This window comes from Aulonocara sp. 'chitande type north' Nkhata Bay, linkage group LG14, assembly GCF_057382095.1.
Source record: "Aulonocara sp. 'chitande type north' Nkhata Bay isolate Kocher_YH1m ecotype deep benthic linkage group LG14, A_spYH_male_GT1.1, whole genome shotgun sequence".
NCBI classification, from domain to species: domain Eukaryota; kingdom Metazoa; phylum Chordata; class Actinopteri; order Cichliformes; family Cichlidae; genus Aulonocara; species Aulonocara sp. 'chitande type north' Nkhata Bay.
The window spans coordinates 16,582,223-16,870,580 of record NC_141357.1 but is presented as its reverse complement, the minus strand read 5'-3'; the positions used below and the strand labels follow the sequence as shown (position 1 = coordinate 16,870,580).

General features: G+C 40.8%; 1 protein-coding gene across 9 annotated transcripts; it reads left to right on the top strand.

Annotated features, from left to right (window-relative positions):
- Positions 1 to 65,276: 65,276 nt before the first annotated feature.
- Positions 65,277 to 234,376, top strand: kirrel3b (kirre like nephrin family adhesion molecule 3b). Of its 9 annotated transcripts, none has more exons than XM_086261248.1 (17): positions 65,277 to 65,546; positions 65,702 to 65,773; positions 165,642 to 165,791; positions 170,619 to 170,768; positions 184,312 to 184,469; positions 191,192 to 191,342; positions 201,383 to 201,488; positions 208,292 to 208,440; positions 208,598 to 208,725; positions 209,198 to 209,324; positions 218,349 to 218,449; positions 221,176 to 221,374; positions 222,659 to 222,766; positions 223,281 to 223,364; positions 223,677 to 223,792; positions 224,553 to 224,639; positions 229,495 to 234,376. In XM_086261248.1, the coding sequence occupies exons 1-17, from the start codon at positions 65,300 to 65,302 to the stop codon at positions 229,954 to 229,956; spliced, it is 2,595 nt and encodes an 864-aa protein (XP_086117374.1). In that variant the 5' UTR covers positions 65,277 to 65,299; the 3' UTR covers positions 229,957 to 234,376. The 9 variants fall into 9 exon arrangements, with proteins under 9 accessions (XP_086117374.1, XP_086117372.1, XP_086117373.1 ...); XM_086261246.1 differs by having other exon boundaries at positions 221,176 to 221,386; XM_086261247.1 differs by having other exon boundaries at positions 184,312 to 184,481.
- The last annotated feature ends 53,982 nt before the right edge of the window (positions 234,377 to 288,358 follow it).

The window sequence follows — 288,358 nt, the reverse complement described above, 5'->3', positions numbered from 1 at the left end:
TTCACACTGATCCTGGCAGACTACTTAAGATGGCAAGAGAGGCTGCTTCCTCGCTGGATCGTCACATTACCAAGTGTCAGTGTAGTGTAACCTATGAAAATGTTCCTTTGATCCCCTAGAGTTTCCTCCTGACTTTGTTTTTTCCTCTGTGTACAGGCCTTCTAGACTCTCTGCCCGTCTTCCCTGCCGTCTGGATTTCTGTGGATGTGTGTGAGTGAGCGTGAGCTTCTTAGTGTGGACATTTTTGAGTTACGGATCGAGTGGAAGAAGAGCGTGTGTGTACCCCCGTCTTGGACCTTCCCTTCGGACCCCGCCCTACTCCCTGGAGCCCCGTGTTATCTGTTCCACTGTATATATGTATATATTCTCACTTGGTGTCACATTTCAAATAAAACCTCACCCTCTCTCTAAACTTCAGAGTCCTGCGAGTGAGTCCTCTGCCTACTAATCTGTGACAGAACGATCCAGCCAGGATGGTCTCAGCGGATTCTGACCCTGTTCAACGGGCTCTCCTCACTCAGGAAGCCCTGCTGGAGCGGCACGAGAAGATGCTCCACCATATCAATAAAGAGCTCTCCGCTCTTACACAGGGTCTCGCCCAGCGCACACCCCTGGTAAGCTCGCCCTCTCCGAGCGTAAACCCATCTCCGCGTGTAAGTCCCTCTCCATCTCCGAATCCCCAGGCCGCTGCTGCATCCCCCGACCCTCCCGCTGCCTGGCTAGAGGCCCCGGGGAGGACGATGCCTAGCCCCGAGCCGTTTACAGGAGAGCTGGAAAAATGTTCGGGTTTTCTTGCCCAAGTCTCCCTGTTTTTCCGTCAGCAGAACAGGACGTATGCCAGCGACGGTGCCCGGATTGCTTTCTTTGTTCAGCTATTACGAGATCGCGCGCTCCAGTGGGCTCAGGCGCTATTGAAAACCCTGCCGAATATCTCCTACCTCGACTTCCTGACTGAATTCAAAAGCGTGTTTGAAAGGGATGGCGGGCCCTCTGCTGCTGCACAGCGTCTACTAAATCTGAAACAAGGTAAACGCACTATGGCTGACTTCTCGGTTGACTTCCGCATTCTCGCTGTAAAAACCGGGTGGAAAGAAGAGGCAGTAAAGGAGGTTCTGCTCAACAATATTGCGGAGGATTTGAAGGATGAGCTCATGACGAGGGAATTACCATCATCTCTCAGCTCATTAATGTCCCTGTGCATTCACGTTGACGAGCGCCTGCGAATGCGCCGTGGGACGCGCCACTCAGTTTCCCAGAGTGCTCCGCTCAGTGTTGGGATTTTTGCCGGTAGTGCTGCTTCACCACAACAGCCGGCCTCGGTGGATGTGAGCCCCGGCGAGGCAGAGCCGATGCAGATTGGACGTGCCCGGCTTACACCAACGGAGAGGCAGCGCCGTTTCATGGCTGGTGAGTGTTTATACTGCGGCCGTCACGGACATTTCATCGCCGTCTGCCCAGCACGAGCAAAAGGGCGTGCCCGCCAGTAGAAACGGGGGTACTGGTGGGCGAAATAAACATCTCTCATTCCCCTCCTCATCTTTTGTTACCAGCTAAGCTCACTGCTCACGCCACCACTCACTCACTCAAGGCTTTGATAGACTCAGGGGCCGAACAGAGTTTTATTGATGCATCACTCGCTAAGAAACTGGGCCTAACTATTGAACCTCTGCCCCATGCTCTTCGAGCCTCATCTCTGAACGGACAGTGTTTGCCTGATGTCACCCATGTTTCTGAACCAGTCACCCTGTATTTGTCTGGAAATCACACTGAATTAATCAGTCTGTTTGTTTTCAAAGCTCCGCTGACGCCTCTGGTTCTGGGCTATCCATGGCTGTTGCAGCATAACCCACTGATTGATTGGCAGGCGGGCTGTGTGTCTAGATGGGGGGAGGGTTGCCATATGACTTGCTTAAAATCAGCCATTCCATCCATTGGCTCCTCCGCATCACCCCCGCAGACTCCTCCGGACCTAACAGCAGTTCCTTCAGTGTACCATGAACTAGCGGAGGTGTTTAGTAAGGATCGCGCCCGTTCCCTTCCCCCACACCGGCCTTATGATTGTGCCATTGACTTGTTACCAGGAGCTCCGTTGCCTACTAGCCGATTCTATAGCCTGTCACGGCCAGAAAGAGAAGCCATGGAGGAGTACATTACTGATGCTCTGGCTGCGGGACTCATTCGGCCATCTACCTCTCCCTTGGCATCAGGATTTTTCTTCGTGGACAAGAAGGACAAGTCCCTCCGGCCATGCGTTGACTATCGGGGCTTGAATGCAATCACTGTCAAGAATAAATACCCGCTGCCCCTGCTGACCTCAGCGTTTGAGCTTCTCCACGGGATGAAAATGTTCAGTAAACTCGACCTCCGCAGTGCTTACCATTTGGTTCGCATTAGGGCAGGGGATGAGTGGAAGACTGCCTTCAACACCCATCTGGGACATTTTGAATATCTTGTAATGCCTTTTGGATTAACAAATGCCCCGGCAGTCTTCCAAGCCCTCGTAAATGACGTCCTCAGAGACTTCCTCAACCACTTTGTTTTCGTCTACCTGGACGATATACTCATCTTCTCCAGGTCAGTGTCAGAGCACGAAAGACATGTCAAACTGGTGTTACAAAGATTGTTGCAAAACCGCCTTTTTGTCAAAGCGGAGAAGTGTGAGTTTCATGTAACCACTGTTTCTTTCCTTGGATTCATAATTGAGCAGGGAAACTTGAGACCGGATCCTGGAAAGGTCAAAGCGGTTTTGGAGTGGCCCACACCCCCAAACCGCAAACAGCTTCAACGTTTTATGGGGTTTGCAAATTTCTATCGCCGTTTCATCCGTGACTTCAGCAAAATTGTCTCACCTCTTACTCACCTCACTTCCCCTAAGGTTCCGTTCCAGTGGGGACAGACAGCCGCGGAGGCGTTCATTCATCTTAAACAACGGTTTGCCTCCGCTCCCATCCTCTCCCAGCCGGATCTCAACCAACCCTTCATCGTGGAGGTGGATGCTTCGGATGTGGGCGTGGGGGCCGTCCTCTCTCAGAATACTGAAGGTAAACTCCATCCATGCGCTTACTTCTCTCGTCGGCTTTCACCCGCAGAGCAAAACTACGATGTTGGCGACAGGGAGCTACTCGCCATCAAACTGGCACTTGAGGAGTGGCGGCATTGGCTAGAGGGGACGGCACAGCCTTTCATTGTGTGGACCGACCACAAGAACCTCGCCTACCTTCAGGCAGCAAAACGCCTCAACGCACGTCAAGCCAGGTGGGCGCTTTTCTTCACCCGTTTCAATTTCTCCATTACTTACAGGCCCGGGTCCCGAAATGTCAAACCAGATGCTTTATCACGTCAGTTTTCATCCTCTGAGGGGGATCGGGGGGTGGCGTCGATCTTTCCTCCGGGCTGTGTCATAGGAGGCCTCACTTGGGAGATTGAGTCAATGGTGCGGCAGGCCCAGCGTACCGAACCTGATCCGGGGACAGGACCCCCGGGGCGGCTCTACATCCCTTCGTCCGTACGATCCCAGGTGCTCCAATGGGCCCACACAGCAAGATTCTCATGTCACCCTGGAATCCAACGCACCATTGCCTTTCTGGAATGCGCCTTCTGGTGGCCATCTTTAGCCCAAGATGCCCGAGAATATGTTAAAGCCTGTACTACCTGCGCCCAAAATAAGTCACAAAACACTCCTCCCGCAGGCTTACTTCATCCACTCCCTACCCCGGGTCGACCGTGGTCACACATTGCCCTCGACTTTGTTACTGGACTTCCACCTTCGGCAGGTAACACAGTAATTCTGTCTATTGTCGATCGCTTCTCTAAAGCAGCACATTTTGTAGCATTACCCAAGCTTCCCACAGCCCTAGAGACCGCCCAGCTGCTTACCAACCACGTGTTTCGCCTTCATGGAATTCCCTCTGACATCGTCTCTGATCGTGGGCCGCAGTTCACATCCAAGGTATGGAAAGAATTCTGCTCATCCATTGGTGCCCAGGTCAGTCTCTCTTCAGGGTACCATCCCCAAACCAATGGGCAGACGGAGAGGCTGAACCAGGAACTGGAAACAGCCCTGCGATGCGTGGCCTCGACAAACCAAAACACCTGGTGCTCGCATCTAGCCTGGATTGAGTACGCTCACAACAGCCACACCTCCTCCGCCACTGGAATGTCGCCTTTCGAGGCCTCGCTTGGATATCAGCCGGCCCTTCTCGCATCTGTGGAAGGTGAGCATCTCGTTCCCTCTGTGCAGCACCACCTCCGCAAATGTCGGCGACTCTGGCGAGCTACCCGTGCCGCCCTCCTTCGAACCAAGGAACAGAATCAACGGCTAGCTGACCGTCGGAGGTTGCCCGCACCCACCTACACACCGGGGCAAAAGGTATGGCTCTCCACGAGGTTCGTCCCTGTCCGCACTGAGTCTAAGAAACTCACACCCACCTTCATTGGACCCTTTACCGTCGAGGCTGTTGTTAACCCAGTCTCGGTCCGTTTGCAGCTCCCGCGTAGCATGCGTGTCCACAACGTGTTCCATGTGTCTCAGTTGAAACCACACCTGTCCAGTCCTCTGTGCCCTCCTTCCAGGCCCCCGCCACCCGCCCGGCTCATTGATGGCCTGCCCGCGTATGCCATTACGCGAATCATGGACTCGCGGCGCCGTGGACGGGGAGTTCAGTATCTGGTGGATTGGGAGGGCTATGGCCCGGAGGAACACTCTTGGGTCCCTAGGTCGGCCATCCTTCACCCGGGTATGGTCCGGGATTTCCATCGCGCCCATCCGGACAAGCCTGGTGGGTCGCCTGGAGGCTCCCGTTGAGGGGGGGGGGGGGGGGGGGGGGGTACTGTCATGGTTCTCAAGATCTGGAGAGGTCGTGGTGTGTGTATTGTTTGTCTTAACCTCTCCCACCAGGGCGGAACTGGACCTTGGTTCCCCGCCTCTGAACCCACCCTGAACACACACCTGTGGCTCATTCACACTGATCCTGGCAGACTACTTAAGATGGCAAGAGAGGCTGCTTCCTCGCTGGATCGTCACATTACCAAGTGTCAGTGTAGTGTAACCTATGAAAATGTTCCTTTGATCCCCTAGAGTTTCCTCCTGACTTTGTTTTTTCCTCTGTGTACAGGCCTTCTAGACTCTCTGCCCGTCTTCCCTGCCGTCTGGATTTCTGTGGATGTGTGTGAGTGAGCGTGAGCTTCTTAGTGTGGACATTTTTGAGTTACGGATCGAGTGGAAGAAGAGCGTGTGTGTACCCCCGTCTTGGACCTTCCCTTCGGACCCCGCCCTACTCCCTGGAGCCCCGTGTTATCTGTTCCACTGTATATATGTATATATTCTCACTTGGTGTCACATTTCAAATAAAACCTCACCCTCTCTCTAAACTTCAGAGTCCTGCGAGTGAGTCCTCTGCCTACTAATCTGTGACACAAACTGTGTGTTGCATTATCAGATTCACATTCGTTCAGCTGGTGATGCAGAAAATGCTTCAATATTTTATGCTCTCTTCTGATCTGCTGCTAACTCTTTTTTTACACTGAAGGAATTGCAGACACAAAACAGATTAATAAATTTATCAGTTGAATTTGTAGGTTATTTATCAAAAAGAATACCTGTGCAATCAATAAAATTAATCTGCAGACAAACTACAGTGATTTCCACGTCATTTTTATTAGCCGGCAAGAAAGTGTGAGATAGTAAAACACTGAGTAATTGTTAGATTTGTATTGTTGATTGTCATTTATGCTTAGAAACATTTACCCACATATGCTTAGAAGTGTATAACCATTTGTAGATTGAAAGAATGTCTCATCCTAGGAGGTCTGTAACAGCTCTGTGTAGCATGAAGGGGGAGTGCGTTCACTCCCTCTACAGAGTGTTCTCCTAGGAGAGGTCGTATCTTTTCTTATTGATTTATGGTATAGCAAGCACACGTATATCTGTTTAAGTATAAGAGCCTTTTGTTCAGATGGACCGCTAGACTCCTGGCACCAGCTTTGGGGAGTCTTCACAGGGTCACATCTGGACACCACACACACACACACACACACACACACACAGTATTCTTTGTTCACATGTATACCTATGTAAGATGTCATATGTTAATGACCCTATGCATATTCATGTAACCACAATAAAAGGAGTGCTATGGGGAGCCTGGCTGAGAGTCTGACGGAGGTCAAGTGGTGGAACGACACTCGGCTCCAGCCAGCTTTCCCTCATGCATGAGTAAAACCAGCCTGCTTGTGTCTTGCTTTGCAGTGTAACTATATTGTCTTCAACGTTCCAGCGGATAGGTACAAGCTACAAACCTATCATTAATCATTAATGTTTAAAAGTATCAAAAGTTTCAATTTGTGACACTGGAAATTAACAGTAGCACCGTGGGCATACTAAGCAGGAAAAGAAATAAAAGTTGTCCTAATCTTTTCCACTTGAGGTACTTTTGATTATCATGACTTCACATGATTAATGATCTTCTGCAGCATTTCTATCTTGTCTTATTCACAGCACCAGTGTATTTTATTGTTATTTGTTTACTATAATTCTGTTTTTATGTCTTTATGAGCAGAGCAGAAGAAGAATCAAATGACTTGTCAAACATTTTATGTGATTTTATGTGAAGAAAACGGTCTGAGTTAAGATTGAAAGTTGATACCTGTAATCTCTGACTGGGATTTTAGGTTTTGTCAAGCCCATACAGCTTCACACAAAGAAATCCTGACTATTTTAAATTTAAGTTTACAGTCAGGACAGGATTGCAACCTCTCAAACAGTTTATTTACCAAGAGTAACCTTAGGCAGCTTGTGGGTCAGGGCAGTTTGCATAAAGGTTGTAACAAAAAAAAGGTTGGTTGAAGGTGGAGTGGTTGAGGAGTATGGGTCCGACAGGCAGGACTAAAGAAGACAAAAGGAAAGTGGGACTAACCTCCTATTGAGGGAATACTGTGTGAACAGACAATATCTATTTACTGATAGTATTTAGAAAAAATGCTGTGAATACACTAAAGCACTGATGTCCACCATAAGGTCGGGGGGCCAGAACTGACCTGGCAAAGACCCCAATCTGGCCCAGCGGGCACCTTTGAAAAATGCTTACATTTTGAACTTTTAACTGTATTTTCATAAAATTAACCACTAAAATTACACTACTACACTAACCCCCTTCTCACACACACACACACACACACACACACACACACACACACACACACACACAGTTTCATATTACACTAAATTAATATATAAACAATGAAATGACAGAAATGTTTCTGTTTTTTTATTTACACTAAAGAATTCAGTTTTTCACAATGTGTTCCACAGTTAAATAAATAAAATATGACTTTTTTGTGGATGAATAAAAAAATGTTCTGCTTTATATTATTTATATTATTAAAGACAGTCTGGGCAATGAGCTACCAGAGCTTTCTGCTGTACATTTATCTGTAACAATTTAAGGCCAATGGGTCCTGCACACAGAGTCATTTCAATAAACAGAGCAGCATTCCCTCTGCATTAAAGCAACAGCTTTAGAATTTGAAGATATTTGTTCTTTTTTCACTTTGTTGATGTTAGGTAAGTAAGAGCATTGTATAGAATTGTGACACTGGTAACACTGTAACTCTGTTGTATTTTTCAGAGTGACGAAGACAAGAGTGGCTTCATGGGGTCTTGTTCTCACTGTAAGCAAAATAACTCGGCAGCCATCTTGGTAAAACCCTGCTAATTTCAACAGTTTTAGTTCTTCAGTCCCTTATGCAAGCATTTTGGTCAGTGCCAAAACATCAGTGTCCTGAAGTCTGCATCGAAGATGGTGGATATATGACAGACTTCTCAGATAGATTTCTATTCTAGGTTCTGATTGCTAATAATGCATATGGTGTGAGGTTGCCATGCGACCAATGGAGACCACAGAGTGAGTTTGTCCGCCCAGTAACTGAGTGCATAGCTTGGCATGATGTGTTGCTATCACACTTAAACTTCTACTTTCATATTCTGCCATGTGCTGCAGTACTGTAATTATTTTACAAGTAATTAGGATTGTCAGGTAATTATGATTTTCACAGTACACTATGCTGATAGTGATGGGGATTTGATGATATTTTGCCTGGATAACCCACATTATTTTCTCGTCTTTATTTTACCCACTCTTGATAAGGGAAACTGGTTATAAGCTTCTTTTAACTGATTGCTCCTTAGGCAGAGTGTTAGCAATGCCCCTTCAGAAACCATCCCAATCTAAAAGGGGCATCCCTCTATCTCAGCCTCGCCAAATTGAAATAATAATTCACAACGAATACGCGCAAAAAAGAAATGTGTTATTAATCAGTATCTCCCCACTGGACGAGTACCTGCAGAAATTTTATTAACTATATTTTGAGCACATTGCTCTTCTATCACCTCTTTGGAATACACTATATTCCGAGGTGCAGCTTAATTGCTTCCATATTTCTTTGTTACCACTGAAAGACATTGATGAGGGGATTTTAGTTGGTCTCTTAATAGAACCCTCCTCTGTGCACTCATCATTTCCAGAGATTAACAGATGTGTTTGATACATTTATTACCTTATTAGCTCAGGGAAACACTGGACCTACAATGTTTTGTATGCCAGCTACACCAGACAAAGTTCTGAATATCACTAGGAAAAAAAAAACTGAGGGAAACTGATGTTGTAAGCAAAGCCACTGCTGCCAGATGGCAATAGGGGAATGAAAATCAGTAAGTAAAAGGCTAGTAAAAGCTTCAGGTCATGATTAAGCGAATTGCTGGATAAAGCACACTACTGCAAATGCATGTTGCACGATGATCAACAAATGCTGGAGACCACAGGATATATTAGTTTCTTTCTAACAGGTTTGGGATTATCACATATGAATACAGAGGATTTGCAAGACTCAGTACATGTGTATTTGATGACTGCTGTAACCTACCAGAAGTACAGAAGTAGACTTTAAAGCCATCCTAGTAAATTCTATTAGTAAGCATGCCAGCGGTCCTTACCTTTGACCAGTGTGTTGGTAGCTGTTGGTAGCTGGTAGACGCACTGCAGCTTTATCTCACCTAGTAATACAACACAAACAGAGTTTGGCCTAGAGCAAACTAGAGTCATCCACTGCAAAGATACATGTCTATTATCTTCAGAGATGGAGTGCCTATTTTAGGCAGATGAATGACTGAACACGAATGAAAGGAGACAGATTTTGAGTTTTCTTCTGCAAATATATCATACAGGTCAGCTGCTTCTCATATTGCAATTGTTGCCAGGGAAGGGAAGAAAAGTGGGAAAAGGGAAAGAGGTATTTTAACACTACCAGCATCATTGCCCTCAGGCATTTGGGTAGGTATGTTGGTTAATGCACACATCACAAATGATCACAATTTGTTAGACTGAAGAAGAGGAGGTACGAGATATCCAGCGTGTGTGTCTCAGCATGCCTGTGTGGGTGTGTGCATGTGTGCGTGCACACAGATGCTTTGGATGACTCTGACTTTGGAATAGAAGGAGGAGGGGGAAAAAAACCTGCTGGTCTCCTCCCGTTCTTTGCCCTCCCTGCCCACACCAGCCCCCCGAGGAGGTGATCGGACGCGTCTGTTTCCCGGAGATAAAGAGCTGCTCACCACATCCCCAGAGCTGGGAGAAGTTGGCACAGAGCATGCTGGCAGTCTGCTCATGTAACAGACCCTGTCACTGACACTGAGAGAGAAAGACACAGAGAGAGAGAGGGAGGGTTAGACAGAGGGGTGAAAGGGGCTGAATTAGAGTAGAAAGCGTAGGTGAGATGTTAAAAGGGTGCATTCTGTCTCGCTACCAAAAAGATTTAAAAAAAAAGAAGAAGAAGAAAGAAAACAGTGGAAAAAAATCAAGTTCAAAACCTGTATTATAGTACTCCATGTAATATATATATATATGGATGTTTATTTGTTTTACTAGCATCAGAAATAAATAAATACACAAACAGCCTTTTTACCTGGACCTCTGCCAGGTCTGTACAAAATCAATACACCTTCAAGGATAAAGTGTTTCCAAAAGAGAAGGCTGAAGGTTGTCCTCCTGAATCGATTGCTACTTTTACAATGTCCATTAGGTGTCATTTTGGATAATTCACTAAATTTGACAGCACAGCATGAGCTCAGTAATGTAACAAGTCCTCTCAACTAAACAGCGAAACACATTTTTTGTCTGTGCCCACAAAACGATCCATATTGTGCTCATTAATCACTAATGACTCATCAGAGCGACTGCTGAATTACCACCGCTATGGTAAAGTTCATGTAAAAAGAGAAGTTCAAAAGTTAGCAAATGCAAATTTGCTGTCTTGCTGAGAGTTAAATGAGGAGATTAAACAAAAGCAGACACAGCATCACTGGCTCTCTTTTTAGGATGTTGTATATTATTTATTTAATAAGAACAACACAAAATAAAATAAAATAAAAACCCAACAAGTAGCAGTGAGCTGATAACTGCTGATAACAGAACAGAAAATAAACAAGTTGAAAACTAAGGGTGTCTCCTTGGGTAGAGGTGCAACGCTTCAAGCACATCTGCTATTTTTAGATGCTTCTGCGATACTCGCTGGAACTCTCTTCAGTGTGGCAAAAAGGTGAACCCTTCAGCTTGAATTTCATTCTGGAGAAGAAGGTGAAGTTGCAGTGAGGCAAATTTGGTGAATAGGGTAGATGGTGGGCAAGTTGGTGCTGCTCAGAAAAACAAACAAAACAGAAACTGAACAAGTGGATGGCATACTGGCACACACCAGAGTTCATGCAATTTCCGCTGAATTTCCTCCCACACCTCAGGATATTAAAGTAGAACTCTATGTTGGCAGTCTGACCCTAGAGGCCTGAAAAAAAAACCTCAAGCATTCTCCTGATAATGTGCCTAACCTGACTGCTGCGCTGCCTTAGAGCATAGACACTGCAAACCTGTTCCCTAAAAACTCCCGTTTGGTCTCTGGGTCGTACAGACTGAGCTCTCTCCAGTGATGATCCAAAATATAAAAGTTGTTTCAGTTTGACACAGAAGCCGGCTCTCAGTGCGAGCTCAAGGTCTGTGCCGTAATTGGAGGGTACGAAAGTGTAAGTGGTCAGAACAGCAGCAGTGCTGGAAGTGGTCCAGTCGAGCACAAGAGGAGACTGACCAAAAATTTAAAATCCTTTAATGTTTTTATTTGTGTTTTTATTTGCTGAGTCTCACTAATCATGTCTGACCAGTGTTTGATCACACATTTTACTGTCTATGCTATTTAGTTTCAACAATTAGTTAAATGTTTCCGGATAGTGTCGTCTCAAAAAGCTTTAGGCAATGCAGAAAGAACAAAAGGAAAAATCCATGTTGATTATTAAAATGGTGTGTAAATGGCATACGGTACACTCTCGTTAGCTTAATTTCAACATTAATCTTGTATAAAGTTTCCAATCTAAGGGTCCTTTAAACTTTTTTTAAGTGCATTCATAACAAAGATGTAGTTTTATTATCTGCTCTGTAAATAATTCCCATATTTCTCACTTCTCCCATCTCTTTATACATGATTACTTTCTGGGGGCACATGGATCAAGTATAGATGCATGCACACAAACAAACACTTGCACATGGAGATCCATCAAGTCCAAGCTCAATATCAGCTTTCCATCAGAGCCTCTCTGCTTTCATTTCTTCAAATGTAGGCTGTCCCATATGCTCCAGCTGAGGGAATATCAATATACCGACTATAGTGTTCATAAAGATCAATACCATAGAATATGGTCTCTCTCCCTCTCTCTCTCTTTCTGTTTCCTCTTTTTTCCCACAAAGTCACTGTGACACAAGTCATACTGTTTTTCCCAAAACACTAAATTAGAAGTTTTGTGAGCAACGGTCTGTGTAACACGAATGAGGGAAAAATGCCATTGTCATTTAGTTGAAACTGTTGGAGTTTTTTCAGCAATTTAAAAAATTAATCCCTTTTACAGCTGTAGACTAAGTGGCAGCGGGTTAGCAAAGCTTGCTAATTAATTCTTAACAGCTTGACTCTGAGTTTTTGCCTTCTGATTTTCAGCGATCGTCCACCTTAATCGGTTGTTTTCGAAAGAAAGAAAGAAAGAAAGAAAGAAAGAAAGAAAGAAAGAAAGAAAGAAAGGGCAGCTGGATGTGCTGGGTTTAAAGAAAATTATGCACTTGGGAAATGTTTTACTAAAGTTGGTTGTCATTCAAAGTGATCCACTGATTGAAATGGCATTCAATGCATGTTTGAACGTACAGCCATGTGTAAAAGTACTGTAAAGTAGAAATTGTTGTTTTTTATTTGGACGGGCAAATATTTAATTCTCTTTGAAACTGATGAAGATGAAGGTGATATTCTACACCACAAGCAAAAAAATGATCTTTTTTCATAATTCATTCAACAAAAATGTCATTCAATGCAATAATAAAAGCGAGTATACCCTTGGTTTCAGAAGCTAGTATTGTCCAGTCGAATTTCCACCATCAGCTGGAATTTAATGACTGTTTTTGTCATGCAAAGATTCTTCACATTCAAAACATCTCAGGTCTTCTTGCTTCTGCTCTTCTTTTTATCATCCCCCCAATAAAACCAAAAGTATGCACAATTTATTTTTTCTTTTGATGCATTTTTAAGCTCGTACCACAAGTTTCCAATTTTTATCCATTCCTTGTTAAATTTGTTTTTGATTTGAAATAAATATCAGTATGATCCCACCAGGAATAATTATTCTCTTATCCTTTCAGACAGATGGCCCTATATGATGTAGCATTCAGAATTTGAATAAATGAGTGCCATCTGCCCTCACACCATATCGTTTGGGCCTATAGCTGACCACTCTCATGGGACAAATGGGTGTCTGCTGCTAATTACATAACGTAATTTGATGAATCACATAATCTTGTTCGTGTTTACATAATCCATGTCCACCAGATGTAATTTCTGGATCAGATCTCGTTTATTAGCTTAAAGATTGCTGAATGAGAGTCTGCTGAGCAGGTTTCAGTCACCTGCACCCAAAACCAATGCTGATGACAACTGGTGCGATAACTAAACAAATAAGAATGAAATTGCATTGACAACAAGAAAAAAATTTGTTAATTAAAATAAAAATGAAACAAATGTAAATGGGCTGTGACTGGTGTTCTGTGTCTCTTTGACTCTGTTATCTGTGTACAATTAATTTCGAGCGTGATCATTTGACACACTGAAGATCAAAGGATCTCTGTGGGGCCTCTGATAGAAGGGATAAATATTTCCAAGCTAATTATTGATTGGTTGCAACGCTCCCTGTAACCAAGTGTTGCTCATGCTGAACAGTGATGATAAGCAAGGCGCTGTTATCAGTATCCATTAATGACGTTGTTATTTCATTTTATGAGTCGGTTTCTCGCTTTTTTGTGCCCCTTGTTAAACATTTCTTTTTAAGTTGTCTGTTGTCCTTAAATCTTTCATGTCACAACTTCCAAATTAACTTGCTGCACCCGTTTCAATCAATACCCAATTATTTGAAGTTCATTAGAAACCTATTATTGCTTGACAGTACACTCATTAAAACTGTGACATAGCTCAATAATTTAACTGCATGACGCATAAGATGCATAGAATAGTATTTATTTATTCATGTTCTGTAGCTGAAATTAAAAAAAAAAAACAAATCTCATCTTCAGTGTTTGTTTTTGTATATAATTTTACATTATAGACAGAGAAAGGTTGTTCTCTGACTATAACTTGAAAAATATTTTTTTTAGAATCAGTTAACACCAACCCCCTGCTAAGAAATCGGTTCCATGACAATGTGATGACGTCCCTTCACAATGTGTCAAAAAATAACAATTTAAAAAAAGAACCATAAATAAAATAAATTAATGAGTGTCAGTTAGTGTGAGAATATCAGTTTAGCTGTTTTTGTAAGGCACAGTTTTCTGCCACAGCTTAACACATTTATTAGTAGTTACTGGTATCAATCTTTTTTAATTTGAAGCTCTTGTAGGGTAGGGTCATAAAGACAACCACACAACCCAATCACACATTTATTGTGCCAGCAAGCTTGATCTTGAGGGAATTCTCTCAAAGTCTCTTCACAGTCAGCTGTGTCTGGAACACCAGTGACCGAAGGTGCTTAGTGGTTCATTCTTCTCTGTAAAAATGGTGAAACCATATACAATTTTTTTTCTAAAATTAAAAGGAGCATTATTGGCTTTGTTACCTGCCTTGAGTCAGAAGATTCCGATCTGTAGATAGATTCTACAGATATTCTATATTATTCTTCTTAATTTATTCTTCTTCATTCAGCCAGTTCCTGCTGGGTAGCTAATGTGGCTATTTGTGCATATGAATTAGCAGGCATACTTTCAGCTTTAAACCTGTCTGTTATCAGAACGGAAAACTGCATTTGCATGTTAAAGTGTTCCCAGACAAGATGCTAAACCATAAAACCTACTGGAACAAGAAGGCATCGGTGGGCAAGAGACGAAAACAGGGCGTTGTTGGAATGCTACTACGCAAGTAACCCTGGCGGAAGGGGCTACATGAATAGATGGCCCCAACTGACCGAGTGCTCAGTGAATACCTCAGGCAGCAGAAACCCAAGAAAGAGGAGGGAGACGAGGAACCATCATGGAAGGACAGGCCCCTGCACGGTATGTACCACCGGCAGATAGAGGAGGTGGCTGATATCCAGAAATCCTACCAGTGGCTGGACAAAGCTGGACTGAAAGACAGCACAGAGGCACTAATCATGGCAGCACAAGAACAAGCTCTGAGCACAAGATCCATAGAGGCTGGGGTCTATCACACCAGGCAAGACCCCAGGTGCAGGCTGTGTAAAGATGCCCCAGAGACAATCCAGCACATAACAGCAGGGCGCAAGATGCTAGCAGGCAAGGCATACATGGAACGCCATAACCAAGTGGCCGGCATAGTGTACAGGAACATCTGTGCCGAGTATAACCTGGAAGTCCCGAGGTCAAAATGGGAGATGCCCCCAAGGGTGGTGGAGAATGACCGAGCTAAGATCCTATGGGACTTCCAGATACAGACGGACAAAATGGTGGTGGCTAACCAACCGGACATAGTGGTGGTAGACAAACAGAAGAAGACGGCCGTAGTGATCGATGTAGCGGTTCCGAATGACAGCAATATCAGGAAGAAGGAACACAAGAAGCTGGAGAAATACCAAGGGCTCAGAGAAGAGCTCGAGAGGATGTGGAGGGTGAAGGTAACGGTGGTCCCCGTGGTAATCGGAGCACTAGGTGCGGTGACTCCCAAGCTAGGCGAGTGGCTCCAGCAGATCCCGGGAACAACATCGGAGATCTCTGTCCAGAAGAGCGCAGTCCTGGGAACAGCTAAGATACTGCGCAGGACCCTCAAGCTCCCAGGCCTCTGGTAGAGGACCCGAGCTTGAAGGATAAACCGCCCGCAGGGGCGTGCTGGGTGTTTTTTTTTATATATACACACATATATATATTACATATATACACACACACACACACACACACACATACATATATATATATATATACATACATATATATATGGAAAAGTTCATGGGGGCCGAATACTTTTGCAAGCCACTGTAAGTAAAGAATGTACTTTTGCCACCATTGAGATTAAGTTTGTCTCTCGATACTTACCTAAATATTTTAAAACCTGACATTATGACACATATTGATTTTGAGGGATTTGTGATGAGAGGTTCTGTACCAAATCAAATTTCCCAGTTGTTATAAATTGATTACAATCTGTCTTGGGTATTACAAAGAAAAATAATACCACAAATTGCTTATCCTCAATATCAGGGGAATATACTATCACCCTTAACTCAAAGGATTCCACCCCAGGTTTGAAACAGTTTGCAGTGTTCAGAAACTAGTCAAACAAAAAATGTCCAGTCTTGTTCTCTTCTCTAGATGGCATCCTCAAATAACAAGGTGGTTAAGATGTGTTAGAGATAACAATTTCTTGAGGTTGTAGGTTCAGGTAAGTTGGAACTGATTTTACTGTTATTGTCTCAAGTAGGTTCTTAAAGTCTCTTGCAAGTATGGCAACCAAGTGATTCAAGTTTCACAGGTTAGAATCCAAATAGTTTCCTCATGGGCGATGGGTCAGGCAGGCACACTGAGGTTGATTTCTGCAACAAAGGAGAACAAGAGAGATAAGTATGTAGTACATTTCACTGCTAGGTAAACAAGCTTCTGCTACTAAGAGACCTAGGTCTCACTATCACTCAATATAGCTCAACACTCCAGCAAGTAAAGGAGAGGAGGAGTGAGGTTATATACTACAGGTGAAATGTATATGGAACCAGGTGTACCTGTGGAAACTATAGCAGTTATCCCCACACATGTGAGGAATTAAGCACAGTTAACCCATACACACACATAGAATAAGAGCAAGTGATGAGGCTGTAAGTCTAGTGTCAGACTTGCAGCCTCCATTTCTACCAGCTCATGTTTCTACCTGTGATGTGTTTTATGTGCTACTTAGCGATGGTGGTGACTCTCAAAGCATAGCCAATGAGTACCCAATGAGAATCGAGAAGGAAGGAATCGATAAATCATGTCAATAATGAAATCGGACTCGCTAAATTCGTATTAATTCCCATCCCTAATGAAGATATTATAATGTCTTAATGTTTTTTAGATTGGATGTCCAGTGAAATACGTTTCCTACACATCTCCAAAAATTATTTGTTATTGCTTAATTTTTATGGCTTGCCTTTAAGGTGGGTCAACACATTGTTCCTTTAAAGACCACTATTCAAACCTTTAGAGGTAACAAACTTGTATTTTGTTGCCCTGTTACAACACAGTTTAAATTTTCATTAACTATCGTCCCATGTTTTTGTTCCATGCAGTATTTGCCTTTTATTCAAACAAAATAAAACAACAAACTGTGCCATGGGAACTAGAATAATCCAAAAAACCTCTCCGTCTCACTGCTGCTGAAAGGCTGAAAAAGAAAAAGGAAAGCTAAGGCAAAAAAATGTGAAAATAATAGTAATACTATTTCAGGTTTCAATACCTTTAAGTTAAACTTAAATGGTGTGATCTCAGAACACAAGGAGAGTTTGCATTTGTTTTTCCTTTTCCCTTGTTCCATTTAAATGAAAGTAGGTTGACCCTCAACATGCATCAAATGTAAAAGCTAAACAATTTCAGATACATCCTCCTGAAACTATCATTTAAATGTACAAGTCTGTTCTGAATTCACATTACAGTGAATCAACCTCGCTAGTTGGTTTGTTTGGATTCACCTATGGTTTTATTACCATCAGCGGGTTCTCTTTAAGGAGTGACCAGATACCCCCAATTGTACTCCCATTTCCAGTGTATGCGAAAAGACCTTTATAAGCAGTTAAGCCTCTTTTCTAAAAGTACCTCAGGTCGACTCGACTCATGTCTACTAGATTTTGGTCGCTTTCCTTTACACTTGAAAATGAAACAGCTACAATCTTTGACATCATTTGTATGTGAAACAAACACAACACAACAATGGAGGATGTAGAGGCAATGGTAATCCTGTTGTTTGTACTGTGGCTTTTTTGTCAGACCTGGGGTCCATGGAGTTGGTTTTCGTGGAGGTTTTTGTGAAGGAGTCATTCTAATGACACATTGAGGGACACCACTGACTGGCCAATTGATGGCATGAAGTCTACTGTCACCCAGACCAAATGGAGAATGAGTGGAGGACTGAGGTGTGGACACTGACGAGGAGAGCAGAGGGGAGCATACAAAAATTAAGCAAACAGGTTGAGACCAGACTAAGAAAACTATGAATGAACTATTACAAGACTAGAGAGACTGTGATAGCTATGAACAGGAAACATTACGAGACGCAGACATGACATGAATTTAACCAGCACCACAGAGACATAAAGCATGACAGGTAGACATGAAGCAGGGAGACTTAGAAAAGGGGAGAAGACGCAAAGGGATCTGCAAAGCAAAGGACTAACACAGCAATTTAGGTATAGTAGCACTTAATAAGGTAAACTAAACTCAAACCAGAACATGAATAGAAAACTAAATACAATAAAACTCAAACACTGAGTCACACGACCCAGTACCATGACAGTCTACCAGGTAACAGGTAATGGGAAACCCCAAAAAACTGGGTCGAGTTGGGTCGAGTCAAGGCAAGTAACAACTACTGTAGTGGAAAAGAGGCATTAGTAGATAGTCAATCATCTCCTACAGGTTGAATATGTTGTTGTCTGAATCTTTCAGCCTCCTGAATGTTACTGAATGAGTGCCTGGCACCATACATCATAAGGATCTGTTTCTGGGGGTGTGAAAAAATCTGTAGGGAATACCGAAGCTTTGTAGCTTGTTTTTCACTTTGTTGAATTGGGCATGTAGTTTACCAACTTCAGATTTCATGTCCCTAAGAATAATTACAGGCGAGCCTTTGTAAGTCAGATGGCCTTTGGTTCTTGCTTTATTCAGAATTTTCTTATTGTGCCTGTAGCAAAGTTGATGAACAGTTAAGACTTGCACATGCTCTCCTTGCTGTGGTTTTGGTCAGTCACTGGTGATCGGCATGGCAAAGTTTTCACTGTCGAGCACTACTAAAAAATTCTGCTGCAGATCCACTGCCCTCTGTAATGCCGATTATGTGCAGGTTTTGTTGACGGATTCTGCTTTCCAGATTGGTGCATTTGGCTTGTAAGTTCTTACGCTCATTAATCAGATTTCCATGTAGCTTTTACGAAGTTGCAGTTTTAATTATCACTTCATAGAGTGCCATCTCCATTACTTTCTGTGTTTTTGCCATCTTTTTCTGTGATGAGTACAGGACTTGTGTTTTCTGAGTGTTCATTTCACACTTTTTAGGGTCTTCCCTGAGTGAGGGTATGACCTTTTGTATCTCTTGATGCAGGCTCTCAATTTGCAACTTTACCCATTAGTCCCTCTAACTGAGCCAAAATACAGAAGCAGTGTGTGAAAAAGTAAGCACATCCTTATTCCTTCTATAGGAATTAAAAGGGTAAGTAGCAGCCAAGTGCTGCTAATCAAATCCACTTAATTAACAGATCATCAGTGGTCTGTGAGCACCTCCATAAAAGCAAAAGTTTGGCCAATTTGCCGGTCTGGAGCATTCAGGTGTGTGTTGACGTAATGCCAAAGAAGGGGTTGTAAGGCCATTTCCAAACAATCTAAACTCTGACATTCTACAGTGAGAAAGATTTTTGTGGAAAACATTCAAGACAGCTGCCAATCTGTCTTGATGTCCCAGCAAATACACACCAAGGTCAAGCTGTGAAATGCTCAGGGAGATTCCAAAAAGCCATAAGATCAACATCTCAGACTCGGAGTCTCTACAGGGCTTAGTTAGCATGTCAAATGTTAAAGTTCACAATAAGGAAAAGACTGGACAAGTTTGTTTATAATGGGTTGCCAAGGAAGAAGATGGCAGCATGACTTTGCAAATGTGCATGTGTTTATACACCTCTCTGCATTTATTATCTACTATTAATCTCTGGCTCTCTTCTACAGCATGTCTTTGTCCTGTCTTCCTCCCTTCACCCCCCACCCCTCATGGCGGATAGCTATGCCTGGTTCTGTTGGAGGTTTCTTCCTGTTAGAGGGGAGTTTTTCCTTCCCACTGTCCCCAAAATCCTTGCTCATAGGGGATCTAATGATTATTGGGTCGTATAATTGGTTTTTTTTGCCCATAAAGTCCAGACAACAACCTGACTGAAATCCTGTGGCAAGACAAACTGTATGTAACATGTGTTGTTAACATGTCTTGCTGTTCATCTAGATTTTATTTACAGAGACTTTGTTTTAGCTGCTGTTAATCCTAATCCTGCCCACATTTGGCTATTATTTAATGTTTCTAGTGTTCCAAAGATACAAAGCAAAGTCAAGATGTTGTACCATCTTAAAGTGCCACCTGAACAGTTTTGATAAGCCTTGGTATTGATTCTTGAGCTCAGCAGCAGAAGTGGAACACCAGTCTTGCAGAAGATATGCCCTTTTTTGATGTTTTGATGATGAAGGTGGAGATGTAGTGAAAGCAAAGCTAGCATATAATTCACCTAATGCTCATACTCAGCAAACAAATCAGTGACCCCGTGAGCCCCCACAGATGGAGGCATTATCCACTGTTTCATCATAAGATTGACCATATCATAAGATATGGTCAATTTGTACACCATAAGATGAAGGCAATCACTCAGAACAACTGTGGATTGCTTTTCAGTCCCTCTTCCCTCTAGGCAGGCAGCTGCAAAAAAACTAAAATCAAAATATCCCTCAAAGTTTAAGAGAGCGAGATGCACCCGATTACAAAGATCAGCAATTAAATGTTTGCTTCAGTTTGTCAACTTTAAGGAATTAGACAATGAAGCCGGCATAAATTTTACAATGGCAGATATTTTGATTTGTCAGCTTGTCCAGATTTCTGGACATTCTTTGTTTGTGAAGAAGGTTTAACTACTTAAATTAGTATGAAATCAAGACATAACTGCACTTTAAAGATCAGAAACACATGGCCATGTATACAGGGTTGTTAATAAGGTTGATTTAACCTGAAAATCAGAGCCTTAGAGGACTTATAAATGGACTCTCAAGAGTCATTTTCATTAAAAATGAGTCAGCTGAAGGCTTCAGCCAGATATTCTTACTGAGAAACTGTGAAATTTATTCAAGTTTACAGCTGCAAGCATGGACCAGCCGTTTGTCAACCGTGTCTGTAGTTCGAGCTTCAAGTGTCCTTTATTTTGAAACCGCTTGTTAAGTCATATGGTATTAGCCCTGCCCACATACTGCACAATCTGAATCCTGTCTCCAGCAAGGAACAACAACAAAATCCTTTTAATCACTTCAACCATTTTAAAGAATGATTCAGTGAAACTGTCGTCGCTTGTAGATGGAAAATCTAGAGACATGACAGATGTCCAACATGGAAAAGCACCTGTTTGATTTGGCGGGGTAAATGTGTGTTGCTCTTCTTAAAGCACACACAACTGGTGCTTCCTAGAACTAATCAGTTCAAATCACAGTGATTGCTCTCAGCAGAAAATTAATCTAATTTTCTGTCAAAGCAGCTGCCAGTTACTTAAGATCTGATCTCTTTCATTCTTTCACTCTCATTTCTCTCCTCTCTCACTTTCCCGCTCTCTCTTTAAGCCTTGGTTAATTAAAATGGAAAGGAAAGGTTCTGCAGTCAGTAATTCGGGACAACTTATAGTGGAAGTTAATTATAGAGGCCAATGAATCATATAAAGAACATTTTCAACTCGTGGCTAAAAGAAAAAAAAAAGTTTAAGCGGCCGATGTTGACCTAAAATGAAAAGGCAACACTTAAAATTGCTGTTTTAACAGAATACAAGATAAAACAAAAATGCAAATGGAACAACAAAAATGTAATTGTAATTAACAAAACCAAAACAACATTTGGACAGATCTGATTATGTTATGTATTGACATTGTTTTTTAACCTTTCATTAACCAGGAAGTGAAACTCTTGAGATTTTCTGCAAAAGGGTCCAGGGCTGACATAGGCAGCATTAACCTAGCATGTTTACAATGGCAAAAATCCACACAAGCACAGGGATAATGTGCAGATTACACATACAATACTGCAAGATTTTAATAAAGGACTGACACACCAACAGAAACAACAAGTATGCCAATGTTTCTTGGTATAGCTCATCCAGGTCCCTGAAAGTCCAGCAGATGAATGCACATCATTCACCAAAAGATATTTTGTCATTTGGTGTTTTGATATTGAGCAAACAATGTGGCCAAAATATCCTGTATTTATTGTGAAAAAAATTGTTCTGCTACTTAGAGATTCCCAATTTGTTTAGTATGTTGAAGGTTTAAAGCCATTTGTTTTCCACACTGTAGAACTGCCACAAAAAGCTATGATCTTCTTTATTTTATTTTATTTTATTTCATTTTATTTTCATGATATGTTTCCGCTATTCCTTGCTTTCACAGTAGATCCAGGCTTTAAACGCATTGTTCAGTGCATAAAACCCAGTTTGTATTCATTTTTGTACAGCGCTGCACTCACCTTACACCAATCTACCACCATCACTTGGATTATTTTTGCACCTACTGTATGTTCTCGACTTGACATGCAGTGCCGGTCTCTGCTACAATGCCTCTTTCCCACCTTTTTTGGACTGGATGTACTGTACAATAATTGTGATAATTATATCTCTGAGTAAAGGAGTATGAACCAAACACTGCATCGAGTGTTGAGAATTAATTTGTCAACACAACATTTACAATTGGGTCGCCTCACCAGATTGTCATAACAGGACGTCGAACAACTTTTTCTATTAAGAGGGAAACGCAGAAAAGGATGAAATCATGAGTTTGAAAGAGAGAAAAAATATTAGTACAAAAAACATAATTAAATGTCAGTCACACAAATGAAGAAAAAAAAACCCTTTACAATCAAAAGCGTTGAGAGTTTGAAATAGATTTATGAACACTGACAAAATATGATGTTTATCATCCAAATCATTCAAAGAGGCCTAATAAGTTTCAATGAGTTTACTGTAGCATGCCGCTGTTTCAACATCCGTGCACTTGCATTATTGATGCCGCTGAAACCATTGAAAAGATCATGTCTATGTGACATTTCATTATTTGATAACTGAAAGAGCATCTGTACTGTTTTGCCCTATCTTTCAGATAATCAGTGGATGCTCATTCCCTTCTTTGTGAAGTGCTGATTCTACCCCCCAAAATGAGCATGGAAGTCAAGCATGAAAGGAAAGCAGGCACGTGTTTCTCAACTAAAAGGGGAAAAAAAGAAACAGACACGGAGACATGTCTAACATTCATTCATTTGTGTAGTGAGATGAGTGCATGTTTCAGTGTGATGACACAGTCTTTCAGCTTTCATTGATTCACAGAAGAAAAAAAACTGCTTATAGTGGCAGTCGGGGTCCATTAACTGTGATACTCTTCCAGGATGCTTGTTGTGTGGACCATTATTAAACTCCAGTTAACAGCTGCAGTAGACCATATTAGCCGAACAGAGATTCTTTGTTCATGACAGCTTCCCATATCCCAGCACAGCAAGAGCACTAAGACACTTTCTACCATTGTAAGACATCTGCTTTCAAACGTTAAGATTTGCTTCATAGCCTCTAATGGAGTCTCCAGGGTAAACATGTACGCTTCTGAGACTTGTTACATGCTAACCTCTCAACATTTTTTTATTCTTTATTTAATCTGTTTTTAGAGAACTTTAATTCTTTGATTTTTTTTTTGATTTTTTTTTTTGTTAACATGAGAATGATTCATGCATTCTTTTAAACTTTCTCATCAAGTTAGCGCATTATGTAAGAACACATTTATTGGCTCGAAGCTGCACTCTCACTTCTGAGTACCCAAATGAGGACAAATGCTCACAGCAAACTGCTGATCATCTGTCTGGTTAAAGTTAGACTGCAATCCTTAACCAGGATATGAAGTGAGAAGCTTCTTTTGAATACAACTTTATTTTGCTATTTTATGTTTATGGCACCTCGGCAGATCGATAAATGGATTGGTGGTGTGGCTGCATGAACCGGATGCTGTACCGGTGCATTGTGGTGAAAAGAGAGCTGAGTGTAAAAGCCGATTTACCGGTCGATCTACGTCCCCACACTCACTATTGGTCACAAGCTCTGGGTAATAATGGAAGAACGAGATCGCGGAGCTTTCTTTGATGGGTGGCTGGCCTCTCCCTTGGAGATAGGGTGAGACTTCAGCTATTCAAAAGGGGATCAGAGTAGAGCCGCTACTCCTCCACATTGAAAGGAGCCAGAATGAGCACCTAAATGAGGTGTTCTGGGCATGTCCCACTGGGAAGAGGCCCTGGGGCAGAACCAGGACACGCTGAAGAGATATATCTCTCGTCTAGTCAGGGAACGCTTTGGTGTTCCCCTTGACATGCTAGAGGAGGTGACTGGGAAGAGGGAGGTCTGGGATTCTTTGCTTAGGCTGCTGCCCCCGCGACCAGGCCCCGGATAAGCAGAAGAAAATGGATGGATGGATGGATGTTTATGTCTTACCAAAGGAGCCAGTGCTTCAACAATCAGCCAATAAGTGCAGTCATCTTTATCAAAAAAGCAATGCCAATAGGGAGAAAAGTCAAGTGAGAAATATCAGTATATTATGTGGTATCATAGTGCATGTATGGAAACACTTTGATCTTATGGCTGCCTTTATTGCAGTACCAGCACCTGCTGAATCTGCCTGCAGTAACTAATATAAGATTTTCTCATTACAGGCTTTGTGATCACAAGGCAGAAGCAGGAGCAATAAAAATGAAGGGAAACGCATGCAGCCTAGCAGATAAGGTGGTCTTGATCAATAGCTTCAAATTCTAACAAGACTGACCCCTTGGATATTAGCACTAATCTGAAAGAAGGCTCAGTAAAATTGAAGTGGAAGCAGGGCAATGATTATCCTCACAGTGAATATCACTTTCTAAGCAATCATCAACAGTGGTGCTCACATAGAGTTACTGCTCTGGATTTGTTAGAAATATGCCATAAAGTGTAACATGAACCAGAGAACTTGTGTTCAGTGCAGCCTAATGTAAATATTTAGATAGTTTTTTTTAAACAATTTAATTTAATACACCACATATAAAAAGCCATACCAATATACTTCATTTTAGAAAAGTCAGTGATGCCTTAGTAAATAAAAATTCTCAATGCTACACACAGTTCGTCCAAACTCATCTTGTCAATTGCATGTACAGACAGGAGATAAAAAGAGCATATATGAAGTTATGGTGTTGAGCTAATAACAGACAGAACAAGGTTTTATTACTTCTTTAACTTTTTTATACAAGAGGAAAAACTGCAAGGACTTTCAGGGAGTTATGCATCAATCAAATTCATTGGATACATTTTGAGGCCAACCTTTAAAGTCACCCTGTTCTGCACAGTTAATTACCGAACTGGCAAACTCCAATAGGACCAATAATTCTCAAGATCAGGCCACAGGTCGCTGGCTTCAAATAGCTGAACTGGAATTACGATCATCACTTATGGGTGGTATCTTCAGTTCTTGAGGTATATGTTACTTAGATGACATGATCTATAATACATGATTAAAGTTTGTGTTCAGATAAACACAAACATATTTTGTGACATGACACAGTGCTGTTTCATTTGTTGATATATACTATAAATAGTGGCTAATGAGCAAGTGTGTCTTTCTTCTGTCAGTGTTACTCTTGAAAACATACTCAGCAAAAGTCTTGATCTGCCCCTCATTTCTTTATATTTGTTCTTTCCATGGAAACTTTCATGTAACTTTTAAATTGGCTCTGAGCAACAAACACCATTTTACAAACCACAGGCCTGTCACTTTACTGGAAAACTGTATAACAACTGACCGGAAAAATTTATAGATAAACATAAACTACTCACTGAGAGTCGGCACGGGTTCTGCTTAAGCTTATAAAGATCACTGGCACTTTTAGATTTAATAAAATTCATAGACAAAAAACAATATGTTGTTGGATGATTCACAGACTGAAAAAAAGTCATTTGATACAATACATTAGGATCTATTAATAGGAAAACTGTAAAGTTATGTTGTTGGGAAAGTTGTTATTTAAGAGTCAGGAAGCAGTTTGTGAAATGAATGGTTGTTGGTACTTATGTATGGACATTGCTTGTGGTGTACCCCAGGGGTCAGTTTTGGGCCCTAAATTGTTTAACTTGTACATCAATGACGTTTGTAAAGTGTCCAAAGTATTAAAAATTGTACTATTTTCTGATAATGCAAACATGTTCTGCTCTTGTGATGATCTGCAGCATTTATTGGATGAGATGAGTAATCAAGTACAAATGTAAATATTAACATAAATGGTGCGGATATTGAACGAGTCAATGAAAATAGATTTCCTGGGGTAGTAGTAGATGAGAGTCTAACTGGAGAGCGCATATAAGAAATATGCATTCCAAAGTATCAAAGCAGGTATTAGACTGTACATCACTCCATATTCTCTACTGTTCGCTGGTTTCACCTTACTTAAGCTATTGTGCAAGTCTGGGGTAATAACTATAAAAACACATTAGATTTACTTTTTATTCTTCAAAAAAATAATAATAATAGTTCGCACCATCCATGCAGGATATAGGGATCATACTCACTATTTTTGCAGTCTGAAACAGCAGCATTCTAGTGGAATTCCAAACAGCACAGTTCTGTTCAGAGCAAAAAAAAAAAAAAGAATAAACTACCAGGTAATATTCAAAGCATGTTTGTTTTTGAGGGAAGGAAGTTATAAATTAAGAGGTTTGGCTTGTTGTCTAGAGGCAAAGTTATTGAGTCACAAAAACATAATGATATGATTTGTACTTTATGTGGCAAATATATTGCATTAAAAACATGTTATCATTACTGCAGTTTATATCAGTAAGGAAGCTGAATAAGTATTAACTGATAACTTATGGCGAAGGGTGGGATTAAATAAGTGTGCACTTTTTCCCACTCCTTTTCAAAATGTAACTGAACCAGAACAGGTGAATCTATATAGAAATGCTTTATTTTGTATTGCATCTTCACCTTCTGTCACGATGAGTTGTGTGGCTGTCAGTGGCTGGACCCACGTGCAGGACTCGGAGACAAAACATTAACTTAAACGACGGCTTTATTTGCTGGAGAGTCACCTTTGGACGATGCATAAACAACAACTTAAACTAACTAGACAGGAGATGCTGAAGGAAGACGACCATGGATACACACACAACAAACGTGGAGGACGCAACAACTGGCAGGGAAAAACACAGGGCTTAAATACATACTGAGGTGATTAGGGAATGTGAAACAGGAGGAGAGCACAGCTGGGACTCAGACATGACAAGACAAGGGGAGGCAAAACTCAACACATTGACATAGTACACAGACTTTCAAAGTAAAACAGGAAACTGAACAGACGTGGACTAAACTAGGGGATACAGTGACAGAAATCAAACCCAAGAGAATCAAAACACATCATGAAAACAAAGATAACTAATACAAACAGAAAAACACTGAGTCCACAGACTCAGGACCGTGACAGTACCCCCCCTCAAAGGGCTGGCTCCCGACAGCCCCAAACAAAAAAGGCACAAAGCACCAGGCCAGGGTGGGCGGAGGGGGCCCAGGAAGGAGGGACAGAGACCAAACAAAAAACAAGGAGCACAAGAGACCGGGGCCCTGTTTCAGGAAGCCGGTTTAGTGGAAAAACTGAGTAAGTATACCCTGAGTTAACGAAAACTCTGGGTTTTCGGTTTCACAAAGCGAGTTCAGCTGCAGCCTGAGTGAGTCACTATGACGACACACTCCGTGAAGCTAACCTGCCCCCTAGCAGGTTTACTACAACTAACCCTGACTGTCTCCGCCCCTTTGTCGGAAACCTGACAGTAGGAAGTGTCGGACATGGCGTGCCCCTTCCTTGAAGAGCCAGTAGATCGTGAAGCCCAAATTCTCCGCAGAGCTCTCCGCCGGGAGAGAGTGATCAGAGCGCGTTTGGACATTTTATCATTTCCTGATGATTTTCTGTGCGAACGTTACCGTTTCTCAGCACAATCTATAAGTTATTTGGATAACATCCTCAGGCCATATATTACGCATGTGACACATCGCGGACATTCTCTCAGTTCATTGCATATTATTTGTATTGCACTTCGGTTTCTTGCAAACGGGAGCTTTCTGTATAATATTGGTGACGCTGAGCACGTTTCCAAGGCTACCGTCTGTCGGGCAGTCAGGAATGTTACAGTTGCACTGAAACGTCTCCTGTACTCGCCTGTGGTGTTCCCCGGTCACAGACCCACAAGATTTATCAAAGAGGGATGCCACAAAATTGCAGGTATCAGGATGAACAAAACTCAATTTATGATGTGGTGATACTTGGACTACTACTTAAATTGCACATTTATTTTCAGGGTTCCCAGGCGTGATTGGCTGTACAGATGGCACTCACATTCCAATCATTGCTCCTTCAGTAAATGAAGGAGACTATGTGAACAGGAAGTCTTTCCACAGCATTAATGTACAGGTACATAGTTCCCTGTAGCATTTCAAACTAACAAATTATTTCATCATAGTAATGGATGCTAATTTGTGTTCTCTGCACTGTGAAGATCATATGTGATGCTGCCAACATTATCACAAATGTGGAAGCCAAGTGGCCAGGCTCTGTCCATGACTCACAAATATTCCGTGAATGTACACTGAGCACAAAATTTGGACATGGTGAGTTGAGAATACTTTAAAATATATAAAGACCAATTGCTTCAGGGACATTTGAACTGAAGTGTACCCTTCTGTCTTAGGAGAGTTCACTGGCTACTTGCTTGGTGATAGGGGGTATCCATGTTTACCCTATTTGCTTACCCCTTACCCTGACCCTGAACCGGGCCCACAGCAGCGATATAATCTGGCTCATTGCAGGACAAGAGCCAGAATTGAAATGACTATCGGAATGCTTAAGGCCCGGTTCCAGTGCCTGCAAAGACTCAGGGTCACCCCAGAAAGGGCATGTGACATTATTGTGGCATGTGTGATTCTTCACAACATTGCCACAATTAGAGGAGAACACTGTCCTTCTGAACCAGACATCAGCAGTGATCCAAACCATGAACATCCTGACCCTCCCACGGACATACAAGATGGAAGCGCAGTCAGAGACACCATATGTCACAATCATTTCTTTTGACCCATCACCTCAACATGTTGAAAGAAGAATAAACAGATTTTTTGTTCAACTGGCTTTATTGGTCGCCTGTGTTTCCTGTACACAAAGTATTAAAAGATGTAAACCTCATAAAGTGTCTCTGTTGCTTCCTCCTCTGTAACAGCTGTCAATGTTTCTTCATTATTTTCCTGTAGTAAAGAAATAGACAACATTGCTGTTCTACTGTAAACTCATATAATCTGTGGAGTATTACTCACAACTGCATGTTGGTCTGGCTCAACAGGAGGCTGCACCAGATGCAGTACACCATCACCATCAACTGATAGAATATGAGGTTTATACAGGTCACTTATAACTTACAAGGGACCAAATGGCAATTAACAAACATACCAATCACCTTACACGTCATTGTCATTATGCTCTCAAAGACAACCAAGACTGAGGGAAGGCAAAATCAGTAGGAAAATAACTTCACTACAAAATAATTCATTATGGTAAAGAGTTTATCAAATGAATGTGTCGCACTGCAAAGGTGACTGTGAAGAAAGGATGTATGCACATCATGTATTATTTTGAATTTACCCCTTATGTAGGCACTTGTGTCTTGCGGGGTTATTGCCTCAGAGGATGTCCCCGCAGAGATGCCTTCGGCCACAGGGCGCCCACTGTTTTGGCTGAGGGCCAACTGCTCAGCCTCTGTGAGTGGTGGTGGTGGAGGACCCCCACCTGTTTTTCGGGCCTCCGCTTTTTTTCTGTTGGCTATAACGGGCCACATTTGAGCATACAGAGTAAGCAAATATGTACTTGTAATGTGCTCAGATAATTTCAATAAGTGCTTACAGAAAGAAAATTAATGTAGCCTCTAACTGCAATTGATTTACATGGGACAAACAGACCAAGCACTATGGCTCATAATACAATTACACCTTACCTGTTTGGACTATATTTTTATATTTCATTTTTACTTGCTGCCAGGCACGTTTGGGGCCTGTTGGGTTGCACCTGCGCTCACATCACATCACAAAATAAAATGTATAAAATAACAAATAAAATAACATATGATAAAATAACGTGTTAAATGGGTGGAAATCCCTCGATCAATGTTTAAATTAACACTCACGCATTGACTCTGTCGGCTATGTTTTGCCATGCATGCTTTTGCAGCTGTGGCTGTGTTACTTTTTTCCGCGGAATTTGCATGTTATCGGCATATGCTGCCATCAGAATTTCGGCCTCAAGCGCTGTGAAATACATTGACCGCGCCTTCTTTCCCTCCGTCTCCATGGTGACTCGCTTAATCTGTGCTCCGCTTATCAGGGCTTTATGTATCCTCGTCCGCGCGCTTCACTTGGGGTTAAAGCAACTCCGCGTTGACTGAACTAATTGTTATCAGCCTTTCTGAAACGGAATATTCCGAGTTGGACAGTTCGGGGTTACTCAACCGTGAGTGTCGTTTTTCACTCTGAGTTTTCCAAACCGGCTTCCTGAAACAGGGCCCAGAACAAACCAAAAACAGGTCAACACAAAACAAGACTATCCACGAGTCCATAGCAAAGTCCGGGAGTCGACAACACAAGAGCCGAAACAGTTCAGGGGGCCGACCATGCACACAGCAACGGCGGCGACGGGCAAACAGTTCCGGAGGCCGACCGTGCACACGGCAACGGCGGCGACGGGCAAACAGTTTCGGAGGCCGACCACTCGGAAGGCAGTGGTGGCCACTGAGCAGGTCCGGAGGGCGGCCGCGATGCCAGCGGTGGCGACGAACTCCTTCCGGAGGCCGTCCCCGAAGGCCATGATGCCAACTTAGCGGCCTGGAAAACGGCTGGCAGAGGCGAGGCGGAACAGGTCGAGCTGGCACCGACGGCGGCGTGGCAACCACAGGACCAGACGAGGCAGGACCAGACGAAGGCGGAGCTGAAGATGATGAGGATGCGGAGGCCGGACCAGGCGAAGATGAGGATGCGGAGGCCGGACCAGGCGAAGATGAGGATGCGGAGGCCGGACCAGGCGAAGATGACGGCAGCGGGACGGCTGCGGAACCTGACGGCAGCGGGACGGCTGCAGGAGGTGATGTGGAGATGTGCTGGCTGGGTCCTCCAGGACCACCAGCAGATGTGAGGATGTGCTGGCTGGGTCCTCCAGGACCCTCAGCTAACGAGGCGTGGGGCTGGGTGGGCTCCTTGGACCCTCCAGCAGACGTGGCATGAAGCCGGACGGGCTCCTCGGACCCTCCAGCAGACGTGGCATGAGGCCGGACGGGCTCCTCGGGCCCTCCAGCAGACGTGGCATGAGGCCGGACGGGCTCCTCGGGCCCTCCAGCAGACGTGGCATGAGGCCGGACGGGCTCCTCGGGCCCTCCAGCAGCCGACACTTGAGGCTGGCTGGGTTCTCCTAAACCCCCAGCAGACGAGGCAGGACGCTGGTTGGGTTCACCTGAACCCCCAGCTAACATGACGTGAGACTGGACGGTCGACTGAAACAGAAGTTGTAGTGGTGGTCGCAATGAAGGTCGTGCTGGGTGTAGTGATGGTTGTTGAACATGCAACAGAGCGGGAAACAGACTCTCAGCAACTCCTCTCCGGGGAACAGGGACGGGTACTGGGCCTGGTCGAACCTCAGCCACCGCCACCTGAAGAACAGATACAGGGCCAGGGAAGAGCTGTGTTCTGGCAGCCGTACCCCTGGGGGCCGGTGTGGGTGCAGCAGCTAGCTGGACCGCCGCTGCTCCCACCCGAGGAGCTGAAACGGGTGCAGGAGTCAGCGGGGTCTCAGTTGCCCCCACCCAGGGAACCAGAACAGGCACAGGCAATGACCGGGCGCCCACCATCCCCGCCCGTGGAGCAGACACAGGTGCAGGGATGAACGGAGCCATAGGCTGCCTGGGAACTGGAACCGGATGCGGAGAGCAGAGCAGAGGAGCTGTAACAGTCACTGGGAAAACCAGGTTTATGGCACCAGACATGGTTCTAGAAAACCGAGACTTACGGCAGGCTGACCTTGGTAAAACCGCTATTCTTAAGTTGTCCAGGTTGACGTTAGCAGTCTTAGAAAAAACGAGTTCAGGGGCAGTCACAGGTGCTGGAGGAATTATACAAGCGGTATCGGAAGAAACTGGGTGTGAAGCAACATAAAACACAGTCTTACAAAACGCAGCCTGGGAAGTTGCACACACAGTGTCCAGGGCTACTGGCTGAAAAGCACGGCGCACAGAGTCATACAAACATGATCGTGGATCCGAAACTTTAACTTGAGCAACCACTTCTGCAGTGTCCAAACCAAGTATTTTTGCCAGCTTGGTAACAGCAGATGACACCTGGTTGGTCTTAACCTGGACAGTCACAGGACGTATAGTCTGGAAGAGTTCACAATGAGCAACACAACCAGTCTTTGAATAAGCAGACTCTAGGCTTGTGAAATTTAACTCGGGGGAGGTTATGGAAACATGAGGTTTATCATAGGAAGCCTCAGAATGAACTGACTGGTGAGCCGCGTAAACCATGGGTGAAGCAACACCAACAACAGCCTCATGAGGTGTAGCCTGCACAGCATAGACGGAATGTGGTTGGGAAATTGAACTGTCCCTGTTTAGTTTAGCAGTAAGAGAAATAGTCTTTTGAGCTGCATCTTTAATGTCCTGAGTGAGATCATGATTGTCCAAGTCAGAAAATTTCATAACAGATTCACATATATAATCTACATCTGAAAACTCACTATTAACTGATCCAAAAACAGGTGGCTCGGAATCAACATAACCTGCCTGAGAAGCGAAAACAGAAACCCCAGTTTTTTCAGAATGAAACCCAGAAACACCACCCTCAGTTACAGGACACAAAACCTCTTTTGACTCTGAAATAAGGTCATCTGATTCCTGAATCTTCTCAAACTTTGAAGAAACAAAAGAGGGAAAATTAGAATGCTCAGAGTCCCGAAAGACAGCCTCAGAGTCAGCCATCTTGGGATCATCAGTTTCTGTCTTAGCAGACCCTGAGTTAACAGTCAAAAAATTAACCGACTCCGACTTCACTGGCTCAGAGCTAGAAATTCCCAGCGTGGAAGAAGCTGGGTGACAACTGTTCTGTTCACTCACCACGTCCAGCACTTCAGAGCAGGAATTGGACTCGGGTTGCGCTTTCTCTTAGAAACCGGAGCGACAGAAAAAACGGAGGGTGTCGGAGCAACAGTGACTGGTCCCTCATCCTCCGACCACATTCCTGCCAGGCATGAGGCAGGTGAGGGGTGGTCGGAACCAGACGTGAGGGAGGAAGGAGTCCGATGCTGCGACTTCAGCTGCTGCAGAGGGGCTATAGAATGCTCCGCCCGCTGCGGCGGCATGAGAGGGCTTGCTCACTGTGACTGAGGCGGTGTGGATGAGGAGATGAGGGTGAATTGGGCCAGCTCCCGGGCTTTGACTGCCTCCTTAGCCTGGGTCAGCGAACGGCTGAACTCCGAGGCAATAGACAGCTGGCGCAGTTGAGGATTTCTGTCAAATATGGTTTGTATTGCATTCAGCCCGACTGAGAACGTCTGCAAATCTGAGGCGTGGCTAATGCGAGTCATCAGTCCGAGGATGTGAGCAAGGTCCACCTCTCTCTCGAGGTGAGCTGAGTCCACTGGGTCCATGTTATGGTTGCGTCCTTCTGTCACGATGAGTTGTGTGGCTGTCAGTGGCTGGACCCACGTGCAGGACTCGGAGACAAAACATTAACTTAAACGACGGCTTTATTTGCTGGAGAGTCACCTTTGGACGATGCATAAACAACAACTTAAACTAACTAGACAGGAGATGCTGAAGGAAGACGACCATGGATACACACACAACAAACGTGGAGGACGCAACAACTGGCAGGGAAAAACACAGGGCTTAAATACATACTGAGGTGATTAGGGAATGTGAAACAGGAGGAGAGCACAGCTGGGACTCAGACATGACAAGACAAGGGGAGGCAAAACTCAACACATTGACATAGTACACAGACTTTCAAAGTAAAACAGGAAACTGAACAGACGTGGACTAAACTAGGGGATACAGTGACAGAAATCAAACCCAAGAGAATCAAAACACATCATGAAAACAAAGATAACTAATACAAACAGAAAAACACTGAGTCCACAGACTCAGGACCGTGACACCTTCTTTCATTTTCAGTCCAGTTCTTGTACCCGAGGAGGAAAAGAAATCTATCAAAGACCTGACACAGGACATGAGAGATGCATCACCCTTTCAGTTGATCCATCTACTGTTTGCAAAAACCTCCTAAGAAATGGTCTCAAATGATGGTTGACTGTTAAGAAGCCATTATTAAGGAAGGGAAACGGGGGGTAAAAAGCCTGAGGTACTTTAAAATACACTAGAATTGGACCTCAGCAAGTGCTAGGGATGTTATGTAAGCATTACATATTATGTTAATTGAAACTTACTACCTGAACATTGCTTACTGAAATGCATTGTCAAATAGTTAAAGTTCCAGACAACAACACAAATTCTTATGTATGAAAATAAAACCAACAATAAATTAAATAATTAACAAAATTACCACAGTTAACACTGAGCGATCGCCACTGCGATTCCACTGTAAAAAGGCTGAAAGCTCATCACTGCCTTTGTGACCTTTGTTTGCTGTTGAGGTTCAGGGTCTGGCAGCTGGGCTGGAGTTTGTATACACACAGTTTTAACATCACTTTGGGATCTTGGCTAGTTTTGAGTTAGCACATTGACTGTGCATATGCTTGCAAAAAGCAAAAGTTTTTTGTTAGCAATACAACCCAGTTGTTTCTGTCATGAACGCAGTTTGTAATTCAACATTGTGCCCTTGTCCTTTTGTGCAATAAAAATAAAAGTAATGTCCATATCCACCCTGCATGCAGGTAACTTAAAAACCTGTGTAATGCAAATATCTGTAAACTAGTAAATAACTGTAAGCTGGAATCACGGAATTTAGTAAAGTAATGCATTACATAATTGCTTTACTGAAAAATGTAATGTGATTACAGTAATGTACACTAATGTGCTACTTTGGAATGTGTTACACACAACACTGCTACCAATTCAGTAAAACCATACTTTATATAAACCTGGATAGAGGAAAACACAATGGAACACTATCATGTCATCAGTCATGGATTAAGTACACAACTCAACATTATTAAATATGTTTGGGATTTTCTTGAAAGACACAATAAAAGGCAGCCAACATCCAATAAAGTCTGGAGAACTGTTCCTGAAGACTAATTAAAGAAATGACAAGAACGCCTGACTAACAGTTCAGCCTGTGTTGAAGAATGATGGTGGCCATACCACACACTGACTTTCAGGTTGGTTGTGATATGTTTGCACATGTTTCAATAATTTGCTGCACCTCTTCACAATTTTCCTGGCAAAAAAAAATTACTTTTTTTCCCCAAATTACTTTTGCACAGCACCATATTTTATTAAGAATTCATTTTGAATGAATATTCTGTATGAATATTCTTTTCTTTTCTCCTGTGTGTTTCAGTGTTTCAGGAATCTCCACTGTAATATAGTTTCATGATAACACATCATGAACCTCAACAGATAACACATAAACAGAGCCTACAATACTGCTTAAACATTCATGCACCATACTTTTTCAGTCTCACATATTCCAGTCTTTGACATTTAATATTGGTATAGTGTATAATCTTTTCTAAACAGTTAAAATAAAAAATAAGTATTCAAAGGTGTAAAGTCTCTTGTCCTTGACAAGACAAGATACAACATTTAGGCAACTCATAAAACTGTAGAGCACCGGCTCACTTTATAGTCTTCTCCTGAAAGCACCTTTGAGTGCAGCAGTGCCATAAACAATGACCATTATTTGAGCGATAAGAAAGGATGGCAAGGAAAAAGCAATGTCTCTCAGTGGTTGTGTGCACTTGGGTAATTTATTAATTTATTTTTGTATAGAAGAAAGCCCCAGGGACCTGAATGTTTTTTTTAAAATCCATGATTAATGAAACATTAATCATAAATTTTGTAGAGGGACAGGAAGACTTGTCACTCTCTATTTGGACCCATTAGGAACTAGAGAGGAGGAGGAGGCAGGGAAAGGGAAAAGGGGTGACAGATTGTGTGGTGGAAGAAGATGATTTGGGGGTGGATGTCAAGGCAGGAGAGGAGAGTGGGAGAACAGCAAATGAAAATGATAGGAAAAAGCTTTTTGGAATTCATAACATCGTGACATAGCAAGAAGCTTTCGACAATACCATGAGGCCTTTATTTTAAAATCCCATTAAACCATCCAGAAGACTGTGCGTGAAGCACTATTAAGGACAAAAAATGCGATACTGAAGTTTCAGCTTTACATTTCAAATGATAATGATAACACCTACACATTAGCTGAATTTAATGTACATAATGGGCTTAAAATGCCACAGTGTCAATGCAGTTACGTGTTGTCTCAAAACAATGTCATTCAAGGTTATAGTCAAAAGTCTTCTTGCTTTTAACCAGTTTGAAATTTGTATTAAGCAAACACACTGTACTTTAAATCACCGTCTCCTTGAAATGAATTCATTTTGACACTTGTGCATTTGTGTTCAGTGCGTAATACAGTATATCCTCCCATGTGTATTCAAATCATAAGGCTTATAGAACTACAATAGCACTTGTCAATATTTGTGCCAGGTATAACAATCCCCTCTTTTCTAACTTTCCGCTGAATGCTAAGTGCCCAAATTGAAGTGAGAGGCAGCAGAAACGGGAGACTTTTCAACGGCGATGCCTTTGAGGCAAACATTTCAGCGTAGAATAGATGGGTAGGGATGGGTGGAGTGAAGAAATACAATGAAATAAACATGGCAGCTGCTTCTGTTGTGAACTTTCAGTGATTTCACAGTTCTCGGAATTTGTCAGCAGCAGCACCATTGAGTGACTGCTGATAACAGCAGTGGGGGCTTTGAGTGAACAACAAAACTCAGATATGTTAACTCTGCATACTAATTCAGTCTGCAGACAATATGCCAGATCTGACTTACTCAGGGCTGGATGTAGATGATGTTTATTCCAGAGTTAGATATTTAAATATATTCATGGAGATTAGCTAATTGTATACAGGGGGTCAGCAATATAATGTAAACACCATGTGGAACAGGATTTTTCTGTTAAGTTAAATCACAATAGGTCTGACAATTTCCACTTCGGGAGTCGAAAAGCATCACAAGATTGGCATGCAGTTTTATTCTGTAAAACTGAACACAGAAAACACACAACCTGTACTTATTTGACAGAATATAACACAATCCGGGCAGCAAAGCTTCGACAGGAGCACACTCACACATCCAAACAGGACACATTTCTAGTATTTTATATGAATGGAATCACAGTGGAACTGTGACGTTTAAGGGCTCAACCTCATTTTTGCCGTGAAATTTAAATCTAAGAAAGTAGTCTTCATCTTGCAAATGAAAATGGAATGAGGTTCTGATTCATTACTTTCCCTTGGCCAAGAACATTGGTGGGTGACTGAGAGGACGTGCTGTGCAATGGAACAGGATGGAACTAAGGTGATCTAATGGTCTTGGGTAGCAATCAAGAGGTGCAGAGGGCCACACGGTGAAATAGATGCTGAGGTGGTTGTTGGCATGTACTAGAGCAGAGTTTTCTTTTTTTGTATTCTTGCCATCACTTGCTCCTGGGCCAGGGTACAAAGATATACAGGGGCCAGGAGTGTCAAGTCATTTCCCCCCTCTGCATCAATCCAGCCCTTTGGCATAACTCACTTTTGACACTGATCCCATATTTGTCCGAATCTAAAACCTGCTTGAATTTTGATGGCAAACCCCATGCAGTCCTGACTGGAAACTCCAGCAATCCTGGTGGTTCATACATAACTGAGCCACATCAAAGACATGACAGAGTAGTTTGGTCTATCAAAGTCAATAGAAGGAAAATTATGGGAAAATTATGAATTCCCATTAATGCTGAATTCCCTTTTTTAAAATTGTTTTTCTTTTCGTCATTGTTTACTATGTGTTTTATTCTATTGTTAAGTGTCCTTGGTAGTCTTGAAAGGTGATTTTAAATAAAAATTATTATCATTAATAATAATAATAATAATAAATTATAAAAATAAATTGGACAGTGATTCCTGATGTATAGCAAGTGAAGTGTTACTCCAGCATATCAAAGGCCTTTCTTGTGTTTTATTAGAGGTGTTCACAGCTAGATATATTCCCACTGCTGCCACGTGCAGCCACACTCCATCATGTTGCCCCATTCTTCAAAAGCTGAAATAATGTGGCAGGGATTTATTATCTTACTCAGGAGCCAGGCTTCATTTGCACAACAGAGGCCACAATCCTCAATCTGGCATTGATTTCTTTTGATTTATGTGAAACAAGCAGTGTCAGGAGTGCATATTCATTGAGCCCACTGCCCCTCCAGTCTCCTTTGTTTACAATGACAGTAATGTGGACTGTTGTGACACATCGAATCAAATAAATACGACTGGAAACCATCTTCCATACCAACTCGCTTCTCTCTTTGTAAAAAGCTACGTTTCACTCAGTGCGAGCCCTAAATGAATGAAATATTTGTTGTTTCCAAGAATTCTATGTGTGCATTTGCGTCTGCTGTTGCAAATTGATAATCAAGAGTAAACTTCTGACAATTAAATGAAAAACCCCACAGGAGCTACAATTTGTGATTAAAATTAAGTCAGATATGGCTTGCAATCAAAACAATAAAGAAAGAAAGAAAAATGTGACAATGCCATTTTCCTGTTTGTCTCTTTAGTGTTTTGGCACAACTCAAGCTAATAAGAGATTAAATAAAAGATTTCCAAGGACATTTCCGCTTCAACCCTAACCCTGTTGCTACCCAGTGGACATCAGTGGGACAAGTTGGCAGCCATATGCGTTTTAAAAATAGTTCATCACTATTCAGAGTGATTCTGAATGTCACAGATGAGGCAATTATGTCACCTCTTAGGTTCACTTTAAGGGCGTCCATATTCAGTGAGCCATGTGGAAATCACTGCCCTTTTTATAAACAAAGGGTAAAAAATAAAAAAGCCTTTGACTCCTGAACTGTTTACATTCAGTGGATGTGAACACCTTCTGAAAGTCAGAACTTTAACTCATATACACCGTTTCATTTGAAGTCCAGTGCAGTGGAAGTGAGCCACAACTGTGAGAAAAACATTGTTTTTCCAGCATTGTTGTTGCTCCTGAAACCTTTCAATATTTAGCAGTCTCTCTAGAGTCAGACTTTAAAATCTCCATGTATATTATGTAAAATATATGATGATATCCAGTAAATAACCAGTTACAAACATGTTTTCTCTTCCCTTAGGTAAAACGTAATCAGAACTAGACTACTGTGTCTGTATGACAGTCTATCCCAAATAAAGCTTGTGTAGGCTTGGATAACAGGAGACATTGTTCTGTAACTTTCTATTTCATTGACTAACAGTTGTTTTACTTGTCAAATTCTGTTCCTAATTAGATCCAGTTGTCCTCTCAGTGCATAAGTGGGTGTAGGGAAGTTGTTATACCGTCTGTGAAATGATGGATAATCAAAGTTTGGACCAATGCTCGATTTTCTCCTGGCAGGTCAAGAAGGGTTCTCTTGTCTTACTCCTACTCTCCTCTAGAGAAACAGCTGTGTCTGTACTTGAGAGGTCACACTTAAACACTGGTGCAGTCTGCTATGGTTTTAATCACGACTTGTCACTGTGTTGCTGTTGTTTTGATGCTCGTTTGAAAATTTAAAGGGTATCGACAGCATCTGAAAACCAAATTGTTTCGTGTTATGAATGTTAGAAGCAAAGACACTGTGCTGTGATTTGTACAGGTTTGAAGGTAGTAGAGGTCATAAAAGGTTTTTGCTGTACTCCTATACAATTTTAATAGTCACTGCATCACATGACGCAAGAACGTTACCAACCCAGTACTGACTGAACAATATATTTTTAGATGGTAATAAATGTATTATATATAACACTTGTTTACCATTGATGTAATATATCTTGTGCTAGATGGTATGGCGAGCTCTCCATTTGCAGAAATTAAATAAATTATAAACCCCTAGAATTCAATGAAAACTACATGGTTAAGTATCTTGTTAGTGCTCTGAATATTAATTTGTTCTTAAGAATAGGCACTGCCAAGTCTTCTGAAAAGATTTTTTCCAAACAAGAAAGTCAAGGTAAAATCTTTTAAAAAAAAAAAATCATGATTCATACCTGGAAAGGAATTGAAAGTAGTATACTTGTGGAAAGAAGAAATTTCATGTTCACGACAAGGGATAACAGAGTCTCTAAGACAAAATTAGGTGTTAATTTTATAAGATCAAAATAAATAATTGTACTTGTACTTAAATGACTTGACTCTTTTCCTGCTGCTTTGGATTTTCAATGTCCATGGTTTAAAAAGTCACTGGAACTTAATCATATTTTTAAATGTATCTGCAATCTTTTATGTTTGTACATCCAGTGGAATACATAGCTATTCAACCCTCCACCATTCATTTCCCTCTTGAAGCTGTACCTGACCCTGACATTGTAACTTTTCTTCAAAACGCTCCTTACTTAAATGATATCTTTAATAAATACAAGAAGGGCATGATTGCTTTTTGTATTGCATTGAAACCACTGACATGTCCACTTTAGCAAGTGCATATAAAATTGTCTTATTTTCAGTAACAGTGCAAAGTTAGCTATCAACAGATACCAATAAAAACTGGTTTTCAACATGAGAACAAAGCTGGCTTTGTTGGCTTAGATTGAAAATTAATTTGAATGTCATTTTCACATCCAGTGTGATGCTATGGATTAATGTCTGAATTTACCTAGGTTTACACTTGTATAAAGCTACACAAAAGTACACCACAAATTTCAATAGTTTATAGAATCACTTTTAGAAGCAATAGGTAATCATTGTTTGTATGACTTTATCACTCTCCCTCATCATTGTAGAAGAATGTCAGACCCTTTTTTCCTTTTTACAGTGCTGCTTCAATTCATTGAGGTTTGCAGACATTCACTTATGCACAGCTCTCCTAAAGTCCTCACATTTGACCCTAGAATAAATGGTAAATGGTCTGTATTTGTATAGCGCTTTACTTGGTCCTAAGGACCCCAAAGCGCTTTACACTATAAACAATCATCCACCCATTCACACACACATTCACACACTGGTGATGGCAAATGACTATAAGGTGCTCTGTTCCTTTGGCTGTAAAACAAGCCCAAAATCTTGTCAGTTAGTATGTGTTTATGATGAGGTGCTGTGTTTGGTTTTTTCCAACTAAAGTCCTGTGCATGTCTCCACTTTGGTCTTGTCTGTCCAAAGAACATTGTTCCAGAAGTCTTATGATCTGTTCACATAAAACTTTTGCAAACCTAAGCCATGCTGCCATGTTCTTTTTCAAGAGAAGAGGCTTTCCTGGCAGCCTTTCCAAACAAATTTCACTTGTTCAGTCTTTTGCTAATTATACTGTTATGAACTTTAACATTTAACATGTTAACTGAAGCTTATAGAGTCTGAGATGTAGCTCAAAAGGGAGGTCTAGGCTTTTCTGCTTAGACTGATGCCTCCACAACCCACCCATGATAAGTTATTCTGATCATGCCTCACCCTTACATAGTGTTCCTCTTCTACACTTTTACAGTATGGTTTGGGACATTGTTGAGACAATATTCCCTTCATAAAGAGGGTTTCAACCTGCAGATGCATTTGGAAAGCATAAACATTGTAAATGGTATTAAAAATTGTGATAGTTATGGCTGTGTATGCTTTGATATTTTGTGTAAAGTTGAACAAAATGTGGCTTCATGGATGAAATACTGCTGTACTCAGAAGTGGGAAGTTTCAAAGTAGCCAATCTGAGAGTGTTATTCATTTCTTGCAGAAGCAGTCCAGGATTTCTGCATCATATCTAATGTGTGTAGCTGTGAGGGACCAAGCAGCCAAAGCAAAGAGGACACAGGCAAAAAATATCTTCAAAAAGGGTTTTCTTTATTTTAACCCTCAAAAAGTCCAAAATTAACAAAATTCAAAACCATACTTAGCAGGCCCATAAAACAGGTCAACTAAATATAACTCTACAAAAAAGTAATTTCCAAAAACTTAAACAACAAAGTGAGACACAACTTAACTCACAAACTGACCTAATTACAAAGACACATGAGGGTAGCTTTTATAATGATTTGGCCAAACCATTTGAACACAATGGGGGGGAAAAGCAAAACACACACTAATATTAACTAAGCACAGAATAACCTAACTAAACCTAAAACACCCCTGCTCCTGGTAAGCCCATGGTTGGACCTGCTGAGCAGGCATTTTGTCCCCAGAGTCCTCAGCCACGCCTTTTGCCCAGACAGGAAACAGCCACCGCCCAAACCCAGATAACTCAAAGAAAGAGAAACATAATTAATATAACAAAACATTTTAGAAAAACCACACAATGTTACTATGTGCGCCCCTCATAATACCAGTGTTAGGTTTAACCAAATGATTAATGAAGAAAACTGCAAAGCAAACTAATAAAGTGAAAAATGGACTAAATTACCCCTGTGTGGCTGATGCCATCACAGTAGCTATCTCGAGTGTTTCGATGAATGTGCTCATGTTTTGGTTATTGTTCTTCTTAAAGACCTAGGATGCTGCCCAAATACATATTTAGGGTTTAAACTATAAAACTAGGCATTTACAGGCATTTTTTGCGGCCTTTCATAATTTGAGGGTGCTCTACGGACGTAACCCTGGCAGATTTCGGGGTAGACTGTAGTAGATTTTCCTTGAATGATCCCTGTTTACTGCCCCATCAGTGGGACCAACAGGTGTCTGCCTCTGTGGGAACCTCAGAAAATGTAGTCAGAAAACATGACAATGTCTAGCTTTCCCTTTAATTACATTACCAATGTCCCTTTAAAAAAGGCACACGTATCACATCATGTTATCAAGCTTCCCTGTGTAGGGAGTAAAAGAATGTGATCGCTTTGATTTTGATTCACTGTAGGAAAAGTCATCTAGTTTATAAAATGGCATTTAGAATGTTTTTGCTGCTGTCAGTTGTAAAATCTGACAGGTCACTTGGCAACATTTGGGATTACTTAAATTTGTTTATCGGTACATATGAAAACATCTGCCTGATGTGAATTAAATCGCCCAAAGACAACTAAAGGCACCACAGTGAATACTAACAAAGTAGAAAGATTTGACATTTGCAGCTCCTCCCTTTCACTCCTACACACACAACAGATAAAAGAAGGTATTAAATTTGCTATGCCTTGCAGTGTTAAAATGTACCTAAAGGACACTGTGTAAACTCTCTGCCACACCTCCTAATTCTATTCCTCCTCCTCCTCTTCCTCCACCTCCTATATCTTCAAAGACAGAAAGAAACCACCAAGAACAGGGTTTAGGTCCCAGGAGATCCTCAAAGAATGGGATCTACTGACTGCATGTAATATTTCACAATTTAACCACCTGGGATGATATAGTAGCAGAAGGTGGGTTAGAGCACATTATTATAAGCAAGATAGTAATTTTCGATTTAAATGTAAATCAGTCTCTTTTTTTCAATTACTGTAATGCTGCCCTTCTTTTATTGTGCGACCAGGGATCAATAGGTCTCAAACTTAGAATGAACCCCTAAAATTATGCAAGTGTATGAAGCATCATGTTGGTGATTCACTGAAATCTGCACTGGTGATTTGTACTGATTAATAAAACAGGATTTACTGCCATGAAATCCTCAACTGTCTACTCGGTCTATTTTCCTCCATTATTTCATTTCACTTATACTGCTAATTACAACTTATGGAAATAGGAAAAACTGCCAAACTAATTAAACCATTTTTTTTTCTGTCTTATAGCATATACAATTTAAAGAGCTATAATTAGACCATTGTTTCCATTGTATGGCCGATAAATCAGTAAATAATTCTTGTTACAAAAGGAATGGGTGTACAATTCCCTACTAAATTGCTCGCCAAGTGAAATTTTCTGCATTTCACATCTAACATGTGGAAGTGGTTTTTATGGTATTTTCCTTATTAGAGCGGCTCTGCACAGCATCATAGCTGCCATAGCTCTAGGACTCGAATTCTGAACAGAGGCCTACATTCCAGTTGGTTCTTCAGTATTCCTTAAATTTCTGATCTTCTCATATAATCCTTCCTTTCGGCTGTCAGCTTCTGGTCAGTCCCAAACATGTAGTCCTGCAGGATCTTTGTTCCGTTGTTGAAAACCTCTTTCAGTTTTGTGTCTTTGGACTTTCTAACCGATATTCCTGTACAGTGTGAATGGATAGTGAGTTCATGTCCTGTTTACTCTTTATATACAGGTGATGGTGTTGGGAGGTGGTTTCTTCAGTTATGACTCCGTATCCATCCACCCAATGTAATGATCTAGCTCAGGGGTGTTTGACAATACCAATAATCTTAGTATCACCTTGTCACTTTTAGTGTAAAATGTAGAGGGGGTAAGTTTCTTAGATTCAGTCTCTTTAGAGCAGCCCAGGGCCTTCTATTGATCAGCCTAACATCTGTTCTGCTCAGCTGTTCTTAGAAGAACCACACATTCTACTCCTTCCTGCAATGTCAAAAGTGATGTTGAAGGGAAAAAAAACAGCAATCTTCTTTTGCTAAAAAAAAAGAAAAGTGGGAACTTATACCCCAGAGATGCCCTGAATGGGGTGAAGCCCTTAGAGACTGAGGTTATGGTGTCGGGTGAGTGCTTAATCCAAGGCAGCAGTGAATATCAGGCAGACAGATTTGATGCTGAAACACAATGCAGGGCAGGTTCAAATTGTTGATTAGCTTGCACTGTGTGCCTAACCTGAGGATAAGATAATATTCACAGTTTTTTCTTTTTTCTTTTTAAAGACCCTGAAAACACAAGAGACGAACTGTGGACCCCAGTCTGAAAAACTACCACTGGCAAGAAACATGGACCACTGGGAGTTTAGCAGTTTCTAGGACCAAAGGCAATTTTGAAAGGGCAGTGAAATGAGCACCTTTAGAAAATTAGTTGACAGTAGTGAGCATGTGTCAAAGGAGCTTGCAAAGAAAAGCGTCTGGACTTCTTTAAGTTACTTGAAGAAGTGGAGAGTCCCGGATATAAACCTAGTGGGAGTATCCCCCCACAGAGGGACAAAAGGACCCCCTGATGATCCTCTAATAGCCTGAGCCAAGGTGTGAAACTGGGTGTGGGTCCCAATCAGCCAGAGTTTCGGGTGAGTTCATTGTGAAACCTGGCTCCACCTTATCATGCGAATTCCTGAGATCAGATGGCCCAGGATGTGAGTGGGCGTTAAGGCGTCTGGGAAGGGATCTCAAAACTGGATTATAGATGGCAGAGAGTTGGTGTCGTAAACCACCGCCTCTGTTCAAAGATGTTCGCTCACAGTGGACATAGATGGCTTCTTTCACTCCTCTTTCAAACCATCTGTTCTCTCTGTCCAAAATGTGAACATTGGCATCCTCGAAAGAGTGTCCTTTATCCTTAAGATGCAGATGGACTGCTGAGTCTTGTCCTGTGGAAGTGGCTCTTCTTGTGAAGTCTGAGCGTGTTGCTGGGTCTGAAATACACAGTGTATTTCAGACCCAGCAACACGCTCAGACAAAAACTGGTTCACCCGAAAGACAAAACGCCAAAACACAGACTTAACAATGTGGTGTATGCTGTACAGTGCAGCGAGGAATGCCCAGACCTCTACATTGGAGAGACCAAACAGCCACTTCACAAGCGCATGGCACAACACAGAAGAGCCACCTCCACAGGCCAAGACTCAGCAGTCCATCTGCATCTTAAGGATAAAGGTCACTCTTTCGAGGATGCCAATGTTCACATTTTGGACAGAGAGGACAGATGGTTTGAAAGAGGAGTGAAAGAAGCCATCTATGTCCACTGTGAGCGAACATCTTTGAACAGAGGCGGTGGTTTACGACACCAACTCTCTGCCATCTATAATCCAGTTTTGAGATCCCTTCCCAGACGCCTTAACGCCCACTCACATCCTGGGCCATCTGACCTCAGGAATTCGCATGATAAGGTGGGGCCAGGTTTCACAATGAACACACCCGAAACTCTGGCTGATTGGGACCCACACCCAGTTTCACACCTTGGCTCAGGCTATTAGAGGATCATCAGGGGGTCCTTTTGTCCCTCTGTGGGGGGTTACTCCCACTAGGTTTATATCTGGGACTCTCCACCATTTGAACTTAGAACTGAAGAAGCTTCTCGGATGAGAGGTGAAACGTCTTCAAGTAACTTAAAGAAGTCCAGACGCTTTTCTTTGCAAGCTCCTTTGACTACGATGACCTGGATGACTGAGAACCTTCACAGACAGTAGTGAGCATGACTTTCAAATAGAGGAAGTCGAGTAGCAAACTCTAGTATTATGTGCGACTAGGGCCTACCTCCAGCTGGCAGGGCCTAAAGAAGGCCTGATGCAGAACAATAATTAGACTTATTCCTAGTGCAAAAACTATACAAACAATATATTACAGACTGTGAGACATCCCTCCTAAAAAAAAATTCAAGGGGATTTTTTGTAGTTCTGTGTTAAGCCACTTAAATCTGACTTAAAAATCATTCAAGCACAAAAAAAAGCAAATAACTCAAGCGCTTAACCAGTTGTCTCTACATATAACAGACAAATTAGCAAAGAGCGAATTTTAAATTTAGTTAACATTTTTAATTAAATATTCAAATTAATTATTGAATGGAATTAAAAATAAAATGTAGGCACATTGTTACTAGTAGCCTGTCACAAAAACAAATAACCTGTCCCATTACATTAACTGAAACTCTGAAAAATGCCAAAGATAACAAAGTTTGACAGGCATAAAATTGCATTTTTGTACCAATGAGATGATTTTTCAAAGTGCTATAGAAACTTGGCACAGCTCAACATGCGGTGTAGTGTGTCCTTAAAAATTACAGGATACTTGTCAAGTTAAAGACAAAAAAAGTGGCAGAACTAAATCACTATCTACTGCAGATGAACAATATCCAAAAGTCATGTCCTTAAGAAACAGGAAAAAAGCAAAGCAAAGACCTGAAACAGGACCTGAGAGATGCATCTACCCTTTCAGTTGATCCATCTACGGTTTACTGAAACCTTATCAGAAATGGTCTCAGTGGTCTCTCAGGGGATCTTTTCAAAACTGATTATTAACACAGAAAAGTACCATCGGCTTTTCATTAAACACTACAATGCCATCTGGAAAACTTCTGATTGGCATGACACTGATATCGAGCACACTGCCAATGCAGTAAAAGAATACCTGGATATGAAAACATACAATGGAATCCAGTTAGCCATGGATTGGCCTCCCAACAGCAAGGATCTGAACATGATCAAATCAGCATGGAATCACCTTGACAGACAATGTAACAAAAGACAAGGAAGATCTAAAGAAGAGTTTTGACTCAAGACTCTTCATAATACTGTACTCACAATGTCAGCAGAAGGGAAACAAAAAGATTGTTACAATGCAAGCAAGAAGGATTTCTTTTTTTCTTTTCAACAAAGAAAACATCTTCCAGAGGTGAGGAAGAGAGGAGGATTATACCTGCTTTCACAAAGTCTCTAAAGAGCCTCTCCATGGCCTGATGTTCTGGATATGCCAGACTGTAGAAGCGGCTCTTAGACATGGAGCTCCTGGAGGTACATCTATTACCCAATTAGAAGGTAAAGCATCTCTAAAGGTAGAGGTTTAGATTCATTATAGGGAGCAAGGACAAAGTGTCTTTCAGAGGACATTTGGACAAACAGAAATGACGGATGATTATTTGTGTTTTTTACCCACGTGTGCCCAACAACTATGGGAGTGTCTTGTGAGCTGAAAAAAAAATGGAATTTCAAGTAATCATCGTGGGTACAGTGTGGTGGATGAAAATCCATTTAAGATCCATTTAAACCTCTGTCAGAGATTTACAGTTAACAAACAGTCAGGTGAATAAACAACAATGAGACACTTGTGTAGGTTAACGTGCTGCACGGGTGAAAAGCTCAGAGCAAATCACACCGAACTGCAGTATTCGTTTATTTTTATAGGTTACATCGTCAATATGCAAATATAATCACATTTCCTGTTACGCAGGTCCTGATGCTGTCTGTGTGCAAGCTGTTTGTAAGCTGTGTGTGTATATATGTCACAAAGTATGTGTGTTGCAGGTCAATTTCTAAGAATAATATAATGCAAGTCAACTTCTGCGGATATGTATTTCTGTGCTGGTCTCTTGTCAGTGTCACAGGGTCAGCTTCCTGTTTTAACAGAAAACTGTGTCTGGTGAAATATGTATAACATAACTTTTGAAGCATAAGCAAATAAAACAATAAAAACTCCCTAACAACCTCCATCCATTTAAACCTGCTACACTCTTGAGAACATAAAAAAAACTCTGCTCTACCCCTGATTCAAACAGAGCGTTTGTCTGAGTAACTTAGAGACTGGATATAAATGTTGCTGGCAGCTGCAGGCAAGGCAGGGACTTCACCTGCTAGTAACTCCACACCCACCGGTGAGTGTCCTCTTTTGGCTTCCCGGGACAGGTGAAGAGAAAATGTTCCATGAAGTCACAATATATACACTCTCACCAACTAAGATCCAACATCAACTTTCCAGAGGTGAAAGACAGGCTCTGCATAGCAGCACAAGTTCATTATTCTACTCACCTGAAGAAGGCAAGTGAAAAGAACTGGGACAGGGCGATTTCCATGGAGCTACTGGCTGCTGATCGAGGCCTGGCTTATGAGTGAAGCTGTGCCCTCTCTTAGGAAATTGTCAGTCTGTGGTGAATCAAAGGTAGTGGTATCATCATGGGATATTCGTGCACATTTCATCAACCATTAGGGAAAATTCCCCAGGAAGTCCAATTTTCACGTTTTTAGCTACCATACTTCCCAGTAGTAATCCTAAAACTGATAGAAAGATATATTTCTTTTCTCAGTGGTGAATGATCGAGCAGCATTAAATACTAGTCAAGATTACAAAAGAAATCTGCAGCAGCCTAACTAACCATTATAGAGCTTGGGGGATGGTATGGTGGTTAGTTCTTGGATCAAAGTTGTTGTGTGAGCTAAATGCTGGTGGGTATTCTGTTTCTTCATCATGGTGTTCAGAGAGCATCTCCTGAATAGCTTTAAAGTCTGAAGAGAAAACACCCAGTTTGTTCTGTCACAATGACTGAAGGCCTTTACACACCCAACATGTAAAATTTGTGTGAATATTTTTTGGGGACTCAAAGAATTTGTGGCACTTATTTTTTCATATAAAACTTAATTTTTCCTTTTTTTTTAACAGATCTTACCAATCACTCTACTGCATGTGGCAACATTTGCTTTCACAGCTCAAAACATGCACTGGAACTAAAGATACAGCGATATGAAAATAATAAAATAATTTTATTTTACCTCAGGCACACAGCTAGTTGCTGCTTCAGGTCAATCAGCTCTCTGAAATTATTTCTCTGCCTTCTCAGATATGGTCCCAACTCTGCTAACAAGAGCTCAAAGTGCCCCACTGAGATCCTGAAATATGTACGAAAGTGGTCGTAATACAGCTTCCAACTCCTGGATCAAACCATGAAATTCTCCCTGCTGCTGCCTTCTCTTGAAAATTGGATAAACCCAGAATCTCGCTTTCTTTCTTTTCTTAATTAGAAAACATCAGGATGGCCTCATCATCACATTTTTTTTGTAGTGCATTTTTTTAGGGTTTTTTTTTTTTCGTGCCAAAACCTTATGCTTTCTCTGTGTATATACAGTGCATTAGATGACAAGTTTGTATCCTTGTTGTTTTTTCGCAAACCGCTTGGTGCATAAAGGCCATGAGACTACTAAAGGACATATACAGTGGAGTAAATAATTTTTTCATACCCTGCTGAAAGAAAAGAAAGGAAAAAAAGAACAGTCTTTAAATCTTTAAATATCTGTTTAATAATCAAAATAAAGTTTTTATGATAAGATAAAAATATTCTGTATTTAAACACGTGCTGCAGCATGTCAACCAGAAGATAACTGTCGAGTTTTCTTTTCCTGGCATTGACATAAATTGTTAGATAATTTCAACAAATCTCTGGTTATCTGATTACACTGTCATAACGCTGTGCCTACGTAATTTCGTTATCTGGGTCCACAGCAACATCACACTGAAGAGCACTGAACAGAATAGATGAGGGCCTGTGCAAGGGGACTGGCAATTGAAGAAAGAGCAGAACAAAATTAAGGGGGCACATACATTAAGCATTTCTGACACTGGCAAATCAGTTTTCCTTAGCAATTACACCAAGATAGCTTTGATTTCATCTGGGGATGGCAAAGGGGGATTCAGCATTACATCTGTCAGCAAATACAAGCAAAATTTACAGCCTGAAGTGAATCGTGTAAGCTTTTGAGGATATTTTAATGACCTGCCTTGTCCTTTACAGGGTTCACAATCTGATTATAAGTAGTGAGGACAAGAGGCTAATTGAAGTGTCACTCACCAATAAAGGATCTTTCTTTTCTCCTTTTTATTGTAAGTGAAGAAAATCATCTTTATTTGAATAAATCGTCATCACTTGAAATACACTAAAGCTGATATATAGAACTAAAGAAGCCATTCATTCCTGAAGGCACAGTCCCAAAACAAAAATTTTATATACTTTTAAGTGGAACAGAGGCAAAAGTTATTAATTCCATAAGTACACACTTTAAAATTAATATTTATGTGTACTTTACCTTGTGCTATTTTATGATGTAGCCAACTAAAATGTAACAGATGCTGCCTGCCTAGAAAAATAGACCAAAAGATAAAGAAAGAAAAAAAGAAATCTATGGTGTATCTATGGGGAATCTTTTATCAAAGGTCACAAGGAAATTATTTTGAAAATTGCCCTACCTGAAAAATATAAATTCCTTGTTTCCTCATTTATTCACATGCTAGCATTGCACCTTTAGAGCCTGATGATGGATGCATGGGTATGTTTTAGGCTCCAATCTTTTTGATTCTCATTCATGTAGCATGGGGTAATGTCACATGTCACTGAACTGAATTATGGATTTCTGCTTCACCTAGCTTACATTGGTATTTGTATTTGTGAGAAATTCACTTTCTGAAGTAAAGTCATTAGCCAATCAAATCACATCAAACACTCAAGTTCAGCCAAAGAAGTTGCATTATTCAAATGTCTTGAGAGAACAAAGTTCAGTTTGGCATCCAAATGTGGGAGAAGTGAAGGAGAAGATCACTGCAGCGAATAATCAGCTTGTTATATAAGAACAAAGTTACTAACAGGCAGCTAACTTGGCTAATGCTAGCTGCTAATCAAAGCACAGCAACGTTGCCTGCTGCTATGAGTTAGCGCCAGCAAAAACAGTGCAACCTGAGTGCATTAGTTTTTCTTGTGCTAGTCCATCTATTTATCAAACATTAAATGTTTCATTTTTTAAGTAATAGCTATTAATGTCAGTTTTTTTCGTTTGTTCATTTGAGAGGAGGTGGACAATGCAGTAGCATAAGTAGCCTACTGGACTGTATTGTTTTGAACACCTTCCATCTCAGGTCAGTGTGACATTTTCAGGGCCATTAATCAAGACAGCAGGAGAACAGGAGAGCTAAGAGGGCGTCAAAGGAAAATACATTCTGACCTAGATAAAACTCTCATTGAATGAAAAAAGTGCCATTATTGCACTTAGGATTCACACGTCCAAAAGAAGTAATAGATAACATCTTGACAGGTACTGGTTTAAACATATAAGGTGGTGCTAATTCTTATAGAATTAGGGCTAGCTGAAAAGGAAGAATATTTTATTCTTATTTTTGCTTTTTCCTTACTTACCTTTGCACAGATAGTTTACTAAGAACCAGCACCCAACCATTAGCAAAAATCATATTTTTACTAATAAGAAATGAATATACTATTTATAATTTAGCCCTCCTTTATTACTTCTATCTCTTCTGCGATAATTCCCTTCTCTCAGTACCTGACTGAAGACAGGCAATATTAGTGTTGCCTCTTCTTAATGTTTTCATATTTTATTACAACCTTCAAGCATTGTATGATGTGTGTGTGTGTTTTATTGCAAGTGGCTGAAAAAGTCAGCTGCAGGCTGCTCTCTGTAAGTTAGAGCTGTGAGTGCTGTTATGTACTCCTTATATACACTATATTGACAAAAAAGAATCCCTTTTAATTAATGAATGTGTTCTATGTTTAAGTAGCAATGAAAAATTAACATGTGTTGTTCAGCTACTGGATTCGGGACTCTTTAACAGAAATAGTAAATGGAAGTGAAGACCAACATCAAGGAAAAATGCACAGCAACATGGGCATATATTGAACAGCGAGGTTCAATAATTTATTTCTTGAAACAAAATGAAAGATATGTGGATCCCAAGATAGCACCAGATTGCCCTTTCCTCCAGCTTATGTATTTAAATCTCCTTGGCAGAAAAGCTTCATACTGGGAAGCTCTACAAACAAAAGATAGATTTACTGGAAAAAGAGGTTAAGGTGTAACACAAACACCATCTAACAGGATTGTCCACACCTGCCAAAGAAACCTTTGGCATCCTTCACACTGGAAAGAATGCTTTTACTTTGAAAATATGATTAACCCAGTCACAGCATCAAGACAGACTTAATCCAAAACGTTATGTGCAGTTAAGTTTTAAATACACTTGGCTGCATATAAAGGATATACTACTGCTGGAATAAACAAAAAAGTTTTAAAAAAGATTTGTCATTACACAATCAGAGAGCCTTTGTTTGTTTGCAAAGATAGAATCAACCCAGTTGATGTAAAAGATTGGATCTAAAGAGCTAATATATATACATATATATATATACATATACATATACATATACATATACATATATATGCCCGTGATCAGGTACCCTGCTGGGGTAATAGGCTGGCCAAAGGAGGAGATAGAAGCCACTGACATGAAGACAAGAAAGCTCCTTACCATGCATGGAGGGTTTCACCCCAAGTCCAGCATCCTGAGGCTATACGCTAAGTGGAAGGAAGGGGGCCGGGGACTGGTGAGTGTCAGCACCACAGTCCAGGATGAGACAACGAACATCCACGAATACATCACGAAGATGGCCCCAACTGACAGCGTGCTCAGTGAATATATCAGGCAGCAGAAACCCAAGAAAGTGGAGGAAGGCGAGGAACCATCATGGAAGGACAGCCCCTGCACGGTATGTACCACCGGCAGATAGAGGAGGTGGCTGATATCCAGAAATCCTACCAGTGGCTGGACAAAGTTGGACTGAAAGACAGCACAGAGGCACTAATCATGGCAGAGCAAGAACAAGCTCTGAGTACAAGATCCATAGAGGCTGGGGTCTATCACACCAGCCCCTTGGTAGGGTCTTGGTAGTGGTTATATATATATATATATATATATATATATATATATATATATATATATATATATATATATATATATATATATATATATATATATATATTATACCAGTTTTTAAATTGTGTTGATAGGCCATGTAAAACGAAAGTTATAGTTATAAAAAATATGCAATGTTTGGTTTTCTTTCTGAATACTATTGTTGTTTATATTTACTGCGGGAAGAAACGGTAAAAACTGCGTTTTATAAGGAAAACGCTCGAAAGCCCTCTCCGCCTGTGAGCAAAAACAAAACCAAAACACCCCCCACCCTTTCCAATTGGTTGAAAAATGTACCATGTCGACCATGTAGAGGCGGGGGTTTACGACACCAACTCTCTACCATCTATAATCCAGTTTTGAGATCCCTTCCCAGACGCCTTAATGCCCACTCACATCCTGGGCCATCTGACCTCAGGAATTCGCATGATAAGGTGGGGCCAGGTTTCCGAAACTCTGGCTGATTGGGACCCACACCCAGTTTCACACCTTGGCTCAGGCGATTAGAGGATCATCAAGGGGTCCTTTTGTCCCTCTGTGGGGCGTTACTCCCACTAGGTTATATCTGGGACTCTCCACCATTTGACCTTAGAACTGAAGAAGCTTCTCGGATGAGAGGTGAAACGTCTTCAAGCAACTTAAAGAAGTCCAGACGCTTTTCTTTGCAAGCTCCTTTGACTACGATGACCTGGATGACTGAGAACCTTCACAGACATGTCGACCAATCAAAACATGGCATTTGTTGTTTAGGGAGGGGGGAGGTTTTAGGAGTGACGGCGGTGTTTTGAGATGTGAGAGATTAGCGACGTTTAGCACAAATCTTGTGTAGGTAGTGTGTAGTGTAGTCAATAGTTTTGTTGTGTGTGTCAGAACAATGAGGCGACTGCTGAATGTTACAGGTGTTACAGGAGTGATACATCTCCTGTTGTCAGGCCTGCAGGTATCAGGCTTTTGATGTTCTCCTTTATCTCATAGTGGACAGAAATAATTTTTTGGAGGGGCACAAATAATTTGTGTGGCATCAAATTTGATGCAGAACAGCTGATTGTTCTGTAAATAGCTTGAAATGTTTGTTTAAAAAAACGCCTTGGCTGCATTTTTAGGTAAACAGCTGCAAAAGACTTTGTTGTTTGCAAAACTCAGTAACTTTTTTGAATAAGTAACTATAATTAATTGCCCAGCATTGGTCATTATATACTGTATTTTGCAGACAGAGAGTTACAGGACTCTCTCCCAGACCACAGACTCATACTCATAATACAAGTCAGAGCTTTATTTAAAAAAAGAAAAAAAAGAAAGAAAGTTGTGTTTTCAAAATTGGAGTTCAAGTTATTTTTACTTCCAATAGTGTTAACATACTACACAGGTCATGAAGAAGATTTTTTACAATTTTCATTGTAAGTGGGCTAAAGCAGTTAATTAAAAGTAGTCGAACATACATGTAAATGCTGTAATATGATTATTTTAATAAACCATGTAACTTGAATGGATTCGATGCTGGCGTGACTACAGTGCACACGTCTGATGTCGCTTACAGTGGTCCAAGGGATCGCTCAGGGAGTTTGTGTGTTCGCTCAGGCACATAAAAAATTAGAGGGAACATTGCACAGGAGGCGCCGCAGGGGTCGGGTGCATTGTGTGCCAGGTGGCGGCCAGGAGCGGAGGTCCTGGCGGACTGATCCCCGGCTACTAAGACTGGCAATTGGGACATGGAATGTCACCTCTCTGGTGGGGAAGGAGCCTGAGTTAGTGCGTGAGGTTGAGAGGTACTGGCTAGATATCTAGGCATGGCTTAGGTTCTGGAACCAGTCTCCTGGAGAGGGGCTGGACTCTGTCGCAGTCTGGAGTTGCCCCTGGTGAGAGGCGGCGGGCTGGGGTGGGTATTCTAATGTCCCCTCGACTTGCTGCCTGTACGTTGGGGTTCTTCCCAGTGGATGAGAGGGTTTGTTCCCTGCACCTTAAGGTCAGAGAACGGGTCCTGACTGTCATCTGCGCTTATGCGCCGAGTGGCAGTTCAGAGCACCCTGGGTGGGGTTCTGGAAGGTGCTCCACCTGGAGACTCTGTTGTCCTACTGGGAAACTTCAATGCTCACATGGGTAACGACAGCGAGACCTGAAGGGGCGTGATTAGGAGGAACGGCCTCCCTGATCTGAACCCGATCTGTGTTTTGTTATTGGACTTCTGTGCAAATCACAGTTTGGCCATAACGAACACCTTGTTCGAACATAAGAGTGTCCATAAGTGCACGTGGCACCAGGACGCTCTAGGCCGCAGGTCGATGATCGATTTTGTAATCGTATCACCAGACCTGCGACCATATGTTATGGACACTCGGGTAAAGAGAGGGGCTGAGCTGTCAACTGATCACCACCTGGTGGTGAGTTGGATCAGGTGGCGGGGGAGGACGCTGGACAGACCCGGTGCACCTAAACACGTTGTGAGGGTGTGCTGGGAATGCCTAGCAGAGGCCCCAGTCCGTGAGATCTTCAACGCACACCTCCGGCAGAGCTTCAACAGCATTCCGAGGGAGACTGGGGACATTGAGTCCGAATGGACCATGTTCAACATTGCCGAAGCTGCTGCATTGAGCTGCGGCTGCAAGGTGGTTGGTGCCTGTCGTGGTGGTAATCCCCAAACCAAATGGTGGACACCAGAGGTGAAGGGAGTCACCAGGCTGAAGAAGGAGTCCTATCGGGCTTGGTTAGCCTGTGGGACTTCGGAGGCAGCTGACAGGTACCGACATGCCAAGCAGAATGCGGCTCGGGCAGTGGCTGAAGCAAAAACTTGGGCGTGGGAGGAGTTTGGAGAGGCCATGGAAAAAGACTTTCAGACTGCCTCGAAGAGATTCTGGTAAACCGTCAGGTGTCTCAGGAGGGGAAAGCGGTGCTCTACCTGCACTGTGTATAGTGCTGGCGGAGCGCTGCTGACTTTGACTGAGAGAATTGTTGGGTGGTGGAAGGACCTCCTTAATCACACTGACATGTCTTCCGAGGAGGAAGCAGAGTCTGGGGATGAGGGGGATGACCCGCCAATTTCTGGGGGCGAGGTCACTGAGGCAGTTAAAGAACTCCTTGGTGGCAGAGCCCCTGGTGTTGATGAGGTCCGCCCCGAGTTCCTGAAGGCTCTGGTCATTGTAGGGCTTTCCTGGTTGACACGCCTCTACAATGTTGCGTGGAGATCAGGGGCAGTACCTGTGGACTGGCAGACCGGGGTGGTGGTCCCCATCTTTAAGAAAGGGGACCGGAGGGTGTGTTCCAACTACATGGGGATCACACTCCTCAGCCTCCCTGGGAAAGTCTATGCCAGGGTGCTGGAAAGAAGAGTTCGTCCGCTAGTCGAACCTCAGATACAGGAGGAACAATGCGGTTTTCGTCCTGGTCGCAGAACACTGGACCAGCTCTTTATCCTCTCAAGGATACTTGAGGGCGCATGGGAGTTTGCCCAGCCAGTCTACATGTGTTTTGTGGACTTGGAAAAGGCATTCAACCGTGTCCCTCGGGGTGTCCTGTGGGAGGTACTACGGGAGTATGGGGTGTCTGGCCCATTGCTACGGGCCATTTGATCCCTATACAACCGTTGCAAGAGCTTGGTTCACATTGCCGGTAATAAGTCGGAGTCGTTCCCGGTGGGTGATGGGCTCTGCCAGAGCTGCCCTTTGTCACCGATTCTGTTCATAATTTTTATGGACATGATTTCTAGGCTCAGCCAAATGGCGGAGGGCTTTCACTTTGGTGGCCTCAGAATCTCATCTCTGCTTTTTGCAGATGATTTGGTTCTGTTGGCTTCATCGGGTGAGGGCCTCCAGCTCGCACTGGAACGGGGTCTTGTTCGCGAGTGATGGGAAAAGGGAGCCGGAGATCGACAGACGGATTGGTGCTCCAAGACACGCTGGAGAGATTATATCTCTCGGCTGGCCTGGGAACGCCTTGGTGTTCCCCCAGATAGGCTAGAGGTGGTGGCTGGGGAGAGGGAGGTCTGGGCTTCTCTGCTTAGGCTGCTGCCCCCGCGACCCGGCCCCAGATAAAGCAGAAGAAGATGGATGGATGGATGGATGGATGGATGGATGGATGGATGGAAGTCATTTCAATTTAAAGAGTTTACGTACTTAAGTGTTATGTTTTTTTTTACAGCACTAATATTGTCTTGTGTGTTGGTAGTTGTTGAGCTTGATTTTATTAGAGCACAGGAGTGTGTCTTTTATACACCCATCTGACATTGAACAACTTTCATAAAGTCTTCAGTTATTTCTTGTTAATTGTGTACAGCTCATCCAATGAACAAAAAACACATCCGTAAGTGTTGTGCCTGTGTGTTATTGTTTTCAAAAATTAGTGATGGGTGTAACTGAGGTTTTCAAAGCTAAATGAAATTTTTAACATCGGGATTAGTGTGCATACCATCAGTATAAAATAAAAAGATATTTATTTAAAAAATGCATAGTTCATTTTGTAGACTCATTAACTATGGTGGCGATTTGAAATAGTGTCTAGCATATTTGAAGGCCTGCATCTTTGTAAGGCTGTCTGAATTACACATTTAAATATACTGTAACACAACCTTCCTTGCATATAATTTTTTTTGGTCGTCACAGAGTAATTTGTGTACGGAGGCAAATGCTTGGCTTCGAGCATCTTGGATGCAAAGACTTTGAGGCTCATTCCGCATTTTCAATTAAGACTGCTGGCAAAACACTTACCTTAGGTTAACTGAATATTATTAGTGCTAGGCTAGTAATCGGCTGATTCGGCATATGTGCTTTTTCTGCACATCAGCATTTTACTTTTTTTAAGAAACACTCCATCTTCATGTTTGTGCTACTCACTTCAGAGTAACATATCCTTTGCTGGGATTACTTCCTTTGGAAATCTACCCCAAGGCATTTTATATTTCTATCTGGAACTCTGAAAAACGAAGAAGAAATAAATGTAGCATTGGGATGAAAAACTCACAATCAAATCCAAATTTTCACAAGGTGAAATTTGGATTTCTTACAATTTCTTATCCTTTTTTCCCCATTTGTTCTCACATTCATTTTTCTGCATGTTAGTTTAAAAACCAGGGAAGACAGTTATCATACCATATTCTGAAAGATACACTGGTTAACCAAATATGATTATAGTAGCATACATACATTTTGTCTTTGGTTAATATTTATCCTTTAGCTGTTGTATTCTCTCCCACTGTCATACGGAGAGTCCAAGCCTGAGGGTAAATCCATAGTTCACCACATTTCTTTTATTTACCACGCAGTGTGTCAGCTATGGGCATGCAATGCATGTCAACAGTTTAGCCATTAGATGTTAAACAACTTGTACCAATTTCCCTCCAAAGAAAGAATCCAACTTGACTTATGCAAAACCCTGTGACCCCTAAGAACCTTTCCTAAGGTGCATAATGCTGACTGCTGCTCTTTACCTACCTTCCAGATGAGCATGGCAAACAAATCTATAGCAGCATTTTGCATGTAAAAACCTAATTTCCACAGTGCAAAGGAGATGAAATTCAAATTGGGAAGAGTCAAATGACCCAACCGCCCTGGAGCTGTAGGAATTTGACTGAGTCAGAGAAGAGCTCCAGGCTAAAGCAGACTGTATACTTTGGTTCAGAAACACCATTTGGTCAGATTACATGAACAAAAGGACATGTTTGCACAGTAAAGCTGCACTGGATGTGATGTGAATGGGCATGTCAACATAGTGGAATTCTGATCACACTGGTTTGCCTAACATGGAGCTAAATATATTCTTAAACAATACTCTTAAGAGCCTGCAAAACACATCCGAATTAATTTCACTAGATAATAGCCAGTTTGGTAGCATAGAAGACATGCTGCATTAAAGCATGTGGAAAACAGCATGAATTTCTTCAGATGCTCATCCTTTTCCTCTTGGGTATATGTGTTCATTTATCAAATTAAGTGTAAGAGTGGCATTAGTTCGGAGGCTTTGGGGTAAACACCTTTTAAGCTTAAGAAGGTTCATAAAATGTATCTACCGTAATAAACAATTTAGCTCCTGAAATGCCATTCGGCATTCAGCAAGGTTAAAAGCTAATGAGCAAAGACCTTAAAGGGAATAGTGTTAATTATAATTTTAAAAGATACTGCAAAACTAATTTCTTGCCCAGTTTTTTTGTTTGTTTGATTTTTCTACTTTGATACAAAATAAAATTTAAATGAACAAAATTCCAGTGGAATTGGTTTTCTCCCAGTAAATGTCCTGTTCAGATGTGCTCTGGAGAAAAATAAGATGTCACCACGCTTTAAGCGTTCTCCCCGCGCCCTGCCGTACTGTTTAATTCCATTTATTTAGACCTCTGTTCTGCTACTTTGGAGGCTTGATTAGAATGAGAATCTTAGCCATCAGGGCTAGAGATGTAGCATCTCTAGGGAATCATCTGACTGACAAAGATTGAGTGGATGTCCTTCCCTGAAAGACAACTGGCTGATTTGTTAATTTCAAAATACAAATTGACGGTAACACACTTACCGTACACATGAACACTAGGATGCACGTACGCTTCTACAGGCAGACGTGCTTCAGACCTTTCAGTGTCTCAACAACGGATATGCAGGCCCAAGAGAAATAAACAGATATGTCACTTTCTATTTAGCTCAAAAACACGGTGGCTGTCTATCATCTCGACGTGTCATTTTTTTGAGTGTGTGAACGAGACTTTGCATTTCATCTGATGTAGAAGTGTGGAAAAGGGCGGGGAGGCAAAAGATTTCATGGGTGGAACAAAAAAGGTAAACAGTATACAGTAGCTTCAACACTTCAAAAATCTCATTTTCTCCATGGCAGCTTTGCAGTTACAAAAATACAGATTAATGCCCTAATCCATAAAGCATTATAATTTTTTTCTCCTTAAACAGTTGATAACCATGAAAATTACTCATAACCTCTAAATTGCATTTTTCTTTCCTATACTCTCAGTTTTGGATTGATTCTCAATCTGCTCCTAGTAATTTTTAAGCCTTCAAGCTTCAAAGGTCACTTTGTAACCAAACCTAATTAATTAAATTAGTTTGGAGCTGCTGCTTTGCTGCGCGGTGTAAGATGAGCTTGAGCTTTGACGAGCAGACATGAAAAAGTTCTGGATAAATAAGATTTATTGCCTTTTCTCACTTGAAAGGAAACTGTTGGCTGCCTTGAATAATCCTGTCTCTTGAAAGTCAGAATAACATGAAAATCAGTCCTTTATACTTACAATACTGCAGCGTAAGTATTGCAATTTCAATAGAAACCTGTTTTTCTTTGTTGTGCAGCTAAGTTAAATGATAAGGCCTAACTCACAGGCTTCAGATATATTTTATTAGGACTGGCTTTGTGTTATTTTAAACCATACCACAGTTGTAAAATGGCATCTACATAGCTGCATTGATTCCTGTTTTACAGGTTATCAAAGAGACCATGACATGTAAAAGAAAAAAAAACCTCCAATTTGAATATCAGAATAGTGGGAGTTGGGTAGCCTAACTCAGTATGTAAACATTTTGAAGTCCTTGAAGCTTTTAAACTGCTTTGTGGCACTGTTGACATCTGTGTAAAATCTGCTAAACTGAGACAAAGACTAAATTTGAAAGAAGAAAAGAAAAATGCAGGAGCAGTATTACAAATAAGTGAGTTTGACAGAGTTTTGTATGGTCTGCTCATCGTCTCTGCCGTACACTAAAAGCTTGAGGCATTATCTACTGCTAGAATGAGTTATATGGATTTTCATATTTTCTCTGAACTGCCTTTTGCGACTCCAAGAGTGTACCGGTAATAGAGGTGCGGAACTCCTTTAATTACAAATATTTTTAGCGCAGAGATCCAAATGCCATTAAACAGTTACTAGAGGACAAACTATCCTCCTGAATCTAAGGTTATTTGAAGTTATCGCCAATGTGTTACCCTGCTGGAGCTCAGCAGAGCAAAGTAAAAGCGGTTCAGCGTGTTTCTCCATTTGTTGTTCAGCGGGAATGACTCTGTGTGCTGAAAACAAGTGAGCGCCGGCAATTTAAAATATCAATGTGGCAGCACACCACTTGACAATCGTTTACAACAGCACGACAATGGCCTTAGTCCCCGCCCATGGGCCTGATGGGCTAATGGTAAGTCCTCCTGTGGCACTCATTGGACAGATCGTTCTCCAACGGAGAAAAGCCTGTTTGATGTCAGTCAGCTCGATCAAGTGGACACAAATGTTTGGGCCCAGACTGGATTTTTAACACGTGCAGTGACTGTGCTCCAGCTGAAGGAAGCAATACCCTTTAATAGATTGCCCACATGACACCCATCAGTCACACAGATTATTTCCTCATGACTACATATGACCCACACATAAACTGCATTATTACCTGAGGACAGAATGACCTTGACTGCTATGATGAAGATGACCTGAAATTAAGAATGTGGGTGATTTACAGGCAGCAACATGCGATTAATGTTATACTTTGTTTCAGCTCACTTTCAGTTCCTTTCAAGCTTGTCCTTTTGACGGGGGATTATGGTCATAGCTGATATAAAGAGACTCTTAAATCCGGAGAAAAAAAGACTTCCCTCTCTCCAGAGTCTTTTAAGATTATGCCCCCTGTGGGTGCACTGTGGGTTTAAGAGCGTAAGAGCCCTTCACTAGACATCACATCTCCGCATGCATCAGCTCTGTGCAGGGACGTCACAAAACAAAGCATGTTGATTTTTGTTTTGTTTTGTCTGTAAGAGGATAGGGGGGCTTTTCTGGTCTGCTTTTAACTACTTGAGAATTTTGGATGTGAATGACACAAGCTGTAAGACTTGGCTAAATAAAAATTAAAGAATGGAAATGTTCCTGCCTCAAAATGAAGTCATAGTCATAATCTCATTTACAGTCTTTGTAATTTGTTTAGATATATTACGTCTGCCCTCCATCATCCTATACAAAAATAATCCAGGTTAAGGTTTGTCCTACAAAATGGAGGATTGTGAGCACTGGAAGTACAAATTTATTTGCCTGTTTACCTCCTTTACTCCCATTGCTCCATTGTTATTCTTTGCCCCTACTCATCATGTTCTTAGGCGGAATGCAAATCTGTTATCCTCTGATTCGGGCCGCAGAGGGGTTGTTTTTATGTGTAGCTGTTAGTTGCACTGATGAAAAGACCACCTGTCATCTGCTGGCCCTTTGATTAGATTAGGAGGTCAGAAGGATGGATTAAATTGATATAAAATAGACTAGGCCCTCATACAGTGCTTACTGTGTCATTACAAGAGCTCTGATCCAGATGTATTAAGCATTTCTCGTACTCATGTGGAGTCCATCCCCGTAGTACGGATTTTAATATCAGTCATTACTAATAAGAAAAAAAATATAGGATATACAATTTATAAAGTGCCAACTTGATTCATATAAATTGTGTTTTCAATAAATCATCCAGGGTCCTAATAGTTAAACACAGGATTCATAAAACCTACATCACCTCAATGATAGAATCACAGGCTGAGATGATAAAGACGTGGGCTGATGGTTTTCTATTCTATTCAATTCAATTCAGTTTTATTTATATAGCACTAAATCACATTAACAGTCACCTGTCAGGTCCTTAATATTGTAAGGTAAAGACCCTATAACAATACAAAGAAAACCCTAACAATCAGATCACCCCTACATGAGCAAACACTTGGCCACTGTGGGGAGGAAAAGCTCAGTTTTAACAGGAAGAAACCTTCGGCATAGCCAACTTTATGCTTCGTTTTAAGTCTAATCTTAATGGTAGAGAGGGTATCTGTGTCCCAAATCCAAACTGGGAGAGTTGGAAGTTCCATATACGAGGGACTTGAAAGCTGAAAGATCTGCCTTCTATTCTACTTTTAAATACCACTTCTTTCTACCTCAAACAGTTATCTCTAACAAACAAAGGCAGCCTGTCAGTCTCTCAATATGCAATAAAAAATTCTAAAAAGCAATATAGTTTATCCAGTATGTATGTGAATTATTTACAGATCTTGCTTACCTGCAGATGACACTGGAGAAATGGTATTTAAATCCATATCAGCTTTACAGGATTATAAGAAAGAAGGAAAGGAAGAAAAGTTTTTGTCTTTTAAAACTGATCATTTTCCTTTATTAGTTTCATGTATCTTTTCCGGCAATTATCCATTTTTTCCTCTCTCCTCCTTTCCCACCCTTATTCATTATCTGGACATATATAAAGGTTCTGTTTTAAATATCAGACACCGAGCAGTACTCAGACTTGTACAGCGTTAATTACAGTAGCTGTGGATTAACAACTTACTGTGCTGGGAATTTAAACTGAATTAAAAGCAGGAACAAGGCTGATAAATTGACTAGATGGTTCATAACTAACTAACTGCTTTGACAGGTTACTATTTTTGATAAAGACCTGACCCGGTCCCAGACAAAGGGTTTGTTTTCTTTAATTTTAGTTGGTAAGCTGACAGTCGTGCCAAGTTTATACAAATGCGGTGGTGCACACATGGGGTTGCAATGCTGTAAACAAAAAAAGCGATTCAATAATTTGAGTCATGACTCATTTCATATATTTGTTCCTAACATTTTCTCAAGATTACCAGTGTTATGCAAGAATTAGTCACATACAAAATTGCAAACACCAGAGTCATTTGGATTGCACATGAAACAGTTTTTCATTTTTATTCTATCTTTATTGCACTAAGTCAATTTAATATCCATATGTAAGTGTTGGCTATGGTTGAATGAAATCATTGCCAACAAGTTGGTGTCATGTATGCTGCTGTTAGTCTGTCAGCTCTCTCCCTTTAAAGAGGTCATGAGCCACGTGTGAGAAAGGCCAGCAGCCGGACAATGTCCTGAAATGACTCTCTGGCATTTTCGAGTTTCAAGAGTTCCCATGTGAAAACATCTCTGGAGTAATGGAGATGTTCATGACGCTGAAAACTATTTACCTTAAAATGTTTAAATGAAAAAATAATGTGTACACTTTCTGATGAAAATTGTAGAGCTGTACTATATACTCCATTGTCACACGAAGAGAGAACACAACCGACTAAGACATTTTATATCTATAGACACTCTTGTCCCCTGTTAACTCCATGTTAAATGTTAAATGGTAAAAGGCCTGTATTTGTATAGCACTTTACTTAGTCCCTAGGGACCCCAAAGCGCTTTACACTACATTCAGTCATCCACCCATTCACACACACTGGTGATGGCAAGCTACATGTTAAGTAAAAACATTTGCAGAAACTGGTATATCCCACCTTTCATTTCAGTTTAATTTATATAGTGCCAAATCACAACAACAGGTGCCTCAAGGTGCTTTATATTGTAAGGTAAAAACCCAACAATAATACAGAGAAAACCCAGACAATCAAACCAATGAGTAAGCACTTGGCGAGAGTGGGAAAGAAAAACTCCCTTTTAACAAGAAGAAAACTCCAACAGAACAAGGCTCAGAGCGGGCAGACATCTGATGTGACTGGCTGGGAGGGTCCCAGCTATTATAAGGTGAGAGACAGGGTACACCCTGGACTGGTTGCAGGGCTAACACAGAGACACACAACCGTTCACATCGCATTCACATCTATAGGCAATTTAGAAACACAATTTAGAAGCCAGAGTACTCGGAGGAGACCCGGTGGATATTAAAATGGTTTTTTGAACAGCAACAAAGTCAAGTACAAGATGTGGAATACTGTTACACATGAACCTTGCTTGCCCTGTATGAAAAAAATCCCCCTGTATTAAATATTTAACATGCATAACTAGGAGAACTTGTCAGTAAGCATGCAGTGCATTTGACTATTTTATGGTGCCTTGCATCATATCTCCTTGAATGAGTGACTATGAATCTAATTTCCCCTTAATAAAAACTGGATACTAATGAATCATACGGCTTTGGTGGTGAATGTTAATCTGGTCTTCATTCATTCACAGAGAAAAAGCTACAGATTCCAAAATCCACTTCTAAAGAATCCAAAAAAGGGATGTACAAAAGGACAAAGGTCTTAACGGGGAGGAGGGGCTGAAAGTGCAGTTTTTGTTTGTGAATGTCTGCATAATTTGTAGCTACAGAGGTCTCCTCCTATTCTCATTCTAATTGGAGCTGCACCCTCTCCCATGGCAGCTCTGGTTCCCAGAGTGAAGACCCAAGCCTCCCAGACTCTCACTCAGGCACACAGCCACCCAGACAGCCAGGCTGAGAGAGAGCGATGGAGGGAGGAGTCTAGTAGTGGAGCTCTATCCCCTGACAGGGTCTGCTGTGGTAAAGCAACAGAGAGAGAGCGAGAGAGAGAGAGAGAGAGAGCGGGCAAGTGAGGGCTGAAGGCACTCAGAATGGATGGGCAAAGAGAAACCGTGCGAGCGACAGAGGCAGAGTGAGCGAGTGTGTATTCTCAGAGTCAGCGGCGAAGACACAGAAAGTCTACAAGCTCACACCACAAAGAGAGCGCGCAAAGGCAGAGCTGACAACCGGCTACACTCAAGAGTGACACACAGAGGGAAAAGACACAGAGAGACAGGAGAGGGAGAGAGAAGAAGGACCAGAAGAAGAGGAGGACAGAAGACAGACAACCAGCTTTCCTCTGGTAAAACAAGACTCCACTGAGGGACTGTAGCATCCCCCCCCCCCCCCACACACACCACCACCACCCCCCAGCAGCACAGAGGAGCACTGTCTCATCTCGTGCATGTGTTTCTGCCTGCCAACTTCAATTTCACACTCGCCTACTGTTTTTCGTAGGTTTTGCCCCTCTCCACTCCGCAGTCATGATCCTCTGGGTCCTTCTGCTGCTCCCGTGGATCTCCGGACATGGTAAGTTTTTTTTTCACGTTAAAGTTGCTAATTCATCACATCTCTCGTTCTCATGATTGCTGTGTGTGTGTCTGTGTGTGACTGGCTGGCTGAGAACTGTGTCTTTATACCCATGTCTTGCTGCTGCGACGTCTTTCTTGCGCTTGTTGCTGTGCCATCTGCGTGCTTTTCTTTCTTCCTTTTTAAAAAACAAAAAACTGTTTCTGATATAGCGCTCCCGTGTGCGCTGTGATGTCTGATGCAGAATGAGAAAGGAGAGAATTAAGAGCGAGAGAGAGAAAAAAGAAGAAGGGGAAAAAAAACAAAGTCTGTATGACTGTAGTGGAGGTTAAATAGTGCAGTTTGCACTTTTCTCCGTCAGTTGCTCATAGCTGTTCAGGCAAGACAAGTTAAATACTTCCTATGTGGGCTTGTTATTCCTGTCACACACGCAGACACACACAAACAAAGCCCCCTAAACCCAGTCCAGTTCAGTCGAGCGTTCACTCCTGAGTCACATTGTTTTGAACTGACAGCCCTTTCCACATTGACTTCAGCTAAAGGGAGGAGGGGGTCTTGGTGAAAAGAATGTAGAGAGAGAGAGGAAAGTTAACGGTAAAGTGCTTCAGAAGGCAGACCCATGTGGATAGCTTGGCAACCCCAGCCCTTTGGACAGTATCTGCTGTTGTTATTTTTATTCCTAGACAGTCTGTTTGTGGACAGAATGAGGATGGATTAGTTGTTTCCCCTGCTTACCACCAGGTGGTTGTCTTTGGAAAACAATAGAAGTGAGTAAAGTAGTGCACAAGTCTGACTCTGTGTAACACCTCTGTGGCGCTGGGAGACGCAGAGACACACAGAGCTGAATCAGTCAGAGTTCCTGCTGGAAGGTTTGCAGCATCATGCCCCCCCCCCGTTAATGAGTGTGCTGGTTTATACTACAGGGAGCAAGAGCCAATAACTCACCACCTCTTTACAGCGGTTTGACCCCCGTCACACTGGGCTGTATTCTAAAGAGGCAGTGGCTGAACAAATGCCTGTCTGTGTGCCTTTAGTTGTTTCCCACGGGGAGTTGTAATTGTGACCTTTTTATTTTATTTTCTGTTTTAAACCACAGCTCAGAAACTGCAAAAAACCCCAATACAAAAAAAAAAACCAAAAAAAACCCTGAGATCTCAGTTTGTTGACACATTGTTCGGAAACTGACAGCTCAAAGTTGGTAACATGCTGATAAAACAGCAGCTGTAAATGAAACTTGGTAAACAACATCATTTTCTTCTGCACTGAATTCAGCTGTTTCACATTATGATTTATAGTCTATAGCATAGGGGGGCAAAAAAAATGCACTGCTCGTCAAACGCAGCAATTTGCTGTGATTATATTTCTTTTCAGCTGACTTATTTTTCATGTAGAGGCAAATAGAAAATAATGATATCATAACAGACCTATTTGAAACTGACTGATGGAGCAATTAAGCCCCCTCTCGGCTTCTCTCATGCTTTAACAGGGGGTAGAGCTTTTGCAGATGAAGCGTCTTTATGGTTTGTGCTCTTCACGACAGCATATGTCTCGGGATACGGTAGCGCTAGTTGTGTAAATTGAAACAACGGGCAGTTGGAGCAGTGGAAGCGCTCTCTCTCTCTGTCTTTCTCTCTCTTGGCTTTGGGAATGGAAAGTTGTGGTCCATCAAACACCGTAGACGATGCTATTCCTGATTGTGCTGCTTTGCTGTATTCTTTTCCCCTGATTCCATAAGTGTTTCTGTGCCATCTGTGCTTATTGTGATGCAGAAATACATGATCGTTCATTAGTATCTCCCACTTTGTTATGCATCTGCTAAGTATTTTATCTGCAGTTGACTTAAGCAGTATATTCTGACTGTACTTGATTTCCATGTCTGGTGTAGATAAAACTAAAGCTGTGGAAGACATTCAACACTGAACATTAGAAGATCTCATTTTGTTTTGTTCCTAAATCTCAACATTTTCATTCCCATCATCGCAGGTTTAGCCCCAGTTGTGGGGAACAACTAGCACCAAATCTCATATATACCAATTGGAATGAGACGATTGCTACAACTGGAATGAGATGGGATTGTGCATTTCAGCACAGTTGGTTATTACCATAATATAAAATACCACTTTCCCTGCCAGGTAAACGGGGGATAACAGCCTACCTTCTCTATTCATGCCTCTTGGGAGAAAAAAGTGCTTCCCTGAAGCTTACTGTTGTTGTACAAATTACGGCTCTGTTTATGTGTCGAGCCGGTGTCAGCAGAAAGCTGCGAAAAACAATCTTGTTTTTATGAACATGGGGGACAGTGGGGAGTTGTGGCCATTGCAGGCATACACTTCGACGCAGCTATCCTGTGAGACAGCGAGAAAGAGAGCAAGAGAGAGAGAGGAGTCAGTCCAAAACGAGTGGCGCTGAGCAGTTTTTCCTTTTCTCTCTCTCTCTCTCTCTCTCTCTCTCTCAACTTTGAGAAGTAAATGGTCCAAAGCGAACAAGACGGAGAGGGGGAGAATAAGGAGAGAGGGAAAGCTGTTGTGAGCTGCTCTCATTCCTGACTGCACTGTTATCGCATCTAGGGCACCTTTTCTTTCGCTGTCACCTCTTCAGCCAGTGACAGATGACACAGCTCCAGTCAGAAATCTGGGAGACAGTCTCCAGGAACACATTCACCTCAGGCCAAACTCTTCCAGGCCCTAGTCCATCCCTTCATACCACCTCCCCGCTCCTCATTTCTCCTGCCGTCTAATCCACCGTATAGCAACTCTCATATTCTTCAGCCTGTTTGCGATTTCACTCCTCACCTTGCAGTGGCACATTTCCCTGTCATGTACTCACTGAGTGTCCTTCTTTGACTCTTTGTGTTTATTTGAATTTTTTCCCTCTTACTTTGGGTGATTGATTGTCTGTGTAGGGCAAAAGCTGAATATGTTGGAAAGGGGCAGTTCCTCCTATTGAATGTGCTAGACTCCGAAGAAAATGACCAAAAGAAAAACTAAACATTGCTAAGTGTACAGCCTTTTTTATATCCCTCTCATTGCCTGTATTTCCCTGCCCTTTTTCATGTAATTTCCTTTCTCTTCACAATGTGACATCAACATACAAAGTGTCTAATCTTTTGTCTTCTGTTAGGGTATCTTTAATGTGGGTTTTAGCCACTAGGGGTGTTGCTGCTGCACAGGAATGAAAATCCCAATCTTAAAATCTCCTTAAATCTGCTGCCCACCCCCGTCACCTTCATTATCTCCCACCACTTAAATATATCTGGTGTCGGAACTCCTGATTTTGCCACCAAGCCAGACTAAGCTGTTTCTTAGTCCTGGAAAGCACGTCTTAGTACCCCCCCAACAGCCCCCTTTTTCATTTACTACTGTCTATTAACTGCTGTCTGACGACTCTAAATCCGCTTTTCATGGGCGGCAGGCTTTGATACATATTTCTCCACCAAAGTATAATTAAATGTCTTTTCTATGTCATGTTTGGATATGTGGATTTTTTATAGATGGGAAATCACTCTTGCTTCTTCAGAGAGGGGAGGGAAAGAGGGGAAGAAATACAGCTCATGACTCTGCACAACACTACTCAAACAGAAATACCAATTTTCAGCCTCATTATTATTTGTAAGCAACACACTCTGCTGTCTAATGCATGGATTATGACTATAATAACTCAGAGGTAATTAATTATTTTACCCCAGTTCTATTGGAATGCTAAAAACGGTGTAAATTTTCCAACATGCTGTTCTAGAAGTCATATGTTCAAGAGCCTCCTGTACTGGTCGTGAGCATTGTCTGTATTTTGAAACGGTACAGGATTACTAAAATGCATGGTACGAGTCGCAAGCACGTCCTTGCCTTGTCCAGGTCATATGACTTTTCCACTAACCGTGACAGTCATGTAGTGAGTGACGGATGATGTCACCAGTTCATGATGGAGCCCAGTGGCATGCAGTCTGTTGCCTTGTTTGTGTTGCATGTCCCATTAAGGCTAGCCAGCTTAAGTCACCTCATCCACTGTGACTCCTGCTCATTTCTATGCCACGATAGATTAAGCCCACTGTAATCCCTCTGAGCCGAATGCCCTGTTGGATATTTATGGTAATAAGTAAACATATGAATAAATAATCTAAGAGGCTGCTGCTGGACAGCTGGAACTTGTAATGCTTCAATGTTAGGAATTACTTTTGGCATTAAAGAGAGATGCTATTTCTAAGAAAGAAAGAAGGAAAAAAGATTAAAAACAGAGTTTTGTTGATTGTTGTTCGAATAGAGAAATGAAGAAAAATATATTAAGATAATATTATATTGACATACATGTTTACAAATATTAAAATGTGAAACCTAAGTGTCGTTTATCCAGTGACTATGGTCTGGATGAAAACCTCATTTCGAGTCTGCCAGGATTCAGGTCAGCCAGGGAAGGGAAAATGATTAGTTCAGAGCCTTCTTGGAAAACCAGGCAATGATCTGCTCCTCTCATACCGTCAGTCAGTCTGTCAACAAAATCAAGCTGTTTACTGTTGGGCCTCATTATCTATCTAGACGCTCTTCCCAGTTTTCTTTAGTACCAACCAATCAAAACCCCAAGGCCCTCATCTCCTCTCTTTCCGAGTCTCCGCTGCTGGATCCCATTCCTCTGGGATGAATTTATCCAGATTGGAGCACTCAGCAAAAGGGCATTATCCCGGATTACATGTCTGTTGGGCGGCAGTGTTAAGTAATTCAACCAGATGCTGTTGTGATCGCTGGGTCACCTGTGAAGTCAGGGTTAGCAGCTGCACTTCTTCACTCTGCTCTTTCTTGTCATGTCTCCGTCCCTCTGAGACTTTATCCTCGGAGAACAGAGAAGTTTTTTAAATAGACCAGCGCAATAATACCACAATATCGATACTTCACTAATGCTGAAGAAGCATGTGGAAGCCCTCTCTAACCCCAGTCAGGATTTTATTTGGTGACAGATTATGGGTAGGATTACCGGCTTCTAAATTGCAGTTTAATGCACAGGAAACAACAGGCTATGCTTTTTTTTTTTTTAAGGCAGCTCTACAGGACTGTGTGTTCAGATGTGGGGGTGCTGTATATAGAGCACTGCTGGATCATACTGTGTTATCTTTCCTTGGAGAGGGTAAACATTGGCATAACTGGGCCTCAAGAAATATATTGATGGGTTTAACGTGACTGTATCCTTCCTCCTTTAATCCGGGTCTTTCCCAGCTGTGGTTTTGATATATTTTTAACTTGCTGCTAGGATCTGTAATTGCTTGCGGAACATAGCTGTTGATAGCTAGACGGGTTCAGACAATGTAGGGATTAGCAGTTTGTTCCTAACTTGTCAGCATACTGCTTTGCAGACCTGAGGCATGAATAAGTCTTTTGTTTAAAACATTCCCACAGAGCGACTGCCTGTGATTAGTGTTTATTTTGGCCTACATTTAACCTTAATATATAATTCACAGTCAATTATGTTTTCTTCCCATCATGGTTCTGCAGATTTACTCTACAAATTTCATTTGAGAAAAAAAATCGATCATCTCACTCATAATGTGAGCACAAAGAATATATGTATGCATGGATTTTAAAATTCTCAACATTAGCATGCCTGGGATTAAACCACTGAGCATGACTTAATAGATAAGAAAAGACCACAAGGCTTTGAGATTATTGTTTAGTCATTTTCCAGATCATCCCTTTGTTCTCACAGACATTTGATCGAACAACACATTGAGTTAAACCTGCGTCCAGTACATTAGTAATAGGAAATTATTAGCTCAATCTTGTCATTTTGTTACTGGCAACTGAGCAGTTTAGTTAGTTCACAGTTAGTTTGCAACATCAACAAAGTGCATGCATGTTGTCTCTGTTGCAGTTTGAATCTGAAGAAAATGACAGATTGCTGCTTTGATATTATGATCAGGTGGGCACAGGATTGGATTTTGCTAAAAATCCAAGCATTCCTCATTTTGAGTGTTAGTCACACAAGATTATTTTTTATTTTTAAATAGTTGACTGTCTTTGCCTAACATTTCTGGCCCATTTTTCCTTAGGGTGGTGCTATCTCTGCAAATCTTCACCTCCAAGTTTAATTAAATTGCATGCAAGCATGATGCAGCACCGTACCTGTGTTGTTTTACTGCTCAGGGAATTTGTTAGCAAACCAGCCTAGCAATACATCGATTTTATGGTGAAAGGCTGTGCTTGGAAGGGGCCCCTAAGATGCATGTGACGCTTCAGCACAGCAGTCACTTGAGGAATTGGGTTGCTGATCCGATAACAACTTCCTAGTGTTTGGCTGGAAGTTTCTGGGACAGCCCAATATTACACTCTGGTGAACTCGCCCTCCTCCCCTCTCTCCCGTTTGTTCCCTATCTCTTTCTCCTTGTAGTCGTTCCGACATTCTCATGCCAAAGATTCATAACAATGGACGCAAGGAAAAGGTTTTCATACCGGACACTTCACATGCATTCTGTGTCCGCCTGTGTATACATGTGAGTACATCAGCGCACTTTTACTGTGCTCCTGCAATTACAGCTGCAAGCCCTGAATGGCAATATAAATGCAAATCAGCCTTTTAACGTGTACAGGCTCTATCTAAGGAAGAAAGAAGCTTCTCACCTGTGGGTGAATGTTGATGTTGATGTGTCTGCCTGGCATTACAACTGCTGCGCATGTTTTAAAAACTGGCAATGGATAGTAATGTATAGTACTTTAATTTGTAAGTAAACCTTGAGGCTGTTGTAGGTGTCTGGACCCCAATATAATAAAGAACACTCACGGGAACTGCTGTAAAGCATCATTGTGTGGGACAGCCTCCGTAGTGAGATGCCTCCTCTGCTTGTGTGCTTCCATTTTCGTAGATACATCTAAATTGTGCTTAACGTTGCTAAATGGATGAGCACACTGGCTTCTATTTATTAAACGGGGTTGGAAAACAGTTCTCTCTGTGGTACCAGGCACCAGTGGTGAGAGGCATGGCTTTTTGAAAAGCTATTTGATCTGCCACTGATACCAAAAGATGTTTTATTCAGCAAAGCACATCTCACACAATAGCAGCACAAACTTGCTCTTGAGCCAAGCCAAACTTTTGAAATCTACTAGTGGGTGTTGGGGCCTAGGAGTGGGGTGGGGTGGGTGCATGTTTAATGCTGGCACCCACCCCAATACTTTCATACATGATGTAGATGAGCTTTTTTTCCCTTTTCTTTTCTTTTTTTTTTTTACCAGATGCCAAATGGGGCTTTGAGCCACCTGCCTGTCCCACTAAAACAATTAAGCAATTGGGAAGAAAGGACTGTTCGGTAGTGGGGATCTCAGTGTTAGCATACCCTCCCTTTTCCCAAACTCTTTTAGAACCCCTCAGTGTTGGCACTGTGCCATCTTCTTTCATTTCTATTTATCTTTTGGTTTCTGTGAAAGCAAGAGCAGTTGACGACAGCCTGTGTGTGTGTGAGAGAGTTTTTGAGATGGTAAAACACCATCCCTCTATTGGTCTGTTGGTCTCATGAGACACTTTTATGAAGTGCAACTTTTGTGATTGCGCATTTATAAAGCAAATATGTCAAATTTAAATATAGCCCCCATCCATTTGGGGGCTATATTTGACCCTGTGACCCTATGCAGCAATACGTTGCTTCAGGTTCTCCTCCCATGCTAATACATGGGAAAGGTTTGCGTGTAAAGGCACCGTGCAACGCTGTGTTACGGTGGTGACCCTTAAACTTGAATTTGTATTTGAGATCATGGGGTTCAGTGTAGTGCTACTCCTCTGTAATGAAAATCACAAATGTGCTGAAGTGGTCAAAAAAAAAAATGCAACATTATGTGGAATCCCAATGAGACCTTTTGATTGCACCTTAAACAGTGGTTTACACAGCAAAGCTTCATCTGTCATAATACTCATATGCAAACACACTAAAGCATATATTTCATTACCTCATTTGCATTATCTGGCTGGCTGAGCACAATAATAGTTAAGAAAACCTTGAGTGTTAAGGAATGACCAGTATTTGTAGATTTCATTACATGCTACTTTATAAATAAAGGTTTGTATTGATCCTTAAATATTAATATATCCTAATATAAAGAAAACTAGCAAAAAACGCCTCTATTGATTTTAGCCTGTGCTTTTGTTGTTTTCTTTTTACATGGCACTGCTAGGATTCACTCTGCCCACTTTAATACTAGTCCTATTTTTATACGCGGCAATAATTTGGTGTTACAGACAGGATCAGCTAAAGGCAATCCTTATATATTTTCCACTGCTGTGGGTCTCTGCGACCGCACACCTCTTAAGGCCGTTGCTCCTCTTTTGTCTTAAGTCCTTTCTCTTTCTGCTGGGTTCTTTGAGTGGATGACAGAAACCTGATAGAGTAAACAAAGTGAATTAAAGTATAATTAATTTTTAGTGGCCACTCCAATATTCACTTTGCTGATTTGGAGGTTGAAGAGCTCTTGTCGCACTCTCTGATTTTTATTTTATTTTATCAAGTGCAATTTAATATTGTGGAGGCTGGCCTGGGCAATGAAAAAAAAATGCTAATGCACATTGGGGAGTTTAAATGATTTGCTATCCTTTCAAATCTGTTGGCAGGGGTTTCAATCTGGCTGGCGTCCTGGGGGAATTCACAGTGGTCATTGCTCAATCCCTGGGGGACATTAGCGCAAATCACAAAGGAGCACAGAAGTCATTTCAGTTTTCCACTTTCCTTTGGCCAATGCCCAATGCTAAATGGCAAAGGACTGGCTCACAGTACTGGGAACGGCAAATGCTTTCCCTCTCTCTATATCTAACCTTTTAAACCTGATTTAATCAAATCAAAATACCACAGTGCAGATCCATTTAAGACAACCTGAAGACAAACAGTTGAAAAGGTACCATAAGGCCTTGGCGTGAACCAAGGGCAAGGCCATCCATTATTTCTTGTGCAACCAAGAGCACAGGGACACGGGAAATGCCTTGCGGTGCATGATGATGGACAGACTCCACATCATAGATTGGATTAGAGTGGCAAGAGAGAGAGCCCTAAAAGCTGTGGCAGTTTATTGAAGCCTTATCTAAAGCGATAATGTTACTACAGAAAGGCCCATGTAATGACGGATGAGTGGACAGCACCCTGTAAAGAACTGACATCAGGCAAGATAGTTATGGCGAATAGGCAAGTCCACTATGGTCAACTCATCTTCCTTTAAGAGCAGGAAATAGGACTAGCGGATAGTCACTATAAAATGGACTGTCAGTTGCTGGCACCCTGGTTACCCTACAGTGTCATCATCACAGGTGTATCCAGTTTAGAGAGGTACAGTGCTCAGTGCAATTTAGATCCCATTACATCACTGATAACCACGAGGCATCTGGGGGGAAAAGTGTTATTGCAGAGATTTGTAGAATCCCTGAAGGCAGTGTTTGGTTTCATGATATATGAAATCTACATTTCAAAATTCCTTGTCTTTACCCGTAACAGTACTTTTCGAACATGCTGTGGAGTGTTGGTGAAGTGGTAAAGTTGTACTTAGGTGAAATTCCTGTTCTTCTTCGTAGCAGTATTGTTCTGGGATGACTAGAGGACATTCTCTCTGCTTTAAGGCAACATTATCCATCTAATAGCAGCCAGATGATAGTAATGACAACACAATGCCTTCCAAGGTAAACAGAGATATCTAGTTCTTAGGAAAGGAAACGAGAGGAGACGACAGAACAACAAAGCCATAAAAAATGGAAATAAATCCATCTCTAAAGGAATGGCCTTCTTGTCAGAAATTAAAACATATCTGTGTCTTGCAGCCCTAATCCCTAATGCCAGCGCATTTGTTGTCTAAGTAGAGTATTTGTGCATATGTGCGAACAAGCACAAATGTGATTATTTTTCACTTTGGCTGTATGCTAATTCTATTACTTTGCATTGTTTGCCTATCTTAGTCTCAACAGCTTTGGTTCAGACTACTTCCAAATGTTTGTTTTCAAAGGATACCGTACTGTTTGCGTTGTGCAAAGTAGCACAGTCATTTAAGTGATTATTCTTTTTCTGAATACCCTTATGTGACTTTTTAGCTCATGTCCCACTATGATCTGGTTGAGAGGAGTCATTGCCCCTGTCCTGAGCCTGTGTGACAGTGGCACAGCAGGACATTAAAAATGCAGCAGGGCAACTAAGGATGATCGTGGCAGCACACAGTTGGATGTTCAGAGTTCTCAACCAAACCCCCCTCCCCATCACCTCCAGTGCGTGGCCCTAAAACTTTCCCCAGGTTACTAGTATGCATTATTAATGCAGCTTTCATTTAAAAAGATGCAATTTGCTCAGACCAGCTGCACAACTGCAACACAGCCTCATTTGAAACATGGAGAAGCCTTCTCATAAATATATGTTGGATCTCCTGCAGCCCAAAGACTCTCTTCCAGATGGGTGTGCTCCACACTGAGGGAAGAGTTAATGGTTTGGATTTGCTGTCAGTCTTCATGAGCAGACTCCTAATGATTTTACATTCCTCCACTAAATGAGATGAGATGTTTAGTATCGGTGCGGCAGGCTGCTTAATAAACGCATTTATTTATTTCAAAACAATCAGTTCCTCTCACTCTTGTTCCTTATTAAATCTTTTTTTTTCCCATAACAGGTTTCTTTCAAATACAGAAATAGTAATACTTGTGTCTGGCATTAGCTAAAGGACAGTACTTAAACCAGAGCCCCATGTGGGTCTGGGGATTGATATGGCTGTTGTTTACTCCAAAGCAGACATCTTTTAGCTTCTCCCTCAGCTCAGATCCTTTTGATCATCACCTCCATATTGGATATAAAATGGAGAATGAACAGCGCTGCTGCACAAGTGACTTTTAGAGTTCTGTGACTCTTTGAAGACTGCCAAACAGTCTTTCATCTCAAAAAACAGCAGCTGCCTCGTACAAAAGAAGTACAGGACGAAATAAGAGAGAAAGGCAGTATCCCGGGCTTGAAAATGAAACAGTAAAGATTGTGGGGTCTCGTTGTGATCGCATTTCCTCTAAGGCCTCCTGTGAGGAAAATGACATGTACTTCACGCAGCATTGATAGCCGGGCATCTGTCAAACAACCGGGGCTTAAGGAAGTGTGTGTGTGGGTATATGTGTGTATGGGGTGGTGGTAGGGGTGGTTGTAAATAAATAAATAAATGAAACAATCTTGACTCAATTTAAAAGGCACAGCAAATGACTGCTTTTGTGAAAGGATCATTTCTTTCGGCTTAAACTGGGCTCAATAGGTAATGCAGAATTTTCAGGCCAAGAGGTCCTGAAGTTTTCCTTCGCGAGAATTTGCAAGTGACTTTCAGTATTATGTTATCGAGCCGATTTGAAGAATGCCAGCAACATAAAAAGAAAAGAAAACAGAGACTACAACTTAAATGAGTTATTCTTGAATTAATGAAGGAACAGGATCTGTAGAGTTCCCCCACTGAGACATGAACCAGATTTCAACCCAGAGCTCCCTCGAGGTGACGGCCAGCATTTCTCTGACAGGACATCTGGTCCCAGAGCATGGTCACCAGTGGGTCGATGTCACCATCTTAATTGTAATGTTTCTCTCTTCCTCTATGAAAGAAAAAAAAAACCAAGGAAAAAAGGGGAAAAACTAGGGCGGCTTTCCATAAAAGGAGAAAAGGAAAGGGGGAGCCACTATTTGCTGGGCCGTGTCGGCATGCCACATCATTTAAGCTGACAGCTCTAATAAATTACAGCAACAGATCGCTGTGAACAAACAAAGCTTAATGGAAATAAAGTGAGAATTATCAGCCAAGAAATAAAAGGAAAAAAGAATGAAATTAGTGCAAAGAGAGAGGATTAAGGGATGTCAGGCCTACATAGCACAGGCATTAAATGGGCAAATTGCCACTTTGAAAGATAGGAAATGTTTTGTTCTCATTATTGCTTCCTTTCAAAATGGAGAATAATGAGAGAATCCTGAGCAGACCTAAAATGTCCCTTATCAGACTCCTCAAAATCTGCCTCTCTGCATTGCATTTCTCGTCCCTTTTGTCTTGTTTTGCTGCTGATTTTTCTGCTCTGTAGGACCCTTGCTCCACCAATTCAGCCAAGCCGGAGAAAGCCTGGAAGCCTTTGTCATTAAAAAGCTTAGGCATGTGGAAGAGAACGACAAGAGATGGGAGGTATGTCAGGGGAAACGTTTGTCAGGTACCATCAGTATGAAAGCTGTTGCACATAGAGACCTTTGAAAGAAAGGCAGGTCAGAGAGGGTCCACTTTCAAGACCACTCCATTCTGTCTGAAAAAAATAAATAAAGAGGCAAATTGCACAAATAAGTAAAATGAACCAAACTAAAAATTGCTAAAGGGCTCCAAAATTTTCAGTAACCCCATGAGGATATGATCTGTCAGGTGCACAATTAGTGTTATTACACTTATTTTGACAGGATGAAAGCTCCTGCTTTGGCAAGATGGAGATGTTAACTGGAACAAAGGACAGGAATTAGAGTCAGATAAGCTTGATAGAATAAAGGTAATTGAAGCAGACCTTAATAATTTGCCCCATGAAGAGTTTAGGTCAATCACACAGGTTTGACTCAAGCCTTTGCAAATACCTGTTTTGTTCTTTCATTGTAATTGAGTGGTTTATATTCCCCTGCAGCACTAGATTAAATCCTCTTAAAGACACCCTTTATTTTTTGTATTATTTTCATTTGCTATGACAAAGGTGTGTATAGGGATGGGTATCGTTTAGGTTTTATCCGATACTGGTGCCAAATCGGTACTTTTGAAACGGTGCCGGTGCTCAAACGGTGCTCAAACCGGTGCTTAAAGAATGGAGAACACAACATTGGTCCAAAAACCTCTCATGTTCAGCTGGTTTTTTGTAAAAAGATAACAATGTTAGCCTTTTCTGCAGCTATGGGGCATATATGGTATCACTCTTGGCTGGAAGCAGTGCTTAAACAATGGAAAAAACACAAGCTTTGTCCAAAAACCTCTCATGTTTAGCTGTTTCCCTCTTTTTCTTTGGTCATTTTAGCCTTTTTGGCCAGGGTGAAGGGAGTGTCTGCCATCAAACAAGAAGACAGCCGCATGTAGCTATGATGATGTTTGCTAGTTTACCTTACATGCATTAATGTAATAACGTGGTTAGCCTACTCAACGTAAATTACACTCGAACAACATGAAGCTACTCACGCAGAGAAGAACGGCTGCTGCTGCCATCATCATCATCCGTCATCATTTCTGCTACACTGGCAGGGCTAGGGGCCAGGACTCTACTCTTCGGGTTTTTGGGGGATGTTGCTAAATCCGGGTCCAATAACAGGCACCACACCCGCAGTAGATGTGTGAGGTCTTGCAGCAAGCTATCAAATACGGCGCATTTCTCGGCTTTTAAAAAAAAAAAGCTATGCGTCGCCTGGTGTTTCATCGGATTCGAGGTGTTACCTCCTTTGACAGTATCACAGTATCAGCTTAAAGCACTTGTTGCAGGCTGCTGAGTTTGCATATTTTGCTGTGAAGTACAGCCAGACTTTTGACTGCTTCGCCTTGGGCATTTTTGATCTGTAGCTCTGCTCTAAAAGAACGTACATACCTGGCCCCGCCTACTATCCTCGGAAACGTAAAATGATTGGCTAGAAGTGTATCACAGCTCAGGAAAAAAAAGCACCGAAATGTGCGCTGCTTTTCGGTCTGGTTACTACCGTTTATGTGCACCGGACACCGGTACCCATCCCTAGGTGTGTATACATTTTTCTTTCTTTCAGGTGCTCACCTTCAGCAGTCACCTGCCACCATCTCATCCTATCCCTAATATCCTGTTCTGTCACTCCGACAGAATGCACGTCCTCCTTCGTTACATCCATGTATCTTCTCTGTCATCTTCCTCTTTTCCTCCTGCCTGGAAACTCCATCTTTAACATCTTATGTCCTATATCCACTATCCCTCCTCTGCCCATGTCCATACCATCTCAACCTTGCCTCCCTAACTTAATCTCCAAACAGCACAGCCTGAGCTGTCCATCTGATACACTTGTTTCAAATCCTGTCCATCCTGGTCGCTCCCAAAGAAAATCCTAGCATGTTCAGCTCTGGCACCACCAGCTCGGGCTCCTGTCTCTTTGTCAGCACCACTGTCTCCAAACCATATATCATAGCAGGTCTCACTATCATCATGTAAATCTTCCCTTTCACTCTTGCTACTATCGTTCTGTCACAAATCCCCCCTGACACTTGTCTCCAGCCGCTCCACCCTGCCTGCACCCTCTTCTTTACTTTCATAGCTTAGGTTATGATTTTTGAAAAGCCATCGCAAGCTTTGTCAACAGTGGTTTTTGTAGAAGTAGAGAAAATACGTGCTGTCAAAGTTTAAAGAGGTCCCAAAAGATAAGAGGTGGAGGAAGATCATTTAGCTTTTCCCGAAAATAATAATTTTTTTTCTTCTTTTCTCTTTTCTTCTTCTTCTTTGAGTAGAGCGTTGATGCTATGGGGTGTTGTTATGATGCTGAATTAAACAGTAAAGCATTCGAGCCCTGCAGGGACATCCTTAACCACGAGCTAAGGTTTTTGTATTTTGTTTTTTTTCCCCTACTCCACTTTGTTAGCCAGCCAGGCTGGACTTCAGCCAAGGTTTGCCTACATGGTGGACATAGAATCCCATTGCTTTTAAAAAAATACATGAGAGGTCAAACACCACGAGACTCTCATTAAAACTAATTAAGAATGTCATTCAATAACAGTAAAACAGTAATAGGAACTGCTACCTCTCTATGCAAGCTAGCGGCTTTCAGAAGCACTTACGTAGGAATGAGGAGGGCTTTTATGGGAGAGGGGTGTGAGACGTAATATGAGTGCCTTGGGAATAATGTACGTCCCACTTCTTAGCTACATTCTTTGTGTATTTATGTGTTTGTACGGCCTTGTGTTTGTGTGTTCCCCCTTGTACCTGTGTGCATCTATGAATGCTTTGTGTATGGCGTGTACTCTAGAGAGGTTTTGCACTTAGGCTTAGTGTGTGTGTGTGTGTGTGTGTGTGTGTGTGTGTGTGTGTGTGTGTGTGTGTGTGTGTGTGTGTGTGTGTGTGAAGAGACCATGGAGGGCCGTCCAACAGAGAGCACTGCATTTCGAAAGGTGCCAGAATGAGTTTGTCACAGAGCGCGTAAACTTGAGGAGAAAGGGGACTGCAGAGAGAGAGAGACTTTCCCCAGGCACCCAGAGTCTGTCAGACTGATTAAGTCACACGGTTGGAGTGAGAGTTGGGAAACTGAACCAGAGCATGCTAGGGAAGCACAGGATGACAACAGAGAAATAAAGAAATAAATAGAAACATGCAAGTATTAACATGACTGCATATCACGTGTGCACTTACTTATACCTGGCCCCAGAGACTCATGCTGGGACACTGCACACCAGCCCACATCCCATCATGCCATCCTGCAGCTTCCTCACCCCGCGGCGACATAAAGCAGGTCAGGTCCATCTTAAAGTTCACAAAATGCAACATGACAGGACAACTCTAACATATGCCTGTGTGACAGTGAAGCAAATAGATGACTGATGGCAGAGTACTATGTCTTAAGGGGGAAGTGAGAACAGTATAAGGAAAACTGACTTTACATTTGTCTCCCTCTCTGCATTCGGTTTGCTTTCAGACAAGCAGTAGAAAACTGGGGCATGAGCTGCAAGTTTCAGCTTCGAATGCATGGATCTATGGGAACTTTTTGTAACATGAACATAACATACATCAGCCCACGTGCAGGCTCGGCTTGTTTGTTACTGCTGCAGAAATGCCAAGGACTTTTGAACCATCTAAAAGAACGGGCAGAGTACCATACCACATCACCCTGTCATCCACCAGACTAAAAGATGAACTTGTTTTTTTGTTCAGAGGACCCTGGCTGCTCTGAGGTGGCCTATATTTTCTTTCTATCTCATTCAATCAGTCTCTTTCTCCCACACTAACCACAGACCTGTCGGTATTTCGCAGAAGGGCAGCATCCGCAACAATACCAAAGGCTTAAAGTGAAATATTTTCTATTGGACTTTTATTTCTATAAGGTGAAAATGAGTTATGGCATAGAGTATTCTTCTACTATAACTAGATATGTGATAGACACCTAGCTATAGAGGTATCCTACCTCTATAACTAGTTATGTGGTAGGTACTTCTCACTAAATGCTATGCATCTCAACTTCATCCTCCCACGATTCGCCACCCCTGTACTGAAATTAACATTAATCGTCCTTTCTTCCAGAAGCTCTACAGTCTACAGTGCTATACCAAAGCACAATCTATGGCACCTCTAGCATTTAATGCTAATTGCTCGGTATTCAAAGCGAGAAAAAGGCCTCTCTGAATTAAGAGTCATTTAGTGAGAAACTGAGTTCAGCCTAGCACTGCGATGCCTACAAGCTAATTTCTCTGCTATTTTGCATAGAACTCTGGAAGTGTAGTTCTGAGTGCGCTTTTGCTACATTGTAATGCAAATTTAAACCCGGGCTTAGCTTTGCGAGTAATTACAAAGGTAGAGCAAAACAATACAGTTAATAGGTTCAAAGTATTCCATCAAACAAGAAACAAGAAAACTACCTTTGTGAGAAAATATGGCTTTTGACTGTGGACCCCATAATCAATGAGCACAAAGCAACACTTTGGTCTGTGCACAGATTTTAATTTGTCAGACAAGAACTTGATTCAGCTGTTTCTTTCAAAGGGAATTGAAACAAATAGATTTCTCTGTATTCAGGAGCACTGCAGGAAGTATTTTTCTTCCTCCTGCATCTGCGGTTCAAACAATGGGAGCAGTGTGTGCCTTTGATCAAGGGGCATGTCGATGTTTATGACAATAAGAAATCTGCAGTCTGTCCCAAAAGTGTTGTAACCCTACCTTCAAAGTGCACTTGCTTTTTTTTCCCTTTTCTTTTTTTTTTTACAGCATCTTCTTCTCTGCAACTTTCTTTACTGTCTTGACATTTTTTAAAGGTTATCAACAACACATCGCTGTGGAATCGAAACTCTGGCATAAAAATAGAAGAAATATACACGTCTTTCATTCATTCATTTTCATCTTTATTTCTATCTATGGATATTTGACTTATTAATTAAGTATGGCTTCATTTGTAAAATGTAGCAACCTGATGAAAACGGTGTCACAGTGAATGTGTGGGTGTGTTTCTGATGGCTGTGTGAGAGGCCAGTTCATCTCTGTTGATTTGTCCCCAGTTTTCTTGGGGCCATGCACTGACACTTCATTGTACCGTCTGTCTGTGCGCTGTATCAGCAAGACAGGCATAAAGAGCAATCCTCTATGACTGGAGCTGACCCCAGTGCTGTGGCCGGGTCAAGGTCTGAGCTAGTAGTAGTAGTACCAGCTGAGGTCCTCTGCCACTTGCAATACATATTTGGATAGGATCATACAAACGCAGACAGGATTTCAGGGTCACTGTGACAAAAACTTGAACTTCGTTTCTAAGATGAGGATTATGCCTAATCTTGGATCAAAAACTTTTTTTCTGGTGGAGATATTTTAACTCTTCTTCCATTCAAAGACTAAGGGAGGGTTGCCAAACGCAAGGCCTGGGAGCCAGAATCAGCCTAGCAAAGACTTCAATCCGGCCCTATGAAGGAGGGCATACGTTTTTGGATTAACTGCATTTTTTATAAGTTTTACAGCTTTTCCTGCTAATAATGGCCTCCTCCATAGCCGTGCTTCTTTAATTTATGCTGTTAAACGTCTTTACACTGACAGAAAGCGAGTTTCACTTGTCCAGCACGCTTAAGATCAAAGTGGATATTTTGAGTGGGTTTGACATCCCTGGACAAGGGTTTAATTTAAGTCCAGGAAGCTGGATGGTAAGGACCCCTGTTTATTTGTTTTTGACTTTGTGTTTATCGTGACGTAACCTCGATCTAATCGACAAAGGTTGATTACTTCAGTCAAGCAGATAATGTGTATGTGTATTTGCCCATATGGAAAAGATATATATAAATCTTATAAAGTTTGTATCTGTCTTGTGTGAAACTTGTATGAAAAGCATATAAGAGTGAAAACGGATACAAGATCCCTTGAAAAATTATATAATGAAACATGTATGTTTTGGATACTTACTAAAACAATGTATGAAAGTAATGAGAAAATGGCCACTTTCATGAGTAATCACATATAAGTTTTTACTATTTCTTTTCCATATGGGTGTCTCACAACTGTGACTTGTTTTATACAAGCTTAATTAGGAGCCTTTCAATGTGCTGGCCTTAAAAAGGCTTTAATTAAGACTTCCATTACACTTCAAGAGCGTTCAAATTAGTAGCTCTTTAAATAGGTTTTTGTTTGTTTGTTTGTTTGCTTGTTTGTATTTTTCTTGATTTTTGCAGGCTTCACTTATTTGTTAGTTAGTCATTGTGTTAAATGTATATATAATGTGTATGGTTGCCTTATAAAGAAACTAATAAAATAAAATAAAAATGTAGTAATAAAACATATTTAACGGTATCTGCAGAAATGAAAAGAAGTGACCATTTAAACAGTGTGTTTTGCTTTTTAGAAATTGTAATTTTGGCCTGTAGAGACTTTAATATCTAGAGGTGGGAAGTTTGTTACTGTACTTAAGTGCCATTTTCAGGAATCTTTACCTTCCTTTTTTCGTGAATACTGAATACTTTTACCCCCTACATTTAAACAAATATCCTTACTTTGTACTTCTTAATTTTCAAAACAGGCTCGTTACTTTAGCTTTAAAGTACGATCACTGCGAGCCTCCAAACACCAAACATCAAAATTTGAGCCTAAACCGAAACACATGAAAGGCGGTGGTGTTCCGTTTAATATTCACCGGGGGATGTCGCATAAAAAGAAATGATGTGTGCAAAAGCCAGGGGTTAAAAGTGGAAACTGCGTTTGTTTGTTTTTGCCTTTTTGACACAACGACGGAACAACTGCAGGTGTCTAAAAGTATTTCAGCATCTAGCTAGCCCTACTGAAGAGGAGCTAGCATAGACGGATTAACATTTTTTTAAGTGTCTCACAGCATGTTGCTAGCTAAAAGTCCAGCTGCTGTACTTCACAGGGAGAAAAAAAAAAGAGCTAACTTCACTCACAGATGGAGAAAGATAAGAAAGGGGTCAGGAGAGGAATATGAGAGGTTGTATTTAAAGGTAATGACTGCTCATTTAAAACTTACATGTAAGCCGTCATGTTTGGAAGTTAGATCATGGGTCTGTACATGTGACATTATGTTTTTTCATATTTTGAAACATGCAAGTCAAACTGAGGTAGACTAATTGTGTTATTTAAAGGCTGCAGGAAAATGGTCTGCAGGTTAGTGCAGGATAAACGGGTTAGCTGGTGTGATGGATTTACAGTAAAGAACAGTGTGTGACTGGTGCACAGTGGCTGTGGTTTCATGGTCAGACTAAGGATACAAAAAGGGTTGCAGAGATTCACATGACTTTTAGTTGATGATTCTGAGATCCATCGACTGTCAGTGCAGAGGATGGAAATCAGCCAGGACGACTAATGAAACATCTGCTGACATCATGTTGAGTTCAGCTGTGTCCATCCCAAAGAGCAGCAGGTCAGCTGATCACAGCCTGTCTACTGGAGCTCTCACTATAAATTATTGTGAGTTGTGTTTCCCCATACTGAGCTATTACAACCAGTTTTAGGGCTCCTCCACCTCCAATGCAACTTTAACCCCTGACTGTACTGATTTTCCTGTTTAGATGTAAAGTTGTCCTCAACAATGGCAACACAAAATTTTTATTTTCTTTTTCTTCAGATTCAAGCTGAGTAGAATTATAATAAAACAGTAGAGTTAAAGTTTATATTCCAATCTACTGATATTATTTTGTCATTATTTTAATAAAACACAAGGTTCAGTTAGCTTTGCACAAAAACAGAAACATCCTCCAAAGAGCTGCGTTCTTACTTTGAGTACATTTCAGAACCTGCACTTTTTTACTTATTTGAGTAATGAAGTTGAATCAACTTTTCAACTTTTATTTTGTAATGGTAGTATTTGTACAGAATGTCTGTACTTTTGCCAACTCTGGTAATATCACACAGTATAGTATGGACCACAGAGTATGTAGACCCCCATATCAATGTTCTGATCATATCTGATTCTTTTTCACTGTTGGATTATGCCGTCTGTTGTCTTTCTGTGTTACACTTTTGGCCTGAGGTTGAAAAAGTATCCAGGGGACACCAAAAACACAAGTTTTGCCAGTGGCTGTTGATCTTCACAGTGTTCTTTCGATTGAAGACACAGGACTCTGCAGAAAAATCACACTGTTGTTTCATCTGAGGCAAAAAGGTGTTAATATCCATCTGTATAGCAGGGCTGCGGCATATCATATTGTCCGTGATAATACCGGTATCATTTTTTATGTGATATAAAAATTTCACGGCAGGATGATATTGCTATTTATTTTCTCTAGTACATGGAACAATAAGGCTACGATGAAGGAGATGCTAGCAGCTGGTGATGTGCAAACTAAACCAGTGGAGAACTTGCTAGCTGCACTCCAATTAATTGGAAATGACTAAAATGAAATAGTGGGGAAACAAGAGTTTTAAGCAGTAAGCTCCACCCAAGATAAAGCGTCCCAGGTATCAAATATTTTTTTTTAATTTTTGTTAGTTGACAGTATTATGCAGGCTGCTGAAGAGCCAGTTTGTTTTTTGTTGAGCTACAGTGTTAAGCTGTGATTTTGTGCTCGTACATTTCCAAGGAGAACACTACCTTTGCTACTTTTGTGCTTACATTTAAATTACACTGTGTTACTGGATATACTGCCATGTCACTACTATTGCACTATAATACTGGCACTGCTGCTGGCAGCTTTTGAGTCCCTGTTCAAATTAGGCAGTCTGTCATTAATGACAGCCTGCAAGCTGCAAGCATCAATAAAATGTTCAATATTTTTTATTCTGTATAGCCAGAAATATCATTATTGCAAATTTTCTTAAAATGCTGTGATAGAATTCAAACTGTTCACTATATAGACAGTAGAACATTTTTGCTGGTCCATTTACCACATTAGACTGATCGCTGCCTGCGTCCTCCATAATAACAAAAGAGGTCGAAACTAACTTACTTACTTAGATTTTTGCATATTTATAATAAATTCACAGTTATGCTAATGTGACAAGCCAAAATGCGTTTTTTAAAAGACCTTTGCCAAGCACTTTAATGTATATTCACATGTTCAGTCTCACTGTCAGCCGGTCAATAAAACAATAAAACATAACGGTGCAATGAAAAGAGTATACCCACTGAGCCAGACACAGAGCCACGGAGCCAGCTCAGACTCTTTAATCCAGGCACCACTTTTTCTTTTGCTTCTTCTTGCAGAGTGCTCTGAACCTGCTGCGAAATTGAATTTTCCACCCCGGTGTGTACATGAACCAGCCAAGCACTGCATTGTCAGAGTACTCAATTAGCTCCCAAGGCGGAAGCCAAAATGTTTTCCAACAGCAAATGTATTCTTCACAGGGCAAGCTCTCATTAGCATAATGCTTCTATTCCTATAGCACGGAGTTAGAAACCTTCCCAAGGTTGAAAACAAAAACAGTCTAAAGCTTTAATATCAGTGTCCCTCCATGCCATTCCCCATCATACTTAGGAGTAGAGTAGCCTTCAGTGAAAAGGAATGTTAACCTCTGCTTAAAATGTCTCATTAGCATTAGTAAACACTCTTCTAGTGTGTGGCGCACATAGCAAAGGCAGTCTGTTCTTCTTTCCTTTTTTTTCTTCTTATGCCCAGGTTTTTAAAAAAATCTGAATTTCAATAATACAAGAGAAGTCTCTGACTTTCTTATAACTCATTAAAACAGATGCTTCAGTACTCTTGTTCTATTTTCTCACCAGAAAATCTAAACATACACTATGTGGGTCCACTTAATCTAAAGAACAAAAAAGATTTGAGATTTAAGACCTTATAATGCTTTCTGAAAATTGTATATTTGCAGAAAATGATTCATGTTGTTTACTGAATGTGCTGACATTGAAACAGTTGGCTGAAGCATTAGAGATAATCTGCGGCGACAAGTAGCTAAACAGTTCTCTGACAAAGTGACATTGAAGTCAACACAACTATACAAACTTTTTTCTTTTTTCCCCCCAGCTGAATGGCTGAAAGGAGGCAATAGAAAAGAGAAAAAAAAAACACGAAGACAAAAGCAAGCTTCAACAACTGGAGACAGTTGGTAGCAATGGCACAACTCTTACTCTGAACCCACGCACTCAATTTTTGTGTGACTGAAGTGACAAAGTGGCAGTAATGCACTGAATGGAGAGAAGAAGAAGAGGTCAGGGGGTTGTTGTCTTGCCCCATAGTGTCTCCTCACTCTCCTTACTGATGGTGCCGCAGACTCCAGATTTAGTGCTCCTATGTTTGTTATACGCCCTGGGTCTTGTATGTCGGCCCCAACACCCACACATACACATATACACATACATGACAGCTTCCATCACACAGGAAAAGCACGGATATCAACGTGAGGATTCGTTAATAGGTTGTTGTAGTGGGATTCACACTCACACCCTGTTCTGGTGTAAATTATGCCACCAGTCTTATTCGCAGAGCGCCCTACCACAAAAAATTGGGAAAGAATCAAAAGTCAGATAAGGTGTCACAAACAAAGGTGGCATGGTTTATTATTGTGTCTGTATTTTATTTTGATATATATTTGTTGGTTGACAAAGTTACCTTTGATCCCTACCATTACAAAAACAAAAAAGATTAGCATGAATGGAAGCGGCTGTTTTCTTTTTGCCCTGTGGAAGTTTGACTTGCAATAACACTCAATGCCTTTGAGATGTTGACCGTAAAGAATGAAAGTCAAAAGTCAACAATGTTTGTTTCCCGGAAGGCTGAAACATTGACAGGTTATAAGCACAGGTGTAAGCGGGAGGGGCTTGAGTGTATGCTTGAGCGCATGTTTAGAAAAAAGCGTTATTCTCAATCATCGGGCTTCAAAGCCAACGTTCCTGGGGCTTTTTAATGGAGCGCACAGATTAGTGCACCCTCAATAAGGCAGAGACAGCACCAGGATTAACCTTGTTTTAAATATGCCATGTGAGAAAGATTGGTTGACCTTAGTGCGGCCTATGCTTTGGACATACCATCACACTTGATAGAAACTGGCTGTTAATGGACTTCGCAGTGCCAAGAAACACCCTGATGACATATGCTCATGTTTGAGATTAATATTGTTTGCCTTCCAGCACTCACTACTTGCTATAGCTTCAAATTAATTTCCTTCTTTGGCAAGCCGCTTTGGCCTCTGTTCCATTCTCTGAAGCAGAATGCCTTTTTCTCTGAATGCCTATGATCTAATTCTGTGATCTGCTCTGGTTTCACCTACCTCAGTGAGTCAAAATCTTTACAGCTTCAGCGGTTTCACTGCAACACATGTGTCAATGCCTCTATTTTGAAGGAGGTATTAAAAAATATATATCTTACTTTAATCCAATTCAGAAACTTGCAGATCAGATGTTACATAATGTTTGTACAAGCGGTGATCGTGAGCCAAGGTTAGACTTCATCAGGTCGGGAGAGGAAACAGAGGCATTGCAAATAGCGAGGTACCTTTAATCCTCCCCATTAACAGAGTCCATTGACTGGGATTGGGGCAGTTGGAATCTCTGTTTGAGATGAGCTGTATTTCACGAGAAAATGAAACGGGATGATGGAGATCAGTGACAATATCGGTTGGATAATCATGCCCAAATCACAGCCATCTGCTCTCAATCTCCATCCCGATCTACATGCACTACCATCAATCCCTCCCCAGCAAATCCCTAAATCCTGACAATCTGTAGCACTCAGCTTAGGACCTATTTTAATCCACCTAGCAAGCCCACATTACTGGACAGGAAGGTACAACATCTCTTGGACCCTGTGTTCATCTAGAAACCAAATTTCTTCCTTCATATCCTAATATGTACTCTTTTTTTAATATATTCACGTCACTGTTTTCTTGTAAGCTTTTGTCTCTTAGATGAAAGAGGTGTAAACTCATTTTTATGTGGTCAAATCTAAACTTAACTGCTGTAAGTCAAGGCAAGTGCGGTTTCATGTTGTCTTCATCATCTGCTTATTTAACAACAACAGGAATAATAATTTGAATATCAGCAATGCAGGGGAAAATGCAAAACGAGAAGTCTTACCGATTACAAGGAGATGCCTCGACAGCAAGCCTGATGTGGGTGGAATATGTTATGTCTTTTTGCATATGTGTGTGTGTGTGTGTGTGGTTAGGGGGTGGGTGTACGTGTGTGTGTGTGTGTGTGTGTGTGTGTGTGTGTGTGTGTGTGTGTGTGTGTGCGGTTAGGGGGTGGGTGTATGTGTTTGTGTGTGTGGGTGAGTGGGGGTGGGGGTTCAAATACATACGAAACTGATGGAAAGTGGATGTCAAGAAATATTACAACAGTTCTGATGGCAAAAGAGCCAAAGGGGACAGGCCAAAAAAAAAAAAAAAGAAATATTACAACACAATTTAGTTTTCCTTTATTAACAGTAAGAGAGGATAAAAAGTGCATCCACCAATACCGCACCAAAGAGAGTATGTGTTACTCTGTCTGCACCATTGGAAAGAAAGGGTCCTGGCCTTGTGGCTAAAGGCCAATTTCAGGGACCTGAAATACCAATTGGCTAGCTGTTGAGTTTGATAGGATGAAGAATCCTGATAAATGAAATGCACCTTGACTTTTACTGATGAATCCACTTGGCTGCAAACCTCTACCCCACTACCTATTATTATCTGGAATCTGTGTGTGATTGGTGTGACCGCCATAGAGGTCAGCAACTAATATTTCTCTTTAGCACACCTATAGAGAAAATGTAAGAATGCAAACAATGGACTTTATACTCAATGAAATAACGTAAGTATATATATATATATATATATATATATATATATATATATGTATGTATGTGTGTGTGTGTGTGTGTGTGTGTGTGTGTGTGTGTGTGTAGCGCTATTCTTTTTATAATTGAAATCTCCTGGAGGCTTATTGCAGCTGTATATTTCCTGTCAGTATATGTCTATTCAAAGGACATGGCACAGGACCTCTTCCCACATATTTTATCCTCCTACTTTCAGAATGAAAGAACTAATCAATACTAGCAAACTTTTTCTGCTTTGTTTACAGTTAGTTTAACTTTTTGGATTTTGAAAAAGCAATTGCTGATTTCAAAGCCTTACTTTAAAATGCTTATTTCTTTGAAAACTAAATAGTTCTGACATTGGGAGTTTTTTGATCAGCATCTACATCTTCTTCATCTTTATGTCTATTGTCATGGAGCATCCCAGTGTGCTAAAGTTGTAGTACATAGCTCGTGTCCTTGCTTAACAAAATAAGTGACTGTCTCATTTAGAGGAGCTTAGATTCTTCACATCTTGTTTTGAGACAATGTAGTCTCAAAGAAACTGGCAAGTACCTATGGCTACCTTTCCAACAATAATACTCCATGAGCAATTGAACTTAAGTAGGATTAGACTGCTGAGAGCAGTCACATTTGTTTATGTAATTCCCGTTAATGGAAGTGTGCTTTCTCAATATGAGTCAGGAGCTGTTGTCATACATGAACAGCAGCTGTGAACTTTTACAGACAATCCTTTCCAGAGAATGCAAATGTCCAAATCAGTGAGACATTAAAAAGCCTTTTTCCTGGTAGCCCTCAATTTAACAGTTTGTGATGGCCTGTTGAGCTCATATGATGAAAGACTATGTTATTGTATAGTGACATTAAATAATTTAGCTAGTAAGGACGTGTCCAGTACATTGTGCATGACTTGAGAAAGGTGTGACTGAAAAAATAGTGAGCTGTACATTATAGAACTGAACTGATTGAGGTACAGGCGCTGACTTATGCTATGTTTAAAACAGCCTTTATATAAGTAACAGATTACATATTGAAAAGCCAATCTGCTACTTATGGTTTGCATAATTGCCTAACAAGCGAAAGCCCCCAAGGTTGATCCCATGACTCAAAATCCCTTGGGGTGGCATCAGGAAGGGCATCTGATGTTAAAAAATATGTCAAATCAAATATGTGACACTGATATGTGTATCAATAAAAATACTTTTAAAATGTCATGTTTATCCTGAATCTTTACTTTTGAGACACCAGCTCTTCACTGTGAGTTGGGAGTAGTTAGAGTAATTTGCTATGGCAATAAGTGAAGTAGCAATGTTGTTGGGAGAATTCATTGTGCAGCTCAATATGGATGACTAACGTGCTTTGCTCAACTAGCTATATAGATGCAGTGATCATATCTTTATGCAAGATTGCGGCTTCCTTCATTTAGCATGAGCAGGATTAGATGGAAACGCATACAGAGCCCTCCCCATTTCATGGTACTTGTGGGATGTTGTGGTGAACACATGGAAACAGAGGCTGACGGCATAAATATCTCATTTCTGTCTCAGCATAAATGAGTTCTTTCACAAACTCTCGTAAGCACGATTGAAATTTTAAGTCGACGTCCCTAGGCTGATGCATGCAGCATTTCTTTATTGTCATGCCAAAAGTGTAATCCTCACACACAGTCACACTGAAGTAAGTAAACTGTTACATCATAGGGTCATGGTATGTGTCTTGAATTGTTTATAGGCGTACCGACTGTCATTATGGCTTTTTAGTGGATTTTTACAGGAAACATTCCTGGCATTTTAAAGACAGCAGAATGGTTAAAGCTTTGAACATTTAGTTTAGTAAGTAAAGTAAATTTGTATTGCAATGCTACCTACTGACTTACAGGGATTTTGAACATTATCATGTTGGCTGGTTATCAATGTAACAGTTTTATTGCCATCAAGAAATGATTAGTTCTGAATCATAATTTAAAAAGAACAACATCATAGAGCTGCAGCTTTGGCAAAAGATGGATTTTATCATGTTTTCATTAAGAACTTGTCTTCAGGAGACAAGTGTTGGTGTACAGAAATTGTTGCTTAACAAATTGACTGTTTTGCCCATCATACATTACAGCATGGCTACACAGTCATAGGTGAGCATTTGCAACAACAACTGTTCTTCAGAGAAGATTATCTACAGTTAGCCAAAGAGCCATCCATTTAAGTGACTTTATCGTAACGATGCACACAGTACGGATCTTCAGAGCGAAATGGGAAGAGCTGGGAAATTAATAGCACTCGACAGATACAGGTGTTAGATAGAATCCTAATCTTTGTATTATGTGAAGAGAAGGCATTTTCCCAGATCATAATGTGTGGTGGTATGTGCGGGTAGTTGTGGTAGGCGTTATGGTGGGGGAGGTAGGAATAGAGGGTGGTTGGGAGAAAGATATACCAAAGTGGAACAACCCACTTTGTCACTTTCAAACCAGTAATTTGTAATGGTCGGTTAAATGTTACTTGCTGTTCACTCTGAAGCTTCTCTTCTGAGAACAAAAATAGCAGAAAAATTACAATAAACCATTTATACTCTATGCCTGTTTTACTTGAAAGCAATCAATCCTCAGCTACAGTATGTGTGTGTTTATCTCTCTCTATCTCTCTCTCTTTCTATATATATCTATATCTATATATATCTATATATGTATATATCTATATCTATATATAAATAGTACAAACCACAGGAGAATGTGAGACTCCCTTACAACTATGGTTCCAACTCTAAATGTTAATTAGAGTTAGTTATAATTAAATTACACAAGGTAAACGACTAAATCAATCTAAAAGTCATACTCTGTCTCAAGCTACTGACTGAGGCATAGACCTGTAATTATATTATTTAATCTATCTGTCTATCTATCTATCTATCTATCTGGAGAGACAGAGAGAGAGAGAGCAAAGGAGTCTTTCAACATCGTTCAACATCACCTTGTGAGGTAGCTGCTTTGCCATGAATGATGGACCAGAGGAGGAGGAGGGGGGTGTGCCTTCTTTTTTTTCTCTTTCCGATCTGAGACTTGAGTGAGCAGCACCGGAGATTGCATTACCTCCCCATTGGCTGTTTACAAAGCCTAAGTGATAAGAGAAATGAGTTAGTAAATAACTAAGACGTCCCTTTAAGCTCTCTTCCACTGTGCTGGTGTGTGTGTTTGTATGCGTTTGATACACTCATCCACTAAACAGTTCTCAATTAACTGAGTGATTGTTTTCACCAGATTGGCCCCAGTGATTAGCAAGTGCATCCCGAGCCCAAATGTATTTGTGTGTATGCATGCTGTGCTCTTAACAGTTTGATGTCAGAGCACTGATCAAGGTCACATCAGAGGACAGCCTCATTAGAAGTGTATTGTACATCGTACGTTGCATACCGGTATATTTTACGTCTAATGCTTTCAGTGTTGCCTACCGAGCAGTATCTGTTCATTTTGATTCAATAAACCGTTCACTGGGGCTTACTGATCTGACTTGGATATTGCTGATTATACACTAAAAAAGATCATACATCTTGTATCAGCCTATGAGATTAGGTCACTTAACTGAATAGCTGAAGATACTGTGAAACATCCCCATGGAAAAGCATTTTCAGGCTTTCAATGTCTCCATGCATCATGCAGTTTTCCACTGCTACTGCAACCACATATTATTGGCTCTCTAATTTAAAGCTACCAAGACTGATGGTGGGTTCCAGAAAACATTTTTTTAATTTAGCCTGACGGAGTGCTTTTATATCATCTGCAGTAATTGGCATCCATTAGTGGTCTCCTTGCTATCATTGCAATGGTTTTCAGTATCATAACTCTTTCAGCCATATGGTTGGTCTTTTGCGTGCCCTTGAATGGCACAGAGAAATCCCACCCATCATTATCCACTTCCACGTGCTTTGTTTCTTTTTGCATTGAAAAAGCGGTGTAACACAGCTGAAAATCAAAGCGCACCCTTTTCTCCTTGCTGCACAGATAAATCTGAGGCACTCAGCATGAAATTAAGAATTGATTATTGTAAGATGATTCTGCTTGGTTAACTCGATTCAGTGGCATTCGCTCTTACAGACTGACACGTCATCCTGTCCCCCGGGCCGTGGCATTAATTCTTTTAAATCTGTGCAGGTGACCTCACTGTTTAAAGATTTACACTGGCGAGATTTTGCTCCTAATGTCCTTGCCAATAAGAGCCTGGAGCTCACTAGTGGCAGCCACAGCTCTTATTGCCTTAACAGATGAAGAAGAAAGGAATCGGCCAGGCAGGCTCTCATACATCTCTTCTACAATTATGGGTTGCTCCCCCATCGTAAACTCTGTTTTTTGTCCTTCTTCATTTTGTTAAAGCTTTGCTTGAGGCATGGGTAATATGAGGAGAATAAACAACTTGTTTTCTGAGATGCACTGCATTGTGGTGGCAGACAGTCTGTGACAGGTATGACAGCAATGTTCTCATGAGTAAAATTTTAAGGACAAAGCTATTGTATCTTTGATGAGTTGTTGTTCCACCCTCACTGTTATGGACTGAGCTTGGAATTTCTTAACAAAGAAGATGCCTCTGTTGTGATGAATGACTGCAATCAATGTAAAGCCCCCCCCCCAAAAAAAAAAAAAAAAAAAAATTAACAATCAAAGTTTGTGGTACGAGCATCCAATGCCATGAGCGTTTTAACATTTTCTGACACAGCGGACTAAAAAACGTCCTCACAAAATTATTTCTAAATACATGCACAGTAAACTCACTCAACTATTTCATATGTGTCAGGCTGTGCATGTTTGTTGTCTGCCTGACTCTTAATTTCATATGTCTTCTGGAAACAGATCAGCTCACACCTTGGTCATAATCCTCCACAATGTGTGGTCCAGACAGGAGCTAAAATCTTGAGATAAGGCTCTTGGGGTTACGGACACACACACACACAGAGGCAATCGTGGAGCCTAACTGGTATCCCACCTCTGCCTCTGTCCCCGTTTCCTTCTTCGACATATCCCCTCGTTAAAGAACCATCTTTAAACTAATCTGAAGAAAATCAGATAATCAGGTTCCACTCTTTAATAAGGCAAAGCAGATAAAAGCTGCCATGCTGACAAGCAATGGGGGATCGGGTAAAGGGGGGACAAAAAGAGCTGCATTGATTAAGATTGTTATTATTTTACCTAGCAGTGATGGCTAGAAACAATTTCTATTTAAGAGAACTGGGATGTGTATAACTCGATGACAATGACGATTTAACCTCATGCATTGTTTTCCCCAGGTGCACTCATTTTTCACATTTCCCAGGCCTACGTGCTTTCAACAAAGATCCAGCAGAAGTAAAAGAAAGGGAGACTGTCACTCGAGGACTAAAACGGATTCAGTCTTCGATTTTCTTTTGTTCCTTATATGTTTTTTTTCTTTCTTTTTAAGTTAAATACTGGGTGGAGTTTAGGGGGTCTCCCACAGAGGCCACAGACAATCAATAGGAGCTGGCTACAAGTGGGTACTTAATTTATTTTCTGCTTTTTTACTGTCTTCTCTTCCCCATAGTGGATATACTTTGAATCACCGTTCTGATTTGTACTGTATTCATTCTTGTGTTTGCGATGTCTGTTGTCCACTACGTCACCTCCCCTGCCTTCTTTCTGTATATTATCGTTTTCCTTTCCTGCAGCTCCACACCTCAGTGCTCCCCAAATTCAGGTTCTGGTTCGCCTGTGGCCAAATGACCACCCATTCGCTATGCTCCCTGATACAACAATTCCACCCCATGCATTGCCCTGATATTTGTCTGCTCAAGGGCTATGGAGGGGCTCTGTCTGTCATTTAGTTTGACAGCAGTGCATACTTATTTGCCATTCTATTTTGAGGCTTGATTGACGGGCCGACAGCCTTGACATTCTTGCAGGCGTTGCGGAGCCTGTTATTATGCATACATTAACATTCTGATAAACACATGGTCGGCCATTGAGGAAATAATTACATGCCATCACTCTACTGTCTGGGAAGAGTATGCTTTGTTGTGTGTGTATGCACTCACACACGTTCATCTGCGTGTTTCATCTCGTAAATATGATCTCTGTTCCTCTTGTTCCTCCCCATCCATTAATGAGTTCGACAGCAGGCCCTCTGATCTGGAAAGCTCATTGCGTGCTGCAACACACACATATATACAATAAGGAGATGAGTGAGTTTAACCACCAAATTTTAATGGTTTGGTTAAAGTCTAATCTATTGAAACAACAGTGACTACTGCTAGTAATCCCATGATAGTAATATGAAAAACTAGATATTTATAAATTCATTAACATTTAACATTCAGAAACACAGCAGTGCTAAAGCTGACAGTTGACTCACAATGTTACCTTACCTCACCACAAAGGAGCCACTGGATAATCATAGATTGGCAAGGGACATACTGTTCAACTTCCCAAAGGCTCCAAGTAGCCACCTAAATCAAATTCACAGCTCAGTGACACAAAGTATCAATCAAGCAGCTTGTATCTGCTGACACCTCTGATCTGACTGATGGGTTGTGGCAGTGAATGATCATCGGAGTCTTAGTGGGTTGTCCTAATCTGCAGAGCTCTGACATTAACTTTGGATATGTTGTTTATGTTTTGGAAAATATAAGCAACTCACCTTTTAGAAAGAAGAGAAACAAGGTAATATTTTGCTGTGCATTTAGTGTTAATGCTAACACCATGTGTCACAGTCATTAGAGCCCCCTAGGCCACCCTGGTAGTTGCTTGAATCTTGACACTTTTTGAAACAATCATGTCAGCAAATGCAGCATATCCAGCAATTGTAGCCCTCTCAACACACCTTTACAAAACTGTGAAGTAAACAATAAAAAAAGGCGAAGAGTGCAACTCTGGCAGTTGGTGTCAGATTTTGCTCAAGTCAGCTAAGCTAATTTAGCGATAACTCTTGAATTTTTTTAATGTACTTGCACCTGCTACCACGTATGTGTGTGTGCGAGTCTTTGCACATCGATTCATTTATGTGTGTGGTTTGCTGTGCTCGAGAGATTAGGATTTGGCTAGTTGGATTCAGATGAACCGTTCACATGAACCACCGCTTCTATAAGAGACCTGCGACTGCCATGAATTTTGATTTTATTGTCGTGCTGAATATTTCTAAGAAGAAAGTCTTCCATAGTCCCCATAGGGAGGCAAAACCTCCTTGGTAAAAGTGCAAATGGCAATACGTAGCATGTCAAGCTGACAAGTAGGACTCACAGGTCCTAAGGGAGCCTTGTTGGTTAACTGCTGTCTACTAAGCACAGTATTTGGAGCAGTTTGACTCCCAAGCTCCTTTTATCTTATGGGCTCCCCATCAGTAAATCAAAGACTGCAAACACTATCTCCCCTTTGTACCCTGAATAAAGCTCAAGCACTCGTGGGAGAAACAGAGCTTACGTGAAAGAATACCTAATGCCCGTGTGCCGACAGGAGCTGCCCAGCACTAGAGCAGAAAGAAAATGAAAAAGCGAAAGCAACGCGATGTGATCGTCAGGCTCTTTTAACACATAGTTCTAGTGAGAGTGGGGCTTTCAATTATTCAACCCTTTTCTTTGCCCTTGAAGTGTACATTCGTCTTGTTTCATTCTCCGTGTGTTAACAAGCAGTGTCTGGCTTGCTCCGGCAAGGATGTGGCTGTCACCACCATTGCACTTCAGTGCTTTTTTTTGGGGTGTGGTGGATAAAAGGCCAAAGTAGAGTGTTGTCGCCAGCTAAAAGCAGCTATGGTGACAAATAAATGGATCTGTTGTTTTTAAAAAATAGTCCTCCAAAACATAATAACAGACCTGAGTATCCAGGCTCTTGAGGTTTGAGACAATGGCTGTGTGTTGTGATAATGGATCTAGCGGGTGGAGTGGGTACACAGATGTAAATCTCAGCGAATGCACGCAAATCGGGCTGTTGAGGTTGGATAAACATGTGTATTTTATATTTGTTGTGACCATTATTGCTTCATTCTCAAAAAAAAAAATGTAGATTTCACATTTTGTAACAAAGGTGAACAACAGGTACTGTTGCTAGGTCAGTGAGTACTATTTCAGTGACTTACCAGGAACATAATCTGAGGAATTCTGCATATAGCCAAACCTCCGTCTGTGTTTTCAAGTATTAAATCTGACCGTTTTTAGCTAGTATCTCTATATAGTAAATTTTAACGTAAATGTCAATCACACTAAAGCAGTCAGTGTTAACTACTGTGTATAGCAGAGTACAGAACAGCTTATAGCTTAAAGCAAAGCTTTTTTTTTCTCTTCTGACCTGATTTTCAACATTGTCTCAAGGCTGGGTCTTGAACATGTGCCAGCCAGCACAGCTTGAGAGCTTATATTTAGACAAGACTGCCGTCTGCCCCAAAATTACTCATGCTGTGGCTCCCCTGGGATTCCTGTTAGCTCATCCAAGGCTCCTTTCTTCAAAAAGGCAAAGGGGCTGTGACCTTTCCTCACTGCCTGTGGTGTTTGTCCTTTGCATGGTGCCATACCTTGACCTTTTCAGTCTTTTTAGATTTCAGCAGGTAATCAATTAGCTGCTACTTAGATTAACAGTCAAAGGTGAATAAGACTGTGTTGTTATGCCTTTTATGAAATATTGTTTTTAATGATTTCTGTGTCTCTCCTCCCTTGGGTATATGAAATGAACTGAGGTATGAAGTCTCTGTCTAGAACTTTCTCCTTGTTTAGGAAGAGAATAAAGTATGTTGCGATTGGGTTTGTCCTTGAAACATTAGAAAGATGAGAAAATGCCTAGAGTAATCTTTAGATTCTTAGCAGACAGAGCGAATTGTGTTTTTCTGCACAGCTGAAAGAATTGGGTGAAAATAAGTAAAAGCAGTCTAAGAAAATGATGGGGATTTCTTCAACTCTGCTGCATTAATTAACCAACTACACTAAGAAAGTTGGAGAAGTCAATGTGGCAAGACTTCTCTAATGAGATTTTCTTTTCAACCTTTCGTACAAACACTCAGGATTTTGAGATTTTTGTAAACACTCAATTAGGTTGTCAGCTTTTCTGCAGGATTAAAACATGCCCTCTGGTTCAGGAAGTGGACCTCCCTGATGACCAAAAAGCCTGTTTGATGGAGCGTCGACCTTCAGCCTGTAAAGGAGTCTAGCACTGTGTTGGGATGATGAAGCATGATGCTTAAGGCTGCCTCCTCTTGGGTGGCTAGGGCGGCTTGAGCGTTTGCCAGTGATAGTCAAGAATGAAAGTTATTTAGCATGAATAATAGTATGTGGAGGAGGAGGAAGCTCTGGGTGAGTCATAAAGATTCAGGTTTGGCAGGAGGTAAAACAAAGGCACTGCTAGAGTTGATGGGAGATGACAGGTAGGGGGAGACATTAAGGAGGAACCAGCCTGTTGCTGTCAGAAATCACAGGGATAAAATGGAAGCTTCTTCAGTTGAAGCCTGTTAAGAGCTGTGACAAGAGCAAGTGGAGAATAATGGCTTGGACCATCATGTCTTGTTTTCCTAATCAATATATGATGTTGATTGAAATTGATGAAATGTACATCTTCACTAGAGTTAATAGTGAACATCTAAACTTGGCATATATATATATATATATATATATATATATATATATATATATATATATATATATATATATATATATATATATATATGTTATTGTTTTCATGTTTGTCCATTTTTTGTGCCACTGAGGACAAAATCTGGTGATAAGTCTGCTATATTAGTTTTTATTCATAATCATTTATTTCAACAGGAACTAGAAAAACAATCAAAATAATGGAATAGCCATCCACCTGAATTGTATTTTGTTTTTTATATTAATAAGCAAGTAGGAATGCACCGACTGAATGGCCAGTTATCGCAATCAGTCCATTTCCAGTCTTCCCAGATATCTCACATATGTCAATTACAAGCTGGTCTGTTTTATGCATATGCCACAGGCACGGGCAACTAACCGTGATCACACTTATAGCCACATGCTAACGTGTAGTTAGCATGGCAGCTCTTCACTATGAGTGAAAACACAAAAGTTTGTCATAGTAAATTGAGAGGGGAACACCATGCAAAAACTCGTAACAACAGCCCTAATCACACACTTAAATCACTTCCACCACTGGACATTTTAAGGAAGCTAACAAAGGCTGAAGCTAAAGCTAATCAGTAGTCAGAGCCAACCACAAGCCAGCAACCTTGAAATAATCATCAAAACAGGTACAGGGAAAAGTATGGAAATGATTGAAGAAAAGAAAAAAGGTCCAACTAAAAGTTAATAGCAGCCTCTTTCTCATGCTCCATTCATGCTGGTTGCTGCATTATCTGATAAGATTATCTTACATAAAACTGCTAATATATAACGTTGCAAATCATATCTATATCTATATATCTATATCTATATATAAATATATATGTAGTGAGATGAGCCCCCTTCCTCACTAACTGATAGTTAAGTTTTCTTTTACCACTCTCAGTGCTTCTGTATCTGTCCCTCCTCCCAGTTTCCCAAGGCTTCCTCTAAGGAGTGCACACATCACTTTATCACACTGATGAATCTGGTGGGCTTTTCAAGGAGAGATTGTCTGCCTATAATGCAAAGACAAATGCCCCCTGTCCTTCCTAAGCTGCTTCTTATGTTTAAGGTGATGCAGAGAGACAGGTTGATTAAAAGAAGGTTAAGAGATGCGCTGGGGCCGTCACTCAGCTGTCATGATGGATTGGTGACAAGCAGGTCAAGGGTGTTGCAGCCCAGAGATGGCGGTAGAAGAATGGAAATAGTCCCCCAAGAACACCCACTCACCTACAAACACACATATACACACACACACTGACACACACACACACACGCATATATTGCACACCAACCTTCCTCTCCCACTTTCCTCTCACTCTGACAGCGTCTCCACAGTTCAGCTGAATTTACGATCGTACAGGTGTTCACAGAGAGACATCTCAGCCATATTTTAATTAAGGCAGGCATTTACTCAGGAACAGTGGCAAAGTCACATAGAGGGGAGCGGGACCTGAAGGGATAAGGATGTTGACCTTTTCTCAGATTGTCTTGTCGGATGATTCCAATTCGCTGTGTTCAGTCAGGTTGAGGTTCACTGTACATGTGTGAGGAGAAAGAAAGCTATGCTTTTGTTTCATATGAGGTTGGGCTTTCAGTAAACTGAAAACAGAAAAAAAAAACATTTATTTAAAAAAATGATATGCTAGCAAACAGATGTCTCGTTATCATACAGAAGAGCACAGTGAAGAATTTTTTGCACATATTTTGTTTGACCTTGAACATAGCAGTCATAAAAATAGCCCCAGTAAGCAAGAAAGGGAGATCAAGCACTTTCCCCTGTAGCCATTTAACCATGTCTTGACCAGAGATACACACTGTGTGATCACAGTAAAAATTGCAGGTATGCTGAGAACTGCATATGCTGAAAATTTGTTGAAATGCTAGTAAGCATTCTGACAGATTGATTAAATATTAATTTTCATGTAAGTAAAAATACATGCCAAGTGGAATTATTTGATTAACCTAATTAAAAGCAAATAATGTAAAGAAATGATGATACTTTTTGAGTAGTGTCGAGATGAAATATTATTTTACATTCATAATCTATGTTACTATTCATAATCCTTATTATTACTGTTTCATCATTTATGATTTATCATTGTTGTCATTTCATTGACACATTTATTGAAACTGGTGAGGTTATATTAAAGTCTGTATTTCAGGTGTTAGCATAAGCACATAATCTTTCATTGCAGGTGCAACTGTAATCATGTTATACACATATTGCATAATTAAAGGGTTGAAGCTCGGTCAAGTTAATTAATGGTTTGAAGCTACGGGCAGCGCGATGTCTGGCCGATCAATGGAGCAAAGTTCAGCTATTGAAAGGTTGCCTACATGTTTACAGTATAATTTATTACATGTTGCCTGTGTGCATTTAGCAGCCTGCTGCACTGGAGTTTGCCTGGTAACAGATGACGTAGAGGGGGGTCATGTACTGAGGTTAACAACACAGACACATAGCCTGTCTGGGTAAACTGATTGCAACTGTTGTGTAAGTCTAGAAAAGTGTAATAACAGGAAGCATCTGGAGGAACAGAGGAAGTAGCGGTTCCTTTTTAGAATATGTCCTCGCTGGAGTTACTGGTCATCATAAGTATAAATATTACACCCATCTATTGTCAGGCGGGAGATGGAGCCTGATGTTTTGCAGAGCCCATTTTCACCACATATATGTGCTTTAATAAAATAATTTGTGCTGACCCACTATGGACTTTCAGTCATATGTCTCTTCCTCAAAAATTCGAACCGCGACAGTAGTCAAGCAAAGGGTAACTTTAGCAAGATGTTGTTGTTAGGAAGCTCATAACCATAGTCAGCATTGGAGAGCCAAACTGTTTGGACTAGAAAACCTGGATGGCACATTGGTGGCCTATGGTCGATCCATTCAGTTCAGTTGTATGTTGTCTTCATCAATTATGAAAGAGCTGAAGTAGCAGTGAGAAAGCTGACAGCAAAGCCATGGTTGCTTGGAGGTCTTTTACTTGATCTACATCAACAGATTTTATTTTCATGCAGTAGTTTTTAATTGAACTTCAACCTCACATTAATAATTTTAGAAATTATTTATTTTGATTCTGTTTTTATTTATGACTTTACGTATGAATAGCAGTTTAAGACGTTAGTTTTTTGTATGTATTAGTCACATTGTTTTTATATGAGAGAATGATCCCCAGTGTTTTCCCTACAGTGAGCACAACGCCATATAAAGTTAACACTGGTATCGGCTCTGTGCTCAATATCAACACATACCTTAAGCCAAGCATCCCTTTTCTTTTTCGTAGTACTCTATCACATAGACATGTACTCAGCTGGACTGGTGCTTGCTGGCTGTGAGTTTCAAAGAAGAAAAGTGGAAAATCTTTAGCATGCTAAGTTAAACACTAAGCCAAGGCTACTGTCACTGAGTTGTTTTTCTTTCCAGAGCTAATGTTATTATTGTTGCTGATGTTCTGCAGTTCTGCTGTTTCCTTCCTGTCTTCATAATGCATGAGACTGACTGTGTGCCTGTTATTATTTTGAAAGTGTTGGCCTTGCAACATCAAACACAGTGACTTAAGGGAGAAAGCAGGCAGCACATCCAGCTAGTATAATCTCAGCAGCCATCTGTCTGTCACAGGGCCTCGGGAGGAAAGAGTCAAACCAGACAAAGATGGATTCTTACTTTTTCTCGATTCTAATTCAGATATGTGAGAGTATGCACTGTCAAATCCTTGTTTAGCACCTGAGAATTACACAGCAAAGTCAGTCTATTGACTGGTGAGAGTTTATCTAAGATTTCCATCTTTTCTTTGTCTAATAGTATTTACTATACAGAATTTTTCTCGGCTAGGTTAAATTCAAAGGGAACCTGTGACTGTGTTTAAGAGCTAAGTTTTACATGCGTGAGGGCATAAGAACCGGTCCCCCTCTGTTCACAGCATCTCAAGCGGCCACAACAATGTCACATTGGCCTGGCTATAACACTAGCAACATGAGGCTGAACATCTGTGAATTTCCATGTTTTACTGTGGGCAAAGTTCTATTTCCATTTCATTCTGAAATAGGAAAGGTGAGAAAAAAGATTCATCTTTCCATTTCTTTTTTTCGCCTCTCCCAGTGGCATCTTAGGTATGCTTATCTGAAGCAGCAGATGCACAGAGCTCATGGGACCTCATCAGAAACATTCTGTGAAGGCATACCCACTGCCAGTGAACTGTTGCCTCCTTTCCTGCTCTATTCTTTCGAGCCCTCTAACCTCTAGCCTTCTGGGCCAAGAGACAGGAACACCAATATCCTAAACTCAGGATGAAGCTAATGTCACATGTAGTGAAGTGACAACTTTCCTCATGTGGGAAAGTTCCCATCTCCACTCAATATCCCCCCCCCCCTCAAGAGTAAATGCATAGCAATTGGTACCTCAAGAGATCTTGTCTTTTTCAATGTGTGAGCTTGTGCTCTCAAATAACATATTGGCAAGCTTAAAAAGTCACAGCAGTGTGTATCATGAGTTGGAGGGGTAGTAGAGTTTTAACTCTCATAACTTCCATCCAAAAGACTGGAGTTTACATCCCCTGTAGAAGCTCTATTTACTTTGTATACGGCTTGGTTAGGTTTACATAACCAAATTACAGGAAAATTTTCTTAAGCATGGGTTTGTAGGGAGTTTTATCGCATTTGCAACATGCTTGCGCTCCACTTTATTCGTTATGACAGTGATAACTCCTGATACTGTGACATCAGCAGAGAACATCTGGTTTATGTTTTATCTTTTTCAGATGCTATAGGACTTCTTTAAAACTCTTCCAGACTACCCTGCTTATTGAAAAATGACACTAAAAATGGCATGCTAAGATCATATGCACAAGGGTGTGTTTTAATACATTACACTACAGTTGCTTGACAAATGTGTCTTCAAAGAAAAAACTGTATATATATTCCATCGTACTGCATTAGGTTTAAACTAAACCCACAAAATGTGTTAAATAGGGTTTGGAGTAGGCTTGTTGCCGCATGCTGCTGATTTTTCGTGCCAGGAAGGTCGAAGCTAAATTAGAGCACCAATCTGCTCAGCTACAGCCTTTATTTATTTTTTTTACACTATGAGATATCTTATCTTATTTTATCCTATCGTGGCAGCCTCTGGAAACTATCTTTAGAGTGCTTTGCTCCTAAAACTCATATTAATAATATTATTTTGTTTATTTAATATGTTTGGGCACTGCTATAGCGATAGGACAGATCTTGTGTGTAAACTCTGTAGTCACCAGTGGCCATAAAGAATAAAAGGGAACAAGCAAGTTTAATTCTGGTCTGCCTGGATACAGGATAAGGTATATGCAAATCCACCAACATCTTCTAAAACTTCCCATACAACTAAACAAGTGAAGTCTGATAAAGGAGACAAGTTAGATAGACTTTCACTGACTCTTCTGTAGAATATTTTCACTTCTTTCTATTCTTATACCTGCTCTCATATCTTCACTAGGTTTTATATTTTGGGCATTGCACTGAAGTTTTGTTTACATTTGTTGTGTTCCCTGATTCTTTTGTGAGGTTCTGGCACAAAGGGTTAGGTGTTTTTTTCAACACCTGACACTACTTGATTTGGTTCAGGGCAAACACTTGTGTTTTTGGTATAAAAGGAAAAAAAAATAGACTCTTTACTAACAAAGAATCTGCTCTTCCATTGTCTGGTTAGCCTTGGCGCAAACGTTGCCTCGCCTAATATATAATTGACTGCCTGAAAGGGAGAGACATTAAGAAAGCACGAAGGTAAATGTAGAAGACAGAAAGTGATTTCGGTCACAAATGCTAAAAGTGTCATTAAAGACAGTTTAGTTATATGGAAACATACAATTTAGGATGTTTTACCCCCAAATTTAGCTCATTGGCTTGGGAGAAATGGTTTTTGTGTTTAACTGACTATGTATTCATGTATATGTTTGCTTTATGTTTAATAAATTTATTCTGTCTCATCTACAGCATTAAGGATGAACTTAAAAAAAGAACTCCAAATGAACTCGCCAAATGTTTCCAACAGATGAAAATGCATTGCCAGATTTCAGATGAGTTCAACTGCTGCTTATTATCTGCGCTTCCTCTTTGGATTTGCATTTTTAATTATCAAATCAAACAAGATCTCCAGATTATGAAACTGCACATATTATTCCAAAAGCTTTAGTTGTGATAGGGAAACATTTTTTATCTCACTGTGAGCCATTGTGTTCAGTAAATCTCTGAACTCTCTCTTCCCTTTATCAGAAAACTGCAGGTATACAGTTCATACTGTATGTCAGTGCAGGCCAGAGAGTATTTAAATGCTCAGGGGTGAGAACATTGTTTGCCGCAATTATACAGCGCTTCAGCGGGACTTGTCCGATCTCAGCCTACCGGCACAGCGTGGCGGTAATTGTTTAATCGAAAGGCCATTTACTTTTCCATTTCCTTTAACAATGTTGTCTTAAATAAAAAAGAAAGAACCGTGACAACAACCTGAAAACATTTTCACGATCAGGTGCAGAACATAACCACTGGAATAATTTTACCAACGAAGCAAATATTCAGTCAAAAATTCATCACGAACATTATCAAGGTCATCTGAGCATCCACTTTTTTTCTGCAAAATGTCACAGTCATACCTGATTTAAGTGTTTTGCTCTTCTTTTTCTGAATATGTTTGTGTTTCCAGTGACCTTAATGATCTAAACTCACCCTTTAGCCTTTAAGGAGAGAACTGAACCAAAAATTAAGATTTGTACCTGTGATGTGTGTGTTTGCGGTTTAATAAGAAAAACAAAGAAAACTACAAAACCTTGGAATTGGAACCAGGGGGAAAACAAAAGGATGCCAAGGCTGATTTCCAACCTTTAGACACTTGATTACAATTGATCCCAGTGAGGTCTACAGTTGAAACATCTGCAACAGTAATTGTTTACCCACTGTGCGTGTGTGTGCGTGTGTGTGTGCGTGTGTGTGTATCTGCAAAAGCGTTCCCTAAAGAGCCTTTCCCACTTAGAACAAGCAAGAGTCTTAATTGCTGAAAATGTTGTGCCGCGCTGCACAGGACTTGTTTAGACATTCTGCTTCTCTGGCAGGTGCTAATTGATCCACCTCTGAAAGGTTTCTGACTTAAGAAAAAGGAGGAAAGAAAGAAAGCAAAAACTTGTTACTGTTGGAGGCACAAACTTCTTTTAATTAAAATGTGACTTTTCTGGAGTTCTGCCATTACTAAAAACAAATGGTGTTAAATTCTAAGTACTAAATGATGACATTCAGCTCCTTTGATGTTTTTCACCCCTCTGAAACAGGCAGCTCTACTTGCATGCTTTTAAAGCTTTTCCAATACGCACAGGTGGATGTAAAGGCTATAGAAAACAGACCTATTTAATGCAGTTCCACACAATTATCACCTCAGGACTCTTCTGTGTTAAATACATCAAGTTGTCACTCAGGGACATTGTGCAAAACCGAATGTTTAATCTACATGGTATTTGTTGTTTTTTGCAGTTTAACAAGCTCCATTTATATCCCATTGCACTTTCCAATAAGCTTAGAAATTTGTCATTGTGGGTTTTCCATATAATATGTTCCTTTGTATTTCTTATAATTAGATTATTTCTAAATTGCAGATTACATGACTCAACAATCCATTCATCCCAAACTTAACCCTGTTAGACTGCCCGGCGACTTCCACATCCACTGCTTAATCCAGTATCAAGTTCATATTTTCAGAAACAACTGGAGGATCAACACATCCAGTCCACACAAAGCCCTTGGAAGGTGGGCAGCTGTAGAGCTTGTATTTGCAGAAGGTGAAGCTTAATGGAAGCTGGGGAAGGGGAAGTAGGAAAGCTGTACTTGAGATAGGGCCAAGGAGGAGTTGTCAGCTTTGATTTATTAAGTGCAGCTCCTGCTCTGACTGCTGGTAACTTGTCAGTCCCCACATAATGGATGGGGCTCACAGCTCACTGCTCCATGATTGGCTTTTTTTTCCCTTTTTTTTCCTCCTTTCCCTGGACCCTGTCCGTCGGGCCTCTCATCCATCGCTATCTTGCTCCCATTTCTAATTAATTTGTTATTCACAATCTCCGCTACTTTTCCCGTTTGCTCGGGTGCAGAGGACCCAGCAGGCCACTCTTTTTCTCACTGTCTCACTCCACTCTGCATCGCTCATTCAGTATTCTCATTCGTGTTTGACAATGCCTCCCTGCAGTGTCAGAGTTGGCAAATGACTACTTTCCTTCCAATACCATTCTTCTAACACGGTGTCGGTCCACAGCAATACAACTGTGCTCATCATTCACTCACCGGAGATGCCTGGAAGTTTTTGTCTCCATCCTTCAAAAGCCAGTCAGTAAAAGAGCTTTACAGAGCCTGCTCGCTAAACTTATCCCGCGTGGGTTCGGTAGTCTGCAAATACGTGACGGGCCTCTTTAGCTCTTTTGTGTGCTAAATGTACCTAGAGTGAATCATTTTTGGTCATTATGCTAAGAGCTCTCTATAATTTCATACATGGATCCGAGGAATAAAGAACATATTGATGCTGAAGTAGAAAAAAAACACAGTGACAGAAAAAGTGCTTTTGAAATAGATTTTTTTTTCAGTTCTACAACCCTACAATTCAAGAGAACACACTCTTGGGGAAGCTTAAGTTTAGCCTATCATGCAAAATGCAGCGCGCAGCGTTGGCATGCTCGGCCTCACAATTCTTGTCAACTCACGTACCGGATGCGCGTAAACAAATACGAGACATATAAAAATAGATGAGACAATGTAGTCCACTTTATTTGGAATAACATTAAACCAAAGCGATAGCAGCAACTGTCGAGGATGACTAATGTTGTTTGTCTTGTAAACAGTCAGCCACAAAAAATAGGAAGAAAGTATCTTTTTTATGCTCTGCGAAGCAATCACAGCTTGGGGTGGTCTTAGTTTTTAAGACAAAGCTTTCAAATGCATGTGCATAACGCATCCGCGACAAACAAAAGAAGGATGGGGGGGAAAAAGCCACATGCACAAGATGTAGAGTTTGAGGTAAACCTCTGTGATGTTTATGCTATGACCCTTGCACTGAGCTCATGATCAACGTGGCACACACACACGTTGCGCACACACAAACATCACACCCAGCATGAGCCGTGCTGCCCTGCGGTGGACCCGTCCACCGCAATCCCTCACATCGCCGTCTTGTGCGATTAGCTTTGTCTTTGGCCAGATGCAGTGCAGCGGGCCTGGAGGATCTAACACTGTGTGGAGCTCTTACTCAAAAACAATCAGTCACAACCCACTCTGATTTCATGTTTTCTCTCTCGTTTGTACTTCAACCGCTTCGCTAGATCTGAGCACAGCGGGATGGCTTCTTCTGAATTTACAAGTGTTTTTTTAAGGATTTTTTTTACGTAATATATATTATATTATACACACAAAGACAAATTCATTACTCTGAATGCTAAATGTCATGCTATGCTTTCGCCCATTTATCAATCTGCCTCCAAGAGTGTGACAGAATTTATTTAAGAAAGTAAGCCTCTTGCAGTGGTAAGCATCTTGGCCTCTCGTGCCTGTTTCCTCTGTGTTTTGGGTTCAGATCACCATTCTGCTCTACCAGTGTAGTGACTGCTTTGCCTGGCTCAGTTCTTTTATTGCGTTGCCATGAGCGACAAAGTAAGACAGACAAACATGTCTTACTTTGTGATTGATAGAAGTCATCTCATATTTCAAACTTTAATTTTAACATTTAATTTTAAGCCAGCCTCTTATCAGTCAACTTAAAATCAAGGGTCCTGGATTTATGTTAAAAATAAATAAATAAAAATAACTGGAGCCAAACAGCTGAGCCAATAAATAAATAAATAATAATGTGATGCTCCATTTAAGTCACTATACTCTGAGGGACTCTTGAGGGACAGTGGGTACAGAACAGCATGAAATGCTTTCATTAAAGTGGTGTGCTACCATTTGAAAAGTTGCGTTTTATGCTCTTTATGCTAAGATTAAATGTTGCACTGGTGTGTCAGCTGAGCTCTCTCCTGGAGTGGGGGGAACAAAATGCTTGGAAAGAACTTAGTTTTGTAGAAGGAAAAATTAAGTTGGGAAAATCCAAGAAATTCGCTTGTTTACGCTTAATGTCTAAGAGTGAAGGATAGAGGTGTAGGGGCATAAACAACAAACAGTGAAAAGCAGCCTCAAAAGACTGCTTGATGGGTCACAGCATAATATGTTGTGCAGGGTTTATTGCAGAAATGTAAAGTGTGTGTGCGGGCGTGCGCGTGTGAGGGGCGGGACAATGTGACGGCGTAAACAAATAGAGGTGTCATTATCTGACAGGTCTGGACCTCAAAGGAAGCGGGTGATTTTATTTATTTCTTTTTTTTTTTGTAACAAGACAGAGGTATTGATTTAAATAGCTCTACCCTGCACCTAATGGCTTGTGTCATTTGATGCCACCTCTGCTGCATCCTCAATCTGTCTATTACCTGTCAAGCATGGCGTGAGGGTGCATGCCGTTATTTGTGTGATTTATAAAGAATTTCATTAAAAGGACAGTTTGTCATTCACGAGCACCCGGGAACTACGCTGATGTGTTAAGTTAAAAAAGAAGAGAATGGCGAGGAGGAAATGGAGGAGGGGGAAACGAAACAAGTGATGGGATGGAAATGGTCTAGCATTTATATAGCACTTTTCTATTCTTACCGACCACTTAAAGTGCTTCAGACTACAAGCCACATTTAACCATACATTCATAGGGTACTTTATTCTGTACACTTTAAGTACTTTATCTACATCTGATCTGAATGTAAAATAACTGACTAACCTAAAATTCGTGCATTCGGGCTGTGGGAGGAATCCAGTGTACCTGGATTCACCTCCACTGACACAGGGAGAGCATGCAAACTCCACAGCGAAAGGTCCTAGCTGGGATTTAAAACAGGAGGTGATCTTCAAACCACTGTGCCACCATGATGCACACAGAGAAGTTCATTGATGAAACAAGGAACAAGGAATTAGGAATGTTTTTTTTTATGTTACTGAAGATGAAGGGTTTAAAAAAAAAGTCAGGTATCAGGTACTCATCCCATTCATGTTACTATTAGAACACTCATAGTTCACACAGTATCAACATCCTCTCTCTACAATAACAAAAACTATTATTTCCTCCTCTCACTCTGAATAGACTGCATTTGTTAGTGTATGTTTAATAGTCAATGGCAGCTCCAACCTTAAAACACACACACACAAGACCACACATTCTCACAACCACACACTGACACAAACACAAAGTATGAGCGGTGCAATGCCATTCCCTCTGATGTAGGCCTTTTCTGACTTGTGAAGGTCAGTGTACGAATTGCAAAACACATATTGCTTAGTAGCTTTTTGAGGGCTGCCAGTAACTTATTTGTTTGCTTTCTTTTATCCTCTACAAAAAAAATAATAATCTGTGTGAATACGCACATTCACACAAACTCACTTTCCGCACCAGATGTGGCAAAAACACTGCCGGTGTGGGTAGGTGTTAGAAATAAGCCGGTTGAACCAAATTGCACCACTTGAAACATTCACCTTAGCTGACACACACGGCCTCTGGGGCTTTTTGTTCAATTAGCACCAGTTGCCAATTTGGGAAGACTTTGTTGACTTCCATAATCTTCTTTATTCATTAAATGCAGATGCAGATCTTCCACTGGCTTCTGAAAGATGACTTTTTTAGCCATTATGCTGACTTTTCTAGAGACAGACAGAATTTACCCAGCTCTCTACCTCAAAGTATGTGATATCTGATTGAGCCAATCTGGGAATAACACAAGTAATTGCCCAGAGAAGCAGTAGTGAGCGGTACCCTCCACCCATGCCACACAACATGCACAAACAAACCAACCAGAATAATTTCAAATAGTGAGAATGAGCCTGATGCTTACTATCACCTGCTGTGTGCCACGTCTTAGAAATGGCAGCTTTAGGCAATAAATCTCACAAAACTGTCAAGATTTCATCTACGTATTTAGAGTTTCACTGAACTCCTTTGGACAGTATGCATTCCACATATGCATCATACTGCTAACAGCTGCACATCATGCCAGCCTACGCTAGACCATCATCACTGCTTGTAGCCCATTTCCCCAGTCAACCTGTTAGCCAGAACGGCAGCAGCAGTTACAGCCCATGTGGTTTGAACATCCAATATGTTAGAGCCTCAGCTGATAAAAGGGAAATGCAGCGGGGACATCTGCAGAAAAGAGGCAAAGCTGGATTACTTTCAAGATCTGAGCAAAACTCCAACTTGATTAAGTGGGAGAGGTAGGTGCATGCGGAATGGCAGGATGTCTCTTCAAAATCACTGAGATTGGTCAAGTAAAAAAAAAAAAGAACAGAAAAAAGTCAATATATACTTGACGTATAGCCTGCATGGCAAACACTTCCCAGAATATAATATAGTTTCTTTGCGCATTGTGCGCTTTCATTTGCTTGAGATACATATTAAACATATTACAGTGTGAGGTCACAGATCATTTATCATCAGCGGGATGGCCAGATGAAATTGGTGGGCTAAACCTTTGCTTTTCATAAGTCATTGTAAGTTTTACTGGCTTACTGCCAAAAACGGCTCATACAGCATGCTAACTGATGATGCGCCATGCCTTAATGCATTTTAGAGAGACAGTTCCAAAAAACGTAAGCAACAATTTCTTCAGTAAAACTCCAGTGTGCTGCCATCTATCTCATTAAGTTATCGTCCGACCAGTAACTGGTCTAATAAAAAAAAAAATGAGCCAGAGTTCCAGGTAATTTCTTTTGCTTTCAGTTGCCTCTTCATGCGTTCAGGGGCCTTATATTTTGATCAGCACTTTCTACTCAAATGATTTCACAGCATATGACATATTTACTTTCTGTTAGTAAGATCTACTGATTGACCTTTTTAAAATAAACTAAAACAGTTCCTTTTCTTAGGATACTGTTTTTTTATAGCTTTTGTTGTATTTCTCCTCCTGCTGCTAGCTTATAGCATATGCAATATCTGTAGCAGGATGTTGGATGACAGCAAACAAATGCCTTTTATGGCCAAGAGGTTAATCTTGGTACACTAACAGCTCTCTATGGGCTAGATTCCTGCAGCCCTGGTGAAACTTCCAATAACATAGAGGTTGCTGATGACACTGTATTCAGTTTACAATACAGAGGTACTGGAATTAATCAGAGGGGGATAAAAGATGTCCCATGTCCTATTGCTCGCCGCTTGTCCTTGACTAGACTTTCTGTTCTCCGTGATTGCCTAGTGTTTTCATCAGGCCACTTTCTATTTATCACAATAATTCGGTGGCATTTTCCTTGTACGGTCAGCAACTATCAGCACCTTGGTGTTGCAAAGCAAATTATCTCCAAGTCCTCTGGAGTTGGGATTTTGCTGCTTTGGTGTTATCTCCAGCATTCAATCTTACGTATTTATGAGGAAATTTATGGGAAAGGGCATTCTGTTGTGTGCTTATTAAACAGTAATGTAGGAGTGGGAAAGTAGAGTTACTTTCTTTTGTTTCTTCATTATTTTATATTAGTATTATATCAGATTTGTTTGTAGTTGTTAGTCAGAAGGCTACATGTGAATCGGATTGATTTCACCATGGTACATCTTAAAAGAAACATCGATTATACTTTCATTTCCTTTTTTATTTCTTTATTATAATTATTTCTTTTTGTCATGACCAAACTCAATGAGTCACACTGACTACCAGCATTTCTATGCTTTTCCCCTCTGTATGCTTTCTGTCTTGGATCCCTTCTCATCTTTCTTCTTCTCTTGCTCACTTGTTTGCCAGCCCTCGTTTATCTCGACAATCCAATAATTTATACTTAGAAGCGACTGGGCCAAGGGAAGCAGCAGAGGGTGAGCCAAAAGAGCTAGCGATAGTGGCTAATTAGCTACAGCTGCTGATGGGACTGCTCCTCGCCGCCTGCCAGAGGAGCCTTGATAAAATTGTTATCAAATGCAATCAGAAAAGTCGAAGCCATTTTTCACCACTGCATTAGGATCTCGGGCAAATTGGAGACAGTGGGTGGTGAGAAGGATGGGATATGAAAGGGAAGTTCTATATGAATGTTTTCTGTATAGGTATGTGGGAGGGTGGGTGTACCAGGAAAGCAGGTATGCTTCATCACAATGTGCAGCATGTAGGGAGAGGGAGACACATGGGACCCGTGTGTGTGTGTGGTGTGAGAGCGCTTATATATATGTTCCTAGTTTCACTGCACAGGTGAACCATTTCTAACTAAATGAGGCGACAGAGTAGGGCAGCGACAAGCACCCAGGAGAACACTTTTCATCTTACCATCTCTGCACTGAGCTTGCTTTTACATTCACCATTGTGTACCTCATCACTGTGTCTAAGTGTTACTACAGCAGATGGAGCATCACTCTATCTGCAGCATGTGTGGGTCGAGTGTATGCTGCACATTATGTCTGTAATGTGTTATTTTATTGTAATCTTTAAACCTATACAGTTAATGTCCATAAAGCTGCAATTCTCTAATAGTTAGGAAAAGTTAGTTGTATATATCGCAGCAGGGCTTCTTTCTCTTCAGACACAGCTATAAATAGAGTCACTGCACAGGGAGACACAGGCAGTGAGTGTTGTATCATAGATAGCAGCACGAACAGCATGTTGTTGGTGTATGTTGTGCTCTGAGGTATAACAAGGCAACGCTGCATGTGACAAACTGTATCAGGTAATTTATGCACCTACAGTCGGTAGGCGTGCGCCACTCGTTTGTGGCTTTTGTGCTTTCATTTTGTGTTAACTCTGGTCAAATGGATTCGCTTTGCCGCCGCCTCCGCATTAATGTCTGCATCCTCACTTGTTTTGAAATCAGACTCTGGCTTTTTGGTATAGTTGCAGATTGTTCCAATTCTTGAAGAATATGCGCATGTTTGTATCTATATGCCTGAAAGTGTGTGTATGTCTGTAGGATCTTTCCCAGGTGTTTACCCTGGCTTTAGGTCTTGGTCTAGGGAGGGTTGCAAAGGCCAGCTTGCTGGCAGCAGCTGGAGAGTGTCAGCAGATGTGAATTGTCAAGCGTTCTGTTTGGTTCATTAGCTGCTCTTCCACTTGCACCAAACACAGCTGTTGCCTGGCCCACAGAGCAAAGGGGAATGTTTCTGTGTGTGTGTGTGTGTGTGTTTGTGTGTGCATAGATATGTGGGGCTGTGAGTAAAAAAGGGTGGATTAAAAAAAAGGAGACGTAATCAGGTTGAATTTATTTGTATGTAGATGTACATGTGCATTTCGAATCAGTATTGATAGAAAAAGTTTGTTTTTCCATCTCTCAGTCACCTCGGTATATTACAGCATGTCATATTTCCCTCTCTATATTGCTTCAATGTTTTCTCTGCCAACTGTTCCGTCAGCTAACGAGCCAAACTATAGTTTTATAGTTTATCCCCCCACCCCATCTGTCAAGGAAAAAGTTTTGCAGCACAGCAGTATGTTGCTGTGTGTGATCTCTTTCAGTATGATTTGTAATGCAGGAAATTCAATGCACATTATTATTATCTGCAAATGAGAATCTATAGTTTTTTATACAGTAAATTCAGAAAAAATATGGAGTTGATGAGTACTAGAGGGTTATATCCAGAGGTGGGACCAAGTCATTGTTTTGCAAGTCTCAAGTAAGTCTCAAGTCTTTATCCTCAAGTCTCAAGTCAAGTCTCAAGTAATGTCAGGCAAGTCAGAGTCGAGTCTCAAGTCACTGGTGTAAAAGTCCAAGTAAAGTCACAAGTCTGAAATTTTGAATTTCAAGTCCTTTTGAGTCTTTAAAAAAAAAAAACAACGAAAAAATAATGTTGCAGTTATGCTAAATGTAAATATTAGACCATGTAATTTTAAAATCTGTGTTTTTCTCAACACATGACAAAATAGTGAACTTAGAAAATATACACAAATTGTGAAATTGCACCTCTTTAAAATGCAGCTCAATTAAACCTAGCTCCAAGAATAATTTTCACCGACAGTTCTGAGATAAGCTGCATGTTATTCTTGGATGCGGTTGTAGGACCGGCTTTAAAACCGCATGACAAAAATATCATACACATTAAAAAAAACTGCATCACCAACGTAGCCTGGACAACATTTGCTAGTTAGATGAAGTCAGCTATCTCATCTTAGCATATTTATATGCATATTTATAATCATACGCTTCTTGGAGTGAGTGCATACACTCATGAAGTTTAGTAACTTCAGGTCACTGCAACAAGCCCAGGTACAGTTTACCGACGGATGGGTACAGGACCTTGAAATGCACCGTGTAGAACGAAAGACCATCGTACGTATCATAAGTTTACCAGTCTCACAAATCGTCATCATAAATACACATTCATTAACCGTTTATTAATAGGACCTTTGAGCTCAACGGTAATTAATTAGTAGTGGAAATAATTTCTGGTAGCATCACAGAAATGTAGCAGTGACAATAATATTGTATGCTGTAATCGTACTGGGCAATTAGTGATACAAAAAACCTGTTTTATCCTGTGAATAAAAGTATATGTTTTTGTCAATGTACCATAATAACAGAAGCGAAACGCAATATTGTGTCAGGACAATTCACTATTTATGCACAATAAATAAAGGAGCATAGCGCGACAATTTCTGTTCAGCGCCAGACTTACTTGTAACCTATATCACTAATTATGTTGTGAAAATGACGTATTAACTACTAAAAAACACTGACCTTCGTGTAAATGCTTGGAGCAGACTAACCTGTGAGCTGGAGGGTTCTGGGATGTTATATTTGATCTTTGAATGGCTGAAATCCAGGCCATCCATCGCGTCTTTGTTACTTCGGAAACATGGCTTGAAAATTTCTCTTCAACGACGTAATCCGATAACAACCGATCTCTTTACCCGTCGGCTTCCCGTGGCTGTCATGTGACCGGCTATTGCAGTTAATAATACAACAGCTTCTTGACATTTTTATGTTTCTTTTTATCGCTGTGATTTCAATTGAAAGCCTGCGTGCGCTAGTACCTCTTGCCACGAGTTCCCAGAATCTTTTGCGGTTCTACCCGTGAATGACGTCACATTTTCAATCTCTATATAATATGCGTGTTAAATTTTATATTTGGGGTAAAATATCAAGTCTTTTCAAGTAAACCGGTTCAAGTCCAATTCAAGTCCCAAGTCATTGGTGTAAAAGTCCAAGTCAAGTCACAAGTCTTAGAACATTTTTTCAAGTCAAGTCTAAAGTCATAAAATTAATGACTCGAGTCTGACTCGAGTCCAAGTCATGTGACTCGAGTCCACACCTCTGGTTATATCCACATTGATTCTTCATATTCTTGTCTGCTCAAGGTATATGAGTGTAAACCCATTAAAGGTGGATTACAAAGAGATGTATATATGTCTGGATTTGGCCATAGGCACTGCAATTTTATGTGTTTTTCTTGATTGGTTTTGCAAAGCTTGCATCTGACAGATAAATTAGTACAAACTGTCCCGTAATTCTTCTGTACCTCTGAGATCAGAAAGAAGCCCTAGCATATTAGCAATTAAAAAAAAGCCTTGATCTGTTCGAGGTTTCTTCCTGTTAAAAGGGACTTTTTCCTTCCCACTTCCACCAGGTGCTTTCTCATAGGGGGTCGTCTTTTCTCTTTATTATTGGAGAGTCTTTATCTTACAATGTAAAACACCAACTGTTGTTGGTGACTTTTTTTTCAATAAAGTCTGTACCTATTACAGATTTAGTCTAACATTTTTCTCGAAAAGGTATTTACATGCTCATAATAACAGCAATAATAAATGTTGGTGCATCTATTTTAACCTTTTTTTTCTTGGTGGTAATTAAAAACAGCATAATGCTAGACCCACACGTCTCTACTTATACAACTATTATTACTCTCATCATTTATTTCTGATATTGTTTAGCTGCAGCACCATTGTCCTGCCTGGCCCAAGCCTGGTCGTGTACAATATGCATGCAGCTTGCTGTATGCTCTGAATAAATATTTATTCAGAGCCAAGGTCTGCTGTAATTAACAGGAAGGCAGCTGGAGAAATTCTATTATGCTTTTCCCTGGAGTCACCAGCAGCTCTGTAAGTCTCAGGTCAGCTGGTCTGGTTATGGAGATGTCTCATTCACACATTTCAACACTGCGTGTGTGATACACGGCCATGAATATGTATGCATCTGAATGCATGTGTGTGCAAATGTTGGCAGAAATCTGATACAGTGCAAGCGGGTTAACAAATGTTATAACTGCATTAGACGGGTATTGTCTCTGCTGCAGTCTAATTGGGAACAGTGCCGTGTTTAGTAGACAATGCTTGAGATATAAAATCAATTATAAACTTAAAGTCTGCCAAAAATATGTAAATAAGAGAGAAAAAAGGTGTGCATAGCACTGGTGAAATAAAACAGGAAGAAATTAGAGCTGAAAATAAAGCAATGATTGTTTTTAAAGAAACATATTTTTAGCACTGTCGACCTTTAAAAATGAAAGGAAAAAAAAGATGTGGCAGTGTTAAGTTGAAAAAGTACAGAGCAGGGGAGGATGGATGAAGTAAGAGCACTAGGTTAGTATCCGAAAAGAGGTACACAGAGGGTCTTCAGTACTGGCGATGCAAAGCTCCCACCTACCCGCCCCACCTTGCCCCTGTTTTAATGAAATCCCTCCAGCTTAATTAGGTGAAAAAGCACAAGATGTTTATGAAGCATTCTAGGCAGCCAGTGACAGCCACTAAAGAGCCATTGACTGCAAAAGCGGTGACAGGGTGGATCGACATGCTCACAGAAGAATACGCCATGAGGGTATTTATCCTGAACCTGCAGAGCTTGCATAGATGACATCTTAATAAGCTGAGCACTATGATACATTTTTAACAGTGCCAGTCAGGCTCTCTGGAGGACTGTGCACCAGTGCCCATATCTAATTGGGTTTTCACCTCCTCCAGCATCATTGTAGCGTTACGTTATTGTTGTATGAAGTTATATGCATATCCCCAACCACTTTACTGAGGATTGTCCAGCCATGAAACCTTACTTTGTTTTTGTTTTTTGCTCTTTACGTCATGCACTTCATTTGACTTGCTTTCACTCAAGTTTCAATGACATCACCTACCAAGAGAAAACTCGAAAAAGGAAAAAATGAAAACTTGCAAGAGCTTCTTTTTGGTGTTTTGTGAAAGTGCATTATAAGAATCTGAAATGAACACTAAATGAAATGAAATCTAATTAAATTGTTTATCTGTTAATTGCTTTGGTGTAGTATGAATGGCAGTTGCGGCAGTCTGTGAAAAAGCTAGAAAACTAATGAAAATACAGTTAAAGTCGATGTAAGCCTTCATATTTTCTGAAGCTGTTTAGTGGAGTCTTTGCCGGGCCGATCCCAGCCCTCAGTACTTATGTTTGACATCCCTGATTTCGATTGTGATTTTCTTTTAGAAGCAAGCGCTATCCAACTGCAGGTAAAGAAGCAATATATCATGAATCTGAATATATGGTTTGAACTTTAAACTTTATACATTTTCTCACCACCTTTACTCTTTCAAAACAAGAAGTGGTTCTGAAAACGACGTATTGGTGCGGCTCAGCGGCATTCTCAAATGTGCCGGACTTGTGCCAAAGCTGGCACTGCTGTCAGTGTCCCTCCCCCCAGCGAGCCACAATGACGAGGAGCACAGCTTTGATGTTTTCATTCACACAGCTTTTGTTTACATGTTTACTATTTCTGGCCGTGCACATCACGTCAAGAGACACTGCTGCGGCAGTGTGCATAAAAACAACAACAACAAAAACCCAGGACAGTGGAACAGAGTCAAGCAAAATAAATAAATAAATAAAAATCAAATAAATAGCTATCATTATTTTATATATTTATCTCCTTCGGGGCTAAACAGCACAATTGTGCTCTCCGTGCTTCCCCAAATTGTACCGTCCTTATGAGAGAGGAGTGTGGGAGTTGGATCTCTGGAGACCTGGTGGTTGAGGCACGAGGGGGAACTATGTTCAGCCTGCATGAGCTGCCAGTGAATCTGTTAATTAAGCATGCTAATGGTTGTAATTGTAGCTGGTGGTGAACCCAGCTGTTGAGGTAAATGCTAGGTTTAGCCCACTGGTTGTCAAGATTCAACTTTATGTGTGCGCGTGCGCGTGTGCGTGCATTAAGTACAGGCACACATATATTTTATGCATGAGCGAAGGAAGGGATAAGGTAGAGAGCGAGAGTAAAAGCAAGAAGGACTGAGCCAGAGGGAGAATGGCCTGGCCGCAGAGCGGGGAGGAGGTGAGAAGTGAGCGAGAGGCACAAAGTCTGTGACGTGATAGAAAGTCAAAGGAGAAAGAAGGGCTTTCTAACCTCTTGGCTTCTCGTGTTCCACTCGGCACTGGATGTCGTTTTTGCAGCTGCTCCCTGCAAAATATCCAATAGGTGCTTGCTCTCTGCCCGTGGTTTAGGGTGCCGAGGTTGTGGCTAATGTCAGGCTAATGCTGATCTAACCCCAGCTGGCAGCAGGTGTGCACTGGCAGCTCAGACAGGTGTAGAGCCAGTCTTTACCCCCGCTCATCTTGTCAAATGTTCATTCCAAGTGCCTGTCTGTGTCCATTTTTTTCTTCTACTTTTTTTGGGGGGGCACATATTGGTGCATCAATTAGGTCGAACATTAAGAAAGCACTTAATGTAATTCATTAGCGATGTGTGCTCAGCTTTCTCTTTGAAATTGCGTAGAATATCAGGAGATTTTTTGGTCTCTGTTGAAAAAACCTGTATACAAAAAAGAAAGATGATAATGGCGCCAAATGCAGAGACATCTCTTGACAGAAGAGTCCTCTCAAGGGTAAAAAAAAAAGGGCCATTTAGCAGGGTGACAGAGCTGAAGTATATAATACTCAAAGTACAAATTAGATTCCAAAAACAGTTCCAATTCGAGATATTCCTTATGTTATTAGTGGACTGGATCTAATCAAGGTGCTGTTGTGGAAAACCTAGTTAAGACTTTGTAATTATTGCATGTCAGCTGATCATGTTTTGTTCAATATTATGACCACAGTGGTATTGTCAACCCATAACTCGGGACGTCTTGAAGGTTTCGTCTGACCAAGTGTCGTCCTTGCAGATAGTCATTCAAATCCATCAACTATTCAGGCTCTTGTGTATTCTTTGTATTCTGTGTATATTTTATCATCAGGACCATTAAGAACGTCTGATGAGGCAGTTATGTAATCTGTATAGGCATTTAGCTACATCGGTAATCCGGGCAACAGTAGGTGAACTCTTTGGTGCTCAGAGGATTTACACATATGGCATTTGACATTTTTCAGCTCTCAGTCCTTAACAGAATAGCCAGAAATCTTTCATCCTGAAGCCAAAAGTGAAGAAAAATAGCCGTTTGTGTTGAACTTTAATTAATCATTAATTGGAAGGCACATTCTCGCCCTTTTTGAACATTGGTCTAAAAGTGAACCTGCCCCACGCTGCATAAAGAAGCATGTTTCATTTATACCCAGTGGTGAGAGGGGTAATCAGTGTGAGCCCAGCTGTCTGGGCTCCAATGTTCACGCTTTGATCGACGAGTTAGTAGATCTATGATAATTTGCCATGGTTATATCAAATGAATGCCGAGTGCGTGGGGTTCGTGGGGACATGCAACTTTTTTTGCAAGCCTGTGATCGCAGTAAGGAGCCGAGTTGAATAGTGTCTGTCAGAAATGTTTCTCGTCATTAATCAGAACTGCAAAGCATTTGCAAGCAGTTCACAAGCAAAGTTCAAGGACAATAATGTTCCTTTAACTTCCTTATAACATGTTGGCAAATGAAGCGTACAGAAGGTGTTTTGCTTTCGGGCAATAAATTTCGGATCAGACGCGAACGACATCAGATTTATCGCTGTTGTGTTTACCCTTGCACTGGTCTCATCTAGAAACTGCATTACTGAGGCATTTTCAGATCCTTAGCTTCTTGCACTTGGATTCTTAAAATTGAAATGGCTTGCACCTTGTTGCATTCAATTCCACAAAAGATGCTCGCTTCTATTGCTGCGCCACTGTGTGCACGCATGCTGTGCATATGCAAAACAGGACGTAATGAAACCTGGCATGTGGTAGCCGATGTTTTTGTTGAAAAACCCCATCCATTGGCTGAAGCGTAAAGCTGCCACTCTGCCGTTTCATGTGGAGACCCAAGGAGAGCTAGACAATGATATTAGAAATAACCTTTGTTCAAGTCAATAAGCAATTTTGCATTACTCGTTAATCACAACGCGCTGGCCATAGCAGAGATGTGGGTTTCACAGGGGTAGGTGGAACTGTGTGTTCAGGTTTGTGTACGCAAGGTAAGAGAGACAGACATAATCTAGCGTGCAGAGAACGAGAGAGGGCTTTGGTTGAGTTATACATGCACACACATAACACACGCACACAGCATGTCCTTCCGTCGTCCTGTTGTCTGCTGGCCTGTTAGACCCTAATCCTTTTTATCTGTCTGCGCTGTGTCTGTGGGTCTCTGTATTTGTTCGGGCACGTTCGTGTGTGTCTGTTGGTGTGCAGCTGAGCAGCAGTGTGTGCTGGTCGTGATGAAGATGTCAGAGGGAGCTGATTAGCTGCCTGTTACCTTCTCTCTCAGGAGATGGGGTCTTGCCATGGGCAGAAGGTGACAGATGTGGACCCATGTCATTACTGTAGGAAAGAACACTGAGTGAAATTCCTTTTTTCTGAAGTTTTGTTTTTTAGAGATATGAGATTTGTTTAAATTGCTGTTCTTGTTATTGTGTTTGGCTTTTTACTTAGGTACTTCTCTGATGTGGATGCACGCAAGGATTGTTATTTTAGAAGAAAAACATTGAAAACACTGGGCAAGTGTGTAGAAAGAGAAGCGGGCAATCACCAAATGAACTCCTGACCTTCGTGGTGCTATAAACCGAAGGTGGTTTATGAGTCTCAAAGGTACTTAGACGGCTACAGAGAGCCAGAGGACACAGCAACAGTATGAGATCAGAATCTGTTTTCTTGGCTTCAGGATAGCTTCTGATATTGAGCTTGGAATTACTTTCATGTAATCCATTCATTCTCATAGCTGATTCCTGGAGGAACCGCATTCTGATGATTACTCCGGTAATCTCTTCCAAAGGCTTTGGTTTATGGAACAGCAAGCAGCGTGCGGCGATGTGGACGTTCCTCTGCGCTGCAAGGAAACAGATGACGTCAGCGCTCGAAGAAAGTCAACGTTTGTCTCACCGTTATACCCACCTGCATGTTTTTACTATCTCTCTCCAGAAATTCTGCCTTTGTTCAAAATTGCTGGGAAAGAGCATCGTTTACTTCCAGTGTTTATCTGAAATCAGCAATTAAAACAATTTCACATCAAAGGTACTTTCTCTGACAGCAGAGAAATACGTATGCATTTTATCCCCCAGTTTAAAATCACACTAAATAAGATTCTGTCGACAGGCTGTGACTGCAAATCGTCAAAACCTAGCTGCCGCCCAAACTGCCCATTTTTTTATTTATTATAAATATGTTCTGGCTGCAGGCGTGTGAGACAGGCACATAAAGACAAAGAAAAAAAATGTTTGCGTGTTGCCCTTCTGACCCCACAGCACACAAACATATGCAAAATCCCCTCACAGCTCCCCAGCTGTGTGTTTTAAATCAGTGTGGAGGACAAAATGCAGGGGAAAGGATGCTTCCCCATCGCTAGAGCATCCTTTGACATCGATTTGTGCTATTACTCCTTTTGACACCTGGTTCCATGTGACTAGATGGCCTACAGGCTGGACAACAAAGACAAGGAACAGGGGCAGCAGATACAAATGACCCCCCTCAGGCCAGTCCTTTCATCCTGTAGGAATGTGTGTGCATGCATCAGTGTGGGGTGCTGCGGAGGGGAGTGGGTGGACGGGCAGAGCGGTCAGTTAGAGGGAGGTGCAGTAGAATTATACTTTTGCACCTACACACCATATAAAGCCAATCCGGCAGAGGTGGGCACTGAGTGTCAATAATGACACTAAGATGCTGCTCTCTACATGATAATGATAGATCTGGGGTGGTTAGGGAATGGTGGTTAAACTAAGGGCTCTACCCACACAGGAATCCAATGATTATAGGAATGCATCCAGCTGTTGGTCCTTTGTCGGGACTTCTTAGCAGCCTGTTCGCCTCTCTCGGTTTAGCAGCTCAATAATAGGACTATCACATACACAGTATGCAGCACAGTGATAATATAAAACAGTTGCTTATTGTCTTGCTGTCATCCTTTTGACTCGGGCTACCATTTGGAAGAAAACTGTGAGATACCAGGTTGAGTGAAGGACATTAATGGAAGAAACTTTGCCACAGGGAAGAATTTTTTCTCATTTCTTTCCTTCTTAAGGTTATTTGCAGTGACATTCTATAGTGGGTAAGAGGCATTATTGATTAGGTTAAGATACAAAGAGTCTTTCATGGAGATCTGGGTTTTCTCACTGCAAGTCTAGCAAACATCATTAGCAAGCTGCAGAGAAAGTAACCAGCCCTGAAAGCCTGAGTGCAGACAAGCCTGTGCAACAAACACAGGTGGCAGCAATAAGAGTAGCGGGCTTTCAAGTGCCAGCGATGGCTGGGCTATCACCATGTCACCTCTGTCCCTAAAAAAAGGAATGGATGGCCAATTTGCTTCTTCTCTCCACCCATGAAAGGTCATTTGTGGAGAGGCAATGCTTTTAAACAAAACGCGACAGGCTTTTTAGTGGCCTTGGTGGAAGTGCACACAGACTTCTGCATAGGTAAAATATTTATGCTGCAATTTAAATTCTCGAGTTATTTTCCATTTTCATTAGACAAAAAACAAAGCAAAAAAAAATCCCTTGCCAGCTTGTATAACTTTTTTTTTTTTTTAAATAACAACGTTTGAAATATGTGTTTGTATCGCAGGTGTTCTTGTGCTGAAAACACTCCATCTAGCTCTACAGTGCAGCGAGGGAGGATGAGGACACTGTGCGAGTGGGAGTGAGGAGAACTTGTGTTTTTGCTCTGTGCAATCATGAATGTGGCGACTGGGGCAGGGTACCCTTTAAATGAATAAACAAAACAAAAAAATTAAGGTTATGCAGTGCAAAAGGAGCCAAAATTTCCCTCTGTGCAGTTGCAGTCACACAAAATCATCTCTTTATTCATGCGCTAGAAAGCCCGTGCAGTCCATTATATAAAGATGTTCTGTTAACCCAAAGTTTACAGGCATTATGTTGACACAAAAGCTTTTCATTGAATGGAGTCGTTAGTTTGCTTTATGATGTATACGATGACAATTAGTTGATAAACCAATTAAGCATTTATTAAAGGGTTCTGATCCCTTTCGAGTCTGCTTATACGTGACAAACCTGATGGTAATGTTCTCCCACTGTCTGCTTATGGGTATTCTAATGCCGCATTCAAGTGCCACAGAGAGTCACAAACAGATGCACTGCGGTGGGATGACTAATTACTAATCAACTCATTATGTTGACCTTTGTGTGAGCAACGTACATTTTTTGCTAGTCGTTCCTTCATCTGGTGTTATTCTGCCGAGTGCTCGCTAGTCAAGCAGCTGTAGGAAAATGAAGGAACGTCAGCACGTGTTTTGGTAGCAAAGCAAAGCATAGGCCACTTTACACTTTACACGAGGCCCAAATGTCTTAAAAAATACAAGAGGATGATGAGAGAAGAGGATTTTCGTGGATAGCAAGGATGAGTGATTCAGAGAAAGACGGGGGTGTTTTTAATCCGGTATGTCGCCACTTAAATCCCAGTCACTTAATTTAACCTCCTTTTGTTTAATTAACCTCAGATTTCAGAGCTAATTAGGTTCAGGTATTAAAGACAGATTATTTTTTTCCCAGTCTAGCTGCTGGCAAAAGTACGGATGTGTTCTCGCGCCGCATCAGATGAGATCTCATCCGGGGTAACGCTGAACCTTCGGGGGTGACAGAATCCGGTAACGAGAAGCGAGCTCGCCTGAGAGCGATGCCGAAGGTTCAGCCGTCATGAAAATTCCGTATCGCCATTGTTTTTCCAGTGGACATCCAAAACATTTGTTACACCTTGAGATCTGCTACACAAAGAAGGCTATCAGACATGGAACAACGGTGAGGCAAACAAAACAAAGGCTTATTTTCTACGTACGGGGGAAAAAAAAAAACTAATTAAGAACACCAAAAAAGGATCAAGGATTTTTATTCCATTTTCTTTTCTTCCCCATGTTCTTTCTTTGTCAAAATGAATTGAAAACTGTCTTTTCAAGCATGTGCCTCCACTAAGTGTATTTTCTTTCATGTGACCACACACACAAACCCCCTCAGTCTCCTCAGATTCTCTACCGAAACAGTCCCGCTTTCTTGCGAGTGTACAAATAATATACCATGCCGGTGGCAATCTGTGATTTTAACTAGAACGTCAAAATGCGCCTTAAGAACTGCTGAACATATTGACCCCTCTGTTTTTAATAAGTCCCTATAGTAGAACGACAGCACTGTACTGAAGGGGACTGGCATCAGTATGTACTGCTCAGTGACAGAACACGCCGCGAGCAGCGTCCTCCGTTCACCCAATCACCAAAGCTGTCACGCCGTGCCTCATTAGCCTGATGGGAGATCCGTGGCAAGTGGCCCCACACTAACCTTCCGTGGCCCACAAATCAATGTGATCACAACAGGATGTGTGAGGGAGGGACAACAAGAGCATCTGTCCTGTCTGTCGGACAACAATACTTGGGGTTAATTATTGAGGCGGCGATCGCAAATGGCGGAGCCACTTGTGCGAATGAAGCGTAAACAAAGCAAATTGGAACAGGTATTACGCGGTGTCCATATTAGGCTTCCCTGAGGCCTTTGTCTGATTACAGCAATCACCACATGCCTCTGGGCTACATAAGTGAGGCACATGAAGTGGTTTTAAAGCACAGGCTCGCACATCTATCTTTCCATCCATCTACCCATCCATCGCTCCTGCTTGATCCTCTACCGCCTCTTAGCCATATTTGAAATTACAAAAGCCTCTCTTATGGGTGGCTTATCACCCATGTAATGACAAAGTTCAAATGTGAATCCATCTGCACATCTCAAAAAGCCATTGAAATCCTCTCCCAAAGGTGCTGATGGCCACAGCAACTACTGTCAATTTAGAAAGTATCTGGAGTCTATAAAAAGGATTAAAAATTATGTGGCTCTAGACTAAAAACAAGTTTAGCACTCTTGTGGGCACAGGATCTAAATCCGCTTCAGAACAAGCCTTGTTGAGAGGAGGGATTGATATTTATTTTTCGAGCTTCTGAGAATTTTTAAGCACATTCAGCGGGGTGTTGCCACGTTTCAGCAGCATTAATCTATAGTCCAGACATTTGAACATTTAAAAGAACAGACAAGCTTTCAAAAGATGCACGGTCTGAACGCTACACTTCTTTGGTTCCAGCTCAAAATGGTAAGCATGATACATTTATGAGTCCTCCGAGCTTAGGGAAAATGCCAAAGCATGTGAATCATTTAGCATGCAGCCGGATTCAGGTGACTTTTTATATAAAAGAGTCTTTTGATTTCTCTCGCTTTGCCTTCGCTCATCACAGCAGCACTGTCATTTCCCACGTGCACACAGGGGTCCCAAAAGCTCCTGCAAGCGTGCACGCAGAAAGGTGCTGGAGAATAATTGTGATCGAAGGCTTTTATTTTTTCATGTAGTTTACTTTCATACCAAAGGAAGAAAAGCTTCCGCGCACGCAAATGCACATCTTCCCTTAGAGCTCGGATAAATCACTGGAATTGTAAAAGTGTTGCACTTATCTTACCTAAACTGGAGAATATTTAGTATTATGTGAGTCTCGGTGTAGGATAGCGATGTGATATTGATGTTTCCTTTTAGCCAGACTTTATTTTTTCTCAGTAAAAACCACCAAGGCAAACAGGCACACATGCACAACCAACAAACTTAACACAGCACAACAACAACGGGAACACAATGAAGGGCCTCTCATCCAGGGCCTCGGTATAATTAACTGGAGCAGCTGAGTTTAGGGATTACTCCAGGAGGGGCGGTGAATTAAAGCTCTGCTAATGAGTTGAAGTTTCTTAATTTGTTCTCCCCCGTAATTCCAGAATGGATTAGCAGTAGCTTTAGTCACCTCTTTCCACCGATTAGCATGGCTCGCCCGGTTTCAGCATTTAACTGCAGCGTGGAGCGAGGCGATGGAAGCAGCAGGGATGGTTACACAGCTTATGAGTCAACTTGTTCAGCGGTAAATGCTTGGCCGTGTTTAGCAGATAAAGGTATTCACCTACTCGGGAGTAAGAGACAATGAAATAGGAGGCATTGTCTCAATTAAATGATAAGAGCCGAGAGAATTTTTTTATTATTTAACCAAAACGACTAAATAAAAAAGTAGAAAACATGGAATCATACATTGTGTGTTTGGTTTAATATGCTGATTTGTTGCAAAACACAAAAAAAGCTGTCGCACGTTAGTCCTGTGATGGTGAAGTATCTTAATTTGATTTGGTTTCACAGAAAATATTTCAGAGTTTCTTCTGCTGTTTTGTTTTTTGAATCTCTGTTTTTCCACTCGCTCATCCTACCTCTCTCCCTTCCCGTGTGTCTGACTCCTCAGCAGCACCAGGATAGTGGACTTAAGACTGTCAATTAGGGTTAAAAGGCTCTGAGGATGGTGGAGAGCAGTCAAGCATGATGACTGGACCTGGCAAAACACCTGATGCCTAATAATGAAAATTGGCAGGGCTTGTTTTTAATTCTCCTGCTACTTGGGGCCATGTTGCTCAGGAGCACAATAATGCCGGAGGGTGGAAAGCCACACCTTCAGGCAGGTTTTTCCATTAGCCCTATGCTCTCTGGCATGCATGCTGGAGTGCAAGTGTGTCGATAATACACACGTTCCGACTACCAGTCAAAGCCCGCGGATGGAAACCCCCCATGCTTTGGACTAAATATGAGCAACAGCAGTGTAGCGTTGTGCTGATTTGTCTTCTTTTTAAATTGAAAAAGAAAAAACAAATGGAAAAAAAAATACATACGAGAATTCAATAAGACAGTGCAGTCATCTTTTATGTGCTTCTCCCTTTCAAATTATGCAGTATCCCCTTTCTGAAACACCTAATCAAAGCTTTATGAGATCAACAATGGTTATGCGGGAAAGCCAAGGAGTATGGCTTTCATATTGCATTTGATGTGTGCAATTCACTTTGCATTGACAACGGCATCCGAGAGACCAACAACAAAAGCTGGAAGAGACAAAATGTGTATACTGAATGATACGGGGGGGTTTAATCGAAGGAATGTCATCAAAAATGATGCATTCAAATGTGCTTTTTTCCTCTCTTAAAGGGCAGTGACCACCACAATCAATGAGAGCTAATATTATCTAATTTTTCTATTAGATGGCTTTTATATTATTGATATTAGAGGACGGTCAAAAACTTCCTCCTATAGAATGACAAGGTCATCAAACAAACCATCTGACTGATTACACAGTTAAAATGCGTAAGCTATGTCTCGTACCGTTTGTGACCAAAAGGTGAAATAGTGATAAAAAGAAGAAAAAGAAAACACTTTGCAAGGCTGCTGGCAGTATTTGGGCTCTTACACTGTCAAAACATCCAATAAAGTAGGTGAGAAGGTCCTGTAACCAATTAGGGAGCAGTAAAAGACTGAGGCTCAGGAGAGGTTTTATTGTGAAACTGCATCACTACAACATCCTCAGATTATTTTTAGATTCAAGCCCCAGAGCAGAGGCTTGCGAAAGGTGTGTGAATATGCCCTTGCCTGGGAAATGTCACACCCGCACAGCAACATCAAGTGTTGAATTCAGTCCTAGCTTAAGGTATAAAGTCAGAACCACTCTCAGTCTAGAGCCAAACACGTGCGCTCTCATTAGGCTCTCTTGTAAGTATAGAAGGCGGGGAAGAAAGGAAATATGCAGTTTCTAAAGCCTACGGCTGACAAATTAGTGGGAAGATTTATTGCTGTAAGCAGGATCAGGCTGCCTGACCGATTAGAGTGACGTATGCATCTCATTGGTGGACAGCTTTCATCAGGCAACTGAATTGCCATGGCGACAGCCAAGTGACTCAGGATGGGAACAGTGGGTGGGCTTGTTACATACTGTGCCATATTTGCAGGCACTTAAATTACTTATGCAGCCACTTAAACTGATATTGCTTTTGTTTATGATAGCTTGATGTTGTTTCATCATGGATGTCTGAGTGAACAGTAGTGAAGTGGAGGGTGGTCATTCAGTAAAATTTGTGAGGCTTTTAGGCATCAGTGCTTCATTAATGGACAATTTCGGACTTTTATCATGTACGTGTTGCCAGACTTTAGAGTCCAGCAAATCTACTTCACTCTTGGTGTGTGTGTGAGAGTATTATGAGTTTGTCCATGCATCTATTAAAGATAGAGGTGGAAAAATTAGTGTAAACCATTGTACGCATCTAAGTCAGCACGGTCGGGATCGTTATTCAGAAGGGAGGATGGAAAGTGAGAGTGATACAGAGACCTTTAATTGAGGAGAACCCATTCCTTAGCCAGAGGGTTCAAGCACTGCTGACCTCTGCTGTGACCACAGTCATGTTGACAGCAGCTGCACTTCACACATACTCCCCCAGGCATGATGTGTCCACTATCCTTAAGTGATGAGACCAGGTTATAGGAAGATTTATAGGGCTCAAGCTGGGCTCTAAAATCATGCCATGGAGTGATGTATCACTCACTAACAAACAGCCGAAGTGGCACAGCCTGCTTTTGACATAAACTTACTCATCCCTGCTGGTTAACTCATGTGAGTGAAGGTTAAAAGCATTTCTGTTGATTCTAACAGGTTTATGTTTGTTGTTGGTTTGTGGGCTTTGGTAGTAAAACAGGTTAGGTAAATGTACATGGAGACTCGTGATGATTTAGTTATATATATAGTGTTATTTTCTACCGAAATGATAAATGTAAAGTAACAAAGAGTTGATTTCCCCATAGTCGGCTTGCCTTTTTCGCCGCATTTCATGAGCAGTTTTGTCATAATTGATCTTTTTTCTGCATGTGTTGCCTAGGTTTTTAGTATTTGACTAGTTTTAGTTCCCATGCATGTATTCCTTATGGTCCAGAGTGAAGTACTACACATTTTACCCACAACGTGTTATTAAGCATTCTGTAAGGCAGTAGATTTTATGGTAATCAAAGCCCCATTTTCCCAAGGTTGCTGTGAAAGTCATGCCTTTGTACTTTTTTTTGGGCTTTACACTGAGTTGAAGTTGTTATCAGGGATATTTCAGGTAATTGCCATAATTCAGTACAGTAAAACTGGCCACAGGTGGGCTGCTAATAGGAACAAAAGGCTGTGTTCATTATGTCCTCAAGTCAGCTCTTTTATGGAGTGAGTGAGGATATCGCGCGGCACATTTGACCACGGGCCTCTATTAGAAGAAAGGTCTTCCACAACTTCCATTATACTGTTCCATAATTCATCAAACATGCTGAATTTTTCAAGAGGGATTCGTCATCAGCTCAGATTTTTATCAACAATGGGCTTCCTTGTAGTTCACTGATTGGTTTCAGACAGGCTGAGCAGCAGATGGGAAATGAACATAAAAAGCTGCGTTAGGATACCTGTCAAATCTGTCAGTTCCCCAAACCTTGTGTTCATGGCCCCTTATAATGAATTAATGATTAATCAGGATTTTGTGAAAAGTCTCGGTGAATGATGGAAGAATAATGAGATTGTCTTTGATCACTTTATGTTAGCTCATGTCAGTAATTTGCGGTAAGTCATCTGAATTCAGCTATTGAACTTCTCTGTACGCCGCGAGCCCATTAAACCAAGTTGTTCCTAGAAATCTTCCACATCAACAAAACCAACAGTGAATCCTGATATCCAGGAAGATTTGAGTTACAGCACTCCCGATTCTGCAGCGGTCTCTCAGGCCGGCTCAGGCTTCCGATCCTCGCTGTGGACAAACCATTATTATGTTCATGATTGGACTCCCTGTGTGGAAATACCGAGTGCTCTCCTCTCTGACTGTATGAGCTTAATACTGTGTGGCAGGTCCGGCACTCCACTGCCTAAACACATCTGTCATGTTTTGTCATTGTGATACAGCAACCAGCTGACTCCCACCTCTGCGGCAGGGCGCGCTCTGTCACCGTGCAGATAGATATGTATATAAGAAAACAGACAAAAGAGAGAGGTTAAGTGTCTGTGGTAATGAGGCTTACCAGTACTTACATTACATAAATAGCAGAGGTTGCGCAAAGGAACAGAAAAGTGAGAAACTGAGCTGAAAAAAAAACTTTACACACAAACTCACGGTTTGCATACCTATACCCACACATTACATCATTACATTTCAGACCCAGCCGTCTGATTCATACCAACTTGCTGTACAAGTTTCTAGATTGGAGTCTGAGCAGGATGCTTTATTTGCTCTTAGTTTCTCAGGCCCTCTGCACTATGTTGTCTTATGATCATAAAAAAAAAATACCCAAAACAAGTCTGGCTTGACCTTAATCTCCAATTTGCACCCGCATGACTGCATTACCAAGACTCCAGAGACAGATACTGTACATTGAACCATCTCACCTAGAGCTGCTCTTATACAATACTCTGTGCAAAACTATTCTCTTTGATTCACTTTTCTCTCAAGTTTGCTCAACCAAGTATTGATTGTCAACATGAATTGATTAGATCTAACCTAGAAAAAGTGAAGTGAATCTCTAAGATGTCTGCTGGCTAGCACAGCGTGGTGTGTTCATCTGGGCTTCTGTTTACTCTTTAGCATCCAAGTCTGAAATTGACTTATGGCATTAAGCGATAAACAAGCGTCTAAGGAAAAGTTTAAAGTTTTATGTGTGGGTTCTTTTTCTGAGATCGGTTCCCTTTTTTGTTTTTTCTAGTGCCTTGGAACGATGTATATTACACAACACTCATAATAATATTTGAAATGCAATGGAAATGCGCAATCGATAACTTATGAGAAGCAAATAAACTGGAAAATAACACAAATACAGACAAACTCAGACTGTTAGTGAAATATGGCTCACTTTAATGAATGCAGCTTGACATACAGGGCTACTTTATCACGGTTAACTGGGGGGCTTGGGATTTTGGCTGATAGTATTCTCATGGATTATCTAAGGAGCGGTACTATTAGTGCTGTATCATCTGCAAAGTAAAAAACATTATTAGTGACATGACCAACTCACATACACACATACACAGTGTCAGAAAACACTGCATATGTGTCCACATGCTCTAATTAATCCATCATAATGTAGAGAACAGAGATTCTAATGAGCCAGGATGTAGGATTGGACAGCACAGATGCAGTGCACAGGGGTTCACACTGAAAAACCGAGGGCTAAAATCTGAATACGTTCTTAAATTAAGTTGTTTGTGTCCGCGTGGTGCGGTGTCATTTTCAGTTTTGGTTATGTAGTAATTGTCTTTGTTTTGTTTTGTTTAATGAAAATATTTGTTATTTGGTTTTCTCTTATGTCCTTGGACTTTTCATGTTTTGATTGATTGAAATGCCATTTTCTAATAAAACTATTCTAGAAAATATCTTTTGAAAAAAACGTATCAAGAACTAAAATATATAGTAAACAAGACTGACCCCTGAAACTGTTGCCACGAGTAGCATTTCGGAGAGATTGAGCTCTTGTTGGCACAGTGTGGCAGTAAGAAAACACATCAAAGTGCCACAGGTGCTGTGGCCTCTGTGTTTTGATCGAGGACTTAAAATAACACATTTCAGAGGAGAACAGTAGTCATTTCAGTGGCACTGTTTGGACCACGGGACTTTGCCCTGAAGCTGAAAGAAAACCTGCTGGAAAAAACAAGAACAATCTTTTGTGATCATTGTGTCGTGCGTGAGATTGTTTACTTACTGCTACAGCGGTTTGCAGACTTTTTCCCTTTAATCTCAACATCAGCCAACGGGTCTCTGAGAAATGCACATGAGAAGACATAATTTCTTACTGTCAGTGCCCTGCATTTACAGTACAGACACAACAAGCAAGGTTGAAACTTGTTCCCAGTGGCCAGAATGAGTGACGGGGATGAAGAAATGAAAGCCGCTGTCACTCAAGATTTTCTTGCCTGTCATTAGAAATGTGGTGCCTGTCATCACAGTGAGCTGGCGACGAAGCGCAGGTGGAACTAAAAGTGGGAACGGCTATGAAGAGAGTTAACTGTGACTGACAGGAAGAACAGAGCAATTACAGTGCCTGCCAAGGGCTTTGAGTTCACTAGAGGTGAGGATAATTGAGGAGGCAATATGTAACTTATGTTAGATATTGTTCGCCACTTTTTTGTCAGACATGATTTTTTAATGGCTCTTAGCCCTGATGTTAAGGGTTTTATTTACCTGGAAATTTCAGAATCTTTTTTTAGTCGGAGCACCGCCCATCTAAAGCGTATATTGCTTTCCAGGCAGAATAGGTGAGCAATGTTTAATAGTACAGCGTCTAATACCTCATGTTGGTCCCTATATGTATATAATATTGCCCATACTTCCTACTTTGCTACTCATTTGACAAAAAACAAACAAACAGTTGAGTTGAGAGCAACAGCATCTCCAAGTATAAAAGCTCTCTAACCAGCCAGAGACAAACATGGCCTCTCTCCAGAATCACAAGATGGCAGGGGCAGATGGCCAATTACATCCCATAATGTCTAATTGTAAATGATGAGGCAGGTGTCAAATTAGGCCTACCTACAAATGGAGGGGAATTCATAACACATCACCTGAGACACATACAGTCTGTAGTTTGAAAGAGAAACATTAGATATAAGGGGTTACTCTGGAAATGTATAGACAGTGTTTTACGTGACCTGTTATATAGAAAGATTTGACATTTCAAATACTAGATGTGAGAATCACCAGGCACCCCACGATATTATCCTAATACTTTATGCACGATAAAATGTTATTAAAATTTTGAACATTTTGCAATATGTTGAGTATTTTAATAACGTATATTGCCATTTATTGCCTTTTCAACTGCAGATTATGTCCTCTAAGTCAAACTTTGCCAGTATTGGTTTTAGCTAATAAGGTAAAGTTATCTCACTGCAGTCATTTTATTTTTTTTTTTTTTTGCTGCAAAATTAGGTTTTTAACCATAACAGCACTGTCACTAAAACCTGCTGTAAATGTTGCCATAAGATGAGTCAGTCTGCTGTCAGTCTGTGATGGAATAGGGTCAAGTTGTTGATTACATGCAATCTGTTTCTGATAATACAGCAATTAACTGTAAAAGATTGTCAAAAGTTGCATATCTGTTGTTATTTACATAGGCAGAAATAAACATTTAACAGAATTTTATGTTTAATATTACATCTGTGTTCAGCAGCCTTTGTGTTTTATAGGAAAATAATCACAGTACAACCAGCTGGCGACCAAGTTGGGTCGAGTCCCCTCCAGTTGAGTTCATTGATAAAGGCTCATTCAGACTGATGGCAACATGTTGGCAATCTGTCTGCATTTATAAATTAGACAGCAGTTATTTACAAACCTTTAATGAGCTCTCTGAGAGTGACTGCAGTCGATCCAAGTCAGACTGCAACCGTTTGCAGAAAGGATGCTTCCTATCTGGCAACCTGTGCAACCACCTTGTGATTAAAAGTCACTACAATATGCAATTGGTTGCAAAATGTAAAGAAAAAAAATAGTAGAATCACCAGGTAGCTACTGATTTTGTTAAAATAGGACATGCTATCTTATTTTTCTTCATATGACTGAGCCATTAACTTAATATTAACTCTGAATTAGGAGGCGGCTTTGATAAGCTAAGTGTGTCCAGTATTTCATTTTTTCACTTGAGCTGTATTGATCTAAGTTTTCTCAGCTAATGATATCTTAGGATGGTGGTGAATGAGATGGGCCCTCTTGTTCTTAGTATTCCTAGAATATTTGATCAACATTTTGTCTCTCAGCATCTCCATGCAAAATATAATACTACCCTGTATTGATTTCCCCTCACTCCAATAAAAAAAGATTAGCATTTCCCGATTAATCCAACTATGTGTGCAAATAGTGCAGACCTCTGAACGAAGACAGACGAGGTTATAGCAGAACTGTAACTAACCCGCAATGAGATCTTCTATGAAGTCATCAGAAAGTAAGTGATCTCTGTCACAAACAAACCACGGAATGCTTTCACTGGAAACTTAACCAGCTCAATTTGACAATACGTCTCGTATCGCATTACTAAAAAGTGAGTGGGCTTGGTTGAAAATCAATACATTTCTAACATACTTACAAAATGAATTTACTTCTATATATTTCAATGCTTTATATTATGTATTATGTTCGATGTTCAACAGAAGCGTTTGCCTTGTTTACAGTGCCTGACATTCACCCGTTTTCTCTTTTTATATTTCCACATTGTAAATGATTTGAGTGATTTATCACCGAGTCTCTTAAATTCTCGGACCACCAATGCAAAGTTAAATTTAGTCATCCAGAAAGCGCCTTATTTGGCTGGGTGAGCTTTCTAAAGTTTGAGTAAACAAATGAAAATGTCATCAGCGTCAGTATATGCTCAGGGACGTGACAGAAGACCTGAGCTACAAAGCAAAGAGCATGAAAAATTACATTGGTGAAATGCAATGCAATACCTTTTAAGTTTTCAATATTTAAAGTCTGACAACAAGTTAGGATATCTCACACACTGTTGGCTTGGGTTTGATCGTTTTTAAAAAATGCTTTTTATCATGCAGCCCCCACGCTTTTTGGATTTGTGCAAGTGAGATTGCTTACATACTATGTTAAATGCTTCTCTTTGTAGAAACAGTACATAACTGTGTTTCGAATGAGGTGCAGTGCTGTTACTGTGCAACTATCTCAGACATCCATTTCACTCTCTGAGTAAACAGACCTGTGTGGCTCTGCACTCAAGGTGTTTAGACACCAGAGAGTCACTACAAGGACGTACATTTCTGCAGCCAGTTAACCAAGCCTGCACTGCTCTCTCCTCGTCGCTCTGTTTGCTCATCTCTCCCCCCCCTTAAGAGGTCACTGCGTCCCCATTCTCCTTCTCGTCTTTCCAAACCTGATTATTGGCTCTCCATCCAGACACAGTCACTTCTGTTAATTAGAACAAACCTTTTAGTCATTGAACATACATCTTCTCTTCTAAGACCGGCCAAGACCGGAGCGGGCTTGCCACGGACCATCATTCATGTGAAGTGTCTGTCCTCTCTGTCTTTTCCCAGCCCCTGCCTCCTCTCTGTGGTGGCAGCACAGCTCCCGTCCAGAAGCCCTGAGCTGCTAAATAGCCACAACCAACCGTCCGGAACGACCCAGCAATGAATATTAAAAATCCATCAGGCTGCAAATCAACAAGCCAGTACATGGCAAACACCATTCTTTTCATTTGGTGTTACTGTCACCCTTGCCCCCCCCCCCATTAACGCCGAGCGGTTATAAAGAAAGTGAATCAGCGCTATTATGGCATGTAAGAACCAACAACCTATTAGAGACTTTTGACCTTCTGCTTCAACATTTTGTCACGGCCATGTGACAGGAAAATTCAACAAACTTCAGAGGGACACCGAGAGCGAAGCAAAAATAAAGTACAAATAAGAAAAAAAAAAAGGAATTCTTGAGAGCCTAGGACAAAGAAAAGATGCTGATTGTTGATTGCTTGCACTTGTAGCCAAAGGTTGTCCCTGTAAAAGCTTGCCCTTTCCTGAGCAGCCTGGCCTCTCTCTCTTATGACTATGCTCATATGCTTTTAACGATGCTCTATAGCATCTCTGCGCTCAGCCATCGCCTCAGGAAGATGCTATTCCATTACCCTCACCCTCAGAGGAAAGCACAAACACATTTGGCGAATCATGTACAGCACGTGGAGATCTGCCGGAGGTTCCTTGCTCAGGCAGGCCTTAGGTGCTGGGTGGGGTCAGTCAGGTGGAGTTCTGGAAATTTAAGTAGCGCAGCGCACAGAAAGAGGATGAAAAAAGTGAAACTGAAATAGAAGCAAAGCTGACCGTTTGAGGACCTCAGTGTCAGAATACACTATGAAGCTGCAGAGAGGGAAAGAATGATAGGGATGGATCAAAATGATATCTAAACACATGTTATTGTAGGTTTCTGCTGTGTAACACTACATGCTTGCTGACCGAGTGGGAGAGGTGAGAAGCAAAGTTAGGCTGATTTCAATCTCCAGTGTGACATTGTGTCCGCTCTAACTGATTCCTATGGAGGGGGATGATTCGATTTTTACTAGAGATCAGTGTAATTGCCTGAATCTTACATCACTTTTTGTCAACACCCTGTTATCATGGCAGTTTGTTGTTTTTTCTTTTTATCCCTGCATAATAGTGGCACAAGCAAAGCAGAAACAGTTTAGCATCTTTCTGTATTTGTAGCTTGGCAGCCATCCCTTGTGGATGCTGAAAAAAGTAATGGGATCCATCCTTATTCATTTCCTGTGAGCTAATTTGATCAATAAGTGTTTAACTAAAGTGATAAAACAGCTCCTATTTGAGCCACATAAAGAGATTCATATTCATTTGCTTGTACGTATCGCTGGTGTCACTGAACATTTGTTGCATGGCAAGGTCGTCTTCTGTGGGAACTTATTGAATCATAGCAGCAGCTCTAAAAATAAAATAAAAGGAAATGTAAAAGAAGAGGGACTAATATGATGTGTGAATTTCAAAATAGAAGCTTTATTTTATACCCGTGTGGGATATTTTCACATTAGGGTCTAGTCGGGCAACTCTAGCCGCCACATTAGTGATGATTTGTGTCTTTCTAGTATCTCTGTCCACTGTTTGACTAACGTGAGCTCCCATGTTATCAGCATCATCCCAGACCCACGCAGAACAAACACACAAAGACACAGCAAATCCCTAGACAGCCTTGGGCAAAGGACCCTGTCCCCCTGACCCACTCCGCATGGCCAGCTGAGTGTCCCACATTGCCTGCCCACTTCACAGCATATGGAAGCAAAGTGCTGCCAATGCTGCAAATGGTGGTTTAGATCCATCTGAGCCCAACTGTCACACGGTGGCACCTGGGGCGTGAGTCTTCTCGAACTAAACTCTGCTACAATCAGGCCACGGGCGCTTTGAAGAAAAACTGCTGCAATATAAGATGTCTTCTCCCTCCAGCCAGCTTGATAAGTATTTCATCTCTTCCAATCTCTAAAACCATTTGAGCAGACATCTATAAAATGAAAAAAAAAAACTTGAAATGATAACACTGAATTGCGTGTAAATTCTGGTGTATTGTTGATATATACTTCCAAGTCTCATAAAGGGGCTAAATTGGATTTTGAAATTATTACTGCATATGTGTTTTGACAAAGCGCTCTTTTTTTCTCTCCCTCATGCAAATAAATGAACAGCGGCCGCTGCCTCTAATGCCCCTTCTCTTCCTGCCACAGGGCAGACATTAGTGTCACACTCTCTTCAATAGAGGTCTGTCATAAAAGACACATCAATAACCAGAGACGTCTCAATGTTCTCCATTATTATTATTCTTTAATGCTACCACAGAAACGATTTAATGCCTTGCACATTTTTCTCCTTCCTGCCATTGCTGATCTGCAGAGTTTCATTAGCATACAAAGCCCTGTTTTAGTTGTGGGGGGTTTGTGGTAGATAGCAGCCAGCCAGTTAGCTCATCTTTACTAACCCCCTTTGTGTGTGTTTCTTGCTGCCAGAGCTAAAGATGATGGTTTTGTGGCACATTGGGGAGGCTCTGTCACATTAATCCTTCCCACACACCGCTGTAAACCCAGCAGTGCATAATTCTACTGCAGGGTTGCTGAGATGGCCCCAGATACCATAAGCATGAGGTTTGAAGACAAACAGCATCTGGCAAGAGGAATAAAAAAAAAAAAAGAAGTTGGGCAAAGGTAAAAAGTCGTTCAGGCATCTGTGCTTACTCAGCTGAGTTTGTGCGTATGTGAGCGGAGATGTAGCAAGAATATAAACTCTGCTTAGATGGACGGTTTTATTTTTTGGGGGAAAAAATCATTCCATGCCTTTCATAACAGGACTCACATGGCATGTTCTTGTATTCCATCTGGGAAATGGTTCTTGCTTTTTTTTATGTCACGTCTGTCATGCGTTTGGGGGGGGGGGGGTCTGCAGTGCAAACTTGCTGCCAGGCTTGGCCTGAAAAATGCATCTCTGTGCAGAGAGCTTTTGCCTTCAGCAGCATGATTGCTGTCTGCCCCGTCTTTCCAAGTATCTTCAGCATCTTTAAACCCCTCCAGCTTTCTGCTACTTATAAAGCATCTGGAATTTTAGCGGGAGACAGGTGCTGCAGACAGACAGTCAACAAGTTTTTCACTTTCCCCTCATAACTTCTTTTACGTTGTTGTAACAGAAGCTAGACTTCATGTACGCACACAGATTATGAGGTATCACACAGTACGCCCTGTAAAATGCTAACACACATTGAATTAATCACAAATTAGTGTGCATCATTATCTTACACTTTCTGTCTACTCAATAAGCCTCATGCTCATCCCTCTTGGGATGTTACTTTTTTACGTAACTAATGTTTTAACTTAACACTTTTTCTCCCCAGACAAACGCATGGTGACCTAGGGTTACAGGAGCAAATTGGTGTCACTTTAATTTGCCCGTATAGCGCCTCTGGTATCACACTACTCTGAACCTAAAATGTCAGTGTGGACCAGGTGCTAGTATGGCAAGAGGAGTGTGTGTGTGCGTTGTGTCGTGAAGGTGGACATTGTAGATAATGGTTGAATGGGAATAAAAAATGTTATTCATTATAATGTGTTACATAGCTCAGAGGAAGAAGCTACTGTATATGAGGTGTATAATGACATTTAGCGCTCGTGCAGAACACTGGGAATATATCTAATTACCAAGCAAATCACCAAGGAGGCTATTGGGGGGAGGGGTTAAAAAGCTTAGGTAAATGCAGCAAAACACAGAGGTCAGTGAAACTCAGAATGCTCGGTTGTGTGCAGTGCAAATGCTGAATGTTTATGTCACCGCTGTACTTCTCGGATACGAAGAATACGGAGAGCATCAACTCACACAAAAGGTTCCCTTTGGCTAATGTAGATGTTTGCTTTAATAACTTGGAGTAAGCAGATTCCCAGAGGGTACTGCATCTGCAAGATGAGCGCTCCCATCACCCTGCCGTTCACACTGGCAAACAAACACCCAGACATGGAATAATCTACTGTCCCGCATCTTTATGGCCGATCTTATCGCAACAGCGTAAATGTCTTTGACTTTGAAGGCGTGAGGTGAGGGTGCAGGGCCAGAATGCACGTGCGTCTGTGCTGTGTGCAGGCGTGCGTGCACGGAGTAGGGATGGGGTTAGTGGTGGAGGGAGATGGGGGATGGTGGAGTGGTATTTGGTATTTGCAGGATATCTGATAGGCCAGCGTGCCTTTGGATTAGAGATGGCTCCGTTATGGTAGCTGCATAATTAGAACAACCGTGTTGAAGGTGCTGCAAAATGGTCTGATTTTACAATATTGCACCCCCACCCCCCTTCAGAAATTATAAAAATGTGATGAAAGAAAGGATAATAACAATAATAAACACCTCCATGAACAGAGAGCCTTAGCTTCTGCAAATTAATGAGCCCTTATCGCTGTGTAATTTTCATGTACAGTATGTTTAGTTTTCGTTCACTATTCTAATAATGAAGGAAATCACCACTGCCTCTCTGGCTCGCTAAACATTTTACTTGACTGAGATTTGTAGTTCTGCAGAAATGAGAAAACATTTTGTCTCTTCCAGAGTGAACGGTTGTCATTCTTACCATAAAATAAAACAAGTTGTCTAATTGAGCCACATAGCTCAGTGTCATCCCGATGCCAGAACCAGTCAGGAATTGCTCAGCTAAACAGTGAGTGGCAGCCCACGTGGGTGCGTGTGCACGTGGGACACGCTTGGAGAATGTGTGTGTGTGTGTGTGTGTGTGTGCACATACCTCTGTGGGTGGTTGACTGGCTGTAAGACAAGGGATCCTGGCTGTGCTGGAATGCACCATGGCAAGGTCTGCTGGCCTGTTGTGCTCCAGGTAATTGCTGACATTTCTTCATTTGTGTACCTAATTGCTGATTTACACTGCTTCTAATAGCATGTGAAGTCAGATCCAGACGGCGTAATGGGCGAGGGGGAGTCTAGCCAGAGGTGTCCAAATGGTTCACTATCCCTCCCTGTCTTTTTCCCCCCATTCTCTTTCCCTTTCTGTCTATTCCACTCTTCTGTGCCTGCCTGACATCTTCGCGGCATCCTTTATTTATGCACTCTTTCATCAGTACGGCGTTCTCCTGGCAAAATGCCTAGTCAAATTGTCACTTAAGATCAGAGATGAGTTTATCTCTCCCTCACTCACTTGTTTTTCTTCCTTGCTGTCTTCCCATCTTCCCAATCCCTTCATGGGATGACTTGTGCAGTCCCTGCATGGAGAGGCTAACAAACGGTTTAGAGATCAGTTGACTGGAAAGAATGGAAAGCAGGCTGGCAGAAAGCGAGACAGTGGCTCAGCTTAAACTGACACTGAGCAAAATCACATTGTACTCCATCGCTGCGTTTTCCCAATGCATTTAGCAAAGATTATGATTTTTTTGCGCCAAGATGTTTTGTTTATCATTAGGGGAAACAAAACAAAAGGAAGTGATTATTTCCCAACATGATAAAGTTGCAGCAAGACCGCCTGCTACCGTCTTCCCATATTTTTCATATTTATGAGGTGGAGAAAAGGAGATGGAGGAAGTGTTCAACCATTTATTACAGCATAGGGGCCGAGTCATTTCCTAGAAATGAACACACACTGGGGTGTGATATATGGGATCCCCTCTTGCATGTAACGGCAATTTAAGTGTCCTTTATGATTTCATCAAAATCCCCTGTCCTTGTGTGGTGCAACTAAACACATTAAGGCAGAATGACGGATGGCCTCTGTGCGTTTAAGAAACACGGGTGGAGGATACAATATGTATCGGGGATGGAAGGTTTTCTAATTAATTATAATGAAAGAAATTTGCCCCGCTGCATATTGTTCAGGTCCACTGGATGAGAACTGCCATGACTGCATCCATGTGCATGTGTGTCTGTGTGTGTGATGGCTCAAGTGCCCCACTGTGGCATGCCAGTGTTGGACTACATGATGCTGACTTTAATGGCTGCCTTAATGAAAAGCCCAGACCCTAATTAAGCCCTCTCCACATTGGTGGGGACATGCTAGATTTAGTTTTCCTCTCTCTCTCTCTAAGTTCCCTTGAGACCTGTTCTATCACTTCCTGTAGGACATGTTGCCTTGACATCTAAAAGCTTCCTTCTAATGGGTAAATTGTGTCTGGCAACTATGTTTGTCTGTGCCAACATATGCTCGAGCAGTGGAACTTTGATAACATAAAAATCTACTGTCAGCTCCTTTATTTTTCTTGAGGCACATAAGCTCTGAACCAGTACACATCGCAGAATTTCTGATCATCGGGGACCTTTACTAATGGAGACTTTCATTGACAAGAAAAATCTTTGGGTTGGTATTTTCTAATTATCTGGTGTAACTGGCTCAGATATGCCTTCTTTGTAAAAAGAAAAAAATGTCCCCAGTAGGCTGGGGGATCTTGTTTTTTGCGACTCTTTAGAAGGTGTGCGTCGCTGATTCATGGGTGCCACTGTTTGATAAGGGTAATGACTTTCCTAAACACTCATCATCGCCAGTATGGAACGCGTGTCGAGTGAGCTGACCGGAATGTTCTTGAGCAAAGTGACACAGAGCGGTGACGGACAAAGTGACTTCTTGGAGACGTTAGAGGTGTGGGAGATGTGCGAACCCAGCAGTGATGGATAGAGCCGCAGACCCAGCTTAGTCATCCTTCCAGTCGTCCTCAGAGACCCACTGGAAAATATTTGTTGCCCGTGTGCTCGTATACACAGCACACCTATAGCGTCAAAGCAAGAACACCTTAATTAAAGTTTTCCAGTACCCAGCTTGTGTAAATCTTCAGCACATATAAAATAGTGTAATAAACAGCTTTTTCTTTGTGAGCAATTGGCAGCTGTGACCTTTAGCTGTGTTCCACCGCCAAGCAAATGCTTGATAAAAATCGGTTCACATATCTAAATGGTCCCGTTTCTTCCTTTCTACCCTCTTTTTCATTTGACTTGCTTTAATCATGTTTCCCTGCTAGTTGTCACAAGTAAATAACGAGTAGACTGAAGATGTCTTTGATTTGCAAGGCCTTAGCTGGGTCACAGCTCAATTGGCACAGACAAGGAAAAAATCAGCCCGTTTGCTGAGGGCTCATTAGGAGCCTTGCCGCGTGAAGCCAGGGTCACTGGATGATATAGAGTCTTTTTATTGAAAACCCCTTGATCCTCAAGATCACGGAAATATGCTCCGCCATGATGGCAAGAGAGAGGGGAACAATTTCTCCAGATGACAAATTATATGCTTTGGGCTCGGAGGAAAAAAGAGAGAGAAAGCGTGAATACAGACAGACAGAAGAAAGAGAAAGAGAAAGAGGGAGAGGACCTGATCTATACCTATGTGACTCCGAAGCCTGCAGATGAAAAGTTGCATCATGTCAGACCCGGTTTTGATGCATGCTGCCCGGAGATGAGACAGCTGGCAGATATACTGCGGGTAAGAAGGCTATTCGATCAACATTTCTGCAGGGTTATCAGCATCAATTTTTAATAGTCTTCCATTAGAAAAAAAAGGAAATAAATCATTTCTATTTCTTTGAGCCAACTGTGAGAATAAATGTAAACAGCCATTAGCATCTGTCCTTCGCTCTAGATAAAATTGGTAAAACAACCATCTGCTTGAGCTCAGTTTTAGACTGTAGATGCTATTCTGTGCTATATTTGATATTTCATAGTAAATACATTGATTAAGTTTGGGTGTTTGCTTCCATAATCAATAGCTTCCATCAGTAACTTTAACATTATTTTGGAACTTTTCAATCTGTTGTAGTCCACATGACAACTCAAATAGTTTCTGCTTGAAGAAAAGAAGGGTTTTTTGTGTGTGTGCGTGCATGCATGCGCAACTAAAGCGCAAACTAACAGGATTAATACTTATCAATTAGTACATCTGCAACAGGCTTAATGGTGGTAACATTTGGTATATCATTAGGCATATCATCCAACAGCTGGGTAATAAATCCTGCTGTGCTGACCCAAAACACGCACATATTCACAGAAAAAGTTGCCGTTTTTCCTTTTTTCTCAGTTGCTTTTAGTATTCCACATTACTACTGCGTGTGCTTCGATAGTCAAGAGTATGGGGTTTCTTTTTTCTAAAACATTTTCTGAGATTAGGAGGTATTTTTCAGTTGGAGTGGAACTTAGTTGGCGTTGACTTCTATAACTAATTCTTCCTTTAAGGAGGTTTTCAGTGGCCTCAGCCCCCATTATTCTTGCACATGTCATTCCTCTGATACTTCTCCCTGCTTGTTCTCCCACGTGACGATATCATTACTGCGGAGATGCCGTGATACCAGCAATAATTATTCATAAAAAATACGAACCTGCAAATTAATGGGGAGACATTATGCATACTGGTCTCGCGTGGTAATGCATTTGAGGGTATTTTTAACACAGGGTAACGCCGGCGCACAGGTTATCACCTGCAGCCCGTTATTCATATTCAGCACTATTTGAGCCAAGGTTAAACGTGGGTATTAAAGAACGGCAGCCGTAATGGTGTCACTACAGGGATGCATGTTAATGCACTCTGCTTATGTCCTTTATTTCCATCAGAACAGTCGATATTTGGTTTATTATTCCCTTCTGTTACTTATGAGAACATTGGCAGAAACCTTTTTGCTATTTAGTGTCAAACTGTCCCATGCTAAAGCTAAAACTAAACATTAATGGTTTGGGCAACTATGTATGTGAACAGCCATTAATCTTTAGTAATGGATATGAATTTTTTTCTATTGTATTATACTACATATTTATGGTTTTACAGTCCAAGGTTGTCCACGGGTCTGTTCTTTTAATTGGGAACAGTTATGGCACTTGTTATCAACCTCTGCAGAATTAGCCGTGGTTATTCAGTCCCCTCTGGGGCTGCATACAGTATGGCAGCAGCGGTAAGAAACTGTGAAAACTAAGGTCCAGATAGAGAGAAGGATAGAAATGGACACCCAGGGAGCTAGACAGAGCCAGAGGAAGCTCGGGACAGAAGGCTCAGGTTGTGACATGTTAATTGCTCCTCTGCAGCCAGGTGCAGCAGAGAGTTGGCATCTTGTAAGGTCTAAAACTGCCTGGGAGTAGTTGTTTCTCTATTTTTCATTCACACCTGACAGGTAGCACTGACACTCACTGTGCGCACACGCTTACTGCCTGCAAAAGCATAACAGAATCAGATGTTTATCATCCCAAAGGGCATCACGTCACACTGCCAGTCCAACTCACTCCAGCTGATTGCAAACAAACTCACTGACATGTGCTTCTACAGTACTTGGATCCAAACCTCTCCATGCAACTGTCCGTTTATAGCTCCTTTTGAATTGCAGGGAAGGTATTTTCGGTGGTGTGTGTAGGATTAATACAAGCAGATTTTTCCCTCTCAAAAAGGTTTTGCTCCCACACGATGATATTGTTTTTTCACTGTTTCATAAATTTAAGTGTGGGGGAATTCTTATATGTTTGCTGATTTTTTTTTTTAAAGCTTCATGTTTCAAATGATTATGGCACAGTACAAGCCTCTGTAAGTAAGGCATTGACACACAGTTCTGCAGGGCAACAGGAGTAAATGGCGTAAATGGCGGCGCAGCAGTAGCACGCAGCGGCCACTCCGGAGCCAAAACTGGTGCTGCATTGTTTATTGTTTACGTTTCTGTGTGTAGCGTGCTTATTTTGCACTATGTATGGATAACGTCGCAACTGGTGTCGGTGTTCGTGCATACAACAGCCAGACACTTTTCAACCTAAATAACCTAGTTGACGACATCCAGGAGGGGCTGCGGGAAACGCTGCGTGAACTTGGCTTGCTCCGCGAACCAGGCCTCGAAGCCTCGGCGTTGCCTGATGCCGGCGGACGGAGGTGGAGACATCAGAAGCGTTGCGCGAGGAAGCGGAAGCGCGGCAAGCGGGCGGGAGTCTGTGCTAGGCTAAAAACAAACCCTAGCCGGCCGGCTCTACCGTCCATCATCTTATCCAACGTCTGCTCCCTGGATAACAAACTGGATTACATCCGACTCCAGCAGGCCACACAGCGTGAGATTAGAGACTGCTGTGTCTTTGTTTTCACGGAAACATGGCTCAGCGAAAGAGTACCGGACGCCGCTATTCAGCTAAACGGGCTGGCCTCGTTTCGCGCCGACAGAAATGCAGCTCTGTGCGGTAAGACTCGCGGTGGCGGCTTGTGTGTTTACATCAACGAGAAATGGTGCAAGAACTCTGTGCTAGTCTCTAGTTATTGCTCATCGCTGGTGGAGTTTGTGACTGTTAGATGCAGACCTTTTTACTTACCACGGGAATTCACCACTGTTTTCATTATCGGAGTGTACATTCCACCTAGCGCTAATGCTAAGGAAGCGCTATGGGAATTGTATACAAAGATCAGTGAACTGCAAAATACACACCCGGATGGACTGTTTATTGTTGCTGGGGACTTCAACCATGCAAATCTCAAGTCAGTGCTTCCTAGATTCCATCAGTATGTGGACTTTGCAACGAGGGGAGAAAACACGCTAGATCTTGTTTACACAAACATCCCCGGCGCATATCGGGCAGAGCCCCGCCCCCACCTCGGCTACTCAGACCACATCTCTGTTATGCTAATTCCAGCATACAGACCACTCGTCAGGCGATCAAAACCGGTTCTGAAGCAGGTAAAAACCTGGCCAGCAGGAGCCATCTCTGCTCTTCAGGACTGTTTTGAGAGCACTGACTGGAACATGTTTAGAGAGGCTGCAACTTACGGCGACTTCACTGACTTGGAGGAGTACACATCATCAGTGTCCAGCTATATCAACAAGTGCACCGATGACGTCACTGTCTCCAAGATCATCATCTCACGACCCAACCAGAAACCGTGGATTACTGCGGAAGTGCGTGCACTTCTAAGGACCCGAGACTGCCTTCAAAGAGGGAGATAAGGTGGCGCTTAGAAGAGCGAGGGCTGAACTTTCTCGGGCCATCAGAGAGGCGAAGCGCGCACACGCCCAGAGAATCCACAACCACTTCAAGGACAGCGGCGACACACGACGCATGTGGCAGGGCTTACAAGCCATCGCTAACTACAGGACGACACCACCTGCCTGTGACAGTGACGGCTCCCTCCCAGATGTGCTTAACAACTTCTATGCTCGGTTCGACAGGCAGAACGACGTGGCGGCGAGGAAGACCACCCCTCCTCCGAACGACCAGGTCCTGTGTCTCACTACAGCTGAGGTGAGGAAAACTCTACGCAGAGTCAATCCACGTAAAGCTGCTGGACCAGACAACATCCCAGGCAGAGTGCTCAGAGAATGTGCTGATCAGCTGGCAAATGTTCTCACCGACATCTTCAACATCTCTCTGAGCAGTGCCGTTGTCCCCACGTGCTTCAAGGCCACCACCATCGTCCCCGTGCCCAAGAAGTCTTCTGTGTCCTGTCTCAATGACTACCGCCCTATCGCACTTACACCCACCATCATGAAGTGCTTCGAACGGCTCGTCATGAGACACATCAAGACCCTGCTGCCCCCCTCACTGGACCCAATGCAATTTGCATACCGCCATAACCGCTCAACGGACGACGCCATCTCCACTGCACTCCATCTTGCCCTGACACACTTGGACAAGAAGGACTCACACGTCCGAATGCTGTACATAGATTTCAGCTCAGCATTTAACACGATCATCCCCCAACAACTGATCGGAAAGCTGAGCCTGTTAGGCCTGAACACCTCCCTCTGCAACTGGATCCTGGACTTTCTGACCGGAAGGCCTCAGTCAGTACGGATCGGGAACTGCACCTCCAGCACCACCACACTGAGCACTGGGGCCCCACAAGGCTGTGTGCTCAGTCCTCTGCTGTTCACACTGCTGACTCATGACTGTGTAGCAACACACAGTTCAAATCACATCATTAAATTCGCTGATGACACGACCGTGGTGGGTCTCATTAGCAAGAACGACGAGTCAGCGTACAGAGAGGAAGTGCAGAGACTAACGGACTGGTGTAAGGACATCAACCTGTCTCTGAATGTTGACAAGACAAAAGAGATGGTTGTTGACTTTAGGAGGACACGAGGCGACCACTCACCGCTGAGCATCAACGGCTCCTCTGTGGAGATCGTTGACAGCACCAAATTCCTGGGCGTACACCTGGAGAAGGACCTCGGCTGGTCCCTCAACACCAGCTCCCTGCACAAGAAAGCCCAACAGCGTCTCTTCTTTCTGAGAAGACTGAGAAAGGCCCGACTTCCACCACCGATCCTGACCACCTTCTATAGAGGAACTATTGAGAGCATCCTGAGCGGCTGCATCACTGTCTGGTTTGGGAGCTGTGCCATATCAGACCGCAAGACCCTACAGCGGATAGTGGGAACAGCAGAGAAGATCATCGGGGTCTCTCTACCCTCTATTGAGGACATCTACACCACACGCTGCATTCGCAAAGCCACCAGCATTGTGGCTGATCGGACACACCCCTCTCACACACTCTTTACACTCCTGCCATCTGGAAAAAGGTACCGAAGCATTCGGGCACGCACATCCAGACTGTGCAACAGCTTTTTTCCACAAGCCATCCGTCTCCTCAGCAAAAAGGGACTGACTGATAAACACACACACAAACACATACACTAACATTATCACTCAGCTTAACTCAAATACCTCAAAACATTGAGACTGGACTGACTAACCAACACAAGCGCAAACACACTGACCTACACCACCAAACCATCGCACACACCAACCTGTAAATGCTCTTTTGCACAATATTTACTAGATATATTATATATATTTTTTTTTTTTTGCACTAACTTGTCTTGTAGCACCTTGGTTCCTGGAGGAACGTTGTTTCGCCTCACTATGTATTTTTAAATTGTATATGGTTGAAGTGACAATAAAGTTGAACTTGAACTTGAACTTGACTTGAGAGAAGTCACACAGAGAGGACTAGCTTACTAAAGGTCAGACTGTCACTATGTGGCAGCCATTCTAATCTCGCTTAACCCGAACTTTAATAGTGCAACATGATCTCCATTAGTGACTACAGAAAGCGACACTCCATTTGTATAGGCGGTCATCTCTGTGTTTTTCTGAGATCATATATGATTGGGTGCACATCTCATACTGCATCTATGCCTTGTAGAATTTTTCTAGCTTGCGACTGGCTTCTTGCCTAACAGTGGCACAAAAGCTCCGACTACCTAGGCAACGGGAGCCAAGGGGTAAGAGCCGAGGGTAGCTCCTCTTGTGCTGGAGTCATAGAGGCAGTTTGGTGACCGGGCAAAAAGCAAGAGCAGAAGAGCCTATAAGTGGCCCGGTAAAACCTGCAGAAGACCGTGACCACCGCTTGTTAAGAGGGTATCTAATTGGTTTACAACCCATGTCATCACCACTTACAGTAGTTTAAGATACGCCTCCATAACCCAGTAGTCGTGGGCACTAAATGGAGAGATGGAGAGGACCTTACTCTGAATCATGAACAGGTTTAAATGGGAGCTCGTTTGATATAATGACTTATAGCTGGTCTCTGGAGAGAACTCTATGGTAGATGGCCCAGTTTTTATGACTGCTTTTAATGCTTGGCATTCTGGCTGTAACAGTCTACATTCCCAATGAGCTCTCATTAAGTGGAGGCAGTTCAGCATGTTTCCCCACTCTAAAACCCATTCTGGTCATCCAGTTTTGTTTTGTTTTTTTCTCCCACTCTTTCTACCAGCTTATGAGTAACTCTTCCATTTGGAACAGCATAATTATAAACTATTTATCTGTAAATATTTGGTAAATTATAGTGCATTGTTGGCTATATCACACTTATAATAAGTAGATAATAAGTAGGTAACAGCTAGAATAATTTCCACAGTGACCCATCAGCTCAACTAAGTATCGTGTAGTTGCGACTGTTTTAGGTAATGAGATAATAACTCAGATTTAATTACATAGTTGCTAGGAAATTTGGCAGCCTCATAGGAACACCTCCTCTGTAACTCACTGATTCATGTTATGATAGTAGTTATCCAAAGTTTATATTGGTAATCAACACTGTACAATGGAAGCCAAAACTTTTTTAATTCTATATCATCCACAAATTAAGAAAGAGCAAATATACCATAGTGTAAGGGTGTTTCTCTGTGCTTACAGTGTGGTAGATCTTCTCCCTGAGCTATAATTTCACTACATACCACTGCAGTTTGGATTTATGGGTAATAGAGGAGGATTTTTTAAGAGACTGGCTACCTACCTCTTCTGTGCAGAATTTATTTAGGCCCATCTGAGTTCTTATAAACCTAAACCAGTCAGGTAATACTGAGGTTTTGCATGTTATTTTAGCTGTGCTTTACTACTGTTGTATAGCTTATTAAAACTTAAAATACATTGATCTGGTAAATCCTTTGTAAATACTTGACTGTTTGAGAGAAACAGTCTGAGTGCTGCATCTTTTCCTACTAGAGCTAAATGTGAGTAAGAGTCACTGGCAGTAACCTGCCTCTTTCCTCTGGTGTTAATGAGACATAAAGTGTGAAAGGAACTATTCAGTCACTCACTTCATCATTGATTGTGGAGCCAGTCTGACTAATTTGGTGAAGTGACACATACAAAAAAAGGGACTTAATCATTTCTGGCCTACACTAAACAGATTGACTACCTCTGTAAAGTCCTTGTCGCACACAGAATCATTAGTCAAATCAAATCAACACCCAGCTAAAAGTTAAAAGCGTGGAAGAGGCAGTGTTTATTCTTTTTTTTTAAAAGCTACACTTCTTAACGCCTTTAACTGCGCAGAAGGATGAAAACTGGCAAGTGTTAAAGCGGGCATCAAATTAGAAGAACGAGAAAGAGCAAAAGACAGACACAATGCTGGGTGGGGGGGTTGCAGGTAGTGATGGGAGGAACGTGGGGGTTCAAAGCTCTCCTACCACTGGGAGCAGAATTATGCCTCCAGGCAATGCTGTTGGCAAGAAAGTTCAAGAGGTGTGGAAAAAAAATGGGGGGTGGGGGGGTGTAGTTTTTAAAAAAAAAAAAAGCTTTCTTGAGACTTCACAGTCTAGTAACCAGGATGCTGAGTTGGATGTGGCAAAGTGCCCCAGGGGAGGCCAGGAGCGCTAAGAGACAGTAACCCGAGATGAGAGGTACCGAGCTTCAGTATCAAACCATTCCTGTGATACAGTGGAGACTACGCTTTCTGGTCACTTGATTTCTCTGTAACAGTGCGAAGGAGCAGTTCTCTTGGCCGGGCTTGCTGTTTGTGGTTAAAATGAGGAGAGAGAGTTTAAAGTTTTTCGGTGTTGTTTTGTACTTCTTCAGTAGAAATGCTTTTTCAGTTGCTGCCCTTGGTAACCATGGTTTGGTTTATGTATTAGAGAACATTTATAGCATGTGTTAAAGCCAGATGGTTTATATAATATTTAGAGGTGCTAAGTAGAGGTACATAATTTGTTCAGCTGAGTGGTTCTTGCTCTATTGTCTGCAATATTCAGTAACCAGAGTGTTTTGTGAAATCTGGGAACTGGGAATCTATAGTCTAATATAAAGTGGTGCTTGAACATTTGTGAGCCAGTTCGATTTTTATGACCTCAAATGTTTTCAGATTGTCACACAAGCAGTAAAAGTAGATAGAGTGAACCCAATTAAACCAATAGGGAAAAAATAATAAACTTGCTCACTTATTTAAAAGTAACAGCAATAACTACAACAGCCAGAGTTATTTTGGTCCATATGGAAACTTTCAAATATCTGAAAGAAAACCCCTTCAGAAAATCCAGTAAAGGTTAGAGTCTGTTGCTATGACGAAGGGTCTGTTGAAATAAATGGGAGTACAGAGTTTTAACTTCCGTTTAAGTGTTTTCATCATCAGCCCTTTAAAGACGTTGAATTGCTTATAATGTTACAATAAAAGTGAAAGTAAAAGAAACTGTTTCCGATGTTTTTTTTCCGCCACAGTTTCCGGTAAACCTCTTTTTCTCTCATCGCCATCACATTTATATTGCTGCCTTAAGTCTCCTAAATTGTTGGACTACTGCATTCTGCACAGCTGTGCAATTTTATGGCATTTGCTAATGTACTGTAAATGACATGAAATACGACTAACTTAGTTTTCTGCCAGCTCTGGCTTTTATATCATTTTTTATACCATTTTGAATTCCCATTTATTTATTTGAAGGCAGATGTGATTTTATGTCCTCACCATAGCTGTAAAGTGCTACTTTGAAATGCAAATTAAGCTTTGATTGAGGGATTTTCATGAAAATGGCGTTGTGTACAAAGTGGCAGTGTGAAAGCAAGTCCAAAGGGAGACGTTTTGTGGTCCCATTTGGGGCTTTGTGACGAAACGGTTGGTTAGGGGACGCTGTAGGACACGAAGTTGAGGCCCCAGCGTGATGAAAGACCTTGCGAACGGTCTTCGTCTTGTCTTCTCACTGCAAATCACCCCTCCTGTAAAAGTGAAATTCCAGTTCAAAACACCCAACAGCTTTCCAGCCACTTTAAAAATGATGCGTCCAGCATGCTGGAAATGAGATTTTTTGTCCATTTAAGGGCAGATTTCAAAGAAAGGCTTTGGGAATCCAAATGAAATTACAGGATAGAGTGTCTGCTTAATGCCTTATATGCACTTAAAGGTAGAGTGTATACTTGAAAGGTAATGGCTTTCTGCAGTTAAGTATTATGGTGGCTCCCACACTGAAATGGATCTCTTTACTCGTGTCTTGACAGAGTTCTCTTAGTGAAGGTGTGGCATAATGTAGTTCCTACTCAGGTCTCTTATCTCGTGTCAGTGTTATCCTGCACACCTTGATAAAGCTTCCTTTCCTCCCTTGTCTTGTAACAACATTCCACTCTGTCTGACAGGTACTGTAGCTAGCTGGATCCTGCCTCTCATCTCTCTGTCTCTCACTACACACAACACACACAAAAGGCAAGGCTTTTTTCACTTTTCCCCAATTTTTTATTTTTTATTTTTTGCTTTTCCTTCCCATTAACGTAGCACACAGTGCTGCAGTATCAGAAATACGTTTGGTTTAACTGATCCCACTCATCCCAATCGCCCTCTTTAATGGTTAGAGCTGCTGACACCGTACATTCTGCTAACAAGATTGGAATTAAGTTGTACACTGTGCAATGGAAAAACTGAGTACGCCAAACAAGCCGGCAGTAGTTGTCCATTCGAAAATCAAACCCACCGAGTTGTTTTCAAATTTGCACAAGGTAGGCACGATGGATAAGAGGGAATATGGATGTTACGAAACATCGGATCCCTCCTTTTCAAACACCTCCTCCTGAAAGTGACACAACAGATCAGCATTCCTCACTTGAACTCTTACCTCACTAAGCTTTGTTATGTGGCGTTGGGGCATTAATGACATGCAGCCTGCTTTGTTAAATAAGTGTCTAAATGTGGTATATCTGTTTTTTAAGCCATAGCCTTTCACTGCCTGCAGTATAAAGACAGACATCCTGCAACTCAGCATTTACCTAAATTAAGATAAAAAAAGATATTGAAAACGTACGACAACCTAATGATAATTAGCATTTATGGGGAAATCATAAACACACAAATTCTGCTATAATAGAATCTCATTTCCATGTACTATAATAATATGATTACAGCTCACTTTAGAATAGACAAGGCAGGGATCATTATTGTAACATTTCCAAGCATTTATGGTAAAGGTAGAATGCCTGTGCTGCCTGTAATGGCCATGGCTGAGCCACTGACGCTGTGATTTAACCTGGCACTTTGGCGGCGGCGAGCCGCTCCTCCAAATCAAGGCTAAGTGGTGGATTCATCAGTGCCCTGTCGAGATGAAACACTCGCCCGGCGGTGACACAGAGATGAGGCCCTGATTGGGACAAATACGTCTCCCTCTGGTGTCAGCTCTCATTCACCGGTCTGAGCGCAGGCTGAAAGAAAGACAAATGTTTTGATTAGGAGTCTCTTTCAATGTCACAGCAGCCAGGGAAGAAGAATGAGATGAGGCTGTCTCCAAGGGAAGCAAATAGTTGAAGACGATGAGAGGAAAATGGATGTCTCCACTGTCTAGAGGGTGTCGAATGGGGATTCTGAGTCAGAGAAAGCTCAGTAAAATTGCCTCTTTTAATGTGACTGCATATTTTTTTCAGAATACCCTTTCAATTCCAGATTGGTGATTGTTAAAATTCAAGTGAAAATAAATACAATCTTTCAGAAAAGTAACAGTGACATCGGCAGTTGTTTATGGCTCTGTCTGCATTCCCTTTAAAAGAGTTTTTCAAAGCCAAGACAACAAAGTTTGTGAAAATCAGTTACCACTAAGCACTGTGACTTACTGCTGCTTATTCCCTCATCCTCAGAGTATTTCTATTATCATCACAGAATTGGGTTGTGGGAGTAGCCACATCTGCCTGCCTGTCTTTACAGGCATCTTTTGTAGATGAAAGATGCGGTTAAAGCACACTTGCTGATCCCATGTTTCCCCATGTTCTTCACATATCACACTCAACCTTTTGCTAATCCTGCGAGCTACCTAACACAGCACCTCGTGTAGCCTGACGTTTCCTCACAAAAAGAACAAAATGTTGGTGCCTGTGTTCCAAAGTTGAGAGGGAACAGTGTGAGTGAAAATATACAACGCAGCATTGCGAGACTTACCTTGACAGATATGGCGTGCATTTCAGTGGGATGCTGAAATGAGTAAACAGCTCAAAGTGCCCTCGCTGTTGTTCTGTGAGAGCTTTATCATGGATGGGAAAAAAAAAAATCAGAGTATGGTTTATTTATGGTGCATCTTACCATTTGAAACCCCTCTTCTCAATGCACCTGTTCTGTAAAGATGTCTTTTTTGCTTTGTTTTGTTTTTTTCTAAACTAGAATAGATGTAAACTAAAAGAAAAAAAAATACATATATATATATATATAGAGAGAGAGCATCATCTACCAATCTGAGGGTCTGTGGATCCATTCCCTGTCTACTGCAGTCTGCATGTCAAAGTACCCTTGGGCAAGATAATCAAACCCCAACTTTCCCCTGATGCATCCTTCAGAGATGCTAGCTAAGGCGCTTAGGTATGCAAAAAGGTGCTTGTATGAATGTGTGTGAATGAGTGTTGTTGTAAAACGTGCTTTGAGTGCTCATTTAGAGTAGCAGTGCATATTTATTTGTTACTGAAGTTGTGCAATTAAAGGTTCTAGCCCTAAATCCTAACCCCTAATCCTTGTTAATAGGGGTTAGGGCCTTGAAGTGGAATGTGTTAACCAACTATAATTTTACAGTTGCTGTTATAAAGTTAAATCTATTTCCCAATTGGCAAGAAATCTGAACTGAATAAATACCATTTTAGGTTTTTGTTTTCATGGATAACATAAATTAAATTAATTGGAAACCTTTCCTATACACCTCCGAGACACACTGTTCCATGCACTTTGGTTATATTTTGAAAGCAATTTGATCCTATCTCTTTATTTAATCACACTCAAAGAAATAAAAATACTAAAATAAGTCTTGAAAGTCTAGGTACACTTTTATCTTGTCAGCCCGACAAAATATGAGTTATGGCTGGACAAAAGACAACTTAATGCAGCTTTCTGTTCCTTTGACATATCGTATAATAGAAAAATGTGGCTCTGCCTCAAAATATAGTGTATGCCCTATTGGACTAAGACCTTCTCTACACCGCATCCATCAAATCAGCCACCTGAGTCTGTTTCAAATACTCATCATTCCTTAATGAATGTGATCAATCCCAATGTACACCTGCTCTGAACACCCTCCACGGTCCCTTCTCTGGAGTATCCTTTATGAATCATCAAGTGTGTCGATATCCATATTCCGACATCTTTATGTCAGCAACAAGACAATAACAGGGCTGGCCCTGAGCTCTTAAAGCAAACATTTTAACAAAGACTCTAGTAACAGGAGGGTAGTGAAGAGGCTGGAAGCCATGAAGTGAGGAAAGTGGACACAGAAAGGATATAATGGAGCAGAGAAACAGAAGGGACCCTTCCTGTTCAATCAGGCCCCATCTGAACTCACAAACTCCCTCTCTTCTCCATCTTCCTCACTAATTTGCATCTCTTTTATGTCCCTGCTTTCTATTATGCAAAAGTGCACGCTAAAAAAAGTAGTCCAGTTCACAAAGTGAGTCGCTCCATTTCCCCACACTTTTTAATCAATACCAGTCAGGGTAGGGAGGGTTCAGTTGCATTTATGCTAACTGGAATATTTGAACTGTTCTCTTTGAACTGTAGTTACCTTGGAAACTAGCCCACATGACTTGTTTTATAACAGTAATTACAATTAGTGGTCAGACGAGGTCTTGAGTTTACAGAACATATAAATACAGAATCTCATATACATCTTACAGGTATAGCACCCTGCTTTGTGAGCTATGCGGCATTTCAGAATGCTCACTGGCTGCTTGGAAGCAGCCTTGACGACCTTTACGACCCCCGGCTTGCTTTACATGGATGACTTTTCTAGCTTATTGTATGCAGACTGCCAGGAAAGATGAAGCCTTGAGAAATTTAACAAGCGGTTTGTCGGCTCTGATACTCCACTTTCTGATGCCCATGAAATCTTACTTCTTCTGGCCATGTAGCTGATGATAAAGCGGGCTCCTGCAAGGCCTTCCCGCTGTTGCCATTTGTAATTTTTAGAAGTCATCACTGGGGGCGATACATCTTGATTGTGCCTTGGCAACTGTCATGCTCCACTAATGCACAGTGTGAGAGGGGGCATAAATGCAGAGTCTTCCGGCAGCACTGATGTTTATCTTCCCTGCTTCATGAATTTGCATTCCCATAGACACAATTTACTCATAATGGCAGGCATCACAGTGTAGATAGGCCCAGTGTATTATCAGTCTGTATACAGTGTTTGTTTTACAAGTGGACAGGCAGGAAAGGGGGATTTGAACATTTTGATGAGGAAGACAGATTGATAGTAATATATGCCTCCTCTAATGGGCTTGATAGAGCTTTATGAAATATTCATCATTGGCTACTATTGTTGTAACGTTGCCAGCTGCGTCTGAGGGATCGCATTTTTATATTAGTAAAGTAGCCCGTGTAGGACAAGCCTAATGACTCTGAGAAATACTGCGTTATTTCATATCATAGTTCGTATAAAACGGGGGGTTTTCAAAGTTTTCACTACGACACGCCAGTTTACGAGCAGGGGTATGATTGATGGCATTCCACGAACACGTTTAGCTCGTGTTTGTGAAACGTGTGGTTGGAGAATGGTGGTTTGCACTGGCTTTTTTTTTTCACTAGAGTTGTTCGTTAATGGTGGCATCCTATTACAGTACTACACTTTAATTCAGCCAGCTTTTTAAATTGACCCATTTTTCACTCGAGACGGATCGATCAAGCAAGGTTCTTGATTTTTGTCACTTGTGGCGGTGAATTCAAAGATTATGAAGTTTGGCGCAATGCTGTTGTCCATATAGTGGACATAAGGCATAGCATGAAGTGTGGATGCTTCATCTTTCCTTCTTGTGCTTGTGAGTCACACAGAATGTCGCGAAGGCTAACCACTGGCCTACAGGTTGCATTTTGTGTAAACCCTGGGTGTAAAACCTTGAAAGAAAGTTGAATTTCAGTTTTCATCTAACAGGGATGAAAAAAAAATCCCATTATTACAGTGAATATCATGTCCCACCCAGAGCAGGCTTATGATAGATACTCAGGCAAATATTTGAGGCCTTGTCATTCCTGCTGCTCCCCTCCTCTCTGAAAGTAGATCTTTGTTCACAGTGTCCTTTCTGCCTTTCAGAACGCAAGGAATGCAATTTCTTTTAGAATGCAGCGAGTTTTAAAAAATTATTGGTGTTGCACTTCTCTTGTTCATTGACTGTAGATGTGACCCTTTTCATTGTATCTGCATACTGTACCTTTCTCGCTACTTTCACAGATTTATTTGGAGGGAACTAAAACTATGCATTCTCAGTAACTTTCATCTGCAGAATTAGCACTAAAATTAACGCTAATGTTATACAGTGTGGTTTGAGGTAGTTTGCACAGGGTGCATTCTGACTGCCAAAATCTATAATGACTTCGTAATTGCCTAATTAAACTCCTACAAAGCCGCTGATCATTTGCAACAAATCAAAAATCACTGGGCAACTTCAGGAATTGTATTGTGAATAAATTTGATTAGAAGCGATTGAACAGTTGATTGACATGCAACTTTGGTTATGTTTGATAATTAGCTGGCACTTTTCCTGCCAAGTTTCTGTCACACATTTGCAGCGACATTGCTTTAACACCTCCAAAATTGGGGTGTGTTTTTCTTTTCACAAATGTCAGAATGCTTTCTCAGCCATCATACGGGACTCACTTTTCACCAATCGAACAGTGATTTTCACAAACGTGGAATGGACTCTTGTAGATGCGGGCAAGACGGATGTCATACTATATCAGCACTGTTGAAATAATATTCAAGCTGGAGATAATTATAGTGCAGATACCACTGCCATTAGATTTATGTGGAAAGTGAGAGGAATGGAGCCCAGTTGTGGGTTTATGACTAATCAGTGTCTGATGAAGGAGGACATGGAAGTACATTGTATTTGAATATTTAGGTTTGTTTTTTAAATTCAGTTGCTAGAGCTAAAGATTTCGATAATCAGCATTAATACTGCAGTGGATTTGTGACTCACGACTGCAGCTACAAAGTCTTTTGAAGTGTTCAGCAATAATTCACAGAGCTTTGCGAAAACAGCAAAATGGAAATCCAGTCATGTGCTTAGAAAATGTACTTTTTTGTGGTCACGGGAATACACTCGATAAGAATCGTTTAATTTAGTCCCGTTTTCGTCACCCTTCTAACAAACAACCTGACTGTAATGGCAGCTACAGCACATGAGAAGAAGATAAAACATATCCTTCAGACGCTCACTCAAACCTTTTCCTCCTTCCAGTGCTCTTCCACTTCCATGCCACCAGAAACTACCAGCAGAATCTGTGGTCAGTGGCGACCAAATAACAACACATATGAGTAACTCACACACTCCCCCATATTCTGAATCTCTCCTGTGCTTCTAAATTGCTAGTATAAAATGCCCAGGCCAGAGGGGTAATAGTTTTTGATAATGATCCTGGGCTAAGCTTTGGTGCTGTGTGGCCACATGCCGCACAGACAGCATGCTGATTATTTCTCTGAAGTGTGTGTGTGTGTTTGTGTGCGTGCGTGTGTACACGGATGTGTGTCCGTAATGGTAATTTCCAGGCCTGATTGGCAAAGAGCGATAAAATTGGGGGCAGTTAGCACTGAGGGGAAAATAGTGCTGGAGTGTGTGGAAATGCAGCAGCCGTCCAATGGTAAACAAATTATCTGAAGTGAAATGACAACATTAGGCGATGCAAAGTGCCGGTCCACATTATGAATATGGCTCCATGCTATGTTTTTGACTACCTGTGTTTTTTTACACCATTTGAAGCAACTGAGCAGTCCTTATAAAAGATCTCTGGCCGCCTCACATTCTTAGGCAAGGTATTCAATCACAAGCATGAATCATAATCATTTCATGCGAGTAAACATACACTGTAATTTACTTTGCATCGAATGTATAAAAGATGAATAACAATATGAGGATATGAAAATGCTGAAAACGTCTTTATGTTTCGCCACATGCGTTAAATGCGGATAAATATTGATGAGCTGAGAGGGAATGCTTTGCTTTCTCTGAAACAATCTCAGTTTTTGTTGACAGAGCTGGCTTAGCGAAAGGCGGATGTGAGATAATAGGCGGATAGCTCATGTGAATGATTTGAGCAAACTGCTCAATTTGCCAAAACTAAAGAGCTGTAAAACACTTCTTTATGTGACTTATTGTTTCAGACATTATATGAAAACCAAATAAGTACTTGACTTTTTTTATTCATTTTCTTAAGCTCTATTCATAGTACAGGCTCACCGTTGCTGAGTGAGAAAAACCCATAGGGCTGTCTGTTGTCTCTAGCGACAGACAAAAGGTGTCTGTGTCTGCTCTATGTGCCCACACATTTACAGAACCTAACCCCCGAAGTCAAGACCCATTTGACTCACAGCAAATTGGCATGTCTAGACTCTTTTCCATTTGATTGTATTTAGTTATTTATTTATTCGAGCAAGCTCTCGACTAAACTGTTTTTTTTCTTCTTCTATTAATGTGGATCTCTGGCTCTGTGGGCACCCGAGCCCGGTCCCCCTCCTCCTTTTTTTTCCTGTCAGGAATGAAGAGTTAAGTGAGGGGATTAATTACTAATTGCACTTTTTAGCTATGAAAGCATTCTTCATGAACAAGTGAGGAGAGAAGTTGTTGCTCTGACACGCACATGCCAGGCAAATAAAGACAAAGTAGATTTTGGTGGCTCGGTTTTTTGCCACCACTGTGATTCCCCGGTGATGGATACCTCTGGGAAATGTGACAAAGAGTGTTTTTGGTGCAAAATGGATGGATGAATGATAAGATGCAGCCACATCAGCCTACCCACACACATCATCCCATGTCACTATTGCTGCTGCTCCCTTATGAAGACACATTAGCTGCAAAACCCAGCCAGGCTTTAAATTGAATGAAGGAGGTCACTTTTTTTTAACTGCTTAAGTGATAGGTACAGGCTGGTGCCGGTTAAGTCCTACGTTCTCTTGATCGCTGGCTTGATGGTCCTCTGAGGACACTAGTTTTGCAGTGGCAGCATTTAAAAGAAAATGTTTTGAAAGAATACCTTCTGAATAAAGACGGATGAAGTCTCGAGTGTCAAGTCCTAATTTAAAATGAGCAAAGCTGAAATTGCATTCAAGTTCCCACGGGTTTGTGGGTTGTTGTTTTTTTTTTTAGAATAAAACCATCTGTTCTTCAGTCTTTGCTGGAGAACAGTTTTGTTGTTTAAGGTGTGCTCAAGCTAAAGCCAAGAATAATCACATTCAGGTTAAGGGTTATTTTAGCAATTTAGTATTCCAATGTCAAAGTGTTGTAGATTCATTTTAAGTTAAGACCAAGATCCAAAAGTGGTGCATGTGCTACGTCATGTGTTAGGCCCAGACTGCTAGATAGTATGCATGTTTGCAGCATTGTCCTTTTGAACGGTCTTTACATTGTCATGCAACACATGACACTTCCAGCTTAACTCGACACAGATGAGCCCTGGTTGACACTTTTTAATGTACTGGGTATGCACAGTGATGTTATCCTAGTGCTCCAATTTGTTTTATGTCAGACATTTGCTTTTGAAATTAACTTAAGTTTTTAACTTAAGTTACATTAAATGAAATTCAAATGAACTTTCTGTCACTCTTGGGTCAGGTTATGTCATGGCTATGGTTCAGAAGGCTACTAAACAGAAGGTTGGTGTTTCGTTCCCTGGCTGCTCCAGTCTGCATGTCAAAGTATCCTCGGACAAGATACTGAACCTTCATCAGGGTGTGAATGTGTCCGAATGTTAGATAGAACTAATGTGTGTGCAGTAGAGACATGTTGTACTTTGAGTGCTCAAGGTGAGTACACAAGAACTCATCCAATCACAGTGACCGAAGGTGCTCAGTGCTCGATAGTTTAAGAAACAGTTTTAATCAACTGATAAAGTCTCACAGCGTGCATGCTTTTTATAAAGGGCCTCGTGATCCAGAGAGAAAATGTTGAGTTGAAAGATGATGAAGAACCTATTCTGTTTTTTAAGAAAGAACTCATTAATGATTATTTTTAATCAATCTTCAAATACACAGAGGCAAACAGACAAATATTAAATGCAGAAACACACTGTGAATGTGTCCCCTGGGAAAGTTTCTGGATATTCTAAGTTTCTAAATGTCCCTTTGTAATGTTTTAGGGAATGTCTGGACTTAGAACTCATTTTTCAACACCACTGATGAGTGGTTAGCAACTTCAAAAGTCACCGGCTGGGCCATAACTTATTTGTGTCACCTGGAAACATTTCTGTTAGAAGACAAATTTGTTGCCTAACTGAGAAGTTAGAATTCAACTATGGAAATTTCTCCAATATGCAAGATGATTTTCAGTTTTCTGGGTTATGACTTCTACAACACCGGCAGAGACATTTGATTACAGACTCATGGTGGGAGTCCTCCTGAAGTCTATCTGCATAGATCTTTGACATACCCACATATTCTAAATGAATGGATTACACAGTGTGTTAAAATGTGATGCCGGGAGGCAGACTCTATCAAACAGCCACAGGAGCACATTTAACAACGCATTCTGTTTGTGGAAATTTTCCCAATTAAGCAACACACTAGTACAGTGAGCATATTTTCCGCTACAGCTGATGTTAACACTCAAAATGTGTGGTGTGCTTCAGTGAAGACACAACTTCAAGTAAGTCTACCGGTAATGGGTGGCATATCATACATACCTCATGTGTGGGAGAGAGGTGCGCAGTCACACCTTTGATGACACCTTTAAAGAGACTGTTTTCAGATACAGATGTTTGCATGTAGCAGTTCTAGGAAAACTAGTCCTTAGATTTAAATTCTTTGTACAAAACAAACTGACATGGCTAATCTTTAATCCACATTCTTACATCCACAGATGTGAGACACGAGTGATTATACGGGACGTGTAGAAAGAGTGACTTTATGTGTGCTTCCAGCCTTCCAAAGGTAAATTGATTGACTTGAGTTTGTCGGTTTAACAGTAATGCCATAGCTCATCAGATTCAGTGATGTCCTTTGTTAACAATGGTTTTTCTGAACAAGACAGTAGATCTGTTCAGTTGTGGTCTATATGTTAGAGTCCTTCATCTGTGTGTTCAATGGGTAGCAAAATAACACTAAGATAAGTTCCACACATGGAAACACAGCAAAGGCTGAATGAAGATGTCTTGATCTGAAGGGCAATGCATATGGCTCACATGGCTCACATGGCTTACATGCTTTTTTCAAAGGGCCTCGTGATCCAGAGAGAAAATGTTGAGTCGAAAGATGATGAAAAACCCATTCCGTGTTTTGAGAAAGAATACATTAATTATTATTTTCATTTCTTTTCCGGTTATGGCGCTAGTGATAGATGGATATCGAAAGGCAACCCTGTACTGCATTGTGTATTCCTTGACAGGGTACATAGGCGAGAGCAAGAATGAATATGAAAAAGTACAATTTCAACGAGTTATCCATCATAGAAATTCAGCTCTAAAGTGAAAAGAAAGATTGCAGGATTCCTCAGTTGAATTCAAAATCTGTTTCTTGTATGACAGCAGTCCTCCCTTTGTTTGTGGTTTGAAATCTTGAAGGATAAATAATTCTTTTTGAATATAAAAGCGAGCATAAGAAAGCAGCGCGATGCAGAGATGCGAGATGAAAACGCTCTTTAACGTCCCACACAGTCTTTGCTCTGTTTATCATCGTAATTGACTACATGCTACTTTTCTGTCAGCTTTTTTTATTTGTATGTGACTAACATGTCCATGTGTGAGTGTGCGTGAGCCCCTTTCGGCGTTAAAACCCCCCAAAAAGCAGCAGTCTGTAAAATATGCCGGCTTTTTGCCAGCACATTCGAAAACCAGGACACTAATGGAGAAAAGGGCTAGAAAAATCAAATCCAAACAATTGAACTCAGAAGTCTGAAAATAAGACAGCGCTGTGAACAAAACTGAGTAAAGCGAGAGAGCAAGTAACACTTTTCAAACCTTTGCTGCGGTTTGTGCTCCCAAAACAGTCTGAGGGCGTCTGTATGAATGTGTGTCAGTGTGTGTAGGCTTAAGTTGATCGGCAGCCTGCCAATGTTTTGAACTACACATCAGTACCACTTTGTACCCTCCATTCTGACCCCCCCTTTCTACCCCCGTGCGACATACACACACACACACAACAGCCTCCCCATTAACACACTCTGCCTCTAATGGAGTTCACTACTCACTACTTTCCGCTTGAACGTGCAGTAGAGGAGTGCATCTAATAGTAGTCGCACACAGTTGGACTACATGGGTGTGAGCTTCAGTTAATATATGCCACTAGAGCCTGTGTTGGCAGACAAGATTGTGTTATCTGCTGTGGTGTGTACGGGCCCAGCCCATCTGTACGGTGACATCCTTCATAAATGAACCAAGCCGAACTGTGACGGCTGTCTCTTAGCCTGTGCTTCAGTCCTGTTGCTGCACTGACACCTCTGATGCATGCGCGGTATCTTGCCTCAGTATCATGAATACTGAAAGGATGTGCCACATTTGTATATCACCCTTTAGGCTTCTTTCAACGTGATTCCGCACGCCTTCCTCTCTCTTCACTCGGTATTTTGCGCGCTGAAAGCAGGTGCTTATAAAAACATCTCTCTTTCCTTCTTTTTTTTTGATGTAAACATTTTCTTGCCCTCTTCACTTTACTAGCTTACATTAAAAATAGCGCAGTGATTTAATCTGCTTACGGTTAAACCATCCCCTTTCTTTTTTGCCTTTCTTTCTTTTGCTTTTTAAGGGACAGTGGCCATGTTTTCCCAGCAGCCACAGGACCTGGTGGTGGTGGCAGGCCAACCTGTGACATTACCGTGCAGTATCCCCGGCTATCACGGCGTCGTCCTGTGGATCAAAAACGGCTTGGCGCTGGGTGTGGGCAGAGACCTCTCTGGTAAGCATCTACCTCCCTTGAGCATGTTACCCTGGATTTCTGTGTTGCCCTCTGTTTCATCTATTAATTATACCCTCTAATATAACTGTCATATTCAAATGGCTGCTTTTTGTCATCTCAAGTCCACACGTGTCAACAAGTTACCCTTTGCCAAATACATGAATCCACAGAGAGATAAAGCAGGGCCCCTAATAGTGTGTTTCATCAATCAAGAATTGGAAGTGCACTAATTGTATCACTCAACATGAACGAGCAAAAAGAACTCATTTATGTCACTCTGTTACATGCAAAGTTGAATCTTTCATAGTTTCAAACCAACTGCAGCACGAAATGAGTTGTTGCCCTGGTCTTTGTTGGTGCTTCAGGCTTCTAAATGGCTTTTTGAAGAGTACCTGGTGTCCTCTAATTACACTGCACCTCGTGCATAATTGTCTTAATTGTTTAATTTAGTGCAAAAGTGACTACTGCACTGTCACTTAGTAGCCTGTTGTCAAACCAATCAAAGCTTTGTGTGCTGGCGACCTTGATGAATTTCAAGGAAACGCATCGCTCCTTTCAATAAACCTGAACAACCTTTTGAAGCGCAAAAGCTGCTGGATAAGAAAACCCTGCAACACCATGTCGCTGTTGCATTATTTATTGAAAGGTTCATAAAATTCTCACGAAACATTCATTTGAATGTTTACGCAGGGCTCCGTACGCAGCGGGATGCATTACTCTTTAAGGGCACAGTCTTTATTTTAGAGCTGTCTAATTTACCTCGTGCACGTCTGCTCTGTGACCACTGAGAAATCGGAGTTAATTGCGATTCGCGGCACAGTGTCACAATATCCAACTGTGGCCATTTTCAAAACACAAATGTCTCTCGTGATCACCGGCGATTAAATATGTATTGCTCTACAGATTTGAGGTCCTCTACCCTCTGACCTTTAGCAAATGCTCTTTAAAGGCCTTTTCCTGTCACCAGCGCGGTTTGTAATTAAACCTCAGTGGCTGACAGAGCCCCAGTAAAGCCATCTTATTCTCTCTTCAGGTCCTTATCAGGCACAGGGGAGGCTGAGAGGTAGCTGTAAACAATAGTCCCACAGTCTTCTTTGGAGGAAAAGGAGGCAGACAGGGAAAGTACTTATGATTGCTGGAGATAGAATGGAAGAGAGAGGGAGTAAGAGGGAGCACAATTTTATTTAGGGTCAGAGTGGAGCAGAGATGTTTATCCTCTTCTATTTTATTGATTTAACAAGACAAGACGATCAAGATGAAATCTCATTTCAAGAATGGGCAAAGTCGGAGTAAGGTGGAGAAAAGAGGAAAGAGAGAACGTCGGGTCGTCACACCGAGGAGAACTGCAGCAGATCACTCTTTAACAACGCATCTGTAAATAATTTCCCAGCCACGGGCAGGATGTAGAAACTCTGACCTTCTCCATCAGCTCTCTTCTTCCTGTTGTTTGGGTGAATGATCAGGCCCGATGTGTAGAGTTTGAGAGTTTAAAAATGTGCACAGTTTCATATAAAGGAGGAATAGATTCCTGTCGGGGGAGGAAAGGTTGCTGAAATCAACCCAGCGATACGGACAGGAGCTGAGTGCCTCCTATTGAAGCAGATGACACTTTTTCAAAATAAAGTACTCCACAGCTGTCCCTTTTTTATTCTTTTTCTTTTTTTTTTGCTGCTCCTGCCTACCTAAACAAGTAACGCATGCAGAAGTAAACGAGTGATGGTACATCATTGCAAGATGTACACAAAGAAAGGAAATTGGCAGCTGTATACATAAAAAGTGCGACGAATCAAATGTTGCATGGAGCATTTCAATAATATAGGTCTGCTTGGGTATTCATAGAAAGAAGCTGCGTTGGCAGCGTGCTCCGCCTGGGACCTGTTTCCATTCACAGGAGCAGTGATTAAACTGAGAGAACTCTTTCACCATTCAGTGCGAGAAATCATAGCACAAAAGCCAATGATTCCTATCTGTCCCTGAATTTCCTCTTCATTCCCTTTTGTGCCATGCTTTTCCACTCTAATTAAAGAAAAGTGAAGTAGCCCCACAGCAGCTCCACACGCCAGTCAATGCCATGAATATGTAACTGCTGCACAATTTGACGGCGACAATGGGCAGAGCGGCTATAAGTGAATTCTCCCGGTGTGCACGCAGAGCGAGATGGACGGGGAAGTGTTTATATTTTGCCATGCACTTGTGGATATACTCCAGGAGGACGCTTTCTTGAGAAGAGACTGATGGCAGACCTTTAGATGCGAGCAGGTGCTACTCCTGCCTCTCATGAGATCAAATTGAACACTCCGGTCATCTGTTCACAGATGCAGCAAAACCTTTCTCTATCCCCCAGTGCTTACACTGTGTGAAATGTGCTCTAGGTAAACGCCATAAATCACTAGGCCACGCCTCAAGTCTCTGTATAGTTACACGCACACACGCACGCGCATGGTCACCATTGATTCGGCCCGAAGATAAATCCATTCTCCTCTGATGGATTCATTACTCCTTAATGGGCCTATTTTACATTGTTTGCTTTGGGTAACGCGCGGTGTCTTTGAAATTCCCCGAGATCTAAGATCAATGACCCGCGTCACATGTGCCGAGGTGATCAGTCTTCATGTGTGTCAGTATAACTTCAGTCACATTGGCAAAATACATGATCAAGGTGCTTATGAGATGACAAAAACACATTTCAGCATGTTTATACTGTTTGGAAATTAGACACATTCTTGTCATTTACTATCCACGGCAAATGCAAATTGTATTCCTTTCGGATTCGGCTGATGCACGGAGATGAAACTGGAACGGAGCCATGTCCTCACATAGCGAAATTATTCTTAGTTTGCCAGAGGCACAGATGAGGTAATTGGCAAGATCATCTGTTTGCGTAACAGAAATTTGCATGCCTCGTACCTTGCCACAATTAAGACCAGCAAAGCGAAGTTGTGAAGTGCATCTTGTTTCCCGGGTGCAGTTAAGGCTCGGCTGTGTAGTCTGCAGTCAACTCAAGGTCACATAATTCAGATTTGCGCAATGATCATTACCCTTGTGATCCAAAATGGCACTATTGCTTTGAATCTCATCAGTGAACATAAAACTGAAGCAAAATGGGTCTCTGGGTGACCTTGTGAACATAATGGTGCATCCTTTCATTTAAGCTTCTGTTTTTTTTACAATTTTTTTCCTGAGTGTGGAAAAGTAGAAAGCGCCTTTTCAGGCATGGTTATTAATACTATTCACGGGAGCTTTTACTTGTGATTGGGCCTGTGTTAACTGTATGTACAGCATTTTTTTTTACTGCCATTCCTCCATATGAAACTGAAAGAAAAAAGACATTTATCAACTGCATTCTAAGTATTCCCTCAGAACAGTAGCTGGTGGCATTTTGGTCATCTTGGTTAGCGTGCCACGTCTTTAAACTTCTCCTGTGTCCTCTGCCTGGTTGTACTGCTTATACTTAGGCATTTTTTTGTCCTTTGTTCTTCCCAGTGTATAGGCCCACAAGATTAAAAGCTACATGTTGGAAGATGAAATGCAGAGAGTAGTTTAATCGGCTGTAACTCACCCCACCAGCATATAATGAGGCCCACTTCATGCTCTATTAAAGGCTACTGGATTCAATGAAGCAACCATCAGTAATTGGACTTTGAGCATACGATGGGCTTTTGCACTAGACAAATTCAAGGACTTAAAAGCTGTTATAAGGCTGCCCAGTCTGTTATGTTCCCTGTTGTTAGTAAAACATATAATCAGAGAGCAAACCCTTTATAGTGATTCTGAGGGATCGCTGAAGTGAACTTAACTTATAAGGTGGTTGTTATCGGAAAATCCATATTTTGTTCCCAAAAATCTTTTGGTAAGAAACCAAAACTTATTTTTTTTGGAACAAAAATTCTGAGTATGTGAGCAGAAAGTGTGAAGTTTCCTGTTGCAATACACAATGTTTGGAGTGCCGTTGTTCCCCTGTAAAACTCTCCAATTCACTCCTCAAGGTTCATCAATGATATTTCTATAAGCGCTACTGGAGGAAAAAGCAGTTCTCAGCTGGAAGTTACTCGCATTTGTGGGAGTTTAATTTGTATAAACACACATTCCCCGTGTTTTCCAAGCACTGTATCCACAGTAATTAAAAATATGGAGCATGAAAAATAAAGAGAATCTATCTTAGGAAACGAGCAAATCCAAAAGCATGCGGAATACCCCACAGAGCCGCCCAGTTAAACTCATTCTTCTTCTTGCTCATCTAACCCCATCGAGGGACGCGTGCCGCTAAAAACTCGCAGTGCACATTTCGATAATAGTTGAGGGCGATTTCTTTGAAACCATCTCTCTTGACTTGTGCAAAATGTCCATGTCTCTTGGATGTTGTTCTCCATTCTTCCCTTATTAAGCTGTAAATCATTTCAGAAAGCTTTGCTGGAACAAGTCAAACTAATTCCTGTTTATAGCTGAAGTAAAAAAAAAGAAAAATCATTATCCTGAATGCTACAGCTACTCCTTAAAATTGGCAGGAGTGCTGTAAAAACATGGACATGTATGAAAATGCATTGTGAGTAAAGTAACAAATTAACATTCAAGCTAAGTTCACCTATAAAGTCATTGTAAAATCAGTTTCTCTGTTATCTAAATTACATGCTTTTGCAGCTCAGTTAAAGTTAATATGTAAATGGCTGAACTGTGAAAGGTAACGAAGCAGCATTTTCTTTTTTCTTCCTTTTTTTTACAAAATGATTTTGTTATTAAAAGCTTTAAAAAATAATCATTTTATCATCTTGCTTTTGGCGAGTGCACAGTATTTTCATTTTCAAATGGACAAATGTGTTTGCACTGCAGGCTACCCTCGTTACACAGTGATTGGCGACCATGGTTCAGGGGAGCATCATTTGCGAATCCAGCGTGTTGAACTGACGGATGATGCAGTGTTTGAGTGCCAGGCAGTTCAGGCTGCCATGAGGTCCCGTCCTGCCCGCCTCACTGTTCTGGGTAAGTCAACACTGAGCACACGGCAACTCCAAACAAACCCACTGTACCAGTGCCAGCAGGCTCCAATCACTGGATTGCAAATGGCTTGTGGAAAAAAAGCAAAAAAAAGCACTGGCTTCTCTCTTTTTAATCTGTCAACTATCAGTTCTTAACTTAGGGAAATGTGTAGAACAAAGTAAACACCTTTGTTCCAATTATTTGATACAATAGTGTAATAACAGTATACATGTATTAAATCCCAGTATTCTTGAGCACTGGATAGAAGCACCACCAGAGCTCAAAGCAACACTAACAAATTCAATGCTTAAAAAGGTTTTAGGGTTGTTTTTTTTCTTCCCACTTTCCAGCAACAACTCAAAACTGATATTTCATGTGATGTTTTCCAAAACATGATAAAAAATGATGCTGCAAATCTTGAACAGAAAAGATCCTTTATTTAAGCTTTTGAAAGGGAATCAGGAATCCGTGATAACTTTTTCCCATTTGGCAGACGGTGTCAATATGACGAAACTTTTACAGAACCTTATTTCCACTTTAATTTCCTTCCTCAGCATGCAGCCTTCATTTCCATTATTACCATAAGCTTGAGAGGTGACAGGCTCTTAATTAAACTTTATTGGGTTATCATTCAGTGTTTTCATTTCTGCCTTATTGGGTAGCTCTAGTCCAACCTCTGGCTCACGTCTCTTACCTGGGTCTTTCAAGCGTTCTTCCCTTAACCTTCCTCAGTAGGTGAGTGCTGAATAGATAACTCAAGTCGGTGGCAGAGCAAGAGAGCGAAGGAAGGAATGAGTGAAAAGAGTGGGGAATTTGTGGGATGTCTGACGCCCGCTCCTCACCACTAGCAACTCATCCGCCATATTGATCCAGCCTAATGAAAAGTGAAACTAACGATTTTGTAGGGGAGAAAACAGAAAGAGAAAATGAGAGAGGGGGAGACAAATTGCAGCATAATGTTTCTCTGGCAGCACAAGCCCCCTCCCTGCAAATGGATATAAGTGAATAATTATGGATACTTCTTCAGAGTTTAAAATGTCTGGTGTGACTGCACTTTTCCCATCATCTACTGCTTTCCTTTTTAGGGTGCATGCTTACATCTTTGAAAGTTCAGATGCTCTAACATCGAGACTTTCTTAGAAACTTTGCAATCAGACCTCACACTCAGGGAAAAAGAAAAAAAGCCCGACAGGCAATTCAAGATGTTATTGCTGGACGCAAAACCCATTTTAATGCATGATTCTCCTACATTAAACTTCCACTTTGGCTTTTCAAGCAACTTTATTGAATCATAACACTGGCCTCCCACTGAAAGGTTCTACAGTCTAGAGCAGGAATCTCAAACTCGTGGCCCAGGGGCCACTTGCGGCCCACATCACAACTAGTGCGGGCCGTATATTGACGTGAAGAAATATAATGCGATTTGGCCCTTGAAGTTACTTTTTTGTTAGGGTAGACGTGTTTGTTGTCGAGTGCAGTGTTAAAATAAGTTCTTTAAAAAGCAACAAATGATTTAATATGAGCAGAGAGTGCAAACATGTTGAGGGATTGGTTGTGTTAGTTAGCTAATGTGTACACTTATGTCTGCATTTTTATTTTGTTAAATACGAACAAAATGATAGCAGAGGTGCTGCCACGTGTCCGGCCAGAAAGAGAGTAACAACTTGTTTATTTGGTAGTTCAATGAAAGGCTTCAGTTAAGAGTGAGAAAAAAAATTGCGTTCACGTTTGTAGTTTTGTGTTGTTAAACAATAATTGAAATGTAAAAACACAAACAAAACACTACATTTTCAGATATATTTGTGGTTGTTTTCTTGTTTGTTTGTTTGTTTGTTTGTTTGTTTGTTTGTTTGTTTGTTTGTTTGTTTGTTTGTTTGGTACTACTTGAACACTAAAGAGGGCCTCCAATGAGATGACAGTGCCAGCAGTGGCCCACAGCTCATTTAAGTTTGAGACCCCTGGTCTAGAGTATGGAGAAAAAGGTCTATATTAACTCAGTCACAGTTTTAATCACTCACTCATTAATATATAATAACAATTAGTAATGTTTTGATGCATGCTCAATCATCTAGGTAAGAAAATCCCCAAAAGGTTGATTCAACTTTTTGGAACAATTAGTAATCCACGGCTCTTTTCAACACATTACTGGAACACAGTATTCGGTTGAGGCATAAATTAGTCCAAAAACTAATAAATCCCTATTTGTAAAAATGGCACCACTGAAGACCATGCTGGGTAATGCTAGCTAGCTGGCTTGTTAACATCTGGCATGGGCTCTGCTGCACTCAACAACTGGAAAGAAGTAAAAATGCTCCAAAATAACTTGTGACCAATAGAGGAGCTCCATCTGCTGTTTGGCAATTTTTCAGTTGTTTAAATAAAACAAAACAAAAAGAAAAAAAAAACAGATTTTGCTGTGTTTTATGGTTGTGCTGTTTTGGGCAGTATTTTCACTGTGTGCATGGTTCAGGCAGACGTTCAGCGACGGAGAACCAAGTGAGCCAGGGATAGCATGCTACTCAAGGCTAAAAGTTTTTTTCCCCTCATCATTTTTTCCACAAGCAGGCTTTTAAGGACCGACTCTCTAGCTCTGTGGATTTGTGTTTACAGAGACAAAGTAAAGATGTTTTGGGTGTTTTGGTTTTTCTTGGATTTTTTTTTTTTTTTTTTTGGGAAGTTGTGTTTTATATTTTATTTCTTTTTTTAGTGGCACCATATGTTAAAATGATCACTGACTTATTCAAAAATAATAATGATAATATCTTAATTACTAATAATTATTAATTATATAAATACAATGCTATAAGTTGAATGTATTAAAAATAATCTCTGACAAATTTCAGCCAAATCACTTTATGTTCACACAAGGCTGTGACCCATGTCTAAACTTCCCTTTCTTCCCTGTGTTTGAAAAAGGTTGTTGCTCTACAATCAAATTGTAACCAAATGAAATCTAGAGGCAGTTATACATGCTAATATTACAATTAAACTATAATACATTTTTATACATGTCTGAATCAACATTGTCAAGCTTGTCCATGTGCAGCAGTCAGACACAAAACTAAAATAAATAAATAAATAGTTTTATTGGTTACCTATTAATATTAACTGATCTTAAGATTTTAATAATGTTTTTCAAGGCCAGCTCTGGGCTCACACCAAAGTATGTCTCAGATCTTCTGACGCTGTGTGCGCCCGGTCGTAACCTGAGGTTCTCAGCCAAGGCTGCGCTGGCCATCCCACAATCTCGGCTGAGGACCAAGGGTGACTGAGCCTTTTCTATCAGGGCATCCACTCTTTGGAACAACCTCAGTGAGGAGATCAGATTGGCGAGCTCTTTATCGCCTTTTAAATCCCTCTAAAGACATATTTTTATACGCTGGCTTTCTCTTTGCTTCCACTTTGAGTTATTTGTTTGGTGTCTTTTATAGTGTTTTATCATTTCTTCCTTCTCTTCCTTTATAATCTTTATTAATTTGTATTTGTTTTTAATTTACCATTTTTTTCTCTTTTTTCTTTTAAAAAAAATGCATTACTTTTAATATTCTTGTGCTGCCAGCTTTTCTTTATGATTATGTCTTATTTCTTTAATATGATTCTAAACACCACTTTGTTTAGCCTTAGTGGCCTTGGAAATTTTCTAGGTAAAAGCTGCCTTCAGTGAAAGGATGCTCATATGGGAGCACACAATTGCCATAAGCAGTGGATGCAAATATTTTTCTACTTTCAGTTTTATTTCACCCCCCACTGTACTCCATGTGGTCAAATCTTGGCATATTCCAAGTAAATTAAAGCAATAAAGCACTATTTACTAACCCTGAAATTTCAACCGTAAGCATCACACGGCAACAAGGAAGTGCAGCATTTGGGTGAACTGTATTATCTTAGCTAATAAGCTACGAGAAAGGGAACACCTTTATTCGTATTTGATTTATTGAGAGCGAGAGAGTTTATCATACCTCCCCATGAGCCTGAATGGTAGGTGTTTGTTTAATCCCCTGCCAAGCTCAATGACTCCACAATGCGCTGCCAGGGAGAACTCCAGGCTGATCTACACACAAGGTAATGGAGGAAATATATGCAAGGCCTGTGTCACTGCAAACTCCTAGCTGTCAATTACTTGCCAGCGGTGACAGAGTGTGTCTATCAACTTGGAAAGCAGCTACGGCCACACACATGCCTATATGCGCGCACACAGACACAAATACGGCACATAGGCATATATGCATTATGCTTAAATGCATCCTCACACCCACCAGTGCACACACACACACACGCACACACAAAGTCTTCCATTTCCAAATTGACAGCAGAATAAATCTAAAGCTCTCCTCTCCATCTTTTATAATTCAGTTTCAGCCCATATACATCCATGTGCCATGTCAGAGTAACTTCTCAACACTTAACTTTGATATCTTTGGAAACACAGAACACGAATATTCATGCTGCTAAAGAATAAAGTTGCATGTTTCAAGTTTTCTGTCTTTTTTTCTCTTTTCTTTTCACTGAGTTTGGCCTTGTAAAAAATACACGTGTAAACAACCCACCCATTCACTAGAAAACGGAGCGAAAGCCTTTACTTCACTCTTATTCATTTCAGCCAATAATTAAATGGGGAAGAGTAAGGAAGAGTTAGGAAGTTAAAAAAGACTGACTACATCAACATTTATAAACGGTAATGAAGTCCCTTCATCGAAAAGCTTTGGCAACTAAATGGATAAGAGTTTGCATGGCTTGCAGGCTTACTCTCAGATGCCAAAGGAGAATCAAGGTCTTGTGAATTAGTCATGAAGGAAGAGAATGGAGGGTTTCAGGTCCAAAAAAGACCCCTGAGGCTAATTATATCCCTTGCAGCTAGTTGGCACCTCTCCAGACCTTTGCTCTAATCTTTCTACCTTTGGTTGGGGACCGGTGGAATGAAAGGAAGTGGGATCACTGTTGTTTGATTAAGGTCTTTGGCTGAAAAACTTATCTAAGGTGTTTGGTTGATTTTAAATTAACTGGATTGTGGTAATTCTTTACACAAAAGAAATATGCTTTTAATGAATTGTAGTGCCATTTATTGACAGACATTTTAGTCTTTATTTTAAGTGGGTTTTTTTTGTCACCATCTGCATTTACTCACTCCTTTTTTCCCCAGTCACTTAATGAATCCTTCCTACTTAATGGACAGCCTTGAATTCCTTTAATTAGTTAGTTCTCTTAATTTTGAATCCTGTCTTAAAAGGACACAGTTAATTTGTAAACTCAAACAGAGAGCTTTTGGTACACTGTTCACTGTTGGCTGTTAATTAAAATTTACTAAAGATAAACTCAAAAGATTAAAAAAAAAAAAATGCCTGGCCATTAGGCCCAATATTTTTCATTTATCATCACCGGCTATTCTCAAGTATTTTTTTTGATCATCCATTAACCTTGATGAGATTATTTTTTGGCTTGAAGCATGGATATAAAAACAGGAGATTTTTTTAAGATGTCGACGTTATCTGGAGGAAATAAAAAAGAGTTACAAAGCTTTTTGTGTAGTAGACAATAATCCCCCCCATTCAGAAATGTTGCATCACTTGTTGTGTAACACCGGTGTCTCTGGATATCACAGTTCTTAACTTTTGTTTATTATGTATCATATGTACCGAATAATGTCAAAAAATTGGTACTAAGATGCTAAACGGATACTGAAAAGAACTATGGGATCACATACTCATTTGTAACAGTATTGATACCAGTGCTGCTGCCGTCGCCTCCTCCAGCTGACACACAGCTTCACACAGCAGTGGTGCAGACAGGCAGGCACAGAGCCCCTCCTCTCACTATCAGCAGCTTCAAGACTGGCACCCCGACCTTTATGAAGAAAGACTGGGGTGCTGTGTTTCTTTTAATGTAACAGATTGAAGCAGAGAATAGTCTACCAGCAGCTAGACAGAAAATGCAACAGCCTACCTTAACAGCTCTATTTGATCGGCAACAAAAACATGGTGGCAAGCCACCAAAAGCACAGGAAATTAACATGGCTATAGAGCCGTGCAAGGATTGGTATTCTTCACATCTGTTTTGCCTTTTCTGTTTTTTGCATGTGTTGATAATAGTACTGAATATCTTTCCAAGTGCTGGTATCAAGTTTGAAATGTGAGTATTGTGGCAACCCTTTATTGTACGGTTTATCTAGTTACGCTTAAATAGTTGTCTGATTGTGCAATAAGATACATTTTTGACCTTTTTTCTCCTAATATAAGCTCTGTTATTAATCTTGCATATTTGCGCATCAGCATTTCAACATTTACATTTACAATTAAACCATATGTGGTTGATTGACTTCTGGAAGAACCAATGTGCAGTTGGTGCAGCGGTTGAAATTCAAAGCCCCCGCAGAAGATCTTTGGAAATGAAAAGCATTCATAAATACAATATTACGCTGGTCGTCTGACAAACATAATTGATAGCACGCCATTTGAATGAACCATTGTGTGCAAGATATTTGTTTTCCCTTTCCTGCATTGTTAATGTTTTGGGCGCATGCTTCAGCAACAATATTCATGTACACAAAAGCCCAAGGGTATCTTTTGTTATTGTTGTTTTCAACTGCCAAAGCTGAATCAGCCATTTCTGTGGATAAGTCTGAATTCATTATTTCTCAAGGATCACACTGCCATCTTTTTAGTAATGGAAATGAACTTTGAGGGCAGGGCTAAAAAAAAAGAAAAGAAAAGACAAGAAAGCTACTATAGAATTAGAAGTTTTCGTCCTAAAAAAACACAAATTATCACAAATAGTTTATTAATGTGCATTTTAGCTTCAAGTGCTGCCTTTGAAGTATGTTTCAGTAAGTCCAAGGGCAAGTGAAAGCTTATATAGAAGACCTGTATTTTCTGTATTAGTTGCACGTGATCTTTCTTTTATTAAGATTTTGATTCTTCGTTTTTTCATTAAAGGTTAAAGTTACAGTCACCGAAGTCAGCCATATCAGTATCCTTTTTACCGGATACTGCTGTTTGAGCCACATTTTGAGGAACCCTTATTAAATTCTTTGCAGATTTCCTTGTAAGTAACCAATTTGTCTTTTACAAAAGGTAATTTAAGCCTAGCCAAGCATCTCAGTAGTATAATGAGAGATAAGGTGTCCTAAACGGCAGTCATTCTGGGAGAAAACTTGACTGTAACATTCACATTACACTGCCTTTTCTGCAACATGAGATGGGACAATAACTACATCTATGGTATCAGAGGCAGTGAGCAGGTGTGCGATTATGGCAGACAGGCTGCATGTAGGATGTTTGGTTTTTTTGTTGGTTTTTTTTTTTTCCTTCTCAGCATTTGAACAGAAGGAGAAGAAATGACATGAATTCGTGTGCCGCGAAACAACAGCACCGACTGTGTACAGGTGCTGGGCTAATTTGAATGCACCGCACTACTCAGTGAGTCAGTTTTCTTCAGTTGACTGTAATTCTTGTCAGCAAACTAATGATTGGCTTAAGAAAATATAACAACAAGGGCTGATAACTGCCAGAAATTTTGAATGAAAAGTTTTTACTTCTAACTGTGAGTTGGAACTTGGATTTTGAACTTGCCTAACCCCCCCCCCCCCACACACACACACACACACACACACACACACACCACACTCCTTAAATTCAAACATACATGCATAATACACACGTAATTATAGAGCACAACTCAGCTGGGTGGTGAGAAGCAATGTCAGCACCCTCCCAATCTGTGGAGAGCAGCTTAGGGCTGCACATGGCTGCGCTGTGACGGAGCAAGCAGTGCACATCTCTGACAGCTCTGGCATCTACCCACTCCTCATCTCATCTTCATCCTTCCTTCCCTCCATTTTATTTGGCAGTGTTCGCAGAGATCATGATGCCGACTCGTGCTGTGTTTCTACACTGTACATATTAAAATTTAGCAAAAATTTTGCACCTTTTGATCATCTCCCCTTACTGTCCCATTGGCGTCCAGCTGCTTTCTTCCTCTACCTCTCTCTTTACTCTCTTTACTCTTCTTTTTCTTTTCTAGCAACTTAATATTTCATATTTCCACCATGGCGCCACGGATTTTCTACAAATCAGTGCTGTGCTGTTGTTTTTGCAACTGCAATCTGCCATTTTGTTTGTTTCTCTTATTTTCCTTTCCATTTCATTTTTATTCACTCTTACTTGTTCTCCTGTCTCATGCATGTGCACAGTCATGGCTGAAGATCTTCTGCTTCCAAACAGATGTACTATGACAGCACTTGAAGAGGGCCGGTGATTTGGGCCAGTGAGCCACACATGTCTCTTGTATCCACCCTGCGCTGGGTATTCCTCCCTTCTACTCTTCTGTTTTTCCTGATCTTTCTTTCACAAACTCTGCAAGCTGTCGCGGCAGGGTGACAGGCAGCCTGTGCAAGTATTCTTCTGGAATAGACAGGAAAGTCAGGAATCACATTGATGTTCAGGACACGTCCGCCGAAGCACAGCTGACACGTTGCCAGCCTTCCCCTCCCCTACATCGTCCAGCCACCTTATGTGGAGCTCTCTCATTCATTTGCCTCCAAATTGCTTTTCCTCCTTGCTCGCACTCCTGGAAAGCTGGGGTGCTCACAAGATTTCATTGGCTGCTTTGGAGGACTTCTCCCAGTGCTGGTTTCCTAAAAACTCAGCAGGATCATCACGAGCTAACTCTAGTGCATGCTATCACATAAATTCAAGCTTTATGTCCAGTGTTTGGATAATTCATATGTTTCATGAGACAAAAGGCAGCTTTATGATCCCCTGGGTTTATTCAAGCCCCTGTTGGAGCTGACAGACTTACTGCTTTTCACTGTTAATTACACATCAATATGCTGTGGTCTAATTGATTATACACTACCAGTAAATGATCTCACTGAATTCTATGTTTTTCTGACATCGTTGTCTGTTTTCACTCACTCTGATAGAAGGTAGGGCATGTAGTCAGACATTTATAGCGACGCGAAGCACATAAATGAATCCTGAGACTTATGAAGCATCAGATGAGGTAAATGAATGTGAGTTTTGACAGAGCAATTTGGATTTATCCCAGAAATAAATAAAAGGCTCCTTAGAACCCACTATGACATTTATGATCTGAAGCCACCGGATCAAAACACACACTCAAATCAGGCCCAAAGAAAGCTTTCAAATGATGAAAGTAATGAACTGGCTATATCTTACAGTTAGTCTTTACCTAAATCTTGAGCAGCAGCCACTGCCAATGCTGCATGTTTGATTAATACATGAGTAAGACAAACCGCTTCGTGGCAATTCAGCAATCAGTCGTCTGCTTATTTGTATTAAACGTGTAATCACCGAAATACCTGCAAAAGTTGATGTCCATGTGAATTCACGCCAGCAAATTTGCACAGACGAATGCAAATTTGAGAAAGCCTTGAAAGGGATTAAATTATTATCCGAGAGAAGAAAAAAGCGGACAGAGTGGAGCAGAGTTTGCAATGAGTCAGCCCTGTAATTAAAGAGGAGTGATCAATCTGTACCACTGACCACACTTATGCCAAGTCCATCGAATGGCTGCAGTAAAGAGCTAATTTAGAACCATTAGGGACTGCCGAGTTTGCAAACAGCCCAGTAATGATGATGGCTGATTCAAGTTCAAGGTTTGGCCTCTGTATAACTGTCAGACCTGGCAGTCATAAGGCGATATCAGTGAAAGATCTTAGATGAAGAGAAAGATCTATTTTAATCCTATTTTTTGGTCATTTATATATTCAATGAATGCTAGGTTATTGGTCAGATGTTCCCAATTCCTCTGCGCCAAGTTTAACTGCATTTCTGTTTTGAATAGAACATTCTTCGTGCTCCTTTAGTGGCGATGATCACAAGTTGTGGCTTTTTTTCATTAACACAACCAACAATTTCAGCCCAGGCTGTCACAAACTGTCTTCATATTGACACACTCTGCATAAGACCTCAAACACTGTGAAGGATAGAAAGATACAAAGGTATGCTGGATGGAGGCAGCCAGGCATGTCCTTCATCTCCTTGTTATATTCCCCATTTACCCTTTGTGTTTTCCTGGCAAGCATCCCTCCAGAGAGACATGACCTGAAACCGTACCCAGAGTGCCGTTTTCGCTGCGACTCCCTCTTCCATGTAACGGCACTATGCATGAAATCATAAACTCCTCTTGCACGGTCCACTTTGCACCTCTCAGAGGAATACGTAAAGCTGAATAATAAACAACTGGGACTATAAAAAGGTCAAAAGGGTCCATACAGTTACTTACTAAAACAACCTGGGAGGGTATAACAACACTCATTACTAGAATCACCCTACGACCCTAGCTGAGCACCTATTTACAGAAAACGGATTTGTTAGAACGTATGCAAGAGAGGAAAGTTTCCTTGAGCATTCCTTGAACAAGACTTTTTATGTGAGATTTCAGTCAGTTTAAGCTTTTATATCACCTTACATGAATGTGTGGTATTCAAGCCCGAGTCCATGACTTGCAAGAAAGTCCAGATAATGACTTGATCACAGCTTTATGCGAAAACGTAGAGATGTACATCCCCGGGAAAAAAGAACTACATAAATATTTCTAAAGGACCCAAGAGTAATGGAACAGCACATGTTCACAACAAGGAAAACTCTGAATAGGTGTACTAAGAGAAACACACCACAACTTCAACTAGGCCTTGGTAGCATGTTTTAAACAAACAGCAAAGTCTCTCTGATCGAACTGAAGGAAAGAGGGGCTTTCCTTCATGGGCTCGCTGAAAAAAATGTTTTGACCTGAAGTTTAGGAAAGGTTTGAATGGTGCAACGGTACAATGGCCGAAAACACAAAAATAAGCCAGCAACAGAATGATTGAATGAGAAGAGAGCCCATTACCAAGTGAGCAGTTTGAACTCAATATAGCCGATTGTTGTGCCATGATTCAAAACATTAAAAAAAAAAAAATAAAGTCAAGGTATCCCTGATATAATCTTGAACTGGGACTATTTTGTATGGGAGAGCGGACCAAAATTTTCCCTCTCATTTTTAAATCAGCTAACATCCTGTCCTGATCGAGGTTGTTACTGCTGCTGTTGTGATGATTAGCGAAAGAATCTTGGCAATTCCTAATAGCTCTTATATCCCCCCTCCATATAAAACCTTCTTGCTTGTCATTTAATTAATGTTTCAGTCATATGTGCAAAGGAACGCTGCCAGCAAACCAGTAGGTTTGTATTTTTGCAATCAACAGTCAAAGTGTCATTACTGAGCCTCACTTTTTTTTTTTTTATTGACAGATGGCAGAGCTTTCTGGACTAGTCCAGGCTCATAATGCTGCCTTTTTTTCAGTCTCTTACTCTCTCTCGCATTTGCATGCCATGCTGAATTTCTATTCTTAGCAAAAGAATAACATGAAGTGATCTTTTTGACCTTGCTCCAATTGCTGATAAAGAACCAGGTGGTGACCACATTCTCACAAAGATTCTTTCTTACTTGCCTAGATCAGCACACTGTCTTGTCTTATCTGCTTGTGCTGACCTGAGATTCCTCTACCTCTCCCGATCCTCCGCATATTAACGAAGTACAGATGAAAGGGAGCCAGCCAGAATTAACACTGCCTTTCACACTCAAGTACATAATAGGAATCAGTGAGTCTGAACTGTCTGTGAAATAGCAGTTTTCCTGGTCTGATTGGTCAGAGTTAGGTCTAGCCAGAGTACAGACTTCATTGTTCCCACGCTGGTCTGAATAAGCCTTTATTTACTCAAAAAAAGTGGTAGTGATGGTGATGCTTGCAGATTATTTGACTAATAAAGATTTTTCCCATTTCCACATTTTAATCAATAATGTTATGTAATACAATGATATTAGTCACAGTAGCATAAATCTACCCTTACACTAATCAACCACAGCATGAAGACCAAGATCTGCACGTCTTTGTCACAGGAGTGCTGTGTTACCCTTATGACCAGGCTCTATATGTGTATTCAAACTACAAAGATAGGTGACCATTTTACCAATACAACATCTTAAAATGCAGCAAACACAGCTTGAAGAACTTTTTGTCAACATAGGAATTGGTCTTTGTTTAGTGCAATTTAAAACTCTAAAACTGCATCTGCTCAGTGAATACATGTTTCCAAGCCACAGTACAAGACGAGCGCCGCCTCTTCTTGTTCGATTATTTCCTGCTGTATCTAAAAGGGATCTGCAGACAAAAATCCCAAAATAGTCACCTTATTATTGTGCGCAGTACATTTCTGATAAACAGTATTTACCACTAACCTCAATGAGAACCTGTTTCCTGTAACTGCTTCAAAATGAACAACTGAATACTGAATGTAGTAAGCTCAGTTGGAAGGGTTTGTTTTGCATTATGTCTAATTTAATAGAGTGTTGAGTGGGAAACAAAAGTGAGTCTAAAATGTGGCGCTGGAAATAAACAGAAATATATGCAGGGAATACAATGTTCTTCTCACTGTAAATGCAGCTCTCTGGGTCTGAGATTTAACTAGCGGTGTTGTTAAAAACACATTTAGCAACGTTGAACTAAAACTAAGTTAAGTTATAACATTTTTTTCAGTTATTTAAAGAGTGAGCAACAGAGCAGCATAGCTGAGTGCATGCCATCCAGCCCTAATGTTGCCATTAAAGAGTGCTTTTATACATATTGTCATTCAATGTCCAGAAAGAACCCAAATTGCATTTTCTCTGGTTTCATTCTTCTCACATCTGTTTGACAGCATAAATCTAACCCATAACAACCTTTCTTCCAATCATGATGCTATTGCACGGGAATATGGCAGCTGCCTGCAGCCTTTGATTTCATCTTGCCCCAGATCTGCATTGTAATGAGCACTCAGGTCAATCAATAATTCACTGCAGTTTCACTTATAAAAAAAAAAGAGTGAGAAAACAGATCAGCTCATGGGTAAAATGGGAATATGACTTTGATCAGTGCCATTAGAGACACATACAACACTGTAGCGCTGCTTTTGTCCTTCTGCTGTATTTGTCAACACAATAAGAAATAAAGAGAGGAAATGTACATCTGTGTGTCTGAATTATGTTTAATGCTGACACATATGCGCTGAGTCTGCAATGAGTGATGATAGAGTTTATTGTTGTTTAGAGAGTCATGCTGGGACTTCAGTCTGCAAAGCTTTCCTTGCTTTGAAACCACACCGTTCACTGAGTTTTCCATTAGGTGTGTGGTAAATACATTTTTCTCTGCAGTCATTACCTTTAATGAACACCTAACACTAGTTGCAGGTTTTGTTTTCTGAAGAAACCTAATTTGATACAATGAACTAGCATTTTGTCCCCTGTTGGCATCATAAGTGCACCCATTAAAATGAAACTAACTCTGATATACAGTTAGGGTTTTGCTGTGAATTCGTAGCAGGCATTACTTTTCGGCAGTTTTGTGTTATTTGGGTCATCTGAACTTTTTGGATCATAATGCTATACGGGTGTCAATATGCCCGACTTTGCTATCAACATAAATATATCACACATTAAACAATAGCTTGATCTCACGTCTACACATTTTACTAACGGCCTGTCTTTCTTTGCCTCTGTCTCTGATCAATAGTTCCTCCAGAAGACCCAGTCATCAGCGGAGGGCCAGTTGTAAGCCTAAGGGCCGGTGACCCACTCAATCTGACCTGCCATGCTGACAATGCCAAACCTGCGGCCTCAATTATCTGGATCCGCAATGGAGAGGTCCTTAATGGGGCCATGTACTCCAAGGTAAGCATAGAGGTGTGTGTCATTCCAGGTATGCAGACCAGCTGGAAAAGGGCTGTTGATGACGTGATGACGCAAGAGTGGAATTTTTTTTTATATTACTTGATTTGCTATTATTTTTTACAATTATTAACATTTTCTTTCCCTAAATTATACTCTACTCCAATTTTACCCTTCCGCCGAGTGACCGATGGATGGATTGCTTTTAAAAATGCAGTCCCTTGAAAATTCCGATTGCATTTGAATTACTAAAATACGGCTTTTTTTCCTTTCTTTTTTTCCCCTCCAGTATCCGAAGCAACTCAAATAGTGGTGAGATCACAGAGCTATCCATGGCTTTGAGTTTGTCTTCGGTGTTTAGATATTTTCCTTCAGTGGCATTTATCCCACCACCCTAAAAAACTTGACGATGTCCCTTTCGCTGCTGGAATCTGTCTGAACCTTTTCATGCCACAGTATGAGTCTCAATGACAGATCACGCTTTTGATGCTGCGGTACACAACAGTGCCCATTCACACCAGCCCAATGTTTGGATCACCTGATCCCCATAGACTCTTGACTGACATTAGCCCTTAAGGCTAATCGTCCATTCAGCACTGTCATGTTCTATTTCTATTTAAACAAAGGACATAAAGAGACTCGGCACTTTAGAGCACTAACACCTCCCCCGCCTTCCCTCGCTCCCTGTACTGCCTCATCCCATTATCGGCTTTTTTCAAAGAGCATATAAATGCCATTGATTGGACTGTGGTACAGCACCAGGCCGTTTTGAATAAAGTGATTGCTGGAGGTGCCGTTTGCTAATACTGGGCGGGGAGTGCGCTTCCTGCCTTCACTTCCTCTCAGAGCGAAGGCAGATATGGGGACATTCTGTGCTGGTAGCTGATGGATGCTCACATGTCTGTGTTGAGGCGAATGATGTGTGTCTCTCCTCTTTTATCTCTATTGCCTAACATTGTGAAGTGAGCTTGGGGGGGGTCAATTAAAAGAACATGACTCCTTTGTGGATCCAAAGAGCAGTGTGGGAGACTACATCATCGTCATCCGATCTGATGGTCTTCTCATTTCCCACAGATGTAGAGGACTAATGTGAGCAGATGTGGTGGAGGATTCACAGAAATAGCTTTCCTGAAGATGTCAAAAGTATTGATGGTTCTGACCCGAAGATAATTTTCCACTAAAGGCCTCAAAACCTCATTTCCACGAGCTCTTAGCAAACTATTTACTGGACCAGTGGTTAAAGAGAAAATGTATGATTAACGCCATTGCTTGGCAAAAAATGCGCGTCAGTTCTCACATGGAAGAGAGCAACTTAAATGATGCATTGCTTATCATTAGTGAGGGTAGCTTTCAGTAAATATAAACTGTGGTGTATTACGGAGGAGGCACCCCAAATAATTAGAGAGAAAAGTAAGGTGAGTGGTTCAAATGTCAAGACTTGCTTGGGCTTGAGTAAATTATTGAACAATGCTCAATTCTCAGCTCCCATCTGCTCCAGTGGAGCTGCTCAGCAGAAAACTGCAAAGGGCTGTTTGTAACACGCAGCCTCAAGGTCTGAGCTGTGCTTAGGAGGTGTGCAAATTTGCTCCATGATACATTTGTGTTGGAATGGTGCAACAAATCTTTTGAAGAACATGATGCACTTCCTTACCATAAAGTCATTCTTCACTATGTGCTTTGGTAGCAACCTGAGAGTGGGAGATAGAGGATTATCTCAGTGGTAGAAGGAGGAAAAAGAACAAAAAAGGAAGGAATTATATTTTTATGAGCCATTCTTGTTCAGCATTTTGTATACAGTCTCTGCTTTGTCACCTTTTAATGCCAGGTAAAGGTGCTAAAGGTCATATGAAGTTGATAATATCAGTGTTAGCAGGAAACATTTTTTTTTTAGTTTTTGTCTGTTTTTTTTTTCAACCCTCAGAAATATTTAACACAGCTGCTTTTTTTACTGTCCCTTTATTCCATTATGAGTTTTTTTCTCATAAAGCCATGGGAGGTTTGTGTAATTAGAGCACTTTATTGTATTTTAATCATCACACTCACTGCATAATGGGAAGGGAAATACTTACAAATAAAGTAACTAATTAAAATTCGGTCGAGCATTATTGTGTCGCATTTGTTTTTGTTTTGAGACAGGTGAAATGATGTAAGTCAAAGGGCTCCTTAGTTTCAACTGTACACGTGATCACTGGTTCCATTTTAAAAAGATCTCAAAAGATTTTGACAATCCAATTAACCTCATTTATTAAATATTAAAAGTAAAGGTGAAATATAGATCACTTCGATTAATTGCATTCAACAACTTTTGAAAACCATGAGTTGAGTTAAGTAAAAGAAACCTGTTTAACCTCAGTTACCATGTGAAAAAACAAAAGAAATAAAAGTATATATTTCATGTATATATATCGTGCCAAGTTGTGTGCAATTAACTCCAGAGAAGAGGAACATTTTGTGGTGTAGATTAAAAATGGAAAACTGTTTGAATGTAAATAATTTGATCAGGTCAAAGTAATTTTGGAAGAATTATTAGAAAAATAACAATTATATATATTTTTTTTACACGGTACATTTACCAACATCACTGTGTATGCCTTCAAAGTTTAATTAGGTCATCTTAATGTCAAAAAATGTAATTTAATTTTTCTTATGATTTTACAGATTTTCCAGTTTTAATTAAGTTTATGTTGGTGTTGACAAGTAGCAAATTGCATGTAAATTTTCTTATTAGGCTAAAATTATATATAAATTTATATCTATATACAGTACTATGCAAAGGTTTCGAGACTTCCTTCATTCTCTTATACTTTGCTAGGAAAATGGGTAAAAGATTAAATAATTGATTGAAAAACAAACAAACATACATTGAAATATAGTTTATGAGGCAAAAACAGAGTTTGTACAAAGCTCGAGTTTAAAAGTCAGTATTTGGTATGATCACCTTTACTCTTCAACACAGCCTGAACTCTCTTAAGCAATTTATGTAAGTAGTCTTCGGGATACTTTGTAACGTTGGATGTTGGCTGCCTTTTGTCCTGTGCTATGTCTGTTCTGTTCACTGATGATCTCACTGTTTTAGTAATTTTGAGATCTGGGCTCTGGGAAGGTCAATCCATAATTGATAGTTTTCTGTTGTGTGTTTTTCTATTAACTTGTACTGTTGCTCAGTTTTTTTTCCCTTTTCTTATGTACGTAGCTTTTAGATAGAGATTAGTTTTATCTTAGGCCGGTTGCATCTGCTTATGTCTTCAACTTTCTTCCAATTTCCTCAAATTTTTTGAGGACACACTGCACACCATACTGAGCTATACCATGGTTTTAACTATTAGCTCCTTGCTGATACAAAAATACTATTTTGTGCCTTTCATACTGTATTATATTTGAGATTTTTTTTATAGATCGGACTAAAGAAATGGGAACTAATTATGTGTTTTTATGACATGTACATACTATTTAAAATTGGTTCTTTGCTAAGTTTCATATCTAGACACAACACTGGTTCATTCCTTGAGTACAGAGGAAGAAAAACCAATTTATGCTTGAATGATTCATTCATTATTAACAACCAAACAAAGGTCTGAAAAAGGTCAGGCACAAGAACTGGACTGAAAATGAGTGGAAAAAGTATCCAATGTCCAAAGAGAAACTGTGAAAGACCGTCAGAATGTCTGGAGAACTATTGCTCATAACTTCATTAAAAAAATTAGAGGTGGCTATAAACCTTTGCACTTAAATTAACTGTATATTAAATGACATTAAATGACAAAAACATTTTGCTTTTGGCTACATGTATTACAATTTGAGAAAAATACAAATAGAAGAGAGCTTCAGAGTAATCACAGTATTTCGGACTAACAGTAGATGAACTTTTCTGGTATGTATGTCAAGTTTTATTTAATAAATTATTAATTAGGTTCATGTATTTTAATGACTAGTTAACTAAATGGATATTCTTTTTGAAACCACTCACTAAAGAAAAGCTCATAGTTCATTCTTTCTCTTTCTCTCCATTACGCATTTCTTTTTTACATGCAGCCACTTAGGGGAAGATTAGCTTCCAGAATTTTTTATGCTTTATGCTGAGGTGATCTGTCTTCAGTATGGACTGTTACTTTCTTTCCTAGATACATTTGGCTGCTCAGAGTTATGTTTCACTTGGGATATGCATTACTTATAACACTCGTGATTTTGACATGTGTCTGAATTCATTCTAAGTCAGGGTTCTCCCTTGTTATTAATACTGTTTCTGAATAATTTGGTCGACGCACTTTATCCAGACCTTAAAACCTGGTCTCAGTACTGGGGTTGTGCTATTCTATGTTAATGAAGCACCGTAAACCACTGGCATATGATTTTCTTTTATTTGTTTGTTAGTTTGGGTTTTTTACTTCTCCATCAAACAAACATGCTCAGAGCTGTAATCATCAACTTAACACCTCTAGATGAGCCATTATTGGACATCGTTCAGTTCTCAGGCAACCTACTTTAGTAGATTTCTTTTGTTTGCTTGCATGCTTGTTTTCCAAGTCACCTTCATGTTAAGTTAAAGCTTTGATTGGCAGTCACAGCTTTACATTTAGCTTTATGTAGGTATTGCTATATTAGCTGGCCAGGGGCCTATCTAGCTGTGATGCTGTTTTTCTGTGAAAGAAGGCTGTCTGTCTCTTAAATGAAAGCCACAGAAAGCACGGCATACCCCTACTTAAGCCAGACCAAATTAGTCTACAAAGCAAGGAAATATTAGACCCCAGTAAAATGAGAGAAAAAAAGACATACTGAGATGCCCATCTTGAAACTCCAGCTAACATTTATTAATAACCAATTTTTACCTTTTTTGTAACCCTTTGGAGGTCAGAAATTACCTAGTACCTAGTAACTATGGCTTTAAAAAAGCCGACTCATTCCCTCTCAGTCCAGTTATTTTGTCATTCATCTCCTGCCATGGTAAAAATATTCTTCACATGGCTTTAGGAGATGAATATAAAAATTTATCAAATTATAATGTGGCATGGTGTTGAATTCAATGCTGCAGCCAGCTAACCCCTTTTCTAAGATTAATGACTTCAGACAGGTCCAAAGCGACGAGGGAAACAATCCTGATTGTGTCAGAAAGGATATTACATTGACATATCCCGCGTCTGACAGCCAATGTGTTCTGCTTTAGAAGTGACTCATGCACAGTTATGAATTTCATCACATGGTTCTTCACATACAAATGGGCTTCCCACAAGTATGCAAGGGATCTAATATCCCATTACAAGAGAATACTTTTTTTTCTCCGCATCAGTAATACAGAGTTTCTAATCTCAAACACGTTTAGTAGATACTCTTCCCTGACGTATTTTAATTTGATCAGAGTCTTTTCCTGGAAATGCCTAGCCATGAGGTTTTACAACTTCCATGACATTTTAATCATGCTATTTACAATATAGTATGCTTAAGTGAGAAAGACAGCATAAATGTGGATAATTAAAATGTTCACATTAAGTGCAGAAATGAATGGATAATTACCACTGGTTTGTACTTTGGCAATGAATCTCAGTTTGACTCAGGAAAATGATTAATGGGTACTGGTAATGGTAGATGGAATCTATATGTTGCATTTTAGTACAGAGTACTAAAAACTTGCAAAGTTTTAGTTATGTCATTTAAACAGCATACGTTATAAATCTAAATATACTCAACAGCCTGCAGTAGTTAACTAACGGCTGAGTAGATGTAGGATCTGATCATCAGTATTTTTCTTATTGAATGGTTGGCTACAAAATTATACAAAGTTAAGGGCAAGTACTGGATGTATTTTTGGGAGGTAAAACCAAAGTTGCCAGTGCAGTAAAGCAAGTCAACTGAGCTTCTTCTGGTCAACGTAGGAGTAAAATCTTTTGGTGTTCTTCAATAGGAAGGTCTTTTTTGTGTCTTCAAGAAATGCAGAGCAACAGTGAGCCTGCTTTAAAAAGATGGCAGGGAAATGCATCCTGACTTTGTGGTTGACCACACTGTGCCCTGTTGCCCAAGCAATTTGTTCTAGTCAGTGACTTTGTTCTGTCCCGCACTGGTTAACATAGACTCCCAGAGCCCTCCCCTGAGCGTTTGAGGGAGCGTGAGAGCTACTGAGCGCTACCAACTGATTCCAGATGGCTTCCACAATGTAGGGCTCAGAGGATGAACGCTGAAAAGAAGATTGATTTCCTTTGTGGAGTATGACAAGCCATGCACTAGAGCGCAGCTCTCCAGACACACAAAAGCAAACTCAAGAAATATATTTCTACTTTTTTTTTATATCAATCTGCTTTGCAGTAAAACTACAGGCTAGAGTGTTCTGAGGGTTTGTCTCTGGATCCCCAAGGGAGTAGATTTGTGTATACATAAATTTTCTGCCTTTTTGCAACAATTTTATACCTTTTCCATCAAAGCTTATCCAGCAAAGCGTTTCTTCCACCTCTTTTCTCTGTTTGTGCGTCACTTAAACAATTTATAATCCCAGGTTGAATTGGGACTATTGAAGATACAATCCAATATCCCTCGGATTCTGCAGCATTTGGAGTTCAGTACTCTGCTCAGCATAAAAATAGCTCAGGTTCTATTTATTGATTATGATAAAGCCAATCCAAGGTCCCACTATGGTAATCCATTAGAACAACAAAACAAACTTGGCATAGATTTAGAGGCTTAAGCATTCATCCACAGAACTGTCTTAACTTTGCTCTGTATTTCTTCCCTCTTTTCAGACCTTGCTCCGGGATGGCAAGAGGGAAAGCACCGTAAGCACACTCTACCTATCGCCTTCCAACATTGAGACAGGTCAGCAGATCATCTGTAAGGCCTCCAACAAGGCAGTCCCCAACGGCAAGGAGACCAGTGTCACAATTGACATTCAGCGTAAGCATACCACTTCTTCTTCTCTCTGTTATTCTCATCTGTGAAGAATATCAGTGGGCAAAGGGTCAGCTTAAAACATGCATTTCTAAATACTGTATATGAGGTATTTCTCACATGTAGAGTCAAGACACTGTCAAATACCTACGTGGCTAACAGTGTGAAAATCAAGCATTCATTTTCGGCTCTGGTGAATATTTATAATTGGTTTCCATTTTTACTTACATATAGTAATCCAGCGTATGGATTGGTGCTGTATTACTGTTTTTCTTTTTTTTCCATTTGTTTGTTCTGATGCAATATCAAAGGCGCCGTCTATCTAAAATGAATGGAGCCTCCTTTTTTTGGTCCATCTACCTACCTGCTGTGGCACTGCCTGTTATGGTACTGTGCAAACTGTATCCACCTCTTTTATTTCCATGCTCATGCCATCAATCTTTTTGATGAGAACATCTACAGTTCCCCTCTAAAATAGGCAAAGTAAGCCCAGCGTGTAAAACACATTCAGTCTCAATTGTCAGGGAATCTTTTTTCGATCAAGAAGCATTCACAGTAAGAGAAGGGCTCTGAACAAAGGGATTTTGCATCACTCACAACCCCTTCAACACCATTAAGTATGAGTAATAAAGCAGAAAATGCTATTTAGAGAGCCATTATGACTGACGGCTCCATTCTTTTCATTATGCACACCACAAGAGGCAAGCATGGCAAGAGCGGGCACGACACGATCAGGCCAACTCAGGCGTGGGGGTAAAAAATGATTAACAATTGTTAGTGTTTGCAACTCTTTCAGTTTGCCTTCTTCATTTTTGTCATGCAGTCAGAGAGGGAAGTCATCCCACATGTAAACTGATTTGTCACCATGTATAATGATGCGTCTGTGATAAATGCTTGCCATCATAGCATCATCCTCGCTTCTGAATGTATGATTTAACCCTGAAAAATGAGTGGAGCAGGTTTCTAATTAGCATTCCAAAATGTGCTCTTTACACAATTAAAGCTCCTGAAAACATTTTTCACAGTGTGAGATCAAACCAAGCGACAGCAGAGACTAATTGTCAAGATTCAAATTGTCTCCCACAAGGCTCTTGTCTCCCTCGTTCTCACCTCCCCCGCCCTCTCCCAGATTTGACAGGTAATGTTCAGCACAGTTCAGCAGAACCTACAGTTTGTGCTGAGATCCGCTTCTAAATTAAGTTGCCACTGAAATAAAACTTGCTTCAGTTGAACTTTGATTCATTTGTGCTCGATATCAGTCTGTTTAATTTCAGTGCAGCCTTATTTGGTTGCAAGGGTTCTGGCTTAGCAACAACATCTGTAACACAAGTGCAAAAAGATTATGCTTTAAAGACCTGACTATTCACCAAACATGCTGTAAATATAACGTCTTCAGAAAAGTGTTAAAGACAGGAATGGAACATTATAAGGTGGTGCCGTCACACTAAAGTTCTTTCCTTATACAAGAGGAAATAAACACAAGCTGTGCTCTAATTCAAGAGCTTGATCTTCCTCAAAGCCTAGTCCATAAAGGACAAGTTAATTACCAAGACACTGTCCTCACATGACAAAGTTTCAACAGCAGGAACTGCCAGAATGATAAACATTAATTAGCATCATACAAGTACAGTTGTTGTTTTTATCAGTAACTCATAACCACCTTAGCTGGGTCGATGACTTCACTGTATGATAATTCCTCTATTCCTTTTAATTGTCTCTCGACCTCATGAGTTTCTACTCAGAAACTGCACACATTTGCTCTCTCTCTCTTGCACAGACACACAAATACACCTTCAGCAGTGTATGTGCAGACACGGTAGCGCTATCTTTTGTTACTTTGTTTCTTGAGGGCAAAAAGTCTGCTGGAATGTCATAATGCAGAAAATTGCAGAAGACTTCACTAGTTATGTTCTCCATATGGGTTTCTTGGACACATTTTGCGGGGATTTTAAAATGGATCTGGGATTTGTGTGTTTGTTATTGCTTTGCTGTTTTGTGTAGAAGTACATACTTTGCATGGAGTCCACACCACAAATGAGCAAATAGCAGTTTGTAGTGGGAAGAAAGGTACAGTCGGGCGATGGGTTACAAAGGAAAGACTGAAACGTCTGCCTTCAGTAAGTGTACAGGACTGCTGTACATCGCATCGCATGAAACAAAGTGCAGTGTAGTGGCAGCAAATAAGGAAAAAGTGACAAACAAGAGAGCTAACAGCCAATCCTGAACAAATCTTATGTTTCAGATGTAACCAAATATCCCATGCCCGTGATACCTGAACACAGCAGCCATACAGATATACGATGATCCTTTTGTATTTGCGTGCATGCTTTTTATTTTGATTTTGTTATACTAACAATAGTAACTTGGTTTAATGAATCATAATGATGATATGTTCAAACAAGAGAGCATGTTACATCTTATTCAGAGCAAGAGTGATATTAGAAGGCGAACCTATTTCTTTATTCCACGGTAATATTTTTTTAGTGAGACTTTTCTCAGAGAAGCTGAAAGCCATCACCCTACCTATCAAGGCAAGGGAGCTTCCTGTCACCTTATGAGTTATATGTAACTCTCTGCAGTTTCTGCTTTACAGTTGTTCTTGGGTGTTCTATTTTAGAGGAAAAACCAGGCAAGCGTAAGAATGTAACAATACATGTTCATAATTGTTTCAGAGTTAAGTGTTTGTAGAAAAAATGCAAGGCAGACACTGATGATTCAGAACTGCACCTCTTTAAGCTGAGTATGATCAAGTGTTGCTGCATTTCCTTTGACTTCCATAACTTTGAACTGTATCTGGATTCTACTTTTAAACCAGGGTCATGTGAATGTCACTCAAAATGTAAACAATTAAGCCTATGTGATGTTCTTAAATAATATAAAATTACAATTATTTTTTTGAACTCTGATTACATTGTTACCATTATGCTTTTTTGTACTGATATGCTGTCACTGTTGCTGTATTTTTTTAGGTCCTTTGTGAAATTTGTGTCCAGCATTCGCCCTCTTGAAATTGCTGTGGTTGGGCCGTGTGGAGAGTTAAAGAAGCAGAATAGCAAATTAAGCTACCAATGTGAAGCTCATAACATTTTATTTTCACATAGCATAGTAAGCATTAAGCCTTTGAGTATTAGCACATAAGCTGCTGTTTGTTAAGATGGCCATGACTGCAATGCTAATGTTCTTAGAAAGACAATACAAGTTTTCATTAGCTGGTAACAACCATCTAATGGACTAATATTTGCTGCATATTATGAGAACTTACATTGAGGGGGGGTTGCATGTAAACTCCAGAGCCCCCCTAGTTCATGCCCAGGACCCTGTTGGTGTAAGGCAACAGCACTATCACTGAGCTTCTGTGTTCAAAATAAATAAACAGCCTCAACCTGGAAGCCTGGCTCTCATAGAGAGACCTGTTTACCCAGCTGCCAAGCCAAATAATAGTTCTGCAAGTCCACAAAGAAAACTGTCCCACTGCCTATTGCCTTTAATAAGGTATTTAAAAGTCATTTAAAAATGTAGCAACACTTAATGACATTTTAATGACTTGTCCAAATTGGACCAATTTACTCTCAGGTCAGGGAAACTGTGATTAATAATAGTTTCATAACAGCTTCATGACAGCCAACGTTAGAAGCAACCACATAAGACAAAGTTATGCCAGGTTATGTTGTCTTGGTTGATATCATGTTTCTATAACTGATATGTGAAACAATGCCAGCTTTGCAATGCAAATGAGGTAACTGAATGATATTAATGACAAACCTAATGACAAATATTCATATTTGCTTTACTGTAACTTTATTTTTCTGATCGAAAATAAAAAAAAATAGGAGTGGAATTAAAATAGTCTGGTCTGAAAAAATCTATGATGGGTAAAAAACCCAAAACAAACAGAGGATGGAGTCCAGTTCCCTCTAACTGGAACTGCTGAAAGGTTATTATGGATCTTTTTGTCAAGCGATGCCAAAAAGCCAGAGATATAATGTTTTTCAATTATTTATCTGACACTTCATGCGATCGCTGTTTATTGAAAGCAGTGAGATAAAACTGATATTGATGCTCTCGACTCGTTGTCAGTAAGACAGCGAATTAACAAATATCCTCAATTAGCAGTGTATTCACCAAAAATGTAGATGTCTCTGTATATACGGTGGTAACCCCTGTTGGATGTCTAGTTGTGAGTAAATACCACAATTAATTAATGAACAGTCTCACTTCTTTTCCCTAATCTAATTGGCCACATTAGTGAGATGATACGAATGACAACAAAAGTAATTAAAGCGTTCTCATTCCCTCTGCCACTCTCAACATTTGCCATTCTGCCAGCTTCTACGCTCAGGTACCCTTTTTCACTAATAGCGTAATCGAAACACGACCCAGCGCACTGCTCTACAGCCTAAACCCGTCTAAAACCCAATGCATTTACCAACCTTTCTTTTCTTTTATCATTACTGAAATGATTTACACCCACTTCAGCATTTTTTTTTTTATTCCCTTCAACGTCCATGTGTTATCTGACCCAGGTTTGGACAAATTTGCATCTAAATACAGTGCGCGCTGGTGATGTTGCCAAAATGAGAGGGATTTAGAGCCAACAGAGGCGATTCACAATCCTGGATAGACTGCTGACTACAGTTGTCCATATGAGTCCATTAGCTGACTTTAATTATTTGATAGCAGAAGGGTGGCTACCCCCTGATGCTGTTTTCTACAGCAGCATGACTGAACTTGCAATACAGTCTTTGGACTTAGATCAGTAAACTCCCCTACCCTTCAATCATATCACTGCAGTGAAATACGATTCTGGTGCCACAGTTTCATGTCCTGCTGGTTCCCACTCATCAAACTATTTAAAATATTCCTCAAACATTTTCTAGTCCAGTTGCATACTTTGCAAAGCAGTGCCCCACATAGAAATATGCTTTGAAACACATAGGCTAGTGGGAAATTAATGCACAAGGGACGGGTAAAACCAAGGTTTTCCATGTGTTTGCATTGCAAACAAGCTGAGCCATGTGGGGGAAAAATGAATGCCATTTGTTGAGACTAATTAATAAAGAACATGCAGATGTGCAATTGGGGAGGATTTGTTTTGGTAGCTTGCTCTGCTACATGCTCTCCGTGCTTAATTAAGCAGGTAATGGCAAATTTATCTGAGTTAGAATTTGTAAGTGAGAAGGACTGAGTAAAAAGGTAAAGGGGCACAAAAATGCTCTGAATTATGATGCATCCGCACAGAATTATCTTCCTTATATGTTAAGCTGTGTGAAGATATCGTTTCTAAATGTTACATTTTCATTACCCCAAACACATCACAGATGCTATAAAGGATCTCTGGCTCGTACCCTTGCATCAGCAACAAAACTGAGATGGTCAGGAATGTAATTGGCTACAGATGTGCTAGAGGAAGCACACATTTAAGCACCTGTATGAATTGAATAATAACATCTGCCTTCATTAAACTCACTAAATTCTCAATGAATTTACTCATATGAACAGCAGATGATCAATGTTAGACCTCAGGTTGTCAGTCAGTCTGTTCCTCTCTGCAGTATGCCACTCAGCCAGCCACATGACAGTGTGCCCATATCGTTAAGGCTAGAAGCCACGAGCGGGCGGCCCACAAACAGCTTTCCCAGCCTTCATAGGCATCTGACGCTACTGGAGTTTGAGGCCGGTCCTACTGGAGAACAGCTGTCTGCAATGACCCAGAGAGACTGGAAATTGAGCTTTAAGAAAGGGGAAAAAAAGCATTTTTTTGCTGGCACGATCTCCAGGAAACAGAGAAGTTGGAAGATTGTTCCAAAAACACCATCTGGTCTCCACTTTGAACTAACCGATCAAAAGCTGTCGGCCAACTATAACACCACCCTCCCCAATTCATCCTGTTGTTTTCACAGAAGCTCCGATCAGTCCTACGATTCCCCTTTTCCTCTTTTCATCCGTTCCTCCCCCTTTCTCTCTCTCTCTGTCTCTCTCTCTCCCTTGCTACTACTCTCTTGACAAATGTTGGGAATTAACAGTCTTGCATATTGATGTGCTGTCGCATCATGCCTCAAATGCCCTCGCTCAGCAACTCATGCATTTATACATCATAGCAGCAAATGGACTTTATTAAGTAGATGTCTGTCATATCTAAAAGGTCAGTGGTTAGACAAGCTACAGTCCCTTATCCACACCCAGGGCACTGCTGATAGACTTTTGACGGCTGTTGCTCCCATGACTGTCTTTGCTTCCGGCTTGGGGGATATGGAGCTATCCAGGAAGTTACTGGTGTAACTTATAGATGTAAAATCCTCATGACATTACCACTTGCTGAGAGAAAGTGGGGGGATTTTTTAAGGGAGGGTCAGTTCAATCATTTGAAAAGAACATTAATTTGTAGCCGGGGAGACAGTAATGAGCATTTGTGTCTCTTGGCGGCCAGAAAGCGGTTGGCATAGTTAAAAAGGACAGTTCAGGAATATTTTTAGTGAAAACGGTTTCTGAATTAGCTTCTACATTACTGTGTCTATCAGCATAGACACATCCGTCAGATCTCTCTTGCTTTCTTTTTATGTATGCCTCTCTCTGTACTCTTGCACATTCTTGCTGAATTTTATTACCATCTCCACCACTGCCACGTCTGTCATTTTACCCCTGAGGTCCCCTCTGCCCACAGTTAAGTCCACGCAATTAACAGCTTGCAACGTTAAGAAAAAAAATGTACTGGGCAGCTAACACTATTGCTCGAGGCATGGATGGCTTTCCTGTTTTATTAGGACATACACCCATGTGCACTTTCATATGCACACAAAACCCCTTGAATGTCTGCCTTCGCTCACAAACACGTGGATGCACACAGTTCGCCGCTCGGTGCCTGGTTGACTGTGGCCTTCGGTTGTTCCATCCGCAGTATTGTTGTTTTCTCTATTGGCCCAGGGAGAGCTGGCACAGGTGGAGCTCGTGGATTTGAAGAGCTCATGGTAGAGTAGTTGGTGGGAGGTGGTTGGAGGTGGGGTAGGGGTGGGAGGTGGGGAGGACTGTTCTGGAGGGAAATGAGTCTGCTGATGGGGAATATGGTGTGCGAGTAGGAAGGAATATGACACCTGGACCACCCCCCTCTCTGGGTTTTTGTGGCAGCTGAGCCAGCCTAGAGCATCTGCACAGCCACAGGGTAAAAAGCAGTTTTCCTGCACTTCATACACACACACACACACACACACACACACACACACACACACACACACACACACACACACAGTCGTACAGAATCACACTTCATAACTATACACAAAGTTGTTTGGCTTCATTTCAGTGGCGTTTGGGTGTTTCTTTAATTCTATGTGGAATCTCTTTGCCGACCACACTGCTCTTCATCCACATCCAAACACAGTTCCTGCTTCTTTTTTTTTTACTGAACATAGAGCAGCTATACCTTTGAAACAGATGGCTACACCAGCAACAAACTCAGATCCAGCGCTTTCCCCTGGTGGCTGCTGCCTTACCAGTATTCCACTAGTATCCCAGAAAAAAGTGCTTCCACATAACACCATGTCTTAGATTACATTTGGTTTTACTAACTTACAGTCAAGGGATAAAAATAGTTGTAATTCAAAACACTTTGTTCACCTGATTTTCCAATAATAATACTAATACACTTGAACAACTACTGGTTATTTATATATTAAATGATAATTTTCTCAACACTGAACAAAATGTGCCCAGCATAATTACAGAAACCCTGCTGAATGAATCTCCGTCTGTGAAACGGTGAGGTAAATAGCTGCTTGTTTCACACGGGACGGGTTTGATATGGAAATGAATGCACATCTTCAAAAAGAATCCCACCTTTGTCAATTAGGACAAATTAAGTTGTTTATTAATTTTGCATAATGTGAATATTTTTAATTGTAACACCCGTTTTAATTGTACCTTATAACATTATTTTAATTGCAGCGTATTGCACTGTGGACTATTCACTGTGTGCAAATTGCCGTTAGCCGAAACTCATTATCAAGTCAAGTTTTCCTTTGATTTGCTCCTTAGAAATAATATTTGAGAATAAAAATAGCATGTTATCCTCCACACCTGTGAAGCACACTACAGCGTTACTTAACAACAGCTCCCAGTCTTCTCATGAGCGGTATGAATATTTCTGAATATTATGTCTTTGGGGACAACACCAACCCCAGCATTAACCCTGCTAATTCTGCACAATGAGAATATGTCATTTGTGTTTTTAACACACTCTTCTGCAAGTCTTGGCAGCGAGTTAGTTAGTGTTAGTGTTAGCACTTGTGATGAACTACACCTCACAGGGTTACAATATGGCTTGAAAAACTTAGGAGAACAAACTATGCTAACTTGTCACAACTGCTCTAACTACCACTGTAATCTGTTTTAAGACCACCAGATTTAAATGACTTTTACCTGTAGTTTTTATTTTGGAGCATTTTACTTATGGTTAGCATTGTCAACACCCTAACTATAAGTACAGTCTGATTTAAGTTATGGTTAGCGGTGGGGTAGTGAGAGAAGGGTAGGGTTAGGGTAGCAGTTTGCTCATTGACCAAGAGTTTTACAGCAAACATAACCCCGACAAACAGGCTCTGGTGTCCTAAGTTATGTCGTAACATATTTGCTACGAGGTCGTTTTTTTCAGTCAGTGGTATTCTGCACTCGTATTTGTAGTCACTGCACTCGCTCGCCTGGAATTAGGGGAAACTTCCAGTGATTATTTCACCCAGAGATTGTCGTTCATTTTCCATTGGTTTGGGGTTCCCACATTGATGAGAATCACTTCCTCTTTGTATGCAGCTTAAGTAGCTAGCAGCTGTGGCTAATAATAAAATATTAATGTTGACATGGGAGCTAAGCAGCAAGCAGCGCTGGCCCTGACTGTCTGAATGTTAATAATCTAAAATTCAAAATCTAAAATCTAAAAAAGGTTCAGTTTCTGGTAAAGTCCCAGAGTGACGCAAAGAAAAGTCTACCAGCAACTAGACAGAAACAGTGGCAGCCAACCTTACAAGCCACATCTGTTTAACAACAAAAATATGTCGCCAAGCATAGAACTACCTCAAACTGCTGTATTTCTTTTTATACAACAGTATATGTAATACTCACACATACATGTATATGTTTTACCATGTTTATTTCATTTTATAAATGTTTTACAGTATATCATACCGCTTGAAAACACTGTTGTCACTGATGTTATTGTACTTTATTTTTAAGTATTTAAGTATTTTTGAATTTTTTTTTAATTGTAGTATCAAACACCGTGTCAGGTGTTTTTTTTTTTGTTTTTTTGGGGGGGGGGGGGGGGTTGTTGGGGTTTTTTTTGTTGTTGGGGGCATCAGTTTGAGTTTGAAATTCTAGCATTTTGTCAACCCTGCACAGCTAAATCAGTTTTTGGGCAAATCTGGGTCCTTCTAAATAAAATTAATTAGTCCTTGTTGTCATGAACCCGACTGCACAGCCAGGACAAAAAGGCAGATGCCCACAGAAGCCAATTAAAAGCTTGTTTGTTTTAAATTAATGAAACAAAGAACAGTCTTAAACTAACTATGGTGTGTGTGGCCAGTGTGATGAGTGGTGTAAGTGAGCGCCTGAGTGATGAAATGGTGTATGCAGTGTTGCATGCTAGTGCAAGAAAGCAAACCATAATCCAAAACGGTGCCTTGGGGAGCCACATAGCAGCTACGCTCTAAGGATATCTGCAGAGCACCGGTCCAGTGAGACCAGGTATTGCCAGCCTTGATGATTGGAAAACAAGCCACACCCCCTCTCCAGCACCTGCCACACCAACAAGCTTAAAGGAAAGCAGGGTGGAGCGGGTCGTCTTGTATTTTGAGGCTGCATGTTTCCCCCCACTATTTATAAGGGTATTTTGTCTCCTTTGCAAAATTAGACATAATTTTCACTTTTCTTGCTGAGTCTTTTTCAGCCACAAACAGTGTTGACAACAAAGTGTTTGTCTCAGGTTTACAGTTCACTGCAGCATGTTTGAGGAGGCTGCCAGTTCGGTAATTGGTTGTCTTTGTGTCTCTATGTTTTTATAGATCTCCCACTTGTAAATCTCTCGGTGGAGCCTCAGCCTGTTCTGGAGGGCAACCTCGTAAAATTCCACTGCTCCGCAAAGGCCAACCCTCCTGTCACACACTACAGGTGAGATCATTAAAGAGTATGAAAACAAGTCATGAATGCTCAAACCATGATAATATAGTGTACAAGAACAACGCACCACGGTAAACTTTAAATGACGTCTTTTCTAATTGACGTTGCCAGCGGATGATACATTTTCACACAGAGTCAGAATTAACGCTTCATTATTGATCACATTCATCATTGTCAGCCAGCTCCTTATGATGTCATGACACCATTATATATGCCCACACTTTAAAATGAAGAGACGAAAAGGAACGTTTCGCCAAAAAATACACCTTAGAAACCTTCATGTTTTACTGAGCTGCAATAAACCAGTGCAGGGCTTTGTTGTAGAGCTGTTCACCTCCCTTGAACTTGAAATGTCCCGTAGTGTTTTCGTGCAGGGCTCGTACATAATTTTTATTTTCGTTGTATTTTTAAATGAGTCACATGTTTGAAAGATTGGATATTATTATCGCGCTTGGATTCAGTGTTTTATTGTGAGGGTCACAGCAAGATGTGTCACAAGATGTAGCAATTTTACTGACTCACTCGGTTAAATCATCACATTAGAACAGAATAAAGAGCGAAGTTAACAGATCAGAATGAGCAAACTCTTCATCACGAGGCAGACATTAGTCTAATTAAAAAAGAAACGCAAGTTCTTGTAGACAGATCCCAGCTTATCTTATGTTGTCACCACTGTGAAGCATTGTGACGGGTGCTTCTGAGTGGTGCGGGGCAGAGACATATTTGTGTATTTGGATGCCTTTAAAAGGGACAAAGACTGCAGATTGGGGAAATCTGTGTGTCTGTGCAAGAATGCAAAGGTTCTTCAGCAGCCCGGTGCAGCAAAAGGGACAGATTAGGGTGCCACTGAAAACCACTTGAATGGCTTGAAGACTGATAACATCGCCGGGGCCCGTATATGCTTTCTTTCATCTTCGGGAAGTTTCCTGACAGTTTTCAGAACATGTTTTCAGTTTCAGCTGTTATGTCAAGGTTGTTGACAAAAATCCCTTTCAGTTCATTTTATCTAAAGTACCAAGAGCCAAAAAATGCCCAAAATGTCATGGGATTTCACCGTTTTTGAAGCCGCTGTTCAAATAAGAAGCGTTTGGAGGTTTTTATTTTCCCCTCCCGTTTTTTTTTATTGTACTGCAACTATACAAGCTTAGAAGGCTGTATACTGTGTGTTTACTTCAAATCTGTTCTGTGTATTTGTCAGACATACACATCTCGTGCTTCAGCTAAACAAACAAATCTTTTCTTTTTTCTGTTTTTTAAGTAGACTGCCAGACAGAGTATTGATAAAATATCATCAAGCCGCTAGATTACATTAGAGTGCATTAAAATAATGGTAAAGTTCATTCAAGTATCTATTTTAACCGATATGTTGGTGGACACACAACCACTCAACTAACCTGGCAGGTTTAATATCAAAGTAAAAACAGAAACAATTAATTTCTAATGCACTGCTTTTCCTCAGCAGTTGCCCTCTTTGTCTGTTAAATCTTGGCTCGTTCTCAGTTGTACATGTTAGCCTGTGTTTATTTTTTTTTTCTTACATCAGTAATTGTAATGGCACAAGGAAGTGGACATTAATTATTCTCATAAAGCCTTCGCACAGCCTTCCAGAAGTGTAATACTGAAGTGATTTGTCAAGAGATGGTTTTCTGTGTGGGAGGTTTTTAAAACCCGGCAAAAAATAAATGGAGTGAAATCGATAGCAAAGGGAATTGGCTGGCTCAGAATCTTGTAATGGTACTGGGAAATGAAATGGATGTACAACATACTCACAGGTGGCAAAACAGAGATGTTGCCTTTTGATGGATCCTGCCCTTTTGAAAAAGAAAAGGGGAGGAAGGGCAGTGATATTGTGGAAAACAAGGTTTGTATTTGATTGTGTAGGTGCACAGCAGAGACAGAACGTCTATCTTACCTGCAAAAGGGATTTCACCTCTATTGTTATAAGACTGGATCAATGCGAGAGCCAGACTTCTCCCCGGGGTATCGAGAGCTAAAATTCAATGGCAGTTGAGATAACTTTTTCTTCTAGTTTGACAAACTAAAAAAGGAAAAATGGTTCGGAAGCTATGCTTAAAGCTTGAGAGAAAAGAGACTAAAAGTGCCATATCCCCTCTTTTAAATCTTATTATTTCTTTTCCTTTCTCTCTCCTCGCCCCACTGTTATTGGCACAATCCACAGTGGGATTTAGAAACCATAATCAGACTAATAATTGCCATTATTTAAAATTTTACTCTTTTTGACAGTTACACAGTTTCATAGTCCCTCATTCAGATTTATCTGCAATTTGTACAAGCACTTTAGGACTTCCATGGACCGTTGCCGTTCAGGTCACGGTAGACTGAGAAAATTTGGGAATCATATCGCTTTCCTGATAGGCTTTGACTAGGGAGAGACCCTCACAAATTTCCCCTCTAGAGAACAATATCACAGAGGAGAGCAGGAAGCTGGTCAAGCAGTGTGGGGCCATTATTCAGTACTAATACACTCTGTCTACCCCAGATCAGATATAGTACAAGGACACAAGAGTTCTTAGACGGATGGTTTCTTTTCCATTCCCGGGAGTGCCATCCATTCCCAGTGTGCACTGCACCACTTTGCCATCCTCCAGTTCAATAGACTCCTGAGACACAGACCCAAGATAGTGGGGGCACTAGTCAAAGGAATGGTGCCTTCTGCTGTTCATAACCTCTCGTGCTTAAACATAGCAACGGTAATAAGACATATTTCCATACCTGAAATGCATGAACTTGTGCCAGATCACAGTTCAAGAGCAAAGAGGAAAGAAGGAGACTGTTGGAAGTGAAGATAAATGCAATGCTCAAAAGAGTGAAATAAGAGTAACTGGCATGTGTTTCCGCTGGCAGTCAGGGAATCAACATACTCCAGGAGGGGAAGACGAGTGGGTTGGAACATCTTCATTACTGTTTATAATGGTTGGGAGAGATAACTGGCAAACATCAGAATCACGCAGCTAGCACACAAGGTTTTCTCGGATCCAAACAAGAAGCCACCAGAGAGAAGAGAAAGAATAACAAACAAAGCAAATCAGGTCCCTCATCTGCCGATACAGCATAGCTGTGCACAGAGCAACTGCAAAACCCATTCCTTTGCATGACACTGTAACAAATAACATCCCAGTCCTCCCAACACTTAAGCGCTGTTGTTGTTGCTACTGCTGGATGGATCGCTTGCATGGCTTACGCTGCTGTGACCATACCCAAAATCAATACAAGCTTGGGACATGGCTAATTTTTACATTCATCATAATCCTCATTGAAATAAGAGAAAAGAAAAAATGTTATGTACAAAAATGCCAAAAAGAATTGTCTCTGTAATTCAGAGCATATTTGCAAACGCACTATCGTGCACCATTTCTGCAAATATACAAGTCAAGGTGAGGGAAGTAAAAAAGCTCAGACTAAACTAAACTGTTTTAATAGCCCCCACCTAAAGCTTGGCATAAATCTAAATGAGTAAACTGCTAGACAAATAAAGATTGTGTGGGGAAAAAAGTCCCTGACTGCACCTTGGAAAGGTTGGTTGGTCTAAAATATTCCTAACTTTTTTGAGGTTATCCTAAACTTTTAAGGACCCACAAAACACTTTTATTATTTGTCAAATCGATATCTGTAGAACCTGCTTCGGTTTCTCCGTAGATCAAAAAATAGCTCTATAATTTATGTCCATGTCAAAATGGCTCTACGCTATTACTAAACCTGCATATTTATTTTACGTTCTTCTGAGAGTAGTCATCACTTTCAATATGCATGGAAGGCAGAATAGAACGGCGCTGTGCCGTGCTTAACCATGCTGATAATAACTGTAGGGCCTGATTTACTGTGAGTCTCAATGCTGATGGCACAGATACCTGCCTAATTTAATTGTTATTGTTTTATTGCCTTAATCACATTCAGCAAATACACCCCCCTCCCCCAACTCCACGTCACTTTCACCCTCAGCTTCCATTAACGGCAGACCTTTTATCTGTATAACACTATTAACTTACACACCCATGAACATTACAAACACATGCACACATTGTACAAACCTGCGCGTTCACACGTAGACACATGCCCATGCACAGAGACACTCAGGCACACAGGATTCACACCCTTTGTCTGAATCAAATCCCTGACTAGAACACAGCAGTGTAAAGTGAGTCAGCTACTGAGTAAGCTCGCACTGGCCCTTCTAACCTCCCAAAGGGAATGCAGGTGTTTGTGTTAGCCTGCTCCAGCTATGTTTAGACATGAGCCTTGGACAAGGCCCAGCACGCCAACAGAGCTTCCATGCTCCCCGCGGACGACGGCGTTCTGTCTCTGCTCCCTCTAACACTGTCAAAGGCTCCCAAACCTGGCAGCCGCAGCCTCCACTCGGGAGCAGCCGGCTGCCTGAACATCTGTGCTTACCCCATTACGACTCCTACAGTATGCCCTGGTAAAGTGAAACGGTGGCATAGTGTTATGTAAATGCAGATGTCATAGCATCACTGTTTGTGTTGTTTTTGCTCTTTATCTTCAGTCATGAACCATCTACTGAGTCACTTTACTTGTTTCAAAGCTTTCGGATCAAATAATCTTCGTGGTTTATAACTTGTGAAATTTACTTAAACTGTTGCACTTTATCCTCTTATGCTCTTTTTTGCTCTTGAATTTCATGCTTTCTTCTGAATTTCAAGAACACATTAAAGAAAATTAGTTTTATTAATTTATTTAATGACCTCAACCCTTGAAAATTTGGCGACTATGTTGAAAAGCAGGGTGTGTGCCAAATAACCAACTAAGTTAAATGAACTCGACCAATTCTGCCAAGAGGGGCGATGAAATATCCAGCCAGAATTATGCCAGAAGCTTGCTGATGGCTACTAAAAGCTTCTGGTCGAGGTGCAACTTGCTAACGGACATTAACCAAGGGTCAAACCATACTTTTTACCCTGTGTGGATTAGAGAAAATAAATCATTTAATAAATTAAATAAATAATGCACCCAATCCTAGCTTTGAAAATCTTTAAAGGTATATGCTGTTAATATTATTATTACAACCTGATAAGAGAAAAGTTTAAAGCAATCATTAAAAGGCCAAAGTTACCATGAAATTCATCCACATGATGAGTGTACGCAAACTGTTTTTAGAAAGCCTGGCTTACCGCCTAAGTTACTTATTTCTTTCTGCTGTTTAAAATGAAGTTCTATGGGGATTTACTCAATCGTGGAGCAAACATCAAGTGGCCAGCCACTTGACCCACTTTAGTTTCATTTTTCTTCAGTGCTGGAAGTTGCTGCTTGGTTTTGTCAGTAGCTGCTTCCAAGAGCAAGAGTAAACTGGGAACCGTTTGCCAGTCTAATTCCTGTACTTCATCCTCCTTCATCGTGCTCTTTGTTCAGTAATCAGTGTCATCATCGACATCATCATTGTCATCATCCTAATCATCATTATTATTGTCTTCATCCTGATTACCAGAACATCGCAAGTGTAATTAATAACGTCTTCGCCATCAACATCTGTATCATCCAAGTCATCTAAACAGCAGCTGAAAAAATAATAATCATATTCAGAATGATGGGAACATCAGCAGTCATCATCATTAACATAATGGTTTTCACATTATTTTTATCTGGAAATGTATAGAATCTACATCCTAAGTATCATTGTGGGTAATGCTCTGCTACTCGAATGATTGGACTTTGCAGATTTACAGCCATACTGTGTTATATTCCGTTTGTGTGTTGTAATCCTCCCACGAGCTGACCAGTTCGCAAACATCAATACTACTTGATTAGACAGGCCTAAAACACCTGTCTGCCCTAATTTCATTATTTTTGGAAGCGCAGGTGTTGCAGTGCTCTCAGCTGTATTGTTGTCACACAAAAACACGGCTCGGAAAAGATCTACTGCCTAAAATAAGCGAGCATGGGAAAGAAAAAAAAATCCCATGAAGCCCAATTAGAATTCTGCTTCAATTCACTTACTGATTGAATGAGGTAATCTGTTCTCATTTAAATGATTTTTAGTCAAGCATGGGGCCAGCTTAGCCATGGAAAACAAATGAGTTCCCTATCCCATGAAAACTCTTCTCGGTACTGGCAGGAATATAAAATGGAGACAAGCACTGGCGCCGCTGTCATTGTTTTCATTTGCCACATCAGCATGCAGCCACATATTTACTGTGGAAGATATCAGCGTGCATGATGCATTGCATGCCCCACAGCACTGTCTAAATTTTTCCAGAGCGATCCGGCACATCCACATGCGCCTTTGCTTCATTTTTATAAATGGGCCTTGTCTGTCGCGGCAGCAGTGAGCCATCCGCGCCACGCCGAGTGAGACGCCACTGCCCGTGACATCATAAAAGTCTCACCTGAACATGTCGGGGGAGGGGGGTCTGTGTCATCGTCACACCGGCTATCATTCACAAACACAAACAGATGCTTTTTAATGCGATCCCATGCCAATTTATTAACGTCAGCTGTTGTGTTTAATACAGTACGTGTCAAGCAATGTCTTCAAAGGTGGAGGAGCTAACCATTTGTCATTCTGTAGTGCTCTGGCACTCTCTGTCTGGCGTAATGAGGAACGTGCTGTCTGCTCCGAGTTGCCAGGGAGCTTGTCACTGCATGGAGGGCTGCCACAAAAATATGCTGAAGCCAGCACAGAAAACCAGCCCCAGAATGATGATTTATTTACACAAAAGGAACACCACCGACACAAGAAGGTGTGAGAAACCTGTCTTAATGTGTTTTCTCCTTTTCCTTAATTTTCCTCACACCCGTCCCGACATCTATCCTAACACCAGGTGGGCCAAAGGGGGAAGTATAATTAAGGAGGTCTCCGGGGACACATACGAGGTCATCGTGGATCACTCCTTCTTTACGGAGCCTGTGTCATGCGAGGTTACCAACCCTCTCGGCAGCACCAACATCAGTCGCAATGTTGATGTCTACTGTGAGTTTCTCCTTCAGTAATCCTACATGCATTCCTTTAATGCCAGCAGCGGAATAATGCATTGCTGCATTACATGTTGTGACACTGAGCTCAAAGAACTCGGGTCTTTATTTATGGATCTATGGATGTTTTTCTTGTTTTGTTTTTTTCCCAATAGTTGGCCCTCGCATGGCTGCAGAGCCTCAGTCCTTGCAGGTTGACCTTGGATCTGATGCTGTGTTCAACTGTGCCTGGACAGGAAATCCCTCTCTTACCATCGTGTGGATGAAAAGAGGCTCTGGGGTGGTGAGTATTTCAGTTTGCATTGATAAAGGCTAACTTAAACCTTATATAATCACATAATACAGCCGAGAGCAAACTTTTTTGTAATTATTCCTGAACTTGTTTCTGCAAAGTACTTTGGGTTATTTTTTCTATCATAGCTCAGTGGTTTGTAAAGTTCCATTAGACCTAATTTTTTTTGTCCCAGCCTCCTGGTGACCTGCTCTCAAGTGAGATCCATTGATTTGATCCTCAAATTCAGTCTCATTCCACCTTTTCTTTTGTCAACATTAAAGGCCAAAGCTTTACTCGCCTGAGCTCAGACCCTAAATTGGATTTTAATAATTGAGAAGAGGTGACCTTTAAGGTATTAAATGGTTCGTGTGCTGCCTTGTTTTTTTTTTTTTCTTCTGTTAGCGCTGCTTTGCTGCCATCACAAATGCAAAGGTGACTTTGGAGTCGCTACATTTGATGATCTTTGACTTCTTTGCCGCAGGTTCTTAGCAACGAGAACCTCCTGACACTGAAATCCGTGAGACAGGAGGACGCTGGGAAATACGTTTGCCGTGCCGTCGTGCCACGTGTTGGAGCAGGGGAGAAGGAGGTTTCTCTTACCGTCAATGGTAAGCTGCAATATTTGCATGTCTTACACAAAAACGGGTATTGATACACCTCCACGAAGCTGTGAAGTGCATGCAAATAGAAGTGTGAGTGTTCAGGTCTGAGGTCAATGGCAGCAGGAAGACAGCAACTTGTCACAAGATTCTGTATCCAGCTTCCTTTGTAGTTTATATAAATCTTCCTCTGTGCAGCTTCCAACAGAATATATAACTGCATTTCTCTTCTCGAGTCTTTTTCATTGAATGTATCTGTTTCTTAGAGACAGCTAATTTTATCAGGCAAGCATAGTAACAAAACACAAACCAGCATACACGGCAAAGGAGCGTTCCATAAAATGATGCTCATGCAAATGAATTTTGCTAACAAAGGTAACGTGATAAAAACCCAGTTCGTTTCGTTAGCTATCATTACTGTGGCAGCTGATGAAACAGGAAAAAAAAAAAAAAACAGACTTTGTGTTTTCACGATCTGGCGCACGTTTCATAAACAGGTGAAATGTACTTAAATGCTAATTATATTCTGCGTGAGTCACAGGGAAGCTGTGTTTTCTGAGGCACTGACTGACTAATGAATACCAGCCTTGGTGGGAGACCTGGCAACTCTCAAACAAATGACTTCATTACCAGTGCTTGATATTCATGGCGCATGCTTCGGTGTGGCAGAGGTTCTTAGTTGTGGGATTTACATGTTTCTTATTTTCCCTCTTGTCCATCTGAAAGAAACCTGTGCAAAACCAAAGGGGGAAAAAAGAAACAAGAAAAAACCCCAAACAAAACAATCCAGCTTTACAATGCCGGCAACGAGATGATGTTGAGTTAATTCTCACAGTGTGTCAATGCACATTTTGAAAGCTAACAAAAGAGTTTGCCTGTAAGCAACACTGGTGCTCATTTGGGGATGAAGATACATCAAGTAGCAAACAGTGTATTTTAAGATTTTCTTTTCAAAATCCAGACGCTAGTTTTGCATATCAGAAAGAATGGGATACCAGTATTCCCTCCAGCACAAGATCAGAACCATGACTTTCTATGAACTGCAATGAACCCCCCTCATTTTCAGCCAGGAATTCAGCTGGAATCAAGGCAGAGAAGAGGAAAATTCATGTGTAATTCTTTTCTCTCCCATCCTTTTGAACATATACTGCCATCTTTTCTGCAGCCTTAATATGTAAACAGAATCCACCATATCCAGTGTGCTGGCGTATCTTGATGCATCTCGTTTCTGCTCATGCATCTGTGGAGATTGTGTTCTTTGTGAAAATGCTGCCACGAGAGAAAGAAGACGGATTGTTTTAATAAAGATTACAACACAACTCAGAGCACACTGGGAAACATGGAACAAAGCTGAAATAGCATGTTTATTCAGTGCCTGCAGACTTAATTCAAGTAAGTTTCCAATGTCTTCTAGTCTTTTATTTGTTCATATTCTTCATCTCTCTTCCTCTCTCTCACACTCTCTCTCTTGTTTTTTTTGTTGTTGTTTTTTTTCTTACCCACCACCTCTTTGCCCGAATTGTTATTTGACATTCAAAGCCTCCTTCCTTTTTACCTCCTTCCTTTTTACCCTTCTGAATAATTGAAATTCATCTCTTCTTCAAAACCACACGAGAAATCCCGAGTCATTTCTTACCCAGACCTTGAGGCGAATCAGATTGTCAAACTCGCGAAAGCGCAAACACTGTGGTTGAAGAGGTGGCGTGTGCCAAGTTCTCTCCCGAGGTTCCTTGATTGTCCCACGACAACGACTCGACTGCTGATACATAAGGTCTCCTTCCCTCTTATCATCCTGCCATCGAACAGCAATGAAAGCGTACGCGCCGCACGGCCGGTTCTCACGATGAATAAACGAACGAATTAGCACTATTTTTGTACAACTTTTTTTTCTGTTTGTTTAGTTTGTTTGTCTTGCACAGACGGCCACAATATATATATACAAATAAACCCCCCAAAAAAGGAGCAATGCTGTGAATGTTTACAGTATTCATGATGCGACAGTGTCTGCTGCACATTCGAATGTTTCTCTGCAGTTTGTTTTCCCTGCAGTTATCTCCTGATTCCTTAACGGCATCGTTTAAATTACATGTGTTTATAATTTGTCATTCCCTCTGTCTCTCCCTCTGTCGCTTTGTGTCACCGGCTCCCACTGTGGCATACCACATAGACATGAGGATTTTGCTTTCCCTGGGGAAGAATGTAATTTAATTATAATCAAACAGCTAGCAGGGGAGGCAGTTTCTGTTTAAGTCACTAATGGATACATATTGCTTACTCTAGACAAACGTTTTTAGAATACATAAGTCCTCAGCTTTTCATACATGGTCGTCAGGTAGATGGGAATACGAGGAAGAGTAGAAGACACGTCCATGTGTGTAGTTACAGTATTTGCATGATATTTTTGACCATTCTGCAGAAACTGGAAGGAGGTGACTTATCTGACATGCTTGAAAGGATTTAGCTTAACTTTTAAGCGCTATATACTCAGGCAGTACATATTAATTAATATATATCCACGTATATGTGTGGTCTGTGTTTGTGTTTGTGGGCATGTGTGCGCCTTTGGGCTATTAATATGTATAACAACACACATACAGTACTTGGGCAGCCCAGGGAGAGAAAACCCATTACCACAGTGAGGGAGAGAGAGAGGGACGGAGAATCCCTCAATATCCCACAGAGCAATGGGTTGTTATAGATCTTTTTTTTCTGCCGTTTCTCTTCCTAGACAGTCTTTATGTGCCAAGTTAATTAGCATTCCTACCTTCTTTAAACTAGCTGTGACACCACATAAGAAAGAAAAGTGCAAGTTAACGAAGAGGAAAACATTTAAGATGCGGCATATTTTATCTGACCGGCTACATTTAAGCTTGGCGAGATATGATCTGCAAGTCTTCCTGCAAGACTTTGAACTCATTTTTTTCCCATTATGTGTACCCCTGATGTGCACTCATTCTGCTCAGCTCAGACATTATTTTTCATATGTAGGGGGAAAAAAACTTTTATACCCTCACTGTGAGGTTTACTGTACAAGCAGGAATGTTCATTCAAAAGTTCAAGCTAGTTCTTGCGGGCTTTTATGATTTTTAGAGCATAACAGTTTTGAAGTCACTAGCTCAAATGTGTCAATTATGTGCAGGGAGGGGACAATTGTTAAGACATCTTGCTCTGAAGATTCAGTAAAGTGAGAAGCAAGGATAGGAGTAGAGTAACAAATGGAAGGAAGTGTGGTTATATTGTGTGGTTATTGACTGCTTGTGGCCATCTTGCAATGCTTTTAGTAACTATGTGACCTGTTTTAGAATATAATGTGCAGCAATATCTATTTTCTATAGTAGTTAACTTTTTATATGGAGAGCACTAATTTGGTCAGGTCTTCTGCTGGTCACTAGGATCAGTTTGTTGTTTCTGGTACTGAGTAAAAAACTGGGACACTTATCTGCGTTATCCTACTTGTATTGCAAAAACATAGCTTAGCTTGCATGTTTGCATGGGTTTCCTCCATTTCTATGGTCTCTTTTCAGAGTCCAAACACATGCGTGTGTGTAATTAGTGTTGATTCATGTGAGTGGGAATGGTTGTATGTGTCTCTGTGTCAGTATTGTGACAAACTTGTGACCTTTTCAAGGTACAGTACTGTCTAAAAGTCTTGACCGACCCCTCAAGATTCCTCAAGACCCCGCGTGCAAATGACTGCCAATAGAACCTACAGTCCAAAAACTGAGTTTGTACAATGCCAGTAATCTTGAAAGTCAATTTTTGGTATCTTTATTCTTCAGCGCAGCCTGAACTCTCTTAGGAAAGCTTTCTTGTCATTTCTTAAGTAATCTTTAGGAATAGTTCTCCAGGCTCCTTAATGGACATTCAAGGCTCTTCTGCTGCCTTTTCTTATGTTCTCTGTCAAAATAATCCCTCTCTGCTTTAATAACGTTGAGGTCCGGACTTTGGGGAGGCCAATCCACAACTGAGAGTGTTTTAATGAATTGGCAGTTTGTTTGTCATTCTAAAAATGAAGAATAAAATCAATTTTAACAAGATCCCCAATTTCACTGTTTGACATGCAGCCCCATACCCTGACAGAGGCTCAGCTGTGTTTAACAGATTCGTGTAGAGACCTTTCTTTCGATGTCTTCTGTACATATTGTTGATGATTCGAACCAAAAGTTCATCAAACCATAAAACATGCTGTCACTTGTGTAATTTGGCTTACTTCAGCCTTTTCTCCCCGTTTCATTTCCTTAAGAATGGCTTCTTGACAGCCACTGAGACCATTTTTGATGAGGCTTCAGTGAACAGTTGATGGATTAAATGAAGGAGCAGGTGCATTTCCCAGGTTCTGTGGCAGGTCTTTGCTTTATTTTCTTTCCTATTTCTTAAGGATACGTCTTTCAGATACTGTTCATCTGCTTTTTAGACTTGCCACTTCTTCTGTTGTTCTCTACTTTTCTGGTTTTCACAGCTCTTTTTAAGGACACCTTGCATTCAGTACAGAAACATACAAAATGTGGAGCTATACCAGGCTTTCAGCTGGAGCACAATAATCTTGTTGGTCCAAAAATACTATTTTATCTTTGGCATTTTTAATGGATTTAATTAAAGAAATGAGAACATATGATGTGTATTTGCAACCGGCTCTTAATAACAGTTTACCTAAAGATACCATTTAAAATCGGTTCTTGGCTAAGTTATCTGTTATGTGAACCACATAACTGGTTCATCCCTTGAGTTAGGTACATTTAGGTACATTTCTTATGCTTGAATGATTCAATTTGATGATGACGATAGGTGGCTTCATCATCAAACAAAATAACATTGCTCTTAAAATGGTCAGGTACAAGGACTGGACTGAAAATGAGTGAAAAAGCAGCCAGTGTAGAAGGAAGAGAAAAACTTGTTCACCACCTCTGTGAATCTTCCCTGTAGTCTTTCTCTTGTCCTTCTTCTTCTCAGCTCCATAGGATGGGTGGATGGAAAGTGGAACTTGCATAGGCAAGTTGAAAGTTGAATTTTAATTCACATTAAAGCTGTTTCAGGTTAAGTGATCATTTGTTCAAATAATGTTATAAACCTATTAAAAACAGCTGCGGTTAGATAAATTAAGCGTCAGAACTCTTTGAAACACTTTTCAATTAAACGATCAGCGCAGTACTCACGTCCTGCTGCAACTCACAGTTTGCTGAAATTGTTAGCAGTGTATGTACTGAAAGTGTGTGTGTGCCCATGTGATAGCTGGAGCTGATGTGGTTGTGCCAGATTATAAACTTATTAGGACGATGACTTTTAAAATTACTTCAACAAAGCCATCGACGGTAACTTTAGGTTAAAACCGTAAAGAAAAACTAGGTCTTTGTCAGCGTCGTGGAGTGCTCGTTTCCTTCACTGTGTGTCCATTCAGTACAAATAAGATGCATCGTCAAACAATCCCATCCTCATTCTTGACGTGTTTTTTCACTCTTCAAAAGTGTTTTCCATAAGAACAGTAAGTGTTACTGTTGACTGATCGTTTCAAGATTGTTGTTTTCATTCAAAATAAATGCTTATGTGCACAAGGCAAGCAAGATGCTCTCGAGTGTAGAATTGTAATCTGTTTTGGGGGTGTTTTTTTAGGCTGAACCAGATTTTTTATGTTGATGTTTAAAGATTCTCTTAGCGCATACTGATTGTAGTTGCAGTTGTCGTTAATGCACTGTTTGTAGCCAGAAAATAAAACAAGCGCCCGTGGCCTGTGGTGATGATGCTGAGTTATTACTGTAAATGTGTGTTCACAGCAGAGTGTGGAGACAGTATAGATCATGCTGCATGCAGGAATAGAAAGGAGAATATACAGTCTGGTCCCTGTCGTAAAGATGTATTCAAGCAGGGCAGGCTAATGTGGTGAAGCTGTCAGATGATTCAGGCCAGGAAAATTTGTATTTCAGCAGAAGTTACATATGATGGTTACCTCAGCCAATCAGGGATGAAGATGAAATCATTTGTGACCTATCTTTCCTACACTGCACTACACTATGATATAGTGCAGTTGGAGGTGGAACAGCAGAAGGATTATTCTAAGCACAGTCACTCCCAGTAATAACCAGCTTAATAACAATATTTAGTCAATATATAACAATATAGTCACTTTCTCTTCACAACCGTGTCTGATTACTGTCTTCTGTGTTGTCACACTGCAGTGTGTGACGCAGCTCTTACAAGTATGACTTCTTCGCATAATGTCTATAAGAGCTGACTTCGCGACAGCTGGAAAATATAGACAGGCTCCCTCCAGTGGGGAATCATCAGCCATCAGTGACCATATCAGATAGTTTTCCTCTGTTTCACTTGCCCTGCAGCTGTTTGTGCTCTCTTTCATCACAAAAGAAAACAGAGAAATCAGAAGAGCTGCGCTGAGGTAGAGAGGAAATGTCAAGCTGTTGTTCAAAGCGGATGCCTCAGTTTTGGAAGGAAATGGAAGCCCTGGCATTTTGACACCCACACCGACATTGTGTAATCAGATTGCAATGTCCACTCTAGAGTTAACACCTCCTCAAATGAATGAGTGAAACATTGTGCCCAACATTTTGATTACCTCCCCTGCTGCTACCATTGATGTTGTAGTGCCACCCACCTCTCAGCTACTAGCGTGTTTTTGCTCTGATCACATAGTGCAAGCAGCAAACACGTTTTTTTACGCACACGCTCTGGCATACACACACATACACACACACACACACCCACATACTTTCAGCCCCGGCTGAGCCAGTGAGATAAAGCTATCTAATTATAATTCTCATTTGCAGCTCTGATCCATAGAATAGATCCTCCCCAGTCACTACCACCACCCTTTTGCAGCCTGCAAGCAATTGATCTTGCTGTGCGTTGACAGTTGGAGTCCATGCTAACCACATACTTATTTCCATCTTGTAATAACAGGTTAGTACATATAGATCATGCATATAAACCCCCTTATTATGACTGTGAAACACACATCCCGCATTCATACTATCATTCCATGTTGGCAAAGCAGTGAAAGAAGAGGAGCAGCTCTCAATCCATTTTTCTTAAAGTGTCTGCATCATTCAGCATGCAGCAGTAGCAGCCTTCCAGCATCCTCCAGTAGCATACCAAGACACCATCTGGCAAAGTCTCATTAAAATGCTAATTCATTTTAATAAGAGACAGGTAATAAACTGCAATTATGTATCGTCAGAGAGATGGCTGAGAGCGGGAGTTTGAGGGAAGTCGGCGGGGATGTGAGTTGTCTCACTAATCAAGAAGCTACCTCACTTGCCACACCCTCAAACTCAAACCCATGTTTTTAACCTTAGCCATCACAAGAGAGTCACAAAACGCTTGATTTTAACAGCTTTTTAAAAGCTTTTTTTTTTTTTAAATCAAATATAAAGGACCCGATGGAAGCCTTTACCAGTGCTATTTATGCAGGAGCATCTCTGTAATAACCCAGCTTTTAAAAGCAAGGAAGCAGAGGTGGATGTAAGCAATTATGCAGTTTGTAATGATGTGATCATGTTTATTTTTTGCTGTTTTGTTTTGGGGGTTTTTAAGTGAATTATGTCCACTCTATGAAAAGAAAATTCACTATAAAAATAAATAAAGTACTATAGAGGACTATAAAGTGAAATTAATTCAAAGAATTTCAGGGATGTTGGGAATTTTTTCCCCCAGTAACATGATTAAAGTCAAGGATGATGATTTTAGTGAATGTGATTTTTTTTTCTCAGACATGCCCCGTTATTTCAGTCAGGTTGGATTTCTGTCTTTTGAAGATATTCAAATTTGAAATATCAGACTGAAGGTGGGAGCAGCTAATTAAGAGGAGAGAAAAGTGTTATCAGCACCTCACATTCAAACAGCATTATGAAGGTTTGAATTTGTGAAAGAAGCTATTACCAGCTGCCATCATACTACTCTTAGTTTACTGTAAAAGAATTTATGTGGAAATTAATGTGTATGGCGTGCTTGAAACAAACATATATTCCCTCCACAGGTTGATTTAGTCTTTAAATATCACACTGTAAGTGTAAAACATAGGCTCGGTACCTTGCCTTTCTACCAATTTTACTCACTGTGAGTTCAGGGGGAAATATCACATGAGTGATGGAATTGGGTTATGTGTGACAGCTTGTCATCATATTAGTGCTGTCACCTGGTGTGAGCAGCCTCAAGACCAGATGGCAAGCAGACCAGTCGTTTAGGCTGAGCTGCCCTTGTCAGGCAAGATTTTGTAGCCTGACCAAGGTTTAGCATATGCTGGCTTGAAGTCCAGTAGCCCCAGCACTTGTTGAATGAACTTGCCTTGCCTGGGTAGTTTGTAATGCTAATAAAGCCATTCCATTTGATCAGGCTCAATTTGAGAAAATCAGATTATACAGAATGTCAGCTGATGGTTATAAAATTGACTGCAATAATAAGGCCGTAATACAGTTCGATATAATAAAATGTTGGATATTGTTTTACAATATCTTGATCGATACTGTGATTAGTTCAGTTATAGAGGTCATTCTGGGCAACTATAGCGAGCTTTGGCTTTAAATGTTTATTTGATGACTTATTGGTTCAGGGGTCAACTCTGCTGCAAGCACATTGATTGAGGTGAAACACTGTGACAAGGGGTGTTATCTCCCCACAATGGCATTTTCTCTTTCCATCTGTGCAGTCCTGATTACACTCGAAGAACAACGTTTATCTCAGCGGGAGAAATCAAGCCAGCCATAAATCAACAGTTTCTCTATCCAGAATGAAGTCTAAGCTGCCACTTATGCCCTTTGTTCAGTCCTGGTGTGCCCTTGGCTAGATTGTACTAAGGGATGAGGCAAGTTCATATCTCACAGCAATATAATCTTCCTCAGGAGTCCCAAATTACAGAACACTTCAGGTGTTACCGCTTATAATAGGAGACATTTAGAATATAATCTTCCACCAAGAATTCAGTTGAGAGGATTTGTCACATGACCTGAAACTAAATTTAATTATTCATGTTTCAATTTCTGTGGCTCATCTTCTAACTTTTTTTTTTTAATGGTTGTTCTTTTTCAGGGCCGCCTACTATCTCAAGCACACAGACTCAGCAAGCTTTACATGGAGAGAAAGGACAAATCAAATGTTTCATCCGAAGTACACCTCCGCCGGACCGCATTGTAAGTGCATCCGGACTGTCTAGCTCACATACTTGAGATTCTGAGTATTTTGCCATAAAAGAGGATCCTAAAAATATACTCTTGATCCTACGGTTCTCATTTAATGCACGCATGTGAGCAGTGTTGCGCTGATCATGTTAAGATTTATGGCGCTCGTACAATGTAAACACACTTAATAAGCGCGCTTTGCATGAGTATCCATATTGTGCATGCATGTATGAGCGTGGTTAATTGCCGTACTTTGTCATCTGATGTGTATTTTGTTATACTAATGCTCAACATTAACCAGCAGTGTTATTAATACCGCGTTTATTTCAGGTGGGCCTATTAAAAACTGTGAGATAACTCAATAACGTCACTGTTGATTTAGTTATATTAGTGATTTTGTTTTCATTTAAACAAAAATTCAGTACAGTTTTATTTCATAACCATCAATCAGTTCACGGCTTGCAAGGTAAAGAAGGTAAAATCAGACAACCTCTTATGAGCAAGCAATTGGCGACAGTGGGAAGAAAAAAAACCTTTTTGTTAGGAAGAAACCTCAAATAGAACCAGGCAAGGAGATGTCCATATTGTATACCGTGCAAAACTGCTGGTTTTACACTGTGCAGTCATTCAAACACATTGATTTGAGTCTTTTTAGAATAAAGTCTTGAAGCTTAAACCTCAAAGTTTGAATACTGTGATGGTGGACTTTGACTTTCACACCTGTTTCCCCCATTGTATGTTTCTCAAGGCTCCGAGTTAAAGGTGTTGCTTTTGTTAAAATAGAAATCTCTCTTCCCTACTCTGCATCCAGCATAAATAAATATGCTTTATACTTCAAAATAAACATCTAAATATTACCTCAAAAACCAATACACTCTGTATTAAGACCCCCTGAAAAAATATTGATTATTTTGTATATGTATGTTAAATTTTCATAGAAATAAATGCATTAAATCAACATGAGAACCTCTATAATGATTTTAAATATCATGTCGGAGCTGTTTAAAACTGTTTCTTAATGCCATCGTTTTTTATTGAGAGCATATTGATATATAGGGAATGATATAGAGTGATTCTAAATATCATGTTACTTTGGACCTACGACCTCTTCTTCAAGATCAAATAGGGTCAAACGTACTTAAAATGTCTTTTAATTTTAAAATTATACTTAAAATTCTGCTGCCTTTGTGTGCAATCGCAACATTCAGGAAATGATATATATTGTATATGGGGATTCGAGTATCCCATTATAATTTTCATCCAAATATCATGTCACATTTGACCTCTGACCTCATGTATACATTTAACGCCTGCCTTTCTTTCAAGTTGACCCCAACATATGTTATATCTTCAAAGAAAGTATTGGCGCTACAAACTTCTTGAAAAACAAAGAAAGCAAAATGAATATATAGAAATATACAAAAATATTCCTTGAAAAGAATGAAAAAACCGAGTGAACACTCTCGGAGGAGGTTTGAGTTCTCCGAGTGCTTCTCGCTTAAAAATGTATTTTTCATCAGTTCACATATTATCGGCTCAAAATATGTTTCAATGTGTATTTTATTTTATGTTTTCACGAGGCTACAGTTACAATTAAAATAATCAAGGTCTAAAGAGTAAACTCGACTTAACCACATCTTACATGATGCAGGTTTTGCATTTCTATCCACAGAACAGACTCAGAATTGGACTTTTTTTCTCCATTGAATAAAAAAGAAAGTTATTTCAATACTGGCTTTTCACAGAACCAAGACAAGGAATTCACTTATATTTCAAATATTTTTGTTTTGCATGCAAAATGTGCTAAAGGACGCAAGAATTCCAGCATTTTTGCACTCCATCTTCTATAAAGAAAAAAATGTTATTTTTCAGACCTGATCCAAGTTTTTTTTAATGGAGAATTCTTCAGACTGTTTTGTTGTTCTTTGTACTCGGATTTATTTACTGTACTGAAAATATCCACAGTACCTCTTTGCAGATTCTTCTGTTTCACAGCACGCACCTCTGTGTAAGTGGCTGCATGCTGTCTCCCAATAGTCAAATGCAAAAAGGACTGTGATTCAAACACTGCGATGAAAAGAAAACTGCTTAGACATTAGCTCGGTCTACAGATCCAGGAGAAATTTCACTGAGCACTCAACAGCAACAAATGGGCAGTTAACAGGCACAATTTTGATCCCACCATTTTTAACCTTAACACAGCATTCAGAAGAGTTTTAACCAGCCACAGAAGCATTGAATATCCTGAATGGATTCCTATTTATTCATGCCTCTTCTAGACTTCTGTGGATCACTGAGCTATTCACCAGACAAAATGAGCTAACATTCTACGCTGATATCAGTAATTCATACCACCTTGTAACAGAACAAAACATCCCAAACGCTCCCCGTATCATCGTAGAGCACTAGGTTGATCTTTTCATGGTCATTATGTTTCTCTATTGAGAAGCGTGCTGACATAGCATAAAGAGCTTGCCGTGAACATACGGGTGGAATGACAAAACGACTAGGCCCACATTGCAATACCTTCCTGTGAATCCAGGCATCGACCAGCAGGATTCAAATCAACTGTGTGAAGTGTTCTGTGGTTGATTGGTCACCTTTAATAATTGGACTGTGTACCAGACCAAAGATCCACACACCTGGAGTAAAATTACCTGCTCCACAGTAAATAATAATAATAATAATAATCATGAGTAACATTGTACATACACCTTTTTTATTTTTCTGTTTTACAGGCCTGGTCTTGGAAGGAAACGGTGTTAGAGTCTGGAACGTCCGGCCGCTACACCGTAGAAACTGTGAACACAGAGGAGGGCGTCATCTCCACGCTGACCATGAGCAACATTGTCCCAGCAGACTTTCAGACAATCTACAACTGCACCGCGTGGAACAGCTTTGGCTCTGACACCGAGATCATACGCCTTAAGGAACAAGGTGGGAGCCAAGGTTCGACAGGTTCCACCTTCCTCTTATTCAAATCACGTGGCTGTGGTTTTTTAGAGAGTGACCAAGTGGCGTTTTATGTACATTGTTGCAGGTGACCAAATCCAGTGTCGTCGACTGTGTTGCGTGTGAGGTTGCGCATGCGTGTTTTAGTGCAAATGCATTTTTGCATACATGTTAAATTGAGCACGAATCCCGATTTTTATCATTCTTAGGTCATAGTGAGCATCCTAAACAATAGCACTGTAAATTCCTGCAATTAAATCCCTGTAAAAGTCATGATTACATAAATTCCAGAAAAACTGGTATTAAGTGAATGTCTTCTAATTCTTGTCTCTTAGCATAGACCCCAATATAAAATTTAATATGGAACTTGGTTTCCTTCAGTTAAAAAACAGCGAACAAACAAAAAAAAAGACACTCTTTCCTTTCTTTAAATATGAATACTTTGTATCTGTGACCTTTCCACCTCTACCGTCGGGGAAGCTGTGTTTTCTATCCACTTATCGCAAATGATAAATTATAAGCTGCTTATGTGAAAGTGACATTGATCAATGAAGACATTAAATGGGCTTTAATGGTGTAGGAAGAGCACTTGGTTGTTTGCGTTTGTTTAAAATACGGCAAGGTCAGAAATGTGGGCTGGAAACTTGGGTTCTCATTAAAGTGTATTTTAATGAGGAGCTTTTCTACTGGAAGAGCATATAGATATATGCCCGCTGGTTTAGTCTCTTCCTACTTGCAAACAAGGAACACACGGGGACGATTACGCTTCACAAATGCACACACACTCCTGTGTTCGACAATGGAAATAAAAGCCCTCAGTTAAATGCGTCTATTAGTCTAAATGAGTGTAAATTAAAAGTTATCAAACAGTGTGATAATGAGACAATATTACTGTGTGTATAATGTTTACCTCCACATATAGCAAAAGGGTTTGGTAATTAGTTTTTGTTTGAATTATTGTTTCGACATAGAGGGTTTTTTTCTTTTCCTGCTGTACTTATTTAAATTATCTGGTTTTGTGCCCAGTGAATAATGTCTAGGTAGTAAAAAATCCGACTTAAAGAGGACGACGGGAGGAGAAGAGAGTGTGAATGTGTGTGTGTTTGAAAAAGAAAGGTGGCTTTTACATTATAACTGTATGTTGTTGTGTCCTCACCTGTAACATGTCATACATTGAATTCACTGAATACACTGAAGTGCATATAAAATGTTGTTGTTAAGTCATTGTAGAAGAACATGTTTGTTTTTTGTTGTTGTTGCTCTATACAGAATCTCTCCCAGTGGCGGTGATCATCGGCATTGCCGTGGGAGCTTTCGTGGCCGTCATTGTCCTCATGGGCACCATCGGAGCGTTCTGCTGCACCCGCTCCCAGAGAAGTACGTCTCCGTTCCAGTGTTGCCTCTGAAGCATGCATGCTAAAGCACTGCATTTTTTTCCCACAAGCACATAAAAAAATGTCCATCTATGTAGTTTTAATTTTAATGTTTTACAAATTGGATCATTCGCAAATTGTGACTTGAGGTGTCTTAAAAATGGGCCATCTACATAAAAATAAAACACACGGAGGCATCGCCAGCCAGAAATTACCGATGCAAGTTATCTTCAGGAACGTAGTGTCACATTTAATAGGAGATGAAATCAGTGGTTGTGATGGACATCTTTTTTTTTTTTTGGTGCTGAGATAGACAGATTGTGATAAGGGCTCATTTCATGCACTCTCAGTCTGGCTGCATTCATTTAAAGCTATTTACATCATGCGCCGTGTTCATTGCCACCCACCCATATACAGTACCAAGTGACTCAGGTTAGAGGCACTCAGCCACTATCTCTATCCAAGAACCACACTGTGCTACTGGTCCCTTCAGCATGTCTATTGTCTGTACACTACAGAGGAAGCGCACCTGGTTATGCCCTCACTGCCCGTCTCCATCTGTGCTCACCAGAGAGAACTTGCAAGCAAAATTAAGACAGAAAGTAAGACTTTGTTATATGACAGTATAACACCAGCTTTGTCCCAAACAGAATGAGCCACCGAGGAAAGCTATGTGAGATTGCATATATATGCAGAAAAAAAACAAACATAATCCTGTGTTGGCAGGAAACAAGTGATTAATAACGCTTTGTGTTGTCTTCGGGAAGTGGGAGAGCTCTAACAAAACAAACCCAGGGATCTCTGTTAAATTCTGTAACACTGCAAACTGCACTGGGGGGAAATTATAATGTCAACAAATACAGAATAGTGTTTATCCGTCTTATTAAGATATATGTGGCGTCTGCTTATGCTAGATCTGAAAGGAGTCGTGTCGGCAAAAAATGACATCCGGGTGGAGATTGTGCACAAGGACCACAATGCAGCCCGAGAAAATGAAGAGCACACCTCCATGAAACAACTGATGGTGAGTGTGAGTGTCACAAAATACTACTTTCCACTTTACTTCTTCTCATGTTCTTTTGCAAATATTGAATCTCGGCCCTGTTGTTGCATGTTCTCTTTGGCGGACAGGTAATGAATGCGGTCTGCAATTAGTATGGGGATTTTCTGTGGAATACTTCACTTCATGAGTAATGGAAGAACAGAAAGGCATGCGGGTTGTATATGTGCTGTCAAGGCGTAGGGTGTATATATATCATCATGATAACAACGACGCTGTGAGGAGAACAGACCCCGATACATTTTAACTATGGGGATGCTGATGTATACTGGGTAATCCTACAGTGGGTGTACTCTCTGCATCCACATGCCTGCTAGACACAAAAAAGAACAGCTTCCTCTTTTGAGCTCTACCAGTGTTTTGGATTTAATGCAGTTTGCTCCAGGGCTGGTCTATTTGTAGTTAAAGCTCTTAGATTAAATTTTTCCTTCAAAATAATGATTTCTTTTCAAATTACAAAATACGGTCGACACTTGATGTTAGAGCGAGAAAATGAGCGTATCTACTTCACAAATCTGCATTTTGTAAAGATAAATAAAAGATATTCATGGATAAATTATTAATGGTGCCTGCAAGCCCAGAGTTAAGGTGAAGCATGTCTGAGTGATTTTTTTTTTTTTAAAGAACAAGTGATAAAAGTTGAACCCATCCATCTCAAAATGTCTCTTTTTGTGGGAGAGCTTGGGAAGCTACACAGATTCTTAGATGCTTTTGCTTGATTTCTACGTAGGTTGAACGAGAAGAGTTCCAGCAGGAATCTGTTCTGAAGCAGCTGGAGGTGTTGCAAGAGGAAGAGAAGGAGTATCAGCACATAAAGGTACGGCTTGTGAATGACGACAGCGTGAAGGCGCGAACGTAGGAGAACAAAAGTGGAAAGACAAAAAAAAAAAAAAAAGAAGTGGTGAGAGGAAGAGAGAGAATGCCTTTGGGGCAGATGGTGGTCTTCAACTCTGGAACTAAAATAGCTGAAAAGCATTAATCCCTCTTCTGCTACACATGAGTTTTCCAAAGTAAGTCCAGAGGCAAATTATTCCTGTTATGGGTTTGATTTTAATAATTAGCTTCTCAGCCAAAGTGGCTCATGAAATCAGAGAGCGGTTGAACTTAGAGACACTAGTGGATGGGGGTCGTGTTGTTTCAAAGAAATCTATCAGAAAATCACAAAAACACTTAACAGGTGGTGACACCATGAGCAGGTGAGTCTTACTCCATGTTCACAGTGGCAAAGAACAGGAGACAAATGCTCTATTTAGAAAATATGAGCCTCTTAACCTCGGGGAGATGTTTCTTCTTCATTTAATTTTCATAATTATTTGGAGCTCTACAGCAGACTCGTTGGCAAATATGTCATTGCAATTGCGTCTAATGAAATGTTTGTTATTCAATATGTCAGTGGACGTAATAAAGTTTTGGAATGATGCACCTTTGGAGCAGGTGTCCTTTGAAGAAGAGATTTTAATCTTAAGGGATTTTCTGGTTAAAATGCACTTAAAACAATTCCACCTTCCCATTTACATGGCAGTAAAACAGATGTGAGGCACTTTACCTAGGGTCACTTTAGTTCTCCTATCGCACGTAAAGAGACTTAACCGCTTGTAATAAATGATTCATGCTGAGTTTTGCAGATCTCGAAACCCTTTTAAGCACCATTAAGTGAAGGATGGCCACCATCTGTTCTACATGTTTCAGTTTTTCTAGTCTTGGTCAATATTAATACTGCAGTTTAAAACCATTGGATTTTCACTTGGTCACCAATTCAATATAAACTATCACAGGTTATGTACGGTAAACACACATTGTATGAATATTTAAATTTTATTTATACTGCGCCAAATCACAACAGCAGTCGCCTCAAGGCGCTTTATATTGTAAGGGAGACCCTACAATAAAACATATGGAGAAAAACCCGACAATCATATGACCTCTTATGAGAAGCACTTTGGGAAGGAAAAACTCCCTGCCATCTGCTGTGATCATTTGGGGAGAGAGAAGGAATACAGGATAGAATATAGGTGTAGTCCTCTAGTTGTTGGTATTAGGTGTATCCCTCCACTTAAGCAAAATTTTCAAGAAGAAATTTTCTGCTTCACAAAAGGATTTCTTAGGTCTCTTCTGTTCAAAACAACTGCATGACCCGAGATCTGCTACCAGTAAGTCAACTTTTTCTTTATCACAAAGAAGCAACACAGGCCAAGTCAGTGGGACCTGCATCTTATAGCGCTATGCCAATATTGACAGAGCATCTCCCAGAGTCTCTCGTTAAATAATAAGATAAGAACATAGCTGGTTGTAGCCAATGCCCCACTGCTGACAGCAGTGTCTACACACAGCAAAAGGACATGAGATTGCAGCTGTGTGTGAAGTGCGTTAAAGCGTTCTGGTGTTCTTCATTTACCATGGATCTCTGTGTGGAAAACACTCCCTTAAAAAACAATGATGGGATTAGTGGAACACCTCATGGCACGTGCATGAAAAGGCTAGATCTGACAACGCGTCATCAACTGTCTAGCATGCTTAAAAGGGATTGAGTCTGTCAGGACTCAGATACAGTGTGCAGATAGAAACGCATGAAGGGGCATGGAAAGATGCACATGGTCTTGTGCAGATGTGCGACACTTCCATCCCTCGGAGAAAGACTGTGGATGAGGATAAAGTTCTTGCAGCGTGCACACGGAAGCCATATGTGTGCCAGAAGGTCTGCTCCTGCTGCTGCATGTATGTAGACTTGCGTGGCAGCATCATACAGACTGTGAGAAAACCAGCGCTAAACAGTAAGTGTCCTCTGTGGTGGACAAGCAGCTGTTGTGTCTGTCTACTAGCCATGGGCAAAACATAATGAGACCGAGTGTGCACCAGGCAGAGCCATTGAAACACCTCTTCTACATTACTGTGGAGAAAAAAGGCCTGTAGTAAGATAGCCTCTGACCTAAAAAAGTAGTTCTTGCTCTTAGGTGTAAAAGAGGGATTTGGCTGTAAAGTAGCCCTGCCCTAGACATCCCTATTAGAGAACAAAGATAGTGAGACTGATAACCTGCGTGAGGTCACTAATTCTCTCAGTGAAAGTAAGGATAAAGCAGAGGAAGACCGCATTTCCTGACAGATTTCACCTGGCTTGAACTGGGGTTTTCCAGCAGGTGAGGCACTGGGGTAAATGCCAGCTAGTTGACAAGGGAACACAATCTCTGATCCTTTCAGATAGCACTTAAACAAGGGATCTCTTGCTGAATCCTGTGTGACAAGATGTGATGGCAGTAGCATAAAATAGATCGGGCTAGCACCTTATCTAAAAAACATCTGCAGATAGGTCAGTAAAACAGACAGCGACAATGTGCTGTCTGATCCTCTCTTTATGCACCAGCACTGAAATAGTACCATTTACCTTCTTTCCCTTTCCACTGTCTCAGCAGCCTTGTGCATATGAGCAGCAGCGCTCCGGTTGAATGATCCTAATAGTCCATTGGGGATACGGGACCACCTTACAGCTCTGGACTGATTCAAGAGTGAGGCTTCATTATGTTGCCCTGTAAAACAGGATGGAAGCTAGGCTATGCCATAACAGCGGTGGCTGTTGGTCATCAATGTACCTGTCATCAGCATCTAAGATCTGACACATTTTTAATGATGGCCAGCAGGTCCTGAAAGAGTGTTTTAGCTGTGGACATATTGCTAGCAGGGAGTGAGATGGCCACCGCTGTGGGGCACAGTGGGCACAGACCTGCCAGATGGCCTGTGGAGTGAGCACCACTCCAGCCTGTTTAGGCAAGCCTCACAGCAGGGATGAAGGTCTGATGGGAGAATGTAGGCGGTCTGGCAGCCAGTGTGCAAGTAGATGCCTCTATACTACTTTTTTTTCTCTTTAGTAGAGCTGACTACTTGATTAGCAAAAAAAACCATGGAAGCACATCGCAGGTCAAGCAGGTGCAGAGGTCATGTGCAGAGCATAAGCGCTAAAATATTCTTCAGGACTGAGCATTCATGAAGGGATAATGCCAGTAGTGACAGATTTTAGAGGGCATCGCCTGTTTGAAATGCAGTAATTATTTTTTTGTGTTATTCCATACAGATTGATACAGATTAATTATAAAAAGCTAAATGATGTTTCTTCACCCACCCGATAATGTATAATGTTATACCCTATCAATACTTTGATAGGTTAAAGCATTCAGGGGCCCAAAGTATGCCAAGAAAATATCAGCCCACACCATTAAATCAAGAAAAACCAGCCTAAACACTTGACACAGATTGGGTTGGATCCATTCTTTATGCCAAATTCTAACCCTGCCATCTGAATGGTGCAGCCAATTGGCTATAGAAAATTGTTCTTTCCAATTGTCTATAGCCCGTAGGAATTGTAGCCTCAGTCTCTTGTTCTTAGCTGACAGGAGTGACAATCGGTGTGCTCTTCTGCTGCTGTAGCCTGTCTGCTCTAGAGATGCTCCTCTGCAGATCTTATTTCTAATGAGTGTTACTGTGGCCTTCCTAACAACTCGAAGCAACGTGGCCATTCTCCTCCGACCTCTGACATCAACAAAGCATTTTTTCCAAGAGTACTGCTACTCACTGGCTATTTTCTTTTTTGGGGGTGATTCTTTGTAAAACTCATGCAAGTGCCATATTCAGACCAGCCTGTCTATCACATTCATAGTCATTTAAATCATCTTTCTTCGCCGTTCTGATACTTGGTTTGAACTTAAGCAGGTCATCTTGTGAAGATCTTGCCTCTTCACACTCAACTTGCTGGAGACAACAAGCCTCACACAAACGTTTTTGTTTAGTCCAAATTACGGCTGACATTATCGTTCGCGAGTGCACTTCTTTTTTTTTCGCCTTCTTACCTGCTCTCTCTGTCATGCTTGATTTTTTTTTTTTTGATCCCGGCTAATGACACCTTGCATGAGGCAAGAGCAAAAGGGGACTGAACAAGTGATAAAGGGCAGGCGCAAACAATCTCCCTGTCTGCTTTCTGGTAATGACAAGCATAACGAGCATCCTCTCAGGTCGTCTCTCTCATTTCCCCATTATGAGCATTCTTCTTTTGGGATTTGCCACCATGCTCACTATGCTTGACATTTACATCCGTTCACACAAGGACATGAAAAAAAGAGAAGAAGAAAAAAAACCTGACACATACCCTAACTGGACCCTTAGCAACAGCACAGTGCCTGCAGCCAAGCAGACAAACAAGTGGCACAGCTCTGGTCTCAGAAGCCATTTAGGTGCATACATGAAATTATAAACACTACAATCCATTTAGGTCCAATTAAAGCCAGTATGAGAGTGAACTTTGCTATGACACATTGGATGCCAAACTATGAATCATCAAGGCCTGCCTAATTAGCAAAAGACATGATTTTAAGGTCTGTGTGGGGGCTAACTAAATCCTACCCCTAAGCCTCACCAGTGTTGTTTTTTCTTGTCTTTCTTTCTTAAAGTTATTTAATTTTTTTCCTACACAGACCGCAGACTCTTTCCTTATTTATTTCAGCAGTTTGAATGTTAATTATTGTCAGTTTGACCTTGACTTCTGTTGCGCTTTGAGGATAGAGGTACATTCACATATAAACAAATAAGATTTGTTTGTTTTTCTTCCCTTTCTTCTTTTTCCTTTGTGTGCATATGTGATATATAGATGTATAGCTCTAAAGAATCTTTCCTTCGTGTGTTTTCAATAGGACCCTACAAATGGCTACTACAGTGTAAATACCTTCAAAGAGCATCACACACCTACCATGACAGGGAACCCTACCACTGAGGTGAGGAACCCCACCAACACAGGTACCCTGGGAAAGCAGCGGGTACCGACGGGCATGTCCTTCACCAACATCTATTCCACTCTTGGAGCTGGTCCCAACCGACTGTATGACTACAGCCAACGCTTCGTGCTGGGCATGGGCAGCAGCTCCATTGAGCTTTGCGAGCGGGAGTTCCAGCGCGGCTCGCTCAGCGACTCCAGCTCTTTTATCGACACGCAGTGTGACAGCAGCGTCAGCAGCTACAGTAAGCCAGACGGCTATGTGCAGTTCGACAAAGACAGCAAGGCCTCCGCCTCCTCCTCATCCCACTATTCCCAATCCTCCTCACAGAACTCAGACCTCACCCGACCCCTCCAGAAGCGCATGCAGACCCATGTCTGACCTCTTGGGAGGGAAGGGCTTGTGGAAAGGGGTGAAACAAACCAGCTAGGATTGTAAAACTGAAAGAACCAGCTCCGAGGAGCGCCTAAAAAGAACAATGTCAGTAGGTGTTTTCTGTGGATGCCTGAAGACACTGGGGCTTTAATGCACCATGTGACTTGTTTAGACTTCCCAGTGTCCCCAAAAAAAGAAAGAAAAAAAAAAAAAAAGGATCAAGAAGCCTTATATTTCGCTCATGCTCAACTCATCAATTCCCTGCTTTGTGCCACAGAGAGGTTATTTGCCAACACAAACACTGCACGAGTACAGCGTTTAAACTTTTGGGTTTTGCAGTGACACTGTTGACCGATCAGAGGGCAGGAAAACAAGGCTTCTGTGACAATCAGCACCCTTGGGATGGACCACTTTCGCTTTTTTGAAGACGAAAAACTGGAAGTGTTGTCATGAGTGTTTTGGCACTCAGCACAAACTGTCTGCTAATGAGCGCAAGCCAGTGTCCTGCTGCTCTCTTGTAGTTTGAAGCACAAAATTCAATGTGCATGTGGTTTTAAGTTGTTAAAACAACACCTTTTTTTCTCTCCTCCACTCCCACTTTCCCTTTAAACACTGTACGTTAAGCTCGGCTTGTTCAAACTCGTCTCCTGTGTAGGTGTAAGAAAACTTCCTCCATATGCCCACAGACATTTCAAGCGCTGAAAACAGCGGTTGTTTTTCCTCTCCGCAGCTGTATCTGGGCCACAGAGCTGAGCAGATAAAGAAGGGCCGAGATCTCATTTTAAATCCCTGAGTCATTATTTTACTTTGAGACTCTGCGATAAAAGAATATCAGTGTACATACGCGACTGTAATTTCTTTTCTAGCGTCTAATTTCTGACTCTGATTTCCCTCATGGATGACTATAAATGAGACATGGGCGCCTCTTCTTGTCCACATCTACTTGCCTTGAGGGTCTGTTTGAACTGCTTGAACTGGGTCAATACAAACTTTGACGAAGCCAGATTGATGTACCCCATCAGTTCTTCAGGTGGGGGAGCTGCATCCACCATGGTGTCACTGCGCCAAAATCCAGCTCTGAAACTGCAGCAGGAAAGCCAAAATGAGTTGTACTTGTGAATTTCTCCTTGTAACACCACAGACCATCAACCATGTACTTGAGGTTCCCTGCTAAAGGAAATGTAAACATGATATTTTAGCTTCTTATTGTGTGGTTATCCTATTGCTTTTGTCGATATCACTGTTGACGCTGGAGCTTAGTGCATCCTGACTGTATACCCATGTGTGATTGTGCTGCTCATCAAGGGACATAACAAGCAAATTTAGAGAAAAAAATGGTTTTATTTTGATGTCTGCTATTCAATCAGAGCTGCTGTGGGGGCTGATGGTGGCTTGTTGGGTGCATTCTTAGTTTTTGTTATCCACGCTCGTGTGACATGTATGGATCGGCTTTATTTTTCAATCACTGGCACTGTAATTGTTTTAGTTGAGAGTATAATCAGAGTAGTGATTTAACTTGCACCAGAAACACTCGTACTTTGTGTAAAATGCTTAAGGTGAACCTGTCATAGTTCACCTGGTGTCATAGTCCAACACTGCACATGCTTTGATCAAAAAGGGTTTGCAAGGAACACTGCAGATGCCGTGTAGCTAAAGAGCCAACGTATTTTAGTCTTAATGCTACAACACGTGGATGCTACCGTAGATTGCTGTTGACCTTAAGCTGTGTTAACAGGCTTTGATAAGAGCATCGCTTCACAGTAAACACAGATCCTTTTTTTTGCAATAGCTGCAGTTACGTATTGCACCCACATCACATTTAATTATAGCATTCAGTAGCCTCATATGTCTGTGCACTTTCAAGGTCTTACTTTCAAGCCATACTGTTTGTTATTTTATCAGATCTGTAAAATATAGCGGACTTCCTGAAAAATTACTGTAAAAAAAGAAAAAAAAAACGACTTAAAAAGGGTGGCTCACAATGTCATTGTCATCTTTGTTTTGTCAAATCAAACACAAACATCACACAAAACATTTATAGTTTTGTGTGATGAAAACCTAATAAGGTAGTTGTTCCATATGTAGTGCAGCAGTCAATTGGAACGAACCTGTGTGAACCTGAAACTACAAAATCTGCCTCTCAACCCATGAAAAAACAAGCACCGTGTTTCCAACAAAAGCAAGTTGTTGTTGTAACCACTTTACATATGATTATATTCAAGGCATTTGAACGGGGTTTTCCACTTGAGTGGCGGTGGTTTGGACTCTAATTTTACAAATGGATTGGTGCCCATTGTACAGCTTAAGACAAAAAGCTCTGTTTCAACGCTGATAATCCAGCTTGGCACTTAGCAGACTGTATATAAATCTCTAATGCTGTCTTTCTCTGTATATAATTTTTTTCCGGGCTTTCTTTCTCATTCAGATTCCACTATTCCAGAGCTCAACAAACACCACATGGCATCAGAACTGTAAAGACAGACGATGTTTCCTTTCTTTGTTTCCTGTCCTGAACAAAACAAAAAATCATCAACCTCGCCGTTTCACACAAACTACATGAAAGGCTCGTGCGAGCAGTTTTCTCCTCCCCCAGATCTCACAGGGAAAACTTACTCACACCGAGCACACACGAGGCTATAGGATGAGAAGCTAAGCATAGCCAGGACAGCTTTGAAGTGAAATACAGTAAGAGGCGATTATTCTTGCAGCCCCTCTGAGAGATGCCCAGATGTCCAGCAATATATTGCATTTGGCACCACCATGACTGTCAAGTACGGGTGTCGCAGGTTTTCATTCATTTCCGCATTTATGAGGGTAGAATTAAATTATTTCACTGATATCATCAACATTCAATTACAGTGCAATCTACTTTGGGGGATTAAAAAAAATACAGAATAAAGTGTCCATATGTTATGCATTACTTTACATTCACATGATCAGAATTCTAAAAATGTGCCAGTTTGAAACTTGCCATACAGACTTTTAGCAACTCTCTTCATGAAAACAAAACAAATTTGCTGTCCTTCTAAAAATGGATCGTTTCCTCTATCTGATGCAGCTTTTGCACTGATCCAAACATAATGCATTTTCCCAGTCCAGAGAATCTGCACACTGCACAGCAAACAGATAAATATTTGATAGGCCAGCCTTCTGTCCCACCTCCCCCCACCCTCCAGAATGGCAACAGCTACAGTGGGCATGAGAGTACTAGAGGATGTGAGTGCCATGTCAGTCTTTGGGAATCAAAGCCCATGTGGGGACGGAGTCTGCCCTGCTCACCTGTGGACGCCTCGCCGGCTGGTGCTGGCGGTGCCTGTTTGCCTGGCTACAAGCACTGCACAGATGCCAGGGCATAACAGATGAATAAACACAAAGACCCGGAACAATTACAAGGGGTTGCTGCCCTTTCCTGATAAAACAGAGCAACCGCTTTCAGAGCAGAGCATGGAGCGTAGACTGTTTTTCAGAGATGCTAAAGACTAGCCTGTAAAACACTGGATAAGAATGTTTCTAAGGTGAGAGACAGAGCTTAGGAGCAGTGTGAAGGAAAGACACTGGCTGGAATTTATAATGGCTTTTTCTGTTCATTGCCAATGTTATGTTTGTTTATTGCAAAAAGTATGTTGCTTGGTTTGAAATAACTTGGAAAAAATAGATAAAGAAATACTCAGCATTAGTACTTTCAAGGTTTTGTCATGCTTGCAAAGGGACTTTGCAAGTGTGGGTTATTTGAAATCTACATCAGTGTATGATAGGTGTCACTGTGCATGACGGAGCACATTAGCGAAGGTGCCATTTGAACCTCTGAACTGATCATAATAAGCCTTTTTTTTCAACCGTGTAAATGCTTTCTGTCACTGAGTTTCTCTCTTTTTCTCTCACTTTCTTTTTTCTTTCCTACCAAATCAATACCTTGTTAGTAATTTAATAAAGTCCAAGTGTAAGACCTGTACAAAATAGCATCTGGAAACGACTCTCAGAGTTTCCTTTGTCTCGCAGGGTGCATTGGTAATCAGTGCGGGTTGGTTTGCAGCAGACAGTTTGCAGCAAGTCACATAAGCAAATGGGAAGTATAATAGGAATGCCTTTGGAAGTCAAATGAGTACCCTTCAACGTCATTGGTTGATTCGCTCTGTACTCCAAATAACGCAAACTACTTGCAAATGCTACACGAGGCTCAGAAGGTACTTTAAATGGTCATTGCAAGAATTTGTATAAATAGTGAACCATAACCATACAGTAATTGTAATAAAAAGGCAACGTGTAAATGCTCTTTTGGGTGAACCACTATTTTCAGGAGGTGGCCCTCTGTATCTAAGAAAAAAATGAAAAAGATGTATTTTAACTGTACCGGTCTGTGAATCTATGATGCTTTTGCTCTGTATATTTGGAGAATAAAACTGATGTTTGAGTTGGTGTTTATGTTTACACTGGTCTGTCAGTGAGAATGAGATTCGTGAGTTACTGCTTTGTCTGCACAGAAATCTTCACCATTAGTTTTGTTCTCGCAGATTTCAAAAGTTCTTTCATTCCTATTAATGCTAGACAGTGAGCAGCTTTTATGAAAACTCTTATGCTACGGTGCCCACTGGGAAATATTAATCATTAATGGCCCAAGTCAGGCCTTCCGATGTAGACGAGAAGAGTGCAGGAAATGTGCAGTCACTTCACAAACATGCACACAGTATATACATTTTGACTAATGTAAGATCCAGTTGCTGTATGCAGGCAAACTCGAGTATAATGAACACCCTTGTGATGTTTCAATAGTTTGTCAATGAGGTCCAGATTCAAGCAGACGCTACGTGCAGCTTCAGGCTGGGCAGCAATTTGTGTTTTGCTTATATCACAAAATGAGAAACGAGAAAAGGGTTGTAGAAATAAAACCAACGCAATCCTGTTTAAAGCAACGTTTTGCAGGTGTGGCAGCACAAGAACAGAGACAATCACATTCGTGTCCCTAATCGACCTGCACAGTGGCTCTTGTTGGACAGTCAGCCAGCAATAAGCTATCGAGAGTGTTTTGTGGCTGGCTTAAGTGTACTTTGACGGCATTTGTTAAAAGCAGGCACGCTACTGTTTATTCGCTTTGTCCTCTGTTTTCCTAGGCAGTCAGCAGATTCACACCATTACATTTACATGCAGCCCTTTAATCCATTAATAGGACCATTGCAGTCTTACTCCAAATTAAATGAACTCACATAAACACCTTAACTTGCCTGAAGTACTGGCTCCAATCCTACAGAACTGAAACTTAAAAGTGATTTGAATTCCTTCATGCACAGAGTCAATACAATGCAAGGGCAATTACTCTTTAGCTGGATTAATCCGCTTGCAGCCAAGGCGGGAATGTAGTATTCTTGAAGTCGGAATCAGAAACAATTCTCTTATTTGAGAAGCCTAGAAGAGAAAAAGTAAGCATTTCTTTGCTGCACACCAAGCCCAGACAGAGAAAGGACTCGCTGCTGTGTGTATAAGCTTACCTCTGAGCGAGTGCTATAACCAGTCTGGTCTTAATATTGAGAATTCATCTGCCAACAACATTATTTCCCTTGAAAAGTTTCCCGTGGTGAATAAAAATGGCCATGTTTTTCCAAACATTATACAAATTGTGCCATTTGTGATGGATTTGTCTAATCATAGAGCTCCAACTCATTACTGAACAGATCTAGGCCAGACATTTGCTTGCATTATGGCTTTAAACACTCTCCTTGGAACTAGGGATTGGAAGGAGCTAATCATTCATTCTTTCCTTCCCGCAAAATGTAGAAAGCTTGTCGAGTTCCCCATGGGCCTCACCTATTCGGAGAGATACAGTATTGTTACAAAATGACTCATAAATGACTCTGCATCCCTTCAAATGAGCCGTTGTGACGGGCTACTGTGTCATGAATTACCTTGGCAGATAATTGCATTTGGAATCCAATTTAACAAAGGCACAAATTTAGAGCAAATGGCAGAGTAAGCGTTTGCAATGTCAACGCACTCCATTAGAAAATTATCTACAGACAGGTACAGTATTTACATGGTGTGGAAGGGGAGAAAAAGTCGGGGTGGTGAAGAAGCTGAACTATACATGGCTAAATCTCCCCCGCCGCCGTCACCGCCACGATAAAACTAGCATGTTCTTGATATCATTATCGTGCTGTGTGTTAGCCGCCGTTTAAATTGTGAAAATTGTCAGGTTTTTTTTCTAAGCAGACAGCCTGATTAGATTGTCAGTCAAACTCATTTGTAGTCTCCTAACTGTAAACCATATGGTCTTACAAGCGAGCTAAAAAGAAGAGATGAGTGACACATTGAAGCAAATCTCCATACTGCTGCTTCCTTGATGCAATTGCCTATGAAATGCTTTCTTTATAGTCATTTGTTTGCCAAGGACAGCTGGTTGAGCGCACACACACACACACACACACACCAAAAAACTCAACCAACATCTGTCTCTTGGAGAAACATTAAATGACGAGAGCATCCTAAAAGTCACTGTTTAATATTTTAACCACTTACTGCGCATTAGGTAGGAGGTGTTGAATATGCAAACAAACAAGTCTGTTTAAAGTAAATTTCCTATTAACATAATTGTATTTTTCTTTGCAAGAACACCCAATATTGTGGAAAATTATCCACTTGTGGTCACGACAACACCGTCGCGCTTTTTGTGGTCATGTTAAAGCACTGGAAGCTTTTAGTTAAGGTCAGAGAAAGACCATGGTCACAATACATTTATCTGCAGTCTGATCCAACCTTAACCTTTAAGATGCCACCTCTGATTCCCTCATGCATTTTATATGCTTAAACTGCTGATTAATATATAGTAGTCTATAAAAGTGGCCCTTCATTTATTCAGGAAACAAAACTGCACCTGATATAATACAGCCTCATCTGGAAAGCAACATTGTTACCTGTTGTTGAGAAATTCGAGGTACTGCATTTTGCAAAATCCTGTTTCTTCACCCCACCTGGACATGGGCTTTGAGAGTCGACTCAGTAAATCTTTTGTAACCAGGCAGGTTTGTAGCGTTTGAGCCAACATAGCCTCTCGTATCCCCCCGCGAGTCAGCAGAGCTGCATTATTTAAATCAGAGGAGGTGTCTTTCTCTGTGAATCCCAAATCTAGTCCCGCGAAGCTGCATGTGTAAAATAGCCTGCTTATTAGATAATATTTGAAAACACTGCAAAATACATTCTTTTCCAGGCACATTTAGTTATAATAAACCATGACTCGGGTGTTATTTAATATTATCACTCCTTTATCCTATCCAGTAGACGCATAATACTGCGTAGCTCAAAATAGATTAAGCACAATTTCCCATTCATTATTGTTGCATGCTGTTACTGTACAACTCTACAACTACAAGGTGATTCCCTGCATTCGAATCCTTGGATTTGTCCTTATCCTTGACTTTTCTCTGTTGCCCTTTCTTCCCCTAAACTTTCTTTAACAGATGCTTAGTCCACAGCTGAAGTACTATTAAAGAGCTCAACCTTGCCAGGTGGTGGGTGGTAAATAAAACAGAAAAACCGGTGGCCTTGCGAGGGCAGTGAAAATCGACCGACTTGGCACAATGTTTTTCCACCTTAGGAATGCGCATTTAATGCTGGTTAAGATAAATAAATCTCCTCTCCTGATTACAAGCTGACTGAGAGTCAATCCCAAGGAGCTTCTTAAATGAATTATTGATCCTATGACCTTTCCCTGTTTTAAAGGCTCGCTTTTGTTTGTTCCAGCTTTGTTGACTGGAGCCACACTATGGGCAATTTGGATTGATCAAACATCATCTTTCCATATTAGACTGTTAATTATTCCGGATGTATTTGCACTGTATTATAACAGGTGAAGCGTGAGGCTGTGGGCACACATTATTAAGCATGCCTCAGCACACACAGATATGTGTGCGCAGCTTCTGACCTGCGGTCAACCTGACAGAAAGGACATTTTCGACAATATGATCCCACCGCTTCCTTGACGTACGAGCGCAAACAAAACACGTAAAAACTTAAAGAGTTCTTTGGGGAAGAAAAAAAGAACAGATATTTGACTTAATTATATTCTCCATCATGCACTTTGTGTGTTTGACAGGGCTCGTTGATAGAGAATCTTCTGGATAAGGTCCCATAGTGCCGGTTTAGTGGAGACAAATGTCAACCAGTTAATCTTGTGTCAGGATTGATATGATAGATGTGTCTTCTTTACAGAGACCTGCTTTAATTTAATCTTTGGCATGTTGACATTTTGCAAATGTAGACAGGCTGAAGTATATAAATTGTCAGAGGGTGGTATAAGGAAAGGGGCTGGCTACTTGTAAAGCAAAATGAGCGCACGCACTGAACAATCATCATTTTCCTAATTAAGGTTTAGTTTGCACTTCAATGGTGAGGGCTCTTTTTAATGGTTGGAGCTCTTAAATTGCTTTTCATTTGGAGTGCATTCAAAACAAATGGAACAGCATGCAGACGTGACATTTGGAGTGCAAGCCTTCAATTGCAAGTCCATTTGTTAGACTCAGCCCTTTGAGTTGGAAGCATTCAAGAAACTGTTAGCGTGAATGAATATTAATGATGCATGGACAGTGGACACAGGGAGAGAATAACACGAGCAGTTGTTTTGGCAGCTTGAGACTTGGCTGTTTGAAACCCAAGCTTATCTACTTAATTCCTGTAAATGACGATGAAACATTATTTACCGCAGTCTGATGAAAGGCAGCGATGACCTTTATTTCAGTTAATCCACTGGAAAAAATCTTTCCCAAAAATAAAATGCTGGAAAAAACCACACACAAAAAAAACAAGACCTTGGTCTCTGATGTTATCAAGAGAGGGGGACTGGAGTTGCTTCAGTGATAAAGAATAAAGGGATGTGGTTTTGTTCAGCAGTTGATCAGCTTGCGGGGGAACAAATTGCACAAATATTGACTCAGGTCCCATGGTTTATCGCATAGATAAACCAGCTTAGAGTACATAAAATTTTTGAGCTAACAAGTCGTGCTCTCACAACTTTTAGATTTGATACAGAGTACAACAAATGCCACGGCCAGAGAAGGGCCAGACATCAGAAGTAGGAAATTTCTAACAAACAGCATCCCCACCTGTATGACACAGCAGCACGTTGAGGCGGTGAAGACTGGAGGTGCAAAGCCATAAAACAGCTGAAATTGAAAATAAGAGATACGGGGGAAAGTGGAGAAGTCAAAGATGGTCAGCATGGTTTCATCTTGTGTGTAAGGAAAGAAGTGGGTGGGTGACAGACAAGCTCAAAGTGCAAAGTGTCACAGACTCTCTCGCAGCCATAGATGACTGGCAGCAGGCAGATGGCTTCCTTCATGCAGAGGCATGAAATGGGAAGAGTAAAAAAGAAAGAGACAGAGGGAAGGTGGCACCCTTCAACTCCTAACGATGCTCACACCGCCCCCCATCTCACTGCTTGGCCGGACGAGTGCCCCACATGGCGCCCGTTGCACAGCTGCTGGCTTTGGTGTGACTCGTGATGCCATGCTTCTGCCTGCTGGGTGGAGACAACTGAGAGGGGGGGGGGGGGTAAATATGTGTGTGCGTAGGAGAGCCGTGAAGGACTGTTTGTGTGCCGTGTAAAAGCGGGGCACATGGGGAGTGTAAAATGGGTCAGTGATAAGAGTAGCCAAGGCTTCACAGTGGGGCTAGGACTGACGGAATAGGGGTCAGGAATGGCCCCCACAATTCACCCCGGAGCATGAGGTCCAGTGAAGGGTGTAATAATGCCTTAATTGTGCCATGGATGGGAGTTATTGAGTTATTCACACAAGCGTGGAAGAAGGGGGTTAGGCCCAGGGGTTGTGACCAAACTTGTAGTCAAGGAAGGACAGAAAACAGTGAGTCATTTCTCTAATGAGCTGAACATTCCCTCTAAGTGTCTCTTGGTAAGTCAGATGTAAACCATTCAAATGACACAACAACCCCTTTGATGAGATTATGTGAACCGAAAGTTACTAATTAGGCACACAAAGCAAAAAAAACCCCACAAGGATTCATAATGTGTCATGCCACTGGGCATCAATACAAGCTGGATTTTTTAAATTATTATTTAATTTTATTCTTTATTTATTTTCCTCCTTCCTTTCTTCCTTTCCTTCTTTCTTCATCTTTTTCATTTTTTCATTCTGTCGAGAAGTTAGAAAAGTCTAAACATCTGAAGAGAACACCAGGTAGGAGTGAAAATGGCAAATTGGAGAATATAGCAGAGATCAAACATTTTGGATCAGATATCAAACATACACGACTTGCAGATACGCTGCTTAGAAAGCCTGCTCGTTTGTGAGAGCTTTTCACTTGGGGATTCTGATTCCATACTGCCCCCTTGTGTTCACAAGTTAAACAGCATGTTTTTTTCACTTTATGCCATCTACAGCCTGTCAATACCATCCATATTGTGTGCATCGGTTAAAGCAGAGAAGAATTGTTGCTCACTCACTGTAACTCACAAGAAACACGGTTACTCTGACTCTTCATCCACACACATTTGTATTATTAATCTTTGTACCCTTCTAATCATTAATTATTATACATGTTGTTGAATCAAATGAGTCATAGGCTCTGAATGTTTATCCCAGAGTTTCCGAAATGTTACCAACCTCATCTGCATAATGAAGAATTTCTGAACTCATTTACACATATGGAGAACAGTTTTGACACTTGGCATTAAAATGTCAAACGTAATCAGGGAGCAGAATTAGGTGAGTGAAGAGCACCTCCCACTGTGACAATAATTAGAAGTCTATGGATAGAAGAAAACTGATGAGGAAGTCAACCTAAAACCTTTCAGGTGCCCTGAAAGTGCTCCATCCACAAGGAGAAATTTTCATCTAAGGAGCCACTTATTTAATTATCTCTCGTTTAATTAACCTTTTATGCCCTAAGTCAAGTGTATTATTTATCCTGCATAATCTTTTTTTTTAAGTCTTTTTCACATTCAAGGGCATCTTTTTAAATAATAAAAAACAAAAAGAGTCATGCGAAATATGTTTTTGGTGGTGTACAATCAACCTGATGTTATTGTTAACCTTAGGATGAGCCCTTCAGATCTACACAGGAGGTTTTGTTGCGAGTCGGTCATCCTACAGTAGCCCAGAACAGATACGTATAATACTTTATTATTGTTACTTTAAAACATAGAAAATGCAAATTTCTTTGCTTCAAAGGGGAGATCTGAGTTGGGTTCACTATGGAACGTTACCAGTACATTGTGCTAAATGCTACAAAGGCTTGCACACAGTGATCCTTTAGCATTTATGCAAAAACTTTTATTTATGTACAAAAGCCATGCGGAGGAGCATTGGAATGCCATTTTTAATAGCCAAGAATAAAGAATAAGAGGAATGTGAACGCATGTCAAATGGAACCAAAACCACTTTACCTTCATACACTAAAACCTGTCAGAGTTACATGGTGGGTTGAAATTTGGTGTTTTTTTTAGTTTTTTTCCAGCATTTTTTATTCTGTGCAACCAAATCAATTTTACAGAAACTCCAAATGTCACAATATAAAACATCTTTGTCTGAAAAACCTTTTTTTTCTATTACCAACTTTGCACATCAGTATCCTTGGATACATCACTGCTACAGTCTCTTTATTTAATGTGTATGACATTAAGGAACAACATCAAATGTTGTTACTAGTTATCTGTTAAATCTCTTTTCATTGGACAAAACTTGAAACATATAAGATACAAAAAAAAGTTTCCTTTTACCTATATTTTGATAGCACTTTCATCTGCTATCAATGATTCTTTTTGGTCAAAAATATTTTTATTATATTCATTTCTTCAGACTCACTGACTATTAGAACAGATTCTGTTTACTGGTAGGATTAAAAACATGGCAATGCATTAGTGACCGCTATACAGCATGCAAAATGTGTGGTTTAGTAAGTTTAACTTCAGCCCTTTGCTGATATGTTAAAAATCATGATGTTGAGTGTGTGAAGCTCAGCTTCCATATGAGAATTACTTTATAGCACAATAAACAATGTGGCAAAACATCATAGATCTAGATACTTGCACATTTTATTCACAAACAATATGTGCCACAAGACAGTGTATTGCAAAAATCAGCCATGGGAATAGCTTATATGATGGAACAGCTGGAATAAATAAACCCCTCGCAGCCAGAACCAACCGTCACCAAACTAAAAAAAGGAAATCAAAGGAAATCTTTAAATGGTGTAAATCACATTTGTCTGGAATAAATTGGTTCTGGGTTTCAGGCAGCAAAGTAGATTTGACAGTTTTTTTATTCTGACCCTTAACTATTTAACTTAACTGCATTTTTCAAGTTTGCTTGTTTTTGTTTTTGCTGATTTATAGATCTCGTGATACTGATGCCCAATATTGACATGATAGTATCAGAACACTGCTGCAGATTTGTCAGCTGCACATTCTTTATGCAAATTTCCCATTTCACTACGTCCCAGAGGTGCTTTATTGGAGCATCAATAACTGGAGCACTGCTGGGTACAGCGAAGTCACTGTCATGTTCAAGAAAACTAGTTTGAGACTATTTGACTGCTTTATCCTGCTGGAAGCAGCCATCAGAAGATGGGTACACCATGGTCATTAAAGGGATGGAAACAGTCAGGAGCAATGCTCAGGTAGGCTGTGGCATTTAAACAATACTCAATTGGTAATACGGACCCTACAAAAACATCCCCCAAGCCATTACAATACCACCACAAAGTAACACTCAGTACAATCTTGTGCTGCTCTAGTCTTAGTTCTGCTGCAAACCCTGGAAATGGTTGTGTGGGAAAATCCTAGTGTATCAGCAGTTTCTGAAAGCAGCCCAGCCCATCTGTTACTGACAACCATGACACGTTGGAAGTTCCTTAAATCACCTTTCGTCCCTGTGAACTTCGGCAGGTCATCTTGACCATGTCTACATGCCTACAGGTATTGATTTTCTGCCATGTGACTGGCTGAATAGATGTTTGATTTAAAAGCCAGTTGAGCAGCTGTACCTAAGGAAGTGGTGAGTATATGGCATTCTTGTGGATTTCTCCACACTGTGGCCAGTAGGTAATTTTCAGACTTCAAGCTTTCCGATGCATTGATGCCGTCTTCAATCACGGATTGCTTTTGCCAAGCTACTTTCTGAAAATGTCTTACTTCTCTGACCTTTCAGAAATGAATTTGTTTTGTGGCCTTGTTGACAAGCATTTCAATAGGCCTGCAAAAAAGAATGGAAGAGTTATGTCACTAGAAGCAACGCTGCATTCCTTATTTAACCCACACAAACAACAAGTGAAGCAAGAGCCAGTAAACTCAAAAGCTGTCGAATTTACTGTTAGGTAAGTGCAGCAGGCAAATTGGACCATGATCAAATACAGCATTATTGATTGGATTTGTGCGTGGGCCAAGATCCTGACTTTATTTGCACACTGACATGGTGAGCAATATCATGGTGAGCATTCCATTACGCAAACAAACACATGTTCATACACGCACATGCACACATGGTGCCCCGAGGCAATTCTCTGTTATATTTCAGATGTAAGATGTGAAATTTGAGAGAGAAAATCCAATACCTACAGTAAAGGGGGACAGTATCAAACCTGAAGAGCATCCACTAATTTAAACCAGAGTGCAGTAGGTGCGAGGTAAAGGCAGGCCGTCTGAGAGCGATACCTGTTGAGCCCAAAGGTCTAAAACTCAATACTGCCAGAGGAGTTCTTGCCATCCTATAAAAAAGAAATAAGGGCTGCTGGAGAGCAAGAAAAAGAGGCAGAAAATGGAATCTGGCTGAATCTGAACAAAAAAAAAAATCTGCAGCACAATACTTCACAGTAAACAGAAAGAAGTCAGTAGAGACTGACCGAGACCGAAGGATATTCAATAGATTTGTATCTCAGCAAGAAACTTACATGATTTAAGTTTCCCAGAGCATGTGGAAAAAATGCTGTTCTTACAGAGAAAGGGCAATTTTTTGGGAAAATTATGCCTTCTGACTTAAATGCATACATATTTAGTTTTTTGGGGCATCACATCTCTGGAGCTTCTGTCAACTTGGCTAAGAGTATCTCCTTGATATTAAAGATTATTATTAGCACCTACAGAGGTAGTGATACTTTTCTCTATTTCTCGTTCTCACCCTTATTCTTGCATATCAAATGCTGAAAACACTGCTGCTTCCACACTTTAAAACAATCTTAAGTGCCTTATTAAGTTTTCATTTATCAATTCATTGCCTGTCTCGCTGGCTATGTTTTTTTATGTTCCTCCGTCATTTTGACAAAATGCATGTTTACTTTCATTATGAGCCTCCATGGAAAAGTTGCATATTGGTGCGATAACTAAAATCGCATCGATATTTGTTATTTTTATTAAATAATAGTCATGAGAATTAGTATCTACAGGTAGATGATGAAACCTCATCAGTTGAATCTCTTGGGACTGTTAATGGTGCAGATGTGGGATGGGTAGTTGTATTGTCCCAACTACTGAAGGATACAATATTTCTTAAGGCACCATCTGTGATCAAACTCTAAACAGCTGGGCAGTCTGGCTAAAGAAAAAAAACCTTAAAACATGAAAGTACTGAAATGTCTTTATTTAAAACAAAATCTTCTAGATTGATAGCCAATATCTTTAATAAAAACTTTTAATTTGACTTCTGTATTCTGTTGTAATAGTTAAAATATGTAATGTGAGTAACCTACGCAAATGGTCATCAAATCTGGAATAATTTAACATTGGAAAAACCTGATCTAATGAGTCTCAACTTTGGCTGTGACATTCTGATTGTATGGTCAAAATCTGGCATAAATGTCACCCTGTCTTGTTTCTGCAGTTGAATCTGCTGCTGGTGGTTAAATTTTGTGGGGTATATTTTCTTGACACCTTTCACATCGTTTAAACACCACAACCTACCTGAATATTGTTGCTATCCCTTTATAATCACAGCGCACCCATCTTCTGATGGCTACACGGAGACATCGAAGTGGAAGGGATGTGCAGCAGGTCAAGGTGATGAAGAACAGAGACGAAAATGTGCTAAAAGATTTAAGAGAGAGTGTTGAAAAGAGGGAGACAGTACTATTCAATGACACAAAGCTCAAATCATCTCAAACTGGTTTCCTGAACATGACAATGGGATTTTAATATCCTCAAATTGCTTCCACATTCATTAAATCTCAATCCAACGGTGAAATAGGAGTTTTGCAGATAGAGATTTCATGGATGGGCAGAAACTGTAGTTCTGAAGGTAAAGATGGGGTCCAACCCAGTACCAGCAAGGTGTACCCGACAAAGTGTCCAGTGAGTTTAAGTACAAACACGTGAAACAAAACTCTTTCTTATTTTTTTCTCCCTCAAATATTCCAAGTTAGCGTGCAGTCCCTGTTCAGCACCAAAATGAAAAAGACATTATCAGTCACTATGATTATAAAACGTGACATGGCGGTGATTCTATTATCCCTAGTTTTCTTCATTTCAAAGTGGCTTAAATATAAACATTTAAGGAACATGAATTTACTTTAATTAAATCCAGGTGTTTTTCTGTAATTTAAAAGGTTAAGCAAATGAGCTAAGTCACAAAGTTTTAACATTAAACTCCATCAGCAACTGAGGAAAACCTTTCTCCAGCTTTCTGACAATCCTTTAGGAGCAACTTACACTTACAGCTCTTTCAAGTCGATCTTTGTTTGCTAGAAATATGCAACTAAACCTTTCAGGTGGGAACTTCAGTGGAGGTCATTGTGATTCAAAGGATTAGGTTCATGTGATCAAGTTCTCTTCTGTACAAGCAAACACTTCTTGATATCATCCATATTCATTTCTTCTATACGCTGCACATTTTCCATTCTTTTCCATTCCAGCTCTATCTATAGCTATATTATCACCTTCTAAAAGGTGGGGAACATTCTTCACTCAAAGCCTCCAGGTAAACCATTCCAATACTCCCAGATGGTATATTACACATCATGAACATGATGGCATGAGTTCTAATGAGCTGAATACATTACTAATACATTGGTTTTATATATTCATTCAACACAGTTTCCACTGTATAACCTATAAAGAATGTAAATTACAGTTTTTCTTTTACTGCATTAAAACACCTTTTCAGTATGTAAATGACATGAAGCAATGCTATATCACAGCAAAGCATAAGCTTTGATTCCTGCAGCCTCTGGTCAGGAGATGCCAGAAGCATGTGAGACGCAGCATCTGTAATTTGACAGATAAATATCAGTATAATTGGATAAAATTGTCAGTCAAATCTGTGGTGTGGAAAGCCACCCGTGATGTTAAAATACTCAAAATGTGGAAAATCTACAGAGAGATTTATATATTGGTAGTGAACATACTTGTATATGCATCACTAGAGTGGTTTCTGGCATCATTCCAACATGAAGAGAATGACAAACTGATCTATTCGCTTCCTTCTTCGAAGAGGAGGGCTAGTGAAATTGAAAGTTCCAGCGCCAACTCATTCTGGGCTTCCACACATCTATGCAAAGATAACAGAAAATACTTTCTGGGAGCGAAGTGACCTCATTTTGGGTGAAAATGTCAAAAGAGGAGAATTCTGCCAGTCTGAGACTTGGCCTGACGGCCATGGTGTTAGCTGAGTGGACTGAAACATATGAAACCGAAGCTGTCTCGCGCAGACAGACTGGAGAGTGGAGTGGAAAAATAAAATGCATGCTAGGGCGAGAGAAAGTGAGCCCACTCCCTCTGTGCTTGTAATTAAATGCTAGAATGTCATGTAGACTGGCAGATATTGTCCGTATATTTGCAGGTGCTCAGTGTGGCACTGCCACTGTGTTTCTACAGCAGAGCTCCAAGGTTAATTAAAAGAGCCACTATCTGCTGGTCGACTCTGCCAGGTTCCAACAAGAGGACACATAATTAAAGTGACACCTGTTCATCCCCATTTGTGGGCCCTTCACAGCACATTGCTGGGCTGCAACACAGAGGTAAGGCCTGGCAGAGAACATGCAGCTGTAGAGCATGAGAGGGATCATTTTTATTGTTCAGTGGGATCTTCAGGATTTAGTCATTTAGCAGTGGTGATGTGGGCAGTTGCTGGGTAGACAGCACAAGTCACCTGTATTCACCCTAAAGAAACAGTCTGAGCTTAATATTTTTTGAATAAATCAAAGGAGCTGAATGTATTAACAAATTCATTTAGATAGTAAAAACAAAATTAATGCGTGGCTGTATTTTGAGAAGGAGAAAATTATGAATATATATTAAGTTAGAAACTATATTGGTGACAGACAATTCTCCACTCATGACAACGGGAAGGAAAAAGCTCTTATGAAAATAAGCATCAAACACTTGGAGAGTCTTTTAGCCTCTTCTTTGGGTTATCATAGTGTTGCCGTTGATCACAAACTGTCAGCTATAATCTCTATCGTGTCATTTAGTGTAGCAGTCTTTTTGTTGAATATAAATAGCGTGGGTATTTTCCATTCAGCATTCTGAGAACCTTTAAAATCTGTCTTTTTCCGCTGCTTTTCCTGACCCTTCCTGCAATTCTTTAACCTCTCACAGCAGATTGCTCGCTGGAAGACAACTTAATATTATGCACAAATTGTCAAGTTGCTGCTGAAAACATCCCCGATGTTAAGGCACATTATTCCTGTGTCATTTCCTACATGATAGTTCTTGCGTGCTACAAGGGATTGTCTGGTGCTGGCAAAGGAAAGCTGGGACTCACGCTGTGCTGTCATTTCTCTCCAGTCCCCAGTGTGCAATATACCACTGTACTGTGTGCCGATTCAGTGACCCAGGCTGACAAATAGAAGCCCAGTGGGAGTCTGTGCCCTACTCGCTGCACAACAGGTAATTATCACCACTATCACCCAATAAGTGGTGTATTCAAATGAGGAAAATTGATATGTATATTAGTTGCTGTGCTTCTCGCTACGTCTGCCACACGCATAACGATCAGTGGGCACGTATGAAAGTTTGTGCTCGTACACAAACCACAACACATACACGTTCCTTTGAGCTGCCACAGTTGTCAAGAAGACCCCAAAGCACAGAAGTGTGGAGTATCTCTCTCGCACACACACACACACACACACACACTAGAATTTCATCTTCACACCAGCAGATTAGGATGCAGAAGACACCATGCAGTTCTTTTTATTAACATATGCCATCACACCAGGAGGTCAACGTTGATTCGTAAAGCATCACCAGCCCTGCAAAAATTATTTATCAAATCAACACTGCCTTTTTCAGCTCTCATTACTCTCTGCTCTGCCATTCTGCCTGCTGCAAGTTTCTACACAACACAACAGGGATACCAATTTAACAGGTTGTGTTGCTCAAGAGTAGCAACTAAAGGTTGTGTCAGGCTCAGTATAGGTCTGACAGAACAGTGAGTTGCTTCAGCTTCACATTCACAACAGCATAGCTCATTTATATGGCTCTTTTCAGATAATAATTTCTTTCTGGTCAAGCTGTAAAGCCTGATATAATATTTTGTAATCATGGCTGATTGGCCTTAAAAAGCAGTTGCTGTGGATTTAAATATATAGCATGCACTATTATAATAAGAGTATTGTCAACATCTCAGCTCATCTATATTCGTTATTATGTTCATGTTAAATAAAAAGCCGACTACAGTTGAGAGGTGAGATTGTTTTCTTTGAGCAGAAAGGTATGCTGTTAGTATAACGCAGTGGGTGAATAAAGCATGTAACACTACCGACAGTCGCCATCAGCTTTTGCTACCCAGGACTTTATAAACCACAGTAAATATAACAAAGTCATTTAGTTGCCTAAACATAACCATATAATGGTGGCAGATCACACAGGGCTCATGTGAGTCACTTTTTGAATCTCTACACATGGTTAAGGGATTTGGGGTAATCCTGTGGCCAGAGGCAAACAGTGCAAATACAACGCTCTGGGACTTAGCTGTGGCAGAAACATAGACAATGCAGACAGCATCTGCTCTTTGGGCTGTTTATAATTGTCGATACCTTTAATCATTTTATCCCAGTGATTTTTAACACCTGTTTTAATCATAACTGTAATTTTTGCTTGGCTTTCACTTTTACCTCGTTGGCTTAAATGACTTTTGTGTTTTTTAATTATGTTTTTGGAGACCTGGAATGTAAATGCGTCGGCCTTGGAAGAAACCTGAGCCCAATCAACCAAATGGTGGCACTTTGTCAGATGGAGATAAAAACCTTTTAAAGAAATGAACAACATCAGTGCAAAAGAAATGGCTGGCATTAATCACAAATCTTCACAAAGAGACGGGCAGGTCTATAACTCATGCAGTCTTAGAGTAAATAAACTCACTTAAGACGTATTATGGAGTATCTAATGTATATACTGCACATGGGGATTTTTCCTGACTTTAAGGCAATTTCGCACAGGCTTTATGTTTCCTATGGACATGGGTCGAAACGATGGACTTGTATCAAAGTGACATTAAATTCCTACACAATTAATGTAATACTTTTGTTGAACCCCACGAATTAAAGCCAAATGTCTGAACTTCACTCACATCTCGACAGTTTCATTTAAAATACACTCTGTTGTTAAATAAGCCATTGCCGACCTTTAAGTAACACAGTTAATCTACCTCAGTTTGTTTGCAGCGCATTTCAAAATATGAAAAAGCATAATGTCACAAGTACAGTGCCAGTATTAGATTTATAAACGTGAGGGCTTACATGCAAGTTTTAAATTTCCTCTTTATCCAATCCCACTGAGCAGTCCTTATCTTTAAATCTAACCTCTCTTCTTCCTTTCCTGCTGTGTCTTTCTTATCTTTCTCCATGTCTGAGTGAAGTTAGCTCTCTTTCTTTTCTCTCCCTGTGAAATACTGCAGTTGTACTTTTAGCTAGCAACGCACTGTGCGACAAACTCCACACAAACAGTTTGTGTGTTTGCTGATGTTTGTTGAGCTGACAGAATTTTGCATTTGAAATTACCCGTGTATAGGAATTTCTTTTATTTATGTATTGTAACGATGGTTAAGTGTTATTGTACAGTGACATGTTGGTTATCTCTGCACACTGTTGTTGTTCCTTTAGGATTCATGTTTGGTTGTGCTGCAGGAAGTAGGGAGGGTGGTGTTCAGGAAGGGGAGGGGGGACCTGGTTGTTCTGTGTGTAAGTGTGTGCCAGGCTGAAGAGAGGTGTAGTACGAGGGCGCTCTCCCCTGAGTTAGCAATCCTCTTGCTTATGTGCCGAATAAACGGACAAACTGAGACCCAACCGTCTGGTTCTTGTGAATGTTACAGTATTAATCACATTATTTTATTGTATAATGCCTTGGTGCCACTGGATTTAAACATGTTCCACACCCAAACTGTAAGACAAATGATGGGGTTCTAGTAAGGAAGTGTTCGAGAGAGAGAGATAGGGGAATCTGTCCGACAGATAGCAAGGATGTATCAATATCGCCCCCCCAACGGCACGTATCAAACAACAAGTAAGGAAGTTGGGGGAAGCAGACAACTCCACAGGAAGAATCTTTTGTCTCTTTGAGGACCCTGGGAGGTAGCAAGGGAGTGTGAACCTTAAGGTGTGAAACAGCTGTGTACTGCCTTTTGTTCCTGAAGAAGGTATTTAACTGAGAGTCATGCTAGACTCAGGGAGACTCTGCTGACCATCTGCCCCGCGGTCATGTAGGCTCTCCACAAGCTTGGTTTTCTGTTATTTGTGTGTTTGGATTAAAGAATGTTAGCTACCGCTCACCGCTCGTCTGCAGGCTTTATTTAAATGGAAAACTTCCACAACACCCGCCACCAAAGCAATATTACTCCCTTTATGCTCGCGCCTCTTCTATAGGACTAGCTAGATGATGAAGTACCACGACCACAACTTATGGACACCTGCAGTTGTTTGGTGTTCTGCCAACCCCCCCCCCCAAAAAAACAGACACAGACCCACTTTAAACCCCTGACTATAGCGATGGCTATTAATACGTGAACAGGATTGTCTTTCATGCGTCTCAAATTGGTTTGAAGTTTGAAGGCCTGCAGTGATGTGAAATAATAACTCCCCTCATATGCGTCAGACCGAAAGTAACGAGCCTGTTTTGAAAATGTAAAGAGTAGAAAGTACATATATCTGTTTAAAAAAGTAGGGAACAAAAGTGAAATGCTGCCAGAAAAATAACTACTCAAGTAAAGTACAGATACCTGAAAACTTTACTTAAGAACATTATGGAAGCATTTGTACTCTGTTACGTCTCACCTCTGTGTTTAGGTCATGTCTCAGAGCTATAAAATCTCCTGGTAGTATTCAGACTTCTTTCTTGTTTACAAGGTTAGAGCTCATGGCCAACATTGAGCTCAGGCAACTCAGAGCTTTTTGTTATTGAAAGTTGGATCAATATTATTGGGTGTTTCACATATAGAATAATTAGCTAATGGAGAACAAAATGAATCCATGGAACCTGCGAAATTAAGCAGAGAGAAAATTGTTGGCCGATCACTAACGACTACTGCTCCTTCTCCTGCACAACACAAATGTAGAATCTGTGGCTTTTCATGTTACTTATGTATCACCCTAAGCAAAATTGGGTATATCACTAAATAGTTACCAAACCAATCTACTCAACAGGGGCTGGTTCCTAAATGGGAACGATGTACACTTACCAGGCACTTGGTTAGAAATAGCTTGTTAATGCTTCTAAGCACTAACTCAATGCGTTTAGGCATATAGACATGGTTAAGACAATCCGTTGAAGATCAAACTGAGCACCAGAATGAGGAAGAAGGGTGACAATGATTACAGCAAGTATGGTGCCAGATGGGCTGATCTACTGGTAGTTTCCCACGCAATCATCTCTTGGGTATTAAGAAAGTGGTCAAAATAAAAGAAATATACAGTGAGCTGCAGTTCTCTGGGAGAAAGTACTTTTTTGATGTCAGAGGTGAGACGAGAATAGGAAGACTGCTTAGAGCTGAAAGGAAGCTGACAGGAACTCAAATGGCCACTCTTTAACACAACGCATTAAATCTTCAATTAGATGGCCAACAGCAGCCACACCAGATGCCGCATCTGTCAGTTAAGAACAACAAACTGAGGCAACGGTTTGCACAGGCTCAATCATGGAGTTTCTGAACCCAAAGAGTAGACAACAGCAACTATGAGATAGTTTAAAAGTTTTATTGTTGACTGAAGAATTTAGCAGGAGCAAAGCAAAGAAGCACTGGGCAGGAGCTATCACTCGGCAGTGGTCAGGGAAGGTCTGTGGAATTGGAGAGAGATTGTTAAAGAGAGTGGATGTTGGGGATGAATGGAAACAGATGTAGGTGTAAATCTCTTACTTGGGATCTGAAGGTGAGCTCTTTGTGAGAGAGAGAGAGGACAGTCAGTGGGGACGTTGGAATCCAGTTTTAGTTAGGAGGCTGCAGTGGAAAGTGGGCAGACAGACCAGAATCAAAAGAGGGGCATTTATCAGAGTGATGCAAGAGGTTGGGAGGATGGCAGGGATTGAATTTAATGGTGAAATGAGATTTCCAAAGGCAAAACAGGTAGGTTTGATAGTTGAGTACTGTGAAGTTTGGAGTGAGGAACTGAGAAGGACATGAGAAAAAGATATCATTGGGAAGCAAGAACAAAATGCTGATAAATAACATGGAAGCTGGTTTTACCACTAGCAGCTGAGACAAACTGGCTGAGAATCACAGTTTGGTCCTACATATGCAGCCTTCAATAAGCTGATGACAACCAGATGTGCAAAGGGCAACTTGGAAATGAGCAGTTCCACCTAAGGCTAGCCACCAATCCACCTGAAGAGGGAAGCAAAAGTGAAAACACCACAATCTGCCCAGACCCTGACAGGCTCACCAAAACTGGACAACAGAAGATTGGGAAACAATTTCCTGGAAAAAGACCAGGAAAAATAAGAATTTCTGCATCATTCGGATGGCAGGCTCAGAATTTGGGATCAACAACATGAAAGCATTGATCTGTCAACAACTGAATCTGTGGTGTAATGGTGTGGGGGATATTTTACTTTGGTACCTTTAGTACACTTCCAGCTGACCATTGTTTAAACACCACAGTCTTCATGAGTTTTGTTGCAGACCACGTCCATTTCTTTATGACCACAGGGTGCAGACCTTCTGATGGCTGCTTCCAGCTGGATAATGTGCCATGTCACAAATATCAAATCATTTCAAACTGGTTTACTGATGATGACAATGCACTGTACTGAAATGCCCTCCACCGTCATCGCCTCAATTGAATAGAGCACCTGTGGGGATGTGGTGGAATGGGCTATCCACATCACTGATGTTTAGTCTCTAAATCTGCCACTTTTTGATGCTATCAAAATGGACTAAAATCTATCTGAGAGATGTTTCCAGTATCTTTTTGAATCTATGACATGAAAAATTAAGGTTTTTCTGAAAGCAAAGTGGGCTCCAACCCCGTACCAGCACAGGGGACCTAATAAAGTGAGTGTACATATTAAACAGTATGTTAGGTTTGATATTTGTGTAATTACAGATTTGATCCCTATTTTGTTTCATCATTCTCATCTGAGGTGAAATTTATTCCGAAAGGTTGCAGTGACTATGATTAGTGAACCAAAGTGTAAATGTTTTTCACAGCATGATGAACTGAAGATTAACATTCCTGTTTTGTCATTTTATTTTAGAACATTTAGTTTTACGCGTAGGCCTCGTTTCATTCACTAATTCATGTTCTGTCAGAGTCGCTCTATTTAGTTTTAGTGCACTATCCCACTGCTCTGTACAAAATACATCAGATTAATCAGCCACCAACTGTCTTTTTAACCATTTTAGAAAGTTCCCAGCTGCCCCTCAAGTTGTTACAGAGCCACGATCGATACGAGCACAGTGAAGAGTCGTCTCTTTGAGGTGTTCTTGGGAATCAGTCTATTTAATTTGTTATATGATGGAGAAAAAGTATTGTAAAAGATTGTCATCCTACACAACAGCCACTGAATTTAGAGGCGCACAATACGTCTAGTTTGTACAAGCCTAATAAGGACTACAGAGACTTATTAGTCAGGCATGAGGCTTTAGTGATGGTTCAGCTAAAGGTCTAATGCTTTCGGTCCAGTCCAGAAATATCAGTTACAGACAGAGTAGTCAGACACATTTAAGTAGAATAATGTTCTGCCAGAGCAATGCTCTTCCTAGGTTTCTGACTATGGCAATACTATTAATACGTAATAATTAGTTTTTTTCTTCTGCTCACAGAGAAAACAGATATTTAACAAAGAGCAAAATAAACATTCCTCTTTCCTCGCTCTGAAAATTTGTAATAAATCCAGGTATTGAGGAAGTAAACTCAGGATAGCCTCATTCAACTGGTTTGAAGATGTCTCCATGGAGACCAAGTTGACCATATTCCCTGTCGTCTTCTTGTCACTGGCAGGCACAAAATTAATTAAAGCAGGGCTTCTCTCTGGAGCATATTCTCTAATAAGTAGCTCATTGCCCTTTATGACATCTGCGCATGTGTGTGTGTTCTTGGTGTGGGTGTGCATCCAGGATCTTTTTATAAATAGCTAAAGAGTGGGTTTTCTTCTTTTTTTCACTGTCGCCAAGATTTAAGAAAGGCAAATAAAGTTTGGTACAAAATGTATGTGCTTGACATCCATTTATCATTACAGCAGGAAGAAGGCATAGTGATTTTATGGTCCTGGGCAAACACCAGCGTGAGGCCTCTCTTCATTTTTGCCTTCAATTACTACTGTAATCATAAAAATATATCTTATGAATATGGACTTGAAAACAAGAAATATGTTGGCCTTTCTTAAAATACAGCTTTTGTTTTATAGCAGAATTTATTTTATTGAAAATTACTGAGGCATTTTATTGAACACCACTCTCATCTGTGGCTTAGTTACATAAAGGTAATGTTGATGTCCACACACTGTCAAAATATCCAGTATAGCCAGCTGTGTTCATGCCCCTTTGGTGCTGTCCCCACAGGAGCTCCCATAGACTTTACAGTTCAGTGGTCAGGGCTTGTTCATTGACTCGTGTCCTCTGCCATGCTGACACAAACTAGAGGCACAGAAGATGTCATATGATGTCACATGGAAGTGTTTCGGAGACGGCGAGTCGAGAAGACAGAGATGAGATCTACTGCGGCGAAGTAGAACACCAGAGGAGGTGAAGGGGCATGATGTGAACATTTGGGTGAGCATGATTTTGCTGCAGCTGGGAGTAAATGTAGTTTAGAGTAAACTTTTGAATACAGTCTGAGTCGTTATGCATTTTCACAGCATTTCGTGTTGAAACATTTATACGAGTTGAAATATCTGTGATAGACCTTCCATGGTGTACCCTGCTTTTTGACCAATGATGACCTAGAGATGGTTGAAAGATAGTGATTAAAAATTTCAGTCAGTTTGTACCTTGACATTTCTTGACACTTTTAACTAACCATATTCATTTTTTGTATGATTTTACAGTTATGCTTCCATAAATACACAATATCTTATCTCTTAAATACATTTTCATCTTCAGGTGTAATTACAGCTCAATAAGCATATTTAAATTTTAAATGTAATATTCTGCAGGGGTGCAGCTTCATCATCCATTAATCAAATGGTGCTTTTGTTTGTTTTTGATTCCTTTCTTCACTCTTGTTATTTAACATAAATGTCAAGGTCCATATTGGCAGGCATTCATATTTCTAGCTTCACTGGATTTAAATAAGGCTCTGCTCTCTATTTACCCGTTGCCATGGGGAATCATCAACGTTCTGTTGCCGATGACTTTTTTTCATTACCCACGCGTTTGCTTAACTCAGGGTGAAAATACTTGGAGTCAACTGAACTAACTCTGATCAGCTGTTCTGGAACTGGAAACTCTTTCATCTCAGGGTTAATCAACCCAGAGTTCAGGATTAAAGTCAGATTTTCTTAAAGCCGGTTTCTGAAAGTGGCCCGTAGAGATTCATCTTGTTGCCAGGAGTAGCCATACAAGTCAAGCAATCAAATTGCAGCCACAACTGACTGGATGACTGGTGCAGGAGAATCCAGCTTTGTATCTCTCTCCCAGGGAATATATAAAACTCGTGGTGGCTTCTATTTGTGACATTTGCCAAATCCTTTGTGAGCTGATGTTCCCACAACTGAAGGGGCTGAGTTAAATTAAGACTGTGTCATGGGAGTACTGCAGTGGACCTAAAGTAGGAATTGTTCAACTGCCACCATAAGTAAAATTAAGTCATACAGTTTAGTAATGAAAGATTTAAATACCCACAGCAGCAATAAGTCATTGCTGATGTGGGCGAAAACTGCAAAACAAATGAGAATGTGTTAGGGAAATTCTGCACTCACAGTCACTCGCTTTAATTTTCCAAGTGTATGGTGAATTCATTAATCAAATTGTACACCCTGAGAAAATGTCTCTCCTGCTTTGTACTTTATGACAGGTATTGTTAACATCTGTATAATTTTGACTACATATCTCCATGAGCACACTATGCATGTATACTTTTAACTGTGGATACTGTTCCATTATGTTGTTCAAAGTAGTCTGTAGAGGTGGCCTATTTAAACTTTCTTACTGTGCATCCTACTTTATAATCTCTTTTTGTGGATATACAGCAGTTAAGTTCTAATTGTGCTCAGTAACAGTAGTAAATATATGAAGGCTTCTCTTTCATAGTTTATTGCTTCATGAAACAGCCAGGTGAAGTAGGAATTTTAGAATGTCTGCACAAGCTTAACACTGGAGATGTTCTGTTAAGAGCATACACTATGTGGGCAAAAGTATTGGAGCACATATCTTGTGTTTTGAATTAAGGTATTTTCAGTCCCATTTGCACATGTGTATAAATTCAATCACTTAGCCTTTGCAAACATTTTTGAATGAATATGTCATTCTAAAGAGCTCACTGAATTTTAGCAAGGTACAATAATGGCATGCTTCTGTTGCAGCGAATCAGTTTATGAAAGTGGTGCGATTACAAGGTGGAAGCATTTAGGAAGCATAGCAACTCAACCATGAAGTGCTAGACGGAAGTTTCACAGGTGGATCGCTGAGTGCTGAGGCACAAAGTGTGTAAATGTTGCCAACACTCAACAATTCAGTAACTGCAGAGTTCCAAATCTCCTCTGGTATTAACATCAGCACAACTGTGTGCTGGGAGCTTCACAGCTGGGGTAACCATGGCTAAGCAACTTCTGTAGATGCAGTGTGTAGGTGGCCTAGTAAAGCTAGGCAATATGATTTAAGAGTGAAAACAATTCAAACCAAAAAAAAAAAAATGCAACATTAATCCCCCCCTTACAACACAGTCTTCTAGTGCTTCAACATTAGTTCAGCCTTGCCAATTCTTGTGTAATTGCACATAATTGGTTGAGCTATATAAATGTTTAAACACAAGTGCGTGAATGCACAAACTGACATCTTGTAAGTTAACACAATAATATTAAAATGCAGAATAAGTTTGATGATGTCTTTTAATTAATTTTTGTATGTAAGAAGTGTCTTTATATTTGCTGAGAAACTTTGTTTAGTTGCTGGAAAATGTGTCTAAACAGTTTACAGAAAAGCTGTGAAACAAGCAGCAAAACAGAAGTAAGTAACTAAGAGTCATGTTAATTTGAAGAGTGTGAATGTGGTAGAGTGTGAAACTGCTTTTTTTAAATTTCTTTTTTATAAAGATAGAATCATGCCTGACAAGAACAGTATCACATAATGGCTAATGAGCAAGTAACTTCAACAGGAAGTTAGCAGAGAAGCTTTTAAAGAAAGCTCTAGAATGTGGGGGTGGAACACTATATTCTTATCAGGTAAAGACAGCAAATGGAAGATCGCCAGTCAGAAATCCCACATGGCCCAAAACAACTCATTAGGAAACACAGAGTCGATAGACAGATTGTTAGAAGGATGCAAGAACGAACACTAGACGAGGCCAGGCCACCGGCTTACTTTGGATCATCGCTTTAAGCCAGTTTTGACTTTCACCGGCTTTCCCACAAACACACACTGTTCTGCCCCCCGCCTTCCTCAACCTCTGCCTATCCATCCGCTTCACTAACCAGCTTTGTGGTTTTGACCACGTATCTTGTTACAGTATCTGACCATGCCAGAGAGAAGGGTCCTTGTGCAGATGACATTTTTATCCCTGCCTTAAGACATCTTCAAAGACAGAAGCTGAAAATGAAAGCACATGGTATATAGGGGTGTGGCAAACGATAGAAAATTACAAAATGGAATGTTGATTTTAGAGAAAGCAATCTTTAAATGTAATTGTGTTTCAGGTGTCTTCTTTGTTGGTCCCTGCTTTTTTTCTAAGATTCTGAAAAATACATTTTTGTAGATGCAGGCGTAGTAAAAAGAAAAACAAATTGAATACCAGCCAACAGTAAACAACCAGTAGAAATAATTCACTGGTAAACAGCATTTTTGTTTTTATATTGTATTTGTGATCTCTAACTTCTTCACCTGGAGTGGCTTTATATTTACCATTTTACCTCAGCCTCGGGCTACATGCCATTTCAACTTAAGACAGCTCATCAGTATGAGTGGCAGCTATTGGGAGGTGAACTTTACCCAGTGAAGGGGAGTTGAGCAGGACTAACATACTTCGTTCCTGCCTCAAGGTGAAAAGTTGTGTATCGCTACTTTTAGGTTATCTTTCAGCAAGTGTGTACTTTTAAACTATGAAAGATAAGATAAGATAAGATATTCTTTCGCCCTCACATTTTAATGAAGAATGGGTTTTTGTTTTTTTTTACTAAATGACAAAATGTGTGTGTTAAAGAAGATTTCTTTCATATTTTCACAGGCTGGGGGTCAGATTGCTTCAAGTTTCATCATGTATTGGCGTTCACCTTGAGTGAATCCCTTATGGGACCTGAAGAAAATGGCTTTGTTCAGCAGTTAATCATCTGTTCTAAGTGCAGGACCTGTTCATCTCTCATGTCCCTGTTTTATGACATAACTTTCTGTCAGTATGTCTCTTCATCCGCCATAACGGTTTTCTTTACTGCTGCAGTAAACGACTGTAACTATTCTCCTCTTGACAAAAAGATGCCGTATCTGTCTGGAAAGAAGAAGCAGAGGCAAGAAAAAGGGAGGAGAGATGAAAAGCACATCACAAATATGAGAGAGGAGGAAAGGGTGAGAGATGAAAGGGCAACATGAGTAGAAAGAAGATGAAGACAAGCCTGTTTATGTTGAGGTTTCTGTCTCTGCTAATTACTGTTGCATGCCTCATTAAGTACAAGCTTCTCATGTAGCTAAGAGGGTGCTGGCATTGGAGGTGAGACTTCAGCATCAGGAGTGCAAACCATTCCAGCTCCTGCTCTCCTTTTGAATCATGATTAAGACACAGCAGCCTATTTGAGAAGGTGTTGCTTGGGTCAAGGCCATTCAGTCGGTGCTTAACATAGCTCCTCTATCTATGCATTTTTCTTAAGGAGGAACTCCAGTCCATTAACCTCTTCTTTCCTGCAGTTCCACTGCTAAAAGCTTACTTTGGTGACCTATTCCAACCATTAAGCTATAGACTATCCTGAATCCTGTAGATAGGTAATGCAAAGCACAGGGTAGCACATTAAACCCATGGCATTATACACAAGTGCCCCTGTTTTGGATAACACCTATGGAGACAGCCATTCTGGCTGAGCAAGTGGCACTAGCAACATGTGACTAGCTTACTTCGCTCGGTACAAGCCATGAAAATATTGGTTATTGCATAACTGACAGGAACCGGAACAGGTATGTTACCTGTCTGTTAATGCACATTTACCAGCATGCAGTTCTTGCACAACTCCAGTAGGTTGTATCCTTTACACAACTAAAGAACTAATTGAATGTACTTTTTTTTTTTTTTAAATAAGAGAAATAATAAAAATTTTTTTTGCCTTTTTAAGCTTTAATGATGATCTTACTTGCTTAACTTTAAGGTGAACAGTTATCATACCCACATTAAGATAATGAACCCAGGGCACCATCTAACAGAAGTTAGACAGTATACATTATAATAACTATTACATTACAATCAGCATAAGAAATATTTGTAAATTTGAGTATGTATTTGCTGTCCCATTTACAATTTACAATACTGATAGATCCAGATTAACAGAAGATTGAAAGAGTACATACACATAAAGGATGCAAATGGTATTTAGAATAAATAGATAACAGAAAAGATTTCTCTGAAGTATCATGGTTATCAAAATATTTCATTTGAGACATCCAACTGCAACATTTTAATTTAGCTCTTTAGTTAAAAGGAAAAAGTAATATGCACAATCACTTTCCAGAAGCAATGAACAGTCCATATTTAGAGAATATTATTTGGACATTGTATATATTTAAAAAATACTCCCTGTTTCCTCTGTTTGCATTAAACTCTGCAAGCTGCAAACTCACTGGATGAGATCTCCTCTTCTGTATATTTCTCATTTAATCCATATTTAGGAGGGGAGAGATTCTGACGCAATAATGTCAGGGTTTTGGAGGATGATGTTTCTAGTCCTGCAGCTATTTTCAAATCAAATTATTATGTGGAATTAGCCAATTTAAGCTGGAGCATGCAGAAACAGTATTTATGACCAACAAAAGCCATTTGGTCCCTGTTTCCAAACATGCCAAAAGTGCCATGCTGTTGAAAGATCACACATCTCTGCTTGTATTTTTGTGATATATATGTATAGGTTATGTCCAGCCTAACATGCATGTTCTTTCATGCATTAATCGAGTCAGAAGTTGTTATACGAGCAGCATTCTTCTGGCAGCATGTAAGTAGTGTCTCCATGGATAAAATACAGTCTGGATATGGATAACCAAAATTGCTGTGCATATGCAGTAAGGTACAAGGTACCTTGTACATAAGGAATGGCTGTTATCATACACCGCCTGCATTTTCAAAAAAAAGCTTAGATACTGGCAACTTTAAAAAGCTGAAAAAGAAGAGAAAAAAAACATCAGTCTGTTACCACATCTTACATTCAGCTGAAAAACTGGAACCCAGAAAAAGATGAAAAATCAAAAGCTTTTACAACTTTCTTTAAAGAAAAAAAAAACACTTTTTAAAGAAACATTTCTAAAGCGTATGTTCCAATAAGAAAGTAAATAAATGGATGATTAATTAAAAAATGTATTTTACATCTAAAAAAGAACGAGGCAATGGAACACCAGAGAAGTTGTGTCATGCAACAAAATAGATAAATAAGTAAAAATTAAAACATATAAAATTAAGATAAAGACCTAGCTCCAAATGATAAAGCACATTGTGCACATGTTACATACTAACAGCTTGACTCTATAGTAAAAAACTAAGGTACTGGAATGTCTTTAGTCTGAATGTTTAACCAATGGAAACATTTGGAGCAATGTGCAATGAAAAAATATGGAAAATAAAGCCACAAACAGCTAAGGAGTTGATGTCCTACAACAAGCAGAATACGATAAACTCCAGCAATTTGTCCCCATTATGAAATGCTCATACATTTCAAAATAAGAGGTGATGTCATGGGAATCTGGTTGTAAGTGATTGCGTGGTTATAAGATCCAGACATGTTTTGTGTTCTATGTGACAGTTTAGAAAAATGTACGTCAGTTATCGTTGTCTTTGAATTACTACTGTGTTGTTGTCCTCATAAAAAAAAGAAACAGTGACTGCAGATGATGTCTTATTCCAACTTTATACGCTTGAATAATTAAAGAACACCCTTGATTTGCAATAAGCTATTTCTTGTGTATTTAAGTGTTAACCATCCAGTGGGACGGTGATGTTTGTAAAGGCATGAAAGAGGGAAGAGGGGGAAAACCCAGCTAGTATTAAAAAAAAGTTTTAGGATAGTTTCCTCACAGAATGGTCTTACTTGACCTTTTTACTACAAAAAATATTTCATTTTCTCCAATCTCCAACAACTGTGAGACACACGTTTCCTGACACACTGGCTGGAACTCAAGGTTGAGGTGAGCCTGTTGGGGAGTCCATGAAAATCCAAACGAGGACAGGGGATGTTTAGAAATCATACAAAAGAAACTAGCTCTACTGTTCTTTGCTGGGACCAGAGTACCCGATAACTTCATTAATCAACATATCACAGGTAGATTTTTACTTCACTGTTTTGTGGCAAGTAATGCAGCTTATGAACTAACTTATGTTTGTGTTGCACAAACAGACAGACAAAAAAAAAAACATGAGATTGAAGGTTTAATAAAAGTAAGGTAAGCTATTTGCTGAAACCCTGTGGCATTGGATGACATTATAAAGAACAAAGGTTTTTATTTTTCTACTTGCTGAGAGTTTTCAGCCTTGGCATTTTTATGACATGGCCCAGAGGATTTGCTTCTCACCGCATACCTTCTTGATAACATGAAAATGAAACATCACCCAGTCCACATTCCTGGGGCAACTCATAAAACTTCCCTAAAATTCTGCCGCACTAATTTCTAAGTTATTATTATAAAGCTGCCATAAGATCTCAACGGCAACTTTTTACATTTAAAATTAAGCCGCAACAAAATTGTGTTCCAGTTTAAACATTTATGCTTCTACTTCTGGAAAGTTCTGTGTTTTTAGAAGTAAATTACATAGTTTTATTCAGAGTTCAAGGGGCACCAATATCAGATGGATTTTACATTTTGCAGGAAGTTGCAAACACCTGCTACATAATTTCCAGGCGTTTCGGAGATTTCAGAACATCTTCAGAAACAACAAGATATACTCGTACTAGCTCACTGGAATATCTGTTTAATCCAAACGAATGATAGCTAACTGACAATGTAGATGGGCTCATTGCATAAAGTTACCACTAATTACTAGCTGCAATATGTGGATGGTACATGTTTCACCCTCTCAGTCTGTCTTTGTGGTGGAGACACATACTGTTGGAGACAAGACTGCAAAGTTGGCTTCAAGTACTCTGGCTGGTGTTTCTAAATCTGAGGAAAGCACCAAAATTGTATAAAAACTGAGTGTGATACAGTCAGTCAAACCTTATGGTTTTGTGACCTTATGACGTTCGAAGCTGGATGTGGTGTGACCCAATACTGAGGAATTACATAGTCATTAAAGGATGCAGTAAATACCCTTGCAGGCAGGAATGTCAACAGGTGTAAATTTTATGCCGTGTACCTGGTTTCTTATTTTAATCACACGTGTTGTTTGGTCACACTTGCTCTCAGTGAAGTCTTTGTTTCTCATATCCACGAGCAACAGCACATCTGTTCTTCTATAAATGTCAGTAAATTTCAGCGAAGGCATACAAGAGTAGATCTGAAGTTTGGTTCAGAGTGGATGATCCTAAGCAGTCTTCGCGTACCTTAATTGTTGACTTTTCACTCACTGATTTGAAGCTCTTCCACTCAGAAATGAGCCGTCAGTTGTCACAGCAGCCTAAAAAGATCATCTGTACAAACAAGACAAATAGCTTTTCAAGATGTTTAGCAACACCTTTTTTAGACTTGGAGACCAACCGCTCCCGCAGAATTTTGAAGACGTGTCACAGCATGATGAAAATACAAAGGAAGTTGCTTAAAAACTGCACAGAAACCAAAAAAGTAAAGACCCAAATGAAAACTGGCCCATCTAACCCAAACCCTGACCCTAACACCTACCTTCCCTTAGGCTAAGAAAACCCCTCACGAAAGAGAACATTTCATCAGTTAAATATTTGATCTGAATGCTTGTCAGGGCAAGTGTAAGCCTATGAGTTTCCCATACCTCTATTACACTCGAACACTGAGAGGGTTGTCAGATGATGCAAAGAAAACCCTCCTAAAGCGTAAGCATTAGTGACAGAGGAATAGAGAGCAAGAAAGAGATTAAAAACAGAGAGAGCGCGAGGTAGAGAAAGAATTCGTCAGTGAGGTTATTAAGAGAAAAGAGCAATTCAGTCTGACAGAGGGCAGCATGACGGGCAAGAAAGAAGAGGCTGAGAAGCACTTCAAAGCGTGATTGGTAACTCATTCCCTTGACTTCTCTCCTGCAAACAGCTTATAATGTAACAATTTCTGCAAGCCCTACTGAAAAAGAATAAGTCTGCACTACATACTCGGAGGAGTAAGACTAAGACCACGCACATTTTATTGCAAACTAAACAAAGCTGTGCACGATTTACGCTATGACATTTTGAGAGAATCGCGTGCCCCAGAGCAGCTTAGTTTGACAAACATGATAAGAGCATCGGGGTGAAAACGCAGCATCTTTTCTCTCTTTAAACGCTCATCTGTGGTGGACAGTCTCTACTGTTGCTTCTATGGAGCCCTTTAGGCAGAATATAATTTTAATCAGCTGTGTGATTAGTACGACCTTGGGAACTGTCTTCATTCCACTGGGTAACTGACTGGAGCCGCAGATTGGTGTTAAGTTTCGTCAACACTACTCGGAGCGAGCCTGGAATATGTTAATTAACTCATTGATTGAGGTGGGCGGTTCATTTTAAAAGCAGAAGTCGAGGTCTCCGGTGTGGGAAGACAAAAAGAAAAAAAAACAGTGTTGTGCATATCAATGGCTAACATCAGTAGCTTCTGCCAACCGTATCCCTGCACTCCAAGGACACATTTAGTATCTGTTTCCATCGAGGCTATAGATGCAAAATAGACCAGCCGAGAGTGTTTTTGCCTCCAATGCTCTTGCATTAATTACTGCATACTGTATATGCTACTTGCAAGTAGGGAAGTACAACAGGGAGTTTTGCTTTTGAACTCATTTAGGAAACTGGGTTAAACTTTTATCATTAGTGCTATTACTTGCTAGTACAAGGACACAACAGCCACTCGGCACACACATCCAAACTGCATTCGAGAGAGAGCCTTGGCATTCACTTTGGTAAACTCAGGAATGTCACAAATGTATGAAGCACGTCTTGTCTTATTTGCTTTAACAGGATGAATCTTTTTTTTCCTCCCTACCTCCAATGACTTCTTCTTTCCATCCTTGGACTGGCACACTGTTTTGAAGTTGGGGCTTTGCATCAAGCGAGAGGTAATTGAAAAATGCAGACAACAAATCTTTTCAGCCACGTTCTGAAGGCTTTGTCCTTTTGCTATACAAGCAAATGTTGCGAGACAAAGAGTGTCACATTTTGCATCAGTGCTAATATGTAGGGAAAATCACCGAAGCTAGTCTTTGTGGGGTTGTCACAAAGCTTCTTTGGCGTTTTTGTTTCTGTTATATAAAACTATGCATAGTACAGACACATCAGCTGTCATAAGCTACTTTTTTCCAACTACACTTGTGCTCGAATCTCCTTTTTTTGTATCGGATGCAATTCTCTACTAAACTAGCAGTAATATATAGCTGCAACGTCGATTTCTCAGTCTTCTTAAATTGCCAGCAGCCACAATCACATTATAGTGGGCACCTAAATGTAGGTACGATGAAAGAAAACAAGACCCACTCATCTGAACGCAGATCACACATGCATAACAAAAGAGGAAGCACTGAAAAGAAGAAACAAGGTCATGCTTACACTAGAAATCGTGTGTGGTACAGCATCAGGTAGCAACACTTGCTTTGTTTAAAGGAAAAGGAGGATGAACGTCGACAGAAAATTTTCTCATTGTAATCAAAGTGCAAAACGGGGAGAAGAGCCGCGCACTATCCTAAAGCCCACGTACGTTATCATCATTGTTTTTTGAAATGTCGCCATATTTTGGCTCACTGATGTGTTACGTAGACGATAATACACTTTAAAAGAGGGGGAGCTCGATTACACCCACACTCCGGGGATTTATTATGATGTCTCTGCTCCAGTGTAAGATATTGAATAAGGACAAGGCGAGAAATGGGTTTATACTTGTGAAAAATTGCTCTTAGCGGCTATGCTCAACACGAAATGAGGCGGCTCGCAACGGGTAGCTTTAAGTTTCTTTTTTTCTTTAAAAAAAAGCGATTATACCTTTTTCACATGCAGGAAAGTTCTTGTTGTCGTCCAAGGAGGAGAATCTACACTATAATGGGGGAGGTGTAGCTGTTCAACATTCAAATGATGTTGTGTGTCACATTTGACTGGATTATTCTGGCCTGAGCAATACCCAGCTGTCAGGACTGCCAGAATATGAAGCAGCGCGAGAATCACAATCAGATTTTATCATCAAGTGTTTGTGTGTGCGCCTTACTCGAATGCGTCTTTGTGCGGTTCAGTGAATACACCACTGAATTGAGTTATTAAGAGTCTTTTTCATGTGTGCCCTTTTTCAGGTGACGCACGTGCATGTCTGTGTGGTGGGGAATTTTATTTATGTGAGCTCGTGTCAGTGTGTTTCTGGTCTTTGTGTACATTTTCTTAGTGTCTGACAGACCATGAGTAAGTGCAGGATGTGGAAAGGAGAAAAAAGAACAGCATAAATGTCATGATGAAAACAAATCACAGACATATTGCCAGGTAAAGTAAAGAAACAAAGCTTAACACATCAAATTTCTCATCATTTCTTTTCATCAGCTCAGCATCTACATCATCATCTGCTCTGGCTCCATCTAAACGCGGCACCTTGAAGATGGTTATAAACAGACTGTTTACACTTTTCAGGATGCCTTCCACAATAATCGGCTTAAAGCCGGTGATGTGGCAGTGCTGCTAATGTACAGTAGATTTGAAAACTTATGTGAGGATTGCATTCAAGGAATGAAATGAAAAGATGTCACATTCTGAGCAAATTAACACAGATGTTGCGGGGGGAGGGTTGTACCCACACATCTGACATCTATACGTATATAAACATATGCAGAAACTGAAGGCTCACTTTGTCTGTCGGGGAAGAAGGAAGAAGCTCAGCAGTGCAGCACTAGCGCCATCTGTTGGGACAAGAGAGGAAGACCACATTATCATCCAGATGAGTTCGGGATGAATGATAGAGGGGAGGAAGCGGGATATTTTATGGATTCGATCAGTCACTGCGGGGGCCTGTACAGTAACGATGTACATAGTCCTTCCTGTTTAGTACTGTTGAGTAAAGGCTGTGTGTTTTTTTTTCTTGTCTTTTTTCAGGTAAGACTGCCCCTATTTTTTTCCACTTAGCCACTGAGTCACATTGTTTCACACTGTATCACTATAGAACTTAAAATTCAAGGTTAAATTATGAAGGTTAAAAAAATCCAAAAAATTTAACTTTTTTAACACAGTTTATTTTTTTATTTATTTATTCATTTTTAAAAGATTGTTATCAATATCACTTATGAAGGCACTTGAACATGGCATTGGATTTGCCCTATCGAGGCAAATGAAAGGCTTTAGATGGTACTCCTTATTTCTTAAGTGTTTTCCTTTATCATATTTCAGCACCTGTCAGCTTTAGTGGAGGGACGCAAGTGTCTGTCTGTGCTGCTTGCATTTGATCTCCGAGTTTAAAGCGCCGCTGAAGAGATGATCAAGGTCAGACATTTTATTGTGTTACAGTCGCGAGAGAACCCTCTTTACACAGATCTAATGTGAAGGCCAAGAGTTTTCGTGCACTTTTTTCTATAGCTGATGATCTCACATCGAGGTTCTCATAACCACAGTGCATGGTGGTAGCTCACTTGAACACCCCTTGTATTAAAGAGTTTCTTTATTTTAGTGGTTTCTGCACATCTATTGATATATTTAATTGACCTTTTTATGAAAATGTATAACCAGGACTATTTCATGGTACACAACTGTAATTTTTTAAGGCACATTTCTATAATAGTATTATATATTTATACTGCTATTGTACTGAAAATTGCAGTAAATGCATTTAAGCAGTTGCACTCATGGATACACCTCATCCGTGTTCTCACAACTGAAAATAACGGTGATGTCTGTATATGTTTATTAAAGGACAACAGCCTAGTTTTAGTTTACGACCCTAGGATAATTTCTTTACACACACACACACACACACACAAGGAGACACATGCACGCACAAGACACCTTAAAATAGACAAATAACAGAATTAGCTGTTAGGGAGGAGTGAATTTCTAATTAAAGGGTGCAGGTGTAAAAACTAGGCTGCACATCTGTTTACGCAAATTACAAATGTTTACTCAATGCAAATCAGATAGGGTTTGTGTACCCAGCGCTGTCTTTTCCACTAATTATTATTCTAAAGTGAAGAGCTAAATCTGTTGTGCTTTTTGCAGGGGGAAAAAGTGCAGCCTGTAATTCACGGGAATAATGTGTACACAGATGTATAAAACAAGATTTACATTTGCATTTTCCAGAGTATCTTGTCTGCCCTCTAGTGCATCCGACGTTTGAAGATTTAATTGCATAATGTGAAAGAAAGCACAGTTTGTTGTGTTTTTACTGAAGTCATGGACAAAGACAAAGCACAAATGAGGTGCACTCAATTTAAGAGTAAGTTGTGAGTTATTATTCTGCTGCAAGGATTTTCTTTCTCTCTCTTTTTGTACTTAGTGTGATTAGCTTTGGCATTTTCGTCAGTTTTCTGAAAACTCTTTTCCCCTTGGCAACTTTATCAATGTGTGTCTCTTTAGAAATAAGGATCTTTGACGACATCGCCTCCCTGCAGGTTTCAATACAGCTGGTCGACACATTTACATATGCTTTAATTATCGGCTGTGAATGAAGCATTAACAGCGCATTAGAAATAGCTGAATATAGAAGCGTGTGTGCTTCTTCTGCAGTGTTGAGCAAAGACCTTTATGCTCCGAATTAGAATAGATTAGTTCTCTTAACTCGTCGTTAATGAGTTATGCTGGTGCACTTAAAAGTGGACGCCGTCATCCCCAAAGCTTTGTGTTGAACAGTACACACAAAAGAAGCCCTCTGTATTATCTCCTGACTTGAGGCAGACAGACGTGCTGCTATCCTACAAGGCTTGTGGTTTTAGAGGATTGTGTACTGAAAACCGCAAGACAGCTGGCGTTTCAAAATGTTATTCTAATATCTCCCAACAGCTGAGAGTGGCAAGGGACTGTTTGTTCTCGTCAATGGCCACTGGATGACAGAGCCACTTTGTGGGCCATACGCAGCATAATTAGGCCCTTCTCTTAAGGCGAGACGGAGGGCCACGGGAAGGTAAATAACTGAAAGACAGACACGTGAAGTCTGTACTGGTTCAAATGGAGTCCGATTACTTTTTTTTTTTCTTGATGTAATCATCTTTTTCTTAGATGAAAAAAATAGAGAGACTAATATCTGTGTTCATGAGTTTTCTTCAGCTCTGCATGCATGTTCTGCAAACCAAGTGACATGCAGCCAGTAGATGGCATAACACAATCATGACAACAGCCAAAGAAGCATGCACAAGTGTTTGATTCAGAGCCTACAGACAACGCTCCTAAAAGCGTTTGCCCATGCAGTTCAAACTGCAACTAAAGGCGTGTTTCTTTTATAGAAATTCCTCAGGCAAGAAATGTTGTTATGTTTTAAAAAAAATCTAAAACATGAAGCTAAACTGCAGTTTTTATATTACATAAGGGTGGACCGTAGAAAAGCAGCGACTGATATGTGGTAAAAGTCATGCATATGAATATTATGATATGATATAATGCACTGATGCATCTAATACAATACTGGCATCAGTGTTCCAGGTGAAGGCATTATGTTTGAACCAGTTAGAGTCATTATAGATTAACTGATTAAGCTTCAAACACTCAAGAGATCTTTTACCCTCATATTCAGAGTATACATTTTTTTTCCCCACAAAAGTTGCTTTACCTTTATCTAAAACAGGGCTGTCAAACATAAGGCCCGGGACCAGAATCAGCCCAGCTAAGAGTCAAATCTGGCCCACTGGAAAGTGTAAAAGAGAACGTTTTTACATAGTTCTGCAGTTAAAACAAACAAACAAACACACAAACAAAAACCTAAAGAAAACAAACAAGCAAAAAAAAGGACATTTTCTGTGAATTACCAGAAGCTTTGTTGTATAATTACAGGACAATCTGAGCAATTTTGCACATTTATTTCTTAAACTTTAAGCCCAAAGAGTTGTGCTGACACATTTATTTCAGTTACCACAGCAACATTTCTTTATCATGTATAAAAACTGAGAAATACTGTTGAAATTAGATTTTTTTTTTTTTTTTTAAATTAGGACATCTCAATTATATGTGTAATTAAACTTCTTTTCACTGACGAGGAGGGCAGTTTCACCGGTCCGGCCAATGATGTAAAAGGAATTTGACACCCCTGAACACTTAATTTAAACTGAGTTTTCTTCTACTTTACACTTACAGAGTTTACAGAAAAACTTTTAAAAAAGTGTCCCGTTAAGTTTGACACCAGATATTCTGCTGAATAAATATTTTAATCAACAGAAAATCCAAAGAAAACATATCAAACAGATTTACCATCTTTACAACAATCGCTACTGCACTCTCTTTACTTCCAAACAAACTTTTAAATGTTTTTTATTTCCAGTCAGACAAAAGTCACAACCACTGGATTGCGTGTGACACATCTAATTGTTTTCGCTTGGCAGTTTTATGTTTGACAAGAAAACACAATGACCAGACCAAAGAGCTGGCACACAGTGTACCACAGTCCCCACAGCATTTGGCGATGCTATCATGCCCAACCCTCCCCTTGTTGATCAGAGGCAAACTTGCCGACGCCACCGTGTCGCATTCTGGGGATAGCTGCGCATAGGGCCGCTGTGATGTGCCACCTGGCCCCTGGCTCCATTGGTCAGGAACTCTCCCTGACCTCTCCATTAAAACTCGTTTGCCACCGAGCGCCGCGTTGGGGGAGAGTCTCTGAGGGCCACTTGCGTGCATTCTCAAGATGAGGACAGACCCGAGGGAGATTGCCAACACCTATTGGGGAAGCTTGGCCTGCCTCTTCCTCTCAGTAGGCTCATAAGCTGCCTGGCCCCAAGAACCATGCAGTTACAGATCAAAGATTGTCCATTTGGTAGGCAGCCAAGAGAGCACTCTGTGCCTCCTTGCCCCATTACTAATAACCATAAGCTCTAAAACAGCAGGATGTCTAATAGAAGAAAAGCTACAAAGATTTTGAAAGGAGTAATTGTTAAACCTTATACAGAACTGCTGAATGTTACATTTAGGATTGTTGTTACTTCTTACTTTGAACAGATTGGAGTGTAAAAACTGAAATTTGTTTCAATGTTAATCTACTTTTTTATTTGCAGAAGAAGAAGGGCTGAAGTTGATGTGATTAAACTAGTAACTGTACTTACATGTACAATATATTTTTGCATGACTGCCTTTAAATGAGTTATTATCCCTGAGAAAATCCCCCTATCTGCCTCCTCCCTCACTAAGAAAAAAAAAAGAAAGAAAAAAAAATTGTGCCGAGTTAGTTAGTGCAGAACAGGTGTTTGGTTTGTTTTCACATTCGGTCACCTTGCCAAAGCCTCTACTAGTCCTAGACACAGCATTTACACCCGTAACAACATGTGCTCTTAGACCTCACATGTAGTCTACACCATGTTTTTTTTGAGTAGTCCTCTGCAAAATGATAATATTTGGCCAAAGAGCAGAGAGTAGATGCTAGAAAGCCCACGGCACTTAGTACGATTGGCTGGAAAGACACTGTCTCCACCTGTTGCAGGTCAGAGGCTAATGCCTTAAGGTCAAAGGTTGATTCGACAAGGCTGCTTTGGAACTTGTGCTTTCTCTGCCTGTAAGAGTTCACATACTTAGTGCTGAATGTTTGAGTCAACAGTGGAGACCAATCAATGAGATGCATTGAACTGGAGAGCGTGTGGGAAGCTGAATATACTGTCTAAGCAGCTTAACATTTATAAACTTATTATTGTTCTGCGATATTCTAAATGTCATTACTGACAAATACTGAAATGTGTCGTGTTATCACAGTTTGCACCACCCTGCTGGCCCTGTTATTCTTGAGCTTAGCTTGAGTGGCAGTTGTGGCCAAGACGATTTGATATAGGGCTGCATAACAGATAAATGGAAAACATTAGAGCAAAAACAACTGTTATGTGGCTTTTGGGCTCCCAGAGTGCTGCACAATGTTGAAATGAGCAATGTAATGAGCAGATAAGTAGGCCATCATGCATTACATCTCCAAATACCATGGACTTGTAAGGCTCTTTTTAATGGTACCAGGGATGTGGGCCACTTTTAGCCACATTTAACCCCCGGGGTTGTACACCTCAGAGAATTCAGAAGTATGGCCCGGGCCTAATTAGCCTGAAAAACAATAGCCCCCTGATCACCATTCCTTTTTGCTCCCCTGCATTGTGCAGAGGATCTGATTACAAACTTGCGATAAACAAGGAGCTAAATTAGATGTGCAGTTGTTGCCATTGTCCCCAATTTGTGATACCCAACCTACCCCCGCATCCTTTGTACTCTCAGTATGTATGAGCCAAAGCAGACAAGCCTGAAAGAGTGACCGGTCCCTGATGGAGTATAAATGTATAGTAACTGACAAGAAGGGAGAGCTGATACAGTTGCTCTGCCCTCTGCGGTCACCTTCTTCTGGCAAGGCCTAAGGTAATTAAGACCATGAATGCAGTCCAAGTAGTGGGCTGCTTAAGACAGAATATTAATGTAGCTTTGATGGATGGAGTCAAAAGTGATTTCTTGCAGCAGAGCGTGGGTTGCGAGCCAGCTGGTCTTGGGTCAGAGAACTGGATGGTGGGCAGATGCTTAAAGGCCCTCTTAGCCTCTGCTGATGGAGCACAATTGATTAATGCCCCCCAATTAGGGAAACATTAAAAGCCACGTTTTCCAAAGCACAATTCAGTGTCACATAATGCATGTGGGGCATTTTGTGTATTCCCAGTCCAATAGAGGACAGAGCAGCTCAGTTTGCATGGAATCCACACTTGGCAAATTTCCACTACTTTAACGCCTGGTATGTGGAGCGCTGATTCTTAATGGTTGAGCTTTTAGGAGCGGCTGTGTAGTTGCCATTTGATTATAAAGACATCCATATTGAAAAAGATTCGGCGCGTTAATGGGAATCTGTGTTCAACACAATTTCTGATATTGTTTGTTTAAAGCATGTAGCGCACTTAATACTACAAGTCCAGGATCTCAACTGATCCCACAGACAGCTGCTGTCACGTGTGGCTTAGCACTTTTTAACGCTGTCTTCTGTTGAGCTGAATTGTAGACTTTTAATTTGCATCAGTATTTTTAGACCTTCTGATTTTCATCTACAGCTTTAAAAATAACACATTGTGATGATTTTGGCAACCCATAAAAACGAGGTATAAAGCATTAGCGGTGGATCTTCCTCATTTTTGACTGTTGAAATATAAGACTGTAAAACTGTCAGGCTCGGGCTTGAGTCAGCTTGATGTTTTATAGCTCCTAAAGCATTTTAAAATAAAAATGGTAACATTAGTCATCCCTCATCAGTGTCACGCAACATGCACAGGGCTGGCAAACTGCTAACCTTGCCTCCAGTAGAATCGAAGGGACCCCTTGCCATTAGTCGAATGCATTTTTGCGCTTTGTGTGATTGGGTTGAATGCGACCTCCTGTATTGCAGCTAAAGCTTTCTTTCTTTTTTTTTCTTTGCAGCCTACATACCTGCGCACTGATTCCTGTACGTGATCCACAGCCTCCCAGAGGACATGCAATGAGCCAGGGAATGTGTCCTTGTTACTCACCAAGCAAAGTCTTTTATGGTCTTGTAACAGGAAGCCCCGAGGTGAGACATCTACTGCTCTGGCTGTCAGAAAATCCCCAGACTTTCTCGAAGGGAAGGGGCAGCAAGGGGGAAAAGGGCAGAATTAAAACGAGGGGGCGCGGCGTCAAAATATGCATCAAGAGCTGCATCACAGCGCTGCAGTTGCAGTTAAAGAGCAGATCGTTTTTGCCATCTTTTCTAATTTCAAATCATTCTTTCTAACAAGTTAAAACAATTGTACCAGAACAAACCTTCTGATTCAGTCTGAATCGTCTCTCATCTGAGTTAACCGGTGAGAAATGCCACACGTCACCATACATGTCGAGCCATCCACGAGAACAAGTAATGGAAAAACTGATTAAAAAAAATTATATTCCTATTGGTGATATTTTTATAGAATGACAGTGTAATTGATCATGTCCCTGAGGCTCTATGTTGCCTAAGCTCTATATGTGTCTTAAGACGAGACAGGGTCAAGGCCGGGGACAACTGCAAGGCGCTTGTTAAGTGTCGGAGGCTCGTGCCGCTGGGACCCTTGAGCCATTCCTGGCATCCTGCTTGAGTAGGCCCCCTGCAGCACGCCTGAGGGGGGGGGGGTCTTGTCCCATGCTGCCCCGCTCATCTATTGACACAGCCGTATTATGTCTAGGCTTCTCCGCGCTCTGAGCTCAACGGGCCCTTGATTGTATAGAAACCAAAAATAAACAAATCAACAAAACAAAAGGGGAAAGGCAGACAAAGAGAGCAGGCAGCATGGCAGGCTTTTCCATCTGTTTGGAGCGGTCAGCCTTTGGCCTTTGGAATGATTCCACTCGCCACCGCTTACCCACACACGTTGCGAACGAGAAGTTTGAGTCAAAAAGACCAGCGCGCTGTCTCATTATTATGGCGATAGAAAATACACGAGGCAGCGAAGCGTGCATCAGATCACAGCCCCGTCTGTTGTGATAACTGAAATATGACGTACCAGTCATGTGGCTTTTTCAGCGAGCCAACTCTTAAAATAAAAACAAACACTGAATCGCTGACCTAAAATCTAATAGGGGATTTCTGCGCAAGGTGTTATGAATTAGACGGTTCCATTGTTTCACAGTTGTCTTATTTAACTTCAACAGACTTTTATAAAAGCCTGTCTGTTCAAGCATCATGACATTACTCATCTGCTAGGAAGATCAATGACAAGCTTCACCCCATTCATAAACCTTAAAATAAAAATGCTGTCTCCTGGCACGTTGCATCGAATGATAAATGCGATTACTGATACGACGGTGTTTAATGTAAACACAGCTCAATGTTTCATCTCTGTTTTGATGTTTCTTTGTAGTTCCTATCCTTTATCTCCGTTAATAAAACGATTCTATCCCGCGAGATTCATTTAAATGTTTTGACAGGATCGAGGGATCTGTTACTGCACTGTTATGACTGTAGCCATGGAAAGAGGGGGAAGGTTTAGACCAATCTCAATGAATTGGTTGTAGCTCAGGGTACTAGAATTCATCCAAAGAAAACGTTTCACGAGTTTTATGCCCCTCATTATGCAAAAAAAATTGCTTGAGGAAATAAAATAGATTTAGATTTACCACTCAAAGTTTTTTCTGAGGTCAGTTTTTTGTTCTTTTTTTAAAATATACCAGGAGGTCAGAGGTGGTCAGGATTAAGACTTTAGTTATAAGAGCCATCCTTTATGTGGTTTCAGCTCAAGCACTTGCAGCACAAAGTTTGCCTCTTTAATCTCCTGCTGACGGATGACTTGACATTCAATATTCCATTAAAAAAGCTTTGTCGAACACGACCCAGCACTACGGGCAAACAGAGGATAACGTATTTGTGCCATTAACAATGACATTATTCAAAAGTTTTAAAATTAAGTGATGGTAAAAGATCATTTAAAACAAAAACAAAACAGACTCTTTCATCACGCTTTGCTATGGATTCGACTAATTAAACTGCACGATTTCTACAGCTCGACACAAAAATGTCACGGAAGATTTATTGCTTGTTAACAGAGCCATAAACTTGGATATGGAATGCCAGTTTTTAAAACACCCAAACCTTCCTTACAGTGACAAAAAGCCTCAATAAAACCAGGGACTTAGTGCAAGGATTGATTATAGTTTCAGATCAACTGCCGTACACACTATGGAATCTTTAATAAAGGGTTATCATGCTCAGTGTTTGTTACCAATGCAGCACACCTGGTAAAAACTCCTCCCGCTCATGTTAGCACGCCTGCCATTACTGGACACCTGCTGCTGCTCTTGTTTTGGAGTGACTCAAGCGCATTACATCAATAAAGTACATGATGAATTAATGAGAAAAGGAAAGGATGCCATCCCGGTTGCTGACACATTAACATCTGGCTGTAGATTTGAAGAATTACCAGAGCATGAGAGCACCGTATATTGTACTTCTGATGATTGTTATCAGTGCAAATGACGCGTGTAATCGCGGCTATAGACAAGTGATTCCTTTTCCCTCTTTTTTTTTATTATGTTGTTTACAATCTATACGCACAGCTGTTGCAGTTGGAGCTGCTGAGTGATGAGGCTATGTGCCGTGCAACGTTGCCCTCATTTGCCATGACTTTCTTCATGCTTAAGACCTTTTTATTGGTTGTGACCAACCTAACTACGAATTAACAAGGTTTTGAAATGGGGGGAGGGAATAACAATAAAGCTCCTTAAGGCAGGAATCAACTTTGACTGTCTCAACGAATTAGGGTCTGACATTTTAAGCACTGCGTGGTATATCCTGCAAATTGCACAGATTCCTCCTTCATCACACAAGGGCTAACAAGCTCATAACCACTTTGTGGCCAGGGCAGGAGGGTAGGCAGGTGAGGCTATATTAGTTGACTGGGTAGGCCATGCGTCCCCACAGGTGCACAGTTAAGCCTCAGGGTTCCATTTGTGAAGATTTTGGACAAAAAAATAATATAACTGTGTTGAGCTGCTTCACTTATTACTCATAAGAGACCATCATAAGGAGAAGTAAGCATTATATGCTGTGTTGCGTTTGAGTGTGAAGTAAATGAGTCTGTTTTTTAGTGCAAAGTCCTAATATGACACATAAACCCTCATCAGACATGTTAAGACTCCAGCAGGGCAATGTCACCAGTGATGCTTGCATTGATCTAATACAAGTGCCCAAAACAAATGTATCTATAAAAAAAAAAACCCTCAACCATCAGTACGGCAAGAAACAATACCAGCGCCACATCCCTTTCAATGCACTCAACTGATGGGTAACTGGAGTCGCCTTGTGAGGAGCCCCATGCAGCGTTATCAGGGGTGGGAAGGGGGTGTGAACAGCGGCAGAGATGCCTCTGAGGTCAAGCCTTTAATAATGATTACAAACTGGAGCTGGCTGCTGGAGCGACAGGCTGCAGCTGTGGGCCGGCCAGCCTTTGAAGTGCCCCCCGCCTGTTGCAGGGTCCCAGCCCCCCTCGCATGAGGAGACGCTGGAACTATGTGGCTGCCTGTGGGAAAGAATGTCATGCGACGCCAGGGTGACGGAGCGCAGGATGGCTGAAGGGTGGACGGCTCGACTGGTCCTGCTGGTGGGCTTATGGGTTGAACGCTGGGGACCACTAAGGATGGCATGGTGGCTGTATATGCTGCATCTGCTGTTGTTAGGTTACCCCAGCCACACACAGGCACACAGGATCAGGGTAGGAAGGACCCAGAAAATAGTGAACACACTCATGCTGATAGAGACGCACACACTGTTGAAAGCTTTTTTTTTTCCAACATAAATTTTATAGTTGCAAAAGTATTTTTAACTACGGAATAAAAGTGAATACTTTCATTAAAATCTATGCTTACCCTTCTTTCAGACTTGCAGACGAATACAGTTTTAGGTAATCCAAGCTGCGCTGTGAGCATGCGTGAACGTAAAACTGACATTCACATGTCAACCAAACTAGAGTGCTCACATTTGTTCTTGACAAACTGGTTGCACACAAGAGCATAAAGTTCAAGCTACAATTATTTATTTTTTTGGTAGCAACAGTAAAAGGCCCTTTGTTCAGGTAGGAGCAGTGCATAATAAACACCTTTACATTTCACCCAGCAACGTTTGGAACATGCACTTCATCCAACATAATTTATAGCATACTGCAAGGACCAAATAAAAAAAGAAAACCCTTTTACCTTTGTTACAAGATGCCTCGAACTTGAATTTCAGAGGAACGATTTATGGCTGATCTCCTTAATTACTACCTGCCCGGTAATTTTACGAGTGACTTATTATGCAGACATCAACATATCAGGCCAACGCATCAAATTATTACTTAGCTTGCAAACTGAGCAGTGACAGTAAGGACTGCAATGATTTGCTGCGGTGAAGATGCCAGAGGGGAACGATGCAATTATTTATTATTTTTCAAGCCAGTGTTGCATTTTAGTGTTGCTCACCACATAACGAAAGCGTGCGCGTACACCGAGCATGAAAGTCTGCCAAACAGGGACTTCAATTCAGGGTCGATTTTTTTTAGCTCAGCTAGTTTGTTTTTCACCACTTTTAGAGACACTGTTTTAGATGTTGTTGTTCACATAATCTGAACATAAGTTTTAACATATAGCTCGCAAAAAGAAAAAAGTCTTTACAAAAGTGATTAGAATATGTTTCCATTTCTTGACCACATCAATTTAGTGGAACTTGGATTTGAACAGTTACACACTTGGGGAGAGCTTTCATGAACATCAGACATGACATCATCAAAGATACATTGAGATAGAACGGAGAGATTTCTTTTTTCTTTAGAAAAATGGGGAAAATGAAGAAGAGCAGCTCAGAGAGCAACACAGTCATGACATCACCCATTCCATAACAATGATCCATTGTGGTGTATAGGCTTCTGCTCTCTGGCAATTGCTGTCCATAAGTTTTATTTGGCATTTTATAGCTGTTAGATCACAGCAGCTCAGTGCCATGCTCAAAGGTGGCCACTTGCTGACAGTCCACAGAGAGAGCCGAGGGGGGTGGAGGGTTCATGGCAAACGCTTTTGAGAAAAGGCGAGAGTGTGAGGAGAGGAGGGGATGAGAGAAAAAATGAGTGAGGGAAAAAAAAGTCATGGGTTTCCGTTCGGTCCCTGTGATGCAGAGCCGGCCTTTCATCTCCCCCAGCGAGGATTTCCATCCCATTTCCCCTCAACGGACATGTAATTGCTAAATGACAGTGAAGCAAAATGGCTTAATACGCTGCAAATCCTCTCTTCACTGTAACAGGAAAAAGAAGGACTTTAATTTAAAAGCAGGACACTAATGCTGCCGCTCATGCCATGCTTATTTGAAACAGAACTTTAGCTTTTGAGGTCAATGAGCCTTTCAAACTGATTCATGTAAGAGGATGTCCCAGCTTTGTTCACGAATATCCACCTGTGAATACCTTTTGTTTTGCCATTGTTATAGAGCCTCTCAATTAAGCTTCATTGTGTGTTGGGTACGTAATTAGTGTAACTTGCTAATCACTGCAAAGGCATTGGTTTTATTATTAAATTTAAGCCATACAGAAAAGTGCATTCAAATGTCTGCGTGCTGTGAACGTCACTTCGTTTTTGAGACCTTAAATATCTTTTTCAAGTGAAGCACACGTGCAAGCAGAGGCAATTTCGACTGTGTCTGTTGTTGTTGGAGGTCACTCCGAGATTTGCATGTAAAAGCGACCAATTGGGTCCTCTGGAGGAAAGCTGTAAAGCCTCTCCATCACCAGGAAAAACACGCCAACGTAATTCTTTTACTGTAGCCAAGAAAATTTCAAACATCAGCAAAGATGTACGATAGACTCTCACTTTGCTTTCTGGAGCTTTTTGAATCTTTTCTGTCTTTCTGTCCACACATAAGCTGTCAAAAGTCTGTTCAGTAATTTTTTTTTCTCTAAATCGTACATGACTCATAATTTTAACATCCAACTCTGATCTACTGAAGCCCATTACTTCAGCATAATTGAAACGTAAACATACTTCAATGCAGATTAAAAAGGCTAAGTTAGTGCTGCTACAGCAAAGACATGTCCCCCTGTTCAGATATTTTTAATACCCTGCTACACCACCCCCAAAACCAACTTTTTACGACCTGCTTCATAAATGAAACCATTCTCCGCAAATGTGCCTATGTCCTCTCCTGTGACCAGTAATAGCCCACAGGCTGATTGAGTGTGCCATAATGTAATTTGGACATTAGACTTGGTTAGCTGCATATGTACTGGCAGACCCTTTGGTCTCTGTGCTCAATTTGACCATGGGACTTAAGGATAATGTTTCCCTCCACCGCCATTAATTTCAATAGCTTTAAATACTGACGGGCTCTGACCAAGAAGTCATATTGGGCTACTTGGCACCTCTAGCCACTGACATTAAATTCTATTTATTATTCAATCTTTTATGCAGCCTTTTTAACGGTTTCCTTGGTAACATTGACTGTTTGGTAACATACTGACTAGAACTGTCTTTGAATCACCACTTTTCATAGGGACAGGTGTTGATAGAGTTTGGGTGGTTAGCAGCTATGCTAGTTGCATGGTCACACGAGTTTCAACGAGTTAGGCCATTGAAAAATGGGAAGCAGGATGAGCAGGAGCAACCAAATGTCAGCACTGTGCATCGTGTTTCTTGAGACGAGATTGCCAGACATCTAACATTCTGTGAAAAATGTTTAATTCAATTTTATTTTCAGCTTAATTAATTTTTCACTAGATGTGAGCGCATACTCAGTGAAGCGGTAAGGACTTTGCCGGTCTCAGTACTTCAGTATTGCCTCACACATTTAACCGTTGCCACTGTCTTGATTGAGCATATTGTGTTGTGACGAGCTGTTTCTGATAAAGTGATAAACATTTCACACAACAAAAAACAATTTAACTGTTTCATATCTTCGATGCTTTATCTCTTACATCATTGAACTTGTAAAATTTCCTCTTGTGAATGCACCCTGCAATCAGCATTCCTGGTTGCTGTGTAAACAGTTCCATTTCAGATGTGTGATTCATTTGATTGGTACTGTGCAATTCAGATTTGGAGTAGCCCTGCTTTAAACAATACTAGCCACCTTTCATGACAGCCGGATGCATTATGTGGGCATTATAACACCATAATTAAATTACTAAGGACAAAAAACAGAAGGTGGAAGTTGTTTCACACCCATAATCCCCACCTTGCATCTTTTTATTTTCTCCAGGTCTGCATGCCACAGCAATCAGATTTGTCATTTAGCGTTTATGGAGAATGCACGGTTGACGCAAAGGTGTATAATTTATGAGGTGTGTGTTGATTTATTGCTTTGAGGATTGATGGTTTGATTGAATAGAGCACTGGTTGGCCTTTTGAATGGCATTATTGACAGTAACGAGTAATGTTTTTGCAATGTTTTTGTTTTGCTTGTTCCTTTCAGTTATGGGTTTCAGTTATGCAGTGGGGCTATGGTGACAAGGACAGCAGGTCTTAGACATACTAAACAGGTTACGATTTGAGACTGTGAACATTTAGGAACAGTCAAGAGTGAAACTGGGACCTGGCACCGGGAGACATGGGCGGAAAAGTGAGACAGAAAGCATTCTAATAGGTTGATAGCTACAGGCTTCATTGGGTTTTTGAAGAAAAATAGGAGAAGAAGTCAGTGATTGTTATAGTTCACCTGCTGCAAAGTTCCCCCCACCCCACCCACCCACCCACACACACACACACACACACACCCCCACCTCAAAAACAAAGCTTCTCTCTAAACTCCTGCAGCTTGCTGAACTACTTAACCCACTATTACATCATCCTGGATGTATGCCAGACAATACTTGGCTACCAGCCAAGCTACGTTTTTTCTTCCATTCTCTCTCTTTTTTTTCTAGCACCACACACGGGATGAAAACAGCACTTTTAGTTCTTCTTATATACTTTGTGCTTTTCAACACCCGGCGTGCACGGCGCTTTGCCACTAGTTGCTGACAGCTGTTCTGTCCTCCTGGTAAGGTTGGCAGGTTTTCCTTTATTTATGCCACTGCTCACCTCGTGTATGCCACTTGAGAGACAGATGGACGTGTGGAACAACAGATTCTCCTGGATGGCAAATTGTATGTTTCTCCAAGTAATCCCTGCAGGAGAATGCATGCTGAAAGATTGCCTCCTCCTTATCAGTCAATGGGCATTAAGTCTATCAACAGCTAAGGCCTGCAGGAAAGTTGTTTTTTTTTTTTTTTTAAGTTAAAGTCATTCTTCATTTTATTTTTTTCATTAACCCTCTTCCCCAAGGCAGGTGCCCTTAAATCTCTGTCTGATGACCAGAACCAGCACTCCTAAGACAGAAGGACTGAGAGAAATAAACCTGCGTAAGAAACTATGAAATACTAAGCATTTCAGTGTTTTACTTAGTTTTGAATGCTGAAAGGCATCTTTGAAGGTCTTTGGACTCCACTGCTGCTTTTGACTTTCAGCTGCAAACATGGCTAAAACCCCCCAAAACAGATCATGCAAAGCATATCTGTAAAGTGCAATAAATTCTTTCTTTCTTACTACAGCAAAAGCATGTATTGATAATACAGTATTAATGATATTTCATATAGCCCTGAATTAGGCACTTTGCTAAGTATGACACAGTAAAATCTGGCAAACTACAAAAAAAAATAATGTTCAAAAGTCCTCCTTTGCAAATATTACTAAAGTTAGTAACTAAAATTAGCTACTTTCTCATTATTCCATAAAGTCACCTGAAACGAACTGTCTCGTAGTTACCAGTTAATGACATAAAACTCTAGGCTTCAGTCACACACACCAACCCAAATCCCTATGCTAATGAGGACACACAAAGTCGACTTGGCTAGCTTTTTGTTAGCATGCTGTCTGTGAAGCTTGCAAAAAGCCTTAGTTATGTTAGGAGTAAAATGCAGTTGTTTATGTGTCAGATACAGTTTGCACTTTAAAATTGTGTTCATGTCCTTTTGTGCCATAAAAATAAAAGTAATGTCCCTATCGCTGCTGCAGACTGCACCAGCATTTTCCTTCCCATCTGTGTTTTTTTCTCTCCATCTGCCCGACCTGCAGATAACTGAAGAACCTTTGTAATGTAAGTAATGATACAGTTACAACTGTAATATTGTTACTATACAGTAATGCTTTATATCACTGTGGTACTTAAAAAATGTAGTGTGATTACAGTGATGCATTACTTTGTAATGTTTTACACTGAACACTTCACACAAGTGTGCTCCCCTGGAAAAAATGTAATAGCATATTAAGTAAAAGTACTCATAATGTAGCAGAATGACAAGTGATTGTGATATCACAGAATTAATCAGTCTAGTATTGGAACAAAGAAATATTCAAAGGAATTAGTCTCAAGAATGTAAGTGGAAAAGTTTTCTTCTGCCTGATCCAGTAAGGGACTGGAAATTCTATAACTGGACCTTTTCCATTAATATGAAAAGTATATAATACATTTTTACAGCGATACTTAATACCATGTGTTTATTTAATCACTGTTATGCTTTTATTTTATCTGGCATTTACCAGTCACTTTTATTCATTCTAACAACCATTATAAATTATTCAGTGTATTGTATTGTAAAGCAGTGTGATGATAAATGTCACTGCTGACTGCTGCAGTCTTTACTGTACACTGTTTGTATAGTTAGATGCATAAGTATAAATCTGTCCTCAATGGATCATTGAAACTTACCGTGAAATACATTTTAACTCTATCTACACTGGTATCAGAGAGTTCTAGTTATTCTCAACTATGCATATCTGTGCAAGGCAAATACTACACATTGTTTAGACAGGACCCCACGTAGGTCATATTTGTAAGTTTTCTTAACTTGTCAAGAAAAACAATGCCTGATGGCTCCAAGTGGAAATACTTGCAATGCTTGATTTATTAGCAATAACTCCTAAATTCCCATCACTCTTCCTGTCTTAAAAAGAAATGAGTGATGTGTATTAACGGGGAAAGATGGGATCCTGTGAATGCACTGGGAAAATTGGCATCACAGTAACAGAGAAAAATAACACTGAGCAGTGGAAAAAGACACAGTATACCTCTCTTGTAAAATAAAGACAACCTCTAATTCACCTGGTGAGAAAAGCATGTCCAGTCCTGAGTGTCAATGCCAATGCGGTGATCTCACCAGTCTGATCGAGCTTGTGGAAAACAGTTTATACTTGATAATAGGTGCCATAAGTGCCATAATCTTAATCTTTATTGATTTGAGATCAATTAAAAAGAAGTGAGGGATTACTGTAACTGTAAAGGAGGGAGAAAACAAGGGCAGCAGGAGTTCTTCCGTGCTAATATTTTGTAGGTGAGGCAAAGCTCTGCCGTAAGCACAGAGAGGTTGATTTACAAACTGCTGCTCACACCCAGCATGATGTGTTGACAGCCATGTCAAAATGTCAAGCTTCGCACAGATGCACAAACCCTGTGTTTTGTCAACCAGTCGTATACTTGTTATTTAATTTATAGACATGCAATGCCTCAGAGGCAAGGCTGAAGCTGCAAACGCAGGCTGCAAGGAGCTTACAGACAGAATTTGACAAGGGGTTTTATGCATGACATTTTGCACGTATCACCCCAGCTGGGGATGACGGATGCTCCTGCTCATGTAGAAAACATATATATATATATGTGTATATCACATTACATTCAGGACAGGTGTATCCATCCCACTGATTACATCACATCAACATTTTTGTGCTGCTTAAGGAATTCATCCTAGGTCCTCAGACACATTTCTTTCTGTATATTTATGGGGGAGTCACCTGGAGGCCAAACAGTAATGCCACATTACAACTCTTACATTTTGTTTTGCATCGCTTTCAGTGTTAATATTTGCATTACTACACCCAAAACTAATTTAGCTTTGTTTTTGAGTAAAATGTGCATGATTATAGTCAATACACTGTGTATTTGTGTGTTTAGTAACTTCTGATCAAATATGATATGACTTAAGAACACAGTAGAAAATCTGCACCTGAACTTGTTCAGCAGAGCAGTTGCATGTGCTAGAGACACTTCAAGGACCCTGCAGAGGAGCTCAGCGAGCAGCGAAAGCTCCATTTGAAGGATACACCTGGGCCTTTAGGAAAGACTTGTCAACGATTTTCAAGTAGAGCCATGAAATCTCAAGGGACACTCTCTCGTCTGAATGGCTTTATTAGTGCCTCTGCAGTCATTTCGGCTTCTCTTAAATGGAGCAACACTTAGAAGTGCGATGAAGTAACTCGGGGCCCATTAGCTCACTTCGCAGCACAGCACCATGCCGCTGGTGCCGAGTGATATTGCCAGCAGCTGGGTTAACAACATCCAGCTCACATGAGGTTAGGAGTGATATGGAAAGAAAAGCAAGCGGCACACTTCCTTTTCTTGGTTTTTGAACACAGAGATATTAAAGTGTGACTTGTAACAGGTTAATTGAATTGATAAACAAACATGTATTCATGTCTGGGCTTGACTTTTTCTTTAACGTTTCCTGCACACCAGCTTTGATAAAAATCTTTTTGCTTCCCAGCCTATAAATAGCACACATTATCAGTGAGCATACGTTTGTGATCACTAGAACCACGCGTTCGTTTGTAATCTGAGACTTAACTTCTTTGAAGTTTTATCTGTAAATGGGCAGATTCAAGATCAGAAAACAAAGTTGTTGTTTTTATTTTACAGTTGAAGATGACCCAGTTGAATATATTTGGATGTTAATACATGAAGTATAAGTTTCTTTTACTGACGTTATATAAGTGGTGGTTAATAAAGCATCTGTGTTTCAATGCAAAGAGGTGTGTGTGGTCATTTATGAACGCCTGTCACACTGTCACGATCCACATGTGCTGTATGTAAAAAAGAAAAAAAAACAGCCACTAAGCCTCCTCGAGGCCTTAACCATCTCTTCGTGCACATTTCACAGCTTAACATGTCAAGAGAAGAAACACATTACGAGATCTTGCTGCCTCTGTGGGTATAAATTAAGCTTGTGACAGGGGTGTGTGCAAGTATGTTTAAGAGTGCCCTGTTCATTTGAGGAATGTCCCCAGTCCATCCGGTCGAGCGGAACTCTCCAGCGAAACTGGAGAACAAGTATCACTTAAGTTGAGCAGAGATACCGAGAGGTTAAGAGCAGACACCTACACGTCGCGTGCTTTTCACTTTACCCGTTCAACTCTTCTGTCATCTGCTGGCGCAAGTTAAGCGAAAAGAAAATTACATGCTGCGAGATAAGAGCTGATGACTCGCGCAAAGTTCATGCGTTCTGCTGCGAGGCCGTTCTCAAATTTAAAAAGGATATCATATAGTTGTTTGAAGGGGTCAAATGAAATTGTTAACCTCCCACGTGCCGACGTGAAATGGTTTTGCTTTTAAACGCCCCAGAACGGGCTAAGTGAACAATAATTAAGATTTATGATTAAAATATGACAGGCTAATTTCAAGCTGCCACATTTCTTGAAGAAAGATTATTGCTGGAAAATAACTACATGGATTGGATGACTATATTTAGAAGCAAAACCCATCCCTTAATTGCACAGGCACATCATAAACTGCACTGTGCATCTTTTCCACTGATAAACTATTAAAAGTTTACACCCTCAAGCCAGCATGGGGGAAGTGATTAAGGACTCTTTTCCATAAACCACATTTTAAAAATATCAAATAAATGAAACTTATCATTACAGAAAAAATTGAAGAAATAATTATGCACTCTCATTTATAAGAGGAAATGATAACAAAGACTGATGGATATCAAGAAAAAGAGAACAATGGTGAGAAAGAAACAGGAAGAAATACTCAGCTAGGCCTTCCTTGAAACTGGCTCACTGCTTCAGTGACTGGGCCCTTGTCCCTTCAGGCTGATTTACACCCAACCACCTTTTGACTATGCTCTGTTTGTTTGCCAGTTCCTTAGCAACTGCCGGTTGTTTTCAGTATGTACTATTACCTGTCCTGTTTGTCTTTTGACAAGCAAGCTGGAATGTTTCATTTTATTTATTGCCCAATATCATTGTTGTTTGTGGGGACAGGACGACTGGTTACATCTCAGTGAAGAAAAAGCTTTTGTCTTTCTGCACTCGGACCATTTCTTGCAGACAGTTTTAAAACACCCTTCCTAAACACTACATGTATTACAAGTGCACTTCTATTTAAGTAGTTGTTTGATTTGGGGTAATTGCAGTATTTCAGTTAACATATACCTTGTAATTTCGTGTTTTTATAAGCTTTAACGCTCAAATAACTGTGTCATATGCTTTTACTTCCTTATCAAAACAACGTAAAAAGAGCAGCTACGCTCTGATTGACAGGCTGTGGGGCTCGCTGATTCAGCCGCAGTGCTTTTGTGTTAAACCATTATGTGCTTGCACAACTCATCTTGGCATGAGTTAACCGTTGTCCATGTAAATACTTGGTTGGAGAGTAAAGTTTTTGCTAGGGGTAGGTGCGGTCATTCTGAGGTTGTGAAATCTACATTTGTAGAGAAGGAAGAAAGCATAAGGGTGTGTTCAGTGGCTTTACTTCTTGATCCTTTAATGCTGTTATTGTCTTGTTATTTAATCGCTAAATCAAATTTTTTATTCCAGCCATTAATTATCCTCTCTTCACCAAGCTCTCAGTGAGTAAGCACAACGTGAGTCCACTGAGTTAAGTCTGCTTTTCAGCGCTGATGTCGTTGATAGCCCACCGGCAGGAAGTTTTTGAAAACACGTTGAAATGAAACTGAAAAGATATTGAAGACTACTTGTGTTCTTAAAAAGTGAAAGGTTGTTGAAACATAGTTTTGATTATGCAGACGCCTGTACAAATAAGCTACCCGTGCAACACACAATGAAACACAACACAATGAGATGCATAATTTAAATGTAGACAGTCGGTGAGATAATGATTTGATTCTTTGAAGTTTACTTTGATAGGAACTATAAATGGACCATTAATTGCCCTCGGTCTGGAGCTCCATGCAAGATCTTCGCTCGTGCAATGAGGTTGATCATGAGAAAGACACTGGATCCCAAAATTACATGGGAGGAGCTTGTTAGTGATTTGAAGACAGTTCAGACCACAGTCACCAAGAATACGAGTGCTAACGCATCAAACCGTAATGGATTTGGAGCGAAAGGTTTTCCCTACACAAAAAGGCACATGTACAGGCCTGTTTACAGTTTTCGTTGAAAATCTAAATGATTCAGAGAAAGCTTGAGAGAAAGCACTGTGGTCAGAGGAAACCAAAACTGAGCTCTTTGGCATCGACTCAACTCGCTGTGTTTGGAGATGGAGAAATGCAGAGTATAACCCAAAGAACACTATCTCCACAGTTAAGCATGGTGGAAACATACTTTGGGGCCGATAAGGGTACCCGAGGACTTGAGGAGCCAGTGCACGGGATTATATACCATAAAATCTTGGACTAGAACAGGGGTGGGAAACTCCAGGCCTCGAGGGCCGGTGTCCCTGCAGGTTTTAGATGTGTCCTTGAAACAACACAGCTGATTTAAATGGCTAAATTAGCTCCTGCAGTTCTCCGGAGGCCTAGTAATGAACTAATCATGTGATTCAGGTGTGTTGACCCAAGGTGAGATCTAAAACCTGCAGGACACCAGCCCTCGAGGCCTGGAATTGCCCACCCCTGGACTAGAACCTCCTTCCCTCTGAACACTGAAGATGGATCTCCCAGCAAGAAAATGGCCCGGAACCAAGACAATAAAAATTGAGACAGAGGAAGAAGCACATTAGCGTCATGGAGTGGCCTAGCCAGGCCATCCATCAGCTATCCATCAGCCAAGACACTTAAAAGATTTAGAGAATTTCTGTAAAGAGGAGTGTGCCAAAATCCATCCTGAGATGTGTGCAAACTTGACCATCTACAAGAAACATCTTTCCACTGTGTTTGCCAAGGGTTTTCTTGTCCAACTACCAAGTCACTTTTTCTCTGGGATCACATATTTATTTTAGTACGGGCATTCAAATCTTATACTTTT

Bases quoted from the DNA above. Each gene is read 5' to 3' on its own strand.
- kirrel3b (XM_086261244.1), top strand. From the start codon at position 65,300: ATGGGCAAAGAGAAACCGTGCGAGCGACAGAGGCAGAGTGAGCGAGTG. The intron at 222,767-223,280 runs GTACGTCTCCGT...TGTACACTACAG, and splicing joins CTGCACCCGCTCCCAGAGAA to AGGAAGCGCACCTGGTTATG. The intron at 224,640-229,494 runs GTACGGCTTGTG...TGTTTTCAATAG, and splicing joins AGGAGTATCAGCACATAAAG to GACCCTACAAATGGCTACTA.